At 33.9% G+C, this 288,358-nt stretch overlaps 17 protein-coding genes and 1 pseudogene across 30 annotated transcripts; 12 read left to right on the forward strand and 6 right to left on the reverse strand.

Moving 5' to 3' along the window:
- Positions 1–25,472: 25,472 nt before the first annotated feature.
- Positions 25,473–27,750, forward strand: LOC133285785 (auxin-responsive protein IAA14-like). 2 transcript variants are annotated; one of them, XM_061483068.1, is made up of 5 exons: positions 25,473–25,908; positions 26,190–26,422; positions 26,785–26,920; positions 27,181–27,242; positions 27,412–27,750. In XM_061483068.1, the coding sequence occupies exons 1-5, from the start codon at positions 25,640–25,642 to the stop codon at positions 27,447–27,449; spliced, it is 738 nt and encodes a 245-aa protein (XP_061339052.1). In that variant the 5' UTR covers positions 25,473–25,639; the 3' UTR covers positions 27,450–27,750. The 2 variants fall into 2 exon arrangements, with proteins under 2 accessions (XP_061339052.1, XP_061339051.1); XM_061483067.1 differs by lacking the exon at positions 27,412–27,750 and having other exon boundaries at positions 27,181–27,346.
- A 12,581-nt stretch (positions 27,751–40,331) lies between these two features.
- Positions 40,332–40,880, forward strand: LOC133285758 (putative F-box protein At1g67623). The gene has a single exon (XM_061483039.1). The coding sequence runs from the start codon at positions 40,332–40,334 to the stop codon at positions 40,878–40,880; it is 549 nt and encodes a 182-aa protein (XP_061339023.1).
- A 2,194-nt stretch (positions 40,881–43,074) lies between these two features.
- LOC133285759 (uncharacterized) lies at positions 43,075–44,216 on the reverse strand. Its single transcript, XM_061483040.1, has 2 exons — positions 43,988–44,216; positions 43,075–43,739 (listed from the first exon to the last, which is right to left on the reverse strand). Exons 1-2 carry the CDS (start codon positions 44,214–44,216, stop codon positions 43,075–43,077), a joined length of 894 nt encoding a protein of 297 aa, XP_061339024.1.
- Positions 44,217–50,423: 6,207 nt separating this feature from the next.
- LOC133285738 (magnesium transporter MRS2-I-like) lies at positions 50,424–68,367 on the forward strand. Of its 4 annotated transcripts, XM_061483007.1 has the most exons (11): positions 50,424–51,075; positions 51,189–51,218; positions 51,941–52,094; positions 52,280–52,401; positions 52,783–52,857; positions 59,271–59,522; positions 65,524–65,568; positions 67,020–67,064; positions 67,148–67,177; positions 67,277–67,396; positions 67,689–68,365. In XM_061483007.1, the coding sequence occupies exons 1-11, from the start codon at positions 50,827–50,829 to the stop codon at positions 67,773–67,775; spliced, it is 1,209 nt and encodes a 402-aa protein (XP_061338991.1). In that variant the 5' UTR covers positions 50,424–50,826; the 3' UTR covers positions 67,776–68,365. The 4 variants fall into 4 exon arrangements, 3 of the variants coding, with proteins under 3 accessions (XP_061338991.1, XP_061338992.1, XP_061338993.1); XR_009748048.1 differs by lacking the exon at positions 67,689–68,365 and having other exon boundaries at positions 65,524–65,572; positions 67,277–67,386; XM_061483008.1 differs by lacking the exon at positions 67,020–67,064 and having other exon boundaries at positions 67,689–68,367.
- Positions 68,368–69,300: 933 nt separating this feature from the next.
- LOC133285760 (magnesium transporter MRS2-I-like) lies at positions 69,301–73,077 on the forward strand (annotated as a pseudogene).
- Positions 73,078–85,352: 12,275 nt separating this feature from the next.
- On the forward strand, positions 85,353–89,352 carry LOC133285761 (E3 ubiquitin protein ligase DRIP2-like). The gene is made up of 7 exons (XM_061483041.1): positions 85,353–85,467; positions 86,245–86,344; positions 86,531–86,972; positions 87,149–87,531; positions 87,629–87,679; positions 89,012–89,084; positions 89,188–89,352. The coding sequence occupies exons 1-7, from the start codon at positions 85,353–85,355 to the stop codon at positions 89,350–89,352; spliced, it is 1,329 nt and encodes a 442-aa protein (XP_061339025.1).
- A 3,674-nt stretch (positions 89,353–93,026) lies between these two features.
- LOC133285784 (PRA1 family protein D-like) lies at positions 93,027–93,792 on the reverse strand. The gene has a single exon (XM_061483066.1). It carries the CDS (start codon positions 93,674–93,676, stop codon positions 93,128–93,130), a length of 549 nt encoding a protein of 182 aa, XP_061339050.1. The 5' UTR covers positions 93,677–93,792; the 3' UTR covers positions 93,027–93,127.
- A 12,495-nt stretch (positions 93,793–106,287) lies between these two features.
- LOC133285776 (cytokinin dehydrogenase 1-like) lies at positions 106,288–108,766 on the forward strand. Its single transcript, XM_061483057.1, has 5 exons — positions 106,288–106,948; positions 107,511–107,638; positions 107,727–107,987; positions 108,082–108,344; positions 108,442–108,766. Exons 1-5 carry the CDS (start codon positions 106,288–106,290, stop codon positions 108,764–108,766), a joined length of 1,638 nt encoding a protein of 545 aa, XP_061339041.1.
- Positions 108,767–109,342: 576 nt separating this feature from the next.
- On the reverse strand, positions 109,343–111,154 carry LOC133285772 (uncharacterized). Of its 2 annotated transcripts, none has more exons than XM_061483053.1 (3): positions 110,999–111,154; positions 110,681–110,771; positions 109,343–109,988 (listed from the first exon to the last, which is right to left on the reverse strand). In XM_061483053.1, the coding sequence occupies exons 2-3, from the start codon at positions 110,709–110,711 to the stop codon at positions 109,585–109,587; spliced, it is 435 nt and encodes a 144-aa protein (XP_061339037.1). In that variant the 5' UTR covers positions 110,712–110,771; positions 110,999–111,154; the 3' UTR covers positions 109,343–109,584. The 2 variants fall into 2 exon arrangements, with proteins under 2 accessions (XP_061339037.1, XP_061339036.1); XM_061483052.1 differs by having other exon boundaries at positions 109,343–110,003.
- A 7,166-nt stretch (positions 111,155–118,320) lies between these two features.
- On the forward strand, positions 118,321–129,560 carry LOC133285768 (uncharacterized). The gene is made up of 12 exons (XM_061483048.1): positions 118,321–120,829; positions 120,968–121,210; positions 121,310–121,439; positions 121,722–121,874; positions 122,024–122,259; positions 122,371–122,440; positions 123,675–123,881; positions 124,104–124,336; positions 127,665–127,743; positions 127,894–128,031; positions 128,632–128,945; positions 129,025–129,560. The coding sequence occupies exons 1-11, from the start codon at positions 118,407–118,409 to the stop codon at positions 128,833–128,835; spliced, it is 4,116 nt and encodes a 1,371-aa protein (XP_061339032.1). The 5' UTR covers positions 118,321–118,406; the 3' UTR covers positions 128,836–128,945; positions 129,025–129,560.
- An 8,840-nt stretch (positions 129,561–138,400) lies between these two features.
- LOC133285762 (alpha carbonic anhydrase 4-like) lies at positions 138,401–144,343 on the forward strand. Its single transcript, XM_061483042.1, has 7 exons — positions 138,401–138,500; positions 139,147–139,358; positions 139,803–139,909; positions 140,038–140,140; positions 143,834–143,989; positions 144,079–144,132; positions 144,251–144,343. The coding sequence occupies exons 1-7, from the start codon at positions 138,401–138,403 to the stop codon at positions 144,341–144,343; spliced, it is 825 nt and encodes a 274-aa protein (XP_061339026.1).
- A 3,502-nt stretch (positions 144,344–147,845) lies between these two features.
- LOC133285750 (chromatin-remodeling ATPase INO80-like) lies at positions 147,846–166,835 on the forward strand. Its single transcript, XM_061483030.1, has 23 exons — positions 147,846–148,107; positions 148,317–148,404; positions 148,606–148,999; positions 149,105–149,537; positions 149,627–149,827; positions 149,988–150,098; positions 150,725–151,149; positions 151,262–151,370; positions 151,457–151,537; positions 151,606–151,778; positions 154,252–154,377; positions 154,621–154,782; positions 154,867–154,924; positions 155,341–155,571; positions 155,753–155,899; positions 161,812–162,357; positions 162,474–162,731; positions 162,840–162,947; positions 163,395–163,489; positions 163,597–163,753; positions 163,975–164,172; positions 164,333–164,491; positions 166,160–166,835. The coding sequence occupies exons 1-23, from the start codon at positions 148,048–148,050 to the stop codon at positions 166,442–166,444; spliced, it is 4,605 nt and encodes a 1,534-aa protein (XP_061339014.1). The 5' UTR covers positions 147,846–148,047; the 3' UTR covers positions 166,445–166,835.
- A 12,737-nt stretch (positions 166,836–179,572) lies between these two features.
- On the forward strand, positions 179,573–183,904 carry LOC133285771 (glycerol-3-phosphate dehydrogenase [NAD(+)] GPDHC1, cytosolic-like). 2 transcript variants are annotated; one of them, XM_061483050.1, is made up of 5 exons: positions 179,573–180,404; positions 181,413–181,634; positions 181,909–182,189; positions 183,222–183,361; positions 183,533–183,904. In XM_061483050.1, exons 1-5 carry the CDS (start codon positions 179,744–179,746, stop codon positions 183,654–183,656), a joined length of 1,428 nt encoding a protein of 475 aa, XP_061339034.1. In that variant the 5' UTR covers positions 179,573–179,743; the 3' UTR covers positions 183,657–183,904. The 2 variants fall into 2 exon arrangements, with proteins under 2 accessions (XP_061339034.1, XP_061339035.1); XM_061483051.1 differs by having other exon boundaries at positions 181,942–182,189; positions 183,533–183,902.
- Positions 183,905–217,252: 33,348 nt separating this feature from the next.
- On the forward strand, positions 217,253–221,928 carry LOC133285766 (UDP-URONIC ACID TRANSPORTER 1-like). The gene is made up of 5 exons (XM_061483046.1): positions 217,253–217,333; positions 217,427–217,903; positions 218,976–219,079; positions 220,980–221,208; positions 221,539–221,928. Exons 1-5 carry the CDS (start codon positions 217,253–217,255, stop codon positions 221,683–221,685), a joined length of 1,038 nt encoding a protein of 345 aa, XP_061339030.1. The 3' UTR covers positions 221,686–221,928.
- A 1,017-nt stretch (positions 221,929–222,945) lies between these two features.
- Positions 222,946–231,820, reverse strand: LOC133285742 (calcium-transporting ATPase 4, plasma membrane-type-like). Of its 7 annotated transcripts, XM_061483018.1 has the most exons (8): positions 231,522–231,820; positions 227,534–227,601; positions 225,796–227,434; positions 225,505–225,582; positions 225,031–225,189; positions 224,506–224,677; positions 224,118–224,416; positions 222,946–223,626 (listed from the first exon to the last, which is right to left on the reverse strand). In XM_061483018.1, exons 1-8 carry the CDS (start codon positions 231,693–231,695, stop codon positions 223,324–223,326), a joined length of 2,892 nt encoding a protein of 963 aa, XP_061339002.1. In that variant the 5' UTR covers positions 231,696–231,820; the 3' UTR covers positions 222,946–223,323. The 7 variants fall into 7 exon arrangements, with proteins under 7 accessions (XP_061339002.1, XP_061338997.1, XP_061338999.1 ...); XM_061483013.1 differs by having other exon boundaries at positions 225,505–227,444; positions 227,547–227,601; XM_061483015.1 differs by having other exon boundaries at positions 225,505–227,444; positions 227,538–227,601.
- A 20,788-nt stretch (positions 231,821–252,608) lies between these two features.
- LOC133285782 (uncharacterized protein At2g39795, mitochondrial) lies at positions 252,609–255,551 on the reverse strand. The gene is made up of 3 exons (XM_061483063.1): positions 255,388–255,551; positions 254,974–255,305; positions 252,609–253,039 (listed from the first exon to the last, which is right to left on the reverse strand). Exons 1-3 carry the CDS (start codon positions 255,496–255,498, stop codon positions 252,841–252,843), a joined length of 642 nt encoding a protein of 213 aa, XP_061339047.1. The 5' UTR covers positions 255,499–255,551; the 3' UTR covers positions 252,609–252,840.
- Positions 255,552–255,955: 404 nt separating this feature from the next.
- LOC133285783 (uncharacterized) lies at positions 255,956–264,141 on the forward strand. 2 transcript variants are annotated; one of them, XM_061483064.1, is made up of 6 exons: positions 255,956–256,384; positions 257,538–257,607; positions 262,044–262,179; positions 262,287–262,418; positions 262,702–263,103; positions 263,624–264,141. In XM_061483064.1, the coding sequence occupies exons 3-6, from the start codon at positions 262,055–262,057 to the stop codon at positions 263,760–263,762; spliced, it is 798 nt and encodes a 265-aa protein (XP_061339048.1). In that variant the 5' UTR covers positions 255,956–256,384; positions 257,538–257,607; positions 262,044–262,054; the 3' UTR covers positions 263,763–264,141. The 2 variants fall into 2 exon arrangements, with proteins under 2 accessions (XP_061339048.1, XP_061339049.1); XM_061483065.1 differs by having other exon boundaries at positions 262,702–263,072.
- Positions 264,142–266,511: 2,370 nt separating this feature from the next.
- Positions 266,512–267,969, reverse strand: LOC133285764 (zeatin O-glucosyltransferase-like). Its single transcript, XM_061483043.1, has one exon. It carries the CDS (start codon positions 267,967–267,969, stop codon positions 266,512–266,514), a length of 1,458 nt encoding a protein of 485 aa, XP_061339027.1.
- Between the last annotated feature and the right edge of the window lie 20,389 nt (positions 267,970–288,358).

Raw genomic sequence — 288,358 nt, forward strand, 5'->3', positions numbered from 1 at the left:
TGTTGAAAGATGTAAGGCATGTGCCTGACATACGTTTGAACCTAACCTTGGTAGGCAAGCCTGATGAAGTCGTGTTAGTGAACTACTTTAAAAGTGACAGATGAAAATTGGCCAAGGAAAATTTGGTGGTTGCCCAAGGTAAGAAAGAAGGCTCCTTGTACGTGATGCAAGGAACGATAAATGGTGGAGAAGCTAACTCTGTCCGAGTTGGACCTAGCATGGAGTTGTGGCACAAATGCCTCGACCACATGAGCATGAAAGGGCTACAAATTCTAAACAAGAAAGGATTATTGATCGGGTTGAAAGGTCAAGCGCTGGAGAGTTGCACTCACTGCCTAGCTGAAAAACAGCACCGGGTTTCGTTTGTGAGATCGGATCAACCCAAACGACACAGGTATATTCTTGACCTTCTCTATACCGACATATGTTCCATGTCGGAGAGATCCCTTGGTGGAGCTCAATATTTTATTTCCTTTATTGACTGTCATTCCCACAAAGTGTGGGTGTACTTGTTGAAAACTAAAGACCAGGTTCTCCAAGCCTTCAAAGAATTGAAAGGGAGACTGGCAAGATGTTGAAAGTGGTTCAAAGAATTTCATGCTATGGTTCAAAGAATTTCATACTCGAAATCAAGATTATCTGAGACCGACCTAGAAGGCTACTGTTGCTGAGTCAAGAAAAATATATTGATAAGATTCTGAAGAGATTTAGCATGGGAAAATCCAAGACAGTGAGCAACCCCTTAGCTAGACATATAAAGCTGAACCGAAAGCATTGTCCGATATCTGATGAAGAAAAAGACAAGATGTTGAAGATCCTGTACCAATTTGCTGTCAAAAATTTGATTTATGCAATAGTTTGTATGGGACCCGGCTTGGTATATGCTATTGGAATGGTGAGTCAATATTTGTTGAACTCCGGCAAGGAACATTGGGAAGCAGTGAAGTGATTTCAAGTATCTGAGAAGAACAATGAGTTTATGCCTCTGATTTAGAGAAGGTAAGATCGAGCTAGAAGGCTTTACAAATGCTGATTTAGGGGGAGATGTCGTCTCAGGGAAGTCTACGACGGGATATGTAACTCCTTGCGTATACCCGATTTGTTAACATGTCATTGTATTAAGCCACGCTTAATTAAAATTGCAGAACATCTTTTTTCTTTTCAATTATGACGTCATTAATCTTATCCAAGTTGATTACTTAATCAATTTTCATAAAACATCGCCTGTATGTAAATTGTAAAAACAACTAACTGGAATACCTCAATATATAAATAAAGTGAGTATCTAAGTCACGGATCTACAACACGTAGTCCGGACAATATCCTGATGTATTATTACAACTAGAATCCGAACAAAGACATAACCAAGTCAAGTGGCATGGACAATCCTCATGCTCACCAAATAAACAACGTAGGCAACAAGGTCTCAACAAGGAAATCCATAAATGAAGCTACAATCATAAAGCAGTAAACAGGATCCAGCATCCAAGTATAACAGCAAAACAGCATAAGCAGCATAAGCATATATCATCAATTAACTAAGCTCTGGCCTCCTGCCACTAGATGTCTCAACCCCCGCATTACCTGAACCTGAAATGGTGCTCCAAACGTGGGGTGAGATCTCTAAAAAGAAATCTCGGTAAGACAATGGGTCCTCAAGGATCTTCCACCCCAAGCTCACTTACATGTGCAATATAAGTTCAAAAGGCATTTAATAGTATAAGTTCCAAAACAGTGCAATGCAGCAGATAATCATGTCATGTGTGTTTATACTATTCTACTGATTAGAGAAGTGCAGGAATACGTCTATTACTCACACATTATCAGCCCATGTTGTACCAGCCCATGCTGTATCCGCTTACAGGATTGCCCCATGGCCTCCTGTGTAGGCGTCACACCACATACATATCATAAAGTATTTGCACTTAACAGCTCCATAGCATTTCAACAAAACAGTACATGAAAACACATCATGCATATAAACCATCCCCCCATGGGACATGGTGGAACCAACAGTGGCTAAACCGAGGACACGAAAGCTTACCTTGCAAGCTAACTATCCAATGCTAAGAGTCCACACACCGCTCAAGGCCCACAAACAGCACAATCACAATCTGTTTGTATCATAATTCATCATCAATAATCATAGCACATAAGCTTATACATAAAGACAATGCTTCTCTTTTACGTTTTACGTCTTAAGGCTTCTCACAAAGCCACAAGCCCTTAATCACTTGATTCTGACTTAGTTTAATTATTACAGAAGTTCAACTCCATCAATCTAAAGTCAACTAACCCTCAATGGCCTTCTGTATGGACAGTGCAGCTACTGTTCTTCGAAAACCCAGAATATCTGAATATTTGTCGGGGGCATATCCGGATATCCATATTCGGATATCAGAAGACCCATATCCGAATATTTCGCGACAGAATGCAATTCTGCATTTCGCGAGATATCCTTCCCAAAGGTGACTCATTTCATGATTCCAGAAGGTTAAACATGCATTTAATGGTGTGTTTAACATTACCCAATGTTAAGTTATGATCTTTAACCCATTACATGCATCAATGCTTCATTTTTAACTAAGGAAACTCAAAATCAAGGTTGGTGACACTTACCCAAGCTCAAAATAGAGCAACAATGGCTTTTGGAGCTCACCACACAACCTCAAATACTCAGGCTAAGTTGGTGCACGAAAATGCACTACAAGGTGGGTCTTTTCTTCACAAAGATGACCACTTGGAGCTCTCACAACCAAGACAAAGCTCCAACCACCCAAGCAAGGAACTCAGCCCCAAAACTCTTCCCCAAACAGTACCCTCAACTCAGCAAAATTGAACCTCACCCTCACAAGACACCCACTCAAGTGTTTACAAGGTGAAAGAGGAGGAAAAATAAGTAAAAGGTGACAACTTGGTCTCAAAATGGTGAAGAGAAGGCAAGGAACAATGGAGGCTGACTAGCACACACCAACCCACATACAAATGGCTGAGGATCAGCCTAGGGTTGTGTGTAAGTGGCTATTTATAATCGGTTTAAAGTTAATCACACAGTATTAGCACTAATAGCTACGCTTAGTATTTTGATCCCAAACTTTGAAATCTGAACCTACTCATTTTTCTAAGATTTGTCATATTTTTATTTTATTTTTCGTATAACCTTTTCGGTATGCGCTTTTCCATAGCCAGTATCAGTTCTGGCACCAGTCCTTATTATTTCGACTTGAAACTCATTTTACTAGTCCTATATATTATTCTAGGACTATCCATGCACTTATTATAATTTTTCAGGATACTTCACCGGTACGCATTTATACCGGGTAACAGAACCGGTATCTGCACTTTTCGTCAGAAAAGCGACTTTCATTATTTTTACTCACTTACCATAATTATTAAAGCCTCATAATAATTATTAGGTTCAATTATAGAATTATTTCCTAATTCTCATATTTAATTAATTAATTTCCTTAATTAACGGTGCAGGTTCTTACAGGATATTTGATGACATTTGCAGGAGAAGCTATCTCCTGGCAATCTAAGTTACATAAGTGTGTGGCACTTTTGACGACTGAGGTCGAGTATATAGCTGTGACTGAGACAAGCAAAGAAATGTTGTGGATGAAGAAGTTTCTCTGAACTCGGCCACGAACAAGACAAGTACGAGATGAGATGTGACAATCAAAGCGCAATTCATTTTGCGAAGAATTCGACCTATCACTCCCACACTAAACACCAATATAAGGTATTACTGAATTCAGGATGTGGTGGAGGATGGACAAATCGAACTCGTCAAAGTGCACACCGACCTGAATTGGTCCGACATGATGATGAAGCCAGTACCAGCAAGAAAATTTGAAGACTACTGTAAAGGTACCATGTTACTGTTGATGTCGATGCATTGAAGTCGAAGGGGAAAATTTGTTGGGCATATTCCTCCTTCAATGCTCAAGGCCCAATGAGGGATTTGAGAAACCCTAAACCTTCTTCCTCCCCTATAAAAGCATTAATTGTGGGATGGAGGTAAGGTTGGCTTGAGAGATGTAAGAACCCGCACCGTTAATTAAGGTATTTAATTAATTAATTATGCAAAATTAGGAAATGATTCCATAATTGACCCTAATAATTATTATGAGGCTTTAATAATTATAGTAAGTGAGTAATAATGCTGAAAGTTGCTTTTCGGAAGAAAAGTGCAGATACCGGTTCTGCTAGTCGGTATAAATGCGTGCTGAAAAAGTATCCCGGAAAATTATAATAAGTGAATGAAAATTATTAGAATAATGTGTAGGACTTGTAAAACGAGTTTCAAGTCCAGATAATGAGAACTGGTGCTAGAAACCGGTACTGGCTTGGAAAAGCGCGTACCGAAAAGGTGCTCAGAAAATTATGAAAAAAATATGATAATTCTTAGACAAATGTCTAGTTTCAGAATCAAAAATTTGGGATTAAAATGCTAAGCGTAGCAATTAAAGATAATATTGTGTGTTTAAGTGGCTTGGGCTATAAATACCCATTTTAAGGGCACAAAGCCCTAGATACCAGACTTTGAACGTGAGTTGTTGGTGGAGGCTGACCAGTTTCTGTTCCTTTGGCCTTCTCCCTCATTCTTGAGCCAAGTTGTGACCTTTATTGGTTTTCTTCACCCTTTCTTCTTGTATACACTTGGGTGGTGACTTGTGAGTGTGGAGAGTGGGCTTGGGGGAGTGCTCAGCGACTGTTGGTGAGGGGTTTTGGAGCTGACTTGGTTGGTTTAGTTGTGAGAAGCTTGGCTTTGGTTTTTGGAGGTCCAAGTGGGGAACTTTGCTCTAAGGAACCAACCTTTATGGTGCTATTTTCGTGCACATCTTTGAGTCAGACTTGAGGGGTTGTGTTGAGCTCCAAGAGCACCTCCATTCTCTGTTTTAAGCCTTTGGTATGTATACCAACCTTTGATCATGAGTTTAATGCTTAAAAATGAAAGCTTGATGCATGTTAAGGCTTAAAGATGATAACTTGTTATTGGGTAATGTTGAACACACCTAGAAATGCATGTTTAGGTGCTTTAAATCGTTAAAAACCCAACCTTGGAAGGATATCTTCACGAAATGCATTTTCTGCATTCTGTCGTGAAATATCCGGATATGTGCCCGATGAATATCCGTATATGTGATATCCGGATATGGGTTTTGTGTATCCGGATAATAGATATCCGGATATGGGATTCTGGATATCCGGATATGGCATATCCGGATATGTATAGTGAGATATCCGAATATTGCATATCCGGATATGGTCCCGAGGAATATCCGGATATTCTAGGATTTCGTAGAACAGTAGCTGTGTTGTGTGTACAGTAGGCTATTGGGGGTTTGTGGACCTTAGATTGATGAAGTTGAACTTCTGTAATTAATGAACTAAGTCAGAATCGTTGTGATTAAGGACTTATGGCTTGGTATAGAGCCTTAAGACGTAAAACGTAAGGAGAGGCGTTGTCTTTAAGTTATATGCTTGTGTTGCATTATTATTGATATAGTATTGGTCCATAACAGATTGTGAATCTGCTGTGTTTGGACTTTGAGCTGTGGACTCTTGGCTTTTGGGGTTAGCTTGCAAGGTAAGCTTTCGTGTCCTCGGTTTAGCCATGTTGTGGTTCCACCATATCCCATGGGGGTATGGTTTATGCATGTTGTGTACATGCTTTTGGATATTTGATATGTTGATTGAACTTTACATGTAATGACTTTTAATATGCATGTGTTGTTTCATCTTGACGGGAAGCCTGAGTATGTAGCGCCATACAAGACGGTGTACCGGGGTGAATGCAAGTGGTACTTGCACGGTGTGTAGGTGATAGACGTATACCTGCACTGTCTCTGGCCAGTAGATTAGTATTGACACACATGACATGATTATCTGCTGCATTGCATTGTTTTAGAAATGATAAATGATAAACTGTTTTTGAACTTATATTGCACATGTAAGTGAGCTTGGGGTGGAAGATCCTTGAGGACTCACTGACTTACTGAGATTTCTAGATTAGAGATCTTACCCCACGTTTGGGGAATGCTTATTTCAGGATCAGGTAGTATGGGTACTGATGCCTCAGGCGGCAGGAGGCCGGAGCTTAGCTGATTATGTTTTACTGCTTATGTTAGCATGACTGGATTTGGATGCTGTTTATGTTTTCCGCTATTTATGATATGTTGTTGTTGAGACTGATGTTGGGCATGTTGCCTTATTTGAGTGAGCATGGGGATTGTCCATGACACTTTCTGTTAGTACTTGTAGTTTGGAGTTGTATAAACTGTTAGATGGTCCGGTCTACGTTGTTGTAGTTCCGTGACTAGAGCCACACTTATATTATCTATGTTATGAGGTATTTCAGTTAGCTGTTTTATTGCAATTACATACAGGCGATGTTTTATTAATTGATTATTAAGCAAGTTGGTAATGTTAATGACATCATAATTGAAAAGAAAAAGTAATTCCTCATTTTGATTAAGCGCAGCTTAATACGATATTATGATAACATTACCGGATATATACGGGGTGTTACAAGAGACATTTTTGAGGATTTTGTGAGAAAAGCTTAAAGTTTTGTTTTTTCTGAGCACCTTCAGGGAGAAGTTTAAATGTTAAACCTCTTTAGGGAAGTTTGAGAGAATATCATCATTATTGGTGAAGTTTATTTTTTGTAACCCATTATTCACATAATGAACGTTTGATTATGTACTAGTCTCTTGTGGGTTTTGACTTCTTCACATTAGAGAAGGTTTTCCCATATTAAAATCTGCTTATGTTTATTTTCTCTTTCTCTCTCTCCTTCGTAATTTTTCGTTTCTGATGCATATAAGCTGACTTGCATGGTAAATTCAGGCCAACCTCTCTAATTGTGCCGAGCTCCGAGCTCAATATTTGACTTCCGCAAAAACTTCTTAACCTAAATTGAGGAATCGAGTTTGTCCTAACAAGATGTACCTTAAAAGTTATCGAATATATACTATTATATTACATATAATGTTACAAGAATTTAATTAAAAGGTAAATTACTCTATTCAAATCAGTTTATAATTTATGAACGAGACCCACAAATTTTTTAAGAAAAAAAAACCTTACACTAAATTAGAAAAATAAAATTATTTCTTTCCTTCGATATAAAAAAGAAAAAGAAAAAGAAAATTACACCGGTGGGATAAAACCCGATGAATAGAGTTGTAGTGAGTACTAGTGAGTTAGTGGAGTTTCTTTCCGACATGAAGATATGGAAGAGAGACAACGAAGGTTAAGTACAGGTACACGTGTGGTGTCCCTTTGATGGGACTTTTATGAGTCCCAACCCAATCCACACGAGAAGACTGGTACGATCAATGGTCCCACAGTGATGAGACCAGTTACACAAACAAACACGCACTCACCCAATTCCAACTTCAACTCAAACCCCAACCCACTTTTGTTGTGTTGTGTTGTGTCTTTTTGGTCTGCATCCATGCACGTTTATGCATCCAAGCCCATTCGTGCGTTACCTTAGCTTCATTTCATCGTTCCTTCCTACTTGGGGTCCCCCACTTACATTCAACTACACAATAACGGGCAAAATGTAAGGAACCTCCTTTCATTATGGATTATTGGTAGAAAATCCGCCTTATTTTTTTTTCACCAAATTGGTTCTTCTTCTTTTTTTTTTTTTCAATTCATTTCACCTCACTCTTATTAAATTCTTTCAAGTTGCACTTGTTTTCAAACAATATTAGAGTTAGTTTTTCATAAATTGACTTTCCAATGTCTCTCTCCTTTTTAAAAAAAATAAATAAATATTGGGAAGTGATTTTTTCATGAATTAACTTCTTAATGTCTTTCTTTTTTATTAATATATATATATATATATATATATATATATATATATATATATATATATATATATAAGTTGGTATCTCCCAATCAACTTTTCAATGTGTATTTTTTTTAAAAAAAAAAAATTGATTTCTCAACATGCATATAAGAAAATAACACACTGTGAAATCAGTTTAAATAAAACTAATTTTTCAATACAGAATTTTCTTTTCTAAGAAAAGGGAGACATTGGGAATTAAGTCAAAAGAATATCAGTTTGGAAAAATTTGACAAAAATGGAGTGATATGGGAAATAAAAAAATAATTTCGTACAAAAGCCTAGAAAATCATCATATGATTTGACACTCATTAATATGATTTTTTACAATAATTAAATAATATATACTCTTCACGCATACGTAGAAATCTCTCCCTCTCTTTCTCCCTTTTATATATATATATATATATATATATATATAATTTCGTAAGTTTAATAATTACATTAGTAAGTTTTAGAATATATTGAAGTTGCTAATAAGGGTCGGCACACCTGCTCAATCCTTTCACTCACGCTAGCCTTGACTTAATTTTGATTTTCATATTTCTCTCTTTGATAATTGATATATAATTTCATTGAGGTTGATGATCTTCACTAACTTTATAAGTGACGTTTCTTCACTTAATTTAAATTTTCATGCAAAAAAAAAAAAATTAGAATTACCGTAAGTTAAAAACAATTCTTACATTTCAGTTGACATTTAAGGTAATATTTTTTAGAGTAAACACCATTTTTAGTCCCTGTCAATATCTACGAAGTCCTTTTTAGTCTCTGGCAATAAAAAAAGGACCAAATTGGTCCCTGAAATTACAAAAAAAGGGCCATGTTAGTCCTTATGTCAACTCCCAAATATGTAGAGTGGCCCTTTTCTTGTGCTTTCAGGGACCAATTTGGTCTTTTTTTATTGTCAGGGACTGAAAATGACTTCGTAGATATTGTCAGGGACTAAAAAGGTGTTTACTCTATTTTTTAATGAATTTCTTATTGATAATTGAACAATACACATCATGTTTGATCAATTTTACGATTATGGCGAAATCAATTTTTAAAATACTTGATCAGTGATTACTTTTTGAGTAGTTATTAAGACTAAAGTGGTATAAAGTAATTGGATAACATCACGTTGTAATTTGTTCTCAACTAAACCATAGTGCTAGTAGATGCCTATAATAAAACTCGATTTTTTTTTACTTTTGTAACAATATACCTTTTCCATTGGTGTCATGAAAAATATTAATTCTTTGATACACAGGGCTCTAAGAAGAAACTCATATATAATAAAAGGGACAAATAAAGAAAAGGACCCAGCATTAACTAGCTTTGGTGAAAAGGAATGCAGGTTACCAAGATCTCCAAAGAAACAAGCATATATGTATGAAAATTATTTGTTAAAGATGTCGGGCCGGGCTACTATAATGTGTTGTAGCCCCTTTTAAATCATTTTAATTTGATAAGTGGTAATAAAAGTAGTTTCGTAATGGATTAGTTTGATTTAAGTAAAATGTTAATTAATTAAATTCAATTAACTCTGTATTACATCATTTAATTAGTGTGATTCAAAATGTAAAATTAATATAATTTGATTTACTTTATACTGGTTTAGATCAAATTAGTTTGAATCATATTTTTAAAAAAATAAAATTCATCACTTTAAAATATGCTAATTTATCACAATTCATTGAAATAACCAAATTCAAGTTAATCAAATACAAAAAATATAAGGCAAACCAATTCATCAAAATATAATCAAAGCTCAAATAAAACCTTAAATACAAGTCTAAACTAATTGTCAATCATATAATATAATTTAAAATCTAACGTCCAAGAGTACTTTGAATAAGTTGATTTCAAGAAATAAGATGGGAAATTTCAAGAAAAACAAGAGTGTGTGCCACAATCTATTAGTTTAAGTTGATTTCTATGTAAGGACTTCGAAGAATTAATTAGCCCGCTTGTTAAATATTTGATTACTAAATCATTTAGCTTAGACCCCTTTCTCAAATTGGGAAAAGTTGAAGTAATATGGGAGACAATTTGCCCGGGAAAAATGTCAACCTGTTTTCACTAGGGACAGCCTATGGCACATGAACTTGTAAACACCAACAACCTAGAGAAGTTTCTCCACAAGCACTGCAGTTAGCTGGTCATCTTGGTCCTCGGATCCTCACTCCAAAACAGATTTCATGTGCTATAGTTCTCTGATATCCTCTCCTGTGATTTCAGAATCTCTTCAAATCAACATATTTTGGTCCCCATTCCCACTTCCTATAGCTTAGGGCCATAAATATATATATATATATATAGTCTGTAACATGAAGCTTTCAAAGTCAGATTAGTTTTGTTTCTTTTTCTCCAAAAACAGACAGAAGAGAGAAGGATAAACTACTCTTTTTGGACATATTAACCAAGAAACTGATTCTTGTAATCTTCTTTTCTGAAAGCATGGTGATTCTTTTGTCAGCCACTAATCGATTCAGTATCCCCTTTGATATTAGCAAAGATTATAAAGCACGTAATGGTTCTTGCTCCCTTCCGTTGAAAAAAAAAATTAATAAATATTTTCTATGATATGTATATTGTTAACGCAAAATAAAATAAAATAAAGAACAATAAATATTGAAATAAAGCTAAGATACTTATGATGGATTGAGACATAGCGCAGTTCACGTCGTCCAATATAGAAAATCAAGTAATAAACCAGGTGTACTGAGATATAATAATGTTTCCCTTATGATAAAATATACTAACAAGGGGTGTTTCACCTTTAGGACTGAGGTGAAACACTTACGCTCTAAGCTTCAATGGAAGATTACTCTTATTCTCTTTTGTTGACAATTGTTTAATATATTCTCTACTCTAATGAGAAGCTAGTTTTAAAGCCGTACTTCAAGGGTAAAGTAGCTGAAGATGGTTGAATGAAGATACCTCATAATTATATCAAATATATATATATATATGTATATATATATATATATATGGATTATATCCTTCATGTTGTAGAAACCAATTGTATTGTCATTTTAAGAAAAAGACAAAGTATATATAATATTAAAAAAAAAGTAATGAGACACTTTATTTAATGAATTGATTGTCTTTTTCTTGGCATGATAAAATATTTGATTCCTACAACATAATGGATGCATTTTCCATATATATATATATATATATATATATACCAACAACTGTTTTATATCTTAACTTTCACACAGAAAAAGGTAAGACTCTCTTCCACTGATACATTTTATCAACTAAAGTATTATATATATACACACTGTAATATAGTTTGCTTATATTACGTATGGACTTCCTTATATATTTTGTTACGCATTTCATACGAAACAATCCTGTATATTATACGCGCATGAAAGGAAGCTTGCAACTTTCAGTTTTGACAGCCATCTAATACATCTTATAAGTTTTTTTTTTTTTTTTTGACATACAGCATAAAGATATTAGCATTTAGTACTATTAACATGTACATTTTTGCTTCATTTTCATTAAATTTTACCCAAAAAAGATAGTATGAGCATGTGATTTAATTAGATCCAGAATTTCATTCCTCCATTAATTATAGATAGGAATTATAGATAAGAGTGTACCTCCTCTCAAACAAGAAATTTCTCAAAAATCAAGGATTAAAGTACTCCGATTTTAAGGCTTTGACTTGATGCTTACAGCTAACAATTTTCCTTAATTGGTACTGATATGTAAATATAATATGTCCTCATTAAGGAAAAAATCTCCCGCACTCTAAAAGAGCTACAATTTAATCTAATAAAAGCATAACATATGGCACAAAATATCAATACACCCAGCAGATTAGCTTTAAATATTATATAACAAAATTCGGATAAGGTCTAAATTATGTAAAGTATTACACTTTAAATATCAAAGAATTTCTCTTTGCTAAGAGGCATGTAGCATACTATTTTTCAAATATGATAGTCTTCCTTTTTCCTATAAGTTTTTGCAATTAAATGAAAAAAAAAAAAAAAACAAAGTGGTTGCCTTAATATATAGCTCTATGAAGCTTTGCTAATCATAGCTTAATAAAAAACCGCATAAGTTAGGGAAATGATAATAAATTAATAATGATACAAAGAGGCAGATTGGGCAGGCTCTATACAGTCTATATATTATATACGTTCTCGGTGTTTAAACTAAACATTCCAAGAAAGGAGTCCTTCGGTCAGCCCCCACCATGGTGTCCACTGTCCCAAACTCTACCAACATTTGGAATAATATTATTGTGGGTTAAGATACTCGAAATATTTTTCTTATGTAGGGCTGGGCCAACATTATAAAACAACTGTATTAGTACGTAATGATCATTAACTTGCTAATCAATTGACTAATTAACGACTTAAAACTAAGTGTTACATGCCTCCACAGTGATTACATCAACGAGGATCAACTTGGGATTCTGACCGATTAACACCGTGAAAACGAGAAAGAATCATCCCAGAATTATTTTGAATTTTGCTTTTTTTGTATCCATTTTTAAATTTATTTGTGCTTTAGTTAGAGGATCCTTCATTAATGTAAGAGAGGCCAGAATATTTCATTTTCCTTATTATGGCGTGCTTAATATCATGAGTTTAGGTGGTGTTTGTTTATATTTTATTAAAGAATTTTTTTAATTAAAAAATTTATAATAATTAGATAATGTCTTGAAAAAATATTTGAAAAGGGAATGTTGTTCATATTCATAAACCAATGACATAGACTTATTACAGGCAATATAAAAATTGAAAGAGAATAAAGAAAAGACACATGTCACATTACACCATACACATATTACCCCAATAAACACCTTTACACCACCGATAATAACTAATATAGAAATCACTTAGGAGACGTTTGGTAAAGGAGAAAAAAAATTTTACTAAGAAAATATAATTACTGGAAAAATGGTAGGAAAGTCAGTTTGATAAAAAAATTTAAAAAAGGATGGTTGGTTGATCGAAATATTACCGAAAAAATTTATTTAAATTTTCAAAATCTATGTTCGGGAGAAACTTTGCATCTGTTTTTTTCACTTCTCCAGTTATCTCAAAATACCATATCTCAAGTGGTATTTTGTAACAGCGAATTTCACCCAAAAATCAACACTAAAGTCGTTTCCTAGCCTTCGTGTTTGCCTAGTATTTTTTTTCAAAAACTTGAACCAAACATGGTATTTTCCAATACCACCCGCACTTCCCCATCAAACCCAAAATAAAACTTGTACCAAACACACCCTTAACATCACTAGCGGACCCACATGTGGGCAAATGTCCGCAAGTGCGGACATACAATTTTTTATTTTAGTTTTCTTTTTCTTTTTCTTTATTGCAGGTCCTTATTTGTCTCACTACTAAAAAACCAGGTATTAGGGACAGAAAAATTTCGTCCCTACTAGGCATAATTCCGTCCCTAAATAAAATAGGGACGACATTTGAGACGGAAAAATTTTCATTCCTAAATAGCCTCTCGCTAATGTTTTGGGACGAAATTTTAGTTCCGTCCCTATTAGGGATAGAATAAAATCTGTTTATAATATGTATTTTCCGTTCCTGATATTATCAACAATTTTGATCTATAAAAGGCTAAAATCCGTCCCTAATAGCAACAGAATTAGAAAAGGATTTTTTTTGTCTCAAATAGGGACAGACAAACTTCGTCCCTATTAGGGCCAAAATTCGTCTGTCCCTATTAGGGACGGAATTTGTCCGTCCCTAATAGTGAGGGACTAATTTCGTCCCTAATTTCAATTTTTTTGTAAATTATTCAATTGAAATATTTTAATTTTTTATTAAAAAAAAGTAATTTACACATTATAGTTTTTATTAAATTTTAAATTAAATTTAAAAATAATAATTTTTATTAAAAAATAAACAATCAAAGTCACATGATCAATGTAAGCTAATCTGAACCTTATATTAAATATAATCATATAAATCATCATAGTCATAACCATATAAGATGGGTAGAAATCTTATTGATCAAAAGTATTACAAAAAAATAAAATAACAAATGTATCAAGCAAGAGTATCAACTAATAAGTCATGTTCACAAAGTGTATAAAAAAAAAAGAACAAAAAATGTCTATCAACTGACACTTCTCTCATGAGTTGTACTTAAATATTTCTAGCTGGCAAATTCTACATAAAGAAGTATGATCAAATATTGCGAGTAGTAGCAGCTCCAGATGAACTGCTTGAGGAGTCACCTAATGCTGGATTTAATGGTGAAACACTTGCTAGAGAACCATCGCCATCTTCTTCATTCCCAGACACCACTGTATCTGAATAGCAACTATATTTTGCATCTCTTTCTCAAGTTCTTCTTTACGCAATGCAGTGAACTGGGTATCAAGGGACTTGACTGCTAATAACCACGAGAACAATCAGGTCTCTGTAATTAAAATAAAACAATTAATTTACAAATTTAGACATGATTATAGACAAGTAATCATACATAAAAATTTGTTCAAACAAAAATTATAATAAGTACTTTTTCCATGATAACGGCTCCACAAGCTTTACCTTCGTGCTTCCCCTTAGTTAAAGGCATAGCTTCTTCATCATCAGATTCTTCTCCAAATTCCTCCAAATATGCATACATGTGCATATAGTTTGCAGAGGTAAATCAAACACAAGAAGCGAGGAGAGAAAAATTGAAAAAAAAAGGAAAATATAGTTTTGAAAAATAGGAAAATGTAAACAATTTTGGTGAAATATAAGGAATATTTCATAAAAAAAATAAAAAAAATTCCAAAAATTTCTTATAAAAATCTCACTAAATGCAATAATACTTCGATTTTGAATCGTATTACTATATATGGTTTATCCATTTTAAATTGATATTAACCAAAAAAGGAAAAAAATTATCCTAATAAAATATAATAACTTAGCTTAAGATTTTGCATGAAATAAAAAGTCAATTTTTAAAATATTTCTACAATAATTATCTTATCCAATAAAGATTTCCACTCAATCTATCTCTTACACAAGTTCGTATCTTAGAGAAAGTGCTCGTCAAGTTGTGGGAGTGATTTTATTAGAACAGTTTGATTGAAAAGTTAAACATGAGAGTAGATTATTGATAATGAGAGAAAGAAGGGAGAAGAATGTTCCTTGATTTTCACTCTTCCTTCACTGTATGATTAATTTTAAAAAAATTAAAAGAATATAAGTAATATTATCATGTGTCACTTTTTAGAGAAAAATAAATTAAGAATTTTAATCACTCTCAAGAGAAAGTATTCTAATTTAATATTTAAAAACTTAACCAATCTCAAAAAAGTTATATGACATGAGGTAACAGTGGACATAGTTACGATAGTGAGTAATGCCCTTTATGAAGATGGAAAAAGAAGCTCTAGAAAATGAAAGGAGAAATTCTCTTAGTTCAATATTTATATTAGGAGCAAATATCTTTTTAAGACCATAACAAAAAACATAGTCCTCATTTTAGTCCTTTACACACAAAAATTAGTTTCGAGGTCCCTAAAAAATTTAAGTGGATCAATTTAGTTAAAATTGTGATCCCTCACAAATTCAAAAAAGACCTATATTAGTCCCTCAAAAAGATCAAAATGGGTACACTTTGAATTTCATAGGGACCAGGTGACTAATTTTTTTTATAATGGACAAAAGTGGGGATCAAATTTTTTTTAGGGACCAAAAAAGATATTTATTTTTATATTAGTTAGCAACGTACAAAGATGATTAAAATAACGTAGCAACACAAATTGATTAGAGAGAAAACTTATTCTTCCTCCCCTGTCACGTACCCATTCCCATGCTCTCTTCATCCTTTGTTTCCTTTTTCATTTTTATAAAAAGAAATGATTGATTACAGGTCTGACATTCTCAAATAAGTTAATATCTAGAGACGAGCCTTTCACTGTGATTTTTCTTGCCTTCTGTATAGGTAGTGTTGACTTTTTTATTCACCACTATAAAATAGAATGATGATGTATGGATGTACTAGAGTATATTCTCATATTTGTTTTAAAAGATTGGTAAGATTTAGGGGGAAATGATTGGTCAAACTATTGCCTGCAACTTGTTATGGAAGCAACTAGATTATAAGCGAGTTCAAGCGTTAATTTAAACTCTCTTTACAAAAAAAAAAATTCGGGGGCAGCACCCCTGAACCCGTGCCACTAAATGTGCGGACATAAAGAAATTTTCCTGGGTCCGCCACTGCTTAACATGCTAGAAACTTTGGCAGTGGCAAAATGGATATATATACATGGGACATCATTGCCCTCTTTAAATGCTAGAGAGCTGTTAGTTCGTGACCTTACTCAAGATGTTTTCAAGGCATTCAAATCAGGAAATGGAAACTAGACAAATGTGTAATTGTTGATATAGCATGGCATTTCCCTAGGACGGGCTTTATTAAACTGAATACTGATGGTGCTGGGCGTGGTAATCCTGGATTTGTTGTTTGTGGTGGAGCTGGTTTCTTCATAATGCCCATGGAAATTGGCTTGGAAATCTTTCTTACAAACTAGGAGTTTGCAATTCATTCAGAGCATAGTTTTGGGGAGTGCTTCGTGGATTAGAACTGGCTTGGAGATATGGCCATCGTCATGTTATTTTGGAAAGTGATTCATCATTTGTTATCACTGTGCTCACCAAACTTGGTGCAACAGCTCATGAGGGTCATCTAATCTTTCTATACGAGCTTGGCTTAAGAAGATTTGGAGTGTTAGAATACAACACACATACGTACAAAGAAGGAAATGTTTGTGCGGATTGGATGGAAAACTTCATCCTAGACAATAACGAAGACTTGCAACAATTTATTACTAATAAGCCTCTACCTGGAATTCAACTACTTATCTGGTTGATCTTGCTGTTGTGAGCAGACCGCGTGTACTGGTTATTCAGTAGTAGGATTTGTTTCTGTTTTTCTTCTTCTTTTGTTGGGCTCAGGCCCTTTGTTTACCAAAAAAAAATCACTTAACACTATCAATAAAGACTCATCGCAACACCTATTCAATTTTCTAACTTACATAAGAAACAAAGAGACAAAAGATGGATTTTCTCCCTTAAATTAATGTTCGAAGAACACAAGTTTATAGAAAATGCTGCAACATCCTCCATGCAACATGCACTAAGTAAGCCCTTAAGTTTCTAAAATACAGCTAAATCGATAGGCTTGGTGATCAAATCAACAACTTAATCTTCACCTCTACCACAATCAAGAACAATTACATCATCTTTTGTAAATCCCACAAGAGAAATTATATTTCACATCTATATTCTTGTTCTTCCCATATAAAAGTAGACTCTTTGACAATTTAATTACTGAATTGTTATGACAAAAAAATATAGTTGATTCATGTTGTTTAAATTGAAATTCTTCCAGAATCTTCCTAAATCAAATAGCTTGATAAGAAATTGAATCGACAGGCACAAATAATTCTGCGTTTCGTGTTAAAAGAGTGATTATGGTTGTTTCTTCAAAGACCATGGAACAACATTTGAACCAAACATGAATACATAGCTTGAGGTGCTTTTTCAGTCCTCAATCATCGACATAATCACTATCAGTTAAACTAATTATAAATTTGAACTTCCCCCTTTCTTGTAAAATAACCCAAGAGTTGTAGTTCTTTTTTGTAATGTCTGGCAACTTGCAAGGATCAACGACTGTCCCCACATACTAACACGAGAATTTTCAGCGTGCTTTGTCCTCACTCGCACACTTCCCGAAAAAACTTTCCAGGAGATCACTCATCCCAGAATTTCCCCAAGTCAAGCACGCTTAACTATGGAGTTCTTCCGTTCCGGGCTATCAAAAAGTAAATGCATCTTGTTAGTATAGGCAGTACCAATTAATTCTTATAAGATATTCTCAACTGTACCGTCCCATACCAGCACATTCTCTGGAATCCCTCTCTTTCGGGTGTTGATTCGATTCATTCATGTACCCCGTCGCTGGAAGCCTGCCAGGAGCCACTCCTTGTCCATGCCCTTTCGCACCGGCGATCACTCCCCGCCCTCATCAACGCTCGGGATGTTACATGCCCACCAGCTTCCGCCTGGTTCGTCCTCGAACCACACCGTACTGGAAGAGAGGCTTGTTCTGATACCACTTGTAATGCCTGGCAACTTGCAAGGATCAAAGATTGTCCCCACACACTAACACGAGACTTTTCAGCGTGCTTTGTCCTCACCCGCACACTTCTCGGGAAAACTTTCCAGGAGGCCACCCATCCCAGAATTGCCCCAAGTCAAGCACGCTTAACTATGGAGTTCTTCCGTTCCGGGCTACCGAAAAGTAGATGCATCTTGTTAGTATAGGTAGTATCAATTAATTCTTATAAGTTATTCCCAATTGTACTGTCCCATACTAGCACAGTCTCTGGAATCCCTCTCTTTCGGGTGTTGATTCGATTCATTTATGTACCCCGTCGCTGGAAGCCTGCCAGGAACCGCTGCTTGTCCATGCCGGCCCTTTCACACCGGTGAGAGCCCTCGTCATTGCTTGGGATGTTACACTTTCTAACCTATGTAAAATATGTTTCACAACCTGGAGATGTTTTTCTATTAGGTTCACCATGTATCTCCGAATAAGATTAGCATCGTACCTGATGTTTGGCTTTGTTGTTAAGTATATGAGACTCCTTGTAATTTGTTTGTATATAGTATTGTTCATAACCCTTTCATCAAGATCTTTAGTAAGCTTTAATCTAATCTCTATCGGTTTAGCAATAGAATTGCAACCATTCAGGTGAAACTTCTTTAAAATATCCTATTTTTGGTCATATTGACTTAGGAAATTAAGCAAAATATTTCATCTTCAATTCTACAAATGCCACATTTGATAATAATTCCATACCCTTCTCTTGTAATTGGCCAACACTTAGTAGATTGGTCTTTGATGCAGCAACATAACACATTCAAACTGGTATATATATTGTAGTCCCTTTTGGATCAATGGATTGTCACCATCCCTTTCCCTTTTTCCCATAACAAACACCATCGAATTGTCTCCAAACTATATTGTGTTGTGAAAAGCCTTATCCAAATCAAAAAATAGTTTTTTTGTCTCCATACGTGGTCGCTACCACCTGTGCCAACATATCACATGTTTGATTTTGCTTCTTCTTCCTGATGGTGCACCATTAAAAGAGACATATCTTCTACTTTGATCTTTCATTATTCTTCTTTTGCAAAATTAGTTTTTTTCACATTTATCTATTTAAATTAGTTTAACATTCTGATGCATAATGATTATACCTATGACATTCAACATTTTATTTGTTTGTTGACTTTAGGCAATGAGTTGTTGAATTATGTCCTGCTTATCCTCTTCCCCTTCCTCTCAATTGATTTTGATGAGAATAACTATCAAACTTCTTACCGAAGTTGCCACGACTATTATTTCCTCTTCCTTTGCCTCTTCAACGAGTTTCCTTTGAAGAAGATGATGAACGATCATCAGTTAAGCCCTTCAATGCTACCTTCTCCATCTCTTGTTGTTCCAATTTCTATTCATGACCTAGCAAAGAGTTCTGTAATTCATCAAGTGAAAGTTCTCCGATATCATTGGCTTCTTCAATAGCATAAACACCTCAATTGAATTTTGGTGTTGAAGATCAAAGAATTTTCTCTGTTATTGTGACGTCTTTCATTTGGTCTCCTTGAATCCTCATATTCGAGATAAATAATTAGCGATTGACTCTCCTTATTTCATGTTTAGTATTTCAAACACGAAGTGATTGAAGCCGCCACCTCTTTGCTGGTACAAGAACCTTGATACTTCTTCATGTAGTCCTAAATTTTTTTTGGTAGTGTCTTTGTTGAGAATAGTCTCCAAGATTAAACGATCAATTGCTTGGAAAAGATAATTTTTTGCATGGAGATCTTTCAACTTTATTACTTTATGAGTTGTTTGTTGCCCTACGGTTAATTGAACTCTATCTGCTGGTTTGACAACTCCATTTGTAACATCTCAATATTCTTTAGATTGGAGGAAACTATCCAGGAACATGCTCCAGTGGTCATAATGACCATTGAAACGCAGAATAACATTTATACAAAACATAAATTTGTGGCCATGACTCTTGCTTTTTACAACCCTCCGTTTTCTCCCGTGTTTAACTTTATTTTTTTAGTCTCTGGTATCAATGTTAGAAAAGGAAAAAAAATTCGTATTCATAAAGCAATGACATAGCAATATAAAAATTGAAAGAGAATAATAGAAAAGACACCTGACACATTATACCAAAAGACACATTACACCAATAAGCACGCATTACACCAGCAAAAATTACTAGTAAAGAAATCACTTAACACTCTTAATAAAGACTCATCTCAACCTATTCCATTTTTTACCTAACATAAGAAACAGAGATTTAGTGACTTTAAAAAATAAATAAATAACTTAGAAAATATTTGTTAGTACTTTTCTCATAAGTTAAAAATGATAACCTTTAAATTGTAAGATATATAATAAAAGCAATTTTAAAAAATGTGACCAAATTTTATCGTTAATCTTAGTTAAAAAAAATTATACCGCCCTCTCTAGGTTTGTAAGCCTACTTTATATATATACATATATATCATAAAGGGATAGGTTATACTTACCGGTTACCACATTTTTTTTATCATATGTTATAACTAATTTTTTATCGTTTGATCAAAATCAAATCAATAACTTTCACTTGATGTTATTTTGTAATTATAAATTTAATTTTGATTCAATAATAACAAAATTGGTTGTAAGAAGTGATAAGAAAAAAATATGGTAAAGTAAAACATTTCTCTATAAAAAAAAAAAAAAAAACACATGTACGATAAGTGGATAGAAGTGCTTGAGCAGTCTCAACCATTCGACCATTTGGAATAAGAACACAAGTTCAAGAAAATCGTTCTTGTATGGAGATTACCTAACTCTCGTATTCCCACGAACAAGAATTAATTTTATTGGTAACTTGAATTGGCCACACTTGTAAGGATGTATTGTGAAGATACATTGCAATTTGTTTTATTTTTTAAAACAGAAAGAAAAAATAAGAAAAATCTAAGACGTATTTAATTCCTGAGTCAAGTGACAATTAATAATTATTTTAGATAATTTCCAAAATTAAACAATACAATTCTTGTTTTCTTCATCCTCCGCAATAATTATTTCTCTTCTCAAGAGCATGGTTCTATGGAACTGACAAAAGCCCGTATTATAGAAGGATCAATAAAGGACAACACAAAAGGAAGAGAATCTCTTACTGATGACAATCATATCCAGACAGCTAAGTAGTTGGACTTGGGCCCGCAATATTCCTAAGAGGCCCAGAAGTACACTCTTTCAGGTAACCCATCTATAAATACGGGGTTAAACCGATAAGGTACACACACTCTCTAGACCCTCTCTCTTAGCTTGTCACTGTGCACACACCCCACGTCTTGACTATGTCGATTATTATTGTGCACAGTGATCAGCCTATTATCAAAGACATCTCATTCATAGATATCTGAAAGAAAACACATAGATCCTACATAAAATATACCAGCCATAAACTGGACATCTCTGTCTTTTCAGACAGAACAATACTGATCACTATTTATTTATTTATTTTCCTCCTCTTCCACTTGTGACCCCTGCCCCGTTTCCCACACGTACTCTTCTCCAGGCATTACGTTTATGACCAGAGGACCACTTAGTTTGACCTGGATTTATTGACCTTGCACCAAAATATAGGTATTTGGACCACTCTTAAAACCCCTATGTCACTGCATTGTAAAATTGGTAAAATTGGTTTGTGGGATTATCTAAAATTGGAGTCTCTGTCTAATTAAATAAGGATATGCATAGAATTTCCCTACTCTGAAAATTGGCTTCTTGTATTCTTTTGTGATTAAGACTCCATCAAGTCTAAAAGACGAAAAGGGTATGTTTTTATTTGGACAAGTCCATCTGGGCAAAGTTCTTATAATATGTGGCCAAGAGGACATGAATCCAAGGGATGCTTATCATTGAGGTAGGATAGAAAGAAACAATCCAAGATGGGGTTAAGGAGGGATGTTGACAGGGCAAGGGCACAGCTAGGGTTTGAGATGTTTTCTTCTCTTCGGGATGTGACCTGTCTCTAAGTTATCACCATGCTCTAAAAGTTCAATAGCTATGATATTGGAAATTGATAAGTGATGGATCATGATCATGTGCCCTGCTGGAGAGTTGGGGATTTGCTGTAACACAACCTTGCTATCCAATTTTCTTGCTCTTGTTCACATCGTTTGCTTACCATAATTAGGACACCATTCTTCCTTTACCAAAAGCCCCCACAAGCTAGTTCTTCTAGTAATTTAAATTTTGGTATCCAATTTTAACTAGAAGTTCTTTTTTAAAAAAAAAAAAAAAAAAAAAAAAGAGAGAGAGAAAAAGAAAATTTCCATGAGATAAAAAAATGATTTCATGTGCTTTTATTCCCTGAATATTAATTTAAGATGTGAAAGCAATAATTTACTTTACAATATGTTAGTATTGTTCATTGAAATGCATGTGCTAATAGCTTGAATGGAAGCTTCCCGGAAGAATCTTACCATAAACTATAAATGTGTACACATCTTAAAAAAAATACAAATATAATATGCGATATTCGTGCTTTGGTGATGATCATATTATTCTTTTTTCTAACACCCAACGAGTTTAATTAAATGGAAAAGGAAGGGAAGTAGACTGAAAAGAACATGGAGCTCTTAGACTAAAATGCATTTCATTTTTGTGGCTATTGTTGTCTTAGAAGAATTTTATAAATGATACAGGGACTTCTGAGATTGATAGGTGGATGATGTGTTCACACCATTTATTACAACAGAAGAAAAGAAGTGATCAGAAGAAACATGAAGCTTGTTGGAGATTAGATTTATAAAGTTATTCTTTAAAAGCCTTGGCATATGTTAGATATAAGTCATCTAACCCAGCAGATACAAGGCATTTTTATGCTTTTGAACCTAACTTCATGAAGATAGAATTGATTTTGTGGATGGAACTTAGATCTCCCAATAACATAATCAACTGCTCAATTAGCTAGTGATGCACTCAATGTTGAAAAGTTTGTAGATATAAAATTTCATAAATATATTATTGTTGTCTTGTTGAAATAACATTTTGTTTTTTTGGATAAATCATAGGTATCCTTCACGAGAGGCAATCCTATTCGAGTCGGAAACATCCACATCATGGTAGAACTAGCTATCCCGAAGAGAATTTTTTGCATTCATAAGAATTTGAGCCCATGAACTAATTTCCTTTGATATATTGTTGAAATAACATTAATTATTAATCACCTTGCAATATCGAAATGATCTACAAACCTTGCTGCACATCCCAGATCGATCACCGGACTTTGTATTATTTCAAATTTGCCATCCTCTTCTCCGTTACTCTATAGGCTTTTAAAGGTTTCATGAACCACTCCCTTTCCTAGCAGTACCTATGAATTAACATCAATGTGATGATTTAAAGGAATCTGGTAGACATTACCTAAATTCCTAAGCAAAAAATTTGTTGACAAATCCAAGTGTGAGTGAGAAAATCCATACACTTAATGCCTTAAGGTTTTAGATTGATTGTGGTGTCTAAGCTCATTTAATGTTATTGTTTACTTAGCCCATGGATGTTGGTCTAAAATAAGCAAGCAAATAAAGGTATATTTACTCTTAATTTAAGTTCATCATGATCTTAATTAACTAAAATTTAAGGATTAACATACCCTTACTTACTGACTTTAAAAATAAATTTGTAATAAGAATTTTTTTACACATTGGCTTATTATTGTAAAACAACCTACACTACGTGCTCCTCTTAGCTATCCAAATGCAGATTTTCTTTTTTTTATCTTACGTACACTATGTTAAGTATTAACAAGCTTCCTCCAGATCTAACATTTTGACTTGACATGTTAATAAATTAACAAAAAAATGAAACAGATGTTGCTCTTGCTGCCCCTAGATTGGCAGCATTACAAGCAGCGCATGAAAAAGGCGGCTTAGAAGGCCTATGTCAAACTTGGTTGACCTCTTGAATAACAACTAGTAATTTGAAGGGAGAATTATTTAATCAAAAAACCAAATTAATTTGTTGAGTTTTTCTATTTGAAGTGTTTTTCTATTTGAAGTGTTTTAATTACAATAAATTTGATAAATAATACTTTTGATTAATAAATATTGTTTCAATTGCAAAATGTACGTGTATCATTTCATAAAAATTATGAAATATGTTTAAATTAGATACTAAAACTTATGATTTTTTTATTTATGAATCGAACATTAATGTAGTAAAGTCTCTTACCTGATAAAAATTAAGGATGTTAATTCCAAAATCCCTGTTTTTGAACCTCAAAAACCACTATTTACCCCTAAATTCCTCCATTATGGTCTTTCGCGGCCTATTCGAGCACTAGATTTACATCAGCTTCAATTTGGACAGTGACAACGTAACCTACCGATTTCAGTTCAGATTGGTTTTAATTAGTAGAGGTTTTGCAGCAAGAGGAGGTTCAATATATAGAAACATAGTGAAGTTTGTTCTTTTGTTTATCGATGCAGGAAACATTTAACTTTTTATGAATATTTACGCTCCCTTAGTCCCTCAAAACTTTTTCGCCTATTACCCCATTCCATAGTCCATACATTGCCTTAAATTAAGATGATAAATCACTTATTTCAAAATGATCACATGCATTAGGTCCTATCATAACTTTGAGATTTTTACATTTTTTATCCAACGAAAGTCAAAGTTATCATCACTATTGGCTAATGCTACTATCAATCACCATCATTTTACTTTTCTACTCTCATTATTGTATCATCACTGCTACCATTATTGCTTTTTTGGCCATCATCACTATCAATTGTTCTAGTAATTAATATGTAAGGAAAGTTTTTTTTAAAAAAAAAATTATACTATTGCAATATAAAAAGTTGTGAGGACTTTACGGCCAACTCGAATAAGGTAATTTGTGTATACTTGCGTTGCGAGCATATGTAATTCCTTACAAAATCAATTTCAGAAGATGTCTAAGATTTTATATATCAAACATCGAAAATTAATTTCATGTAAAAAAAAAAAGTTAAAAATACCATGAATGTCTAGAATAAAATATCATCTATAACACACAACTGAATTATAACTAATGAACATGTAGACAAACTTACAAAATTTGATCCAATTATTTGAGGGGTTGAAAAGCAAGATTGCCGGCTAGGTGTGTGTATAAAAATTAGCATGAGTTACGGATACTTGCCTTCTTATGAAGACAGAGAAATACATAATGCGATGGAAAACTAACAAGACCAAGTGCCATGCATGTGATTTGAAAATTACAACAAAGAGTGATTAAGATATTGGGGAGACATATAGGAGGTCATTCCATTTGGGTAGGTACCTCAAATCCCGTTTGCATATGAAAATTACCAGATCAGTCGGTTAAGCCAACCCTCCCTTTGCAAAGATCAACGTTCCACGTATCTCCACGTGTCAGCATGCAACTGGTCCCAAACCTGATATGACATACGCATGCAGCCACAAGCACAAGTTCCTCGATGCTATATTATTGAGGGTCTATCACTTTCTCTCTCTTCTAATCTATATAGCCAAACCAAGCAGCGTTATAATATATACAAGAGGACACATAAAAAGGGTGAAGCTATACACATAATAAGGAGAAACACTTTTTAGAGAGGGGAAGAAGAACGAGTTTTTCTTTTCTTTTCTTTTTTAAATCTGCTGCTAAGCTTTAATTTGGATTTCTTTGACAAGCCAAAAATGGCAACTTTGTTGGGAAAGGAGAATGGTCTGAACCTGAAGGAGACTGAACTTTGTCTGGGTTTGCCTGGTGGTGGTGGAGGCGGCGGCGGCTGTGGCGGTGGCGGTGGCTCTGAGGTGGAAACTCCAAGGGTCACAGGGAAGAGAGGGTTCTCTGAGACTGTTGATCTGAAGCTTAATCTTCAACCAAAGGAAGATCTGAATGAGAATCTGAAGAATGTCTCAAAGGAGAAGACTCTCCTTAAGGACCCTGCTAAGCCACCAGCTAAGTAAGTCCCTTTTCCCCACTTTTTTTTTTTTTTCATAATTAAAGTCTTCTGCATGCTTCTGTTCACAAATATTATTTTTTTTTCGTTGGACCAAGCATTAAGTTTATATGCTTCTTCTGTTTTTTCTACTAATGATAAATGTTTCGTAGAGTTTATTCAAAGTTAATAGTATATAGTTTGCATAAGGTATAAATGTCCAATTTCTATGTATATTTTGTACCCAAAGAAAGAGAGAGAGAAGAATAATTAAGATTGATGGACATTTGGAATTAATGTTTCAGGGCTCAAGTAGTTGGTTGGCCACCAGTGAGGTCATACAGGAAGAACATGATGGCACAGAAGGTTAACAGTGAGGATGGTACTGAGAAGACAACAAGCAGCACTACATCTGGGGCATTTGTCAAAGTTTCCATGGATGGAGCACCTTACCTTCGCAAGGTGGACTTGACAATGTACAAAAGCTACAAAGATTTATCTGATGCCTTAGCCAAAATGTTCAGCTCCTTCACCATGGGTTAGTAATTAGTATAGTACAATTTAAAGCCTCCTATATAATATTTCCATTATTATTGCCCTCAAAACCTCCTTTATTACAACTTTTTGACTGAAGCATGTAAGCAATATGGAAGACAATCACCCAAAAAAAAAAAAAAAAAATACCAACTAAAAATTAAGTTTTATATATTATTAGGTTTTAAATCCTTGATGCATGAATATTGTTAATGAGGCAGGTACGAGTTGGATTAACCATGTTGGAAATTGTTACATTCTAGCTATATGATTGTAGGCTAATATTGCTTGTATTAACTATTAATTAGAAGAATATAAAATTAGTGTCTTGCTATATATTTATGTTTAATATTGGAACTTCTGAAGGTAACTATGGGGCCCAAGGAATGATAGACTTCATGAATGAGAGCAAGTTGATGGATCTTCTGAACAGCTCTGAGTATGTGCCAACCTATGAAGATAAGGATGGTGACTGGATGCTCGTGGGTGATGTCCCATGGGAGTAAGTTCTTCATCCAACAAACCTCTTCCGCAACTTATTTACAATTATTTCATTGCATATATATATATATATATATATATATATATTATCCAATGACTATCCATATATTCTACAAATATAGTCATCTATTTTTAATTGGTGGCAAAAAAAAATGTTTAGTACTCTTGAGGAGCTATTCAGAAACATTCTTTACTGGCCACTAATCTTATTTCAATTCTATAAACCCGTGAAATTAACCTTAACTATTTAATTTTATGTAGGATGTTTGTTGAATCATGCAAGCGTCTGCGAATAATGAAAGGATCAGAAGCAATTGGGCTTGGTACGCATCATTTATTTAATTACATCAACTTTTTCATTTTGCTCATTAGATGGCTCATGGAAGTCATTATTATGAAACGCAATTACTAATCATTTATATATGTGTGTGCGCGTTTGCGCGCTATTTTCTCGGTATTATAATGTTTTGGCATCTTTTTTGGTACTTTCAGCGCCAAGAGCCATGGAAAAATGCAAAAGCAGAAGCTGAAGCTGGCCTAATACATTTTCTATATCAGAGTCCCGTACCAAAGTGGACCTATAAAAAGATATATGAAGCTCTTCTGCATAGTCCTATGGAACGGAGTGTTGTTAGTTTGGATGTGTCTATGTTTTTGTTTTGTTCGTATATAGATTCAACTTTAATTTTAAGGAGCCTATGGAGCATTTGTAATGGACAAGAAGCAATAAACTTAACCTATATACTAGTCTGGCTTGTTTATTTTTTGATCCTTCCATGCTGTCATGATTGTTGTGTGCCAAGTACCTTGAATTTTAATGCATACTTTATTCCCTAAAGAGATTCTTCGTATATCATTTATTTTGTTTCAGTGTTTTAGTTAATTTGTATATTGCAAAATAATTAATGTGTCAGCTGGATGAGGAAGGTATTAAATTTTTGTGCAGTTGAGCGAGGGGAACAAGCCCATGTGCATGTTGATGGAGTTTCGATGATTAGTTTTATAGTAATAGACTACTAGTCTTCTAGTTTTGTAAAAGGAATTGCGTATTAATTAACTGGTGAATGTAGAGTTGGTGAGTGAACCTGGTTGGAATATTAATTTCATTACGAAGAGGGATAACGAAATATTTCTTCACTCTGTAATCTCGAAACGACTTGTTTTGCGATATAAGATTAAAAATAAAGAGTATTTTTTACTTTCCTATTGTATTATGAAATTTACTAAAATGCTTTTTATTTTAAATCATAAATCCTAAAATAATGTCTTTTTGAGATTTCACCAGAGATGACTTTATCTCCAGTGACAAGAAAAACATTAATATATATATATATAGTAAAATCATTTCTGCAGACGCTTTACGTACAGCAACGACATGTGTATAGCAATGATAGGTGTATGGTTATGATTCTCCATATTTAATGCTTTCATCATTTGTATGGTTATGATTTCCTGCATTTAATGTTTTCAAGTATATATATGGTAAGTATTTGATTGCTGCACATACAGCAGGTGCAGAAATATAAACCCCTATATATATATATATATATATATATATATATAGCTTTAATGTTTCTACAATGAATGTAGATAAGTTATCTACATTCACTCCCAAAATGACGTCGTTTTGGATTAAAAATTAAAAAAATGTAATAAGAAAGACTATTATAACCCTGAAATAAATTATAATTACAAAAATACTTTAATTTTCGCCCCAAAAAGATATCGTTTTGGGCTTAATGTAGATAACTTATCTACATTTACAGCAGAAAAAGGAAATATATATATATATATATTTCAGAAAAATATTTTTGCAGTTACTACATATAAGGTATCTGCATTTACTTCCAAAACGACGTCATTTTGAGATTGAAATATTAAAAACTATAATTATAAAGACTATAATAACCCTGAAATAAATTAAAATTACAAAAATACCATGATTTCCATTCCAAAACGACGTCGTATTGAGCTTATTGCAGATAACTTATCTGCAGTAACTGCAGAAAAAGGCGAACCCTATATATATATATATATATATATATATATATATATATATATATATATAATCAATGATATATGCGCATCCCCAAAAAAGTATGCGAAGCATAAAAGAATTCTTGGATCGGACACTATGACAGCTTCATGTCCTAGCTTTTGAGGAAAATATTCATTATTTTAAGGGATTTGCTTTCTATATAAAATGCATATAATAGTCATTGAACATCAACGTATCTGTTCAATAATATATTTTATGTCGAAGTAAGATCTGAATAATTCAGGGGAACGGTTGGAATGACTTTCAACAATCTATCCAAGATAAATACATATGTATTGAACTTGGTGTTCATTCTAAAGTCTTACTGAAATATTTACTGAATGAAACTCGGTGCTAATACGATAACTACTTGTGTAAGTTTCTTTGGAAGTTTCAAACAGGACGTGGCTTTTCGATAAGTTAGAAAAAGGCTTTATACAATTAACCTTATCAAAATCTTTATATCAAAGGCCAATGTTAGCTGAAAATATACAGCATATCAAATGAACCTATTGAGTTTGATAGATGTATTTTAACGATATATAATTAATAAAATATGATGTGTTAAAAATGCAGTAACGAGAAATTAAGTTTTAAATGAAAAATCATGTAAGTGAGTGGACGATAAACCAGTGTTTAAAGATCTTCAGTTAAAATGTGGTGTCCTCTTATTACAATTCAGGTTCTCCTAATAACCTAATAAGTGATATCATAGCTGACGGTTTCGTTTGAAAATGGTGATTTGTGTAATTATGTCCAATTATTATGTTCCACCTCACACTTAAGGGGAAGATGGTTAAAAATTCATGTGCGACTTATGAGTAATTGAATTTCACATTAATTAAAAATAATTCACAAATTTTATATTTTAAAATTGGGAAAGGTTATAGTTAGGGGTGTTAATGGGTTAAGCCGGCCTACAAGGGCCTACGGCCTAGTCTATCTTAGGTCAGACTTTGCCTATTACAAATAGTAAAATAGAATAGGCCTAGACTTTTAAAAAAACCCTATTTAGAAAATTAGCTACATGCTTTTTTGTACTTGTCAGGCCTATAAGCCTGCAGGCCGGCCTATATTATATTATTTATTTTAAATAAAATAAATAAAATTATTATTTTAATAATCTTGAATAATAAAGTAATATTACTGTAAGACTTTATTGTGTCATATTTATTGGGTCATATTTATTAATTAATGAAACTCGGTGCTATCCCTTCTTTTAATTGGTGAATGTTTAGTAGGCTTAAACAGGCTAATAGGCTTAATCCAAGGGTTTTCTTTTTGGGAAAACTTCAAAAAAAAACCCTACAAGTTTCCTCAAAATCACTTAACCCCCTCCTCGAAATTTTTAATCATTTATCCCCTTACTTAAATTTTTTTTATCACTTACCCCCTAATTTGATTTTTCATCCAAAATTTTGTTAACAGAGTTAAATTTTTAAAAAAATACCAAAATTACCTTTAATAGAAAAAAGAAAAACATAATTTCTTCACCAACACAATTTTAGAAGAACTCACATAATGTTTTCTTTAAGGTAGCCTTGTTAGAATTAGTAATGATTAAAATTATTTCCTACAAATCCTATTGCTATTAAACACCGTATTCACAATTGTTGGTGTCGTTGTTCAAATAAAATGATTAAAAATTTCGGGGAGGGGTTAAGTGATCTAAAAATATCAACGAGTTGATTGCAAAGAAACCAACATGATACTCAATAGAAATTGGCATACTGGTTTTATTATACGTGAAATACGATTTTGGAAGTTGTATTGTTTGTGGGTTCCTGGAATTCGAACATAAACCTAGATTCAGATTGGGAATTTGCCTAAGGTCAGATTTGTTGATCATATATATAATATAAGAAAACCCTAAATAACGACACCAACAATTGTGAGTACAGTGTTTATAGCAATGGAATTTGTAGGAAATAATTTTAATCATTACTAATTCTAACAAGGCTACCTTAAAGAAAACATTCTGTGAGTTCGTTTAAAATTGTGTTGGTGAAGAAATTATGTTTTTCTTTTTTCTATTAAGGGTAATTTTGGTATTTTAAAAAAAAAATTAACTCTGTTAACAAAATTTTGGATGAAAAATCAAATTAGGGGGGTAAGTGATAAAAAAAAATTTAAGTAGGGGGTAAATGATTAAAAATTTTGGAGAGGGGGTTAACTGATTTTGAGGAAACTTGTAAGGGGATTTTTGAAGTTTTCCCTTTCTTTTTTAAATATAGGTCACACCAAATTTGTAAGTTGGGATCTACACAGGCCAAATCAGATCCAATTTTTTTTGCACAGGACTATCCTTTTTAAGCCAAAACCTAGCCTAACCTAGTCTATTTACACCCCTAATTATAGTTACTATCTTTTTTCTTACTATTTGTTACTATGAAATCTTAACTGTTAATTTCCGTCAACCTAACGGTTATAATTTATTGGATATATTTATTAATTAATTATAATAAATTATAACCGTTAGATTGACGGAAATCAACGGTTAAGATTTGGTAGTAACAAGTAGAAGTGGCAAAGTGAGCGGGCCCCGCCTCACCCCGTAAAAAAATGAGTCAGCCCGTCTCATCCCGCTTTTGAAAGTGGAATGAAAAACTCGGCCCTCCCCACCCCGTTTGGCGGGATGGGCGGGTTGGCCTGCCAGCTCGAAACCTGTTTTGTCATCTCTAGTAACAAGTAGTAAGAAAAAAGGTAGTAACTATAACCTCTTCGTTTAAAATTTTGAACTAATATGTAATGTTATGTATTTTGATTCCTTCTTCGGTCTATCATAGCCTAAAGGTTTATTATATTAAGATATGCGCATTTTTTATATATAAAAAAATGTGAAACTTATGAAAGTATTTTATTCTGTTTGATGCAATATATATAAATATTATCTATAGCTACCCCAAAACTACGTCGTTTTGATTAATGAAAGGTGTTTTTATAATTTTAGGTGAATTAATGATAGGTGTTTCCGTAATTTTATTTATTTTTTATCATATCAATTTTACTGAAACACCCTTCATTAATTTACCTAAAATTACAGAAACATCATTCATTAATTAAAACGACATAGTTTTAGGTAGCTGTAGATAACCTTATCTAAAGTGACTGTAGAAATATCTTTTTCATATATATATATACATCACGTAATAACAATATTGGACTTATATAATTAATCTTTTTAAATGGTATACGATTATTTTCCCGTTGCTTTAAACGAACACTTTCTTTAATCAATGAGATGATGAAGACAACTTTCACACCAACCTAATGCATTTAGGTACATGTGTAAATGAGTTGGGTCAAGTTAGACATTGGTTTAAATAAGTTAGATCTATTATAGATATTTTGAATCTGACCTGATCTATTAGCTTGATATAAACTAAATTATATACCCAACTTGATGTATATTAAACAATTAAAAGACCTAGCTTAGGCATGATAGCCTATTTAAATCTATCAAACCTTCAAAATATATCAAGAATCAAAAAAATTATTATTATTTTTATTAAATTATTTAATTTAATTTAATTAAAAAGTAATATGATATAGATTAGTCTATAACTCTATATTATAGGATTGTAAAGTAGAGATTGTAAAAGTAAGTTTATGGCCTATTTTTTAAGGGTTTTATAATTCTCAATCAACATGAGAATTAGAATTTTCCTACACACCCTTCGATTTCCGTGCTGACATGGGTCCTACATATAATTTTTTCTAACACATGGGTCCCACATGCTTTTTATCTCTACAACATGAGAATTGAATTCTCATTCAACATGAGAAAATCAAACCCCATTTTTCAAAAGAACTTTTTTAGGATCTAAACCTATTCTATTTTACTGATCATATTAAGTCAAACTTCACCTTCATAAGTTGGTCGCAAGTTCTGTAGACTTATTTATACTCTTATATTTGAAAAAATAATAATTTTTTTTTTCAATTTTTTTTTATGCAAATTACCAATGTAGAATAAAAATGATGTTAAGGTTACATAAGGATAAAGTAAAAAATTGAACTTGAGATTTAGAAGTTTGAAAGTCATAAATCATCCTACAACAGAACTTCAAATATATTTTTTTTCCATTGATTTATCAATTATTCAATTTAAATTAACCGTACCCATTTGGGATGATTCTCACAAAAATATTTTCTCTAAAATCTTATAAATAGCGTTGTAATATTGAGAAGACCAGCATCTTATAAAACCCCATGTCAAGGATGGGATGGGGGTGAAAGCTATTGGTTCTAGAAGTTTTTTTTAGCAGAAGACTCACGAAGTTTTTCACCTATGAGCATCTTAACCAGTGAGATTCATTGGAAATTATAAAAGAATACAAATAAAAACCCATTAGATCCATTATTGGAGAAAAAAAGTAGCGTACGTAACTAATATTCTCAACCTTTTGCATTTTATCTAAATTTTATTGATTATTTTGTGACTTTTGTTATGTTCTCATTGACTCTTAAGCCCGAATCCAGCCTTATTTGTTCAACCAAATAATCTCATGGGGCGTATACTCCCACAAAATAGGTGACGGCGAGTGCATCACTTTTCCTAAAATATAGTTATTAACTTTATAAAGAATTATTTTAACCTAAAATTTTAAGATTTTTAATAAAGATCTTTTAATGATTTATATTATTTTCTAATACATCCTTCATGCAAGAGCCATTTGAACTTGAAGTGTGGATATTACATAGACTCAATTTTTTTTCTATTTTTTTCTTTTTTTATTTACTTTATGCTTATTTAATTCCACAAGTGAAAGACGGTGAAGATCAAATTTATGATCTTATAATCACTGAAGATTTGATACTATGTAAAAAATTATTTCAACACAAAATCTTAAAATTTTGAACAAGAACTTTTTTAATATAGTTAATTAATAGTTGAACTCGTGATAACTAACTAGTTAGGACATGTGGTTTGGTAAAATTGGAATTGGACAAATTGAGGGTCCATCATAGTGGGCATCATAAAGAGGCAATAAGGCCCAAATGGGTACGTAGTTGGAGTTATTGGGTTAAACGAAGAGTGTTTTTATTTGGATTTTTTGACATGAAGTCACGTAAGATATAAAATTGCTCACGAGACTAATCCTAATTTAGTCCCCGGATCATAATGCGGCCTCCTTAATCCTCACCATAGTTATTTTCCTAAAATTTGAACTGAGTATTTTCTTCATTTATGACTACAGATATTAATCAATTACCAAGTAAAAGGGGTGTGGAAATAAGGGGTGTTTGTAGTCTGTATTGGATTGGTTTTGAAGCAAAAATCATCCGAATGGATTGGATCAATTTTTGGTTTTTTAAAAAGTTTAAAATTTCAGTCATACAAATCACTGGTTATATCAAAATAAAGTCATACAAAATTACAAATTATTGAAAAATTCAAGTCTTCAAACTCATAAAGAGTTAAAATAAATTAATAGACAATAAAAAACTAAGACAAGATAGTTTAGTAGTTTACTATCAATAACATCCAAGATTCTAAATTTATAAAATAATAAGATTCTAAGTCACCATCTTTTAAGAAATACATAATACATTAGATCGATTTGGATTGGATCGATTTTCACCATCCAAACCTAAAATCGGTCCAAACCAATTAAAATATGCCCTTTTTTCGATTTTTGATTTTTTAATTTTGATTAATTCACGTTCAATGCAGTTTGAATCGGTTGATAAATACGGTAGTGAAAATTTTGATGTACATTTATCATTTTTGTGATTATATTTATGCATATATGAATAACTTTCACAGTTCCAGAAATTTAGGAAAGTACTTCAGTAGCCTTCAAGACTGCCGTAAACTACAAATGGGCCTCTTCACTTCGGGCCTTCATTTTATGTTGAACAATGCTGTAGAAACAGTTTTGAGATTGGTATATTTGCCAAGAATGCCATTGTTTCAATAGTGTTGGAGCATGTTTAGTCTAGTGCCTATTTTTCATGTCTTATTTTTAATTTCTCATATCTTTAAAAATAAAATTTTAATTAAATATAATTTTATAAAGGGAAATACTATTATCATGTTACTGAAAAACAATAATATGTTTTTGCAAGAGACAAAAATTTGCTGGGCCCACGGAAAATTTTCCCCTCACCTTATTTTCTTAAATTTTCGAAGAGCTTATTTTTTAAAATGTATTATATTTATTTTACAATTTTACCCTTATTTTAAATTTGGATTTATAAATTTTATTTTTAATCTCAATAATCTATCCTAATAATAAATTTTTTCATCTTCCTCCTTCAAAACCATCAGAATAGCTTTATATAATCATCAAATAGTTTTTAGCATTATTTTTTAAGCTTTTTTTTTAACTTTAGCTTAAAAAAAATCAAATAGACACTTATTTAGAAAAATGAGATAAGTTTGTTCCGTCCTTGGGACAGAGGTGTCTTGTCAAAGATTAGTTAGTATATTGATCTTGGATGTAAAAGCTCTCTTAGGTATCTATGGATGAGATATCTTTAAGGTTAGCAGATCAATGTGTACTAAGAATAATATTTTTGCCAAAATGGTAATGTGTGTGCACAGTGACAACATAACAATAGTAGAGTGAGAGGGAGTGTCAATACATGTGAATTTTACCTCTTATTTATAGGATTTATCTGTGAATATTGAAATTATGGGCCTTGGAGGGCACTTTTGTAAACCTATGTCCAGGTTCATAGCTGTCGTATTAAGATTAACATCAATCAAGGATTCTTTCATTTATTTGTATTACTTCCTCTTTCTGTTACCCTTTCGTGAGCTTTCTAGAATACAGACTTCTCATATGGACCAATAACAAATTTGATCTCTAAGGTACTCGTGCCCCTTCTCCTACCAAAAAAATGAAAAAAGATTAAAGAAATTAGTTATATTTATTTTTTGGGTAGGTTATATTTTTTTGTTTACAAACTTTTTCAAACTACACTATGTACTACGTGTAGTACATACACAAATAATATATACTACCTATAATATATAGTGTAATTTATAGGAGTTTATAAACAAAATTTTTGTAAATATAATCATGCTATTATTTTTTAACCAAATAAAATAGTAGTCACAAATGCATATGTAATAAGTGTCAATTTGCTGATAATTAATTTGTTCAACTAGTACATGTCACTTTGCAAATTCTGTGTAATTACCCTTCTAATTCATAATTGTAAAGAACTAATTCAACCCAAAAACTTAAGCGGTTGGTTGATACTACATTAATGATTTTATATATCTGAACACGCCCCCTCACACGAGAGCTCTGATACCATGTAAAGAACCAATTCAACTCAAAAGCTTAAGCTATTGGGTGAGGCTACACTAATAATTTTATATATCTCAACAATAATCAATTCTTTTTGTTGAGATATTAGTCCCACATTGGTTGTATCTGCAACTAATGTGGAGTTTATAAGGCCTTGGGCACTCCCACCCTTTGAGTTAGTTTTTAGGGTGATGTATCTCAAGGTTCTTTACATGGTATCAGAGTCTAGCCGCCCCCCACTTTCTCTTGTGGCGTTTCTTAGCACAGGTAGGCTGGACCTGTTGCATTGTCCACTCTTCAAGCCCAATGGGCTCTCGTGTGAGGGGGCGTGTTGAGATATTAGTCTCACATTAGTTGTATGTGCAACTAATGTGGAGTTTATAAGGCCTTGGGCACTCCCACCCTTTGAGCTAGCTTTTGAGGTGGTGTATCTCAAAGTTCTTTACACTTTTTTTCCCTTGTCATATTTCTTAACAATTATTAGATTGTCTTTTGATAACTTCTGGTAAAAAAATGACCTTAATCCATAAGAGTAGACGTGGCTCGGAAAATTTCCCACCAATAATTAGAATAGTCATATTATGATATTAAGAAAAAGAAATTAACTTAAAAGATACTGTCCCTTCCAAAAACTGAATGAGTATTTTATTTTTTAAAGAAAAAGGTTGAAACATGTATAGAAGGGGTTTATGAAAAGGGATAAAAATAAAAATAAATAAACTCATATTCCACTAACTAGATCCTTTTATTTATTTTGCTTGATCAGATTATCAATTGGTTACGGTATGCTCATTCAAAAGTCAACGGGTTTGCTGCAACGATAATCTCATTTGCTTAGTCGAGTTGCTAAACTAAATAATTATTGTTAAATTGAAGGAACTGATTGTGTACTTCGTTTCGATTGTTTCCCTCCCTTAAAAAAGATACAAATAACAGATCAAAATTCACTTGTCATTTTCAAGGGAACTCTCAAACGAAAAGAAAAACAAACCGAATTAGGAATAATATTGCCTTATCAATTGTCATTGTCAATAGATTTGAATAGAAAGCAAAATGAAATGTAGGTTATTATATTCAAGGCCTAACCATTTTTACAACACTCCACAAGTCAACTGTCAACATCGTACACACCAACCTTGGACTGTTAACCTGCCATTAAATTAATTTTGGATGAATATGAATCGGTATTTGAACTTTTAATAAATTTGACTATTCCGATTTTGAGTTTGTGTTTATTCACTTTTTTCAAGAATTATGACTCTCAAAATTTGAGCCCATTATTTTTTGTTGGATAGGTCAAATCCTAAAATCTAATTAAATTGCCATTACACCAACGACTCATGAAAGAGCAAAATTTATTACAAGAAGATTGTTATCCCCGCTTCAGGATAAAGTATTTATGAGTCTTGAGTGATAGAAGATTTCTACAATCAAACTGAAGCCATGTATTTATCAGATGCATTAAATTTTGCAGGCTCAACCCAATTCAATACACGCCATCCAAATCCATGAAGCCACCAGACCTTGGCCCTCTTTGCCTTGTGACTTGGCCGAGTGCCTCTCCACGAAATTCCTCCCTTGTGCCCCATTTTTTTATTCTATTCTTTTTGTGCTTCTTATATCCTCCGAGAAACTTGCTGTTTGACTTTTTTTTTTTTTTTTTTTTTTTTGGTAATCTAAGGGGGTTAGAAAACAACACTCCAAAAAGATCAAATCAACACAATGCTTCTGAAATTATAAACCAAAGATAAATCAGTCCAATAAAAAAGCCAAATAATAGGGAGAAGATTTGAAAAATCACAAAATTATTCTCAACAGGATAATCTAAAGGATATTTAGATAGCTAATCTAAATAAAAAGATAACTATCTGCACAACTATTTCCTTCTCTAAAAAAATGAACCAGTTAGACTTCTCAATTTTTTTGTAAACTTGATGTTTGACTTTACAATCGTGTAGAAGATACATTAGATTTATTTCTCTTCACTTCTTTTTATAAAAATTATGAAAAAAATATAAAAATAATTAATTATTGTCTAGTTAGAAGTAGCTTTAGTAAAAGAACAAAAAAAAAAGTAATTACATATACATTTAAAGTATAACCTAAAAAAGGGGAAAAGGTAAAAATATTTTGGGTCATTTCAATTTGATTATTACCTATTTAATCATGTTTTGTTCAGTAACGTGTTGTGATGAGTTTTGTGCTTACTTTTTAAAAGTATTGACTATTGATCAGAAACAGTTTAATCAAGGTTGACCATGATCAACTTCCTCCGTAAGTGATTTAATGCAACTTTAAGTTATGAGTGGAATAACATGAAAGATGTACCTGCAAGACATTTGGATGCTCAAGTCAAATTTTATGCAAGTAAATTTATTCATATAAAAAAAGATGTGTACCTTTATTTAGCATACTAATATTTATAGTAAGGGGAGACCAGCTTTAAGGGATGCTCTTAATTGTTGCCTGCAAGTGATGAGGCAACAAGAGCATTCAATTGGTTCATGTATAGGTGATTTAAGATGGCTTTTGTAGAAGAATTGCAGAAATAACGTAGCAAAGGTATTTGGCAACCTTTGTTGATTTAAAACCCTTCTTGAAGATGCTTTTTCATGGTGAAATCTTTAAATGTGGGCCTTAATATATTACTTATGAAGGAACTTTTTTTAAAATTGATTGAAATTAATGATTCTTAAGCAACCCATATTTAAGTCTTAAGCAATTAATGATATCCAATAGATGTGTCCCTAAATGAATGATGTCTAATGATTTATAACAACAGCCAAACTTCTTCATGTTATTCATTTTCCTGCAACCTACCGTATTATAAGTAAAAAAGAGTAAGAGAATTTTTCTTAGAAAAGTAAGATGAAAAAATCAAGAGTTTGACATCAAAACTCTTCCAGGAGATTTGTTGTTGAACATTTTTGCAAGAGTGGCATCTCATTCGTTTGAGGACATATGCAACGTGAAACTAAGCTGCAAGTATTTCAAGCAATTTGCGGAGCATGATTTTGTCTACAGACATGTGTCCTTGGATATGTTTTCGAAATCATACTTAGAATGGTTCGTGAAAGCAGTCTTTCATTGGGATGTTGATGATGAATCCAGATTCTATGTTAAAGTGTTGGATTTTGAATTGTATGAGTTTGAATTGTGTTATCTGAAACGCTTCAACAAGGAACAATAAGTGAAATTTTTGAAACATTGTTATGAGAGCGACATCCCAGCGATGCAAATGGTGAACTGAATACATTTTGTTTATAGTTTTCATATCATGTTTCTGAACTGAAGATTTCTTTGAATAGGACTGAAGATAACGTATAATGTTTCTGCATTTTGCGTTCCTATAATTTGTGTTCATGTTTTGCGTTGGAAAAATGTTTTTGCATGTTTCCTTTGAAAAAGACTGAAGATTTTCTCCCTTATATGGTTATGTCTTTTCGTCTTCCTAAAGATTTTATTTGTTATTATGGTTATGCAGAACATGTTCTATAACAGAATGACTTTTCATATTATTTTATTGCTTTTTCATAAATGATTATTATGAAGCCTTTTAGTATTCCGTGAAACATTAATAGTTCAACAAGCTTTTACACGTTTATCTTCTCGCTGCTGCTCTTTTTCCAAAATTGTTCATTGGAAATATGGAGCCACATCATTAATGAAACAAGGAGGTTGCATGCTGATTTTAATAACCAATAACCAATGAACTTTTCTGAATTTCAATCGAGAAATCAAGGAGTTTGAGAAAACGTGGATGTAAAACGTTTTAGTAACCGAGACACTTCCTAAATGATGTGCTGAAATCGTGATGCAGGAGTTGCAGTTGACATTTATAATTAAGGAACAAAAACACACCTCACACAAATCTGCTCTACGATCTCTAAAGAGACTGATTTAAAAAACAAACAAAATAATAATCTTAAATCCATCATCGGAAAACAGAAACAATACATCACTTAAACAGATTGAAGAGTCGTATTAATTGACTGAAACGGTACCAGAAAATTATATATTCATTTTATCCTATTCCCTTTTTCATTATCTGCATTTACATCCAACCAAATATTCTGAAATTTTCAAACCAAAAAATCATGAAGAAAGCAATGGCTGACATCAAAACTCTTCCAGCAAAGTTGTTATTGAAGATTTTCGAAAAGGTAGCGAGCCATTCTATCGAGGACATTTCGAACGTTAAAGTCAGTTGCAAACATTTTTTAAATCTTGCAGAGCATAATTCGGTGTATAAACATACATCGTTGGAGAAATTTGCATGTTTGCCAATGACTTCGGCTTCAGCGCAAAGACCGTTTGTTCACGAAGTAATCAACGATTGTCACGGTGAGCCTGACGAGGAATACAAGGGGATGTTTGAATGGGTAATGACACCAAATGAACATTACAACAGAGATCACCAATTATATTTTTTGAAACGTTGTAGAGAGAGTGACAACCCAGAAATTTTGTACCGTGAAGGAATAGTACAATATTACCAACAGAGTTGTTGTTCTTTGCGCGATAAGGTGGCCCTTGAAAATTTGAACACGGCAGCACAGAATGGTCACGATGAAGCCAAGTATGTTTATTATATGCTTTTGATGATTGGCAACGATCAGGATGAACAAAATTTGGGTTTGAAATTTGTCGTTCTTTGAAAAAGATGACTGAGTTAAATCAAATCAAAGAGCGCGTCAAATCTGTTATTCGAAGTTTGTGGGTGCGTAAATATCCTGTTCAAAATCATGACAAATCTTGGTGCAATTCCAGCAGATGCAACCATTAAAAGGTTTCAAACAAGTAATTAGAATTGGACTGAGACGAAAATGACGATAATAATGATATTACCTGTGAATATTGTGTTGCAGATAAGGAGATAGATGAATTTTGTAATATGTAGGGTTTATTTTTTTTTGGTGTTGTTCGTAATTAATGGATGTACTAGGTTTTCAAATTTTTATTTTTGTTGTCATGCAAAATAGTGTTATTGTATTTAGTATGGCTTCTTTATAGTATTTTATGAAATAATGCCTTTAACATCTAAAGTTGTTTTCAAACTTAAAACAACTAGACATGTTTCCTACAAAATAGTATAAGATTATTTACAAAAAAAAAAAAAAAAAAAATAGTATAAGATTCGTCACTTTATGTTCACCCTTAAGAAGAATAAATTTTATCACTTTTGCAATTGTAGGTGAAGATTACTCGGTACAATTAAACGTGCGAATCCTACAGAATATTATTTTACTTTTTTTCTTTGTCAATGCTACAGCCTTTTGAAGTTCAAAATTGGCACATAGTACAATTATTTTTTATTACCATATTATTGTTAAGAGCTTGATATCAAGATCAACGTGTGGATTTAACAGTAAGACGACACAACAACGACGGCGACAATGATTTTGTTCTTTTTCCCCAGGCATCACACGGGTAATTCACTAGTATTTATAGTAAGGGGAGCCAGCTTTGAGGGTTGCTCTTAATTGTTGCCTACAAATGGTGAGGCAACAAGGTCATTCAATTGGTTCATGTATAGGTGATTTAAGATGGCTTTTGTAGAAGAATTGCAGAAATAACGTAGCAAAGGTATTGAGCAACCTTTGTTGAGTTAAAACCCTTCTTTAAGATGCTTTTTCATGGTGAAATCTTTAAATGTGGGCCTTAATATATTACTTCATATCAGGTATGCATAGTCTTTTGATAATTAATGTTTTTCTTTACTGTTATTACTTATTAGCATCATTTTTCCTAAATAAAATAACAAAAATCTTTTATTTGTTCAATTAATTTTGGAAAAAGATTTAATCCATGAAGTAATTTATAATATTGATTATATCATCTTTCTTCCTAAAATGTTATAAATATTATAACGTTTTCGTATAACCAAACTATATTACATCATGTGGAATGTGGATTATTTATTCAAAAAGATTTTTTTTTTTAAATTCCTCTTAATTAAATTAGTACCATAAGTATCCCATATCCCCCCCCCCCCCCCCCACACCATTTTTTAATGCATATAACAATCTACAACGTTAATTTATGGTTCGTCATGTAAATTTATAACATTTTATGTATAGGCATACTATATTAAACTATCAATAATAGATTCATTTTTCAGGAAATAAAATCATTTTAAAAATTTAAATGAACCAACCCTCAAGTATTATTTAAAGAATAATTGCAACATGGGATACGTGGGGTCGTGGGCATTAGAGTCATCATGTCAAACCGAAATTATTTTTTTAAAATCTAATATTTCTTTAATTCAAAAATTTATTTAATTTAATTTTAGTGTAAAATAATTTTTTTAAAATTCATTAATGATTTGCACAAATAATTTGAAGATAATTATTTGTTAACACATTTTATGTATAGTCATCATGTCATTATAGTGTAGATTGTTAACACATTCTGTGTCCATAGTCGACTCCGAATTCAATTAAATCTCATTTTCAAAAGAGTAATTTTTTTAAACAAATAAATTTTTCTCATTCTTTTATCACATTACATAAATCTGGATAATGACTTTATTTTTATTGGTTTTCTTCGTCGCATTGCAATGGGATTGCGACTAAAAAGCATTTTAGTTATTGTTTTTAAGTGGGATTGTGTCAATGTTTTGTTAAATTCATGCAATAATTAATTATAGGATTTGGGTGGGCAATACGGAACTCTTGTAGCGGCAAAAAAATTAAAATAATGTAATTAATTAAAATAATTACGCATTTAATGCTGTTTTGTTAAAAATTACATATCTGTTGCACAATGAGACGCCCACTTTGGGCGTCACATGTGACGCCCAAAGAGGGCGTCTCATGTGCAACCTATATATACCCCACTTTCCTTTTTTCACTCCTTACTCGTTTCAGGAATAATCTTTGCACCATTAATTTCAGGTATTGCTTCCTCGTTTCTGATTGGCTCCCACGGAAAAGAATAAGCCTCGACCAAGTTAGTTATCAAGAAGACGTCGTCAACGTAAGTGAACGCACTCTGCCTAACACTTAACGCAGCAGCAACGACGTGACTACATGGATACTTAAAGGCCTTAAACTTTCCACACTGACAGTATCTCTGTGGGAGGTTGACAGAATATGAACGCTCCCAACCTGCGTCAACCTCGAATACAGTATGTTCAACATTGTATGCACGAACGTGGTGGCCTGTTGCATCTACCTGGTTCTTCTTGACCAATTCAACAACATGTTTGGAGTGACGATGAGCTAATTGAAGTTGTGCAAGAGCATTTGTTCCTCTCTCAACAAAATATGCAACCAATCTGCTATATGTATGCTTAACCAATGCTGTTATAGGCATATTTCTGGCCCCCTTCAAAACCCTATTGACAGATTCAGCCAAATTTGTTGTCATATGACCGTACCTCCGTCCTTCAATATCGTAGGCACGCGACCACTTTTCCTTAGGAATCACATCAATCCACTCAGCAATTTGAGGACTACTTTCACGGAAACTCGCAAGATTCCTTTCAAAATCAACCATTGCTGGAGTATAACCTGCACAAATTGGACATTAACGAATTAAACATAAATTGACAGTCATAATGGAAAGAAATAATTACGCATTCAGTCAATGAGTATACCTAAATTCTTTAACATCCGCTTCAAATCTTCATTTCGAAACTTTTGATTGAAGTTGCTTGCAATATGACGAATACAAAATACGTGATACACATTTGGCGGCTGCCACGTAGGGTTATTTTCCACAGCAGATATTATGCTTCGATGCCGATCGGATATCAAACATATGTTTGACATCGTAGTCACATGAGCACGAATATTAACGAGAAAATAATCCCATGCTTCCAAAGTTTCGCCTTCTACGATGGCAAATGCAATCGGTAAACATTCATTATTACCATTTTGGGTTGTGGCCACCAACAATTTTCCTTTGTACTTTCCATATAAATGTGTTCCATCAATTTGGATGACGGGTTTGGCAAATTTGAACTCCTCACAACACTGTCTAAACATCCAAAAAATGCGATGAAAAACCTTTTTTCCAGAAACTAAGCTCTGCTCGGCATAAAGATCATTAGTTTGTATATGATAAAATGAACCTGGAGAAAAGCGAAGCATGTATTCGCACCACCTTGGTAAAAAAGCATACGATTCCTCCCAATCACCGTACAGAATTGCCATCGCTTTCTGCTTCGCATACCACGCCTTTCTGTAGGAAACTTGAAAGCCATATTTAGCAGTTATCCTTTCTTGCACCAAAGAGATTGACACAGATGGTTCAGACTTTATCATCCCTGCATTGAAGAGGATATCAGTGCCTCGATAACATCGAACGAATTTAATCACACATTTGTGTTCAATCACACATCTAAAATACAAAAAGGTACCTATCACGAGATCTGCAATAACGTCCGCATCGAGCTGTCTATGACCCTGGGAAATGTGCTCATTCACACATTCGTGTTTTCCACCCCATCTCGTTATTTTCCAATTTTCACGAAACACCGGTTTGATCGCCCTTACGCGCCACGGACAACCTTGATCGTACGCACAACATTTCATGGACAACTTTGCAGGCGTGCTCTCAATTACAATGGCTTCTTGATGCTCCCTAATAAGGTTGTGCTTAAGTGCCATTTGGACATCTTTTTTTGTCGCAAATTCTTGATTGACAAATAACATGTCACCCAGTTGCCACGGACCTTGTATTGAAGCCGATCCAGACACCGAACCATCAGTACATGATTCTTGTTCGCTCTGATAACTCCAATCAATGTAAGAATAATGCGGAATTCCTTCCCAAAAAGGAATAACATCTGTGTCACCTGCAATTGCGGATTATAATTTTTTAATACGAACTTACTAATTCAGGTATTAAATCAGTTATTTATTCACGCAGTATACAAATGGGAACAATTACCTTCTTGTGGAATACCAAACGGAGCAGACGCAACGTCATTCAACTGCGGCATTTGCGCGACGACTGGTTGATGGAATATTGGAATTTCAGACGCACCCATCTCACGAGATTCATCTCCTTCTGAAGCACTAGCATCCTCCGCCAGAAGATGTTCTTCCATTGCCATATTTTCATCGTCATCATCGTCATCTTCGTCGTGCATTTCCCAAGTCGGATCATTTTCATCTCCCTCAGAAAAGGTACCAACTAGAGACGCATGAGCGGCAGGAGAAGCTGGAAGACGTGGAGAATTTAAATAAACTGACCTCACCGGTATGGGAGCATTCTCCGTTGCGACGATGTCGACATACAACTCTAGAAAATCGGTCCTTGACTGGTTGCAAAATTCTTCCATTGTCATCTCCAAGTCTTCATCGTCAAGCACTTTCAAACTAATGTATTTATCACCTTGCCACACCCTTGTCGTGATCTCAGTGATACATTGGTTGTCTTGAAGACTTAACTTCTGCCGAATTCTCTGATGCAGTTCGCCAATGGTTGTGTTGCGTTGGATACGTGTCGGCCTTTTTTCACCTTCGAATATGACACCTCGTCGACCTTCTACCTTCCTACCATTGTAATATAACACAACACGAACATAATCAGGATTTGAGCTCATTTTTAAATAGAATTACAACTAAAATTCAAATACTAAATTAAAGATAAAGGAATGTTGGTGGAGAAGAGAGATATGAAGAGTGAGAGAAGATGTGTGAATTGAATGGAGGGGGTGAGAAAATATATAGAGCACACATGTGACGCCCTATTGGGGCATCTCTCCCATGGATAAGACGCCCCAATGGGGCGTCACATGTGACGCCCAAAACTGGCGTCACATTGTGCAATAGATGTGTAATTTTTTACGAAACAGCATTAAATGCGTAATTATTTAATTTAAATACATTATTTTAATTTTTTTGCCATTGATAAAGTAATACAAGTGTAGATTTTCATCGCTTGAACCTCCAATTAACACTACCAACGAAAAGGCTCGGGTTTAATTTCTTTTTTGTAATTAAACAAATAAGTAATTTTTGAAAACTTATTTTTGAAATAGTTGTGTGAGTAACCAATTAACCAGGCTTTTTCACCCTTTTGCCCCTTATTAATTAATTAATAACCATTTTGCCCCTGATTCGAAACTATCTACCAATCTGCCCCTCTTTAATCGACTACCTTGCATTTTTAATCGACTAAACGGTTGTTGGGAGATTTAATCGACTAAATCTCTCTACTTAATCGATTAAAATCATACTGACTTATTTTTTTTTTGTAAAATATGAAGATTTAGTCGACTAAATAGGGAGATTTAGTCGACTAAATCTCCCAGCAGCCGTTTTTTGTCTGTTTTGGTCATTTAGTCGATTAAAAATGCAATGTAGTCGACTAAAGAGGGGCAGATTGATAAATAGTTTCGAATCAGGGGCAAAATGGTTATTAATTAATTAATAAGGGGTAAAAAGGTGAAAAAGCCCAATTAACCATGTTTAAGTTTGACTTCTTAGTTCACTAATGTGGAGCAAAAAGTTCGTAATGATCAAATTAATTCGTCGCCTTTACTCTAGTATTCACCTATTTGATAACAAGTATGCATTTCTCATGCCTTAATTCTAGTATTCACCTATTGGATAAACCCTAATAGTATAAGACATTATTGTATAATGTTTGATTAAATTTTAATATTATTCAACGTTTGACATGATATTATATAAGATAATATTGTTTAGTGTCTAGTAACGCACGGTATAATACTAGATAGTATCTACATGAAAAAAAATTATTGTGATGAATTTTTTTTTTTGAAAATTACTGGTAACTCACGGTATAATACTAGATAAAATTATTTAGTGTTTGGTAACGCACATTTGACATGAAAAAAAATAAAGAATTTATATAATTCTTCCAAATATGTCATGTGATATTAATTTTTATAAAAATCAATAGATCAGTGCATGTACATATTGTATGTATCTTTGATGGATGGATGGATAAATTTATTGTGCAAGATTTCTTTATAAGACATGATATGGATTCTTGTTATCATTGAAAGACGAAAGGTAAAACATGTTTATAAGAGTGGATTTGCAATTGATACTACCTAAAAATAGTTGTGTAATGTTGTATGAAAATTATTAAGTCTGTGAATGAAAATGAATTAATTATCAGAGGTTAAAAGTAAAAACATATAATTATTATCAGCTGCACTTGAAATTACCTCAGGCAAATAAAATTATTCAAGGTACGCATTATACGTTTAATTTTAAAGCCAAATACAAATTACGAGAGAAAAGTATACCTCACACCCTGTCATGTCCATAAAAGAATTGAAACAATGAATTCCCAACACAATACATTCCTCCCTAATACCAAACAATTGCAAATTGACTAAAATACACGGGGAACATAAGTAGTGTAACATCTCAGGCTCTGATGAGGGCAGAGAGTGATCGTCGGTACGAAAAAGCATGGACAAGGAGCGGCTCTTGGCAGACTTCCAGTGACGGGGATGCATGAATGAATCGAATCAATACCCGAAAGAGAGGGATTCCAGAGACTGTGCTGGTATGAGACGGTACAGTTGGAAATAACTTATAAAAATTAATTGGTACTACATATACTAACAAGATATATCTACTTTTCAGTAACCCGGAACAGAAGAACCCCATAGTTAAGCGTGCTTGACTTGAGACAATTCTGGGATGGGTGACCTCCTGGGAAGTTTTCCCGAAAAGTGTGCGAGTGAGGACAAAGCACGTTGAAAAGTCTCGTGTTAGTGTGTGGGGACAGTTTGTTGATCCTTGCAAGTTGTCAGGCGTTACTAGTAGAAGCAGCTTCAACAACACCTCTATTCAAAGTTTTATCTAACCTTGTCTCAAATGGGATTGAGTGCCAATCATGGGATCCGCCTCGTATCAGACTAGTCGTGAAATGATGAATTGATTATAATATCTCTGGTGAAAAAAAGTCTGTAATGATCAAATTCGTCGTCACATCTTTTTTTTAGTACTATCCCGTCATCACGTCTTTAGTCTAGTGTTCACCTATTTGATTATAAGGGGATTACTTCTTTTATGCAGCAGAAGAAAAGTTCCCTTATGATGAGAAACAAATAAAGTAGGGCCAATTAATTTTTTTTAAAAAGAAAAAAAAGAAGTACATTTTTCAACATGAGTACAATATGAGAGTATGATTTCCTTGATAATAAATGTATATTTCTTATGGCGTGATTTGCGTTTGAATTCTAAGCAATGTTATTAAACTCGGATCGGTGATCGATCCGGTCGGGGTACCGGGTCACTGGTTCAACCGCATGAACCAGATATGTATATAAATTTATATTTTATACTTAATTATATAATAAATATTCTAAATGATGCAAGTGAACCAAGAACTAAACGTAGCTTAGTGGTAAATACTACAATTTATATCTTCACACAAGAGTTCAATTCCCACTAGATGCAATTTTTAAATAATTCTATTAAATGATATGATATATACATGTATATATATATATATATATTAAATGATGCATATTAAACAACAAACAAACTCAGCTGAGTGTTAAGTTGTTGTAGTTTATACTCATGAGAATCGAGTTTGAATCCCAACAGCTACAACTTTGGAATTATTTTTTCCAAATCCGGTTTGAGCAATAAAACCGGTCCACTGGTTCGACCGTTAATACCGACTGAACGCGGTTCACGACCGGTTCACCGGGTCAATAACATATTCGATCTGTTGCAAGAATCAAACCGATTTCTAAGCCAACCAGTCTGACCAGCCGGGCCAGACCGATTTTCTCAACACTGATTCTAAGTGCAAAAGGAAAAAAAGCAAGTATAATTTTTTATTTGGCACATGCCATATTGTATTTTGCATTTCCATTTAAATTAGAGAGTGACAAGTTATTCGATAAGATATTATAAATTTTTTAAAAGGGTTGAAGATAACCGTGCTTTTTAAACTAATTTAAATAATTATCAGCTATCACATTGAAGTTGGATAATACTTTACTTTGATCGAAGTCAATTGAAATAACGTCATCATCAAGGCAAGGGTCACAAGAGTCCCGGCAGGATCAGTGGGTTTATTATTCTTCCTCCAACTAATTAACGACTCTGAATCCGGCATTCGTCACGGTTTGCTCAAAAAATTAAAGGTGACATTTTTTTAATTTCTTCACCCATTCAATTATTTAATTAATTTAGTTGAGTTAGATTGATAACAAGAATGATAAAATTCTCCCTACTAAATAACACAACTGAATGTCTAATATTAGAATATTACTTTTTATAAATACTAACTAAATATATTTTTCGTGTATGTGACTTAATTTATGTTTAATTTTTATGCGATTTAATTTTGTTTCTAAGTAACTGTTATTTGAGTTTAATTTTGATATATTATTAACATAAAAGAGTTTTACTTTTAAAATGTTATTATTATTTTTTATATTTTTTTAAGAAAATGTTATTAATTAATTTTAGATGTGCATCACTGTTAAAAAAGTCCAAGTTGAACTTGATTCACACGCTTGTGAGTTGTGAGTACATATAATATTATGGGAAAATAATTCCTTATTTATAATGTGTATTAATTATTATTTAATGATATATTCGTAAGAAATTACAAAATTATATTTCTGAAACGGTATTTGTAAGATGATGATAATATATTTTTAAAAAATCATATACAGCATACAAACTTTAATTTAACACATCAAAATTATATCCCAATAAAATAGTGTAAGAAAAAGTTGTAAATCAAAGGAGGAACAAAATTAAATATCTTCTTTATAAGATATTCACCAGATACATATTCAAATACCTAATCAAATCATCATCTGTACAATCCTGATACAATTCGAATAAAAATCATTCATGCTAATTACGACGACAAATTTCAAAATGTAATAGGATAATCATCCAATGAAAAGCGAAGAGAACCTGAACTAGTTGTGTTTGTGGCAAATAAAGGAAAGGAAAGCGAAAATAAAGACGTAATTGCATGGAAAGAGGCAACAGCCACAGGCCAACACAAGGATCCGCCGTACCATATTTCAGGTGGGCCACGGAGGCACCGGAACATCTCATTACACTATTACTTATTTCCCGTTTTACCCCTTGTCCTCTTATGTTGGCATCACCTCATTGGCCATTATGAGGGGACCCACCTTAATAAATATGGTATGCCCCGTAACCCTCACCAAACCTTGACGTTCATGTTGTTAACCTTCTTCACCATTTCTACAATCCCTCCATCGCCTTCACTTTGCATTCTCCGCTAGAAACTCACAAAATTACATTTAAAATAAGCACTTAAATCAAACCCTTAAGTAACTTTTTTTTTGGTTTTTTTTTTTGTTTTTTCTGGGAGGGAAAGAAAAAGAAAGAGAGAGAGAGAGAGAGGAGAATTTTTATTTAATTTTTTATTTAATTTCAGTTCTGTTTGTTTGTTTTCTGAGAATCTGATTCCATTGGGAAAAAATAAAATAAAAATATTTTTTTTATGCGGGAGTGGGATACTGATTTGGTGTTGGATGAGATGCATGAGAAGTTGTGCTTGTTGTGGGGTTTGTGGATGCAGTTGAATTGAATCAGAGAGTATTGGAGTTGAATTGAGGTTGGGGCATGTGATTGTGAAGTTGTGGGGATAGGGTCAGAGATGGCTCGGGATGGGAGTGTTGTTCCTGCGGACCCACAGGCCATGGCGGTTCTGAAGAAGAAGACACAATCTTCGAGGAGTTGGATTCTATTTGATAGCACTGGCCAAGGTTCATTGCTTGACGTCGACAAGTATGCCATCATGCACAGGGTTCAGATTCACGCTCGTGATCTAAGAATTCTTGATCCCTTGCTCTCTTACCCCTCTACCATTCTGGGTCGTGAGAAGGCCATTGTTATTAACTTGGAGGTCCTTGCAATTTTTTTTTTTTTTTTTTTTTTTTTTTTTTTTTTTCTAATTTTGTGTTTTTTTTTTTTTTTTTAATTTTGTTTTTAATTTGCTTCTCTTGTTCTGATTTTCAGCATATCAAAGCAATTATCACAGCCGAAGAGGTTAGTTGGGTTTTCTTTTGTGTGTATGCATTTGTTGTTGATTGTTGGGGGTGGAAGAAGCTTCTTTCTGATGTGTGTTGCATGTCTCAATGGGGAAAAAATGGTTGAAAAATGATTGTGTTACCATGAAGTTTTTATGCTTGAATACATAATGTCACTGCCTCCATCTCTGAAGGAGCAGGAATAGTAACATTATGGCTTCGAACTTGTCCTTTACTTAGACTGATTGAGCAATGAGGATTAGAGGAATGGTAGATATGGCATTCTCCTTGCATCTTATCATTGAACTCATGCATTTAAAGGCATGAATCATTGGACAAAAAGATTAATTTTTTGTTAAATAAATTTGATTTTTGTTATCAAGTTCATTGAAGAAAACTGGTATGAAGACATAAACTATTTATTGGCTTGTTCTGCCCATTATAGTATTGATTTCAGCCTTGCTTAATGTAATGGCATAGAACCCTTGTCATCTTGTACAAGGATATACCTTCATGATTTTGTTGCGTACTTTTATGCCTAGCAGCAAAGGATGGACTTTGTTAGAACTAGGATATTGCAGAGTCAGCCTCAATAAGTTCATTAACTATGTCCTCTAACCTGGTTTGTTTATCTGTAAATCCTTGTATTCATCCTTTGGTCCTTTGTATAACGTATAGTTGTTTCTAGAGATTGAGATGGCTTTGCCTCCGCATTCTGATTACAACTAAATTGTGGTATAGGTATTGCTACGAGATCCAACAGATGAAAATGTGGTCCCTGTTGTTGAGGAACTGCAAAGGAGATTGCCTCAAGTAAGTGCCATTCATCAACAGCAAGGAGATGGTAAAGAGTATATTGATGGTCAACATGATACTGAAGCAGCCGAAGAAGATGGTATGTTACATTAAAGATGAACCATGAGTAATAAACGAACTTATTGACTGCTTCTGTTTCTCTTAGAAATCTGTCTTTTTATTTGCATCATCTCATGCCCTTGTTAATGAATTTATTTGAACTGATTATTCTCAAACATTGTTTTCCCCCCCTCATATCTGAATGATCTATATTACGCAATGTAGAGTCACCCTTTGAATTCCGGGCCCTGGAGGTAGCTTTAGAAGCCATTTGTAGTTTTCTCGCTGCACGTACAACAGAATTGGAGATGGCTGCTTATCCTGCATTAGATGAACTTACCTCAAAGGTACATATATAATTGAATTCCTTATGTAGTTGATTCTTCTCTCCTGTTTTTGATTTTAATCTGAACCCATTACCCTTTCCTCAGATATAGAATAAGTTAACAAATAAGAAGCTTTGTAAAAGTGGCTCTGTGGATTTTTCTTTCTTTCAGTTCAAATATCTTGTCCTTTTGATTTTTTATACTTATGATCTTTTTATCATTGAGATGTTCATTCTAATTATGGTTGCTTTAGGTTTCTGTTGCTTAGGTTAATATATGGATCTCTAGTTCAATTTTTTAACCTTTTTGAAGAATATGTTCCTTTTTTTTCTTTTTTTATTTAATTTCTTCACTTTTTTTTGGTTTAACTGTTATGAATTTTTGAATTATTGTAATCTGCAGATTAGTAGTCGTAATTTGGATAGAGTTCGTAAACTAAAGAGTGCAATGACAAGGCTGACTGCTAGGGTTCAAAAGGTTTGTCAAATTTTCCTATACTATTGAATATATATTTTTTTGGAAAAAAGCCTCTTTACTTTTATATGAATATGTTCTGCAGTCTGCACCTTTTTCCTGTTAATGCTGTTGATATTTTGGACTTTTTTAAAATGGGAAGGGATATTTATTTGTATGAATGTGCATGAGTTGATGAAAAATTAATTATTGAAAAAAATGCCTTCATATCAGTTTACTAGAGTTTGAAAATTGGAAGGTGTATTTTTAAGGTCTGAAGATCCAATTTTCACTACATTACATGAGATTATTTTCATAGATCCTTTATGTTGTTGTTCTTTGAGGTATATAAAGTTGGGTTCTGGCATTCAATCTCAAAGTCGATTTCTGATAGATATACAAAGGAATTGGAGGTTTTTTGTACCTTTATTTTATAGCTTTTAAAAGGGAATAGATCCACCTTCTCTGGGAGCAAGTCTTGAACCCTTTCACTGTTCAATAACATTTTATAGAATGCAAAATTATCCAATCCATTTGTTGAATCATGTAATGTTATCTAGATGACCATGCATACCAAATTTTAGATAAGTCAGACATTTATAAGTACGTAATCTGATATAAGGAGTGTTTGGCTTATTTAAGACCCGATTAGTTCTGTTTAAATTCAAATTAGTTTGGTAAATATAGATTTGAATTGATTCTAAATAATACTTATTTTGTCTAACATCTTGGTTTTAAACTAGTTCAATATCATATATTCTTCCTTCATATTTGAATTTCATTTTCTTGTATCAAGGTTTGCTTGTGAACTTAAATCCTTAATCTTCCCCGATCATTGTAAGGGTCTTTTAATGGTTAAACTACTTAAGAAGAAAGCAATAAATTCTTGAGTTCCCAATATATTAAATGTTTTACTTTTCATTTTTTATTCCTTAACCATTGTCCTAAAGGCACTTGTTAGCAAATTCCTTATTATAAAGCATAAACTTATTTAATTCCTAAATACTATTTTATTGAAAAGAAGTTTTTGTATATTGATATTGAATAAATTACATGAGTGAGTATTTATACAAGAAAGAATCGCTAAGAATGACTAAGCGATGACTAATCAATCCTATCACAATCCTAATCACAATCAATTCTAATCAATCACAATCAATCCTAATTAATAGGAAATAAAAACGGAAACATGTTTGAATTCTAATTTTCTACACTCCCCCTCAAGTTGGGAGGTAAATATTGATCATTCCCAACTTGCCAATCAAGTCTTCGAATGCTGGACGGTGTAGGCCCTTGGTAAGGACATCTGCCGTTTGCTCTTTGGTTGGAACATATATCAAATGCACACTTCCATCATCTAATTTTTCTTTGATGAAGTGACGATCAACTTCCACGTGCTTTGTTCGATCATGATGCACAGGATTTTGAGCAATGCTAACAGCTGCCTTGTTGTCACAATATAGTTTTATTGGTAGGGAATATGAAATCTTCAACTCTTGAAGAAGTCTTCTCAACCAGATTCCTTCACAAACTCCATGAGCTAAAGCTCGAAATTCTGCTTCAGCACTACTTCTTGCAACCACTGTTTGCTTTTTGCTTCTCCAAGTAACAAGATTTCCCCACACATAGGTGCAATAGCCTGAGGTAGATCTTCTGTCTACTGATGAGCCTGCCCAATCTGCATCAGTGTAGATTTCAATTGTCCTTTTATACCCCTTTTTAAAGAATAATCCTCTTCCTGGAGTATTCTTGAGGTATCTAAGCACCCTATAGACTGCACTAAGATGCTTCTCCTTGGGTGAGTGCATGAATTGACTAATCATACTCACCGCAAAGGCAATGTCAGGACGCGTATGAGATAAGTAGATTAGTTTACCAACCAATCGCTGATATTGTTCTTTATCCACCTCATTCCCATCTTCAATACCTAACTTGGTATTAGGTTCCACAGGTGTCTCAGCAGGTTTACACCCTAACATTCCTGTTTCCAACAAAAGATCTAGAACATATTTCTTTTGTGTTAGAGTGATGCCTGTTTTGCTCCTAGCAACTTCCATACCAAGGAAATATTTGAGAGTGCCAAGGTCTTTGAGTTCAAATTGAGCTGCTAGAAATTTCTTCAAGGTGTTCAATTCCTCAATATCATCACCTGTAAGAATTATATCATCTACATATACAATAAGAATAGCAATTTTACCATCCTTAGAGTGTTTGTGGAAGAGAGTATGATCAGTCTGTGCTTGAACGAAGCCTCTTCTTTTGACTGCTTGTGTGAATTTGTCGAACCATTCTCTGGGAGACTGTTTCAATCCATATAGAGACTTTTTTAGTTTACACACTGATTCATTTCCCTTTTCAAAACCAGGTGGAGGATCCATATAGACTTCTTCATGTAAGTCACCATTTAGGAATGCATTCTTCACATCTAACTGTTGCAGAGGCCAATCTAGATTGGCAGCAAGAGATAAGAGAACTCGGATGGTATTGACTTTAGCAACCGGAGCAAAAGTCTCATGATAATCTATCCCATGAGTCTGAGTGAAACCCTTTGCAACCAATCTTGCCTTGTATCTGTTGATGCTATTATCTGCATTGAATTTTATTGTAAACACCCATTTGCATCCTACTGCCTTTTTTTCTTTGGGTAGGGTCACTATCTCCCAAGTTCCATTTCTTTCTAAAGCATTCATTTCTTCAAAGACAGCATCCCTCCATTTTTTATCATTGAGAGCCTCATGTATATTTCTCGGTATCTTTGTACTATCCAACATAGTATTGAAAGCACGAAACCCTGGGGACAACTTTCCATATGAAATATGATTAGAAATAGGATGAGTAGTACAAGATCGAGTACCTTTTCTGAGAGCAATGGGCAAGTGTAGATCATTTTCACCATGACACTCAAGTATTGGGGTGCTAGAACTAGAACATGGTTCAGAATCCTGGCAGTGTAGAGGCTCTGGGTTATTCACACTTTGAGGAGGCTTTCGCCTGCTATAAACTTGTCCCCATTTTGAGGAGGCTCCTGATGGTGAGGATTCTGTAGCTCCCCCTGTTTCCAAAAGTAGAGGTAATACTGTGGCATTAATAGGTTCCCATGACTGATCTTCATCTACTCCTATAGACTCCCCCTGAAGAGAAGTCGAGGGGAAGAAAGGGTCATTCTCAGAAAAAGTGACATCCATAGAGACAAAGACCTTACGAAGAGAGGGTGAATAACACTTATAGCCACGTTGAGTAGGAGAATAACCAATAAAGACACACTGGAGAGACTTAGGATCAAGCTTAGACCGTTGATGGGAGGGAATATGGACAAATACAACACAACCAAATAACTTGAGAGGTAAGGAGGAGACACCTCGGAAGGAAGGGAAGATACGAACAAGACTAGAAAGAGGAGACTGAAATTTCAGAATGCGAGATGGCATTCGATTTATCAGATACGAGGCAGTGAGAACTGCCTCTCCCCAAAGATATTTAGGAACACTCGTGGTAAACATAAGAGCCCGAGCAACTTCAAGGAGATGTCGGTTTTTTCTTTCCGCAACTCCGTTTTGTTGGGGTGTGTCAGGACACGAGCTTTGGTGAAGGATGCCATGTTGGGAAAGATATTCTCCAAGAATAGAGTTAAAATACTCTTTGCCATTATCTGTACGAAGAATTTGTATAGCAACTTGGAATTGGGTTTGAACCATGGCATGAAATTTTTTAAACACGGATGCAGCATCGGACTTATCCTTTAGAAGATACACCCAACAAACTCGAGAATGGTCATCAATGAAGGTAATGAACCATCGAGTACCTGAAATATTTTTAACACGGGCTGGACCCCATATGTCGCTATGAATTAAGGAAAATGGGGAAGAGTCATGGTGAACTTTAGAAGGATAATGAGCACGAGTATGCTTGGCAAGTTGACAAATATCACAAGAAAACAAACTTGGACTTTTATTAATAAATAAGTTTGGCAACAACTTCTGAAGATAAATAAAATTTGGATGGCCTAGCCTACGATGCCACAGCATAACATCATTACATGAATCAAAAGGAAACATAGAGTTTTTTTCTACGAAAACAGCTTCATGAGTCACATCCTCCTCAAAGTAGTAAAGTCCACCATTCTCTCTAGCACTGCCAATCATCCTCTCTGAGTCCTGTTCCTGAAAAACACAACCATGTGGAAAGAATTTAGCAAAGCAATGCAACTCAGAGGTGAGCTTGCTAATGGAAATGAGATTACAAGTCAGAGAAGGAACATAAAGAACTGATGTCAAAGTAATCAGCTCAGAAAGTTTAATGGTTCCGTGTCCCGCAATCTGGGAAAAACTGCCATCGGCGATCTTGACCCGAGAAGGTTCAGAATATGGAGTGTATGAACAAAACAAGCCAAGATTACCTGTCATATGATCAGAGGCTCCAGAATCAAGGATCCAATGATTTTGACTATCAACATGGAAAGTTGTACCTTGCTGGACCACATGACTAGTGGCCTTAGGAGGTTGCTCGTGGTAATAAAAAGAGTGTTTTGAGGAAGCCATGAATAAAAAGAGAAGGGTTGACCGTTGATGAAAAATCAAGTTTTGTAAACTTTTGATCTGACCTCTGGAACAGGAAGGGGAGAAGCCGGCGAGAAGGTCTGTGCAAGTCGCGACGGAAAAAAACGTCTGGAAGGCGGCGCGTGGTGGCGCGTGCAGCGGCTGACGGCGATGGGTCCAGCGGCGGTCGACTCGTCGGATCCTTCTGAGTCGAATGGTCACCTCACTTTTTTGATCGGAGGTCAGTAAACTAGGTTTCTGTGTTGGACAGATTCAAGGCGGTGTTTAGGAGGTGTTTGACGGTGATGGAAGTGTTTGGATGGTTATTTCAGATTTGAATTAGGGTAGGAACGAACCCGCTCTGATACCATATTGAAAAGAAGTTTTTGTATATTGATATTGAATAAATTACATGAGTGAGTATTTATACAAGAAAGAATCGCTAAGAATGACTAAGCGATGACTAATCAATCCTATCACAATCCTAATCACAATCAATTCTAATCAATCACAATCAATCCTAATTAATAGGAAATAAAAACGGAAACATGTTTGAATTCTAATTTTCTACATATTTCCTTCTCTGTCCCTCATGAAGATGGTTAATTGGTTATTTACTGAAATTTAATGTAAATCAGATAGGGTTGCTAGCATCCTAGTAATCTATAAGATAGGTTTTCCCATTCTCGAGACCTATACTTGCTTATAAACCAGGTAATAGGGTTTTGTTTGAATGTGAACTTAAGGAGCTTTCATGATCTCTATGCTGAATATTATGGGGATCTAAACCACTGTGTTTAGCTTGTTTTTTATCATATTAAAAAGTTGTTCATTTGTTTCTCTGCACAACTTCACATGATCAATATTAATATATTTGTTCAGAAGGCGTTTATTCATATACTGTATTTGTTGAGATATATAAAATCATTAATGTAACCTCACCCAACAGCTTAAGCTTTTGTGTTGAATTGGTTCTTTACATGGTATCAGAGCCTCGTGTCCCGGGTTCGATCCTCACCGCCCCCCACTTTCTTTCTAGTGGAATTTCTTTGTTCGCACAGGTAAGTAGGCATGTGCATTGTCCACCCTTCAAGCCCAGTGGGCTCTCGTGTGAGGGGGCGTGTTGAGATATATAAAATCATTAATGTAACCTCACCCAACAGCTTAAGCTTTTGGGTTGAATTGGTTCTTTACATGGTATCAGAGCCTCGCCGCCCCCCACTTTCTCTTGTGGCATTTCTTAGCACAGGTAGGCTGGGCCTGTTGCATTGTCCACTCTTCAAGCCTAATGGGCTCTTGTGTGAGGGGGCGTGTTGAGATATATAGTCCCACATTGGTTGTATGTGCAACTAATGTGGAGTTTATAAGGCCTTGGGCACTCTCACCCTTTGAGCTAGCTTTTAGGGTGGTGTATCCCAAGGTTCTTTACATGGTATCAGAGCCTCGTGTCCCGGGTTCGATCCTCACCGCCCCCCACTTTCTTTGTAGTGGAATTTCTTTGTTCGCACAGGTAGGTAGGCCTGTGCATTGTCCACCCTTCAAGCCCAGTGGGCTCTCGTGTGAGGGGGCGTGTTGAGATATATAAAATCATTAATGTAACCTCACCCAACAGCTTAAGCTTTTGGGTTGAATTGGTTCTTTACAGTATTAGTTTACTTAACTGAGGTTTGCACCTCATTCTTGCATTGTGTCATCTCCTTTCTTTACAAAATAAAAAATATTATTTTCAAATGATATCATTGACTTCTGCTTATCGATGACTTCAACAACATTGTGCCCAATTGTGGGTGATGGATTTTATAAAGTCCAAATTGACTGTAAACTGCCAAGACCAGTTTTAAATGGAATACAACATATATTCCTTTTTCCTTTCCCGTTACCAGCTTTTGTTATTTGCTACAGGTCAGAGATGAGCTTGAACAATTGCTGGATGATGATGATGATATGGCTGACCTATACTTGTCAAGAAAGTTGGCATGTTCATCATCACCAGTTAGCGGATCAGGTCCTGCAAATTGGTTTGCTGCCTCCCCCACCATAGGATCAAAGATATCCAGAGCAAGTAGAGCAAGCATATCCAGAGCAAGTAGAGCAAGTGTAGCAACAGTTCGTTTAGATGAAAATGACGTGGAAGAGCTTGAAATGTTACTCGAGGTTATGACATGATGGCACTCATATCAACTTTAAAGGAATTACAACAATTAAAACAAACAACATACTTGGATTAATCACAAATTGAACTACAACTCAGTACACGTTACTACTACTGCAATATAACAGTGCTAACAACACATAATCTCCAGATTACTACGACTCCAAATGTAAAGAAAATTACAGATGCTTCCTACTCAATTACGAAAAAAAAACAGAGACATTTTCAGCTAATAGACTGCTACCACTACTCCTTGATGCTACCCTTCACAAGAGAAACCCCCTCTCTCATAAAGTTCACCATCACCTGTTCTTTTCATTCACAAAATAACTGATACCCCCTTCCTTTCACACGTTCCTTCTTATATAACAGATTCCCTCGCACACGTCCCACTTTCACCCACTTCTAATTCCCCATTCAATGCTTGCCATATGTCCATATTACTAACTAACTCCTTTTCTCCTTCACCCACAGATCTTCCTTCACCATCCGTGCCTCCCATTTCCTCAACTTGGGCCAGATTTCCTTCTTCTAATTGGGCCTAAGTCATCTTTTCTTCCAATGAGATGCTTCTTCCTCTTGTACACTTTCATTGGAGGTCCATCAATACTTCCCCCTTTGAGTATCACCTTGTCCTCAAGGTGTAAAGAAGGGAATTGCTCTTGCAGCAGCTCAGCATCTTCCCAAGATTTCTCACACTCAGGCAAGTCTTCCCACTGTACCAACACTTCAGTTTTTCCATTACGCAATCGTCGAACTTCCAAAACAGCGGCTGGTCAAACTTGCAGCTCTAACGAGTCAGTTAAACATTTAGGAAGATCAAGAACAGGGACTGCAGGACTGATTGCTTTCTTGAGCTGTGACACATGGAACACTGCATGTATTTTTGAATGACTGGGAAGGTGAAGCTCATAAGCTACTTGACCCACTTTTTTTAATGGTAAATGGGCCATAAAAGCGGGGACTCAATTTCTGATTGAGATGGCGGGATAAGGACCTCAACTTATAAGGTTGTAATTTTAAATATACCAAGTCACCCACATTAAACTCCATCTCTCTTTTATGCTTGTCTGAGCTTTCATTCTCTCTTGGGCCATACACAAATTTCTTCGTAACTCCTGTAAAATGATGTCTCTAGCTTCCAGCCATTGATCCACAGTCTCCAGTGCTGTCTCACCCTTGGCAAAGTGGACAACTGCAGGTGGGTCTCTCCCGTAGACTACCTTGAAAGGAGTCATCCGAGTTGAACGATTATAAGTGGTATTAAACCAGAATTCTGCCCATGGAATCCATTTTGCCCACCCCTTCGGATGATTACTAGCAAAACATCGTAAGTAAGTTTCGAGGATTCTATTGACAACTTCGGTCTGCCCATCCGTTTGTGGGTGGTAGGCAAAGCTAAACTTCAACTTAGTGCCAGGTAGCTTGAATAATTCACTCCAAAATTTGCTGACAAAAACCCGATCCCTATCAGACACAAGTGAACTAGGAAATCCATGTAAACGAACAATTTCCTTGACAAAGACAGCAGCCACAATTCCAGCAGTGAAAGGATGAGTCAAAGTGATAAAATGAGCATATTTAGAGAGTCGGTCAACCACAACCGTAATGGTATCAACTCCCCGAGACTTAGGTAGTCCTCCAATAAAATCCATAGAAATATCTTCCCAAATTTGAGAAGGAATTGACAATGGACTCAATAACCCCGCTGGTTGTAGGTGCTGATTTTTTGTTGCTGACAAGTAGCGCAAGCTTGCACAAACAACTGCACAGCCCTCCGCATGCCTTTCCACCAAAAAACGGCTGCCAATCTCTTGTAAGTCCTCATCTCCCTTGAATGACCCCCCCATGGAGATGCATGGTACTCTTCCAACAGAATTGGGATCTGTTTTGAAGAGCGTGGTATGACCAAACGATTATGGAACCAAAGACAGCCTTTAGCAACTCTATAACTAGGATGTGACGTTGCATTCATCATGATTTCAGTCATAATTTGCCTTGTATTTTGGTTAGCCAAAATTTCATCCGCTAGTGCCTCAAGATTTGGACCGGAAATCAGAGTCATTTCCCGGCAATCCATCACTCTGGACAAAGCATCCGCAGCTTTGTTTTCAATTCCAGGTTTGTATTGAATTTCAAAATCAAACCCCAACAATTTTGTCACCCAGCACTGCTGCCCTTCTACTAACACCCGCTGCTCCGTAAGATACTTCAAGCTCTATTGATCAGTTCTTATAATGAAATGAAGCCCTAAGAGATAATGGCGCCATTTTTGCATTGCAAATACAATAGCTTTTAATTCTCTTTCATATACCGATAATCCTTTTGCTGTCTCTGAAAAGGCTTGACTGAGGAATGCCAGAGGTCTTCCCTTTTGCATCAGAACAGCCCCCATGCCCAGACCTGAGGCGTCTGTTTCGACAACAAAAACTTCATCAAAATTTGGCGTAGCCAATTAAGGTAAGTGTAGCATTATTTTCTTTAAATCATCAAATGCAGCTTGGGCTTCCGCATGCCAAGTAAAGCAATTCTTCTTGAGTAGTTGTGTGAGAGGACGAGCAAGGTGCCCATAGTGTTTTACAAAGCGACGGTAGTAACCCTTCAGTCCTAAAATACCCCTCAGCCCCTTCAGATTTTTCGGTTCTGGCCACTGTTGAATAGCCTCCACCTTAACAGGATCCGACTTCACTCCTTTTCCAGAAATAATGTGGCCTAATTACTCCAATTCCCGTTGCATGAAGGAGCATTTCTTCAAATTAGCATATAACTCATGGTTTCTCAGAACAGTTAGTACTTGAGTTAAATGATCAATATAGGTATCCTCATTCTTGCTGTAGACAAGGATATCGTCAAAGAAAACTAACACAAATTTACGCAAGAAGGGACGAAATACCTCATTCATTAACGATTGGAAAGTGGAAGGTGCATTGCGCAATCCAAACGGCATGACCAGGTACTCATAGTGCCCTTCATGTGTTCGAAAAGCCGTTTTTTCTATGTCTTCTGGCCTCATTCTAATCTGGTTATAGCCAGACTTCAGGTCCAGCTTCGAAAACAACTCTGCCCCAGCCAATTCATCCAACAACTCGTCAATCACAGGTAAAGGAAATTTGTTAGGCACAGTCCCCGGATTCAGTGCTCTGAAATCGACACAAAAACACCAGCTACCATCTTTTTTCTTGACTAGAATTAATGGATGGAGAAAGGGCTTGAGCTTGGACGAATCCACCCTGTATCCAACATTTCGCGAACAAACTTCTCTACTTCCTCCTTTTGATAGTATGGGTACCTGTATGGTCTTAAATTGGGATTGGCCGCTCCCTCTTTAAGCGGAATATGATGATCACAATTTCGAACCGGTGGTAACCCTGAAGGTTTCCTGAATACATCTTCAAACTCGCCCAGTAATTTGACAACCGTTGGAGATTGTTCCCTTTCTTCCTTGTCATCCATTGACAACTCACCCAATTCAACATAGAATTTCTCCTCCCCTTTCCTCCAAGCTTTTCCCAATCCTTTGAAGGACACCCTTTCCCTTGACAAAGTAGGATCTCCCCGTAATTCTACCATCTGCCCCTCCCACGGTACCCTCAACACCAATTTTCTGAAATTAGCTTGTATATCTCCTAACCCTTCCAACCATGAATACCCCAAGATGACCTCCACTCCCCGAAGTTCAAACAAGAAAAAATCTTGCTGTACTGACATGCCTGGTAAATTCAACATCACCTCTTTACAGACCCCCTGCGTTTGCACTCGATGTCCATCCCCTACTACTACATAATAGCTCCTACTTGCATCCGCCTTTAAATCCAAGTCTCTAGCCACCTGATTTGCGAGGGAATTATGCGATGCCCCTGTGTCTATTAATACTGTCACCTTCCGCCCTTTGATCTCACCCCACAACTTCAATGATCTGCTCGACGTCAAACCCACAATCCTATGCACACTAAGTTGGACGACTTCCCCTTGTCCTTGACTGTCTCCTTCGCTCCTGATTTCCGGATCCTCTTCTTCCATCACCATTTCACCTACTCCTAGCAACATAACACTCAAGTGTTGATTTTGGCAGACGTGGTCTGGAGAGTATGGCGCATCACAGCGATAGCACAAGTTTCGTCTTCTCTTCTCACTTTATTCTTCAGGAGACAATCGCTTGTACCTGTACTCACGACTTCCATTGTTGGAGCTAGGGTCCCCACTCTCATTCCATTGTTCATCGTATTTGACCCGCTACTAGCACCTTCAGAATTAGGGCTGGATGAATTTCGCATCTCATTCTCTTGTCCACCGTTTTGGGCTGTGGTGTGTGAGCCTAATCCATGTGACCCATTTCGTCCCTCACTTAACGTATTATTGGGCCTATTCGTATGATTGCTGGCCCGATTGTGAAGGGTTGTACGAGTGTGGATCCCAGTCCCTAGCCCATTTGCACTTCCAGATCCAGCTTTGTCCATCGCCGTTCCCAATCGTCCCAACACCCTCTCCTTCTCTTCAACTCACTGAGCAAGCGTCATGAGACATCCCAAATCACGCAAATCATGCAAACGAAGTTCAGCTCGAATTTCCTCCCTTAATCCGTTTAAGTAAGCTGCTTGCATCATCTCCTCGTCAGGGGAGCAGAAAGTAATTCGAAACATTCACGATACTCCGCTACTGTTCCTGTTTGTCGAAGACACATTAGAGCCTCATATGGATTGCCTGAAGAAGATGAATGGAACCTCTGCAAAACTGCTGAACGAAATTCGTCCCAAGTGATCGACGGATTTCGTGGTTCCCACCATTGGAACCAGTTAAGAGCTTTTCCTTAAAGGCAAATCGATGCAGTCTCAACTTGTTCTTCAGCCGAAATTCGGTTGATTCGAAAATAACGTTCCGCCCTATAGATCCAGCCGTATGGATCTTCTCCAGCAAAATATGGAACTTCCACCCTTCTCATATGTTCTTCATCTTTGTTAGTCTCGGTGTTGCGTATATGACTTTCTCCATTGTTCGTTCCTCGTCCATTCCTTTCTAGAAGAGGCTTCATACGTTCCATGAAATTCATCATCGTCAGATTCATTTGTTGAATCGTATTTTCCATTCCCAGCAAGCGTCCCTCAGTTCCTCCTACGTGTCTCTCAATTTCTCCCAGTCTCTATTCCAATACCTCTACTCTGGTCTCCATTCGTGATTTGATCATACAGATGATTTTCAATATCAATTTGAAGTTTTATGAATCTCTTCTTTCTTTCTTTCTTTTTATTTTTTACATTACTAGTATTCTTGCTCAATGCTCCAAGGATTTGAAGCTTTGATACCAAATTGATGGCACTCATATCAACTTTAAAGGAATTACAACAATTAAAACAAACAACATACTTGGATTAATCACAAATCGAACTACAGCTCAGTACACGTTACTTCTACTGCAATATAACAGTGCTAACAACACATAATCTCTAGATTACTACGACTCCAAATGTAAAGAAAATTACAGACGCTTCCTACTCAATTACGAAAAGAAAACAGAGACACTTTCAGCTAATAGACTGCTACCACTACTACTTGATGCTACCCTTCACAAGAGAAACCCCCTCTCTCATAAAGTTCACCAGCAGCTGTTCCTTTCATTCACAAAATAATGGATACCCACTTCCTTTTTCCTTTCACATGTTCCTTCTTATATAACAGATTCCCTCACACACGTCCCACTTTCACCCACTTCTAATTCCCCATTCAATGCTTGCCATCTGTCCATATTACTAACTAACTACTTTTCTCCTTCACCCACATATCTTCCTTCATCATCCGTGCCTCCCATTTCCTCAACTTGGGCCAGATTTCCTTCTTCTAATTGGGCCTGAGTCATCTTTTCTTCCAAGTGATGCTTCTTCCTCTTGTACACTTTCATTGGAGGTCCATCATAACATTATTTACTTTAAAAAAAATAGTCGGAAAGGATCTTCCGTATTATGTATGATGAAAAATAACTCTTATAAGTGGTGTTTGTTCATTTTGCAGGCTTATTTCATGCAAATTGAAGGCACCTTGAACAAATTAACCACAGTAAGTATGTGCATGTGCTAAAAGATAGCTGTAAATCTTAATTTTCATACATCCCTGATATAAAAATATTTTGGAAGATTTAGTTAAAAATATGGAGAAAAATTATGATTTTTTGTTCCTTTTAGTAATTTGGAGCCTATGATCTTTTTACTAATTTATTTACTTGACAGGGAACTGAAAGCTTGGACTTTTGTGTAGAGACTTTTAGATTTAGACTAGTTAGCATCTTGAAGTTTGGCCAAATTGATACTGTGAATGTTTATAAGGTTTTTACTGTATTAATTAATATTTTGAAATTAATGGCGAACAGAGGGATGTGCATTTTGCTCTCTTCCTTCTTCCCCTCCCCTTGCTGTTTAAAGTTGATATTTATAGTTTATATTAAAAAATTTGTTTTGAAAAGTTTCTTTGTGCTATGATTTTTAAAATTCCTTCTCATTAGTCATAAGGATTGTGTGAGATGATATAGTGAGTTGGATTCCTTCTATTTGATACTTGGTTTTTATACTTTATTAAAACTATGGTTCATTTTTAATAAATTTTATAGTAATTGAAATTGGCGAGCCCTAAAATTTTTCTGTCTACTTGTTCGATGAAATTTGCTAATAAGTATATATATTTTTCTTGAAACACGTGGATTCTAGGCCAATTCAGTGCATTAATTATGAACTGGATCATTGTAAACCTTATTAAAAATATAAATTTCTAATTCATGCTGAAGCACTGCTGGGTTATGTGACCCTACCACCTCAATTACAACTTGTCAGTTGTCATTGCATGTTTACAGTATGTTGTACACTAAAATGTACTATTTTTCTATGTCGCATAAGGGGGTTATCTTTTGAATCAAGAGTCTAATCCTGTGGCATTGGCAAAACCTTATTGTATATTGACGAAAAGTGGTATTTGAGTGCAAAGTCCCCCTTCTCTTTTTTTGTCTTTTTCTTATCACTAAATATAATTTTCCTTCCATTGGGAAATTCAGACCTTTCTTGGGTGATCACTCAATTTCTTAACCATTTGTGCTAACTGCTAAGTTAGAGCCTTTTGAATCTAATAGAGCATACTTGGATCTTTGCTGTACCCCCTTTTCCTTTTTAATTGAATATCATTGTGATAATGGTGATTATATGCCTAAAATATGCTTTCAAGAATGTAAAAAAAAAAAAAGGCTTTCAAGATCCCTGAATTTATTCATGGTGAGATGTGTTAGAGTCTACCCCCGATAGATTAAGATTGTCTAGAAAGGATCTGAAAACTAGAGCATTCTTTTGATGTTTGCTTAGCCTCTTTAAAAGTCTGTGTTCTTATCTGCTTAAAAAAAAAAAGTACGTGTTCTTAAATTATATAGGTTTACTTGGACTCTGGATTTGCTGTTCTTGATAGCTTTACCTAAAAGCAGCCGAGTATTATATATTTCTAATTACTTTTCTTTTTCATTTAATTTAAAGCTACGAGAGTATATTGATGATACTGAAGATTATATTAATATTCAAGTAAGTAACTAGCAATTTACTGGTGATATCTATGGGTTTTTGGCAAATGACATGTAATATGAGTAAGTTTTTCCATTTTGCAGCTTGACAACCATCGTAATCAGCTGATTCAGGTGCCTTTAATGTTTCTGCACCATACATGTCATCTATCTGTATTCTGTAGTGTATTTTATTTCGATGAGGTTGCTAATCCATCTTCTTCAACACTGCAGTTAGAGCTCTTTCTTAGCTCCGGAACTGTTTGTCTATCTTTCTACTCTTTGGTGGCTGCTATTTTTGGCATGAATATACCATATACTTGGAATGACGACCATGGTTACATGTTCAAATGGGTACGCAAACTGCTGTGGTTTATGCACGCATCTGTGTGCTTATATATGTGGCGGCAATATTTTGAACTATATATTCTGAATAAACCACTTCCATTAAACTTTGATTGGCAAGAGTAAGCGTGGGGCAATTCTTGTGCGCATCCTTACCCTTGTATATTGCCAAAGAAACTATTTCTTAGATTCAAACTGTGACCTTTCAATCATAATGGAGCAGTTTTACCATTGCTCTAGATTCGCCCTCTTTAACTAGATATTCTGAATAAAAATTAAAATTTACCTTGTTTGTTCGCAGGTAGTTATTGTCTCAGGAGTATTTTCTGCTGTTATGTTTCTCCTGATTACTGCCTATGCTCGCAAAAAGGGGTTGGTTGGATCATGAAAATAAATTTTGCTGGAAAAGGGGTGCAGAGAATGAACTCTAGGACTCCTACATATAGTCTATTAACTTATGTTGTAGAGCTCTATATTGGAGGTGATTCAAGATTTTGTTGTATTCTGGTTATGCTTTAGTAACAAGAGCTGTTAAAGGATCTGGTGGGAGCTTAGCTATAAGAGTCCAAAAGTTAATATGGAGCAGGTGTCAAGCGGTTCCGCTATATCCTAAACTACTTGGCTCTCTGGATTCAAGCATCAAAACAGAACTGTAAAAAGTTTTCAGATTCAAAGTTGAATCTTGATTTTTAATAATATGTGATTATCTTTATATGCTATTTCTGTCATTCTGATACTTTTTTTACTCTGTTCTCTTTTGCGTAGACATGTATCGGATAAGCATCATAAATGCATCCGATCTCCAAACCATTTTAGCCATTAAATGCAGTTTTGTAACCGGCTATTCTCACATTTCCTTTGTATTTTCAGTTTTTGATTTAGTCTGAGCACATGACTCAAGATGAGTCCTTGGAATTTTTGTGGGTGTGTATGAAAGAATATGATTTGATTCCTATACAAATTCATGTATAATTTAATGGTACTGGGGGTGAGATTTGGTATGTAAATATAACATTTACGCATTTACTCTTTACTTTCTTCGTGTAATGAGTGGTAGCGATGATGCAAGCAAGCAACTCTTTGTAGTTTGTTTGTCCATTTATCTTAAATGAAGTGTAGCAGTGTACAGTGTTCCTAAACTGATTTCAAGTCTTAGTCTCGTGTGTGTGTGTGTATATATATATATATAGGGGCGTTTGGTACGCGGGATTTTAAGGGATTCTCGGGAAACTGAATTTTTCTAAATTTTAAATTTTCAGATATTATCGTAAACTGAATGCAAAAATCATATTTTTGAAAATCGAGATTCCCGGACAAATAAAAATTTCTCTTGTACCAAACGCCCGAGTCAAGATCTTTTGACACCAGTGTTAAATTTTTTACTTGACACCTCATCTGAGAGACGTTAGATAAAAAAAGATCAATAATGTTACATACTTACAAATCAGAGTTGTTGATTTTTTTGATCTAATAGCTCTCAGATAAGATGTCAAATTTGAAATTTGACACTGGTGTCAAAAGATCCTGCTTTTATATATATATATATGGTTCGTTTTTTTTAAGTCAATGTAGATAACTTATCTACATTAAGCTTAAAACGACGTCGTTTTGAGGCGGAAATCAAGGTATTTTTATAATTATAACTTATTTACATTAAGTCCAAAACGACGTCGTTTTGAGGCGGAAATTAAGGTATTTTTGTAATTATAATTTATCTACATTCACTTTAGAAACATTAAAGCCTTAAATCTACTTTTTATAAATGGGAAAACTTCAAAAAGTTTCCTATGAGTTTTGTAATTATCATTTATACTCCTCACAAATTTTTTGAATCATTTAAAACTTTATTTAGATTTTTTTTTATCACTTATCTTCTTGACTTAATGTTTCTTTATCACTTATCCCCTTCATTTATGGGGGTAAATGATAAAAAAAATTTAAGTTAGAGGATAAATGATTATGGAAAAAGTTATAGGGTTTTTTTTTTTTTTTTTTTTAATTTTCCCTTTATAAATTTACTTCTTCTATATCTTCCCAATATATTTTATATTTTATATATTTTAAACTAATTCAAACATTAATTTTTAACAAATTTAGAATTCACGGGACAAATTACTCTTGTAATAACAGTATGTGGGGTCCCCGGTGATGTCACCACCTCTATTTTTTGAAGGAGAATGAATAAAATCACTATGGCTTCCTATTTCTCTGAAACAACATAAATAGAAATATTATGAAATCAATACTATGGTTTTGCTCCCGCATTCTGATTATAACTATATTGTGGTACGTATATAGGTATTGCTACGAGATTCAACAGATATAGAAAAAGTGGTCCTTGTTGTTGAGGTATTGCAAAGGCGATTGCCTCAAGTAAGTGCCATTCATCAACAGCAAGGGGATGCTAAAGAGAATCTTGATGGTCAACATGAATCATGATACTGAAGTAGTTATTTCTTCTTTCTTGTTTCGATCCTAATCTGAACCCCATATACCCTTTCTCAGATATAGAATAAGCTAACAAATAAGAAGCTTTCTAAAAAAGGTTTGGTGGACTTTTCTTTCTTTCACTTCAAATATCTTGTCCTTTTGATTTCTTATACTTGTCATCTTTTTATCATTGAGGGGTTCAGTCTAATTATGTTTGCTTGGCTTGATATGTGGATGCTCTAGTTCAATGTTTGAAACTGTACCTTCTTTTTTTGGTTCAGTTGTTATGAACTTTTGAATTATTATAATTTGCAGATTAGTAGTCATAGTTTGGACAAAGTTCGTAAACTGAAGAGTGCAATGACATGGTTGATTGCTAGGTTCAAAAGGTATGCCGAATTTTCCTCTACTACTGAAAATTTTATGTTTGGAAAAAGACTCCTTACTTTTATATGAATATATTCTGCACCTTCTGCTTCTCAGTGCTATTGATTTGTGAGATGATGCATGAGTTGATGAAAGATTCATTATAAAAAAAATCCTTCATATCATTTTACTAGAGTTTGAAAATTTGGAAGGTTTATTTTCTAGGTCAGAAGACCCAATTTTCACTACCTTATGTGGGATTATTTTCGTAGATCCTTTATGCTGTTATTGTTTTTAGGTATATAAAGTTGGGTTTCTAACATTCACACTCAAAGTTGATTCTGACATACAAAGGTATTGGAGGTTCTTTTGTACTTCTACTTTACAGTTTTTAAAAGGGAATAGATCCACCTTCTCTAGGAGCAAATCCTGAACACTTACACTGTTCAATAACTTTTTATAGAATGCGAAATTATCCAATTCATTTGTTGAATAATGTGAAGTTATATAGATGACCATGCATACCAAATTTTAGATAAATCAGACATTCATAAGTATGTAATCTAATAAGCTACATTTGCTTGTATTTTAAAAAAGCATGTTATACATCAACATAAAGTGATGAAATGAAGCATTAACTAGTTTCAAAACTATGACATTTTATGTACTTGATCTACTAGATGAGAAATTTCAATTCAACTGTTGGGCTGATGAAAGTTACTTGACTTGCACAAATTCTTGGGATCTATCAATCTTTGTGAATATCTATAAAAACAGAGATGGATACATATTCACACATGATATCAATGTGAAATTTACACACGAGAGGATTCAATTTTCCTTTATATACAAAAATATTTTTTTAAATCACATCATTGGTTTCTCTAATCCGGGATGAAATTTAAAGGGAGTGATTTTTTTTTTAATCATTGACTTATGCTTGTTGATGACTTCAACAACATTGTGAATGATGGATTTTGTAAAGCCCCAAAACTGCCAAGAATCTAGATTAGTTTTAAAATGGAATACAAAATATGTTCTTGTTTCCTTCTCCTTCACCAGTAATTGTTATCTGCAACAGGTCAGAGATGTGCTTGAAGAATTGCTGGATAATGATGATGATATGGTTGACCTGTACGTGTCAAGAAAGTTGGCAACTTCATCATCACCAGTTAGCGGACCAGGTCCTGCAAATTGTTTAGTTGCCTCTCCCACCATAGGATCAAAGATATCCAGAGCATGTAGAGCAAGTGTAGCAACAGTTCATTTAGATGAAAATGATGTGGAAAAGCTAGAAATGTTACTCTAGGTAATTAAAACATTATTTACTTTAAAAAAGGGTAATAAATAAGGGATTAAAATTTCTCGAGATAAAGTTATCTCGTGCGTCCTAAAACGACATTGTTTTGCGGTTAAAGAATAAAAATAAAAGATATTTTAGTAAAATTCATGATTTAAACAGGAATGTAAAATTTTTAAAATATCTTTTATTTTAATCCTAAACCCCCAAACAATATCGTTTTGGGGCAGCATGAAATAACTCTATCTACTGTAATAGGAAAAACGTTTTTTTCCAATAAAGAATCCTCCATATTTTGTTTAAGGGTTTAAATTTTCTTATGTTATAGGATTGTAGGAGAGAAAAAAAGTAGAGAGAAGTTAAATGTGAGTCCCATATTTTATATTTAAAAAGAAAAGAAAAATTAATTGGCATAGAAAATAAATTTGTGTAGGAAAATAATTTACTCTCATGTAGCATGAGAGTATTATTTCCCTTTGTTTAATGAAAAAAGAACTGTTATAAGTAGTGTTTGTTCATTTTGCAAGCTTATTTCATTCAAATTGAAGGCACAATGAACAAATTAACCACAGTATGTGTATGTGCAATATAGGTAGCTGTAAATCTTAATTTTCATACGCCTAATAGATTAAACTTTTCTAGAAAGGGTTTGAAAGCAGAGCACTCTTTTGATGTTTGCTTTGCCTCTTTAATAGTCTGTGTTCTTAAATTGTATAATTTTACTTGGACTCTGAATTTGCTGTTCTAGATAGCTTTACGTAAAAGCAGCCGAGTATTATATATTTCTAGGGTTTTATAAGAGTTATGTTGTAGGAAAAGTGATTGTGTAATGTTATAGAGACTCGTTTTGCGTGCCGTAATTTATTTTTTTTCTTTTTTCTTCAAAAAGTGTGGGCTCCACAAAATGTTGTGTGTGTAGGAATGTTTGTTGTGTCATGTTAAATGAGAAATGCAAATCCCATATTTATAATTACTTTTTCTTTTCTTTTCATTTAAAGCTACGAGAGTATATTAATGATACCGAAGATTATATTAATATTCAAGTAAGTAACTATTATATTAATTTACCGGCGATATCTGTTGGTATTTGGAAAATGAGATGTAATATGAGTCAAGCTTTTCCATGTTGCTGCTTGACAACCATCGTAATCGGCTGATTCAGGTGCCTATTATGTTTTCTGAACCATGCATGTCATTTATCAGTATTCTCTAATGTATCTTATTTCGATGCATGAGGTTGCTAATCCTTCTTCTTCAACACTTCAGTTAGAGCTCTTTCTTGGCTCCGGAACTGTTTGTATATCTTTCTACTCTTTGGTGGCTGCTATTTTTGGCATGAATATCCCATTTACTTGGAATAACAACCATGGACCATGGTAACACGTTCAAATGGGTACGCAAACGATTGATGTTTATGCACGCGCCAGTGCTTATAAATATATGTGGCTGCAATATTTTGAACTATATATTCTGAATAAAGAATAAAATATACTTTCTTTGTTCGCTGGTAGTTATTGTCTCAGGAATAATTTCTGCTGTTTCATTTCTTCTGATTATTGCCTATTCTCACAAAAAGAGGTTGATTGGATCATGAAAATTATTTAGCTGGAAAAGGGTGCAGAGAATGAACTCTAGGACTTATAGATAGTCTAAAAACTTGAGCGGCATCGCTTTCTATCAGAGGTGATTCAAGATTTTTTTGAACTGGTTTGCTATGTTGCACACTTGCACCGACATCAACACGAGACAAGAGATATCTCCCACACGTTAATTTTAAAAAATGTTAGATTTTGACAAGTTAGGACATGTTTTGATATTAAATAATATTTTTAATTTATGTAGTGTATATTATATTTAATATTCAGTAACTTAACAAAAAAAATTGAAAATAAACTTATAATATCAATTAATTTTGCAAAAAAACATAAGATATCATAAATATTTTTATTTAAACTCAATAAAATGGTAATCATATTCCAACAAATTTAACAGTTGGAACTAAAAACGTAACTTAATATAACTTTTGAATTCTTTTATGAGTCTCTTCAATGCGTGTTGGAGTGTCAGTTGAAGTATCAGAGAATGTCACAAAGAACACGTCAATGATTTTTGAAGTGTTACGCTTCATAGCTGGTTTGTATAGTTAAGTAACAACAGCTGTTAAAGGATCTAGTGGGAGCTTAGTTCTAAGAGTCCCATAGTTAATATGGAGCGACTGTTAAGTGGTTCTACTATGTCCTCAATTACTTTGTTCTCCGGATTCAAGCATTAAGAAACAATTGTGTGAATAGTAATGCTATTAAATTCGGTTCAGGGCGTTGATCAAGGTTAAATTTTGAATTAATAAATTACTGTTTCAACCGGTGAATTAATGCTTCAATCAAGGGTCATTAGTCGAATTGGTCAGACTACATTAATATAGAAGTATATAATAAATATAATATTAAAAGTATTATAATAAAAAAATGGGCTTTTTGACCTTTTTACTCTTCATTAATTAATTAATAATCATTTTGCCCCTTATTCAAAATTATCCACCAATCTGCTCCTCCTTAATCGATTAACTTGAATATTTAATCGATTAGTCAAAACAGGCAAAAATGGTTGACTCGAGATTTAATCGATTAAATCTCCCTATTTAATCGAGTAAATCTCCCTATTTAATCGATTAAATCTCCCAACAGGCAGACAACAAAGGTCAAATCTCGTCCATAAACAAAAGCAGATTTCATGCATATGAAGCAAATCAACAAGTATAGATGACCAAACAAACAAAGAAACCAACAAATTCACCTCTTGATGAACAAGGAAAACTCGAATGTTGATTTGCTTATCACCTCTACAATACAGTATCACCTCCCACGGGTCCTCCATTGATGGCTTCTTGGCCAGATATTGTTAATTCCTTTAACTCTCCATCTCTTTTTAATGTGGAAATACATATGAGAAATCACAACCATACAAAGGTGGAAATAAATATAAAGTATTAAATTTGGGAAATCATGACCATACAAAGATGGAAATAAATATAACCGTTGGATCAACATAATCGATCTAACGGTAAGATTGATTGGTAGTAACTTGGTAGTAACACGACTTGATTGTTACAATATCCTTCAGCTTTTTAATAAGGGAACAATGTTTCTCTATAGCATATAAGGAGATTGCAGATAATCCTAAAATAATATTGTTTTGGGATTTGAAAAAAAATAATACAAAATATTTTGAAATTTTTATTTCTTTCTTACAACAAGAATTCTCATAATGTGATGTATATTTTCTTCCGAAACTCAAAATAATATTTTTCTAGATTGCAAAAATAATTTTATCCCTTGTAATCGAGGAAACATTAAACTCTTTTAATAACATGTGATTAAATAAAGTTGAATATATTAATCTTTGTATGCTTTTTCTGTCAATCTAACACTGTTTTTCTTCATTTAAAAAAGGGTTTAATATTTTTTTTCAAGTGCACTTACTTGAGCATAAAAAACTATAAATAATTTTGTTACCAAAAAAAAACTATAAATAACATTAGTAATGTAAACATTGCAACAAATAATTCAGAAGAAGAATAAAATAAAATAAAGTGAAAATAAAAGTGCATAGGAGATAAAAAAAATAAGAGGAGAAAAACAATTAAAATTAAAATACATAGAAAAAATAGAGAGATAAAAATAAAGAAAAAGAAGAAAATAAATTAATTAATAAGAGAAGACAAAAAAAGAAGGAAAAAAGTCAAATAAAGGAAAGAAAAAGGAAAAAAAATAGAGGTAAAAAGAGAAATAGAGAAAAATATAATTTAATGTGAGCATAAGAAATAAAATTAATTTTTGGAAGGAAAATTTTTAAGCACTTAAAAAATTATTATTTTTCTTCCGTTCACTTTTTATGTAGACATGAATAGGATACGCATCATAAATGTATCCGATTTCAGCCAATTAGATGCATATCGGCTTCCATTTCGAATTAGTTTGAGCACACGCATCTGGACGAGTCCTTGGGATTTTTGTGGATGTGGATTAAAAAGTTTGATTTGATTTCCGTATAAATACTTCTATAATTTAAGGGTAAAGAATTTCTCCAGTCATCAGCGATAAAATAATCTCAGTGAGCTCGAAACGACGTCGTTTTGGAGCGAAAATTAAGGTATTTTTATAATTATAATATATTACAGGGTTATATTAGTCTTTATCATTATAATCTTTTAATCTTATAACCCAAAATGACGTCGTTTTGAGCTCACTGCAGATAACTTTATCTCCGGTGACTGGAGAAATATTTTTCCCTAATTTAATGGTACACAGACACTAGCTAGAGGTGGAGAAATAGATAGGCCCGCCCCGACCTGATCCATCCCGTCACCAACCCGTTAAAAATGGGTTAGTCCGTTCCGTCATGCCTCGTCCCGTATTTTGATATGAGTTAAAAATTTCAATCCATCCCGTTTTGTGGTGGATTGTCGGATTAGCGGGTCAAATCGCCATAAAAATTAAAAATAAATTATATTTTATTAATTTTATAATATTGCATATTTTCATTTCACAATTTCCTTAATTTTTTCCCCAATTTCAAGCTTAAATGTATACTAATATTCAGTCAGACATTTTTTAGTAACTTATTTTTCCATCCATATATGGATAACCTTTGTTGTGAATAAAATTTTTCTTCTTTATTTTTTCTAGGGAAGTACTATGATAAAAAAAAAAAAATCATACCACAAAAGTTTAGTGACAAATAAAATACTACCTAATAGTAAAAAAAATGACTCGTGGCCCAACCCATCCCGACCCACCGCCAATGGATTTGGACCCACAACTAAGCAGGGCGGGTTGAGTTGAGTTGGTGGGTTGAAATGTATAACTCAACCTGTCCCGTTTTGACGGGTTGACCCGTCATATTTAACCATATGGCCACCTCTAATAGTAGGCACTACTAGAAAAACAATTTATTTGTGACGGACATTTTCCATCGCAAAACAAGCAATTTTCATCGCAAAAACTTTTTGCGACCGAAAAAACAATTTTGTATGTAGATATAACATTATTTATTTACTCTTCCACTCTCTAAAGTTTACATATTTCATATATGGTTTATTTTAAAATGACACATTCCCATAATTTTTTTGAATCACTTATTTTTTATGTGATTTTTTCTCGCCTAGCTTTGTTTAAGTTTTAGTTTATATATAAGCGAAAACATGACAAAGTACCACTTAGATAAAATATTTAATTTGATTTTTTTTTCATTTTCAAGTTTTAGTCCCACACAAATCTTGTATGATATTTCATTTTTTGTATACAGAATAAAATGGATAATTCATTCAATTTTAAATAACATTTAGATAGTCTTACACTTAAGCAGGAAAAAAAAATTCCTATGAAGTAAATGATAAAAAGATTTAAGAGAGTAATTAATTTTAAAATAAATCACATGAAAGATATTCAAGCTTTACCCTGTCTATATATTTTGTGAATTGAATGCCTTGGTTCAACATAAATCGGTGCGAGGGATGAATTTGGACCATTTGGTAAAATTAAAAAAAAAATTATTTTTATAGTATACTTTTATTAGAATTTTTTAGAAGTTATTATTTCTAACTTTTGAGAAAAATATTAAAATATTTTTTAATGCACTTTTTTTTTCAAAAAACTTATGCAATTGTTGTAATATTTTTACTTTTTTGTTTAAAAAAAATAGATTATTAATAATATCTTTTACCCAATATTTATAGGGTTTTATAAGAGTTATGTTGTAGGAAAAGTGATTGTGTAATGTTATATAGATTCGTTTTGCGTGCCGTAGTTTCTTTTTTCTTTTTTCTTCAAAAAGTGTGGGCCTCACAAAATATTATGTGTGTAGGAAACTTTGTTGTGTCTTGTTAAATGACAAATGCAAACCCCATATTTATAACACCCACACCTTTAATTGTATTTATAGGCTAATGTTTAGAGGTGAGTTTTTTTATTGTGGTAATGTTTAGTAATTATAGGGGTGTGATTATCGAAATTATCCTTAGAGAATTAATCATGTTCCATTATTCACTTGGGGGCAACATTGACATTTTCCATTCTAACCACTTAATGAAATACCAAATAAAGCCTTCTTTTTTATTTATATTCCTCCAAGTCACGGTTTTCTTTTTCTTTTTCTTTTTTGTCTCTCTATGGTTGCATAAGAAACCCCTTTTATATCTTCCTCGATTCTCCATCATAATCACACTCGTAACCTTAACCATTCACCAGCATCGTGACTATCATGATCTTCTCCTCTTTATTTCTAGTAGTTCTGCCCTCGTTGTTTCAAGTGAAAGATAAAATCAAGGAATGATTCTTGCATTCAGACTGAGACAATTCTCTGGGGCAAAAATCTAGGGAAGAAGCTCGACCTTTTCTTAGTCTAAGTGAAGTAAGCTTCATATTTTTTTTCCCTATTTCCTATTGAACTACATTTTGATAGAGGGCTGATTAGTTGTGGTATTTGGTATGTGATGTGCGATGAATGAATTTTATTGATGAATTTCAAGTTGCATTTTCTTGCTTGATATGATTTATGAAAAATGATGGTTAGATAATATGAGAATACATTTTAAGGAAAAAGGAAATTATTACAAGCATAAATTTTGATATTGACCATTTGTGTAATTACATTGCCATGAAGGGCAGGCTATTCTTTGTGTGTGTCTTCCCGAGTTTAACCTAACACACATTGAAAAGAGAGAAAGAGAGAGGACCAAAATACCAATGAAATGAATAAATTAAGATAATGTTGATTAACTTATTGTTTTATGCACACCAATTTATTGTTGAGGCATACCCCTGTGAATTTAATGTTGCTAGATAGTTTGAATTGTTATGGTTTATGCTAAAGTTGTCGGGACAGTGATCATTTTGCCACGCTTCCCCAAATTATTTACTAGACTGCCACGCTAACAGTAAATTTTTTTGGAATGCCAGGTGGCATAATTCGCTCCACTGTGTAGCGAATTATGCTTGCAAATAATTCGCTACACAGTGTAGCGAATTATGCTTGCAAATAATTCGCTACACAGTGTAGCGAAATATGCCATGTCAGGCTGCATAGTCAGTAAAAATGACACGTGTCAAGCTGGCAGTAATTCGCTACACTGTGGCGAATTATGCTTGTATTAGTGCCTGCTTGACATGTGTCATTACTGCTGGCAAAATGGCAGTCTGATAAATAATTTGGGGAAACGTGGCAAAATGGTCACTGTTCCAAAGTTGTCTCTATTATTGGTCCATGACTTGTGATTGGTTATATGTACATGTGGTATGGATGATGCTTGCATTATTCGTAGAATTGTATTTGATTGAAAATTGTGAGGGAAGCCTCACAAAGTGTATGAACTTACCATGTAGATGTCAAATAAATACACAAAAATAGTTGTAGACTTTGATTTTTGGAGATAACCACATTCACCAAGTTTATGTGCAAATTTACATACTTAATATGTGTTTAGATTTTTTTCCTAGCTAAGAAGCTTTCTTGGATGATGCACTTGGAATGGAAAGATGAATTTAAGTTCTTTAGCTTATTTAGAGTTTATCTCACCCCTTGTGAAAATTATTCATTTGAAGAAACAATGAAGAATTGGCTGCTTCACGTGAGCAAAGAAGTTAAATGCTTGATTAATGTGTGCTTTAATTGTGGCTGAGGTCTTTGTGGAATCATGTTATTTTTAGGCGGTTAATCTTTTGTCATAGCCATAGATATTTGTATTGGAATGTAAAATGTAAAACATAGCCTTATTCTTTTAATGACAATTAATATGTAGTGAATTGTTAATGTATGATTTGAATCTAATTGGCTATCAATATGCAAACCATTTTGCATATTTAGACAATGATATATTAATACTTATGGGCTACTTTTGTGTCATTTTGAGATATTCTTGAACTGAATTGTATATCATTCTGGAGAACATGGAAAAAGGATGACAACATTTTGTTTCTTTTGGTTAAATTCTTATGCAAAGAAAAGAAAAACTATATGCTCTTGGATGTTATTTGCATTTTCATCTATTAATCCATTTTTTAGTATATACACAAAGGTATACTTGTGTGATAAATCTATAGTTTGTTGTATGACTGATTAGCTATCAATACACAAACATTTTTGCATATTTAGACAATGATATATTGATGCTTAAAGTCTGTTTTTGTATCATTTTGAGATATTCTTCAATTGGATTGCATATTATTCTGGAGAACATGGAAGAAGTATGACAACATTTTGTTTCTTTTGCTTAAATTCTTATGCAAAGAAAAGAAAAAAGTATATGCTCTTGGATGTTATTTGCATTTTCATCTATTAATCTGTTATTTGCATTTTCATCTATTAATCTCCTTTTTAGTATATTAACAATGGTATACTTGTGTGATAAATCCATAATTTGGTGTATGACTGATTTAATGGGTTGTTTTATGTATTACTGGACTAAATATATGATGGCTATGCTATAAAAATTATGCAAAAAAAGTTCATTACCTTTGTCAAATTGTAAATATAAGAGATGATATATGAAATTATGTTATTCCCTAACATGGTGTCTGACACAGTTGAGATATGTATGAATATGTTGTCTCAACATGATTTGTTCGGATGTATATTATGGAGGTTTATGGTTGTAAAGAACCTTGGGATATATAGTCACACATTAGTTGTATGTGCAACTAATGTGGAGTTTATAAGGCCTTGGACACTCCCACCCTTTGAGCTAGCTTTTGGAGTGGTGTATCCCAAGGTTCTTTACATGGTATAGAGCATCGCTGTCCCCCACTTTCTCTTGTAGAATTTCTTAGCACAGGTAGGCTGGGCCTGTTGCATCATCCACTCTTCAAGCCCAATGGGCTCTCGTGTGAGGGAGCGTGTTGAGATATATAGTCCCACATTGGTTGTATGAGCAACTAATGTGGAGTTTATAAGGCCTTGGGCACTCTCACCCTTTGAGCTAGCTTTTGGGGTGGTGTATCCCAAGGTTCTTTACAATGGTCAAGAGTTGATTTAAGACAATGGGTCTCATTAAGCCAATGTTAGATTGTATGGAATCAATGTTGCAACTCAAATTTTAAGTACTAGGCGTTGTCCTTGGGATCTTAGACAATTTTTTTGCGCTCTTTTAACTATAATTTGAGTCACAAGAGTCAAATGGAATTAAACTTGTGGCTATGCAAAGTTGACATAAAGCCTTTCAAATAAAGAAATTTTAGGAATTTTTGTTTATGGAGCCTATTTCTAGAAATCGTGTGAAGTTATTATCCTGATTGCAATAACCCTGTCTAAATAATTGTCTTGGGAGTTTCATAACTTGAATTATGTAAGTCCAAATTAAACGAGCTTTACGACCTTAGAAAGCTTAAGATGACTACTTTAACATATCCAAAATCTGGAATTTTTGGAGTGGACATGAACTTTTGATTTTTGGGGATGACCTTGGTGTTGTTGTCCCGATAAGGGTGGAAAATACATAAGGCTATGGACAAGGGACACCTTGATATGGTTTGAGCTCACTAAAGATAGTCACCCATACACACAAAAAGTAATGGCTTGAGCCACCATTACAAAAACAATGTGTATGATTAATAGATTGCTATGGTAATGTTGTTTATGAAAGGGTTATAAATGTATTGGTGAAACATTTTATTACTTCATTGTTATGATTAAGTTATGTTTGATCATGACATACAAGTATTACTGTAAGTATTGCTTTTACTAAGGCATGTGTTTCTTCTTATATTTTTGTGATGGCCTTGATAGTTTTGAAAGTTGTATGTTAACCAATTCAACTATGAGCCTGTAGTTTTTTCCTTAGGTAGAGTCTTCTTATGTAAGAAAATTAATTGAATCACATATTTTGTTGATCATTAGCTTTTACTTGACTAATGTGATTTTTAGGAATGATATCATTATTATAATTTTTAAGAAAAATTTTATTTTCACCCATTGTGATTTTATGATTTATCACTTGATCGCTTGTGGTTATAAACTTGTCACTTAGACCCATTGTGCTTAAATAATTTATCATTTAACTCTCGTGGTTTCAAATTTTCACTTACATTCATTGTGGTCACAAAAATATATCACTTAAACCCCTTGTGGTTTTATAAATATAAAAATATTAACTTTTCCTAAATTTTATTTTATATAATTATGATTTCTCAAATAAAATTAATAATTAAATATTAATTAAAAAATATTTCAAGTTATTTATTTTGAAATTACAATTTACAATTTCATGAAGGAAATAATTTACAATTTACTTTTTTCTTTCGTTAGAAAATTGAAGCTTACTTTCTCATGTAGGTAAACAATTATAATAATTTGTTTGTTACCTAAGGTTCCCCATAACCTTCTTCTCACAATTGATTGAAGTCATTGATTTGAAGACCGTATAAAATATGGTCTGAGATCTCTCTTTCTACATATATTGAGTTATGGATTGTATTTATGTGTAGTCCTTGATACAATAGAGAGGTAACGAACTAGGTCAAGGCATGCAAGATGTTACAAAATTTATATAATATACATAATTTAATGATTTTTTTTATGATGGGCATGTAATTTAAATTTTTATATTAAAAAGAACAATTAAATTTGAACACAAGATTTTTTTTATTCAAACTTTTTAGTGCAAAATAGAGACGGTTTTGATTCCACCTTCAACTTTTATATCCCTTTTGGTTTTTGGATAGTGATATTCTTATTCTCTGATTTTTTTTGTTTTGTTATTATTCAGTGTTTAATGGCAAATTTAATTGAGTCTTGTAACTGTTATTAAAAGGTATATGCATTACATGCAGGGCAACAACGTGTAAACTAATTGTCAGAGTCGCTGATAAAACAAATATATTTCACACTTTGCATTACTAATATCACGTACGTTGCATTTTGGCATAACCAACAAATCTCAAACATGGAACGCACATCATCTTCTAATCCAGAACTGCACAGTGCACGCCATTTCTATCAAAGATATATCTGATTAGGTACGTCTCTCTTTCTTTCTCTCTCCATATTCTTTTCTTCAAGTTAGATCTGATAGAAATCCTCCTCATGAGAATAACAAGGATTCGGGTGGGGTGGGTGAGGGGGATGATGTTGAAATTTTTATATTTTGAACAAAAATTAACTGAAATTGAGGTAAATAAAGTAATCAGAGGTGGAAAAGCGTATGTGACAATTTTTTTTAAGATACTCCATTTATCTTATCTTATGCTATCTTTTGTTTTCAAGCTAATTTCCCTTCTATTTAATTTTCTAAAAAAAGTTAAACTTAATTTAAAGATGAAGTACATAGGCGATTTAAGATCTTGGCAGTAACAGGGTATAAATTAAAGATAAAAAAAAGTTAATAGAATAATTATCTTCCACAAAAGTTAGCAATTTTTTTTTTATCTATATGATTTTCTGATGAAGTTACAGAAAGCTCCATTGGCGAAACAGTCACACCTTCGAAAGTTGGACAGATAAGAAGATATTGATTCAAGCGAAGATTAATTAAAAAAGAAAGGGAAGACATAATCCGAATAAAACTCAAACAAATTTTCGGTTCATGCAGGTACTTCATTAATTTTCCCTTCATGTTTTAAAATAACATTTACATAATTTAAAAAATTAATGATTTTATTAATTAACTTCGACATTTTATATAGTCTAACACAAAACAAGTCACTCAAAATTGTTGGGACAAGTCGGTCCCTCAAACTTGGCGTGCAAGCGTGCGAAAGTCGGCACGTCGTGCTCGGATCTCGGCATTATCAGGTTGGCCTGAAATCACCAGGTCAACCAACATGCAGCAGAAACAAAAAATGCAGAAAGAGAGAGAGAACATAATTCAATTTTGACGTGAAAAACCTCCTTTAATGTGAAGAAATAAAAACTCTGGAGCACGGGTCGATAAAATCTTTCACTATATCAAAAGAAAGATTACAAAGATGTCAAACTCTCCTAGTTACACTAGAGGTACAATCAAGCATCATCAATAATGGCGGTATTCTCAAACTTTTCTAAAGAGGTTTTACTCAAACTTCTCTCTAGAGGTATCTATCTACTTAGGTAGCCTATTATAAAGAATTCAAGTGGTTTATATAAGGTGAGGGGACCCTCCACCTTCTTCCAAAATCTTCCACAATAATGAAGTGGTTGGGTAGCCTAGAGCCCTGCACCATATTTAGTAAGGTGCACTTCATCATTAATGGAGGAACACCACCAACAAAAATATATTTTTGTTTTAATTCTGTTGCCAAGAGCATATCATTTATAATTTAAGATAAAGAAACCAATAGAAAATTGAGTCTCTCGAGCATATATTGCATACGATAGTCATATGAGGGCATTTGCTAATATAGATAGAGGTAGGATCCTTTGACACCTCATCTGAGAGACGTTAGATCAAAAAAGATTAATGGTGTCACATGTTTACAAATCAGAGTCGTTGGTCTTTTTTGATCTAATGACTCTTAGATAAGATGTCAAATTTGAAATTTGACACTGGTGTCAAAGGATCTTACCTCATATATATATATATATATATATATATATATATATATATGATCAACGCAAATAAGGTATATGTGTTAGCCCAAAATGATGTTGTTATGGAATAAAAATTAAGGTATTTTTGTAATTATAATTTATTTCAAGGTTATAATAGTCTTTATTATTATAATTTTTTAATCTTTCAATCTAAAACAATATTATTTTGAGAGTGAATATAGATAACTTATCTACATTTAATGTAAAAACATTAAAATCATATATATGATAATTAATCCTTTAAATTATGAGCATGTAAAAATATTTTAAGGAGATAGACAATTTTAACACTTAAAATATGATTAATTTTATAAGGAAAAACATTTACACTGGACAAGGACATAAAAGAAAAAGAACAAGTAACATATATTTATAAATGGGCAATGTTTTTCTCATGCTATTGGAGAGGAGGAAATCTCCTACACACTCAAAGTTATGGTGGGGCCCACACATAAAAAATAAAGAAAACAAAAGAATTATTGCACGCAAAACGAACTCTCACTAACATGAGAAGAGAGCTCGCCTACAACATAAGAGTTCTTTTTCCCTTTATAAATAGGATTTATTATTTCTCATATTATAATAAATAAATTTATTTTCTATACATGTGAAAATGTGTGAGACTTATTTTTTTCTCACTATTATTCTTACATAAACTCCACGTACTTTAATATATGTATAAAAAATAAAATTTAACTTTTATAACATAATAATTATTATGATCGAGGGAATCAAATCAAACCGTACAAAAAGGTTAAGCAAAGTCCATGGGTTCCCGAATGGGATTAGTTCCCTGACCCTATTTGTACTGTATTGTGTACCCTTCGAAGCCATTCATTCACATAACACATTGACATGTCGTTTCTTCTCTCACGGTAACATCTCTTTTTTGTTGGTACACGCCCACACACGTATAGGTTCATTCTTGAATACGTTGTTTTTGAGTCTCATAGAGATGAAAACAAAATCTCCACTACCATAGTACAAATCGAACAAGACACACTATCGATACTCCAAGAATCCCACTTTTTCGTTTTCCTCGACCTCTTTCTATAACAAGATTTGACCCGTCATTGGATTGTGTACAATTCTTGAAACCCTTTGTTTTTCTCTGGCAGTGGCAGCTATTTTCTTTGTGATTCTCGCGGTTTTCTCGTTGAGAATGATGTAAAACTGGCATGTTTTTATTCATTGCTCTTTGTTTGGTGACATGCACCATGTGGGGTACGTGAGCATGGAGGTGCTTGTGTTTTTTGTTGTGTGGGTTTGTTTATGTGTGTGTCATTGTCAGAGACAGATGTAAAGACAATAACAATGACAAGCCTAAAGTTGAAGGTCAATAGGGCGAAGCTCTCGGCATGCTTGACATGTCTTTTGTGTAACAAATGGTTCAGAAACGCCACCACTATATCAGAATGCTTGCATACTTGTAAGTGCTTCGTTTTCTCATCCACCCTTTTTTGTTTCTCGTGCTATATTTTGTTCAATTTTGTGATCTTCTTGTCAAAGATTTTTTATGCTGAGAAACTTTCGTGAATCTTGGTTATTGTAGCTCATGATATGTGTGATCTTTTTTTTCCCCTTCTCTTTTTGTCCTTTTCTGCATTTGAAAATTATAATGCCTTATCACTCTGTTTTTTTGGCTTGCTTATCTAGTGACTTGATTGAAATTCTTTGTTAATCATAACTTGAGTTAGCTTCCATTGCCACTCGGAAATTTATTTATGTGGTAACCGGCAAACATTCTGTAGTGTTCTGCAATTTTTAAGCAAAATGTGATACTGTATGCTATTTGCATGACAAATCTTTGAAGTTGTTTCAATTGAAATGCTGGTATCTTTTCATGAAGTTCATTTCAAGCACGCCCTAATATATTCAGAGGACACGTTTTTTCTTTAGGAAAATCTTAATTAACTGATAAGCCTCATATTTCTATTAGATAATATCTTCTTTATGGTTGTTGTTTTTTATGCTTTTTATTTCATTTCTTGCATTTTTTTGAGTATGTACTTAGCTTAGCCATTTAGTTTCAGGGACTAAGACTTGTGTATGATTATGCTAGAAAGTAGGTGTCAATGTCCCTCATCCTCTTGCTTTCTGTTCTTAATTTTTTATGCAATGAGTATCATTCATTGTTTTTCTTTTCCATCTACTTTTCTGTTTCTCATTCTCTGAATGAAAGCCTAAATCTCGAGTTCAATAACAGTTTGCAGGGAATGCATAGATAAGAAGCTAATAGATGGGAAATTGAAGCACTGTCCAGTGTGCAATGCAGACTTGGGTTGTTCTCCACTGGATAAACTAAGGTAGTCACCATGAACATGACTCTTCTTTGAGGAATGATTGAGAGATTAGTCTATTATTCTCTTTGCGAAGTAATTGGCCTAGGATCACTTTATTGTACCATTCTAAGTGGTCTAGGATCACCATGAACATGTTTTTGTGGAGTTTTCCAGAATTTTGCCTGATTTCTCTGTCTTGGAAATCTACAGACCAGATCACAGCCTGCAAGATTTGAGGGAGAAAATAGTCACCTCTGAAGGAAAAAATACTAAGGCACTTGACAATGTTCCTTCAGTTACATTGCTAACCAAAAGAAAGAAGAAATCTCTATCTTCGCTAAAAGCCAATGCAGGAAGAGCCAAAGCTGCTGCAAGAAAAGCTTTCACTCCACAAGAATCAGATTTTTCTGCTTCTAAACCTGATGAAGTGGCAGATGTTAAGAAAGATGATGAACTCTGTGAGATAGAAATTTTGGATGAAGTTTCTACAATTATATCTGCAAGAAGAGCAAAAGCTGCAGCAAGGAAAAAATTCATTCTAAGTGAATTAACTCCTACCAGTCAAGCTGACAAAGTAACGGGAGATGAAAAGAAAGATGATGATCATCCCATACTTGAAACTTTCAACGTGGCTTCCAAAACCAAAGTTCATGTAAAGGAGACAAAGCTTAATTTCTTTCCTAATCATTGATGTGTTTATGATTTCTCTTGTTCCACTGTATATTTCAGGATACTAATGTTATGTCATCACTTTTTGTTTGAAAGATCTTTAAATATATGCTTCAGTGTATGACTATTTCCTGTACAATTATTTACTATGATTAGCAGAATTCTTCAAAATCAAATTCCAGTCAACAAATAGTGCCAGACAAGATTTCAGGCGACAATGCTGAGTTATGGGAAGAAAAGGCTGATATGTATGAGCCATTAAGTTCCCTGGTGGAAGCTGAAAGCAAAAACAAGTCTCGTAATAAGTCCACCATGCAAGAAAATCATGTGACTCCAGTGGCTGTGGACTCTAGTGGCAATGAGTCGACTCATCATCCAAAATCAGAATCCATCAAAGTTAAAAGGTTGCAGGGCACCCAAGAAAGAACAGCCAGAATCTCTGAGGACTTGAATGTTCCAGCACAATCTGTGATTGGTTCAAACAGTGAAAGCAACAATGAATTGTGTCCAATCTGGTTCTCTTTGGTTGCTTCTGAAGAGAAGTGAGATAACCTTTCATGGCTTATTTAATGTTGATTTCTTTAAATTTATTATTTATTTTAAATGTTGAGTAACTGATATTTGAATTTCTGGATACAGCGAAGTGGGTGCACGATTGCCACAAATATCTTCCTGCTACCTAAGGGTTAAGTGAGTTTTATATTCCCATTATTTGTTATGAGTTTTTGTTGGCTTCTGATGTTCTTAGTTCATTCCTTTTTTTTTAGTGCTTGAACTGAACATGTCATTATCTGGTTGATGTTTCTTTGGTAAAGAGCTGTTTATGTATATTCACTTCTATATGCTATAAATCATACTTTCAGTGCCTTCCTCGAGCATCGCTTGTTCTAGATTTGTACTTCTATGTATGTTTCATATCATTCGGATAAACGCACATCAGCATTTTCAGTTTTTGGGACATTTCTTAAATTATTATTCTTATTATTTTTCCGTTTCCTACACAAGAGATATACAGCTTTTGCTTGTTTTGGTGACCAGAAGAACACTTAAAATGAGGCCGTGTAATCCCAAGTATTGGTACCAGAGGAATATATTTTAGGGAAAATTACAAAAATTATTCTTTACAGTTTAGTAACAATTAACCACGTTTGTGGTTAATTAAGTCGTTAAGTGGTTACTTAGTACTCATTATATTGCTACAACTACAAGTAAGATTTCAGATTTGGATAATCTGCATTTAATTAGTATTCTATAGTTAATAAAGATTGAAACGAAACAAGAATTTATGATAAGCATCTTGTGAGACAGTGCAATGTGTTCTATCTAGTGTAAAATTCTATATACTGAATGATATTTAGTTCCCCCACAGAATTGTCAGCAGGAATCAAAGACAAAATTACTGTAAATGTTCTTACTTAAACATGTTCTGATCAAGGGAAGGGGCATTAAAGAATTGGTTAACTTGATTGTCTGAATTATAGAAATATTTTTATTATGCAAAAATCTACAGCGCAGGGTGGCTTTCTCATATTTTATATTGGAATCATTAATAGGCCCATATTACTTATCTTATTCCTGTTCTGAGATATGCTTTAAGACTTAAGTTCTTTACTGAAGTTCCATCTTCCCTGGTGGTACCTTCAAAGCATGCATCATGATTTCATGAGTCTGAATTTTTAATAATTGCAAAGGTCTTCTTCCGGTGCCACATTGAAACAGAATGACTATGCCTTCTTTGTTAAAGAAAATAAAAATAAAAATAAAAAACCCTTTAAAGTGAAATTGTCTCTAAATTGAGCAAGTAAATGTGTATTTATTCTTAAATTTTAATGTTTTAAGATCTCGATACATTTTAAATTATATTAAATGTGGATGAACTCATAAACAAACTTTGAAAGAGCCTTATTCCTAAAGTAATACAGATTACTCAACTGTACAGATTGTGTTTAATTTGTCTTTCTTGTCTAGCATATATCTGATATAACCGACAAGTTCCACTAACAAATCTTCAAATTATTGTAGGGATGGTAATTTACCTGTTTCCTTTATCAAAAAGTATCTTGTGAAGAAGCTTAATCTTGCTAGCGAAGCTGAGGTAAATTGGTTTTCTCTCTTTGACAAATATAACACCTTTGTAGACAATGTATTGCCATTTTGAGAAGCTAATTGCTTTTCTGATTATATATATACTCATACAGGTGGAGATCTCATTACAAGGTCAGCCAGTTTTATCTTCACTGAAACTGCAGAACTTAGTTGACCTGTGGTTGGAAAGATTTCCAGCGAATGAGATGATTCAGACTTCTGTTGGAAACTCAGCTAAGGATTTTGTTATGGTCCTTTCATATGGTCGAAAGGCTTGAAAACTCGTAAACTACCCTGACATGCTTTTCCAAAGAATTTTCTGTTTACTTTAAGCCCCCACATATGCTTGATTGAGTGCGATGTGTGGTATATACCTGTGATTTACAATAGCTCATTTTTTGTTCTAAAGAAAATAATATATTAACATAGGTTTTCTTCTTTTATGTCATGACTGATGAGGCTTTTATATCTCTCACTCTTTTTATTTTTTGCGTTTATCCTTTTGTTGCTTCTTTCGCGGTCAAACATAGAATATATAACAAATCACTGCTAGCATTCAATGATGGTGCCAATCTGATTTAGCATTTACCACTGCAAAATAAATCACAAGTAACATATATAGATATTTATGTTACTTGTGATTTATTTTGTCGTGGTAAATGCTAAATCAGATATGCTAAAAATGTAGCTCCATAATCTGAAAAGTCACATTGAGATGTAGCTCCAAAAGATTTTGAGCTATGGCCCTAGCACTTACCTTCTGGGCTAATCAATGTGAATCTTTCTGCACTGGAATGGTATAAAGTTCTCTGCGTCAGTGAAAACCACTCTAGGCTGCTGCCTGGTGCTTCTCCAGATTCCGGATAAGTACCATTAAGCAAAAACAAAATGTTGATTTACCGAAGTTAAAGAATGTGTTGGGTGGGTCAAGGTAGAAAGAAGGTATGTAATGATGGGCTATGAAGCACCGATATTCTGGAAAAAAAAAATTAATGTATCGGATACGCGTATCGAAAACGTATTGTATCCTATTGACTAATTGACAGTCATATCAAGAATGTATTGAAAATGTATCGAAAATGCGTGTCAGAATAGATACTTCATAGATGATGGGCAGTATTAAATCAGAGGAGGCTGCAGATAGTTGAGTGTTAACTTAAAAAGCACCGTACTGGCTGTGTGCCTGTGGACTTGGAAGAGTGAAGAATTATATTCATTCAGCCAAACAGAGGATATAATTCTTTCTTTAGCCAGAAGAACACTCCATGTGGCCTCCATTGAGAAAAATTGTGTCTTCCTTACTCATGATAGCCCAATTGTAGTTTGTAGCTACTTCATGGATGACAAACTCAAATGGGTAAGATTCCATGTAATCTAAAAGCTTGTTGGCAAGTGATAACAGTAGTTTAAGATAACCACACATCAAAAAGACATCTTAAGTTTGATTTAGCTTGTATAAATATTCTTAGCAACTGCCAAACAAGGTGAATGTATTATTTTCACAAATAATAAAAAATTATATCATTGAAGTTTCTTTAGCTACTTCACATTCATTCATCTTTTTCAAATCTGAAAACACTTTTTTAGTTTTTTTTTTTTACTTTTTTTAATAACACATTAAAAGTGCCAAAGAGGGATAACCTTTACTATTTGGGACTACAATTAAAATATCAAGAAGAGAATTTAAAGAGGAACCAAAATTCTAGTGACTAAAAGTGATTTTTATAACTTTACATTTCTCGTTCGGATAAGGTTATACTTACTATCTTTTTTTCTTACTACCTTTTACTATTAAATCTTAACAGTTGATTTTCCAATCTAAGGTCATAATTTATTGAAAATTAATAATTAATTAATAAATATAACACAATAAATTATAATCGTTAAATTGACGAAAATCAACAGTTAAGATTTGATAATAAGAGATAGTAAGAAAAGAAAATAATACATATAACCTCTCGCTTCTCATAATCCTATTACCCACTGAAGATCAAAATTTAGCCACATGACACGTATGGAGTTGTTGGACTATCTGAAAAAAAGCATTTTGTTCATTTTAGATAATCATTCGAAACATCATTTTCATTTATTCTGTTGTTTAAAAGGGAAAATAAAATCATCAACATCAACAATTCATTTGCACCAATCCAGCTGGGACTGAAGGTCAATGAATCCAAGTAAATTTAAAAGGGAAAAGGGCAAAAAAAATAAAGAAAAAATCGAGAGAACCACAACAAATGTCTACAAGAATAATTGTGGTTTGATTCTAAAACATGGAATTTTTTCTTGAACAATCGCATGGGTTAATTGCAATATCTGCACAGGCAAAGAACAATGATGCTACTGTTCCGAAGACCCATGCATAGAGACATTTCGCAAGCATAAAATAAAAGAATTCAAGCGTTGAACTATTCAAATTAGATTAAAGGCTCACTGAATAAAAACACAAGGAAAAATTGTGCAAACAAAACCATTTTCTCATGGAAACACCAGAACCTAAAATGCATCTTAGAGAAATAGAAATTTTATCCTCTGTTTCCTTTTTATTTTCTTTTAGCAGTTAATATGGGCTTCTGCTTAGGACTTTTGTCCAAATAGATGACTGATAGTCTGAAACAAATAGAAAATACCCAGAAAATAGATCCTCTAATGTGAGTTTTGACATGACAAAACAACATACATAGAATGGAATGCTTCTGGAAAAGTGAAAATTTTGCAGAACTAGCAATTGAATATTATCCTGTTAAATAGCTACTGTGTAACAGGGTGTTCACGTTTGAGTGCATGGTATAACTACTCAGAACAAGAAATCATGTGTTATGGCTTCAGAAGAATTCAGCTTGCACGCAAGAGATTCACGAGAACAGGTATTTTAAGAACATGCTTATGCACTAAAAATCGTGGTTGATAAAGATACAAGTTCCCGATGATAATACAATAGTCTACAACAATAACCAGCTCATCCTAGGAATGGCATAATGCTGTCAGCAAATGGCATATAATATAAGAATACATAAGCTTATATGTCCTACACTCAACAGCGATACCAATTTAGGCCATTTGGATCTATATCCGCTTGGTGATTATTTGAACAATTCTTAGTAGAACACAGTACAGAGATACAATCAGAAAATATACAGGATTACTAAAAACAAATGTCTCTGATTCTTGTGGATGATAACTAAATTACTAATCAATAATATCATCCAAGTATTCTACAGGAAATCAAACCCAAGTGCTCATAACTTTTACAATCTAAAAACATAAGGAGTCGCACATACTTGAAATGGGCTTGGCCAAAGGCTGCCTACTAATTAATACTTTTAATAGGGAAAGAAACTGGCCATACAGCCTAATTATGCAGGTGGAAGTGACCCTTACATTCAATTCATGCATTCTTTCAACTTAATTCACAGAACAAAGTTATGTAGAATAAATAAATTGAAGAAACACAAAACAGAGAAAGATCACTCAAGTAGTCATCATATAATCCAAGGTGAAAGATATATTTAGTTTAGCGACATTAACCTTCACAATTCACTTCACAGATAGAGGACTTCCTCAGTTTTGGACATCAATGAGTTTCACATAAGAAGACAGTCTTCACATTTATCAAAATACTTTTCCAGCTAAACCAGTAATAAATCAGGCCATCTCTGCATGCTAATGTGCCTTTCTTAAACCTTTCAACCAGTGAAGCTGATCAATTGTAATACTAATACCGAAGAACACATTTTTCTCAGACAACAATGACCGAGAGAAACATAATATCATCCAACAATATATACCAAATTAAACAAATTAACAACAACACGCAAAGATTCACGCAATGCAGCAAGTGTCCAACCAAGAACCCAACTAAAGATGTGTCCACAAAACCCCAAACCTACATGTTCACTATCACTAACACCTCTTCATTATATATAAAAAAAAAAATTATAACAACTAGAAAAACACAATAAAAAGGAGAAGGTGGAAAACAGGTATATCATAAATCTATATATGAATCAACTGTTAGAGAAATCTACAGTTAAAATAATGGAATCCAAATGATCAAACACGTGTATAAGCACCAGCAGCAGTGTCACTAAGCATAGGGTCATAAGGGGATTGATAATCGTGATCATCCACAACAAGCTCATCAGTACCCCTCAATGCAGCATGCAAACAAACCACAACAACACCAACGACAAGAGAAACAATCACGTTCAGCCAAACGCCGGTCATCACCAGAGCCACCACGGTGACCACGCCGAGCACCACGACGAGGACGCGGTCGTCTACCGTCACCAGGTTGAAGAAGGTGAGAGACTCGTCGTCGCGAGCTAAGTAGAGGAAGTACCACCCGGCGAACACCACCAGGAACACGATCATGGCGAGGGGGTGGTAGATGAGGCCGAGGAAGAGGACGAGGAGAACGAGGAGCGTGTAGTTGAAGAGGAAGTGTGTGAGGTTCTGGACGAGGCGCGTGGTGGCTTCGGAGAGAGAGGAAGGGAGGCTTAGGGCGGAGGGGTCAAGGAACAGCCGCCATGGACGGCGCGTGGAGATTATGGATTGGCCTGCCTCCTTCAAGTTGGAGAGGAATTCCGCTGAGGATGACATTATCGGAAATTTAGGGTTTTGTTGTGAGGGATTTGATTGGAAAATTGAAATGCAGCTGTGTCGCTGTGTCTGGGAGCAGAGTCGTCGATGGCGACGATAAACACAACCAAGACGAAATTTCCGAGCTGACCCACTCGCCGTTGTTGTTAGTTATATTATATGTATATGATATTTTACATTTGGGCCGGTTTATTAGCCCAATTGTGATGATATTGCGTCACAAATCACAATGACTACCTAACATCAAATTTGAAGAATCATTGGAGCCGATTGTTGCATATATATATTGAAGAAATATTTACTTACTGAAAATACAAAGAAGTTTGATATAAAGTATCCTCTCTTTTTTTTGTATAATGATTTAAAGTATCCTAGTACTTTGTTTGATATGACGTTTTGGAGGTGAAAACGAAAGAAAAATTTGATATCAACTTAGTGAGATTATTTTCCGTGTACCTCGACCATTATTTTTGTGTGCTCCTTCTAACAAATTGGGACGGCAAAAAGAAAAAAAAAATTGTGCTTGTGAGAGAGAATCCAATCATTAAATGATTCTGGACCATATTAAATTTCCTCCAAATTTACTAGTGAAAAAAAAAGATTCATCTCATTTTTTTTTAAGATTTATAAAGAAAGAAAAAATAAATTCTTCTTTCCTTATTTGATATCAATTTAAGAGTGAAAAGGAAATTCTTTTTTTATCCTCATAATTCATTCCTATGAAACACCGACACTTCAAAAATATTGACGTGTCGTGTCCGATACTTCCTGACACTCCAGCACATATTCCAGAGACTCAAAAAAGAATTCAAATGTTGCGTTGCTTGCGTTTTTAATACCAACTTTAGATTAGTTGGATTACGATTACTATTTTATTGAGTTTAATATAAGTATTTAGGATATCTTACGTTTTTTTTGCAAAATTGATTGATATTACAAGTTTAACTTCACTTTTTTGTTAAATTATTGAATATTAAATATAATATATACTACATAAATTAAAAATATTATCTAATATCAAAATGTGTCCTAACGTGTCGAAATCTAATATTTTTTAAAATTAACGTGTCGGAGTGTCGTGTCGTATCTCATGTATCGTGTTGGTGTCGGTGCAACATAGATCCATTCTCTCTCTTTAGTGATTAGGAAGGATAAATTTTTATTTTATTTTGCTTTCCTTCTCCGTATTTATTTTATTTCTTATTTATGAAAAAAATATTTATTCTTTTAAATAATATAATTTTATGTCATTTTAGATGAAATGACGTTGTTTTAATGCATAATTAATAATTTTTTACATTCTCTCTCCTATAAAATTAGAAGAGATAGAAAGTGGAAGAGAGAAAATACAAAAAATCATTAATTATTCACCAAAACAACGTCGTTTCATCTAAGATGACACAAAATTATATCTTTTAAAAGAATGAAATTTTTCCACATTTATTTTATTAAATAAAGGAAAATAACATAATTTAACAATGATTCATTTATTTATTTTTATTTTTATTTTTATTTATTTTTAATTTATGATCCTCTCTTTTTTTCGCTTCGTAGAAAGTCTAATCGTAGGTCATACACCTCTGCAGTCAACAAATTCAATAATATATAAAGGAATGAAACGCGCAGTAGATAATGAATAAAATTTTCTTTTTGGTTCATCAAAAAAAAAAAATTTCTTTTTAGATCACATTCATTGCATGTTTGACCGCAAGAAATTAATTACACCGGTATGAATTAAAAAAAAATTTTGTTTGAATATTATAGGAATCGAACTTGCAACCTAATACACACTACACACATCCAACACCACTAGGCTAATCTTAGTGTTGCGAATTATGTTAAAATTTTATCACAAGAGAATCTATTTCTATTTTATTTAGTTAGAAACTTCACAGTTGCCTTCATTAGATTTTCACTGGAAGCCATGTTCAATTTTTTCTTTTTTTCTTAAGCCATGTTCAAAATAAGAAATATTTTTTACTCATACATAATAAAAATAATTTGTAAATGCAGAATTAATTATTGTCTTAATAGATAATCAAATTAGGATAATTATGCTAATTAATCTCAATAAAGTTATCGTATAAAAAAAATCCTTAACAGAAGTTATACTCATAGTGTATGTGAAACATATCCTCACAAGAATAGACAAATCATCAAAGTCAAAACTGTTGGATATATGCTCTTTTGGTCACTAAAGTCCTATTGGGCTTCAGTGAAACTTGAGCCCATGAGGCTTAGGGTTGAGTTATGTCTAAGACCTAAGCGTATATATTCATGGTTTTCTCCTCTTGTGCCTCCAAGGTGAATAGATCATCAGAAACAAACCCCAAAAGGCAGACGTTCATCATCTGAACGGTTGCCCACACAACCATCTCATCCTCCTCGAGAGATAGTCTGGAAGATCTGCCACAGTCCAGCTTCAAGGAGGTTGTTCGTGCTGCGGCGCTGAGGTGAGCTGTTCGTGAAGAGGAATCCTACAAGGGAAGATTCTACACGAGACCTGCGCACCGAGAGGTAATTGTGAAACGATGATGATTCGGTAAGCATACCAATGTACTAGGTCCTAAACCGCTTCCGCATAAATCTAAGATTTCCTTCAATTGGTATCAGAGCATGGGCTGTACATTGGTATGTGAATCTAGTTTCACTATTCATGTAATTAGTTTTGCTTCTTGAAATGTGGCACCTAGGGTTCTAGGATTATGGTATGAATCTAGCATGTGTATTTTATAATTCATTTTCATAAAAGTTTAAATTTTAATCGGTAAAAATGCTTTAATCCATGGTTAGGATCTCTCGTGTATTTCTCGATTTGTAACAAGGAGGCTAATCCCATATGATTAGGTTTCCTCCTTGCTGTTTTTGTTTATTTTTGGAATTTCTGTGTATTTTTCCAATATTTTGTAAAAGTTCAAGATCGAGAAACCGCGAGTAAGATGCGCAGTCAGTACAGTCAGAGACTTTTCGAGGTATTCCCGATCTCGAAATGAGGCGATCTATATATGGTTGGAAAGAGGACGGAAAGACGAACGCAACGGTGGGTGGATTACCGCCATCTGAGTTTACACGCGCCTCCACAAGATTCTGAGAGTGGCCGCCACTCTCCGGCAAAGAATGGGAGAGTGAGAGAGCGTCCGGCCACCTTTTTGGGTGGTTACGGCGGCGGTGCACTCGTCTCTACGTGGCGGTCCTTCCCCTGGAGTTTCAGCCTGATTTGACTTCGGGTGACGGCGCGGCAGACCTGACGGCTAGGGTTCCTCTTTCGCGTCCTAGGGTTTCTTGCCAAAGGATTGGGTCTTTGGGCTTTTGGGCCCATGAAACCCTAAAGGGGCTTGAGACAGATACTATGGGCTAGGCGAAAGTTGAATTCCAAAGTTGTATTATTTAATTTTATTTTATTTTATTTTCTTTAAAATAGGAAGGCCATGGATTAAAGTAATTATGATTTATTATTTAATGCTTTTATTGATTGGTATAAATTATATGATTGATAACATGCTTTATTGTGATAACATGCCATATAGAATAGGTGGTGCCATATTGTTGCATAACTTGTATGATTGCATGAGCATAATAGCTATTATGTACTAGTATGATAGTTATTATGGGATTATTTTGATTTTAAATCATCCTAAGAAATTAATTAATAATTATTATGATTTTTATTGAAAACCTAGATTAATAATTGAATTAATTAATTTTGGATAATTAACATCAAGACAAATAATCGTTATGGAAATTATTTTGATTTCAAATTATCCTTATAAATGATAATTATTATGATTGTTGCAATCTAGATTACTAATTAAGTCAGCTGTTTGGATGATTTAAATCTAGAAAAATAATTAGAGAAAATTTCCTAAGAGAATTCTTTTATTTTGTGAGTAATTTGTGGATTTTCTGAAATGGTCATGGAATAACACACGCTGCATACAACATTCATGTATCATGATTGTTTGGAGCACACGCTGACGTAAAGTGACCGGATTTCAGGACCTTAATACTTTCAAAATTATGTTAAGCTTAGTGCACGTTTATCGGCGCTCTTACTTATATAGTTTTTGAAATCGAACAAAGGATACTCTCAATTAAATAATTCTTGGAAATTAGAAAATGTTGCTTATGTTGAATGGAAGGAGATTTAAATTAAGAGATTAATTTAACCTTCAAGCGCATTATAGGACCATTAATAAAATAATCATGTGAAGTCCCATCGAATAAGCATGATTGGATTTTATTAGATTGGACTTAAATATCTATGGGAGGAGATTTAAATTAAGAAATTAATTTAACCTCCAGGCGCATTGTGGGCCTATCAATAAAATAATCATGTGAGGCCCCAACGGATAAGCATGATTGGATTTTATTGGGCCTTAATAATTTCAAAATTTTAATAAAGTATTGTACGGCCCATCGTCGATAATACTAAGTTATTAAAGATAATTTTGAAATTAAACAATGAATTCGACTGGGCTTATGAAAATTCTCAAACAAAAATGTTGAATGGGTGAAGGTTTTAAAAATTAATTAATTTTAAAACCTGCGGGCTCCATTTGTGGGTTTATTAGTGAAATGGTTATCGCTGAAGCCCCATCGGATAAGGATAATCAGATTTCACTAGATTAAATCTTAATAATTTCAAAATTTTAGTAAAGTATTGTACGGCCCATCGTCGGCAATGCTTAGACACTAAGGATAATTTTGAAATTAAACAATGGTTAATTACATTCAACTTTGGTAAAATTGTTAACCCTCCCATCGAGGCTCTGGCAATGGCACTGAAGGCCCAAATAACAATTTTGGTTTTTACAAGTGACTTGCCCATCGTAAGCCTTGTAAAGATAAACTGAAGGATTGTTAACAATAAACAAGAGTAGTTATGAGAATCTACTCGCACTTCGTTTGTTTATTGCATTATTTGTTTGTAATTGTGTGCTTTATATGTTTTTCAGAAAATATCTTAGAAATGATTTTGAGTCGAAAACCTCTAGATGGTACCAACTATGAATAAGTGAAAAGCAAATTTTTTGATATTGTTCTAAAACATGGAAGCTAAAATTTGTTCTGACAATGCGAGGGCCATAGCAACCTGCAGAGGATGCGTCTTAGGAAACTAAGATGCATTTCTCAGATTAGGAAAGGGCAGATATGGTAGTTCGCTGCTATATTATTGTCAGTCTTTCCAAATACTTGCAGAAGCAAGTGTACATGATTAAGAGTGGAGTAGAAATGCTTCAGACTCTTAATGACATGTTTGCTGCGTCTAGCAGCTCTGCTAGACAGAATGCAGTCGGTGCAGGTTTTGCTAAGAGTCTTTAAATCCAAAGGGAAACCCAAGGGTGGTAACAAGAACAAAATGACTTGGTTATCAGTTGTCAAACCAGTTGCTATGAAGAAGCCGCAAGGCAAGTTCTTCAAGTGCAGACTGAAGGGATACTGAAAGAAAAATTGTCCAGAGGTGATGAAAAGAACCTGACATGGGCATATCAAGGCCTGATCAGTGAATGAATTATTGATTCAGGAATCACTGATTATGTTTGTTACTCTTTGTAGTAGTTCAAACATGGCATACCTGTCAGCAATGGACAAATATTTTAAGCTTGAAAATGGGAACTTGTGTCTGCATTTGCAGTAAGACAAGTTATTTATAAGACTATGGTTTTGGGTGATTGTTTATTTGTTCCAGATTTCAAGAGGAATTCAATTTTTGTTAGTTGTTTTGGTTAAAACATGGGTTGACAATGCAATTGATTCCTCGGTTACATTTCGAAGTTCATCTTCGTCTTGTTTGTTCTGGTACATTGTTTAAATAGTCTTTATTACCTATGTCCTATACCCTTTTTAAATTTGTTATGTTGAATGGAAAGGATGATGAACAAGAACTTTCACCAAAGAAATAAAAGTTTCAAATGAAACATCACTTTGGCCTTTGTGATTGAGTCATATTATCTCAAGTAGGAAACATATTTTAGTTAAAAGAGGGACTGAAAGTTCAATAATCTTTTAACTAACAGCTACATGTTAGTCCTATTTGGAAGGTAAAGTGGCCAAGCAATCCTACAAGGGCCAAAAAGGTTTGCGCAACTATTCAACTGGAACTGGTACATACTAATGTATGTGGACCAATTAGTGTTCAGACCAGAAGAGGTGATGAGTACTTCATTATATGAATGTTTACTCTGGATTTGGACAGATGAACCAAGTGCGCCATAAGTCTAAAGCTTTTGGAAATTCCAAGAGGTTTAGTCTGAGGCAGAAAAGCATGTAGGTGTTCAAATCAAAAACACTTTGGTCTGACTAAAGTGTTGGTTACATGTCTGGTAAGTTCAGGTCTTACCTGATTTAAGAGGGGATAGTTTTTGTAACTGTCAACTCTAAGAACACATTAGTTGAATGAAGTTGCAGTATGCAAAAATCAAACATTTCTAGACTTGGTGAAGATCATGTTCAATTATTCATCTTTGTCAATGTTGTTCAAGGGAGATGCCTAAGAGAAGGAAATGTACCTTCTTAACTTGATTCCGTCAAAAGTTTATTGTAAAGACACCTAAAGAATTATGGAAAGGGTGCAAGCCCAGATCAAACCATATTCGGATTTAGGGTGCTACGACACACGTCTTACAACAACAGTCAAATGGGATGGAATCTTGTATGGAAGAGTGCATATCTTTTGGCTACCCTAAGAGAACTAGGGATGATTTCTTATTTAGTCTTAAGGACAAGATAATCTAAGTGAGCACTTACATGATTTTCTTAAAGGAGGACTAGATAAGAAATTATAAGCTCTTAAGTTAAGTTATTCTTGATGAGGTTTATCTCAGATCAAGAATTTCAAGAATCTCTAGAAGCTTCATCCACTGTTCCCTTGATTGTTCAAGAGGGGATAAATATATCTCTAAGTGAACAAACAAGAGAACCATGATTGAAAATTCAACATGATAATATATAAGTGAAACTAGTAGAAATATTAGTATCACATGTAAAGGAACAATATCAAGTATAAGCGGATCCTCAAGAAATTGAAGATCCATCATTTGACCCACTCTTTGTTTTACCTATAAATACACTAGGTCTAGTGCAGTACATTCGTAGTGGGAGAGAACCTTGTTAACTCTCAAGTTGTCTCTTGTTGAGTGACATTGATCCTACTAGTTACAATAATGCACTAGAAAATGTTGTTGATCAAGTGTTGCTCAAGCTATGAACAATGAGATGAAATACTTGTATTTCAACTCCATTCGGTCCTAGTAAAAACACCAAGAGGGGTAAAACCAACAAGGTGCATGTGGACATAAAAGGCAAAGAGAGGATGGACAGGAAGGTGAAAAACTTCAAAGCTAGCTTGGAGGCATTTTTTGCCAGACGCCATGCTTGAGTCTATCCAGATTCTCTTGGTTGCTATAAGTCTCAATTATGAGATTTAATTTTGGGAGTTGGATGTAAGGATATCTACATACAACAACCAAAATGGTTTATAGCAAATGAGTAGGAACACACGGTATGCAAGTTGTGAAAGTCTATTTCATAGACTTAAGCAAGCGTCCAGGTCTTGAAACATCAGTTTTGATCAGGTTATCAAAATTTTGATTTTAAGAGAACCTTGATGAATGATGTGTATTTGTATGTAAAGGATACAACGGAAGACATTAGCTTTTCTGGTACTTTATGTAGATGATATGCTCCTTATTAGAAACAATGTGGAGGTAATATCAAGCATAAAGAGTTGGCTAAGTTAGTGTTTTGGTATGGAAGTACTGGGGAAGCCAATTATATTCTTGGTATAAAACTCTTATGAGTCCGGAAGAATAAGTTGTTGGCATCACCTCAGGCTACTTACATTGACAAAACCCAAAATTCAACATGAGAATTCTAAGAGAAGAATTATAATTCTCAGATGTGGAATTCATCTTCCTAAGGAGTGACCAAAGACTTCTAAGAAGGAAGAATGCATGAGCAAGATATCTTATGCTTTGGCAAAGGTAGACTCATGCATATCATGTTGGGCGTTAAACCAGACATCTGTCACGCAGTGGGAGTAGTGAGATAGTACCATTTTGAACCTAGAGGAATACTAGATTATTGTTAAGCATGTACTCAAGTATCTTTGGAGAACGAGAGATTATATGCTGGTTGGGAGTCTTGAAAAGCTGAGTTTTCAAAAATTCAGTTATTTCAAGTGGATATTGACTCAAGAAAATCAACCTCGAGCTATGAGTTTTTCACTAAACTCAGATAGCATTAGAGGTGGATCTTGCAGACCCAGTTACTAAGAGTTTGCCTGAACTTGTGTTCGAGAGGCATGTTACTTCTTTGGGTCTTAAGAGGATCCCAGACTTGCATTAAGCAAGTGGGAGTTATTGGTTTCATTGTGCTCTTGGAGTAAGACCATGAAACAATAAAATAATTTTCTGAATTTCATAAATAAGGTTTTATTTATTTATTTTGCGCACTATTTACAAACATAAAGGTCCGGATCAAATTGTGGAGTATATGATCATATGGATACGTTCATGGAGGACATGATCATAGGTTCTCACAATTGATGAATGGATTCACAGCTGTTAAATAAAGTTGGGCACTTTATTTAGGCTGCAATATTTTATGAAATGGTTTTGTCCGAATCATTGGAAAATATTGGTGTGAATTAACATTCACATTGAAAGGATCAAGGAGAGATTTGATTAAGGTTGTTTTTCTGTCATAAGGTATCAAATCTCCAGTTAACTATAGTTATGTGATTGCTCTTAATCCTGAGTTTATTATAAATAGGTAATCAAATAGTTTTCATTCTTTGATTTACCAACGGGTGAGGTTCGATCTATTGACGGCCAATAACTCGGTATTTTGGGAGTGAGATTATTTGATTATCGGTATTTATGAGATAAACAACATGGAATTTGTAGGATATGTCCCCTTGATATGTTTCGGTACTTGGATATTAAAGACACTGGCCAGTGCATGTAATCCATTAAAGAAACTATCATAGTCAAGGGAATAAATAATTGATTGAGTTACAGAAAACTTGTCAATCAATTATAGACATTCTACAAAGGGGCGATGCATATTCATGTTATAAGTGTTGTTAATCTTGGAGTTCAAGTTCGGGCTTTTAGTGGAGTAGCACCGAATTAGATAATCATTCGTTGATTATCAGGAGCCTTGATTAATAACAGATGGTAGATCCCCAAGCTAGCTTGAGACAAGGGATGGGGTATTTTTCGGATAGATGATGACTTATGGGTTACATGATCTTGGGTTTTACGACTCAAGTTTGTATCCAAAAGAGCAAGTGGGAGATTGTTGGGTTTGCTCCTTTACTAAAGCCCAAATGGGTTATTAGTATGAGAAGAGCCCAAGGAACCTAGAGCCCAATGAGCTAAGGTTTCTTGGAACCCATATAAATAGTACCTCTTAAGTCATCAGCCTCCAAGGTCTTTTTTGTGAGAAAGAGGCAAGCTCTGAATCTAATCAGTGCCCACACACTTCCCCTTCCTCCTCGAGAGATAGTCTGGAAGATCTGCCACAGTCCAGCTTCAAGGAGGTTGTTCGTGCTGCGGCGCTGAGGTGAGCTGTTCGTGAAGAGTACACGAGACCTGCGCACCGAGAGGTAATTGTGAAACAAGGATGATTCGGTAAGCATACCAATGTACTAGGTCCTAAACCGCTTCCGCATAAATCTAAGATTTCCTTCAAATATCAATATTTGATACCCAATATATCCCCACGCTACCCAATATATTTGTATTTATTGCATTATATTTTGTTTTTTTCTTTCTCCTTTCTCCTTCTACATAATCTTATCAGATTACTATCAAGTGCTCATCAAACACAGAACATGATATAGACTTATCAGTCTCATATCATATCTTATCCTTATTAGGCCTATATCATATCCTACCCTTATTTTATCATATCCACCAAACGAGCCCTTAAGACTTTTCGCAGCGTAAATCCTTTGTACTTTTTGCTCTCTTTTAATAACCAAGTTCATTAGCTTATATAGTTCATTGTATTCAGGGATTGATGAACTAAGGTAGAGTGTACAAGTTCTTTAATAACCAAGTTCATTAGCTTATATATTTCATTGTAAATATATTCTCCAAAAAAAAAAAAATAGTTCATTGTAAATATTGAGGACTGTTTTGGTTAAGGTAAATTACTTCTGTAAGAAAATTGTTAGGACTGGTTTCATAATCTAAACCATTTGGTTTGATAATCTTTGGCATAACATTTAGTTGTGTAAGCATTAGATGACCTTGAGTAACTCTTTTTCTTATATATATATATATATATATATATATATATATATATATATATATTATCAGCACTGAGAGTCTGAGACATTCACAAGGAAATAAAAGTTTCGAATATTTCTATAAATGATATGAGTATGACATTCACAATGAAACACTAGTCAGATAAGGACCTGCAGAACCGAAACCACTCAAACATATATACACCTTTTGATTAAGTTACTTTTAGAAAAGGGGACCCAGAAATTTGACTCGCCTCTCACTCAACTCTAACAGCAAGAGGGTTATAGTAGGGGCCGGACCCGGCAATCACTCCAAAACCAGTAAGGAATTCAATTCTACTGTTTCCAAACCTGACAATAGTGCCTTCAGCTTAAGTACATAACACAGTCATCTTCATGAACCTCTCAAAGCCTCAAGGTCAATTGGTCCCTCATCTAGAAGCCAGTACATCCCATGTGGGGGAAATCATCCTTTCTTTAACTTAAACAAGTAAATATTACGTTATTTGCACCCCTTTTTTCCCCACACATATTATATGCAGAATGCAGTTATACATACGGTAATATTATTTATATAGAGGCTATACTCTAACCAAAAACATTTCATCTTGAGATATATAATCTCACATTGATTAGATGTACAACTAATGTGGAGTTTATAAGGCCTTGAGCACTCTCACCCTTTAAGCTAGCTTTTGGAACGGTACATCCTAAGATTCTTTACACACTCTAATAGATTCTTTACAAAAAGATGCTTTAAAAGATGAGAATAAGCACACCACCACTTCTATATTTGTGAATTGACCAAATGCCAAAAATTTGATGGGTACGTGTAATGCCTTATCATATACCACACAGAAAACTGATACCTGTGAAAGTGTTATGTGAATATTTCTCCACTTTTTATCCAGTAATATATTATGCTTATTTTGTCTTTTAAAATATTTGATCAGTTTATATATATATAGGGAAAGGTTAATATTGACAAACTTTTTTCTTATAAACTTACAAATTACACTAAGTCTGACAGACTTCAATTAAGAATGTATGACCAGTCAGACTTAATGCAGTTTGTAAGAAAAAAAATTTGTCAATATAATCTTCCTCATATATACATATATAGGATCAAGATCATTTTATACCGATGTAAAACTAATAATTTCTTACACCACATTTCAATCGTTGATTTTCGTGCATCCAATGATTATAATTTAGAAAGTTATACGAATTAATTAATATTAATTTAATCATTAATTACATTACAAATACCAACCGATGATTTTTGTCCATCAACGATTGAGATGTGGTATAAGACTTATTATTCTTACACTGGTGTAAAAAAAACATGCTCCATATATATATATATATATATATATATATATATATATATATATATATATATATGAGACATAATAAGAATAATATATATATATACGGGACATAATAAGAATAATAAGTCTTACACTAAATCTTAACTGTTGATTTCCGTAAATCTAACGATTATAATTTATAAAATTTAATAATTAATTAATAAATGTGACTATAAATTATAACCGTTAAATTCATGAAAATTAACGATTAATATTTAATATAAAATTTATTATTCTTACACAGATTCGAAATTATAGTTTCCATGACTTTTTAAATGATATTTTTTAACACACTATTCATTATTGAGTAATTAAAGTTCTAAAATAAAGAATGAATCTAAACTATTTAGTAGGACTCACGTGAAATTTACTTGATAATAAAAATGGTGTTAAATAATATATTGTTAATATTTTTCTCTAACGTTATATTGTTCCACATGTAAATTTATAAAAAATCTTAATCAACGAAATTAGTAGAAAATAAAAATGGTAACACAACAAAACTAATTAAATTGCTTTTTTTTATTACATTCTTGTGCAAGAATTCGTTCGGCGTACCAATCTTTTATAAGAATTGATATAATCTAAATATTATATCACTTCTATGATCTGCAATTAAAGTCATCAAATAAAATCATAAAAGTAAAACTCACCATTCAGCATGACTATTTTAGAACGTTGAGACATTTATATTCTCTACTCTAAACCCACTAAAATAAAGTTATACAGTACTGTTAGTTGAACTTGTTAACAAAACTCAGAAGGAAAATGTTTGGTATGCATTCATCAGAGTCACATCACTTAATATCTAAGGATATCCGCGACCAAGTATCAGATTGTCTATAAAAGGGGTCACCCCTTCAAAAGTACATTTGTCCATGCTCTTGTAAGCCTTTCCTTCTGCTTTCATACCCTTTCTCCCAAAACAGTATTTAAGATTCAAGCCCTTATCATCTTTTCTTACGAACAGAAGAAAAAAAATCATGGTATCAAAACCTGCTGGTTTCTATCAACATGGGAGCTTCTCATTTATCAAAAAAACCTTCATACTTGTACTTCTTAACTTTATACTTCACAAAGCTGACTCAGGCTGCAATAACTCTATTGTCACTTCTATGGTTCCATTATCACCCTATGAGATCCTCTCATCACTGCAAACACTACCTCTCGATGGCAACTTGAGTTTGAGGGACAATGGTGATGCTGCCAAAGACTTTGGCAAAATATACCATTTTCCTCCTCTAGCAGTGCTGCATCCAAAAACCGTTTCAGATATTTCACGGACCATAAAGCATATTTTTGAAATGGGATCAGCTTCAGAGTTGAAGGTTGCTGCTAGAGGCCATGGCCATTCCCTTCAAGGTCAGGCACTAGCACATGGAGGCCTAGTCATTAACATGGAGTCACTGCAGGGTCCTGAAATAAAAGTTCATGCTGGAGAATTTCCTTATGTAGATGTCTCGGGGGGTGAGTTGTGGATAAACATTCTGCATGATACTCTTAAACAAGGGTTTGCACCAAAATCTTGGACAGATTACCTTCATCTTACTGTTGGGGGTACTCTCTCAAATGCCGGAATAAGCGGGCAAGCCTTTAGGCACGGACCCCAGATCAATAACATCCTCCAGCTAGAAGTGGTCACAGGTAATACTCAAGCAGAATTTCTTTTCCTTCCACCCACCTAACAGGATTTTGTAGTAATGTTTTGGCCAAACACACAATATCTCAGATGGAGAGGTTTTGTTTTAGTTATTAGAAAGCATGGTAAAGTTGTTCCTGTTTTACCGAATGACCACAAGTTCAAATCTAGAAAATATTCTCTCTGTAAGGGTAAAACTGCATATAAGGTTTTCAAACTCCTATTCTTGCAAGTTGGGGTTCGGGTTGTTTTGTTAGATTGTATCATGTAGAACGAGAATAATATTTCGGGAATGAATCCTCTTATATGACACGAGATCACTTGATGCATCTCGATCGTCCATAGATAAATCAATGGTTATCCTTTTCTCACTTTGTATCCTAATACACTATCTATAGATGACTGAATTTGTCTTACATAATCCCATGTCACATATGAGAGTATCCATTCCCTTACTATTCCTATCTTTGGGGTGTGAATGCTGTATTCTATAAACTAACCATTTTGTGTGGCAATCAAGTTTGACTTTCACGACATTAATCTGGTTTGCAAAATACTTCGTTGTAGGTAAAGGAGAGGTGGTTACCTGCTCAGAGAACAGAAGAGCTGACCTTTTTTATGGTGTTCTCGGAGGACTTGGTCAATTTGGCATCATCACCAAGGCTAGAATTTCTCTTGAACCAGCACCGAAGTTGGTGAGTGTACATTCATGTTTCTGATATGTAGAGAAAACTTAAGCTCCCAACAATGTTTATTTATGACATAATCCTTGACTTTTGACAGGTGAAATGGATTAGAGTGCTGTACTCAGAATTCTCTATATTTGCCAGGGATCAAGAGTATTTGATATCACTTGAAAACACATTTGACTATATTGAAGGATTTGTAATCATAAATAGAACTGGCATCCTTAACAATTGGAGATTATCCTTTAACCCCAAAGACCCACTTCAAGCCAGCCAATTCAATTCAGATGGGAAGACCTTCTATTGTATTGAGATGGCAAAATACTTCAACCCAGATGAAGCTGAAGTCATGAGTCAGGTACGGCATGTTCAGAATTAGAGCACTAATTGTGTGAAACCAACAACACAGTCCCCATTGAAAAATGTTCTCATTTTCACCCATTCAAATGCAGAGTGTTGATCACCTACTGTCAGAACTGAGTTACATTCCAGTCACACTCTTCCTATCAGAAGTTTCTTACGTGGAATTCCTAGACAGAGTGCATGTCGATGAGAAAAAGCTAAGAGCAAAAGGCTTGTGGGAAGTTCCACATCCTTGGCTGAACCTTATAATACCAAGGAGTGAGATTCATGACTTTGCTGAAGAGGTATTTGGCAATATTGTTATGGACACAAGGAATGGTCCAATAATCATTTACCCTGTCAACCAAACAAGGTATCTTAGCTTGTCAAACTTGTGTACCGATTATATACTCTTCTTCACTTTTGTTCTCACGATTTGAGTCCTTTTTTTCTCCCTTTTGTTGTTCCAGGTGGGACAGTAAAACATCTCTGGTGACCCCAGAGGAAGATGTTTTCTACCTAGTGGCATTCCTATCCTCAGCAGTCCCATTTTCTACAGGTGCAGACAGTTTGGAATACATTTTAACCCGAAACAAAAGGATATTGGATTTCTGCACCAATGCCCAACTCAGAGTCAAGCAATACCTTCCACATTACAGCACAGTAGAAGAATGGCAAAACCATTTTGGGTCAAGGTGGGAGGCACTTGTGGAAAGAAAAACAGCCTATGACCCACTGGCACTGCTTGCCCCTGGCCATAGAATCTTTCAAAAGGCAATGTCTACCTCCTGTTAGTTTTGGACTGTAAAGTTGTATTTCTTTTCTTTTTTCTTTTTTCAGAAAAAAAATAAAGAATGCTTGCTACTTAGGACATAATTGAAAGATTGGCTAAGGAAAAACCAAGAATGAGATTTTAAGTAGTTTCTAAGAAATTATGAGAATAAATGTTAGTGCCAACCTTGAAAGAAAAAATAAAATATAACGAAAGAAAAGATTTATCAAAAGTAAAGTGAAAGTTTAATAACGAGTATATTTATCTTTTTTTGTTTTTTTTTTCAAAGTAGTTTCCAAGAAATTATGAATTTAAATCTTAGTATCACCCTTAGTAAGGAGAAATATAAGGCAAAGAAAAGGGTTATTATAAGGCGAAGATTTAATAAAGAAAATCGTTATCTTCTTTTATATTTTGTTCAACTATAAAGCTTAATAAAGAAAATCGTTATCATCTTTCTATTTTTTGTGTAATAATAACAATTAGGTCTTATTCTATTAAATTTCACCCAATATATCTACTCCATCAGCTATTATTTATTTATTTTCAAAGAATACATACTACGAAAAACAAATACTCATTCAAGAAGAAAGAGAAATAAATCATCTATTTTTTGCTAGCCTTCCCAAGGACAAACTAAACAGTAACTAACAGACCAACTATTTTTGCAAGAAAATCATTTAGAGGTAATATTACTAACAAGATATTTTTCAGCATCATGTGACCATTTGAATTTAACAAGCACCAGTTAATATTAGACAGAAACGCATTATGACCCCCCACCCCCAAGTTAAAAACAACAAAAAGTAGCCAACACTAGTGCATATAACAGCAACAATATTTATTCCCCCTTTGTAGCACCAGTCCAGCCAAGGCCAGGCCTACTTACTTCACCCTGTGGTTCTTCATAATCTCGTGCATCACGGATTGAAGCTTCAAAGTCAGTAGAATCACTGGCAACAGGAAGCAAGCTACTGATATCATCTCTGGCACCAAATCCTCCAGCCCGAATAACATCATCAGATGTTATGGATGCCTCCATGTTAACATCCCCAGATGCATCAATTTCCTTAAGTGTACCCTTTTGACAATTTTCTTCATCTTTCCAATCAGCTATCTTTGTCTCTGCAACATCTCCTGAGGCTCTTGTAAAATTTTTCAAAGCATCTTTGCCATCAATCTCAGAACGACTGGTGTCAGCAAATATGTCCTCCACAGGAGTGCTCTCATTATTATCCCTTGAACCTGCACTTACAAAGTCTTTAACAAGGGCATCACTAAGTAAAGGGGGTCCAATTAAATAAAATCCAATTCCAGATTATCCCAAAAGCAGTTTGAAACAAATTCAAATAAATGTATCATGCAGCGCAAGATCATCCCTCTATAATTAAAAATATACTATGCAGAAAGAAAATGTTGAAACAGGTGCTTACACCCACTTGAATTGATCAAAAAACTTATCCAAATATTAATTTTATTTATAGCCTTTGCAAATAGTTACATGACTTACATTTCACTTGAACAAATAGCATGCTGACAGTGTTCTAACACGCATTATACTACAGCTCCAAAGTCATAAACTTATTGCAATGAAAAAATACATATAAAGGAACTCATACTAAGACTTCAAAAGGCCAAAATAACAAAGAAAAGTGTAAAATAGTCTCCGAATGAATAGTCTAAAACAGGTTAGCATGTAATGCTTCACTCATTGATTCAATTCTTTCCTTCGAGTAAATAAATAAATTTGATTCCCTTACTTAAATTGTTATGATGTCTCAACCAATTTTCAAGGCTTCATTACATCTCTACAAACATTCGTTCATAAATTCATCAGAGTAAATTGATTGACATAATTTAAATTCCATATGGAAAAGTGCTTGAAGTGAGCTTCTTCAGATAAAAAAAAATTCAAAAAAATTAATGATAGCACTCACCATGCATCATTTTATCTGATTCGTACTCCATGGAAGATTAAAACTAGGGCTGAATCCTCCACATTCCACAAAATCTTCTGAAATCCTTAACCTGCAGAAAAAAGTAAATTCAAATAGAAGTAGTTTGATGTGGTACAATTACTATACGATAGAGAAGGAATTGAGTCTAATAGATGTTCAAATTCAAGATATTGTGTTCTTATAGGAGAAAACCTAGTTTCCTATCAGAGTAAGAAACAATATATATGGTTGTTAAGCAAGCATAGAAGAAAAATACAAAAATTTGAACTTGAATAGAAGAGAAGAATAAAGCAGAACCTGAACGAAAGTGAAAGTGAAACACAGATTCTGGAGTTTGCGCTGCCGTTTATGTGAAGCTCCGTGACCGGACGAGTGAAAGACACGAGCCACGTGGGTGTCTCATAGTCGATTACTCTTTAGTACTTCAGTAGTATGTACATGGGGTGTGACACATCAGCCCACAGATTTTTTTAAGGGGGTAGTTGAGGAGAAAATTTTTTAATATTAAGAAAATGTAATTGATAAAGAAATGATTGGAAAGTGAGTTTGGTAAGAAAATATAAAAAAAGTTGTTTGGTTGGAAACAAATTTAATCCGGCAAATTAGGTAAGATCTATGATGTCTATGTTTGATTTGAAGTACAATATAAATAGAGAAATAAGTGACAATTACAAAAATATCTCTGTTTCTAAATAACTGTAAATTACTCAAGATTTCATCCATAAACGCTATCAGCAAGCAACAAATGTTCAAGGTCAGCAAGCAACAAGATTTCATCCATATCTATGCACCATTCTTTGCAAAGTCAGCAAGGAGTGCATTGCTCAACGAAATGACAATAGCCGCCTATCTATATAAAACCACCTCCAACAATACTTTCTAAAAGTGTCAAAGTCTAGCATTTTTTCACAAAATTGAAAATGCTATGCATCATGGTTGCCCGGAGAATTAGCCAAATCTCTGTCTACCAAACAAGTGCAAAGTAGATTGCCAACTTCATTTGCATGGGTAATTTGAAAAACCCCTCAACCAAACACCACCTTAAGAGAAAAAATATAATGATATGTTCGCTTTTTCAGCAGTTACAGCATATGAACTATTTGCAATAAATCTAATATGATGTTATTTTGGAGCAAAAATCATGGTTTTTTTATAATTCTAATTTATTTCAAGGTTGTTATAGTCTTTATAATTATAACTAGTGTATTACCTGTGCTGATGCACGGGAGAAAAAAATCGATTTGTTTGTCTCGTAAAAGTTTTCCTAAATTTAAAATAAATATTATGAATAATATTTTTTGTTAAAATATAAGAGCATGATGTAAGAATAAACAAAAAAGATATATCTTTCTTCAGTCTCAAATTAAATAACGATGTTGAGCTGCACTATAAAACATATTCACATATGCAGGTAACAAAACATGTATTATTGTTATCAAAAAAAAAAAAAAAACATGTATTATTAACACGAGGATGATAAAATAAAAAAGATTAATTAATAAAGACTTAATTAAAATTCAAAATATCCAAGTGATTTTCAACTTAATATAATATAGTTGTAATAAAAAAAATTTAAACGTTGTGCTTGACATCAAGGTAATAAGAAAGATGCGTAACGTATACTTGCAAAAGTGACAAAACCCATTACGCGATTCACTCTTGATGCTTCCTCCTGTTAGAAATGAATGATAAATATTCTATAAATAAAAGTGTGGAAAAAGAAACATGACTTTGAGAGTAAAAAACAATAGCATTATAGCAATACATGCATTTCATGATTAAGGGTACTATTTGTAACACGACCATTTTCATCAAGTATCCATATAATCAATCAAGCAAAATTAAAATAGAAAGTAGCAATCAACAAAGGCTTAATTAAAATATAGAATAGGGAAGTGATTTGCAACCTAATATTATATGTCTGTAATAGAGTCCAAGCATAATAAACATAAACACGCAACATGTGATCAAAAAATATCTAAATGTTGTGCTTGACATGAAGGTAATAAAAAAGATGTCGAACCTATACTTGCAAAAGTTATAAAACTCATTCCGTGATGCACTCGTGATGCTTCCCCCTCTTCGAAATGAATGATAAATTATCTATGAATGAAAAATATGAAAAAAGAAACATGAAATATTAACGATACAGACTAAAGACAAATTATAAACCAAGAACAATATATTACCTCAGATAATAATCTTCCCAATGTTTTTGGCAGTTCTTACAGTACCACTTCTCAAAATCCTCACAAACGAAAAATGGACATTTTTTGCAAGAATTGTACCACCAGTTGTATTTGCTCTCAATAGATTTTATAGTCTCATACGTGATGCACGTCGTGACCTTAAATATAGCCATCGCGGGTAAACAGGAAACATCATCCATACAGACTTGATATAATTCAAGAAAAGCAAAAAACAGAAATTCGATATTTACCTCACCACAAAGCTTCACACCACTGATAGACTTCTTTTCAGTCTCCTTAAGAAAATCATTTTCGAAAGAATAGGAGGACTGAGTAGACAACTGAGTCATCCTCAAACTACTTTCCACACCATCAGCCGAAAGACTATAAAGCAAAAATTCATAACACCATAAATGCAAAAATTCATAACACCATAAATGAATAACCGAATAAATTGTAACATGAGTTCAAGAACAACGAACACACCATTTTTTGAACTCAACGATCTCTGGCACATTCGAATCCATGACAATCCTTGTTGTATATTTTGTATTTGTTATCCCGACCTTACTTATCGAGTTGAAAATATTAGATAAAAACCGAATACAGAAGCCAAAATTATAATAACGTGAATAAAAACCGATTATAGAAGCCAAAATTTGAAATAACGTTTCGTTTGGAAAAAACATACCCTTAAAATATTTATCCTTCCTAGTTGGACTATCACGACGTTATGAGGAGTGTCGCTGTTTTCCAAAAAAGATTGCACCTCATCCACATAATGCTCCCACAAAGTGCTCTCCAGCTTGTGACCCCTACACATGAGTTGCAGCAAGAACAACGTTAATACACGAAAAATATAAGCTAACAGAGCTTGACAAAATTATTTTATTTAACTCAAAAATTTTAAATACCTCAGGTTGTCAAGCTCTAACACTACCATTTTCGCCTTCCTACTAGAAACCACACGATCACAAACTTCCCCAATTCCTGAGATTAAACCAATGACGTCTACAAAAAAAAGAGGGCAGCAAAGAGTTCGTAAAAAAAATGCAATAATTAAAAAATGGACAATAGTAAGGAAAAATATATTAGCCACTAAATAAGGGGAGTTAGATGTTTCTTTCTCAAAGATGTTGTAATCAACAAAATCAAATTCACTCGCAGAAATATTAGAATCAACAATTGATTTAACATCAGTCCTCAAGTTGAAAGACAAACGATATTGATGCTTGGTTGGCCTGAACACATCGCTATTGAATCCAACTCCAATTTTTTTTATAAAATAGCACTTTTCTTCGTGGATTTTCTTTCGCACCTGCAAGGAACCATTGACAATGGCGTGGATCCTACCACCCTACAAAAGAATGGAGCCAACTTACATCAATAACGTTAATTAAAATGATCAGAACAAAGATGGAAGATTTAAAAAACGCAGACAACAACCTGTTCATCCAATAAAACCATTTCAACATTGTTGTCAAAATCTTTACGTTGAAAGTTAGGAACTTTTCAAGCCCGAACCACCTTCACCTTAATCCTCCAGTCCTCCTTGGCAGGATTGACATCCTTCAAAAAATTATATTTTGAAAACATATTTTTTGTAAGACGAAAAAAGAGAGAAGCAAGAAATGATTTCGTTGAGGAAGCAATGCGCAAACAGCTGATATTTGGCAGCAGCAAAAAAAGAAAAAATAAAGAGAAGGAACAAAATCGTCCCCAAGCGTTGGTATAGAATACAAAGCAGATGTATTTTTTAAATTATTTAACAAAACCAATGCAGAAAGTAGCTCAACATTAAATGAATTGCCTGCCACCATTCAGAATTAAAAAATCAAATTTAAAATTTCAAGTTAAAATTCAAATTCAAATTTGGAAATTCAGAAAGCAGTGAGATATTAATAATAATTTTTAGAAAGCAGAGGTACATTAAATGAGTTGTCTGCCACCAACATTTATAACAAATATTGACCATTGATTTAAATTAAGAAATCTTGTACATCGATTTGCTCTTGAAAAATTGATTTTGTTTTATAATTATTTTATTCACTGATTTACCAAAGAAGAAAAGGTTTTTAAAATTTTGTAGTGTGAACACAAAGCTGAAAGTGAAGGAGAAAGCGACAGTCAGCAAACTTGCCAAAGAATGGAATTCCTTTAGAATATAAGATTTTGTAATATTTCAATCCCAAAACGATGTCGTTTTAGGAGTAAATGTAAATAACTTATCTACAGTAATTGCAGAAATATTTTTCTGATAATTTTAATATTATAATTATATATTTTTTGAAGTATATAATTATAATGGAATAATGACCAAAATGCCACTATTAACCAAGTTTTTTTATCCAAATATCATGCAAACAGTGTTATTTCCCAATATGCCACGTGGGCAAGTTCGCTGGGCACTGTAGTGAACTCAGTTTGCTAATGTGTCACGTTTCTGATGGACACCAAGGTTGGTTGCAACATATAATCCAACCAGTGACATTTTGCTTTGTCTTTTGCAACCAAGTTCGCTATCCCATGTAGCGAATTTGGTGTCCACCAGAAACGTGACACATCAACAAATTGAGTTTGCTACAGTGCCCAACGAATTTGCTCATGTGACATATTGGAAAATAATATTGTTCGCGTGACATTTGGATAAATTTTTTAATAAATAGTGACATTTTGATCGGTGTTCCTAATTATAATACTACGGTCTCACTGCAATGGTAATACTGAAAATTTGTTCCTCATATTCTGTGTTTTGGCAATGCTGCAAAGGACACATTACGTGTCAACGACAAAATTTAAGGTCGTGTTTGATTATTTTTCATTCTACGAGTTTTTTTTAAGGGGCTTAAACTTCTCATTTAATATAAGATGAATTTTTTTTTTCCGCAGACTTATAGGGAAAAGTGCTTTTCATCCTTTTTTTCTAATTAAATAATAGGTCACATTTCAAAATTTGTGTTTACAACATGAAATCCCACTTTTCTTGTCACATAAAAAGTGATTTTCCTTTTTTTTTTAATATATAATCTATCGATTCATTAATAACTCGATTAGTTGTATTTGAGTTGGGTAAGACTATACAAAATTACAAATGATACCAAATTTTTAATCAAAGCTGCATTTCTAAAAACTCGAATTCAAAATAACTAATAAGTTAGACCAACCCTTTATTGACGTATTTGCTTCTATTCTTAATGATTATAAGGTGATGGACCTTGGCTGTTTGGGCTCTAAATTTACTTGGAGAGGGTCAAAATGGCTGCACTTGGAGAGAGTTTATAAGAGACTGGATCAGGTTTGTGCTAATGCTGATTGGAGAACTAATTTTGATGAAGCCATTGTGAGAACTTTACCTAGGCTCAATTCAGATCATAACCCATCATGCTCTCTCTTATCCCTTTTGATAAGACTTGGAGAGAAAGACCATTTAGGTTTTTGGCTTCTTGGCAAGATCATGAATCCTTTCCCCCTTTCCTCAACAATACTTGGTTTCCTAATTCTAAAATTACCACCTGCCTCTCTAATATTGTTCCTCATATTAAAAGCTGGAATAAACAAGTCTTTTGTTGTATCCAAGCTAAGAAAGATTTTCTTTTGAAAAAGCTTTTTGATACCCAACAAAATATTTTAAATTGAAATGATGAAGATCTGTCTAGCCGGGAGAACAGTATTCAAGAGGAGCTGAATTTAATTCTTGAGCAAGAAGAAGTGTTGTGGTTTCAAAAAGCTAGATTCAAGTGGATAGCTAATGAGGATATGAATACAAAATTCTATCATACTACCACTATCATTAGAAGAGCTAGGAACATAATTGCGGAGCTAAAGAACGATAAGGGGCACTTTGTAAGGGATGAAGCTAATTTTATTAATTTAATACATTCCTTTTATGCTAATCTTTTCACTGAAGAAGTGCTCATGAGACTGTGGCATAACACCTGCACTGGATGGCCTGATATTGAGGAGTTTGAGCTCAAAACATTGGAGAAGAGAATTTTCTATAGTGATATCAAAGATACTTTTTTTAATATGGGGGGCCCTTAAAGCCCCTAGACCAGATGGTTTTCAAGCTTTATTTTTCCAGAAGAATTGAAATTTAGTTGGGCAGCAAACCTATGATTTTATTTAGTTTTTATGGAATAATCCGGCTAGTATCAAAGAGATTAATTAGAATTTTCTGTTTTTGATTCCGAAGCTGAAAAAATCGAAGAAAATTGCCCAGTTCAAACCTATAGCATTATGTTCGGCGCTCTATAAAAGGATTAGCAAGACCATTGTTAACAAGTTAAAACCTCTCCTTAAAAAGTTTATATCTCCTCATCAGGTAAGCTTATTTCTTAATAGACAAATACAAGACAACATTGCCCAAGAGATGGTGCCTTCTATGAGTAAAATGAGGGGTAATAGAGGTTTTCTTGCAATTAAAATTGACCTTGAGAAAGCATATGATCGAATATCTTGGTCCTTTATCCACAATGTTCTCATGGAATTAAAGCTTCTTGCCTCCTTGATCAATATTATCATGCATTGTATATCCTCTTCAAATCTGGAAATTCTTTGGAATGGCTCCAAAGCTGATTCGTTATCTCCTCGTAAGGGCCTAAGACAAGGAGATCCTATATCCTTTTACATTTTTGTCCTTTGTATGGAGAAATTATCTCATTTAATTGAATGTAGAGAGAGAAACACAATGAGAGGGAAAAAGAGAATGAGAAAGAGATAGAGAGAGGGAGAGGAGTTGGGGTGGGGGGGGGGATTATATAGGCTGCGAAAAGTAGCCGTTGCACCAAGTTCGCTGCCCACTCCAGCGAACTTGGTACATGTCTGCCACGTGTCCTCTTAGCCGTTACACACAGTTCGTTGCAGTGGGCAGCGAACTTCGTTACATGTCTGCCACGTGGCGTGGCAGGTGAGAACATGCAAGTGCATTAATTGCAACCAAGTTCACTGCGAACTTAGTGTCCATAGGAAAGTGACACATCAAACTGAATTTGCAACACGTGATATCTGGATAAAATTTTTAGTAAATATTAGTATTTTGGTCGGTCTTCCCGATTTTTCCCCGTGTACAAACTTAATGTAGAAGCAAAATCACAAAGAGAAAGTGGAAAAGGCATCCCCAAATTTTCTTTCGTCACGTTTGTTCACTCTGAACCTTCCAAACGAGTCTTACCCTCTATTCTAATATATATAAATGTGTAATCTTAATGCTCTTATGGTTTTTTTTTATCACATATGCTCATGTGCTTTGTAAAAAATAAAAAACCATAGGAGTATATGTGATAAAAAACATACCATTTTACAAACCACAGGAACATATGTGATAAAAAAAAAATTACATGGACATAAATAATTTTAGAATAAACCATTGGTGAACTTTTCCTAATATTAATTAACCCAACAATTTTCATCTGTAGGTGGGAGTGGGAATTTGAAATCTCAACCATTGGAACCACACACCACAACACAATACATTTTCAAAACCCTACTCCTCCCAATTCGACCCTCTCTACACGTCAATGTCGCCGGCGGAACTGCACCTCTGGTCTCCGATCAACTCCTCTTCCTCCGATGCAGCGCCGCATTCTCCTCTCCATCCCACTGCTTTACCTCATTTCGATGCCGACACCTTAAACCCTTCCTTCTCCGCAGGTGGTGCCGCCGCCCGCGGCAGGTCGAGGCCTAGGTTGGTCAAGCTGAGGAAGCAGTCGGCGTCGCAGCACGCGAGGTCCAGGACCAGAACTTCCGCCGGTGACGGAGGCTCCGGCTTCAATCCTTTTCGTTCCGATCAGGTAAGTGACAATATTAGCGCGTCGAGTGGGCCCGTGGGAGATTCTAGTGGAGTGGAGAGTGGTGCCGGAGCTTGTGATGGCGGTTCTTCGAACTGTCATCGTAAGTTCGGGAACGAGGGTTTTGTGTTTGGCGCTAGAAAGGGTGATTCCGATTCTGCTCGGGACTTGAATTCCCAGCAGGGAACGACTGAGAAAGAAACGGAGTTTAGGAAGAGTGGTTGTGTGGAGTTTGTGTTTAGTTCTAAAGGGAATGATGTGGAATCGGATTCACTCCCCGAGAGAGGGGAGAAAAGAAGTGAAGATGCAACAAGGACGGTTTCTGGTGATGAAAGGAAGATGACATTAAGTTCGGAAACGGAGCACGGGGAGTTTAATAGTACGGGATTTGTTTTTAGTGCTGATGGAAACAATTCGTTTACTAATCCAAATACAGAAAAGGGGGAATCTTGTGTAAGTGTGGGAAATTCGGGGTTTGATTTTGGTGGGGAGAGGGAATGTAAGACTGAATTTGATTGTGAAAAGTGGGATTGTTCTGGTTCTGTTTTTGGTGACAACCATAGTGTTAAAACGTCGAGTTTTAATGTGGAAAAGCAGGAGTCTCTGATAAATTCGGATTGTGGAATGGGTGCTTTTAATTCCAAGACGGAAACAACTAGTAATAGTGATACAGATGCTGATCAGTATGATCATTTGCGTGATGATCATAAGTGTAAGAGTGGATATGGAAGTACTAATGGTTTTTCGGCTGCTTGTAATGACATTCCTGTAAATGAATTGCCAGATGAGATGAAGAAACTGAACATCAACCATTCTGAAGGTGCTGGTGTCACTAGAGATTCCATGAATTCACATGTAAATAGTAGTGCTGGTGCTGTTTTTGGAGGAAGTGCCAAGCAGTTCCATGAGAATATTGGTGGGCAAAACGTCAAAGCACGTGGAACGAATGATGTTCAAAATGGAACTGCTTGTGGTATTGCTTGTGATTCTACAGGAATACCTTGCTCTAAACCATCCACCGGTCAGGAAGGCATTAGAGATTTCCAGTGTGGCAAGATCCCCGGATGCAATGCATCTGAAGATTCAAAATTGAATGGAGCTACAGCATCACTTTCGTCATCATCATTTAGTCTTGATTACCTCCGAAATTGTTATGCTTCTACAGGCCAGCCCTCTAGTGCAGATAATGTTAAGTGTGATAATTGTTTTTCAAGTATTCCTGGGGCATCAAAGGAGTCTTTTATGGACTTTAAACCCCCAACATGGGATCCTTCTTGTTTTAAAGACAACTTATTTCCCAAGTTAAATAAAAAAATAGAATCAACACAGAAGGGAAGATCTTCTAAAGAAAAAGGATCAAAATATATGCGGCGAAAATTGAAACCACATTGCTTGAATCAGAAACAGACAACGCTGGATCATTTGTCAAAGGGAAACAGTTCACTTGAAAACCCTGATTCTTCTGGTGGCCACTCACCCATGGATTTTTCTCCCTATCAGGAAACAGTAGCAGATGATCAAGATGTAAAAGCTTCAGATGAATTAAATTATCTGCATTCAGAAATTCCCACTGATTATAAAGATGAACACTTGGCTGCTGTACGTAAAGAAGATATTAATACAACAGATCAAAGTTGTGCAGATCCAGATAATGACAAGTTATTGTCACGTAATGGAAGTTCTTCTGTTGGTGATTTTCATTCTTCTGTCCCTGAAATAGTCTGGCCTAATTGGAAATCCATGCTGTTCAACTCTAGTAGTATTTCTGGTGCTTTGGCAGATGCTACGGAAAACTTCACTTCAAACACTGAGAGGCAAGCGACTAATATATTTTGTTTTGTTCATGGTCTGGGTGACTCAAAGGGGAAAGATTTTGCATTTTCTGCATCATCAACTGTAGATGGTACTTCATCATCAATTAAGCTTAAACATAAGAAGAAATTTAGGAGGAAAACAGGGTGTGACTCATTTGTTATCTCTCCAAATGTGAATGGAAAGTTTGTATCTTCTGGACAAGTTTCTCCGATTACCACTGCCAACATGTCATCAAATTCTGATGGGATCGATAGGTCTCAGCTAAATGACCAGTTCAAGGAAGGGGATGTTGCATCATCGACTACAATTCAAGCAGTCTGTTGCAAGTGGAGACTCAGGTGCTGACCTTAAAATGAAACACCGGCTCTTTCAAATATATTTTAATTAATTATTTTAATATTTTGCTATGCTGATTTTTGTCAGATGTTTTTGAAATTTGCAATTTTTTTTATATGTGCAATTATGATTTTATCTAGGGGGAACCATGCTCATAAAGATGGTGATTTTTTTAAAGCTGAAGAGTTCTACACCCTCGGAATTAATTCTGTCCCTTCAAGTGAAAGATCTGAATGCTGGATTATTAAGCCTCTTTTGCTGTGCTATAGTAACCGAGCATCAACACGCATGAGTCTTGGAAGGGTTAGAGAAGCTCTAGGGGATTGCATGATGGCTGCTGCTCTGGACCCTACCTTTCTGAAAGTACAGATGAGAACTGCTAAGTAAGGGTTTTATTTATAATTATATTATTTAGATGACAAAACATAGTGGTTTATAGTTTTTACCTCCCTCATGTAATGAAATGTAACTTTCCTCTCCAGATGTCACCTTTTGCTAGGGGAAGTAGAATATGCTCAGCAGTGCTTTAATAAGTTATTGGAATCAGGTAATGTTGTTTGTTTGGATCGGAGGGTTATAGTAGAAGCAGCTGAATGTTTACAAAAGGCTCAGGTAATTCAATGATTTTCTTTTATGTGAATAGCACGATTGTGATAATTTTATCTGGATGTATTTTTCAAAATACTTTCAATTTGCTTGTTGATGATATTTTGTTTTTCTGGAAACTTTGTATTATTATCAGCTTTATATTATTATCGTTTATTACTACTGCCTTAGCTATTAGTCTTTCCAGAAGCAATTAATCTTTAATTCTGCTCTTCAATCTATCTTTGTTTGCTTCATGTTGTGCATGCTTTTATAAGATGTCTAATAAGTGTTATTCCATTTTTACAGGAAGTGGTTAAGTGTATAAATAATGCTGCTGAACTTTTAAAGGAGAGGACTTTTGATGCAACTTGCGCTGCTTTAGAACTACTTACAAAGGCATTGTCAATAAGTGTATATTCAGAAAAATTGCTTCAGATGAAGGCAGAGGCTCTATATTTGGTATTTTCTATTCCAATTATTTGCCTCACTCATCTTTATGCATTCTTATTCTGCTTTTTTGTTGTTGTTATTTTGCTGAATTATTATGTAACATGTATGTTATGGCTGATAAAAAGTGCTGTTTATTATGTTGACATGATATCTTGCAGCTACAAAAGTATGATGCAGCAATTCAGCTTTGTGAACAGAGTCAGCATAGTGCAGAAAAGAATTTTTCCTTGGAAAACTGTGCAGACAATTCCAATATTCCCATGTGTGATAGTTACTCAATTGTAAAATTGTGGAGGTGGTCATTGATATCCAAGTGCTACTTTCATTTGGGAAAGCTTGAGGCATCACTTAATGTTCTTGAGAAATTACAGCAAGTAGTGTCTGTTGATGACAAGTAATTTAACCTTTTTAACAACAAGGCTGATTTTTCATTTGCCATTTCAATCAAGTTATACTTTCTTTTTTCAAATACTATAGATATCTTTTGCTAATTTTAAATGTTCAGATGCATGATCGACAACATTGAAGACTTGCTGTCATTAGCTGCTACAATACGAGAACTCCTAGACCACAAGGTAATTTCAAGATGCCCTTCTTTCTAAATTAATGCCTGAATGCAAATGGTAATTATTGAAATGTCTTGACAGTTCTCAGGTTTAGTTGCATGTCAAGCATATTGCATACTTACTATAATATGTCCTTTCTGTGGATCCTGTATTAGTGATGACATATACTACTATTATTAAGTATTCCATGTATGAATTAATTTATGACTTATGAGAACCTCTGTCATGAGAAAAGCATCCTACTAAGGTACCACTATGTAGTTCTCTGATGAATTTTTTTTAGGGAAAACTTCAAAAAAAACCCCTGTTAGTTTCTTCATAATCACTTAACCCCCCTCCCCGAAATTTTTAATCATTTACCCCCCTGCTTTAAGTTTTTTTATCATTTACCCCCCTAACTTGATTTTCCATCCAAAATTACAGTAAACATTGTTAATTTTTTTATAAAATACCAAAACTACCCTTTAATTATAGAGATGAGTACGATCCAGTGCTACAACATCTCTAGCTGCCATGATTATGATATCTGCACAGGAAACAACTCCTGGACACGCTTTTTCTAGTGCTTCCTTAACTTTATCAATAATTTCGTATGATCTAAGCGAATTTATATTTGAGAGTGCCATCTTCTCACCAAGCATAGTTGGTGTGTCTCAAGTAACATAGAAGCATCACACCCCTTCACAAATTCAATAGGTAATTCAGAAAATAAAAAATAAAAGAAAATAAAAATCTAAGTTGGGTACGTTGACGAAGCAATCATGGAATTGGGGGCTTTTGAATGGAAAATCAAGTGTTGTTTGTTTTTTAATTAAAGGGTAGTTTCGGTATTTTATAAAAAAGTTAATACTATTAACTATAATTTTGGATGGAAAATCAAGTTAAGGGGGAAAATGATAAAAAAAACTTTAAGTAGGGGGCTAAATGATTAAAAATTTCGGGAAGGGGGTAAGTGATTATGAAGAAACTTATAGGTTTTTTTTGAAGTTTTCCCTTTTTTTTATAACTGGAAAAGTATAAATAATTCTTTTAGTGTCCCTTTCGAAATCTGACATGACTGGTATAATTTTTTTAACTCCGGAATCCTGATTGATTGAGGTTTATACATTGGAATAATTAGGTTAGCTTCTTCTCACTCTATTTGAACCATTTTCAGATTTGTAGTTTTGTATCTTTTCTGGGTAACTGCTGGTGTTATTCCTATTAAATGTATGTTGATCCTTATTCTTCTTCTTTACAACAGAGTGCAGGAAATGAAAACTTCAAATTGGGAAAGTATACAGAAGCAGTGGAGAATTACACTGTTGCTTTATCTACCAATATCAAATCACGTCCTTTTGCGGCAATATGTTTCTGCAATCGTGCTGCAGCGCATCAAGCTTTGGGCCAAATTGCTGATGCTATTGCAGACTGCAGTATGGCTATTGCCCTTGATGGAAATTATGCAAAGGTGTGCTTTTCTAAAATCCCTTCAATTAAGTGAACTCATGAGTTCATATCTGGATTTTCTTCCTAGATGCTAGCTTAACTCATTTAAAAAATGGGAAGTAATATCAACTGCAGACAGAAATTTCATTTGAATTGATGAGTTTCATGGAATACGATGATTTTTTCTGCGTGACTCCAATTTACTATGGATGGGAGGGGGAATCTGATTGCTCTCATTTTGCAGGCAATTTCAAGAAGAGCGACCTTACATGAGATGGTTAGAGATTATGAACAAGCAGCTTGTGACCTTAAGAGACTTGTATCTGTTCTTGAAACTCAATCCAATGAAAAGGCCAAACAGTCTGACTCGCCATGTGGATCAAATGGTGTGAAAGAATCAAGGCAAGCTCATCAACGTCTGCTTTTAGTGGAAGATGAAGCCAAAAAGGGAACCCCCTTGAACTTTTACCTCATTTTGTAAGTTCTTTATTCAATTGGGATTTCCCGTCCTACTTTTTTTTCTAGTATAACTCAAAGGTCTGTAGGCTAAATTCCCCAAAATGCATGTTGAGAATCCCCTGAGGCCACCTCTTTGGGGTGATCTATATGGCAGACATACATTAGAATTTAGAACTCCAATTGATGGCCGTGCTTTGTGACAGTAGAAGTTAGAACGATGAGAAAAAATAGAAAGTTTTCCAAGTAGCCGTAACCTCTACTTAGTTTAATTGCATAATTGTATGCATATTCAGAGTGTACATGGGAATATGCAAATGATTATATGAGATATCTGGATGTTGGCATCTTTTATGTTGGTACACAAAAGTTTAGAGGGAGGGGAGGTTGCTCGGTTCATACGTCAAGGCATGCCACAAGCCTCAACAAAGACTTACAATGGTACTTAGAGGTGACCTATCAGTGAAGTACCATTAGCATGGAATGAACCCAACACCTTTCCATTGACACGATTCGATCCTACCAATTGAGCCAATGCTCATTGGTCATGCTAATTTGTTAGAAACTGGATCATATTGCACTGAAAAAATGTAGATACTGTAATATTTCACTATAAACACTGATATCAATTGATATCTGCAGCCATATAGATGGATTTATAATGGACTGAAAGAAAAAGATAACAGGGGCATTCAAGAGGCCCTGATCTCTCCTGTCCACTTCTACATCACTATTTTCTTCCTTCCCCCCTCTAATCTATTATCATTTTATATTTCTCTTTAGCTTAGAACAGAATTTCCCTTCCAATTTTTACCTATGGTTATGCTGCTAGTTAGGTACCCTTAATCATGCCAAGTACTTTACACAGTTTGGGATCTGATCCCCTACAATTCTTCCTCACATTCACATACAACTTCACAATAGGATTTTCAACACTTGAAATCGAGAAACTGTGTGTATTGTGACCACACATGAATTATATTTACATGATGTGGCACTAATAACACAAAACCTATGTGTATACATTTTAACACTAACAATACGCCCCCCAAAGCTTGCTTTCAGCTTGTCCTCAAGGTGAAATATGGGGAACTGGTTTTATATGGAAATGATGGATTCCCAAGAATTTTCAAAATTTGGAAGGTCTTGCCATTTGATAAGCACTACAGAAACTCATAAGTTGGTGCTGTAGCTGAGAACCTCCAGTGGTTGAACTTTTAGCTCCCAGTCTTAGTCTTCGGACAGAAATGGTGGTAATGGAGGGCTCTCAGCTGTGGTAGTGATGGGTACATAAATACCATGTGGATGTGGCTAGCAGCACAGGTAAATCCAACTTGTGGTCTGCTTTAGAGGTCCTCAAAATCATTTCTTGGCTTATAGTGTACCTCAAAATCGTATCCAATTAGCTTAGAGGTCCATTTATCCTGTTCCTCTTCGGGTTACCTTTGTTCACTAAGAAATATGAGACTTTGTTGGTCTGTTTTCACTATAAAGTGTCTGCCAATTAGATAATGAGTTTGAGCTCATTCAGACAATGGTTGACTGATGAATGCAATGTGCCTCCATTCTTGCTTCAGAACGACCTCCTAATCCTCTGCCTGAGGCATCAGTGTCCACTGTGAATGTCTTATTAAAATCTGGAATATCTAGGACAGGTACAGAGGTCATATCTTTAATGAATCAAAGGCCTCTTGAGCTTCTTGCCCTATCCTGAAACTATTTTGTTTAAGATGTTAAGTCAAAGGTCAAGCAATTTCACCATAGTCCTTGACTAATTTCCTGTACTAGCCAGTTAGGCCTAGGAACCCTCTTAGACTCTTTACATCAGTAGGAGTGGTCCAATTCACCATAGCTTCTAATTTTTTTTGGATCTGCCGTTGTCCCTGAAGCTGAAATTAGATGGCCTAAATTTTCCAGTTCTGACTGACCAGAACTGCGTTTCTTCCTCTTTATAAACAAACAATGTTCCCTTAATTGAAGTACCATTCTTAGTTGTAAGCAATGGGACGGTTGATCTTTGCTGTGAATCAGTTTGTCATAAAAAAATACAAACTTCCTTAAAATGGGTCTCAACATCCCATTCATAAGGGATTGTAAGTTTGAAGGGGTGTTGGACATACCAAAGGGCATCACAAGGAACTGATAGTGTACCTCATGAGTCTGAAAGACAGTTTTGTGTATGTCAGCCTCCTTCATTCTCATATGGTGATATCCAAATTTCATAACCAATTCATCGAGCCACTAATCTATTGCTGGAATAGGAAATTTATTAGGTATGGTTACCTAATTGAGAACCCAGTTGTTATAGGAGGTCAAAAGACAGTCAATATAATTTACTTGCCTGAACCAAGGTAACAGTGGCCCAAGCACTTTAATGACGACCAAATCTATCATAGTGTTCTATTAAAGGACCTCTAAAGAGAGGCTGCAAAAACAATCCGATCCCATTCCTCAGAAATTATCTAAAGGCAAAAAAAAGTTACTTTGGAGATTTGAGCATTCCGTTATGTTATTTTACATCAGACAATAGCATCACCAGCACCTTACCGTAAAATTTCCCTCACTACTGCCAAAATCTCTTAACCTAAACTGTAAGAACTGCTCAAAGCATATCTCAGTAGAGTGGAAAACCATACAACGTACAAGATTAGAAAGTAATGCGGCAACTTCATGTTAAGTCATAATGATCTATTCTGAATATATTTTTTGTCTCCGATCTTTTTCTTTCTTTAGATGTTGTGTTTAGTAAACATGCTTCAGCTGTTACACCATTTGAGGTTATCTACTTTTAAGTGGTTATATACTGTAAAGAACAAATTCAACCCAAAAACTTAAGCTGGTGGGTGAAGCTACATTAATGGTTTTATATATTTCTCACACGAGAGCCCATTGGGCTTGAAGGGTAGATAATGCATCAGGCTCAGTCTACTTGTGCTAAGAAAATTCCACAAGAAAAGTGGGGGTGGTGAGGATCGAACCCGTGACACCGGGGCTCTGATACTATGTAAAGAATTAATTTAACCCAAAAGCTTAAGTTGGTGAGTAAGATTACATTGATGATTTTATATATCTGTAACATATACTTTTATTACATAGAACAACACTAGTGTATTATAGACTGATACATATGAAGTCACTAGTTACACATGAAAGGAATCTTTTCAGTTTTTTTTTTTTTTTTTTTTTTTTGCAATGGTCAATTGAAAACATGTCACCATCTATATTGTCAAAATACCATCACACGTGTCAATATTCCATTATGCATTGAGCTACCGAGTTTTCTGCTACTGATAGTTCCTAGTTTAAAGAGTCCAAATCTAAATTCTGTTCTTTACAATGTCAATACCAGAGGAATTAAACCAGCTGATACTGCAACTGATATCAAGAAGGCGTACCACAAGGCAGCTCTCAGACATCATCCAGACAAGGTTTGAGTCTTTCTGAGTCTGCATTGTTATCTTAGTATAACTATTTTTTTCCTTCTTTTTTGGATATAAAGGAGGGCCTAATCTCACATTTTCAGTGTTCAAAGCTTATGTTCGGAAACTTTCTTTTCTCTGCTTTTGGTTTGAATCTAGGCTGTTCAGTTGGCAAGAGGTGAAGTTGGAGATGAAGGCCGAGTCTGGAAGGAAATTTCACAGGAGGTGCACAAGGATGCTGATAGGCTTTTCAAAATGATTGGAGAGGCATATGCTGTGCTTTCAGACCCTGCTAAGGTTATACACATGTATTTTTGTTAGTTAATGAATCTGAATGCATCATTAACTCTAGCCTGATAATGCATGCTAGCTAAGCAACAGAGGGATAGAAAATAGATCACAAATAATAATAGAATGGCTATATAATACTATCTTTTTGGCACTGACATGCTCTACTGAAATGCTTAAGTTCACTCCTGTCTTAAAACCCTTATTCTCAAGCTGGAGTGTGCTACTAGCTTCTTTCAAACAAAGCTAACCCAAGTAGCCATCAAGTAATGTTTCTGAACCGATATGGGCCGTTCTGATTATTTTTTTGAAAAAGGTGAGTTTTTTCTTCTCCGAAAAGAGTGGGTGCAAGTAATTTTGTCTGTAAGACATGTAATGGGCTTCATCAATTTGTGAAATGTGCTTACTGGCTCTATCTGTCGGGCAAACATAAATTTTGTATCAGATTTATTAGAGATGGCTTACTCCGTAGTTTTCCTGTTTCCTTCTTTGGTTGTGTTGGACGTTGTTCAAAGTTTTAGACTATTTCAGTTTCTTAATTTTCATTAAGGGTCTATTCTTTGTAATTAATAGAAAAAACTGATAAGCTTCTACTTTCATTGATCATAGCGCTCGGAGTATGATTTGGAAGAGGAGATAAGTAAAGCTTATAAGCAGAATAGCAGGGGTGGCACGTGCAGGAGATCTTCAGATGTTTATGGGTATGGAAGACCATCTGATGGTTATAAATCTCCCTCTGACAGAACTTCTAACAGACGATATGGACGGGATTATCAATGGAAGACATATGGACATTCATATTCTCGATGGTGAGAGGATACTCAGACAAGGGCATTGACGTTCTTATTCCTGGTCGGATTGAAAGTGACATTCCTTCTGGTTCTTGATGGTGTGAAATAAATGGCGTAAACCTGCTTTTGCAGGTAGTTTTGATTCCTATACTTGGTCCGGTTGAAAGTGACTCAGTCCATTTCTGATTCTTTTTCTTTTGGTTTGACTCAGGCCATTACTCAAATAAGATTTATTGCAAATATGAGCTATAGTGGATACCTTAAAGTAGTCAAGAACTAAATGATTGGGAAAGGAGGCAAGAACAGGCCCCACCAACAGTCAGATACGTGTTTCACTAACTTAAGTCCTAACAAGGCGTTGATGCTATACCTTACTACCCTTCATCCCATGCTTGTTGCTGGACAAGATTTTTTCATAAAGGGATGGGGATGATGAATATGCAGAAAGTCTGGCAGATACAGACACAGGAGGCAATGCAGTTGTGCTCGCATAATTTCTCGAATGTCATGGATGCTGTTAAAGTTATCATCATGTATCATTGCTTTATCTGGATTGGATTGAGAAACTTAATAGGAAGTGATTCAGCCAAAAAGAAGAAGAGAGCCGGTAATAAATACATAAAATTCATTTTTTTTTAATAGACTAGAGCTACATATCCCTTCCCCTTGACAAAGTTGAAAACTATTGCTTAACATTTTTCTTTTCTTGGATTCAGAACTGGCGAACACCTTATCTAAATAATACTATCAACCTAGAAAGTATTGGTATTTTATGTTTTGGTAAAATTTTAGAAGTATAGATGATGGAACCAGTGTTGATAAATCTGGATTGGCCAAGCTTGGTTAACTCGAAACTAGTCATATTGTTGGTCTGGGTGAATGCAGATCGGTCAAGCATTGGAACTGGTGCCAAAGATACCATTACAATCAAAAGGTCATTTGTACCCAAAAGAAATAAAAAATTATGTTATAACTCAATACTAGGGACAACTCATTACTAATGCTCATGACTTATACTTGATACCAAAATAAGGTGACTTGTGGGAATGTGAGACTCAAAAACACAAAAAACAGGGAAAGAAAGGTAAAATTTCAAAGTGAAAAACATAAAAATAGAAATCCAATCATACATGGCATTCATTCAAAGTAATTAGCTCTTTCTGTGTAGATAAATTCGCCAATTATGTGCATGTATAAATGTCTATACATTTGTCAGACTGTACAAAAGTGTCATGGAAACAATAAAAAAATAAAATAATTTTTTAATACAAAATCACTCGGGGCAGGAGGACTACCCCTTAGATATATCACATAATCTCCTATACGTGCGATCTTTAACGGATATGGTTGAAATTAGCAAATGACTCAGTGTTTGCCCTCGATGCTGGTGGTTTGCACATTTATGGGTTTCCAAAGACCTTCCAAAAATGCAGTTCCTCCCTTGTATTGAGTTATAACATTAGTATTTTTTATTTCTTTTGGGTACAAGTGTTTGCCTTTGATTGGTGCTCTGAGAAATGGTCCTTCATAAAATTTGCTGGGAATATCCGGCAACCTTATCCAAGCTGTGATCTTTGTAATGACCGCATCATCTGGGTTGAATTCTGGCTCCCATTTTCTGATAGAAAGATAGTGACCCAATATTACTCATGGTCCTCCATTTATAGCCGCTAGTAAGTAAATCATTTTTATTGGAGAATGTTCATAATTTTTTAATATAAATTATATATTTGCATATATTTATCTAGGTTATGCGGTTGAACTAGCGACTCACTGGTTAAACTAGTTACTCAATGACCCCATATCTCAATCAGGTCAATGACCGGATGAGATTTAATAACATTGGAACGAACAAATGTTTAAAATAATTAGAGGTGTATGTAATATTAATTTAGGTAAGAATTTTAAAAAATAATTTTGTGTGCATTTCACTCGTAAGCATTCTTCAACTCGTGTACCAAGCAAGGGATCATTGAGAACTATCCTCATTTATTGCAAATGGTAAGCATGTTACCGGCATTGTTGGGGACATTGACCAAAGTGTCACTGTTGGCCAAAAAAATTACCAGACTGCCACGCCAACAGTAAATTTTGTCAAAATGCCACGCGGCATAATTCGCTACACAGTGTAGCGAATTATGCATGCAAGTAATTCGCTACACAGTGTAGCGAAATATGTCACGTCAGACTGCTCAGAACCAAAAATGTCATGTGTTAAAATTGAAGAAATTCACTACATAGGGTAGCGAATTTCTACAATTTTGACACGTGGCATTTTTGGTTCTGACGTGGCATATTTCGCTACTCTGTGTAGCGAATTACTTGCATGCATAATTCGTTACACTGTGTAGCGAATTATGCCGCGTGACATTTTGGCAAAATTTACTGTTGACATGGCAGTCTGGTAATTTTTTTGTCCAAACGTGACAAAATGGTGACTGTCCCGCATTGTTGCTAGTAATATATATGTTATAACTAATTAACTATTATTTTTATTTTTTTGTAAATACTAATTAACTATTATTAAGTTATATTTAAGAAAGAGGAACCGTAGTGTCTATCATCCCTTTAATTTCGACCTAACTTTTTGCACTCTTATGCATCCCAATTTTCATTCTTCAATTGTAAATATTCGACTTTACCTCACAATTCTTATCAACGAAATATAACTCAATTGACAAAAAGCTCAGTACTGAATCCCCCAATTAAATTTCGTGCCAGATGATCTTAAAAGAATTTATTTGCTAGCCAAAAGAAAGGCAGTTACTTCTTCACTCCCCTCATCTTCTTTGGTGCCTCATCGAAGTCATAGCTGACGTCACATTAACACATGTCAAAAACTATTCATTGGAGAGAGTTGTTTTGAAAAATGATTCTAAAAACTATGATTGTTTTCTTGTTTTAAAAACTGGAAAACCAGAACAATCAAGGGATGTTTTCAAAAGTTATTTTTTGGTTTTTTTGTTTTGGCTGTGGTAATTTTGTAAATATGAGGATTCATTAATGATATTATTGTAAATAAATTTAATTTCTTTTTAATTTTAAATTACTTTATAGTTGCAATATTGTAATTATAAGATTTCATCAATGGTACTTTTGTAAATAACTGAAACTTTTTTATAACTTCAAATCCAAATATACTCAAACAAATTTTATTGTTCTTGATCACCCATTGCAAGTATAATTTTATTATTCTTTTACTCTCAAAATCTGTTTTCAAAACAGTTTTTTAAAACAAAAAAAAACAAAAACATATTCAAACACACCATCATGGGATCCTTATTCTAATGCTTCTCTTCTTGAATAACTTTTATAATGGGCTTGTTAAGTTGACAATGAATGTTGTGGTCTCGCATCAGGAAAGGTGCTGTGCACTAGTTTGTATGGCATTAAGATTGAAGATATCTGGAAATAATTTCACACCTTGTTGAAAAAGATAAGTAGTCTCTAATGGATCCACCTTATTCTGCTTTGCACCTTATTCATATAGGTGATGAGAAACTCCACAACAATATTCACCACTTGTAAGCCGATAAAAGTATGTGCTACTTCTCAAAAGATAAACTGACACAATCTTTGAGCCAATGATTTCCTTCCAATGTGCTTTTAAATAAGTTTAAGAAAAGTTTTTATGATAATATTTTCTAGAAGACTTTATTTAATTCGTCAGAAATTATTGGCCAATGTTTTTTTCCGTACTATTTCATTGGAAACTGGTTAATTAATTATTTAGATGTGATGTTCACATTATAATTTTTCTATACCAACCCAATGACATATGAGAGGCGAATAGGTCTCGGGGTTAGTCATAGTTAAAGTTCTTTGTCCTTTCCCATAGATATATTTGATGGAATTGATTTTAGATTCTTTTTCCAGTTACTCAACCTATGTTGTCAACTGAGCTACATTCATTGAGTGATAATTTTCATTAGTCAGATGAATGGTTATTGGAAATTTGGTCGACAAAACTATATTTATTAGGTGATAATTTTCATTAATCAAATGAATGGTTATTGGAATTAACTTTTATTTTCACATTTACAAATAAATAATGACTGTGCATTTTTATGCTCAATATAAATTTAGGAGGGAAATCACACACTATACAAAGTTTTATGGTTTTTTGTGCTTATGAATATGTTTGGTGTACATGATAGGATAAGACTTGATAGTATAGGACATGATAGGATAAGGCATGTTTGGTTTCGATAGCAAGCAAGAAGATGAACTACTCAACTACGTGTGAAGTTGTCAATAGCTTCAGCTCAAGAATCAGAATGAGAAAAAGGCTTACTGTGACGACACGAGGCATGAGTTCAAAATTATGAAGAACAACCAGTGAATCGCAATGGAATGGGCGGATGAGAAGTATGTTGTGTCGACGTGGAGGAGGCTGAACCAGATGCCTCTGTTCCCTCATGTGGCCAACACCGTCTTGCCTACAACAACATACTATACGAAGAAGTATAATGAGATGGTTGTTTATGAGAAAGTTCAAAGGCGAACGTGAAGGGAAGAAAGGAGGCAGAAGGAGAAGAGAGGTGTTAACCTAATACATCATCCTCTTTTCAGATCTAAGCCTCACCCCCCAGGGCTAATTAGATTATACATTATTTTAATGTATTAAGCAATCCTGCTGTATAAGTTTATACTATACGATGGCCACATCAAACAACTAAAAATGCCATAATATATAGTATAAATTTATACTATCAGATCTTATATATCACACCAAACAAGCTCTATGGGCATGTTTGGTGCATAATATAGGATAATGCCTGATAGTATAAGACCTGATGGTATAAGGCCTAATTGTATAGGACCTGATTAATTTTTAATACTATCCAGCATTTGATATTGTATTGTATAAGATAATATCCTCTAGTGTTTGGAAATGCACTTTATAATACTAAATAGGATAAAAATAAATATTTTTTAAAAAATACTCTTGAATAAAGAATTTATATAATTCTTCCAATTATGTCATCTGATATTAATTTTTATAAAAATCTATTGATCAGTGTGTCCAAAAAATATATTAATTTATATAAAAAAAATTCTGATATTTTAAAAATTAATTTATTAAAAAATTAATTTTTATTTTAATATGTTAATATTGAAATGATATATTAATTCTTGAGAATTGTACTTGTAAGAAATATTAATATATTGTTAACTCTCCCAAATGAGAGTTAATTTTGTATTTTTATGATGAATTTGCTGCATAAATTCCATATAAGTTGTCTTGTTTGCATGATAATTGAGCTAAATATTGCATATTCATGATTAAGTGCTTTGAGATGACTAAGTATGGAAAATGAGACAATATTCCTTGGTTTTGTGTAAGAATAGATGATTTGTTGAGTGTTTGTCTATGCAGGAAAAGTTGATGCCAGAATGCTGTAGCAGAGAAACTGACGAAGTAATGATATAGCAATCGGTACAGCATGACAGGGAAACAACTGAAATTTCAAAATTCAAAAATTAGTTATTCCTCAACAAATGGATAAAGCACCAGCAAGTAGGGATAAATGACGTTCTTGAAGATTCATTCTTATCTCAAATTTCCAAAGATCAAGGACAACAAACTCTTATCTAGTCAACAACAATATTGGCATAAGAAAATCAAGAAGATCAAGATCTTATCCAATCAAGTGCCAACAGCTCAAGAAAATAGGGATAAGATAAGGCTGCAGCAACACAATTCATGGATTTTCACTCCCAAAGTGAGGCCCAATTAACCAACCATCTTTTCCTATTTAAAGAGGACTACATTACGAATTCAAAAAGGCTGGAAAGAATGTAGTACCCCACACTACGTTTAGAGAGAGAAGGGGGAGATTCTTGGAGGAAGAAGAGCTGTTGGAGTCTTGCTGGAGCAAGACTGTGACAAAGTTTTACAACTACATTCTTTTCGTCTTCTTTTCTGTTTTTCCATGAATTCTTTCTCCTTCTTTTCTATTTTTTCTATTCCATTATGAGCTAAATTGCTTCTTAGGTTAGGTGATAAAGTACCTATGCTGTAACACTGTAATGGATGCCTAAACTTTGTTTTTATGAATGTTTAATTAGTTTTTCAATGAGTTTGCTTATTCTTATTCATGTATGCATGTCGAGAGATACATATATGATATTGAGGAGGTTAGGGCCGAGAGGTTTCCGAATCCAGACCCTTGTTGAATTGTGTGGATTAATTAGGTTAAGAAAGTTAACTTGATTAAATTGTGGGTAGAGAGATCATTCACACCACATAGCCTCTGAACTTGAACTTTAACAATTGAATAATTAGTTTGGCCATAGAGATGTGGGAATTAGTTATTGGGTATATATATTAGGTTGGCCAAAAGCCGCAGCATACCTTAGTGTTCGGTTACTAATTAAGCATTGATAGAGCATTGTTATAGTATCATTTCAGTATTGCTGTATCAGAAAATTGAACCTGACCTATATCTCATCCATCATTTTAATACCCTCGAATTAGTTTACTGTTTTCTTAGTTTAATTATCTTTTATTTTACAAATCCAACCATAAAAATTAATCATTTTCTAGTTTCTTTACTTAAATAATCATTGCTTTATAAATCATCTTCGTGGGAACGATACTTGGACTCACATATTCCTTTATTACTTGTGACACGTACACTTGCGTATTTGTGTGATTGATTTAATTGATTGCAAATTGCACAACATACATCAACCTCTTTTCTGGCCTAATCCCACCTCCTTAGGCCTGATTAAGTTATACATCATTTTGATATATTAAGGGGTTCTGATGTATAAGCTTATACTATATGATGGTCATACCAAATAACTGAAAATGTCATAACGTATAGTATAAACTTATATTATCAAGTCTTATACATCATACCAAACAAGCCCTATATGTGCTGGGATGGAAGAGTATCCATAAAAATAAAATTCACTGGTCAATTTCTAGTGCAATTTTACAGAAAATAAAAATAAAAGTTAATTCACGAGTTTTTCACTTCTATCTTTTGACCCTTAAAAACACTAAAAAAAAATGTTATTATCATTGTGAGAAAAGCTATCACATTTAATTCTAAGTGGGGGATAAGTTTCTGAGTAAGTTTCATCAATAAATTGATGAGCACCTTGTGTCTCACACAAGTTTTTTAAACTAAGCTAAAAAAGAATAAATTAAAAGGAATATATTCAAAACTAAAAAAAATGTATAATCAAATTAAAAAGATTTAAATTTTTTATTTTTTTAAAAATAATTTTGTTCATAAAATTGATTGAATTATGCAGATTAGTGAACGTACTTTTTTGAAATAAAATATACATAAAAAACTATAGTTAATAAGTTTTTAAAATGCTTACTTATTTTAGAAGTTCGAACTAAGTAACTTTATTACCTATTTTAATATGGGATACCTTTTTTCTGTTGTCACTTTACCACTTTTTCTGATGCAGCAGATACAGAAAAAATGAGATCCACTTGTTTTTTTTTTTAAAAAAAAGATCCGTCAATGTATTCTGACTTTCTATCGGTTATTGTAAAATTTCTGAAAAAACAGTAATAGCAGAAGTACATTACCCTTTAATGTGATCCTGTGTAAGTGAGAATCACAATTTCAATGACAAGAGAAAATTATCATTTTATTTGCTAATCATTAATCTATCAATTAATGATTGAAAATATTATACGAAGATGAAACGTAAGAAAGCTTAGTATAGGAATAAAAAAAGCATTCTACCCAAAAAAAAAAAAAAAACTTGGAGTAGGAGTGTTCGCGATTTGAATTGGTTCGGTTTTTGAAGTTAAAATCATCATATCCAATTCCTTCAGTTTGATCATTTAATCATCCATTCAGTTTAATTTTTTTTTTTCAATTCTCATCCAATCCAATTTTATTCGGTTTAGTGGATCGATTTTCGATTTTTCAAAAAATCTAAAATTTCAATCATACAAATCACTAGCTAAATCAAAATGAAGCAAGTTACAAATCACATGAAAATTCAAGTCTTCAAATTTATGAAGAGTTAAAAGAAAGTAACAGATAATAAAAAAAATTAAAACAAGATAGTTTGCTATAAATAACATCCAAGATTCCAAGTCTACAAAACAACAAGATTCCAAGTCATCATCTTTCTCTTTCATATGTCACTCTTTAGCTTGCTCAATGCTTACTCTGTGGTCATCATATTGATATTTTTAATGTTCCCCTAATATACTCTTACTCTATGTCTTTAAGTTATTCAATATCATGTAAACTCATGAAAATATTGAGGAGTCACGTATAAAAGTTACTAAATTAGAGAAAAGGGCATCAGTGGAATTTTAAAAATAATAAATATATAATTCATTGGATCAGTTTGGATTGAATCGATTTTTACTAACCAAACCAAAAATCGGTCCAATCTAATTAAAATATGCGATTTTTTTTTCGATTTTCGGTTATCAATTTTTTGATTCGATCACCATGATTTGAATTGGTTGATGAATACCCCTAGTTTAGAGAGGTGTTTAAAGTGAAATTGAAATGAAAATAATTAATTAGTAATTTTTTCGTTTTCGCGGAAAAATGTAATGCGTTACTATGATGAAAATATGTTAAATTTTGTCTTAAACTAAGTTAATTAGGTCTATTTTTGAGAAATGCCAACTTTTATATGATGTATTAATAGACCTAAACTTTTTAAAAATAGACATAAAAAATTTAGTACATAAAATAAATAAATAAATTGTATAATATATATTTAATGACTTGCGTAAACATATAATCTTTAGTTATGTACAAATAAAATAAATAAGTAAGTCAATTTTTTAAGTTAAACATACTTTTTTTAATATTTATATAGCTATTATATAAATAAATGAAATGTTAAGAGGGGGAAATAGAAAAAGTATAAAATAAAGGGAGAAAATATAAATAAGATCAAAATATGAACTCTTATAAGAAAGTAAAAAAACATTACAAATTCTTAATATTCATTTTTCATAAAATATATGTCCTCGTGTAAGACTCCTAGCTCCAAGAATAAATAGAAAGACTAATTACACATCAATACAACATTATGTACGATGGTTACATTTCATATCAAAAGTCACACGCAAACAAAAGGTTTTCACATAAACCTTTTGAAATTCCAATAGTCATCTCCCTGCTCGTTCCAAATTTATGTTTTACAACATAAACCAATATGTTCCAAATTAATTCCAAAAGTCACATATGCAAACAAAAGGTTTTCACATAAACCTTTTCACATTATTTAGCAGGTGCAATTAATTCACTAATGTTAAATAATAATCGGTAGATTCTTTTTTTAGGAGTAAATTAATGGACGAGTTTGTTTCTGCCATAACAACCACAAATATCATAAGCAAAATACCAATGAGTTTCTGCATCCTCATTCCTCATAATAACTTTGTACGTAAAAGTAGGTAAATTGGAGGGGAAGCGTGAACTAAAGCGAGGTTATAGGCGTTGAACACTCTGGCCTGTGCATCTCTAAATGCACCAAGTTGACAAGTGCCACTATATACATATATACATATACACACACATAAATGTAAACTTTTATATTTCAATTGTCACCACCTCAAGACCAATAGTCACAGCACCATGACCCTCCCCACTAGCCCATACTCGTTCTCTTTGCTCCTCCTAGTTCTCATTCTCTCTTCCGCTTTCTTCCTCACAACAGCTTCTGAATCTAAAGCTGGTATGAACCATATATATATATGTTTAATCCCCTCTCTCTCTCTCTCTCTCTCTCTCTATATTGGGTCGACAGAGCATTTTACATCGGTGTAAATTATACTTTTAATCTTTATCATTTATTCTATTTATATCTCATGACTCTGATTTATTACATATGTGAGCCGTTAGATGCAAATAAATCAATGATAAAGATTTGGTGTAAAACTTCTTATTCTTATACCGATATAAGAATAAATAATGCCCCATATATATTTGTATGTTAACAAAATTAATCATGATTAAAAGGAGTGATTGTTGTTATATATACATCATATGTTCAGTTAAGGGAATTAAGGATATTAGTGATGCCTTGATGTTCCTCACAAACATTATGTTTTGTAACTTTTTTTGTTTTTTGTTTTTAATTTCTGTCATTCTGAAAGCAGATACATGCAAAAGTATATATCTTGATCACATTACAAACAATTTCTTCACATAAGAGGGGGACAAATTCTTTAAATATCTTGGAACATTTAAGGCTCTTCTATTGTTATATCTAGTGGTCCATTTCAAAAAAATAAAATAAAAAAAATTTCATGGTTATAAAAGAACAATTGGAATCATTAATGCCTCCTTTCTCTTTATTGAATTTTTTCTTTTGTGAACAGAAGATGAATATTCCTACACTGAGGGAAGTAGTACAGGACCAGAGAATTGGGGAAATATCAACCCAAAATGGAAAGTTTGCGGGGATGGAAAATCTCAATCTCCCATTGATTTCTCAGACGAAAAGGTTCAGGAATCTCTTAATCTGGGTGAACTTCAGAAAGAATACAAACCAGCTCATGCTGTCCTAAAAAATAGGGGTCATGACATCATGGTAAGCCACTAAGCCACCACAAAAATTGTTAGTCACATTCCATTATTCATCAAAGGTTTGTGCTAAAGAATAATGTAATATAAAAATAATATATATATATATCTTGACCTCAAGCTTAAGCTTTTGAGATAATCAATAGCATGATGTGATATCATACTTTAATCTTATAAAGCTTACGTGTGTTAAAAAATAGTATAACATAAAAAAATAAATAAAGGGAATGTTATATTTATAAATTTTTTGTTTACAAACTCCACTATATCTGATCGGTTATATTTCAATCAAGAGTGTATGATCGGTCATATTCCACTGTAAACGAATCCTTTCCCTAAAAATAATACATTTATATTCATTTAACAACTTAAACTTTAGGATGACAGCTCGGTATTTACCCGTGTCATGTTTGTTCAATCAACCTAATATTTGTGCTTAATGTTTTGACAGATCCAATGGGAGGGGGATGCAGGTGAGCTTAACATAAATGGAACTTCCTACAAACTGTCGCAAATTCATTGGCATACACCTTCAGAGCACACGCTCCATGGATCAAAGTGAGTTTGTCTTTTTCCTTTCACTTAATTTACTGCTTGATTTAATGTTAGGAAAACTCTTAAGGCTTGACCTTATATGATTCTCCATATATATATATATATTTTGATGCTTTCTATTTGTTTTCCAGGTTTGACTTGGAACTGCATGCAGTCCATCAAAACTCTAAAGGAGAGATAGCTGTTATTGGAGTATGGTATCAAATTGGTCAGGCAGATCCATTGCTTTCAAAGGTTTGCTATATTTTATTGACATTTATTTACTTCTGGGAATTTATTATGCATGGTGCTATCAAGTATTAAGGAATGTGTGCAAATATGTAAATTTTTTTGAAAAGCAAACAGGAAACAGAAAAACAAAAAAAGAAACTAGGAACACCTCTTAGACCAAACTACTCCTACATAGTCCCTTTCAAGTTTGTCACGACAACCAGAAGGAGGCGAGTCAAACTCTTGTAAAGACCAATCAAAGGAGTAGGCAAAAGAGGCCATCCAATCGGCAACCCCATTCCCTTCCCTATGAATATGGGAAATTCTAACCCTCCAATTCCAATCCAGCATATTCCTTATGCGCAAGACCAAGTTAGAGGCTTGATGATGAGAGCTGCACCCTTCTCTTATGAAAAACTGGGCTACTAAGGAATCACCTTCAAGCCAGACAAAACGGAAACCTTTCCTCCATGCAATCTCAAGCCCAAGGAGACAACCCCAAAGTTCTGCTAACAAAACATTACCACAGCCAAGATTTTTACAAAAGCCAACAAGCCACCTTCCACTAGCATTCCTAAATACACCCCCACAAGCAGAAGCTTCTCCATTATTCATACTTGACCCATCCACATTGAGCTTAACCCAAGGGTCCGAAGGAAAAACCCAAGAAACTAATTTCTCTTTATTCGAGTTAGTCTCAAGACCAACAACCCGAAGCGTGTTTTCTGACCAAGAAAAATCTTCACCATAGACCATAGCAGCTCTAAAAGTGCCATAAGCAGGAACAGAAGATCCCTGAAAAATTTTCTTATTCCTAGCTTGCCAAATGAAACAGGAAATGATACCAAACAGAAGAGGCCATGATGGAAAATTGGACCAATTACGATCCTCAGAGATATTGGACAACACCCATTGCTGAAGATTAAGAGAGAAAAAATCCTCCCAAGCCTCTCGCTTAACTGCAATCTCCCACACTTTTTTTGCTGCAATACAATCTCTAACCGCATGTAAGGAAGTTTCCGTAAAACAATTGCACAGATGACATATATCTGAACCCGCCATGTGCCGTCTGCAACGCCTTTCATTTGTCAAAATTTTATCTCCTAACAACAGCCAAAGGAACGTACGAATCCGTTCAGGTCCATGCCACTGCCAAACGCGATTCCAAGGTAAATTGGTAGATTCCTCGTTACCCCTGGATATGGCCATATAAGCGGACTTCAGCGAAAAACTCCCATCAGATGTCCTTGTCCACAAAATTCGGTCATGACCATTAACATCCGAAGGAGGAAGGATGTTATTAATACGAGCATTGACGTGATCGGGAAGGCTATGGTGGAAAGCCCCCCACATCCAACTTCCGGAGGATGAGACAAGATCAGAGACCATTAGCTGATGATTTATCTGAGAGGGATCAGAAATAGCAGCATAGGATGAGAGTGCACCACAACCCGGAACCCACGGGTCATCCCAAAAATGAGTAGAATTTCCATTACCTAGCAAAATTCTGGAATGCTGTAATATCACAGGCCAAGACGAAACAATTGCTTTCCAAAGAGAAGAGCTATTCCGAGTAGCAGAAATATTAGGAACCAAATCAGACTGAACTTTATACTTGCTCTTTAAAACTCTAGCCCAAAGCGCGTCTGGATTAGAAAGGATCCCATAACCAATTTTCATAATAAAAGCCCTGTTAACTTCCTTCATTTTCCTCAGACCCAGCCCTCCATGATCTTTATCCATGCACAACTGATCCCACGCAACCAGATGAGGACGAGTAGATGCTCTATTAGAACCCCACAAAAACCTCCTAATATGTTTCTCAATATCATTGCAGATTTCCGAGAGGAACAACAGAAACTTGCATTGTGTAGGCTGGAATAGCTGAGAGAACAGCTTTCGAAAGTGTAATTCTTCCTGCTAGAGAAAGACTGGTGTGGTTCCAGGCATTAATCCTAGATTGAACTCGATCGAGGATATGACTGAAAGCCGCCCTCCCAACTCTGCGATGATGAAGAGGAATACCCAAATACTTTCCAAGATCCACCGTCCTTGAGAAGCCCAACTCACCACTAAGTTCCTCTGCCAAAATATGATTCACATTGTGGGAGAAGAGAATTTTTGTTTTTTCATGGTTAACCTTTTGCCCAGAAGAAAGACAAAAATCATCTAGCACCTTGGAAATGGTTTGGGCCTGATCAAAGGATGCATCCGCACAAAGAATAAGATCATCCGCAAAAAAGAGGTGAGAAATGGGAGGAGCATTTCTCCTCAACATGATCGGCTTCCAGCACTTTTGCCTAACTGCATGGGAAATGAGATGACCAAGTCGCTCCATACAAAGAATAAATAAATATGGGGACAAAGGGTCACCCTGTCTAAGCCCCCGGGATGGGAAAAACTCCTGAGTTGTAGAACCATTCCAAAGAACATTCATCGAACAAGAAGAAACACACCACATAACAAGATTAATGAGATTTGGGGGGAGTCCCACATCCTGAAGAGTATCTCGGAGAAAGTCCCAGCTAATTCTGTCATAAGCTTTCTCCAGATCCACCTTAATCATCATCCAACCTTTGGCGCCTTTCTTTGACCTCATAGAGTGAATAATTTCCTGAGCAATAATTACATTATCTGTCCCTTGCCTTCCTTTGATGAAACTACACTGGTTAGGCATAACAATTTCATCCATCTGCAATTTCAAACGGTTAGCAATAAGCTTAGTAATAGTCTTATAAATAACATTACAAAGGCTAATAGGCCGGAAATCTTTAAGGGATTGAGGTGAAGTTATCTTCGGGATCAGGCAAATAAGAGTTTGATTAATATCCCGAACTTTTTGGGGATTATTAAACACATCTTTCACCAGATCACAAACAGAGCTTCCTACAGTATCCCATTGAGATTGGAAAAATAGACTATGAAGACCGTCCACCCCTGGAGCTTTGTGAGGTCCCATGGAAAAAACTGTACTCCTAATCTCCTCATTCGAAGGAATGCTACCAATATGAATGTTGTGCTCTTGCACAAGGTGAGGAAAATAGCCTCTAATTGGAAGCCCAGGTCTAGCAGTATTATCCTCTTTAAACAAATTACGATAATACTCCACCGCCATATTCATCAGAATAGAGGGATCACCAATCCAATCACCCGCATCATTTTTCAGAGCATCAATACGATTTCTCCTCCTCCTAGCAGCTGTAGTAGAATGGAAGAATTTCGTATTCCGGTCACCATATTTCAACCAGCTAGCCCTAGACCGCTGAAACCAAGTAAGAAGAGCTTTACACTTTAGTACTAGTAAGGGTTTTTTACACTTTAATAAATTTAAGAACACATAGTACTGACAAAGCTAAATTTATTTCAACCTCCTAGCAAATATGTAAATTTAAGAACACATAGTACTAGTAAGGGTTTTTTACACTTTAATAAGTGGTATCGAGTTCGAGTTCTTTGGAAAGTAACTATATTAAAACTTAGTAAGAAGAGCTTTACCACCCATTTAATCATACCCGACTCAAATTGGACAAGTTAAATAATCGATGAATCAATACAGAAATTGTGAGTTAAATATGATAAACTATTGACATTATTAATTTAGAGCGGTTGAGTTATACCAAGAAAAAAAAGAAGATCTAAAGAGAATCCAATTTGGTGCTGGTAATGATTGTGTATTTTGATTAATTGATTCATTTTAAACTCTATTGTTTGTGGCAGCTGCTAAAGTACATAAAATCAATTGGCGATGATGACATAGACTTGGGAGAAGTTAACCCCGCAGACATCAATTTTGGTAGAAAGTATTACAGATATGTTGGTTCTCTTACAACTCCACCATGCACTGAAGGTGTCATTTGGACAGTAATGAACAAGGTTCTACACTTTGACATGATTTTCTTAACTAATCATATACTAAAATTTATACTACACTTCCTCTTTTAAACTTAGCATTTTAATTACAGGTGAGCACAGTCTCAAAAGAGCAGCACAGTGCTTTAATAGCAGCTGTTCATCATGTAAGTGAATATGCATGCACCTATTGTATATGTTTATATAAAGGTGCCTAATGCAACTACAATTAAAGCATACAACTAAAAGCATTAATATCTAATTAAATTACAACATTTTCTATAGGGATTTGAGAAAAATGCAAGGCCAACGCAGGAGCTTAATGGAAGACAAGTTTGGTTTTATAATCCGAAGGAGCCTCAAGAAGAGTCTACCTAAATTTATATAACATGTGAAGGGAATTGAACTGCTCCTATAGGAATTCCAACAATTCCTCACATGAATAAAATGTTCACTCACCGTGACTAAATGCATTATAGTTTAACTTAGGATATTTTTTAGATAGCAAGCAGTGTTCGAAATCTTAATGTAACTGATTAATCCGATTTTGGGATTGTCTTTCTACTCTCATTTATGTAATAAGTTGCTTGAAAACTTCATAAATAATTTTTCTTTTGTATTAATCCAAATTTTTTATTTAAAAAAAAACAATATATGGATGAAAATCCTCAAAAGTTGTGGTTTTTTTTTTTTTTTTTTTTGATAACAAAAGTTGTGGTTTATTTAAGTGCTCACGAGCACGTTTCATTGGGTAGTGTGGAGGAAAAAGAGAGGGAAAGGAGAGATTGAGGAGAGAGGGGAATTTTTTATTATATGTTGTTTGTTCTTAATTCTTATTGACTTCTATCCTTTTATTTAAAGGAAAATAATGGCTCTAAAAACTTTTAAAATTACAAAATTATTTTTTGGGAAAACTTCAAAAAACCCCTACAAGTTTCCTCAAAATCACTTAATCTCGGCCCTCTCCGAAATTTTTAATCATTTACCCCCTACTTAAAATTTCTTTATCACTTACCCCCTAATTTGATTTTCCATCCAAAATTTTGTTAACAAAGTTAATTTTTTTTAAAAATACCAAAATTACCCTTAATAGAAAAAGGAAAAACATAATTTCGCTTGGTAATATCATATGATCAAGGAAAAAACAAGGCATATATGAAGCACATAACGTAAAGCTTTTCAGTTGCTGTGCAAGCAAAATAAAGTGCGGCTCTGAATAAATTTATAAAGTCAGATTTGTTGGTCATATAATAGCAGAAAATCTTATAACAGAAAAGGGAAGATCTAAACCTGCTGAGATGGTGCCTCTTTAATCATTTTATTTGAACAACGACACCAACAATTGTGAGTGGGTGTTTTATGGCAATGGAATTTGCAGGAAACAATTTTAATAATTACTAATTCTAAAAAGGCTACCTTAAAGAAAATATTTCGTGAGTTCGTCTAAAACTGTAAGGAAATTATGTTTTTCTATTAAGGGTAATTTTGGTATCTTTTAAAAAAATTAACTTTATTAACAAAATTATGGATGGAAAATCAAATTAGGGGGGTAAATGATAAAGAAATTTTAAGTAGGGGGTAAATGATTAAAAATTTCGAGGAGGGAGTTAAATGATTTTGAGGAAACTTGTAGGGTTTTTTTTTGAAGTTTTCTCTTATTTTTTTTATGAGAAAGAAAATTCATTGTGAACAATATACAGCAGATGTAGATTAACCAATGAAGAAAAAAATAATCTATATTCTGAACTAATCGACATTATGTTGCTCTACTAAGTATTTGAAAATTTTCAATAACTAAGTAGGTAAGATATTTTTACTACTTATTTTTTCAACTACCAATTTATTATCATTCTAATCATCATTGGATTCTACTTTTTAGCCGACAATCTTTGAAAAATTTATGAGAAGATAGAAAAGAAAAATAAATTTTAATGTAATCTAATAAATACATAGTTACATTAAAGTGGTAGTAAGTTGATAATAGAAAAACTTGGTAGTGAGATCCATACGGGGTGTATTGGAATATGATTTTAAAAGACGATTTTGAGATAATTTTTTTTTATAGATTTTAAAAGATTATCTAGAATTGTACTAACTTTAAAGACTTTTTAAAAGAATTTTTTACGATCAAGATTTTATAAGATTGAATTTTAAAGGATTTTAATATAATTCATAAGATTTGAAAGGACAATATGGATTTATAAAATTTTAAAAAATTATATGAATTTTTAACAAACATTCAAAATTACAAGAGTTATAAAAAGAATAACAAAGAAATGCAATGATATTAATAAAAAAAGTAAAACCTAATATAATTTTTTCAATCAGTAATTGAATGTAACTTGATGTCCTACTAAGCAGCAGCTCTCCACATATCTATACTAGCACTCCACACATTAACATCTTCTCGTTTCTGCTCTTGAGTTTAATTAATAGGTTGAAAATTATCTTCTTCATTTAGTATCAGAGCTATCCATATGTGATTATAAGACCCACAAACTTTTTTATTTATTAAAATAATTCAAATTTTGCATATAGAACCTAAAGTTCATGATAAAATTTCGTTTGGAATTCTTTGCTATTGATCTTGGAAATCTTAGGGTTTCTGTTCTACCTGGCGAGAGTTTTCTAACCATATATCATATGCATGTTTTTATTGATTTTTTTAAGAAAATTTCGAATATGAATTTCAGGATTTTATTACATGAAAAAATAGAAAATTTCTCAAATTATTTTCAGTTGATACATAGAAATTTTAATTTGCTATGAGGCTTTTGAAAAACAAGTTTTTAACAAAAATTATTTGTTCGTTTATGAATGTATTGTTACGAAACATAAAGGTAATATTATGAAAGTTTCAATTTTTTTTAAATCGATATCGTTTCATTGATATAAAACAAAATTTGTTTAAGGAATTTTGTTCCTGAAATGTTTTTCCAATATTTTTTGTTGTTTTTAATACAAAATCACTTATTTTTGTGTCATGAAAAATCGCGACTCATAGTTTGAAAAATTATTTATTATACTTTCAAAAGCTTTCGAAAATCTGTTATTTTTTATATGGATTAGATTAGAATCTTGTTGGGTTGTTGTTTTTGAGTTATTTAGTGATGAAAATCCCTAAAAAAAATGGCGAAACTCGATTTTGAGCGAGTTAACTAGCCAAAAAAAGAAGAAGCCAATAAAGAAATCCCAAAGGTTAGGGTATTAAGGCCCGTTTGGATGAGTTTTTTTCTCCAAAAGCTACTTTTTTTCAAGAAAAAAAAGGACTTTTTCACTTTAAGTTCGTTTGGATGTCTGAAAAAAGCAGAAGTCACAAAAAAGTCAAAAACTTGTTTTTTTTAGAAGCTAAAATTTTTAACTTCTAGAAAAAGTAGAAGTCAAATATTTTTTAAAAAACTAATTTTTTTTTTAAATATAAATAGCTTTAACTTTTATAAAAAACACTTTTAAGATAAGGAAGAGATAAAAACTATTTTTTCTCACTATAAAGTCTCACGAAATTTACACTATTGTAAAATCCACTAAAATCGTCAGATTTTTAAATACCACAATATTAATTTTCATTTATTTAAAATTCTGATTAAATATTACTGAATTTGAACAGACTCTAAAATAATATTTTAAAATCTTAATCAAATATCACTTTTTTTTTTATTCCTTTAAAATTCTAATTGAATACCAGTAGATATTTTTATCCAAAAATAATTTGTTAAATTTTTTTAAAATCTCAGTCCAATACAACTTTTTTAGTTTTCGTTGCAATCCAATAATATTCCGTTATCTATCTGTTACTCCCTGTTATCTCGTTATACGGCGCATTCCACACTACTGTCAAAATTGAAATGTAATCGTCAGCGCACGTTAACGTAAATGCTACTCAGCGCACGTTAGTGAACATCAATGCTTCCCCTCCCATCTTCATCTTCCTCTTTCTCTTCTCTTTCCCCTTCTTATCCTACGCACCGCTCTGTTCTCTTACCCTTGCTCCTTCTAGGGTTAGGGTTCTTCTTCTCCTCTTCCTCCATGCTTCGTCCCAGAATTAGGGTTAGTTCCTTCGCATCGTAGTCGCGTCGCAGCACATGGATCACAGAACGAAACCCAAGGAATCCCTCTCCTACTCCACTCTCTTCAATCTCGAGGTTCGTCGCATTGGATTCCCTTATTTCAATTTTTTTTTTTTTTGGTGATTCTGCGATGTTGTTGGAAATCATTGTGTTTCTTCTTACTGTTGGTATTCGTATGATGGACTTGTAGAATTGGTTTGACTTCATGTTTAGCTATTTACATTTAAAAAAAAAAATATTTTCAAGGAATATATTTTTTTTTTTCTGATTGCATTGTTTTGTAGTCTTTGATGAACTTTCAACTTCCAGAACAAGATGATGATTTTGATTATTATGGGAATAGTAGTCAGGGTGAGAGCAGAGACAGCCAAGGTAGGCACAACTCTTGTTTTCCTTTTTTGGTTGTTGTTTATACTTCTTTTTAGTCTGAGAGACTCTTACCTACTTGGATTTTACGTTTGTGAATGATGGTTCTATTGTGAAGATTAGTGTTTGGCTGGTGGGTGAATGTTGGTTTAAGATCTTTGACTTATATAAATTAGCTCTGTATCTTTGGGATGCTTCCATAAGTAGGTGGGACGATTGCAAATCACAGTAATGGGAATATGCGTGGGAGGGAGGTGAATTTGTTGAAGAAGAGGAGGGGGTCTCAAGATAGTGACAACGAGGAAAAGAGCAGTTTTAACGGGACACACATGACGGAGGAGCGATATCGATCAATGCTTGGAGAGCATATTAAGAAGTACAAGAGGAGGTTGAAGGACACCTCGACTAGTCCTGCACAAAATCAGGTTGCTGTTCCACTTGTCAAAAGTAACTCAGGATTAAAAGCTCGCAAGTCGGGGAATGAGCGCCGGGTAGGATTACGTGCTGCTGAGACTACATCTGAATGGATGAATGATTCCAATTCTCAGAAACCAGGAAACTATCGTGATGCAGATTTCACGCAGCAATATGGCGCTGATAGGTTTGCCTTTTTTGCCATATTGTTGCTTTTACAATGTTGAAGTATTTGAATAATGAATCTTTGTTTAAGTTACGAATGACCATTTCTTTTGGATACTCATTGCAGGATTATGTATGAACCTGCATCTTTGGATATTGGGGATGGTATCACTTACAAGATTCCTCCAATTTATAATAAGTTGGCAGCAACACTGAATCTTCCAAGCTTCTCAGATATCCATGTGGAGGATTTTTACTTAAAGGGTACCTTAGATTTGGGCTCCTTGGCTGAAATGATGGCATCTGATAAAAGGTTTGGGAATAGAAACCGAGCCTGTATGGGGGAAACAATATCCCAATATGAATCACTTCAGGCACGACTAAAGGTCATGTCAGCTTCTAATTCAGCTCATAAATTCAGTCTGAAAGTTTCTGATGTTGGTTTGGATTCCTCCATTCCGGAGGGGGCAGCTGGAAGGATAAAGCGATCTATTTTGTCCGAGGGTGGTGTATTGCAGATTTATTATGTGAAGGTTTTGGAGAAAGGTGACGCCTATGAGGTATCTATCAGATAATATGACAAGAGACTTTTCCCTTTTATATTTACACTTACGTTTTTTAATTTAGCTTTGTCTTTCAACTGCTTCAGATCATTGAAAGAAGCCTACCTAAGAAGCAAAAGGTAGAGAAAGACCCTGCTTTGATAGAGAAGGAGGAAATGGAAAGATTTGGAAAGATTTGGGTAAATATTGTAAGAAGAGACATACCAAAGCATCATAGGAACTTTACTACTTTTCATCGAAAGCAGCTCATCGATGCCAAGAGGTTCTCAGAGAACTGTCAAAGAGAGGCATGCCCCGTTTCTCCCCTTTATTATTTTTGTAATCTGTTATATTTCACATTGGTTTGTGATATATATAATCTAGCTGTCTAGTCTAAAGCTTTGGATGGTAAGTTTTGTATTTTGCATTTGCTCTTTAATAACTTATATGGATCTATATTGCTTTCAGGTTAAAATAAAAGTTAGTAGATCGCTTAAGTGGGTGAAGACTGCGAGTATGCGCACCCGGAAACTAGCTAGGGACATGTTACTGCTCTGGAAACGAATAGATAAGGAGATGGTATTTTTTTTAATTCCTTTTTGAAGTTTATTGATTTTATGGTGCTGGTTATTGAAGTCTGAAAGACATTGTATTTCAAGAAGACATCTTTTTTTGTGATTGTGGTGAAGTTTAGTGGAACATGATGGCTGCAAACTCCTCCTTATGCTCCGCCTTTACTTTTGAAAACAAGTTTCATGCATGATAGTTGGTAATAGGTTTTGTCAACTTGCTTATGTGTACATATATTTCATTAATGTGTTTTTGTCTCATGGATAATAGTCTTGTAATTTCCTATCAAGAAGATTATTGAAATGGTGTCACGATTTTTAAATGTAGTGGGTAATGATTGATCTGGATGGTATTGTGCACTCTTTTCAAGCCAAGGTGTTTAACTATGGGGTCTGAGCTGTTCAATTTGGATGTTTTTGAGATTGAGATGAGAAGAATTGGGATTTGTTTATTAGATATCACACCACATTGCTGGTTCTGATGGAAAATGCATGGTCTATTTGGTAGATATGCAGATCTGCTGATAATCTGTACTTCGAATTATCCTTTGAATGTGAATATTGTCATGCTAATGTAAATTTCACTTGTACATTAGACTTGAATATGCTGTAATTTTTCAATTTCATTCCTTGTAGGCAGAAGTGAGGAAGAAAGAGGAAAAAGAAGCTGCTGAAGCTTTGAGGCGTGAACAGGAGCTCCGAGAAGCAAAGAGGCAACAGCAAAGGCTTAATTTTCTTATACAACAAACTGAGCTGTACAGTCACTTTATGCAGAACAAGTCAAACATACCATCTTCAGAAGCTTTACCTACGGTTGATGAAAATACAAATGATCAAGATGCAGTAATCGACTCTTCAGATGCTGGGCCTAATGAGGAGGAAGATCTTGAAGAGGTTGAATTGAAGAAGGAAGCTTTGAAGGCTGCTCAAGAAGCAGTATCTAAGCAGAGAAGGTTGACAGATGCTTTTGATACTGAATGCTTGAGGCTGCGACTGGCTGGTGAAACTGATTCACTTCCATCAGAAGTTGCTGGAGCGAGTAATATTGATTTGCAAACCCCGTGAGCTCCCTCTCTCTCTCTTCATCTCTTTTTTATGTTGCGCATTTGTGTAGTATTGAGGATTGTGAGATAACCAATATTGTGTTCATTCTAATTAAGTTTTGTATTGCAGCTCAACCATGCCAGTGGCATCCACGGTTCGGACACCAGATTTATTTAAAGGTTGTCTCAAAGAATATCAGCTAAAAGGTCTTCAGTGGCTAGTTAATTGTTACGAGCAGGTTGTTGAGCAATCCTGAATAAAGTCTCCACTCTCCAAGATTTATTTCGTTTGCTTGTTAATTTGAAGGCTTTTGGTAACTTTCAGGGTTTAAATGGTATTCTTGCTGATGAGATGGGACTTGGAAAGACCATTCAGGCTATGGCTTTTTTAGCTCATTTAGCTGAGGTGCCTATTCAACCGGCTTTTTCCTGTACTTTTTTGCGACTTTATTCTGACTTGTTTGTCACATGCAGGAGAAAAACATATGGGGACCTTTTCTGGTTGTTGCACCCTCTTCTGTATTAAATAATTGGAATGAGGAACTTGAGCGCTTCTGCCCCGAACTGAAAAGACTTCCTTATTGGGGTGGGCTTCCAGACCGGGCAGTGCTTAGGAAAAGTATTAACCCAAAGGATCTTTATCGTAGGTAATACTGATTTCTTATGCATTTTCTTTACCTTGAAAAACACAGGTGGCAATAATGGCCATATACATAGAGTAGATGTTTGAGAAAAATCACTTTTTTTTCATCAAATATTGCAAACCCTAGAAAGATATTTCAATACATATAAATTTGGTGTACGGAATGCAGTCTCTATTCTTGCTTTTATGAAGAAAATAAGGATTTCCTTCTAAAACTGATTTATGAAGAAAATAATATAATGATAATTTACTGGTGAGACTTTTGATTTTAACGGAAAATACTGAATGAACTAATGAGTAATGATGATAGACTTAGTAAGGCAAACTTGAGAAAAAGGTGCAAATAATGCTGGAGTGTTTTACTTGGCACTTCAAATTTGTTCCGTGTTACCTACCTTGCCCGGTAACGGAGTGTGGTAGATTACTCACCATTAACAACACTTTTATCCCAAACCAGTTAAGGTTAGTGGTCAATGAACTCAAATAAAAAGCAATACAAGATTGAGAAAAAAGAAAGAAATAGTAAATAATACAAAAAGTAATATAAAAAATGAAAAATAAGAGAGAAAAATAAATTTGAGAAAAAATAATTAAATAAGAAGAAAAAAGTAAATTAGAGAGAAATATAAATAAATAATTAGATAAATAAATATAGGGAACAATGACTAAAAATGTCTCGTGTTAGTTGGTGGGGATAGTCATTGATCCTTGAAGCGGCCGGGAGATACAAGTGGTATCAGAGCAGGGCCTCTCCCCCAGTACAGTGGGGTTTGAGGATGAACCAGACGAAAGCTGGTGGACATGTATCATCCCAAGGAATGGCAATGGCAGGGAGTGTTCGCCGTTGTAAAAGAAGCACGAACAATGAGCGGTTCATGCCAAATCTTGCAGTTGGGGGGGTACATGAATGAATCGAATCAACACCCGAAAGAGAGGAATTCCAGAGACTGTGCAGGCATGGGACTGTGCACTCGGAGATAGCTTATAAGAATTAATTGATACTACCTATACTAACAAGATGTATCTATTTTTCGGCAACCCGGAATGGAAGAACTCCATAGTTCAGCATGCTTAACTTGGAGCAATTTTGGGAAGTTTTCTCAGGAAATGTGTGAGTGAGGACAAAAAAAGTCTCGTGTTAGTTTGTGGGGACAATCATTGATCCTTGAAGATACCGGGCGTTACACTGTACTCTCTCTAACTAGGATATTTTGGAACTCGGTGATTCGGACGAAATTGGTAGTTTTGAAAAAGAGTTAAACCGTAAGCATATGTAAACCAATGTCATTTCATGGGTTTGGAATTTGGCTTGTTTGGTTTGAATCTTGTAAGAACCAATTCAACCCAAAAGCTTAAGCCGTTAGGTGAGGTTACATTAATGGTTTTATATTTCTCTAAAACGCCCCCTCACGCTAGAGCTCACTGAGCCTGAAGAGTGGACAATGCACATTCTCACCTACTTGTGCTAAGAAACTCACAAGAGTTAAATAATTATTAACTAAATGGGGGGCAGTGAGGATCGAACAAGTGACATCGAGGCTCTGATACCATATAAAGAACCAATTCAACCCAAAAGCTTAAGTTGTTAGGTGGGGTTATATTAATGGTTTTATATTTCTCTAAGAAATCTGAAGGCTTTAAAAAAATTATCTAGATGGCAATTGTACACATATAGCCACATAAGTTACCATATTAACAAATTCCATAAACATTTTTAAGGGTATTAATATTAGGGAAATAATACTCTCATGCTACATGAGAGTAACATTTTTTCCTACACAAATTCGTTTTCCGTGCCAATTAATTTTTCTTTTCTTTTTTAATATAAAAGATGGGACCCACATTTAACTTCTCTCTATTTTTTTTCTCTCCTACTATCCTACAACATGAGAAAACTTAAACCCTTAATATTAAGGATGAATGTGGTCAAATTTAAAAACATTTGGGACTAAAATAAAATAAAATGTAGTTATGGGACGAAAGTGAAACACAAAATAAAGTTAACGACAAATTATAGTTTTTCTAAATTTTACCTTTATTTAATGATATGATGACATGCCAGTTTTTATGTTATAAATTTGAAAACTGTACTAAAACTTGCTTAAAAACTGACAGCAAATATAAAAAAAAAAGTTGAAATTCCTTAAAATTAGGAGTTCTTTGTAAGTACTGGACCTTGGTGATTGATATGAGATAATGATTTTCTCACTTTCAAGTTATAGTTAAGTAAAACAATTGGGTTTTTAAGAATGTAAGAAATGGATGTCCAATGGCTGAATCCCCTTTCTATTAGTGTAGATATTTGGTCAATATTAATGTACTATTCATCTGCACAGAATCATGTTGATTTCTAAACTTTGGAATTATGAGGCTAATGCAATATCCTGGCCCTTGTCTAGATTCTATTTGTAATTTATCTTTTTGGTCTTTAAATTTTATCTCTCTAATTTCTATTGTTACTATACCTTATCTACCAGGGAAGCTAAATTTCACATTCTCATCACAAGCTACCAGCTATTAGTAACTGATGAGAAGTTTTTTCGGCGTGTGAAATGGCAATATATGGTTTTAGATGAAGCCCAGGCAATCAAAAGTTCAAACAGGTTTGCTATAATCTATGTTTCTGGGGTGCATAATTGAATGGCATTTATTATTAGTTGGTCAGTGTTCCTGCCGTTTTTTTTTTCTTCTAAAGAAATCTATGTACGGTGCATTTTTTTAGTATTCAATTGTGTGTAATTTTGGATGTATTTATTAATTGTATGGTTAGTAAAAAATATTTGAACTAATATTAACATCTATGTTTGTGATTGATTTCCTTTCTTAAACTATATTTTTTTTGACAGCATAAGATGGAAGACACTCCTCAGTTTCAATTGTCGGAATCGCCTACTGCTGACTGGTACACCTATTCAGAATAATATGGCAGAGTTGTGGGCTCTTCTGCACTTCATAATGCCAACTTTATTTGACAGCCATGAGCAGTTTAATGAGTGGTTTTCGAAAGGGTATGTATTCCTCATTAAGATGCTTGGACGTTTTAGCCAATTTAACTTTGTTCTAACTATCTTTTATAATCTATCACTTGCCAGAATTGAGAACCATGCAGAACATGGGGGTACTTTGAATGAGCACCAACTTAATCGATTGGTAAGTTTGTCTTTCCTGTTTGATAGTCATAGTAAGTAGATGGTTGGGATGTATTATTATATTATATTGGATTTTTTCAGAAATTTTATGGACATATAAATAGCTTATGTTGTGGAATGAGGAGGGATTGCTTTGGGTTTCACATTAGGGGAAAATTGTGGTGCCATTCATTGTGTTCTTGCCATTGTTGGATGTTAAATTTTTTGTATTTATTATATTTACAATGTATACATTATCTTATGAGTTGTGTTACAACAGGAATATGATGATTTAAGATACAGTAGGATGTGTTATATTGTGATTCTTATTTTTATTATTGCTTCTAATTATTGTAGCTGGGTTTTGTTAAACTTGTATTAGAGTTTTTATCATCTCAAACTTTTTGGCTTATATTGCGGTTACTCTTCTCCTAACAGCATTCAATTCTAAAGCCTTTCATGCTGCGACGTGTCAAAAAAGATGTAATTTCTGAGTTGACTACAAAAACTGAGGTTACTGTGCATTGCAAGTTGAGTTCTCGGCAGCAGGCTTTCTATCAAGCAATTAAGAACAAGATATCTCTTTCTGAGCTGTTTGATAGTAATCGAGGACAGCTCAATGAGAAGAGAATTCTAAATTTAATGAACATTGTTATTCAACTAAGGAAGGTAGACAGTCCATATTATTCAGGCTTTATTTTCTCTTTTTTATTTTTTATTTTTTCGTGGTGTAAATTTTATATTAATTGGTTCATTTTGAAATAAGTATTGTTGTATTTCAAATGTATGATGTTCTTTTTCTTCCCACCAAGAATGCCCATAGTAAATATTTGCTCTTTAAATATGGTAGGTGTGCAACCATCCAGAGTTGTTTGAAAGGAGTGAGGGAAGCACATACCTTTACTTTGGAGATATTCCGAATTCCCTTCAACCTGCTCCATTTGGGGAGTTGGAAGACATATATTATTCTGGTGGTCACAACCCCATATCATATGAGGTACTTCTAATGCCTTATGTACTATATCAAAACATTCAATTTTGTTCTCTCTTCAATGTCCCATGTTTTTCATTCTACTTTCTTAATGTTCTCAAGTTAGAAGCAAAAACAAAATTTTATATCACAGTGATTTGGTTTCATCAGGCTTGGGTTTTACATAATACGCATTGTTGGAATTATAGGGTTTAGATAGTCAAGGAGCTCTGTTTCTTGGCTGTGGTTACCAGTACCGTATTGGTATGGATATAGTACAAGTCAACATCAACATCAACATCAACAACACCTTTATCCCAAATTAATTGGGGTCGGTGGTAGATGAACCCAAATGAAAGATACAAAAAGGTTGAAAAAAGAAACATAAAAGTAAAAATAAAAATAAATAAATAGAAGAGTAATAATATATATATATATATATATATATATATATATAAGTAAAAGTAAAAAAGAAAGGGAAAAAAAGAAGAGGGAAAACGAAGGGAAAAAGGACTAAAAAGGGACCATCTGGAACATAGGAATAACAACGGGTCTAACCGTCTACCATGCTTATAGCTTTTCTCCATTCTATTCTAAGGCATACCGTCCGCCAATCTATATCCCACTCCATTAAATCTTGTTTTACTGCCTTCCCCAAGTAAGTTTTGGTCTACCTCTACCTCTTTTTGTGTTGAGCTCTTGGTAACAAACTTTTGTTTTTACGGGAGCATCCAGGGACCTTCTCATTACGTGCCCAAACCACCTCAATCTATGTTCTCTCATCTTCTCAGCCACCGGTAGTACTCTTACTGTAAGATATGATTAGATATGATTATTCTGATTATATTCTGATTGTATTAGGTCTGGGCCTTTCCTATAAGCCCATTAGAGTCTCTATATATTGTAACTCTCTGAATTAGATCAATACACAACATATTATTTTATATTCAAGTTGGTACCAGAGCTCTTTCGTTCTGGGGACCCTCGCTTCCGCTTAGAAACCTTGTTTTCGCCTTAAAACCTAAGCCCACTGCTTAGGAGTCATCCTTTCTTTGCCGTGCATCCTTCCGGCAAGACATCAAGGACTGTAAGTCCCTTCCGAGCAATTTCCGAACGCGTCAGCACCTCCGACGGTCACCGGAACCACCATCCGCCACCGCCAGCCACTGTTCAGGCCGCCGGAGCACTTTTCCGGCGATTTTTTAGCTCGGTCAGCACGCGATCAGAATCCCCTTCCTCCGACGACCTACTCTGCAGAAGGCCCATCACCGGCGGCCAAGTCACGCGCCCTCACACGCGGCTGAGCTTCTCTGCGCGTGGTCGTCACGCGCCGCCTCTTACCGGCGCATGAGCACTGTTCCGGTGGCATTTTCTAGCCACTCCAAGACAGAACAGCTCGCCTTCCTCCCCTCTTCTCCGATCTGGTCTTCATTCGTTGTGGGTCTCGTCCGTTCAGAAGATATAAGTGATTCTTTGCTTTCCGGTCATTGTTTCAAGTCCTGTGCATTCTTATTTTTTGATATCAATGATAACCCACTGTTCATCATCATTGTTCATAGTGCTGGAATTTTCTATTTGAGTCTGTTTTATTTTTTATTTGGTAATCTGTGTTTATTTGGTCCTTTTTTATTTGTTTCTGGTCATCTTTATTTAAGTTTTTGATGGAGGGCACATCCAAAAATAGTACTGGAGTCATCTCCAGTACTACCCCATCCATTACAACAATGAAACTGACCGGATCTGCTACTTACAAGACTTGGTCTACCTCAGTTAAGATCTGATTTACTGGTCAGGGGCACGATCCACATCTCACAACTAAGTCTGCTGATATTTCAAAAGACCAGACATCTGAATGGGACAAGATTGATGCTCAACTGCTAAGTATCCTTTGGCAGTCCATTGATCGGACGATTATAGACATTTTCATCTCCTTTGAGACCTGCTATGACGTATGGGAGGAAGCTAAAAACCTCTACACCAATGACATTCAGCAGCTTTATTCAATTGTGTCTCAGATAATGGAATTGCGCAAATCTCCAGAGTCTCGAATGGAAACTTATATTGGTAAGATACGTTCTTTGATGCAAGAATTCTTGGCTATGTTACCTCATGCTGCAGATGCCTTTGCGTACAAGAAGCAGGTGGAGCGCTTCTTTATGGTCATAACTCTCTCCGGTCTTTCTGAGGAGTTAGAAAGTGTTCGTGAGAATATTCTAACCAGTGCTGAGACTCCTAGCCTGTCACACACTTTCCAACGCCTTCTGAATCTTAAGGACAAACCAACAGCTCCCACACATGTGCCAGCTACCGATTCCACTGCATTCTTTTCTCGCTTCAATGATTCTTGGAATAGTGGACGCGGTCGCGGACGTGGCCGTGGACAGGGTGGCGCGGACAGAGGCCTCGTTGCAATTATTGCCAGAATCTTGGACATTTTGAAGAACACTGCTACAGGAAGTACCCTCACTTGAAACCACCGACTGCCAACTTTGCTTAGACTGATGTTACACACCACCTCTTACTGGATCAGTAACTCTTTCCAGTGCCGAATACGAGGTACTTCTCAAGAAGGTTTCCTCTCAGCATCCTACTCAAGACACTGGTAATCATGTTGCTTGCCTTTCTCAATCATCTCTTGGACCCTGGATAATAGACTCAGGTGCTACTCATCACCTTTGTGGTAATAAGGATCTTTTCACTTCCCTTTCTTATTCTAATAATTTACCCTCTGTTACTCTAGCTGATGGTACTAAGGCTCCTGCTCGTGGAATTGGGGAAGCCAACCCAACTCCCTTTTTAGCTTTAACCTCTGTTTATTATATACCCGGCATTCCTTTTAATTTAATCTCTGATAGCCAGTTAATTCAGTCTCTTTCATGTACTTTTACCTTCTCTAAACAATCCTTCTCTATGCAGGATCCGGGTACGGGGAAGACGATTGGAGCGGGCATTGAGTCACGAGGTCTTTACTATCTGATTGCACCACCTTCTCCAGTAGCATGTTCTCTCACAGAGTCTCCTGAGCTAATTCACAGTCGTCTGGGTCATCCAAGCCTCTCCAAGCTTCAGCATATGGTTCCTTTTTTGTCTAGTCTCAAGTCTTTAAATTGTCAGTCTTGTCAGCAAGGAAAACACATTCGCTCCTCCTTTGCTAATAGAGTCAATAAACGAGCTGATGCTCCTTTTTCTATTGTTCATTCTGACATTTGGGGTCCGAGTCGAACAATGTCTGTTTTGGGTTTTCAGTATTTTGTCACCTTTATTAATGATTTCTCTCGTTGTACTTGGGTTTATTTAATGAAAAATCGTTCTGAATTATTTTCAATTTATCAAAATTTTTGTGCTGAGATAACTACTCAATTTGGTGCTTCTATTCAAATCTTGCGCAGTGATAATGCCAGAGAATATGTGTCTTTTGAATTTTCTAATTTTTTGGAGAAACGTGGAACGATACACCAGACCACTTACCCACACACTACACAACAAAATGGAGTGGCCGAACGTAAAAATAGACATTTGGTTGAAACAGCACGTACCCTACTAATTCACATGAATGTTCCACTCCGTTTTTGGGCAGATGCTATAATCACCTCTTGCTTTCTCATCAATCGCATGCCTTCTTCTGTACTTAATAATGAAGTTCCACATAGTGTTTTATTTCCAGGAGCATCTTCCTATCCTCTACCTCCACATGTATTTGGATGTACGTGCTTTGTTCATGATCTTACTCCAGGTAAAGATAAGTTAACATCCAAAACTTTCAAGTGTGTTTTCGTTGGATACACTCGTTTTCAAAAGGAGTATTGTAACACCCCGTATATATCCGGTAATGTTATCATACTATCGTATTAAGCAGCGCTTAATTAAAAATGCGGAATATCTTTTTCTTTTCGATTATGATGACATTATCATTGCCAACTTACTTATTAATCAATTAATAAAACATCGCCTGTATGTAATTGCAATAAAACAGCTAACTGAAAAACCTCAACATAGATAATAAAAATGTGTCTCTAGAAATCACGGAACTACTGCAAGTAGGCCGGACCAACTAGCAGGTTATACAACTCCAATCTAAAAGTACTAACCTAAAGTGTCATGGACAATCCCCATGCTCACTCAAATAAGGCAACAAGCCCAACATCAGTCTCAACAACAACATAATGTTTATCCAGAATAATCACCCACTACAAGCTTAACCAGAATAATCCTGTCGCCTTTCCTTTTGACGTCCACAAATTTATCTCTGAAATGTTTATCGATCATAATTCCAACACCATTTCGACTCTTGTTAATACCTGTGTACCATAACTTGAAACCAGTTCCATCCATTTCCTTGGCCTTTTCTCCAGCCCACTTAGTTTCCTGCAAACAATCAATATTCACTTTCCTTCTAGCAAAAATATCTGCTAACTCCCTCAATTTACCCGTTAAAGTTCCTATGTTCCAGCTTCCCAATCGCATCCTTAACCCCTGGGCTGTACTTGCCCGCCACGCTCGCCTATCTACGTGTTGGGACCTTGACATACTTCTCACCAAATCCAGGTGAAGACCTGGCCCCTTGCCTTGGGGCAAGGACCCTAGCACATTTTTCACTACACTCAGAGCCCGATGCATCGCCTTGCCTTGTGGCAAGGGCCTTAGCCCATTTTTCGCTACACCCGGGGCTCGATGCAACGCGTCGCTATGAAGGGTACGCCCCAACGAAAAATCATATGGGTTCATCACATAAAAATATTGCTGTTTTTTATGGCCGGTTCGCTACACCTGACGCCAACCCTCCTCCTTTATCCTGGCTTGGGACACATGGGCGGAGTTACGTGTAATCTGAAATCTTTGCATTATATAATATGTGGTTTATGTACTGCCCAAACTATCCATGACTCTTTATAAGAGACAAATCAATCGATGCACAAGGATTTTTTTATTTTTATTTTTGAAAAAGTTGCTGAAGTTCTTTAAGGAGTCACTACCTTGTTGCAATGTTGCCACAATTTGATTTCTAACATTTCAGAATTGCAATTAAAATTTTAAAAAGGATTTATTTTAGCAACGTTAGCTGTTGGGTTGTTAACTTTTAGGGTCAGAAAATGGGTTCATTGGTTAAAGGAAGCTGTTATGAAAAAGGATTGTTTCATTGGTAATTTGGTATTAGACAGTAACATGAACAGCGGTAAGGTTGCTTCCTATGGCCGGAAGGTCACGGGTTTGAGTATGGGAAATAAACTCTTTGCAAAAATGTAAGTGTAAGTCTGTGTACAATCAAATCTCACCTCTACCCTTGCAAGTTTGGGAGCCTTGTGCACTGGTCCTTTTGCCCTTTAGATAGTAACACGTACATTGGTTGACTCAAGGTTGAGATTTGAGAAGAATCAAAGGATAAGGAAGGATAAAATGATACCAATTTTCTTGTTTATATATAAGAACATATTAATTGGAAGAAAACAATGACTTTTACATATAAATTAATTCTTTCATGCTAAACTTTGATCTATTCTTACTAATGTGTCACAATTTTACATCAGACCTGACTCATAATGGCTTATCTTCTATGTGGTGCTAGTCTCACATGGATTTCGTGTTTCATGTATATGGTTTGTAGCTGGGCCCTTGTCTCTTATCAGTTAGATGAAACAAGATTAGTGGGTTCCATGTACTAAGTTGCTGGTAAAAATTGATGCACATGGAACGTATTGTTCGGTTCCTCCTTGTTATTTTTATTGTAAAAGGAAACTTTGTTTCAATATCATGTTTACCCTTTGGAGTATCTCTTAGATATGTAGTTAGTTAGTGATCCAGTACATGATATTGCTTTTTCTTTTGTTTTTGTATAGGGTTCTTTTTTTTTTTCCCTAGGTAGTTGTCTCTACTTCATTATGTTAACAGTGCCTCCTTTATCTCTTTTTCTTATTGTTTTTGTTCTTTTCCCCACATTTCAGATACCAAAACTTGTCTATCAAGAAATTATGCAAAGTTCTGAAACTCTCAGTCCAGCTGTTGGCAGTGGTGTCTGCAGAGAATCTTTTCAGAAATATTTTAATATTTTTAGACCACAAAATATCTATCGATCTGTCTTCTCAGAAGACATGCATGTTCAAAGTGGAAACTTTGGTTTTACCCATTTGATGGATTTGTCTCCGCCAGAGGTGACATTTCTGGCTACTGGTTCTTTTATGGAGCAACTATTATTTTCTATGATGAGATGGGAACGAAAATTCATGGATGAAGTTGTAGACTTTCTTACGGAGACCATAGATGATGATCCAGAATTTAGTAACCTTGAGAAAGGAAAAGTAAGAACTGTTACACGGATGTTATTGGTGCCATCTAGATCTGAGGCTAAGTTTCTTCAAAGAAGATTTCCAACTGGGCCTAGCCATGCTCCTTTTGAGGCCTTGGTTGTCTCGCATCGAGATAGGCTTTTATCAAATGCGAGGCTTCTGCACTCAGCTTACACATATATCCCACAAAGTAGAGCTCCCCCAGTATGTTATGTTTCTTTATTACCCAGTCTTCAGTTATTTTTACCAAAATAAGTTGCTTTTATTTTTACAAAATGGTAAATAATTATTGATCTTGTTACTTCTTTTCTTCTTCATAGATTGGTGCGCATTGCTCGGATAGAAACTTCTACTATAAAATGATTGAAGAATTACATGATCCCTGGGTTAAGAGGTTGTTTGTGGGATTTGCACGTACGTCTGATTGTAATGGACCTAGAAAGCCAGATTTTCCTCATCATTTAATACAAGAGATAGATTCTGAACTACCTGTTTCTCAGCCTGCTCTTCAATTAACGCACAGTATTTTTGGTTCTTCTCCGCCTACGCGGAATTTTGACCCAGCAAAATTGCTCACTGTAAGTGCTGTTTTTACTCCTGTTGTTCTTTCTTTCTCATGGAGTGCCCCCTCTTCTCTTGACTTTCATGTTGAATTTATTTTTTTAATTTACATAATTTTCATATAGGACTCTGGGAAGCTTCAAACACTTGATATATTATTAAAACGCTTGAGAGCAGGAAATCATCGTGTACTCTTGTTTGCTCAGATGACCAAGATGCTAAATATTTTGGAGGTATTTTTTAACTTTTCACATTGTTAAATCTTTTGATATTGGTTTTATGTGCGTGTATGTGTGTGTGTATCCCTGGTTTTATGATTCTGATATGTTCAAAGATGTGAAACATGGCTATAAATAAATGAATAGAATTACGAGAGCCTCTTGGTATGAGTTCATTTCCCTTTGGTGTAAATGTTTATGTGAAATCAGCTTGGGAGGAGGCCTGGAAGTTGCATATTTTTTATTTTGTTGCTAAAGCAACTAAATATATCGATGCAATTTTTTCTTATCTGGGAACTCAGGCTATTTGGATAAGTTCAATGATTTAAAAGTGAAAAAATTCCTACCATGTTGAGGATATATTTACACAGCAACATACTTGTTCTACTTGTCTTTGCTCTCGCCCTTCAACTTTTATGGGCTTATTTATAATGCTTATTGGTCATTTAATTCTTCTTGCAGGACTATATGAACTATAGAAAATATAAGTATTTTAGACTTGATGGATCATCTACTATTCAGGATCGCAGAGACATGGTCAGGGACTTTCAGCATAGGTAATGTCTTTGTTGTTAACTTATCATACTGTATGAGTTAGACTACTGAACAATACTTATTTCATTATACAGCTGTTTATGATATTTTTTTTATTAATCTGTTGTAGGGCTGATATTTTTGTGTTCTTACTGAGTACAAGAGCTGGTGGATTGGGTATCAACTTGACAGCTGCCGACACAGTCATATTTTATGAGAGTGATTGGAATCCAACATTGGATCTACAGGCAATGGACAGAGCTCATCGTTTGGGTCAGACAAAAGATGTTAGTTCCATCTCTCCCGCTCTTTCTCCCTTCCATCTCAGTGAATGGTGTCTCTGAATTTTTTTCCTTCAATATCCGGAACTGTTGCTTCCCTTTCCCCTCACTGAATCTTGCACATTTTTGCTCACACAGACACAAAAACTACTCCTTTTGGGTTTACAAGTGTTTTAACTTATTGTTTTAATTCAAAACTAACTTTAGATGTATTTTTAAATTTGTAGGTTACTGTTTACCGACTTATATGTAAAGAGACAGTTGAAGAGAAGATTCTTCATAGAGCTAGTCAGAAAAGTACTGTACAAAACCTCGTCATGACTGGTGGTTCTGTTGGTGGAGATCTTTTAGCTCCTGAGGATGTTGTATCTTTGCTTCTGGATGATGTTCAGTTGGAGCAGAAATTAAAGGATATCCCTCTACAGGTTGGTTGTGAATCTGGTCACGAAAATTCATTAATTTACAAATTGTTTAATATCCGTCTGACTGACTGAATGAAACAATAAGGAAAAATATTAGTTCCAGAAAGCCTAAAACCATTTTGGAAAATTTCCTAATTATATTTTACCTGTCTTATCCTTCCAGGTAAAGGATAAGCAAATGAAAAAACAACCTTCGAAGGGTATTTGGTTAAATGAAGAAGGTGATGCATCTCTGGAAGATCTAACAAACTCTGTAGCCCAGGGTACTCCAGATTATGATATTTCCAAGGACCCAGAGGGATCAAAATCCAGTAATAAAAAGGTATGATTATGCTTCTAATATATTGATTCTAAAAATGCTTGAGTCTCATTTCAATTGGTTGCTTCATACATGTTGAGATATATAGTCCCACATTCCTTGAGAACTCCCACCCTTTGAGCTAGCTTTTGGGGTGGTGACTTCAAGGTTCTTAACATGGTATCAGAGCATTCGAAATCTCACCGCCTCCCACTTTCTTTGTAGTGGAATTTCCACATGTAGGTGGGCTTGTATGTTGTCCACCCTTCAAGCCCAGTGAGCTCTCGTGTGAGGGGGCGTGTTGAGATATATAGTCCCACATTGGTTGTATGTGCAACTAATGTGGAGTTTATAAGGACTTGGGCACTCCCACTCTTTGAGCTAGCTTTTGGAGTGGTGTATCTCAAGGTTCTTTACATGGTATCAGAGCCTCGCCGCCCCTCACTTTCTCTTGTGGCGTTTCTTAGCACAGGTAGGCTGGGCCTGTTGCATTGTTCACTCTTCAAGCCCAATGGGCTCTCGTGTGAGAGGGCATAGCAACTAATGTGGAGTTTATAAGGACTTGGATACTCCCACCCTTTGAGCTAGCTTTTGGGGTGGTGTATCCCAAGGTTCTTTACAATACATAACTGTTAAATTTTATATTGGAAGTTCGTAGTTTCTTGTTTAGGAATGACCTGTTGCATGAGGCATCATAATGTGGTTGAATACACTTCTGCGTTCTTTTACTTAGATCTGTTTACCCAACAAGAAAATTGAAAACTGCTTTATGTTAAGAGTTCTTCGGGTAGTTTCATTGCATTCAGTATATCTATGCTGTTTAGAGGAAAGAAAGATTCTGTGAAAGTCCAGTTAGTTATTACTTCTATAATGTAGAACAGCTCTGATTAGTGAATCAAATTAGATATTAGTGGATAGGGACAAAGGATGAACATTAATTGTTTTTTTTTTCCAACTTTACCCTTGTACTCCTAAAATCTCTTTAGCCTCGACTTCTTATAAACTCCTTAAATTATAATTAACTGCTGTAAATTGAGTAAGGGTGGTATAATAAAAAATTCCCATAATTAAGGCATGGGTTTGTCTCTTAATCTTGTGCCTTTCACCAAACATCACTTATTTTGAACTGGAGGGAATGAAAAGATAGACTGCCAAGAGATTTCAAATGCAGGATAGTTTCTAGGATAGATACTGACTTTTGTGTGGGTAAAGCTGTATTGTTTCAAGGTAGTATGTTCAGATTCAGAAATTATTTTTCGCTTAAAACTGGGGAAAGGAGGCATGGCGTGTGAATTTTTAATGCTTGCATATTTTAGCTGTTTTGCTGGATCAATTGTACATCTACACATTTGGAAATCCGTGGATCTCTTTTTGAGAAGAAAATCATAGGGCATGTAATATTTGGATCTGGATTCTCTTCTGTTAATAACAGGAGAGAGTCCTATTTGAAAGATAAAGACAAAATTAGTTTTGAATTTAACTAGTGGACCCTATAACCTATCATGGTGGGTTCCTACACAATAAAACTTTGTCTATCTCTTTCCAAGAAGATGGTCCTGTGACAGTCGAGGATCCAAGTCCATGGTATTTTGTTGGTTTTTTTTAGGTGTACTGATGTTCATGGAGGTCAAATGTTGCAAGTTTATTGTGAATTTTTTATTTTCAATTTGGTAACATAATGTCTATTTCCAGAGAAAAGCTGCCTCAGATAAGCAAACTTCTAGACCAAAGAATTATCAGAAGATGAGTGAATTGGGTACCACAGCTATGGACGACGAATTGGATGATGTCCACCTAAATACCGATTCAATGGGTCAGAAGCCCAAGAGACCAAAGAGGATAAAGAAGAGTGTGAATGAAAATTTTGATGAGGCTTTTACTCGGACAGATACCGTGGTCTCAGAGCAGACCCAATTTCCACCTCCGCGTGATTTCAGTGCTGGAGGTTCTAAAGCAGAATCAGGCCAAGACACCTGAAGAATTAGTGACAGATACCTCACCATAGTATTTAACCAAGAACTGGGGAGTCACTGTTCTATCAGCCCTGTGGATTGACATTTTTGGGGAGACTGGTTAATTGGCTTTCATAATTGATCAACAGTTGCTAGTTCCCTTTTCATTGGACCTTTTCTGACTGCAAATGGTGGCATCAAACTTGAGCCAAGACAAGGGAAGCTGTATGATATCCTAGGTTGTATGTATATTGTAGTCCCAAATATATGTTGATTATAGATCTGCCCCTCTTCCACTGTGTACAGGGCTTCGTGGTATGTACAGATTGGCCTATCCTTGCTAGGGTTGATTTTTTTTATTATTATTTATTTATTTTGCCACAAGCAAAATTTTTAACTTAAATAATTAATTTTCAGTAGCATTGCTACTCTTGTTACGTCGGCTGCATGACGATTAGCACACTATGATCAATATGATGTTAAGAAAAATCTTGTTTATTTCTTTTCCTACAGAGTAGATGATAGCAACCAATCTTTAATATTGGTTCTTAATTTTCGCTAGTGCTTTAGCAGAAAATAGAAATTTGCTAATATGCTACAATTGCTCAGTGGTCAACTTCGCTCGTTGGCACCCTCACGAGCCTATAGAGAAGGGTTAAGGAAGGTGCAAGACCAATACTGACTTTACTTGATATCATTGATTTGTTCAAATAAGGATGGAATGTATAATGAATGATAAGAACTGCGAATAAAACAAGGCTCGTTAATTTCTCATTAGTCTTTTTCTTTTCTTTTTTTCCTCTCTTTTCCTCCTTGAAACTCAAGTGGAAGATGTTCCACCTCGCCCTTGTGTAGTGTTTTGTTATAACAAATAATCAGTCAGTTCACTCAAAATTGTTACTTTAGACTTTTTATAGATACCCATTTTCGTCCCCAAGTCCCAACCAAACAAAAAATATCTAAGGTTTTCTCTTGTTCCGTAACCCTGAACAAGAAAAATGGAAAAAGTTAATGAGACTTATAGAACAATTTTGATTCAGCTTTTCTCTTTTATATTGATATGTGTTATATTTTAATTTATTTTAATATAAATAAGTATCTTAAAGGACAGCTTTTTTCTCTGTTACTCTCAATGTCTAGTAGCCAGTTTTAATGATAGATTTTATATCATAGATTTTAAAGATATAATAATTTTTCTTGGTGAGATCACAAATCAATAATTCAATAGAAGGTACTGTTAGAAACTTCATTTTAATTTCTCAAAGTGAATGGTATGTGTTGAAAACTAGCTGTAAGTGACATTGAAAGACTCGTTCAAAATGATTTATGGCTGCAAATAGGAAATATAATTTTTTTATTTTTATTTTTATACAAGTGAGAATTGAACACATGATCTAATACAATCTACCCAAACCCTGTTGGGTTTTGCTCTTTTACTAAAGTCCAATAAGGTCCATAGTGTAAGAAGAGTCCAAGAAACCTAAAGCTCATTCTACTTAGGGTTAGGGTTTCTTGGAACCCATATATATTCTACGCTTATAATCATTCTCGATGGTTGCAGAGGCTGAGGTAAGGTCATCTTCCTGAAAGTGAGAGAGTGCCCACACACTTCCCGTTTCCCCTTGAGACATAGTCTGGAAGCTCTGCTACAATCTAGCTTCAAGGAGATTGTTCGTGCTGTGGCGTTGAGGTGAGCTGTTCGTGAAGAGGAATCATATAAGGAAAGATTCTACACGAGACCTGCGCACCAAGAGGTAATTGTGAAACGAGGATGATTCGGTAAGCATACCAATATACTAGGTCCTTAATCGCTTCCGTGTGAATCCAATAGTTCCTACAATTGGTATCAGAGCCTTGGTTGTACATTGGTATGTGAATCTAGTTTCACTATTCGTGTAATTAGTTTTGCTTCGTAAAATATGGCACCTTGGATTCTATATTTGTTATTCAAATATTTGCATGAGTATTATTTTCATTAAAAATTTATTCTTTATATGGTTTTGGCTTTAATCCATGGTAGAAATTTTCTTGTATTTTCTTGGGTTGTAACAAGGAGGCTAATCCCATATGATTAGGTTTCCTCCTTGATGTTTTTATTTATTTTTTGGAATTTTTGTGTATTTTTTTAAATTTTGTAAAAGCTCAAGATCGAGAAACCGCGAGGAAGATGCGCAGTCAGCACTATCATAGACTTTTCGAGGACTTCCTGATCTCATAATGGGGCGATCTGTATATGGTTGGAAAGAGGAAGGAAAGATGAACGCAACGGTGGGTGAATCGCCGCCACCTGAGCTTCCACGCGCCGCCACAAGCGTCTGCGAGTGGCCTCCAATCTTCGGCAAAGAATGAGAGCGTGAGGGAGCGTCCAACCACCTTTTTGGGTGGTTCCGGCGGCGGTGCACTCGTCTCTTCAAGGCGGTCCTTCCCCTGGAGTTTCGTGCTGAGATGAGTTCGGGTGACGGCGCAGTGGACGTGACGGCTAGGGTTCCTGTATGTTGACTTAGGGTTTCTCGCCAAAAGTTGGTATTTTGGGCCTTTGGGCCCATGGCTACCATAAAGAGGCTTGAAACAGAACCTATGGACTATAAGGAAAGGAGCAATCAGTCGCAAAGTTTCCTATTTGATTACTCTGTAATTTTATTTGTTTTAGGAAACCATGGATTAAGGTTATTATTATAGTTAATTGCCTTAATTGTATGATTGAATGATTTATATGATTGATAACATGCTTTATTGCGATTACATGCCATATAGAATAGGTGGTGCCATATTGTTGCATAACTTGTATGATTACATGAGCATAGTAACTATTATGTCTTCAGCGACTAGTATGATAGTTAATATGAGATTATTTTGATTTTAAATATTCTAAAAAATTAATTAATAATTATTATGATTTTTGTTAAAAATCTAGATTAATAATTGAATTAATTAATTTTGGATAATTAACATCAAGACAAATAATCGTTATGGAAATTATTTTGATTTCAAATTATCCTCATAAATGATAATTATTATGATTGTTGCAATCTAGATTAATAATTAAATCAGCTATTTGGATGATTTAGAATCTAGAAAAATAAATAAGAAATTTTCCTAAGAGAATTCTTTTATTTTGCAAGTAATTTGTTGGTCTACTAAAATGGTCATGTGTTAAACATACGCTGCATACCACAATCATGTATCATGATTGTGTGAAGCACAAGCTGCCTATCATTATCGAATTTTAGGACCTTAATGATTTTAAAATTCAGATAAGCTAAGTGATGCACGTTCATCGGCGCTCTTGCTTACATAGTTTTTGAAATCAAACAAAGGATACTCTCAATTAAATAATTCTTGGAAATTGAGAAAATTGCTTATGTTGAATGGAAGGAGATTTAAATTAAGAAATTAATTTAACCTTCAAGTGCATTATAGGACCATTAATAAAATAATCATGTGAAGTCTGTTCCAATAAGCATGATCAGATTTTATTAGATTGGACCTAAATAATTATGGGAGGAGATTTAAATTAAGAAATTAATTAAACCTCCAGGCGCTTTGTGGGCCTACCAATAAAATAATCATGTGAGGCTCCAACAGATAAGCATGATTGGATTTTCTTAGGCCTTAATAATTTTAAAATTTTAATAAAGTATTGTACGGCCCAACGTCTACAATATTAAGTTATTAAAGATATTTTTGAAATTAAACAATAATTCAACTGAGCTTATAAAATTTTCAAATAAAAATATTGAATGGGTGAAGATTTTAAAATTAATTAATTAATTAATTTTAAAACCTGCGAGCTCCATTTGTGGGTCCATTAATAAAATGGTCATGTGAAACCCCAACGGATAAGCATGACTGTAATTTATTTGATTGGACCTTAATAATTTCAAAATTTTAGTAAAGTATTGTACGACCCAACGTAGGCAATGCTTAGATACTATAGATAATTTTGAAATTAAACAATGGTTAACTACATTCAACTTTGGAAAAGTTATTAACCCTCCCAACGAGGCTCTGGTAATGGCACCGAAGGCCCAAATAACAATTTTAGTTTTTACAAGTGACTTGCCCAACGTAAGCCTTGTAAAGATAAACTAAAGGATTGTTAACAATAAACAAGAGTAGTTATGAGAATCTACTTGTACTTCGTTTGTTTATTGCATTATTTGTTTGTAATTGTGTGCTTTATATGTTTTTTCAGAAAATATCTTAGAAATGATTTTGAGTCAAAAACCTCTAAATGGTACCAACTAAGTGGAAAATAATTTTGATATTGTTCTAAAACATGAAAGCTAAAATTTGTCCTGACAGTACAAGGCCATAACAACCTGCAGAGGATGTGTCTAAGGACGCAATACTCAGATTGGAAAAGGACAAATATGGTAGTTCGCTATTATGTCTTTGCCAGTCTTTCCAAACACTTGCATAAGCAAATGCACATGGTTAAGAGTGGAGTAGAGATGCTTCAGACTCTTAATGACATGTTTGTTGTTTCTAGCAGAGCTGCTAAAGTCAACGCAGGTTTTGCTAAAAGTCTTGTTAAATCCAAGGGAAAACCCAAGGGTGGTAACAAGAACAAAATAACTTGGTGATCAGTTGTCAAACCAGTTGCTATGAAGAAGCCGCAAGACAGGTGCTTCAAGAGCAGACTGAAGGGACACTGAAAGAAAAATTGCCCAGAGGTGATGAAAAAAACCAGACATGGGCATATCAAGGCCTGATCAGTGAATGAATTATTGATTCAGGAATCACTGATTATGTTTGTTACTCTTTACAGTAGTTCAAACATGGCATACCTGTCAGCAATGTACATAGATATTTTAAGCTTGAAAATGAGAACTTGTGTCTGCATTTGCAGTAGGACAAGTTATTTATAAGACTATGGTTTTGGGTGACTGTTTATTTGTTCCAGATTTCAAGAGGAATTCAATTATTGTTAGTTGTTTTGGTTAAAACATGGTTTGACAATGCAATTGATTCCTCAGTTACATTTCGGATTTCATCTTCGTCTTGTTTGTTCTGGTACATTGTTCAAATAGTCTTTATTACCTTTGTCCTATACCCCTAAATTTATTGTGTTGAATGGAAAGGATGATGAGCAAGAACTTTCACCAAAGAAATTAAAGATTCAAATGAAACATATTTTAGGCTTTTATGATTGAGTCAGATTACCTCAAATAGAAAACATGGTTTAGTTAAAAGAAGGACTGAAAGTTCAAGAATCTTTTAACTAAAAGCTACATGTTGGTCCTATTTGGAAGGTAAAATAGCCAAGCAATCCTACAAGGCCAAAAAGATTTACGCAACTATTCAACTGGAACTGGTACATACTAATGTATGTGGACCAATTAGCGTTCAAGCCAGAAGAGGTGATGAGTACTTTATTATATAAATGTTTACTCTAGATTTGGATAGATGAACCTAGTGCGCCATAAGTTTAAAGCTTTTGGAAAATTTCAAAAGGTTTAAGTCTGAGGCAGAAAAGTATCTAGGTGTTCAAATCAAAATACTTTGGTCTGACTAAAGTGTTGGCTACCTGTTTGATAATTTCAGGTCTTACCTGATTTAAGACGGGATAGTTTTCGTAACTGTCATCTCTAGGAACGCGTTAGTTGAATGAAGTTGCAGTATGCAAAAATCAAACATTTCTAGACTTGGTGAAGATCATGTTATGTTATTCATCTTTGCCAATGTTGTTCAAGGGAGATGCCTAGGAGAAGGAAATGTACCTTCTTAACTTGATTCCATCAAAGTTTGTTGTAAAGACACCTAAGGAATTATGGAAAGGGTGCAAGTTCAGCTCAAACCATATTCGAATTTAGGGTGCTACGACACACGTCCCACAACAACAGTCAGATAAGATGAAATATTGTATGGAAGAGTGCATATCTTTTGGCTACCCTAAGAGAACGAGAGATGATTTCTTATTTAGTCTTAAGGACAAGATAATCTAAGTGAGCACTCACATGATTTTCTTAAAGGAGGACTGGATGAGAAATTATAAGCTCTTAAGTAAGGTTATTCTTGATGAGATTTATCTCAGAACAAGAATTTCCAGAATCTTTAGAAGCTTCATCCACTATTCTCTTGATTGTTCAAGAGGGGATAAATATATCTCTAGGTGAACAAACAAGATAACCATAATTGGAAATTCAACATGATAATATATAAGTGAAACTAGTAGAAATATTAGTATCACATGTGGAGGAACAATATCAAGAATAGTTGGATCCTCAAGAAATTGAAGATCCACCATTTGACTCACTCTTTGTTTTACCTATAAATACACAAGGTCTAGTGCAGTACATTTGTAGTGGGAGAGAACCTTGCTAACTCTCAAGTCGTCTCTTGTTGAGTGACATTGATCCTACTAGTTACGATAATGCACTAGAAGATGTTGTTGATCAAGTGTTGCTCAAGCTATGAACAATGAGATGAAATACTTGTATTTCAACTTCGTTCAGTCCCTAGTAAAGGCACCAAGAGGGGTAAAATCCACAAGGTGCATGAGGACATAAAAGGCAAAGAGAGGATAGACAAGATGGTGAAAACCTTCAAAACTAGCTTGAAGGTAATTTTTGTCAGAAGCCATGCTTAAGTCTATCCAGATTCTCTTAGTTGCTGCTATAAGTCTCAATTATGAGATTTAATTTCGGGAGGTGGATGTCAGGATATCTGCATATAGCAACCAAAAAGGTTTATAGCAAATGGCAGAAACACATGGTCTGCAAGTTGTAAAGGTGTATTTCATGGACTTAAGCAAGCGTCCAGGTCTTTAAACATCATTTTTTATCAGGTTTCAAAATTTTGATTTTGAGAGAACCTTGATGAATGATGTGTATTTGTATGTAAAGGATTCAACGGAAGACATTAGTTTTTCCTGGTACTTTATGTAGATGATATGCTCCTTATTGAAAACAACATGGAGGTAATATCAAGCATAAAGAGTTTGCTAAGTTAGTGTTTTGGTATGGAAGTACTGGGGAAGCCAATTATATTCTTGGTACAAAACTCTTATAAGACCGGAAGAATAAGTTGTTGGCATCACCTCAGACTACTTACATTGACAAAACTCTTGCCAAAATTCAACATGAGAATTCTAAGAGAAGAATTATAATTCTCAGATGTGGAATTCATCTCCCTAAGGAGTAACAAAAGACTCCTGAGAAGGAAGAATGCATGAGTTGGATACCTTATGCTTTGGCAAAAGGTAGTCTCGTGCATACCATGTTGGGCGTTAAACCAGACATCTGTCACGCAGTGGGAATAGTGAGATGGTACCATTCTGGAGCTAGAGGAACACTAGATTATTGTTAAGAATGTACTCAAGTATCTTTGGAGAACGAGAGATTATATGCTGGTATATTCTAGTGGGAGTCTTGAAAAACTGAGTTTTCACAAATTCAGTTATTTCAAGTGGATATTGACTCAAGAAAATCAACCTCAAACTATACACAACTAGAATAAGAATAGAGGTGGATCTTGTAGACCCAGTTACTAAAAGTTTGCCTGAACTTGTGTTCAAGAGGCATGTTACTTCTTTGGATCTTAGGAGGATCCCAGACTTGCATTAAGCGAGTGGGAGTTATTGGTTTCATTGTGCTCTTGGAGTAAGACAATGAAATAATGAAATCATTTTCTGAATTTCATAAATAAGGTTTTATTTATTTTGCGCACTATTTACAAACATTAAGGTCTGGATCAAATTGTGGAGTATATGATCATATGGATACGTTCGTGGAGGACATGATCATAGGTTCTCACAATTGATGAATAAATTCACAGCTGTTAATAAAGTTGGGCACTTTATTTAGGCTGCAATATTTTATGAAATGGTTTTGTCCGAATCATTGTAAAATATTGGTGTGATTTAATATTCACATTGAAAGGATCAAGGTGAGATTTGATTAAGGTTGTTTTTCTATCATAAGGTATCAAATCTCCAGTTAACTATAGTTATGTAATTGTTCTTAATCTTGAGTTTATTATAAATAGGTAATCAAATAGCTTTCATTCTTTGATTTACCAACGGGTGAGGTTCAATCTATTGACGGCCAATAACTCGGTATTTTGAGAGTGAGATTATTTGATTATCAGTATTTATGAGATAAACAACATGGAATTTGTAGGATATGTCCCATTGATATGTTTCGGTACTTGGATATAAAAGACACTAGCCAGTGCATGTAATCCATTAGAGAAACTATCATAGTCAAGGGAATAAATAATTGATTAAGTTACAAAAAACTTGTCAATCAATTATAGACATTCTACGAAGGGGCGATGCATATTCATGTTATAAGTGTTATTAGTCTTGGAGTTCAAGTTCAGGCTTTTAGTGGAATAGTACCGAATTAGATAATCATTCGTTGATTATCAAGAGCCTTGATTAATAACAGATTGTAGATCCCCAGGCTAACTCAAGAAAAGGGATGGGACAATTTTAGTTGATGACGACTAGTGGGATACATGGACTTGGGCTTTAGGCTCAAGTTTGTACTCAAGAGCAAGTGGGAGATTGTTGAGTTTTGCTTTTTCACTAAAACCCAATAGGGTCCAGAGTGTAAGAGGAGCCCAAGAAACCTAAAGCTCATTCTGCTTAGGGTTAGGGTTTCTTGGAACCCATATATATTCTACGCTTATAGTCATCAGCCTCTCTGGTCTTTACTTGATGGTTGCAGAGGCTGAGATAAGGTCTTCTTGAAAGTGGGAGAGTGCCCACACACTTCCTGTTTTCCCTTGAGACATAGTCTGGAAGATCTGCCACAATCTAGCTTCAAGGAGGTTGTTCGTGTTGTGGCATTGAGGTGAGCTGTTCGTGAAGAGGAATCATATAAGGAAAGATTCTACACGAGACTTGCGCACCAAGAGGTAATTGTGAAACGAGGATGATTCGGTAAGCATACTAATGTACTAGACTTCCGCATAAATCCAATAGTTCCTACAAACCCCTTACCACTAAATCAAACCTAGTGGCTTAAACATATAATTTTTAATCTTTAAAATGAATTAAAATACATTATCTTTTCATCTTTAAAAAGAAAAGAGAATATAAATTTTTAAAATAAATGAAAGGGTAATGTAATTTGAATATTGTTTTGGGGAGAGTTCTAACTGAGGCTGAGACTTGGATATTGGGCGTATGGTGAAAATAAGAGTAACTCTTATTTATGAGTTGAATTCACCTTCGCATATCAGCCCACCAAGTTTCTCTTCCTTGGAATCTCTCAATTCAAGAGAAAACCTTTTGGTACATAGTGGGGAAAATTAAGAAAAATAAGGATATAAATGGAAAAATAATTTCTCTATTTGGAAAAAATATATAACGAAGTGGGTACATCTTACCTTACGTATTCAAAAAATTTCCCTCAATTTCCACGACACCATGCATAGTTCATCTCTATTAAACAAATATCTTTAAAAAATGAAAATAAAATTTACCTTAAGTCTTAGATATATAGCACAACCCAAGATTATTTTACTCAAATTAATTAATATAAACATAGCAATGCAATTTGTTTTTGGTTCAAAGTGTTATTTTGGAGTTGTGGCCTTTGTTCGATATCCAATAACAACGTGGAACAGAGTGTAGACCCAAAAAGAGATCCTATGTTATTTGGACAAATGGATAGGTTTTATGACATGGAAATTGAACCCATGTGAAAGCGATAGTTCAACCTAACTTTCTAATTTATTGAACCCACGTGAAAGCACTAAAGACAGAAGTTTTATGTTCGGTTTCGACTAAGATTTTTTTTTTTTAATAACCCCTTGACACCTGAGCTCCCAAGGGATTGCTTGGTGCAGGGATCAAATCCTGCCTCAAGCAGTTTCTTGGAAAATCTTTGGAGGTTAGTGGATAAGTCAAAAAAATTTGGTTGGGGGATTAGTCTCAGTCCTTTCTCCGGTTGCTAAGCTTAGTGCACTCACTGTTACAATGAGGGGCTAGCCCAAACGGGCCGTACCCCAAGAGCATGGTGCCCGGAGAAGGTTGAATGGGGATACCTCATGGCAATGTACCAAAAAAAAAAAAAAAGTTAATTATAAAGTATTTTGAATATGAAATAATGTTAATTTGATCTACGAAGCAATATACTTTCCTTTGTCCCATCTTATTTTTAATTTTTAACTTAAAAAGGGTTATTGAAATTGATGAAAATTTTGTTATACTGGTATTATTTAATTCAATTTTGTAAAAAAAAAATGTGAAATTATATTTTTCGATTTCTTTATTCTCACAAAAAATTCATACTTCGTTATTTATATATTTAGAAAAACATGGTCAACAGAAAAAATGTCATAGTTGGAAATAAAAATTCGTTTTATCTTTACATTGTATCTTCACCGGTCTAAGAGTTATAAGTCTTACACTCAATCTTAATCATTGATCCACTTGTATCTAATGACTCACATTACTAAAAAATTAAAACCCTAAGATATAAGTGGGATCAATGGTCGAGATTTAGAGTGTAACTTACACTGGTGTAAAATGATCATGACCCATATATATATATATATATATATATATATATATATATATATATATATATATAGAGTGTAACTTACACTTGTATCTAATAACTTACACTGGTTAAGATTAGATAGGTAGTTGTTGGTAGTGAAAAATTTTGGTAGTGAGAATATCCCTCCTCATATATATATATATATATATATATATATATATATATATATGGGTTCGCTCTTTCTGCAGTTACAGTAGATAAGTTATCTACAGTAAGTCCAATACGACGTCGTTTTGGGGCGAAAATTATGGTATTTTAGTAATTTTAATTTATTTCAGGGTTATAGTAGTCTTTATATTTATAATTTTTTAAGATTTTAATGCCAAAACGACGTCGTTTTGAGAATAAATGTAGATAACTTATTTGCAGTAACTGCATAAACATTTTTCCACATATATATATAATATATATATATATATATATATATATATATATATATATATATATATATATATCCATTGATTCATCCATTATTCGATTAATCCTATTCAAACATTATCGGACTCATTATAAAAGGCTCTTTCCTAATTCCATTTTTTTTTTTTTTTTTCAGAATTCAAACTCTATATTGAGAATAAACTCTTTACCACTGAACCAATGGATGTTGGTTTGAGTTGTTCATATTCTGATAACCATGCATTAACCTGTGCGGCTGGAGAGTATTTAAAAAAAATAAAATTAAAGAAAATCAACAAAATTATGGGTTAAGTAAATCAATTTGTTTCTTTGACTTGTTTTAAATTATGTCAGTATTTTTGGACCCAAAAAAAAATTATGTCAGTATTTATTAATGAATTGGCCTGTAACCAATTCGGCCTACATAGATAATAGAAAAATATTAGATATGTATAAATTATTTTATTTCAATTTTTGTCAAAATGAATTCTCTTGCCCAATACTTTTTTATACTCTCCTCTAAGTAAACGTGTTATTTTTTTCACTCCTTCCCTTAAATTTTGTTATTCCTATTAAATTCGCCCCTTTAGATAGAATTATCGCTCCTATTACACATTAAATTACAATGTTATAAAGATGGCCGATCAACTTTGCAAATCGATATAGGCATATTACACATTAACTATAAAAGTGGAAACTGTAGGCCTTTTATATACATTAATGTAGGTTATGATAAAAGAATTATTGCTTTAACTTCCCTTGTTTAGAGGTTTCGAATTCGAATTTGAGAATGGAGAAAATAATTTTGGAAGAATCACACCTTATAATAGGTCAGACGTAATTTATTGAGTAATCGATAAATCGATGATTGGTGGATATATTCAAAAACTGATATGGACCACCCAAGGTCTATTATGCTACCTTAAGCAAAATCATTTTTTTTTTAAAAAGGTTAATATCTGACTCAAAGCAAAATCAATACTACCCTTTTACCAAAATTAGTAAAAGAGTTTGAGTATACGAATTCAATAGAAATATTCACATCAAGAAAAGAGAAACATTAGTACGTGAATCACGGGTACATTAAATGGAGCTAAATTGTCACAAAAATCAAATAATTCAGTCACCTAAATTCAACTAGTAGTTTTCCAAAAAGTGTAGAAAACAGAAGTCAACAAAACCAACCCAAATGGTAACTGAGTGAATCCAATTACACTAGCTGAAATGTTATATGTAAAAAGTACTTCCAGCAATAATATTTCAAATAAGACAAGCTCAAAGTAGGAGGGGAGCAGAAAAAGCACAACATTTAATATGTGTCCATCAACCACAAAAGAAGGACAAGTGTTGAAGATATATTACAGTAGCTACCAAAGGTTGGAAGGGCACATCACATGAAACTATGGGCAAAGTCACACAATATTAATGACCGTTGGGGAAGTTGGCTACACCCAAAAACCTTTAATGCCAATAGATTGATTGGTGGCACCTATGTCAACTTAACTCTACTGGCCAAACATACCATTTCTTTATTACACCCTCTTTCTTTATGTTTGCAATCCCAAAGGTAGTTTCTTATTTCAACCCCAGCAAAATTTTACTTTCTATCCTTAACAATATGCACCATTCAGTGCTATATAACCTTTATTTCCTACTAGTTACTACAACTTTATGATTGAAAAGCTATGAATTATTACTCACTAAAAAAAAAAAAAAACAGTTAGGAATTATAGTGTGGGGTAATGACTTGGAGGAGTTAAAGTAAATCAACCCCTTCATTGAAAGAACAATTTTTTGTAGTTCCCAGCACGAAAGTTTGGTTTTTTAATTGGTACTAGCTGTGTCTTATAGTTGGGTAGATCAACAAACTAGAGACGGAGAAAACAAAGTTTTTTTTATTTTTTTTTATTTTTTTGCCCATTCCACCTATCTATTTATTAACCTGTTTTATGGAGAGGAAGGAATCACTAAACTTACATCAATGTATAGATAAAAATTCTTAAGCTATTATTTAGTGTTGATTTTATTTACATGTGTTGCATGTTGCAATTAAATTTAGAGTGGATAGGTTTCATTTTTTGGTCAAAAATAGTGGAAAGACCCTAATAAATGTTCAGCTTTGGCAAGCAATATCTGCCAGCAAGATTTGATTTTCCAATTTCCAATGCTGAGTCTTTTCCTAACGCAATCTTATTCTTATGGTAAAAGGAATAAAATTGGGTAGTTGGGTGAGGGGAAAGTGAAAGGCATAAGATTGAGCCAGGTTATATATATATGAGTCTATTGTTTAGTTTATAGACTCATAAAAACTAGACTCAAACTTACCTATTGAAAGTTCATAGAAGCCAAAATCATTGAAGATTTTAGCCCTTGTAGGTTTTTAGAAATTTTGTTATCTTACCTTTTAGAGCATGGTGGGAAGCATAATGGGAATGGTTCGTAATAATACATACTCAAATGAATCTGTTCAGAATGGCAATGGGTTAGAGGAGAAGCTTGATGATCTGAGAAGCCTTGTTGGCAAGGGTGATGGTGATCCTTTGAGAATTGTTAGTGTTGGTGCTGGTGCTTGGGGTAGTGTTTTTGCATCTTTGTTACAAGATACTTATGGCCAATTCAGGGACAAGATACAAATCAGGATATGGAGAAGAACAGGAAGAAGAGTTGATAGAGCCACTGCTGAACATCTCTTTGAAGTTATCAACTCTAGAGAGGATGTGTTGAGGAGGTTGATTCGTCGTTGTGCTTATCTGAAATATGTTGAGGCAAGGCTTGGTGATAGGACCCTTTTTGCTGATGAGATTCTGAAAGATGGGTTTTGCTTGAATATGATTGATACTCCACTTTGTCCATTGAAAGTTGTTACAAACTTGCAGGAAGCTGTTTGGGATGCTGATATTGTGGTTAATGGTTTGCCTTCAACTGAAACACGTGAGATTTTTGAAGAGATTAGTAAATATTGGAAGGAGAGGATCACAGTGCCTATAATAATCTCTTTATCAAAGGGTATAGAGGCTGCATTGGAGCCTGTTCCCCATATTATAACTCCCACAAAAATGATTAACCAAGCAAGTAAGAGTTTTCTTCATTTCTGTTTATGTTTATACATTATTGGCTTCTTCTAATGGTGATAGAAATGAATATTTTTTCTCATGTCTTTGCCAGGATAGAATATGTAAACAAATGTGTAATTATATTTCTGTATCTTGTCCTTTTTTCCTAATGTTAGACATATATATAAAACTAACCTCAAGCTTAAGCTTTTGGGTAAACTAGTTCTTTATATGGTATCAGAGCCTCGGTGTTACGAGTTCGATTCTCACCGCCTCCCACTTTTTCTTGTGGAATTTCTTAGCACAGATAGGTGAATCTATGCATTATCCACCCTTCTTGTCCAGTGTGCTCTCGTGTAAGGGGACATGATAAAGAAGTATATAAACCATTGATAGGCCTTCACTTAACAGCTTAAGCTTTTGGGTTGAATTGGTTCTTTAAACCTACCTTTAATTCAAATGCAATAGTGAAAACTATTGCAAATTATGAGAATGATTTATGTCATTAAATCTTGATATGGAAGGAAAAAACAATATTTTGTTTTCCTCATAACTTATAAGTCTACAACTGAAAGATGTTGACAATATTCCATGTTATGTAAATAATGTTGATGTTGTACTGACAATACTTGTGCAGTTAGTTTGGTTGGAGTGGTAGGATGTTGGAGAGTAGAACCAGATACAAGTCTTTCATATCAAGATGATGAGTAAATGGGAAAATGTAAACAACATTCAGGAACACCTTTATGTGTGTCAGGAGCTCATTGATGTCTTATTTTTTGTACTTTTGATATAAAAACATCTACAAGATATTTGTTGTATTGCATACTTCATGATTAACTTTTTATCTTTTGGTCAGTATTGGTAGAAATAATCTTCCTTGTTTATCTGAATGCATGGGAAATTTTAGTAATTACTCTCTTCTGATTTATTTCATCATATTTTGTATTATCATAGCCTTCTTTCTTTGCAATATATTTATTTCTTCTCTCATTCTTCACCACTCTTTCCAATGTAAACTTGACAGCTGGAGTGCCCTTGGAGAACATACTTTATCTCGGTGGTCCAAATATTGCATCAGAAATCTACAACAAGGAGTATGCCAATGCTAGAATATGTGGAGATGAGAAATGGAGGAAACATCTGGCAAAGTTTCTACGACAACCACAGTTTATTGTCTGGGACAACAGTGACCTTGTCACTCATGAGGTCATGGGTGGTTTGAAAAATGTCTATGCAATTGGAGCAGGTAAGCTTCGAATTAGTTACTATTGCTTTACATCCAATGTAAAACTTGCAATAATCCATACCATCATGTTTTGTTATATGTAATGTTGTCTATTTTATTAGTTGATTCACAGTTGTGACTGGAAGGTCACATGTTCGAATCCGGAAAATAGTCTCTTTGCAAATATGCAAAAGTAAGGTTGAGTTTAAAGATTGATCTCAGCAAGGGATTCAAAATACATATAATTTTATAAAAGGCATTCCTATGACTTAGACTTGCTTTCTGATTTACAATCTATATATCCTGTTTTCCTTTTTTATGCTGTCAGGAATGGTAGCAGCCCTTACCAATGAGAGTGCTACCAGCAAATCTGTATACTTTGCACACTGCACGTCAGAGATGATATTTATCACTCACTTGTTGGCCGAAGAACCTGAGAAACTTGCAGGGCCATTGCTGGCTGACACTTATGTGACCTTGTTAAAAGGCCGCAATGCATGGTATGGCCAGATGTTAGCTAAGGGTCAACTAAGTCCTGACATGGGTGACAGCATTAGTGGCAAGGGAATGATTCAGGTATATTTTGTAATTTTCCCTGTCTTAATTTTTTTTCCTAACTCATGAGATATATGTTGTTGGGAGGGGTGCCTCAAAAACCTATACTTAAGGCAAAGGAATAAAAATCACGGGATACTAGTCCAGAAAATCTTCCACTATGAAAAGTAGGATTACAAGAAATTCAAATTTCTCTAGTTACACTAGAGGTACACTCAAACTTCACCAGCAATGGTGGTTATAAGGTTCTTCTCTAAAGAGATCTCACACTCAAACTTCTCTTAAGAGGAATTCACTCAAGGCTATCTCAGCTCCCTCTTTAAAACTCATTACAAAAGGTTTCTTATATTTATATAGGTGAGGAGAAACCTTACACCTTCTTCTAGAATCTTCATCAATAATAAGGTGCACAACATTCATTGAGGTGGTTGTTCAAGACATTGAGCCATGAACCCATAAATGTGATGCATGCCTAGCTACCAAGCATTAAAGGAGGAACACACCCCAACATATATTTCTAAAGTGTGCCAATTGCATCTTTATAATGTGAAAAATGCATAACTATATGCATTCTTAGATGGGTTGATGAATATGATGTTACAATTTTTACTTGACATATGCCACACTTTTCCTTCAAATGTTCTAAATTAACTTATTCATAATAAAAGAAAGCAATAAGAATACCTTTGTCTCATTCATGCTTATTACAGTTCCTTTCAGGCAAAAGAATGAAATAAATTATTGGCTAGTAAATAAGGACAATCAATCAATATTTCATGCTTTACATGTGTAAACAATTTGATAACAAGTGATTTCAATTCCCAGAACTAAGAGACTAGTACATCAATGGTATCCTGGAAGTGAATATTTTGTAAAATGTGCATGTGACATACACGTCCCTTCTAGTTTTGACCATTTTGAAATTATAGTGGATATTCACATAAGAAAGGGGAATTTTACTTTGTGAATATCTCTCCTCAGAGTCAATTTTTTTTGCCTTCATTCAAATTCCACTAACTAAACAAAAATGCTATCCCTGTGATCTATTTGTAGGGTGTTTCTGCAGTGGAAGCATTCTTTGAACTTTTGAGCCAATCAAGCCTGAATGTGTTGCATCCTGAAGAAAACAAGCCTGTTGCTCCTGTAGAGCTCTGCCCCATCTTGAAGACACTCTACAAAATATTGATATCCAGGTAATCTCCTACAATAATTAACTAGCCTTGTAAACCTACTTACTTTACACTTAAGCATGTTATATTTGAACACTTCCAACTCCAAGTACTACATTTGGAAATCTCTTTGTATCTTGCCAATTCACTAAATTAAGTTTCCACCATGCTTCTGGTGCATGATTCATTTCTCAGGGAACAATCATCACAGGCTATTCTAAAAGCTCTGAGGGATGAAAATCTGAATGATCCTCGTGAACGCATTGAGATTGCACAAAGCCATGTTTTCTTCAAGCCTTCACTTCTTGGACAACAGTGATTGTTTTCTCATGGCAAAAACAAATGTGGATGTAACCATATACAGAGAAGCATTTGTCAAAGGGAACATTTTAATGAGCATAAATATATTATTTTCTGATGGATTTTTTGTATTACATTATTGTATATATATAATATATACGTCAAAATATAAGCCTCTAAGCAATTGGACTGATGATTCCACAAAAAACTGCACCAGATCCAATGGAACTTAATTATTTTGTTTGGACTTATATATTGTAAAGGATTGGAACGGAATGTAAACTTCTAAGCTATATAAGTTTATTATCTCCCATTCTGCCACAGTTTCGGCGGATCAAAAATTGTGCATTTGAGGGAAATAGATCCCCTTGAGTTCCTTTCCCTTCCTATCTTTCCTATCTCTTCTGTTTATATGACAGAGATGTCTAGTCTACGGCTAGTAGATCAATATAGAATTTTGTGATCTTTCTAGATATCTATGAATTAGACACCTTGTGGGTAGCAAATCATCGTACACAACTATGACGCTTTAGCCAATGAAGTGTGTGTGCACAATGTAGTAAAAGAGAGAAATCTGTTCATACATGTGATCTTTAGCCAATGGGGTGTGTGTGCACAATGTAGTAAAAGAGAGAAATTTGTTCATACATGTGGTCTTTACCTCTTATGTATAGAGTTTACCTTAGGGTTTGAATAATCTGGACTTTTTGCTTTATGGCCCAATTGTTTTCTTGCTTAGTTGTCGAGTATATGCCATTTTAGGCATATGGGCCTTATGTAGATCCATAACACTATCTATTTTTCAAACTCCCAAACAGGAGAGATTATTCATCCCTTCCACTCATTACATGTGTGTAAAGGAATTTGAAATTGTTACTTTCGGCATCATTGCTAAGTCCAGTATACAACATAAAAGCTCAGCCTCTGTTATAAAACATTGGTTATGATCTTTTTAACTTGTACTTCCCAATCTAATAGTAACCAATAAAATTTAGTTTGTCAAAAATTCTACTCATAAGCATTCCCTTATACTTCGTGTTATTTTTTTGGTTTGCAAGTTGTATTAAAATGAATAAAAATACCTACAGATTTGGGTGAGATTGTTTCTAACTACAAAGTACTTGTATTAGATTTAATTTTTAACAAAAAAAACTCTTGTATTTAAGGTGAAGTTAGCTCACAAAGAAACTTAATATACTACCTAAGTCTAATTTATGAAGAGTTCACGTTTTTAATATGGAAAAAGTGTATGTCATTTTAAAAGATGTAAAATTATGTCATTTTAAGATAGAGAAAGAGATAGATAAAGGAGAAGAGAGAGTTGACAAAAAAAATAAATGTGTGGATCTCACCTCTTTGTGAGAGTGAAAGGATATAAGTTGTGTCATTTAAAAGGATAAACAATTTTTCCTTTTAATATAGAAAAACTACATTTCTATACAACAGGAATCATTTAACCAAGCTGAACAATATTTTTTGTCCTAAAATCTTTTACCACCAGCTTAAAGATTCCTTCCAATTACAAATAAAAATAGGTGTCCATTAGGATAATTAACACTATTTGATCACATTCAAATCAAGAATGCAGTGGAACATATTGCATGGAAGTCCCCGATTTCTTTTGTAGGAATTAGTTGTGTAGTTTTTGACCAATTGTGCGGGCACATTGGTAGACACGTGGATGTGCTCGAGTCACTCCATAGTCAATAAGACCAAGATAACATTGGTAGATACGTGGATGTGCTCGTGTAACTCCGTAGTCAATAACACCAAGATAAAGTAAATTATGTATAAAAAGATGTCAAAAGTTGATTAACTAGTCACTTGATTTCATCTTAGTGCTAGACGTAAGATTTCTCTAGGGCCTAAGAATTTCAGTGATTTCTAGGCCACATTTTGTTTAACAGCGAAAGGCTTACTATCTAGCAATTCTTAAAGTTCGCACTTCTTACTTCCCAGACGTTTAACATGGACAAATGGCAATTCCTAATACATATTAGTCATCCCCAAAACACAAAACTGCCCAAGTTTAACGCGTCCCATTGCTTCTTCATGAAGCAACCACAATGTTGCATAGCCAGTGACTATTCACTAGCTTCGCTGCTTCCCATATTTTAGATTATATCATCAGAATGGATCTCAGCAGCACATGAACGTGACACAAAAGCAAAGTTTTAAGTCTCCTACGAGGCCACAATGACTAACCAGCAGCAAGGAAGAAAACCTATACTTCCTTTCATTTACAAAGTACTCCAAGTATTCCATCTTTGGGCTGTACAATATCCTGTCACAAATCCATTTTGGTTTGCCTATGTATTATTCATAACTATGTCAGAATCCTGTACCAAATTCCATGGAAGCACCGGACAAAACCAAGAAAGATGCCCAAAAATGCATGGCAAAAATGGGTTACCACCATTAAGCCCGTTAGTAACTTTAGCAGCTACTCAGACGCTCAACTAACAGTTCAACCAAAGCTCCTTTTGGAAGCTTATAGTACTTTCTTACTTTGTGCTGCTTTGCCAAGGCCCTCAAATTAGACAATGTCAACTTCTTCAAGGCATTAGCTGAGGTCTCATTCTGGGTATCCACCAAGGAAATCGACTTATTAGTATGAAGACCTACCTGGCTTCCATTTTCCATTGAAACCCTATCTGAATTTGGTAATTCCAAGTTAACAGTTGAATTTTGTATTTCCACGGTGATTGGCAACTTTGAAACTCTTCTTTTCTTTTGGAACTCAGAAAATTTGCTGTCATAAAGAACAATAGCCCGAGCTTCAGTTTCATGCTGGCCAGGCTGCACTGCTCTTTTGGTAATCTTACTGTTGATGGACTCATTTAAATTGTCACCATGAGTACAGGTTTTAGATTTCCGCTGTCTCTTGGTTGATAGAATTATGGATGTACTAGCAATAACTTCTGTACTCTCATGTGGTTCTCTGGCAGAAAATGCCTCTAATTCAGGTTTCCTCTTTCCCTGAGCTTTTAGCTTTGAAGGGAAACTCATATTGGACTTGCTGATGTTAGCAGCAATTTTGGGTTTAAGACCTTGGGCTTGTGATTTCTCTTCACCTGTCAGCTGTAACTCAGAATACAGGGCACTTTTGGTTTGCACCCCTAGCAGTGAAATCAACGCAGAATTTTCAGCATGAATAAGACTGGTATTTTGAATTTCCATCACTTGTCGGGAATTACCACCATTACTTCCTTTAAATGAGCATAGCTCAGTATCAACAAGGCACAATTTTTTAGGAAAAACAACTTGTAGGGGTCTCATAGAGTTCAAATCTTCATCTGGAGCAACCTTGGATTCTTTCTTGCAGGCCCACCGTGCAGTTTTTGGAACAAAATCACATAGCTTTTCATCTAGATCAGAATTTCCATTTATTCGTTGTTCTGAAGTACCTAATCTGGAATGAAGATACTTTTTCCTCCCCTTGAGGCCAGTTGCAAGTCTAAAATCATCTGAGCTAACATCTTTTTCTTTGACAGTTGCATTTTCTTTCTGCACAATTTAAGAAAAATAATTGCATCAAAGACCTTGTTTATAAATTAAAATAAAAAAGTAGCTGCAATATCCAATAAGTTAAATTGATAAAGAGGAACAACAGGGCTTCTTGCACCTTGGCTTCACTTGGAATATTTCCATTGCCCTTGAATGAAAACAAATTCAAGAGTTGACCTGTATCCTTAGTAATGAGTTGGTGTCTTCTGACTTCCTCATTTCCAGTAACTCTATTATCTGATGTTTCGGATAATTTAATCCCATCAGAATCATCAGGCGCACAGCCGATTGGCCCCAAATCAGGACTTTTCACAAGAGATTTTGCAAGCAAATCCTTTAAAGTAATTTAAAAAAAAAATCTAGTCAGGATTATTCATACAGTTCCATAGGCTGAGACAAGTTTGACACAAGATTTAAGGCATTACGTACAACATTAAAGCTAAAGTGTAACCTAAGCAGATATAAATAATCCTCTCTACATTGGTATGGCCCTTGAGCATTGCTTCAAATTTATCACGCACAAAAATGGTTGACAAGCATAGACCTTCGCAAAAGAAAAAATAAAATAATAACAATAATAATAAAAAAAAAATTACATATTGCCATTGCAAGCAAAATGCAAAGTTCGAGACCTGCTTCTACCTTGGCCCTTCTATTGGGATCTACCCTATTCTGTAGGTTTCAATGCCAAACAACAGGTTCATACTGTCAGTAACCAGTATAGGACTGCCTTCTTTAGACTCCAAACCCATAGTCATACCAGGAATACTTGATTGTTTCTTCTCAATGGACATGCTCATAGCATTTTTTGAGGCATCTTTAATGGGGTACTTCATATTGATATTTGACAGCTGATAGTTGAGAGGCATAACAGGGTGCAACGAAAAATTATTACTTCTTATCAGAAGTTAAATGTCGAGTTTAAGCACTAATATTATTACATTTAAGAAAAACAAGAAAGTCAGTGAAACTGGAACTAAAAAAACAATTCTTATTTCAGATCTTGATTAAAATTTTATCTCTTTAATAGTTTTTCTCTGAACAGAAGAAAAGGAAAATGTGGTGTGGCTAAAATTTATTAATACATCTTTTCAAACTGACTTTAAGATATTAAAGAATATTTACATCTTCTCAACTGTAGTGTTCTGCACTATCCAAACAGAAAGACCAAACAATTCTTACTTCAAGATTTGTAGTTTAAATTATGCCTTTTTCCCATTTCCCAGGTCTAATTTAACTAGTCCATGTGCATGAAAAGCCTCCTCACTGATTGCGCAGCAAGCATCTAATTATGAGCCTTGAGCTCCACTTCATTGATAATGCAGAGCTGAATTACTGCAGCAGAACCTAAACCTTTTTGCATGGAAAAACTATGACACATTAAATGGCACAGAAGGGCTGGAGTACAATCAGGAACGGGGGAGAGAGTCAATCCTCTTTCAATCTTAAATACTTCTGGAATGAATCGCTTGTCTGAACCCAAGAAATGTTTATTAATAAACATTCTGCCTTCAAAAGTGAAAAAATGTTTTTGAGTTTCTTCCTTGAATTTCATCTGAATAATAGATTGCCAATATTCTCTCCTCTATAGGGCAGCCAGCTACAAGTTTCAGAAAATTTGGGATGGAAGCTAGACATTATTTGCAGTCTGCTCGTTGTTAAACTCAAGTGTCAACTTGGAAAAAAATCAGTTTTGGGGTGATCAGTATCTGAAAATCATAACTAGCAGGAGATTTGAGCAACACTGAGTCATGTATCTTAAGTCTAGGTAGGCTTATTTGTAAATCCCTACAAATATACAGTATATGCCCAAATCTTTAATTGGCTATAGCCAATCCTCGATCTGAAAAGCTATTATTAGTGACAAATCTCCAATTTGTGTTCCAAATTTATCATATATTTAGTGCCTGAATTATGGCTTTATGTGGGCTAGAGAGAGGCAGAGAATAACTGTACAATTATTTTGTTAAATTTATATGATTTAAAGCAAATACATGTTCAGCAAGTAGATGTGTTAAGTAATCATTACACAAAAACAAAACAAGCATACACGTCTTAAGTAGGTCTAACATTCCAGACTCCAGAGGTTAAAAAAGAAAGAGAGAGAGAGAGAGTGTGTTCACCTCAAGTCAAGACATGCACGAAGAGAAAATAAGTGCTTATTTAAGCTAAAACATATAGTAAGCAGTAACAGAGCTTTCTCAACCTCGGTCTTTTCAGGTTCATCTGATCTCTTTTCATGAAGCTCCAAAAGAAATTCTGGGCTTCTAGAATGTTCTGAAGCTCCACAGAGTTCTTTTCCCTCCTCCTTTATGATTATATTTGAATCAATATTGCTAGAATCTTTGCCAATTGGATTCAAGATGTTCCCATCTAGTTGCTGCTTAAAATTGAAGGGGGGAAAAAAAAACATATATTAGTTACATTAGAAACCAAATATCAACCGTAAAATACTGTTAATGGAACCAATACTACAATACATGAGGGTGACCAAGGAGACAGGAAGAAATGTATATGCTAAATGGAAAGCAAAGGATAGGTTAATAGATATTACTGCCGTTATCAGCAGCACTTGCAAGACAGAGAAGAACCATATGTTAACCCATCCACCCCCCACCCCTCTAAAAAAAAAGAAAAAAAAAACACTACAGTAACACAATTTATAAGCTAGATGATAAACCCGTGGTTTACCATGTTTTTAGGCTAATTTATACAAGAATTACACAGTGGATTGCATGGAAATTAGGGTTTTACATTATAAAATCGTAAAAATTGGATTTCGAGCTAACATGTTGTAATCTTGTTTCTTTTAAAAGTATTTTGACATAAAAGAATGCTTAATGGAGCAAAGAAATGAAAGGAGATGTTTGAATACCAAAGAAAGTCCAAAGAAAGCAAGTTACAAACCATTCACAGGCTGAGGGAGAGCGTTTTAGCGCCCAACAGCGCACTAATAAAGCAAAATAGCCAAAATCCAATGGAGGAGAGCGTTTTAGCGCCCAATAACGCGCTAAAACGCGTTGACAACAACAAAAGTTCCTCTCGAAGAGAGCGTTTTAGCGCCCTTATGAGCGTTAAAATGCTCTAAGACAGACAAAATTATCCTATGAGAGCGTTTGAGCGCTCTAATGAGTGCTAAAACGCACTGATGCATCCAACTTCAGGCCCATATTAGATTCTGTATCTGAATCAAGAGCTGAGAAAAGATTTCATAAAGATGTGAATAAAAATTAAAAGATATGTTCTCCTCTATAAATAAAGGGCCTTGGGATCAATTGGAAAGAATTCAACGGAGAAAGTTTGAAGAATCAAGAGGAGGAATCCTACTGCGGAGCATCGGAGCACTGAAGCGTCAAGACTAGAGTATACTACAGTTGTATAATTTATAAGCTATAGTACTATAAAAGTTACTTCCCCATGCATAAATATTTGAATAAGCTACATTTAAATACATATTAATCATTATAGCAATCATTTTATATACTAACCCAAATGCAATGTTGGCTTTTCCTGGAATTCAAACATGCCATCATCATCACGCACAGCAGTGATGTAAAAGTATGAAGTAATAGAAATTAAGGCACATGCGATAGTTCTTCAGGTATCCTGAGAACCAACTATTTCCAATCTTGCTTCTACCTTCTTTTGAATCTTCAAAAGGAAAAATTACATTTCATAAACTTGGGAAGAGGAAGGGAATTCAAAAGTCAAACCTGGCCATGTATATCTTGACAGTGATCTCTTAATAAAGCCTTCACTATTTCATGAAGCGTCTCAGCAGGTTTACTAAGTAATAGTAGCTGCGTCTCTGTTTCGTCTGCATGATCATTCTTCAAAGTGCTGACTGCCGTATCAAGCCAGTTGATTCTTTCAGTCAAAGCACTACAGCATATTTCAGGCCACTTATCATTCTCAGCCCACGCCAATTCATTCTGAAGGGACAAGAGATCCTTTTCAAGTTCCTCAATTTCACTATCTGCCTTGGTGATCAAAATTCTTAAAACCTGAATACAGGATTCCACATTCAAGGCATCTTCCTCTATCGCATCTACAAATTCAAGAGAAAGCTAGAGTTAAATACAGGGTACTGACACAGAGACAGTCAAAGAAAGCAAATGCAGGGTGAGGGAGTAAAAGAATACCACGGCCACAGCCGAAGTAGAAGTCACATTGCCAACCAGGATGCTCAGAGTAATTATCATCATTGGCAACTGAAACCAGTAAATCACATGCCAAAAGCAAAACATCATTAAAAAAAAAAAAAAGCTGAATTTCAAGCAACCTAGTAAGTCATTGCTTCATAGAATACCACTGCCGATACAGAAATTAATTACAGATAAATGTTACATGAAAATTTGAGAAACCTAGATCACATGATGAACTCCATAGATCCCAAGCCATGAATCGTAAGTACCAATATCCTGAAATCAAAAATGGAAACAACAAAAACAAAGTGCGTTACGAATAATTACAGAAGGTGGCTCGTGAAACCAAACTATTTATCAAAATAACAAATGCAAAAATTGCCAGCATTACATAACACGCATCCTAAACTCATGCAAGCAACAAAACTACAACAGCAGCAACAGCAAAGCCAGGACGAATAATTAAAAAAAAAAAAAAAAAACAATAAAGAATCTCTGTTTCGAGTCAAAAAATGGAATAAACAATTAAATGTATTCAACAGAGAGAAGTACCACAGAAAAAGATGAAGGACTTCGAACAACACCGAACCGCATTCAATAAAATTTCCAGAACAATAAAAGGAATTAAAAACCTGAAGTGGACTCACAATTAGTGCACACCAACCACACTTGCTGCGTCCATTAATTAATGAAACATTAAGAATTATCGTCACATCACTCACTCACTCTCTCTCTCTCTCTCTCTCTCTCTCTCTCTCTCTCTCTCTTATCAACCGTAACCATTAACAAACAGTCATAAATGCGCGTTTTTCAAACCCTGCCTTCTTCCACAGATATGCTAAATACAGACAAACACTGCACATCAGAACTCACTACTGCATCCACACTAAAAACGAAAACCGAAACCGAAAAACCTCAAAACAAAACAAAATTAAAAAATAAATAAATAAAAATGAACGGAAAAATGAACAACCGAGAACCTGCATTTCACCGGGAACGAAACAGGTTGGTACCTGAAGAGGAAACGAAAGCGATTCCGGTGAATGCGAGTGCCTAGGGTTTCGCGTTGTTACGAAATTCAGAGCCGAAGAGAAGAGAAAGAGAGAGCGAAACGCAGAACAGAGCAGAAAGAAAAGAAAAAAAGAGAAAGAGAGGTGTTTGGTGTTTGTATTTGTGTTGTGTGTAGCAGCGAAATGAAAAAGGCTGGCATTGGAGAAATGAAAGCGACGTGCTCGAGGGCAATGTGGTAAATTCCGTTATTGTGGGGCCCTCTTTAGCTGGGATTATTCTTGGCCGTTGATTTCTTTTCAGGTGTTCTTTTTATCGGCGAATCGGTGGCTGATGTGTACGTTGTGAGTGTGATGGGGTCCACTTTTTCAAAAAGCTTATTCAGTTTCTCTTTCTTTTTTATGCTAAATCCACTTTTCGGCGTACTAGGAGCCCGAATCCCCTCTCTGCTTTTCTTTAATATTAATTCTAATTTATTAGTTATATGAATTATTAAATAGAAGTGAAATTAATAATAGATATTGAGTGTAATATTTCTTATTGTTCATCGTGTGAGTTGATCTTAATCTATAATGATAAGTAATTTGGTATGTATAACTTGTGTGCATTAATTAAAAAATTTCCCAAACAAAGAGTCATATTTAAAAGATTAGGCTTAAAATTATTTGTTTAATTACTATACCTCATTTTTTTGTCATGATAAGTCCTTGCATTAAGATAAACAAAAAATATTATATGTATCTCACTCTAACAAAATAATTATGTGTCATGAAATAATCGAAATCTAGTCACTGAAATGCATAAAGCATGTATTCTCTTGACTTTTCTATGACATCGTTATCTGATGTTGTCATATTCCTACGCTTAAGTATTTAGATTATTTATTTAAGTGGCGTTTGGTAGAGGAAATTTTTTTTTTATCCGGCAATCTTAATTTTCAAAAATATAATTTTTATATTTAATTTACGATAATAAATGAAAATTAAAAATTTAAAAAAATTCAATTTTTCAGAAATCTTCAAAAATCTCGCATACGAAACAGGCTCTAAGGGTCAGCTTTAGTCATAAAAACAACTTTTTAAATTTTCTTTATGCAATATTTAATTAAAAAATTTAAAAGTCAATGTAAACATCTAAAATCCAATTTTGGTTTAAGAAAATAAATTAAAAAATTAAAAAATTAAAAATTAATTAAATTATAGAGAAAAGTTCATCAACGTCCCATGCAGTTTGTTTCAGAATTACTTATGTCCCTGTGATTTTTTCTATCACATATGCCACTGTGGTTTTTTATTTTTTACAAAGCACAGGGGCATATGTGACACACAAAAAAATCCACAGAAGTATAGGTGATTCTGAAGCAAACCATGGGACATTGGTGAATTTTTTCCTAAATTATATCATACTACTTCAACTAGCGCGTTCAATATTAATATAAAATTATTAAAGTCAGCTCCAAAGCAAATAAAATGGATTTCATTTTTAAGAACCTCAATTTTTGAAAATCATTTCAAACCCAAAATCGAATTAGTGGACAATTAAAATTTTAAACATCAGTTGGTATTTATCATAAAAATAAACAAATAATAAAGATATGTTGTATTTCGGGATAGAAGCAGCGTATAGTTGGTATTTAATGGTAATTAAATCTGAATTAATGGTGCATTATTAATGATGTTGAGGAGGAAAATGACCGAAAAGTTATCCTCGCAACTGTAACAATAGCACCTCCCCTACATCAAGTAATGCAGACTTCTAAGGATGAACAAGAAACAAGTCGCGCAACAAAAAATATTATCTGGAACGTCAACAAAATGGTCAATTTCATGATTAGGTGTGACAGTAAACAAAAGTTACAAAAATTAAAGTTGAGAACAACAACTTACTAAAGTCTTATATATGGTATTAATTAATTCTAAAAACGCAACCAAAATTATAAGACTAAAAAAAATAGGACAAAATATTCTTACACCAGTGTAAGAGTTAGAAGTCTTACACTCAATCTTGATTATTGATCTACTTATATCCAATGACTCATACTATTAAAAAATTAGAGCCCTTTGATATAAATGAAACCAATAGTCAAGATTAAGAGTGTAACTTACACTGGTGTAAAATAATCCTAACCCAAAAAAAATAATTATAAAAATGTCATTACAAATTTGCAATAAGAAAGAGATAGGGGTACCTATTTAATGCTTGTAAAGAAATGGATTCTATTTTCATATAAATTTGTCATGTGTAATTTTTGTATTCGTTTCTCATTTTATAAATATTCAAAATGTTAATAGAGCCTACCTATTTTTTTTTTTATGCATGAAAAGAAATCAAGAAACAAGACAAGAGAAAGGGAGGAGGGGGGAAACACTAAATAAAAGAAGCAAAAGCTATCCATGTCCCCGTCTCGGATGAACAATGCCAGCATTGTCCGCTTGGAGAAGAAGCCTCAAAGAATAAGGAGGATTCGTAAAATATGACTCATCTGGCATTGAAGCAATATTGTGGGGGGAGAGTAGCAAGAAAATCAACACAAGAATTAGCCTTACGATAAGCATGAACTATCACAATCTGCCAGTCCCAATCCAAGAGTGCTCGTACCCGAGTCAGTAGGCGTGACTCACGAGCTGCTACACCCCGTCTGGTGAGCAAGGCGATCATCAAGTAGAGTCGCTTTCAAGAATCAAACGACGCCAACCTTTCTGCCAAGCAATAGTAAGACCATGCCAAACTCCCCAAAGTTTCGCTGAAAAAGCATTATAAATGCCAATACGAAAAGAGAACCCACCAAGCCAAAAGCCTTGATACTTCCGAAATAAACCACCACAGGCTGCAGCACCAGGAAATCCCCTAGCAGCACCAGGAAATCCCCTAGCAGCCTCATCCGTGTTTAATTTGATAAAGTCAAATGAAGGAAACTCCCACTGAATCATCCATCCAAAGGACGAGAAACATCAGAGTCCCAATTATTGATTAATAATGCTAGTTGAAGAATGTGATAATACAGGTCCAAATACATGAGAATGAGCAATGAAGTTTTGCCACAACCAAACCCGATAAACAAAAACAATAAATAAGACCACTTCTAAACCTGCAACTTATCCAAAAACTAGTAGTCATGCAACCAAGAAAATAAGTCTCCTGCAAAAACCTCATCCTGTTTGTTCAAGGGAAAAAATTCACACCAAAGTTCATGAACCACTACACAGTCCCGGAAAGCATGCAGAATTGATTATCCTCTTGAATACAGGCAAGACAAAGATTGTTACCATGTGACCACGTAGCTATCCAACACCTGACCGGGATTTTGCCATGAACTAACTTCCACAGGAGAAGTTTCATACGATGAGGGCCACGCCATTTCCAAATCTTAGACCAACACCAGTCATCCCAACCAAGGTGGTCTATTGCATGCTCTCCACTAAGCAACACATACAAAGCTTTAACAGACATCAACTCTCCCGTAGGTAAGGACTAAATTTTTTGGTCTGGAGGATCCAGTGCGGAGGGAGAAGTAACACTTCAAAGGGAGGAATCACATTTTGAGGTAGCTAATTCTTCAAAATATTAATCTTCCAATCCCCAGATTCAGAAACATTATCACTAATCAACTTGAATTGCTCAGGTACAAGGATAGACAAGGCAAAATCACCAAGAGAAGTGTCATTGAAAAGCCAGTGATCAAACAAAAAATGAATAGAGCTCCCATCACCAATTGTCCATGACACATGGAAATTAATCTGCTCCCACAGATGACAGAGATTACCCCACAAGCGTGAGCACCCTAAAGTAAGCGTGAAGGAAATAGCTCCATTATTACAATAAAGGGCACAAAGTACCCGACCCCAAAGTGATTGCTCTTCAAAGCAGAGACACTAAACCAACTTTCCTATGAAAACATCATTCATTAATGTCAACTTTCATAATCTCAGGCCACCTTTTTATCTTCGGCGTTGAAGAATGTCACAACCAACAATATGGAATTTGAAGCTAAAAAGGAGAGTCACCCCAAATGAAGGATCTAGTTAATTTTTCAATCTTTGGACAAATATCAATCGGAAGCTTCTCATACTGCATATGAAAATAAGGAATGGAAGCAATTACTGATTTCGCAAGGATAATTCTCCCAACTTAGGATAACATGAGTTGTTGCCAACTTCCAAGTTTGGATGAGATTTTATCAATAATATGAACAAAATGTTGCTTCACAACTTTACCATGAATCATCCAAGTCCCAAGAAAACGACCAATATTTGTAGTGTGCTTAAAACCACATATAGAGGTTAGAGATTCCACAACAGAATCATGAGCGTTTTTATAAAAATAAATAGAAGTTTTCTTGACACTAAGCTTTAGACCAAAAATCTCCTCAAAGAACCAATGTGTAACAGCCCGTTACGTACCGGTATTGTTAACATTAATTATGATATTAAGCGCAGTTACAATCACAGCAGTTCATTTATAAAACGCGAATAAATTTTTTTCGATTATTACGCGAGCATTTAAAACATAAAAAGGCGTAATAATTAAAAGCTGTGACCGTAACCATAAACTCTTGCGGAAGACTTATTTAAACTATTTTTATCACTTACGTTACTTATTATAAGTTACTAAGGAGTTCCCATAAACTCACTTAGCCAATTTCCAACTTCACGTTTTACACCAATTCGAATATGTTACACTCTAAGTTTTTCTGCGACCAAACAGATCGCAACCAACCCTACTTCTCAGATTATATCTTTGTGTTACTTAATTCCCTTTTTAACAAGCTAAAATACGCTCAATTCGGAGCTCATTTGCTCCGGTTATCGCCGTTTGAAGTTGGATAAGCAATTAGCCCAAACAACCCCAAAAACAGCTCCAAACCACTCACATTGCTCGAATTACTGCACTCAATCCACTCAACCATTTGCCCTCAAATTTTTATCCTACAAACTAGGAATCTCAAACTTCATTTTGATATATCACACGCTCAATTTGACTGAGAAACGAAGCAGGAATTAATTTCCCAAATCCGGTCCAGAATCTGCCTCAGGTGCAGGGGCACATGGGCAGTCCGTGTTTCTCTATTTTTTTCAGGCCGAAGATCAACCCAGATTTTCCTCAAACTTGGAAACAAGGTAGAGGACATCTCAACCTTCAAAATGGCGTATGGCACGTCCCTAGGGGACCTCTATGGAGGGAGATATGCTCTCCCGAAGTTCGCCTAAAATCTGATTCTACAGAAAATTCGCCAGAGTTTCCTTTGTTTTTCCAATAATCCCAAATTTGTAAAAGATCATTTAAACCTCAAATGTACCTAATAAACACATGATATTACAGTAATAATCCAATGGGTGGCACACACAAGGACCAACAACGCCTTGGGGCACTTACAACCCAATCCAGTTTATAGTTATTAAACATAGAGTCCATATTAATCATTCTTAAGTAGTTGCAATCACTAACACCTTTTTCATGCATATTTCCATCATACATATTATCATAACCTAAAATAGGCCTAAGGCCCTTCCATCATAATTAGACATGCATCAATACTATTACAATATGGCTTTACAAATTACAACTTGAAACTAAAACTTCAAATTACATTCTTCTAAAATTTCGACTTAATTAAAGGACAACATAACCAAATACATCACTACTAGACTTAGGCAAAATGATATGAACAAGATGCTAATGAAGCTACTAATAAATACAAATGACATGTTCATGCCCTAAGTCTAGCCTAGGCCACACGGCCAACAAAATCCAAAATAAGAAGCGCTCCACCGCTCACTCTGCGGGCCTCTTGCCCGAGGCTCCTGCTCCACTGCTACCTCCTGAAATAAATGCCCCGAGACGGGGTGAGATATACGAATATATCTCAGTAACCAAGAGGTTCTGGAGAAAACTCCACCCAATGGTTCACTTCGATGCATATCAATAGAATACAACAACCACTTTGAAAACGGGATATAGCAAGGGATTTAGAGAATGGGGAATATAAAGAAAACAAAATACGACGATACGAGATGGTAACCCCAATTCCACGTACGCCCTCGGCATATATAAGCCTATGGGTATCATCCAAGGTGTGTTCACAGAAACCACAACCATGATGCCCAAACCAACCAAAACGCCAAAGACATTCCTAGTGTGCTCCTACCCGGATCACACACCATGACCGCAGTCAACTGGAACTCCCTCCTGGAGACCTATCCAGCGGAAGTCCGAAAATGCCCGAAGGCTAATAAAACTGTCTACTGGCCAGAGACTCGGTACATAAGTACCCATAGCAATAATGCATGCATGCTCATGTGTTCTATACTATTCATATACACTTCCTACCGTTGCCATCAACTGGCAAGGTGGAACAGAAAAGGGGAACAAGCCCCAGTACCAAGAGGTTACCTTAATTCGTGTTTCCACAAGCTCCGCAACAGCTTATCCCTCAACTCGGTACACAGCGGAATGCCTACACAGAGGACATTCCCAATCACTCTTAGATCAACCAATACATGTTAATTTATAATTACACATGCAATGAACCAATTTCTTACCTCAATCCACTTGGTCCCAGACCAAGGGCAACTCACTGATTCAAGATTCGGGATTCAGGTCGACGTACGGCAACCTATACAATAACGTACATCCATCAGTACTCGTCAAATAGTATCAAAACACAAAATCACAAAAATCCTCCCCATCCTCCCTTGATGGTTCGGCCATTGTAGTGTAAATGTGAGATTTATTTTTCTAAATTTTCTTTCTCATTTTGTTACGTCTCATTAGGTTGTCAATAGGCCAGTTCAAGTGCCGGTTCATCATTTTCGCGTCGAATTACATCAAAACGCGAAAATCGCCAAATCACCCCTTTTCCCCTTGGAGGTTCGGCCATGTAGGTGTAAATTTGAGATTTATTTTCCTAAATTTTCTTTCTCATTTTATAACACTCCCTTAGGTTGTTTTGAGGCTAGTTCAATCGTCGTTTTTCCGTTTTTCGACATTTACGCATCGTTTTGCGAAATATTTCATTCTGGGCTCATTTAGGTCTCTAACACAATTCATTCTTTTCCATTGATTCAAACACTCTCCAAGCACAACACAACCCATCTAAGCACCATATAACTACTCAAATCATCATCCAAATCATTTTTCAACATCAATTCTTCAATCTTTCTTAAAAGAATCGAATTTTACCCTATGGCATTCCAAGGAATTTCCATACAACTTTAATCATTCCACACCTCATACAATCCTATTATATCAACATACAATCATACAACAACTCATCAATCCAATCCTAACACATTTTCAAAACTCAAAGTCATGACAACCTCAAAATTTTCTAAGTTAAAAATTCACATTTTTCATCAATAAATTTCATCGCATTTCTAGCTTTAATACATCATTCTAACACATTATCATCTAATACACATTTTCAAATTGAGCTCTCTAACACAACACATCATCAAATCAAGCTTTAGGTTTCCAAAAATTCAATCACAATTAAACCATGTAAATGGGATGGAAACATACTCACAACAAAGGCTAGAAGCTAACCCAAGACTCCTCCAAGCAATGGAAGATCAAAAAGCTCCATGGACAACCATTTTTTCTCCAAAATTTCGTGGCTGTAAATGGCCAATATCTCCCCAAATACACGGTTTCAAGGCTCAAGAGTGGTACCAATGTGTTTAGAAGGTTGTTTCCAACAAATTTCAACACAAAAATCACTTGATTTGGTTAAGAAATGATCAAGTTATGGTGAAAAGAAAATTTGAATGCAAATGGGGTTTTTGGGGGAGGGGGCTGCGGGTTTCATGAAGAAGAAGGGAGGAAAGTGATGCATGAATAGTGCCAAGCACATGTGGCTTAAGTCACTTAAGTGGGGTGGGTCCCACCGCCACCTCACGCGATTTAAAACTAATCCGAATTTTCCTCCGATTCCACTAAACGTCCGTAAATTCACAACCTATTTAGAAACTCAAATTTTTAACATTAACTATTCCCCTTTAATTAGGCTTGATCAGATGAATTAAGAGTCCTCCATTCGTTCGGAGAAAACACTGTTTTAAGCTATTACGCGCGCCATTGGCACGCTTCCCCAAACTGTCTTAATTTCATCGAATATTATAAGAAGTCATATTTCCTAACTCATTAGACCATTTTTAACTCATATTTGAAACCTAGAGCTCAAAATTCAACTGGCACGTTTTACGGTGCAATCGTAACGCGATATTTTTACCCGCGAAAAACACTATTCACTGATTTTTCTGAAACTTGCCCATCCACTCAATTTTCGTTCTGAACCCATTTCCAGGGTTATTTTTACCATCTGAGACCTTCTACTCAATTTTTATCTTCCTAGGGTTGCGTGTTGGCTAATTACCGTTTTGCCCTTTCTTTGTATTTTGGCCTAATCTTTAGGATTTTCACTAATCCATCACTTGACTGCTCACTTAATATTTTAATTAATTGATTTAAAATTGTGAGGTGTTATACAATGCATTTAAGAATTGTCACCAATTGATCGAAATTAGCTTCCGCAAACAAGAGGATATAGTTAGCAAATAATAAATGTGAAATATCAGGACCATTTCTACCCACAAAAATAGGCTTCCACAAGTTACACAAAATGGCTATAGAGATTATATAAGTCAATTTCTCCATGGCCAAAACAAAGAGATAGGGGGACAAAGGATTACCTTGTCGCAGTCCCTGTGATGGATTAAAATCTCTAGTAAGACCATCATTCCACAGGATGTTAATAGAAGTGGAGGTAACTAATTCCATGATAATAGAACAAAATCAACATGCAACCCGATCTCCTCAAGAACACGATGAAGAAAGGCCCAACTGAGACGATCATATGCCTTTTCAAGATCAACCTTCGTAGCAAAAAAAACAGCGCTTGAATTTCATCTTGTGCATAAGGTGGATGAGTTCTTAAGCAATAATAATGTTATCATGGGAGAGATAATCCGCTTCATCAAAGGTTGAAATCAAGCCACAATTATTTTACTAATAAATTTATAAAGCACCGAGAATAAAGAAATTGGTCTAAATTGAATAATTAACGAGGGAGGAGAGACTTTGGGGATCAGAACCAAAAGATTAGTATTAATATACTTGACTAAACCCGGATTATTCCAAATATTCACAATGCAGTTATAGAGTTGGTCCTTCAAAATATGCCAATTTCTTTGAAAAAATACAGCAGAAATTCATCTCTTCCCGGAGCCTTGAAAGCACCCATTTGAAAAAGATTCATCTTAGTTTCTTCTAAGTGAATTGGATGCATAAGAGATGACATATCTTCCTCTGGTATATCCGGCCATAGCTGCTTGGAAGACATCCAACGCCTATCATTAACCTCCTCATTAAACAAGTCTTCAAAATAAGAACACACATACGAACGCAGTAAGGACTCATTATCAATCTAAGAACCAGAAGAATTTTTTAATTTAACAACTGTATTCCTACTAGACCTGCAAATTATTTGTATATGATAGAACTTAATTTTATAATCTCTTTCCTTTTAACCACTTAAGCCTTGATTTTTTAATCCAGAACTTCTCTTCTTCCTTTAACACCAAGAACTGAAAGACACGAAGATTTTCAGAGAATTCAAATACCCCTATTAAAACCAATTGCTTCATCCATGATACAACTATCAAACCCAATTTTTTTTAGAAGCTTTCGACCATTAGCATTTGAAGTTCGAGTTTCCACAAGAACCACTACGCAAAGAGCAAATTTTTTAATCAAAAAAAGAAGATGCTAGGCTAATTCTTTTTTCAAAGCACCTCTATAATTTCAGACAAAAAAAGCAGTCATTGAGATGGATGTAGTATGACAAACCTTTTGTACTTTTGTAACACCTTATCATAAGATCTCAGAACCAATAAGAGCCTACCTATTTAATGTTGTAAAGAAAGAGATAAAATAAAATTTACACATGTGAAATTTATACTTGAAAGAATTCAATCTTTTTTTTATGTTTTTTATTTTTTAATAAATAATAATAATAAAATAAAAATATAATATTTAAAATGGATCCATTTAAAATTAAAGGTTCAAAGATGAGAAGAGCCAAAATTAAAAAGATAAAAACATAAACTAAATATTTGTATTAGTGGGATGTTTTTGTGTTTGTGTTTGTATCAAGCATAAACACAAATACACTCAAAACGAACATGACATGAATAACAGAGTGTTCAAATTTTTTGACACGAACACGATTTGTTTATTTTGCGAGTGGATATAATAGGAATAACCCACCAATTTCAAAGCGTCTTTTTTATTATTCAAGTTGACATGACACGACACGAATAACCTTAAAAAAAATAAAACGGATTTGTCATGTGTTTGTGGATTGACACACACCACGACACGAACTTTTCGTGCCAATGTTTTTCCATCAGTAACACAACGAGTTTACTCGAACACAAGTTTTTTGTATATTAAAATTATATAATATATAGGAATAGGTAAGACCAGAGTAAATTTATATCATATGAATCTTTTATATATTAAAATTATAAAAATTTGAATTGAATCGATATATTATTAAGTGCATGTTTGGATCCTCTCTTTTTTAAGCTAAAAGTTACTTATAAATATAAGCTAGGCCAAACATGTTTTGGGAAAAACTCTTATAACGAAAAACTCTTTTTTTATAATGAAGAAAAAAGCTAAAAACTAAAAGAGAAGCTTTTTTTAAGCTCTTATCTATTTTTCTTGAATTGTGTGCTATTTTTTAAAAGGAAGAGTGGTAAAGATAGAGAGAGAGATAATTTGCTTGAAATATGTGCTTTTAAGTAACTTTTAAGCTAAAATTTTTATATAATTTCCAAACAGCTTTTAGCTTCTTTTTTTAAGCTCTCTTTTTTAGCTTTAGCTTATAAGTAGCTTCTAGCTTAAATATAATCAAGAAGTTATAGGTTACACTAAATATTATTAGATATAATGAATTAATCAACGAATTAAAAAGAGTATTTTTTTTTAATTTTAAAATTTAAAATCATATATTGGTCAATTGAGTTCATTTAATTGAAATATTTTTTAAGGTTAAATGCTGAATAAATAAAATATAAAGAAATGCTGAATAAATATGACAGATGTAGCCTATCATGTAAACTTATTTTGGAGGGAAAAAAGTAATTAAGATGGTGATACCTATCGCATACATAAACATTAGTTCATATAATAACATTGAATTTTTTTAAGATTCCCCTAAACAGAGGTGTTTATGATATTAGTAGAACCAAATTAATATCAAATAAAAAATTTGTTATTTAAGGACTAATTTGACGTCGTTATTTTTTTTAAGAATTAAATCTAAGTTTAAAATTTTTTTCAAACCAAATTAAGAGTTTTCATTATCTTTTTAATTTCTATTTTCCACTATTCTAATTTTTTACATACATTAACGTCACAAAATATTAATATTTTTTATTATCATAGTGATAGTAATTAGTCTTTTAATAAACATTTTAACTATTTTAAAAGTATATGATAACATAAAGTGGGCATAATTTTTTTTTATTTCTCATATTTTACATTCCCCCTTCATTTAAGTATAAGACCTTCAAATCTTCTTCTTCTTCTTTTATTCATTCTTCTAATGTTTGAGTTTACTTATAAAATTGTAATCGTTGATTGAAAAATCAATAAATTAATTTTTGACAATTTAATTGTTTATATATATGTGTGTCATTAATTTTTTAATCCACCATTATAAGTATTTGTTTTCTTCTAAAATGCTTAGAAGAGTCAATTTTTATTTTATTTTTCATCTTTCTGCATTGCCCTTTACAAGAACTGTCAGTTCAGTCCACAAAAGCGCAGGAAAAGGAACCCTATAACAACCAATGTACAATTTGTCACATGCAATTCTTCTAGTTTTTGTCCTACACTGCTAGACATGAATTTGTGACCCTATTGAAAGTTCATGCTAATATTGGCAATTCCATCCAAAAAGGCATTTTTCTATTTCTTGCTATTGGGTTTCCAACTTCAGTACTCTTCTTTCAATAAGTACTGATGAAATGCAACACAAAAAACAAAAATTAATTGTGGTGTGGTGTTTTGTGAACCAACCTACTGATTCGGCCCATTTACTTGTATATATGGTGAAATTCAAAATAAAACTTTTGTCTAGACTAACCAGCAAAGAAATTATTTAAATATATAATTTTATAGTGTTAAAAACACTATAAAATTAAATTAGACTATTTTCTGCTTACAGAGAACTATATCCTTGAAGTCTGCACGACCCGATATATAATACAATATTATGACGTGAGATAGCTCTAAAAGTGGTAATTTTAAATGAATAATGCAGATTTTTTTTTTTTCTTTAAAAAAAACTATCTAAACGTGCCTAAAGAGCAAAAGAGGAAAATCAATTTTAGGATTTCACCTATTTAGCTCAAATTGGAAGTCGACTTTCGTCTATTAAAAAGCTTTCTAGGAAGCTCAAAGACAAAGAAGAGATGGTAATTAAGTCCCAACTTAAAACATGTTGAACATCATGTGTGGACCTACAAATTTTCTTTAATTCATATGGGATAGGTAGGCAGCGTTATTTCAGATAATATTTCCATACAAGAGTTACAAAATTTCATAGGAAAATCTTTGGGGCGAGAGGAATCTCCTCTCTCCTCGATGGAGATTAGTCTCATACTTCCTCCGGTGACAAAGTTCAATGCACTGGGATTGTATTTCAAGAACAAGATGACTGGAGGAGGTTGAATGAAAATACCTCCAAGTTTATACCAAAAAAAAAAATTACAAATTTTTTGGGTCCTTTAAATTTCACATGGACGATTTTATTACAGTTGGAGAAGATATGACATCTTCATGAAGACATGATTCTATTTTATTTTATTGTTTAAGTGTAGATTGAGAGCGTGTAAATGCTTTCAATATGCTATTTAATATTAAGGAAATTGCCTCTAATAAAAAGATGTGACAAAATATTAAAACAACCACATTACTATTATTACCTGTTTAGCAGTCATGATGCATATATATAATAAAGGGACGTGATTTATTATTACTGATTAGGACAAAAAAAATTAGGTCTCTGAAGTCCACATAAGGCATGAACTTGTTCCAGGATCCAGTCCAAATCAAGACTTAACCAGTACGAAATATGTAGGATCAAAGGTGGACCATTAAGCTTACAAACATATCATGTAGCATATCGTAGAGGCTAAAACTCAAGTACGTTTATCTTTTTTCTAATAGGAAAATGACAAGAATTTGAAATGAGTTGACCACAACACAATTTTTTCATGTCGTGTCTGTCTTGTGTCAGTGGATTATGTTGAAAATTGTCACGCTCGAATTGAATTAAGGAAAATGATATACTTACAACCTATTTTTCTTTACAACCTATTACAACCAATATCTTAACCGTTGATTTTCATCAATCAACGGTTAAGATTTTCGCAAATAAAATTTATTAATTAATTATTAATTCGCAATAAATCTTAACCGTTGATTGGCGGAAATCAACGGTTAAGATATTGGTTGTAAGAGGTTGTAAAGAAAAATAGGTTGTAAGTATAAGTGTATAACTTCTCCCTTGAATTAAATTAAAATAGATACCAAAAAGTATTAAAAAAATAAAACTCCCCAGATAAAAGTAAAATAAAACTATCATTATAATTGATTTATGAGTAAAAAACCTATTTTGGTCTTTAAAAAAAATCCTTTAATTAAATCCGTCTTCCAAAAATATATTTCATTAATATAATTTCTAGAACTTAAAATTTTTAATTTTGTCATTCCTCCGTTCATTTGAATGCAACGGTGTTTACTTTATGCACTAATTAATTTTCACCCTTGAAAAATAACATAACATGCCAAAGGCTTCTCTTTTTATAGATTCTTATTTACCTTGATTAGTGATATTAACATGCATGCTGTCTGAGAATATTTTTGGGACTTATGCTACAATCATGGATCCTATATTCCTATGTCTTTGCAAATATTAGGAAATGCCCAGTATATACCTTTAGGTCTAACACGGTTGCGTTCAAATATATAAAAATAAATAAAAAAATTCCAAGTCTAAGAGATTAAAATGATAAATTTGTTTTAGAGGAGCTAAGTTGATAAAAAGTCTACTTTTCAGTGACTAAAATAAAAATTTACTTTTCATTTGCTAACATAACTAAAACATTAACTCAATCTTATACAACTGACATATCAATAAAAGGTCACTGTTAACATTGGAACTTAATATATTCTAGGGTTTTATGTTTATTATTTTACATAACATAACTTCACTTTCCTACACACACATTAAAGAGGTGGGATCCACATATTTTTCTTTCTCTTTCATCATTCCACTTTTTCTCTTTCCATTATTGTGTGTGTTGAAAAACCCACTTATATCATGTCACATAACATTAATAAAACCCTATATTCTAACCTATTGACGTTGTTCAATCTTATTAGTTAATTAAGTCAATTTTTGTCAGATGTTAAAAAATACATGTCATATTAAATGGAGCATTTAATATGACATTTATTTTAAAAGATTAATTCAATATATTTATTTATAAATAAAGAGCAAATTTTGTTGTCGGCTTTTATTTTTTTAAGGTCCTATTAGGACGCATGGAAAATGGAAATGGAAGCACCAAAATCCTTTTGCTTAACAATAGCTTCTTGATAACCGTAAAAAAGATAATAGTTGAACCAAACTCCATTGGTGCCCTGCATGAATTATGATTAGATTTTCATGTGTAAAAGTAAACACTAATCTTTTATAACTATTCTTCAAATTATATCCCATTTTTTAAAATATAAAAGATATATAAAAATAAATAAATAAAATATTTTATCAATATCTCATTCTATATTATTTTACATATATCACGCAACACTAACAATATACCAGATTTGATTTCTTTCTTATATGGAAAGAAATATTATAAAGAAAGAAATAATTAAAATAATAATGATTATATTGAAATACGTGAATAATATTAATAGTAATTATAATGAAAGGCATGATTTAAGTAAATAATTGAGAGTTATTATTTCAAGAAATTATAATATTAGAATTATAATGGAGAAAGCAAATATGATATAATTACATGAATTAGTTGACCTGATCCAATTAAGATGATAGAATCAACCTAATTTAAATAAAATAAAATTTCCACAAAAAACAAAATCACTTGACTATAAAACAAAATTTTTCCAAAAATATTATATGCCATCGTGTTAATAGCTTTTCCATATTTAACCGTTTTATTTGTTTGTGCAAAAAATAAAAATCTTGATATATCCCAAGAAGAAGAAAAAAAAGAGTTTATTAATTCTTTGGCAGGGAAAGTGTCGGTGGTGATAACGACTCCTTATTAAGTTATTATGCGCATCGATTGGAAGAGTTAATTAAATACGAGGTTAGACGACTATAGTGTTCGAATCTTCCCTTCTTGCGAGGAAAACTATCACCATAAATAGATTGGCAAAACGGATCGGCATGCACGATTTGTCCCGTATTGTTTTTTGAATGTAGATTGAAAAGTAAAACTCATTTTGTTTTATTTTAGGGTGGGTTGACAAGTTAGACAAGTTAGTGAGTTAACTCATTAAAAAATAAAAAATAATATTTAAAATAAATTATATTTTATTAATTTTATAATATTACTTATTTTCAATTTACACTTTCCTTAGTTTTGTTTTTCTAATCTCAAGCTTAAATGTATGTTAATAATCACTTAGACATTTTTAGCAACTTATTTTTGTCTCCATATATGGAAAAATTTTGTCAAAAATAAAGTTTTTCTTCTTTATTTTTTCTAAGGGAGTAATAAGATAAAAAAATTATGTCACAAAAGCTTAATGACAAATAAAGTACTACAAGAAAAAAATTGACCCGCAGGCCAATCCATTTTGACCCACAGTGGGTTGGTAGGTTGAGATATGTAACCCATCCCGCCCCGTTCTGGCGGGTTGACGGTTTGACCTATCGGATTCAACTCATAATTGTCACCTTTAACCATAAGATGAAAACATTGAAGATGGTGTCACACAACCCAAAGGCATATTTGGTGTCACGAGCTGGAAACATTAACAAAAGTACATTGCATATGTTATGCACGAGATGGTTGCGCTATTGGTTCTTCCATATAATGGTGTTTCTCATCAAAATTCAATCTCTCTTTCTCATGGGTGTGTGTTTGCAAGGTAAATCGAAATCTTAAAATTTGTATATTTGTTTCAATTGTTGCTAGCAGAATGCATATTATGTGTAATAGAGATAGGTTAGCTCATAAATGTTCCATTGTAAGAACATGACTGAGAAGAACAGATAAAACATGTGCAGCATTGCTGTATAAACTAATTTTCGATGCAAACTTCCATGGATGATAGGCAAATAGAAGAATTAGTGTTGGAGTAGCTTGATCAAACAATTCCAGGGCATTCTTAAAAATTGAAAATTTATCTGTTTAGGTTTGCGATTGTCATAGACTTAGAAACCTATTTCAGTAATACTTTACTAATAAATACTTAAGTTCAGTGTGTGCGTGTGTTATGAATAAAGAAGATAGTCTTTTAGTTGGCTTCCTCTGATAAGGTTAAAATTGGCTGATAAAATCATCATAAACCCCAAGGTATTTTTGCCTATTGTTAGACTTGGTGGTTACATTTAGATGTGTCACCTTTTTTCATTTTACTCTCTATTTAAATAAATATTTATATTAGTGAAATGTCTACTTTTGGATTTTATAATATCTTTAGAAGGATGGTAATTGTTGTCATAAAGATGAATCGGGATTTTGCTAATGACAATTTTTGTTGGGTCACGAGACAGGCTAATGCCATTAACAAATAAACACATGTCCTGCATTTCACAAATAAGAAAAAGAAGTTGAGTGCATACACTTCGATTTCGAGTGTGGAGTCTTTACTGTATTTATTTGTCTTCACTTCATATATGAACTCATTTTAGATCAGAAAGTAAGCCTCCTATCGGAATGCTTTATTTCTAAGGTAACCTTTTCTTCACAAATAAACACTTGTCCTAGCATTTCAAAAATATTCCTTCCTTCTTTAACTCTTCTTGTATTTTATTTTGATCATGGGAACAATTAACGCACAGTGTCTTCTTTGCACGTTTTCATATTTTTCAAGTACAAGCCATCCATTGGATTCATAGTTTAGTGACAAAGCAAACATAATCCGGCTAGAAGCATCAAGTCCCATGTTCTCCCCAAACCCTCAGCACCCGTCTTTTTCCTAGTCAAAAGTGGGAAAGTTGCAAAGTCTGTTGCAGCCAGTTATGCCTTTTTGGGCACCCATCTTTTTCCTAGTCGGAAGCGAGAAAATCAAAAGTCCCTTGCCGCCAGTTATGGCCCTTTGGACACTCATCCTTTCCTAGTCAGAAGCCGAAAAATCAAAGTCCTTTTCCGCCAAATTGTTGGCCTCTTGGGCACCCGTCCTTTTCTTAGTTGAAAGCAAAAAAATTGAAAAGTCCCTTGCCCCAAATTGTTGGCCTCTTGCAAACCCGTCCTTTTCCTAGTCAGAAGCCGAAAAATTGAAAAGTCCCTTGCCTCTAGTTATGACCTCTTGGGCACCCCTCCTTTTCCTAGTCGAAAGAAGAAAAATTGAAAGTCCTTTGTCACTAGTTATGGCCCCTTGGACACCCGTCATTTCCTAATCGGAAGCGGAAAAATCACAGTCCCTTTTCGCCAAAGTTATAGCCCCTTGGACACCCGTCCTTTTCCAAGTTGGAAGCGAAAAAATCAAAAGTCTCTTGTTTGTCTAAGTAAAGGCACCAAGGGCACTCGACTTCAATAAGCCGGAAGTGTTATCATAAATGATAATATAATTGCCTGGGTAAATGCATTTGGGTAAATAAAGTAAGAACGAAGGAAAATAAAAGGAAAAAGACAGAGATTCATTAGAAGTTGGGCACGTCTAGGTTACTTCTCAAGTTATTATCTCCGACTTCAAACTCAAAAGCAAGTGCAAACTCAAAGATTACTACAACCAATGAACAACCTGACAAAGCAACCTGGAACCCTGGAACCAGTCACAAGCTGAATTTTATCGACATTAATATCCTTTGCACAAAATTAAATACTATTTGAGAGGCAGACTTTACTTTCACCCCATATTTTGATTTTGTGCAATGCCAGGTTGGGGGCTTATGTTATGGATCAATTAAATGGTCTTCATTTCCTACCCTACTACATGACATGTGCTAAATATCCCACTCCACCACTATTTCCCAACTTCCATCCACTACAAACAACTATCTACTAAGCATTACATGACACCACTAAATCGCCTGCTAAACTACTCACAAAGGAAAACCTCCTAGTACACTTCATCTATATATGACCTCATATAGCTAATGAGTGGATAGATCATAACTTATTGCAGTACTCACAAGGCTTGGCACCATAGTTATAGCCTTCACACAAGTGCCCAAAGTATGATTGTCAGTTATCTTTTCCACTCGTTCCGTAAATACAATTACTAGCACAATCGTTGGACATTAATGTTCACTTCTAAAGAGATCATGTATTCTATGCCTTTGCTAAGGATAGGAAATGCCTAGTATATTCCTATAGGTGTAACACGGTTGCGTTCAAATATATAAAAAACAAAAAATTCTAAGTTTAAGAGATTAAAATGATAAATTTGTTTTAGATGGGCTAAATTGATAAAAAAATATACTTTCCAGTGACTAAAATAAAAAATTACTTTTCATTTGTTTACATAATAATAACTCAATCTTTTTTTTTTTTTTTTGGAGAATATAATAACTCAGTCTTATATACAACTGACAAATCAATAAATCTTATATATATGACATATCAATAAAAGATCATTAGTGACAGTGGAACTTAATATATTTTAACTTATTGACGTTATTGAATCTTATTAGTTAATTAAGTCAATTTTTGTCAGATTTTAAAATCATTAATATGACATGTATTTGAAAAGATTAATTCAATACATTTACAAATAAAGAACTAATTTTTTGTCGGCTTTTATTTTTTTAAATTTCAAATTAGGACGCTATGAAAAATGGAAGCAAGGCACAAAACTCCTTTTGCTTAACAATAACTTCTTGATAACCGGAAAAAGATAATAGTTGGATGAACTCCATTGTGCTCTGTATAGACTGTATGATTAGTTTTTCATGTATAAAAGTAAGGGTTTGATATTTAATGACACAAGTTATGTAATTTTAGGAGAGAGATAGATATAAAAAATAAAAATCATGAGAGAGAAAGTGAGTGAATTTTTTAATTTAAATTTTACATAAAAAATATTATTTTGTGTCTCTTTCTCTCTTAAAATGACATAACTTTATATCATTTAAAGGACAAACATTCTTTCCTAAAAGTAAACACTAATCTCTTATAACTATTCTTCAAATTTTATTATAAAATTGCACGGAACTTTGCATTAAATACTATTTTTTAAATTAAAAATATATAAAAAATAAATAAATAAAATATTTTATCAATATCTCATTCTATATTATTTTACATATATCATGCAACACTACAAATATACCAGATTTGATTTCTATAGAAATATTATAAAAAAAAATAATAATTAAAATAATGATGATTATATGGAAATAAATAATAATAAAAAAAGTAATTATAATGAAAGGCATGATTTAAGGAAATAATTGAGAGTTAATATTTCAAGAAAATTATAATTTTTGAGTTATAATGGAGAAAGAAATATGCTTTAATTACAAGAATTAATTGGCATAATCTAATTATTATAAATGTGATAAGATGATAAAATCAACGTAATTTAAATAAAATAAATTTTCCAAAAAATAAAATAAAAATAAAATCACTTGAGTTTAAAACTAATTATTTTATGTTATCAGTTATCACGTTAATAGTTTTGTCATATTTAATGGAAAAAACATTTATCATTTTTTTTTTTTTTGATAACAAAACATTTATCATTTTAAAGATATAAGTTTATATCATTTAACCCCCAAGGGTAGCTCAGTTGGCAGCTGAGCTCCCAAGAGATTGCTTGGTGCAGGGATCAAACCCTGCCTCAAGCAGTTTCTTGAAAAATCTTTGGGGGCCAGAGGATAAGCCAAAAAATCTTCGGTTGGGGGATTAGTCTCGTCCTTTCTCCGGTTGCGAAGCTTAGTGCACCCACTGTTACAATGAGGGGCTAGCCCAAACGGGCCGTACCCTGAGGGCATGGTGCCCGGAGAAGGTTGAATGAGGATACCTCCTGGCAATGTACCAAAAAAAAAAGTTTATATCATTCTAATTAAGGGGTTTGCAATTGTCATTTAACATGACACAATAAACTTTCCTACACACACAACATTTTGTGGGCCCCACACTTTTTGAAGAAAAAAAAGAAATTACTGTACGCAAAACGAATCTCTATAACATTACACAATCACTTTTCTTACAACATAACTCTTATAAAACCTTTTAAGTAAACTTACATTGTTTTGTATTTTGATGCATGCTTAGTGTTTTTTTATATTCTCTCACATCCACAAAATTAGGAGGAGAAAGAAACTGAGAGCAGACGAGGCTCTTTGACCCATTGGGGTTTTCTTGAGTTTTAATTTACGAATTTGGTATTTGGTTTATGATATTTAGAATGGAGATCATTTAGTGACGTGAGGGTCTGAAATCACTAAGTGCCGCAACCCACCCCACGTTACTTACACTTCTTTTATTATTTTTTATTTTTTTAATTGAGTGACGCCCCCTCCCTTGGGGGCAACTCACATGATTGTGCCAAGTGGCACAATCTCATTAGTCCTGTTATCGTAAAACTTCGGAAGGTCATAACTTTTGACTCGGGTATCCAAATCAGATGATTTTTTATTTGATTTCACATAAATTTTCGAGATCTACGCAATGACACCTCATTTGACATATTTTGTCTCTCACAAACATAGTTCACATTTGAAAAAAAATGGAATTATTTTTGCAAATTTGAACTATGTTAATGAAAGATAAAATATGTCAAATGAGATGTCATTGCGTAGATCTCGAAAAGTTATGTGAAATAAAAAAAAATTATCTAATTTGAATACCCGAGTCAAAAGTTATGGTCTTTCAAAGTTTTACGGTGACAGGATTAACGAGTGGCACAATCCTGAGAGTTCCCCGGGAGAGATGGCGTCACTCAATTGAAAAAAATTAAAAATAAATAAAAGATGTGTAAGTGTCGTGGGGGTGGGGTGCGACACTCAGTGACGCTGGGACCCCCTCGTGTCACTAAATGACCCTCATTCGTAAATATCATAAACCAAATACCAAATTCGTAAATTAAAGGGATAAAAATCCCAAATGGGTCAAAGAGCCTACCAAATGATGGTAGCAAGGGAACTAAGTATGTGGAAAGAAAATGGTCTTTGTTCGATCTTCATATGCCACCTTTGGAAGGAGTTTAAATATTTTTATCCTTGACCTGCCCCGCACTCCAAATTAGACTCATAACTGGCTCAAAAAGTCAAAGCTTATGCGAATATCGGGGGAGTCAACTCGCCTCAAAAATATAATTATGGTTGGGTTAACTCCAAAAAGAGAGAGAAAGAAAGTGAGAGTATTGTGAATTAGAGAGAAGTTAAAAAATAACCAAAATACAGTAATTTTACATAAAATGATACAAACTTATATATTTTAAAATAACAATATTTTTCCTATTATTTATGGGTTTTATGTTTATCATATTGTACGAGATAGTTTTATTTCCTATACACGAGAATATCTCCAATGCTACGGATGTATTGAGTTTTCGGTGCTTCCATTCATAATGTGACACGTGACTTACTTTTTATTAAATCACTCTCTTACCTAATTTTAAAATAAATTATTTATTAATGATTTGACAAAAGTAAAACACGTGTCACATTTTCGGTATATTGATCGCCATGTTCTTATGATGGGGTTATGTTAGATTGAATCATTTTGAGATGCTGGAATTGGAATATTGCTTTTCAAAATTATGGCAACGTAAAATTATTTTTTATTTATTAACCCGACAATGTCATTTTCAAAATAAAATGATTTTTAAAATAATATTAAATTAATTAATATAGCCCAAGTGAAAGAATGTTAGAAATTTTATTTTTTGTGGGCAATATTGATTAATTAGTTTTGTATTTTAAAACTAATATTATTATTGTAACTGGCTCTGATCATATTGAATTGAGCTTCTGGTATCTGTTGTTATTGGGCCTAGTTGGGCACGTAGGCTTTAGTATGACCCTGATTTTTCATGATGGGTGGACCCAGTGGATACAAAATCTTTTCTGGATAATTGGCTAAGTCCCTTCTCTAGCCTATTTATATTGGAGATAAGCTCCATGAGCCATTATGCTCCCATCGCTGAAGGCTGCCAACTTTTGAATAGGTAATAGAGAGAAAGACTCTAGCATCTTGTTCCCTCGTCTTCTCTAGCTTTTATCCGACTTTGTAATGCCCAACAAGGTACACACAATTATAACTTTGATTTATTATTATTTGGTCTGATTTATTATTATTTGGTGTTTTATAATCATATGCATGATTAATTAATTGCTTAAGATTTATCACTATCATCTATAAGTAACATAATTAATCTATTATACTCTTCATTAGTGTAATTATTTGATTCATCTCTTGTTTCTTATTCAACAATTTGAAGTCGTTCCCTTATCATTCTTGTTGGTAATATCATTTAGCATATCAAGCCAATTATATTATTTTATTTTTGTATGATGATGCCTTTACTTTTATCATTCCTAGCGGCTTTAAGATTTCAGGGACATTAAAAATAAAAATATATTTATTTAATTATTTTCTTTATTAATACAAAATTTTCACATTGACAACAATTACAAATCAAATCTTTATTTTTTTCTTATTAATAATTATTTTTGTAGATTTTTTTTGAATTTAAATCACAAATTATTATTTCTTTTCTTTTATATTAAAAATTATATATTTTAATTTATTTTTGTTCAATTCTATTAAACCGTATAATGATAAGGGTATGCGCTCAGAGATATCCTATAGATATGTATCTTGGTTGGTTTATAGCCAAAATCCCCATCATTGCGCACAAACAATAGGCTTATAGCCGAGACGTGGGTGTGTGCACAGTGTGGGCAGAAGTAGTAAATGAGTTCAGACTGTATACCTGAGGTCTTTAACCTCTTATTTATAAGGGTTACCTCTTGGGCTTGTGTAGATCTCCTAGTTGTAGTAGGATTTAACTTCATTTCTGTTGAGATAGAGACTCTATTCTTAACTGCCTTACTGTTTTATATTGTTAGAAGAATTGGAGAATTATCCTTTAAGGGATCCTTAGGTAGGTGGTTAGGATATGAAAATATTCCATAACAATTTTCATATCATATAATATACGATATAATATTGTATTGTCCGATATAATTTCTCTACAATATATCCTACGATACATATTGTTAAGCATCATGTGAATCATATCCTATGGTACAAATGATATCTTGTATATAAGATGGGTTTTTGTTTTATTCTTTAACCTAACACAACAAATTTTTCTACTCTCATAATATTTTGTGGGCCTACACTTTTTAAAACAAAAAAATAAATAAAAAATTAAGGCACGCAAAATGAATCTCTATAACATTACACGATCACTTTTCCTCCAACATAACTCTTATAAAATCCATATAAGATACTGATAAACATCAAATATATGAGCAGGATAAAAATCTTAGTATGAAAAAAAAAAAGGCGTTTTAACTATGAAAGTGTCGGTGGTGATAACGACTCCTTATTATGCGCCATCGGTTGGGAATAACGTTTGAAACGCAATCAATTAAATATGAGGTTAGATGACAAGTGTTCGAATCTTTGTCGTTTAATTTCCAACGTGTCGCCTTGCACCGCTCTTCACATTCGCAACGCAACAGATCTCAATTCCCATTACTTATTGCCGTTTAACCTTTATTTATTTAATTATTAAATCACTCATTATTAGCACAAAAAATAAATAAATAAATAAATAAATAAATAAAAAAAAGTAAGAAGTAAAACAAGGAAAACACCCCAAAAATCAGGAATACTTTACAGTTTACACCCATCCAAACTTTAAGGTGGGAATCTGGTACTTGAAGGACCATGGATATAATGTGTAGGAGTAGGACACCTCTCACAAATCAGATCCTCTTCCATTTCAAATTAATCAAATATTCACGAAACAACAATAACTTGCTTTATTTGATTTAATGATTTGAAATTCAATTTCAAAATATTGTTTCTACTTCTATTTTGGAAAACAGTTTTTTAGTTTTCAGAAAAAAAAAACTAAAAAACTCGTTTGACAACTCCTGTTTTGTAAAAAATATTTTGAAAACTATAACTGTTTTTTTGTTTTTAAAATCAAATTTAGAGAACATATCTGAGTTGTTTTTGTTTTCTATTTTTGTTTTTAACTTTCAAAAAAATATATATAGAAAATAACTGTTTTACAAAACAGTTTTAAGAAAAAAAAAAATCAAAACAGAATCAAACAAACCTTATTTTCTTTATTTTCTTTCCTTTTTTATAAAAAACAAATACAATTTTTACACACCAAGATTTCATCTCCTAATAAATTGATATTGTTGTAAATTAGTGATTACTACTTTCAAGGATGACGATTCCTTGAAAATGTCAAACGAAAAAAACTTACTATAAATAGCACTTCCTCTAATTTGGTGCTACTTGCCTCATTAGCAATAGCATCTCAACAAAATCTGAGTTAATTCTATTTCACAATCTTTGATTAATATTCATCACTATTTGTTGAGTGGATGTAAATAAGAACAAATAGCAGTTTTTTTTTTTTTTTTTTTAAATAAAAAAAAAACCTCATTGTTAATAGTTCCACAAACAAAAGCACAGGGTCCTATCTATCTATCTATCATTCTTTTTCTTTTCTCCCGTTTGCAGAGACACCAACAAAAGTTTCAATGAGCACACATGCTTCTCACAACATGAGATCCAAAGCATCATTTGAAAATGAAACAAAGGGCACAGGGAAAGAAAGTGGGGTAAGTAAATAAACAAATGTACAAAAAAAAAGGAGACATTTTTTTTTTAATGTTAAACATGATGACATGTTCATGTGCAATTTCCAAATGCAGGGAGGAAGTGGTGGGAGACAAGGGAAGATGATGTCCTTTAACAACAAGGAGAACCTTTTCATCTGTTTTCTTGTGACCCTTTGGTATTCATCAAACATTGGTGTGATCCTTCTCAACAAGTACCTTCTTTCAAATTATGGGTTCAAGTTCCCAATCTTCCTCACAATGTGTCACATGTCTGCCTGTGCTGTTCTCAGCTATGTCTCTATTGTGTTCTTCAAGGTTGTGCCTCAACAGATGATCAAATCAAGGTCCCAGTTCATAAAGATTGCAACTTTGAGCATTGTTTTTTGTGGGTCTGTTGTGGGGGGTAACATCTCCCTCAGGTACCTTGCTGTTTCCTTTAACCAAGCTGTGGGTGCAACCACACCTTTCTTCACTGCTGTGTTTGCCTATTTGGCTACCCTTAAACGAGAAGCTTGGGTCACATATGGTGCTCTTGTCCCTGTTGTTGCTGGGGTTGTGATTGCTAGTGGGGTATGTTTTTCTTTTGTTTTCATGGAATCTTCTATAATTTTATTCCGTTCAATTGATTTATATTGTTATGTCGTGAGGATTTTCTTGTTGTGAATGATCATATGAAATAGGTATCTTTATTGGTTCATATTGATGTGTGAATGATATTTGTGTCAGTTCGTGTAATTATCCATAAATATATAGTTTTGATTTACATGTCAATGCTACATCATATCCCAAATGTCATTCCAGATCTGAATCCTGTTGAACAGATTAGCTGGTGGTTGTTTGTGCAATTTAGCTGATCTGTGATTGTTGGAAACATAAGCAATTTATTTTTTATAACTGCATCCTTCTTGGTAGTTAATGAGATCTATACTTTACAAGAACTGAAAATCTAGGACAATTGGAGTTTTTTTTTTTTTTTTTTTTTTTCTCTTTTTTCTTCCCAAAATGAATTGGATGAAGAAATTCCAGTACATGAGGAAAAATGGATGCTTCTTGGAGGAAGAAACATTACTCTCTGTTGTCTTTTTCTTCTTTTTTTTGGGATCTGCACTTTTCTAGTTTATTAACTTATATCAGATAGCCAGATTTTTGGGTATTTTTTAATCAACTAGCTTTATTTGCTTGACCAATCATGTCATTTTATCTAATCATGCGAGATATATATATATATATATATATATATATATATATATATATATATATATATATATATAACCCACTAACTATCTAATCACCATTGAATTCATAGAGAGAATGCTGAAAAGTTTCTGAAGAGGGAGAAAATGCTAAACCAATGGTGATTAGATAGGTAGTGGATTTTTTTGGTAGTAAGAATATTCCTCCTCATATATATAATATCTCGCCTAAAACTTGTCATGAATCAGGCTCTTTTTCATTATTTACTCTCAACTATCGTGGCATTCTGTGTATTTTCTTAGGACCATATTATAATTTAATAATTTATTATGTGACTGGCAAGGAATTGTAGTTCCTTTGGACCTGCTTGGTGCATATTTCCTTCCCATTTTCCCTCTGTTTATTCATTTTGCTTCTATGAGCTACAAGATTTTCTTGGTGATGGCAGGGCGAGCCAGGCTTTCACTTATTTGGATTCATTATGTGTCTAAGTGCAACTGCTGCAAGAGCTTTCAAGTCTGTTCTTCAGAGCATTTTACTTTCTTCTGAAGGGTAAAATATCTTAAACTATTTCTATGATTTATAACTTCCTCTTTGTCATATAACTTCTAAAACTTCCCAGCTAAAAAGTTAGGATTACTGAAATCTGCTATGCAATAGGTATTCCCTCACCTTATTTGTATTAGTGTTCGTTTGAAACCAGAACGTGTATATTAACATGGAACTAGCTGTCTAAACTTACTTTTCATGGGAAACAACCTACTTAGAATGTTTCAGGAATTTGTTACTTGTACTGCATGTGGAAGATACAATGTCATGACTCATGGGTTTTTCAATATTGTTATTGGTTAAAATGTTCTTAAGGTATTTGCAACTAATGAAACTTATCATTAGGTCTTATGCAATTGATCAGTAGCACAGGTCGTGAAGTGATTAAGTGCCTAAATCATATTGGCTGAAAATATTTAGTTATTGTGAATGGCGTATAAGTATTCTCTAGAACATTTTTTGGGGGGTAGAAGAACATATGTTTTAAAATCTTTATAGGTATTATTAGTTTGTAACTGTCTAATTGAAGTTGTGTTGCTGATATTGCTTGCTCAGGTTTAACATTTGAAAGAAACTGACATGTTCCTTGAATCCCATTTTTGATATGTGAGAAAAATGAAAATCTTTTCGAATTTACATTTTTCTGCAAACTACACTTTTAAGAGCTAAAAATCATTTGGGGAAAAATAGATACCCTTTTCTAACTTGTGTAATTAAACATGTTGATATATCATAATTACTTGATGCATGAAAGATGAGCTGGCGGAACACTGCTACCTGAGGAACATTCTTTTCTTTCTTTTGTTTCCTCCACATTGTTGTTGTACAATTGGAAAAGAAAAAGAAAGTTCTAACATCCTGATGTTTCTTGCTTAAACTTTTTATTATTTTTTACGCTTTGTACTTATTTACATATAAGTCATTTGGGTAAGTTTCCTTTTTATATTAATACCTGGTTCTGATTGAACTATTCTTCAGCAAGCTCTTTTAGTTATGTTGAGTCAATTTGTTGATACTGAATATTAGTAATGAATGCCCATCTTTAGTATACTTCATCTTAATAGTCAACATCTTGAGAGTCAGAATTATTACTTGAGTGGAGGCAGTCAAAAAATAACACTACTTAAAAGTCAATTTTTTTTCTTCATTGTGATTGAAATCCAGGATGGTTTTAGATCTAAATAGCCTGTGTTGTCAAGCAGATTGTGTCCATTTTCTGTACCTCTTTACCCTTCTTTAATTTCCAACCGGACAAATAATCACATTTTCGTGGTTTAGTTGGCTAACCAATGGAAGTTCTTATACTGTTTGTATTTTAGGGTATATGATGGTTTTTAAATATATAAAATAGGAAAGGAGTAGTTGTGAATGAGCTTATGGTGTGATTAAAACACCATCATTTCGAAACTTTGACTTAACTCTGTTCTTGTCTTTCACTATTGTGGAATCACTGTGTCCGAAGAGTCTTTAAACCTTTAATATAACATCTCTCTTTCTCACTTGTATTATCCAAATGAATGGATTCAATTTTTGGAAAGGATTAATACTTAACTTTATTGTAAGCACATACTTTCTGCTTATTTATTTTTTGTGTACAAATACAACTAGCCACATTAAAAAAAGACTATCTGTTTCTTTCCCTTCTTAACTTTGAAACTCTGGCTAAATTATTTGTACTTACAGGTCAACTTACGAATCCTTTATCATTTTTTTCTTTTCTTTGCAATAGTATCAGAAATTTTTATGTTACTCCAAGTTATCGATATTGATATGACTATGAGCAGAACTTGTGGTCCCCCCCCTCCCTCTCCATAATCTCTTGGACTCTTGGTAAACCAAAATTGGATAAGCCTTTTTTTAATGGTACACTGCTTATAATGTTGCATCTACTTCAACTAAACAGGGAAAAGTTGAACTCAATGAACTTGCTGCTGTATATGTCTCCAATCGCGGTCCTAGTTCTGTTGCCTGCAGCGCTTATCATGGAGCCAAATGTTGTAGATGTCACAATATCCCTTGGAAGGGACAATAAATCTATGTGGCTACTTCTTTTGCTTAATTCAGTCACAGCATATGCAGCAAACTTAACAAACTTCTTGGTGACTAAACATACAAGTGCTCTGACACTCCAGGTTTGTCTCTTTTTGCATACTACTAGAAATTATGAGAACTTATTAGTTAAACGCTAAAAGCAAAATGAAGACCATCATTTTTTTTACTTATTAAAACCTTCAATGGTAAACTGAAAATGACTTGTATCTGTATTTTATATAGCATATTAGATGTTTAAACTTTCAAACAAAGGGTCCTAACTCTATGAAGATTCTTGGGTTTTTATTTGGCTGTGGAAGTTGCTTCCTTGGGTTTTAATAGAATGCATGTCAAGTGTGCTTATTGCAAACTTAGCTTTGTTATTTTATGCAATTCATACTATGAATTCCCTCTCAAATTATGTTACTCAGGTATTAGGCAATGCAAAAGGTGCTGTAGCTGTTGTAATCTCAATACTCCTATTCAGAAACCCTGTCACTTTTATTGGCATGGGTGGCTACACAATTACTGTAATGGGAGTAGCTGCATATGGAGAAACCAAAAGGAGGTTAAGATGAACAATCAATCTCTTACATTCACCGATTGTCATATTCTTGTATTTTATTGTAGTTTATTTATATGAACAAGATTATTTGAAACGTGATTAGGACTTAGGAGTAGGGGCGAGGGAAGTGATTTTATCACGTTATTCTGTTGTATCTACCACATAAACATTTATTTACTACTCGTACATTTTGTCCCAAGTAAAAGTACCGATAATTTTTTTGGAATGAGTTGAAGTATAAGAAATTATGGTTTAGGAAGGCCTCGGAAGAAATTATTTCAGATTAAGTTTGAATTTACTTAAGATTATGTTGAGTTTGATATTCAATGTTTGATATTCAATATCAATATCATTTATATAACAATTGAATATGTATTATGAGTTAGAAAGAAATAGAGGTAGACACTATATACCATTTGTTCCGAATGGCCCAACAAGAGTCAGGCCTAATAGTCAAAGCCCAGCACCTACCAAGCATCCACGTCAGCCCTACCAGCTGGGGCGACGCGTACCCCCCAATATGGTAACTTCCCAAGGCTAAACACCAAAGTATCCCACCTAAGGACCTCAACTCTCGAAAGCGGTCGCCCAAATGCCTTAAGAGGAAACTGTCCCCCTGTGACCTATGCTGACACCGCCAGACGCAGAAGGCACTGCTACGATGGCAGCGCTTGTCACGCCTAACACCGCTAGACGCAGAAGGCACAGCGCTGCTACGATGGCAGCGCCTGTCACGCCCAACACTGCCATCAGCATATGGCCCCAAGGAGAGTTGACCTTCTCCCCACTAACCTTCACCCGTAAGCACAAACTTCCTTTATAAATAGCTCCCAAGGGCACTCCCTAGAGCATCTTATGTATCGTTATACTGTCCATTTACTTAGAGTAATTTTATCTCCCTAGCTATCCATTGATTACTTTGCTTGTACTTGGCACCATACTCCTTAGCTTGGTCTATACTTGTGCTAAGGGTATTATCCATACATTGACTTATCCCTAAAGGGAACATAGTGGACTTATAGATTCCAACGGTACACCATTAATACATTATTCAATATTAAACGTTTAAAATTATATTGTACATGCAAAAATGCACTTGGCAACTATCATTATCAACGTAGCCCTTCAAGAAAGAGAGAGAAAGAAAAGAAAACTTCAGTGCAACGTTTCACATAACAAGATTCAATTAATGAATTCTAACTTACTAAGAATAATTATCTGAACTACAACTTGCAAAAGTTCGAAACTTTTCTCAAATGAAAGTGCTACTCAAACAAGTGGTTCTTTTGGTATTAATATTCAGAAACATTCCTTTTCGAACAACCATATATGCTCATAATGGACATTTCGCCATGCTTGGAAATCCCGCACGGTATCAAATCCTTACAAAACTATATAGAATTATAATGCCGTATAACAGGTAACAAATGACAGCACTAAAAGGAAAATAGTAGGTTAAATCAGCAAAGCAACCCGGGTAATTCTTTCATCAAAAGGTAGTTTGGTTAGGTGTTCTTGTCAATGTTCATCCGGTTGTTTTTTCGTGAGATTAGTTTCCCAAAAAAAATAGGAAAAAGAAAAAAAACAAATATTCATTATTCATTACCCAAAAGACAAGTAAAGGAAAACGGTATCATAATCTTGTAATATTTTACGCCAGCTCGGGACCAGAAGGCAGTGGCTCATAACCATCATGGTGCTTACTCGTATCTTTTTCAACTGGGATGCACTTGAGGATAGCAGCTATAGGCATGCTAACAGCTCCAATTAAGACACTGAGTAACCACATTTGCCAGTTTAGAGGCACGGTGCTGGCAAACGCTCCCAGGAATTCAACTATGACCACTTGAAATACCACAGTGGCAAATATTATCAACAAAAAAATCCAGCTGTCAAACATGCCTCTGAATATGTTTATCTTTTCAATATCTCTGCTGTTTATTTCATTAAAGACCTGGAAAAAAAAAATAGAGACACAAATGGAAAACAGCAAACTAAATAAGTGGTATACGTTATCGTGAGTGCCGTACTACAGATAAAAAATACGTGAAATTCATTAAAAAAATAATAATAATCACTCCCCGTTAAACCCGACTAGTGAGTGTGGGGTAAAGAAAATCCTTGTACGCAACTTTACTCTTGCATAATTGCAAAGATGTTGTTTTCTGGATTCAAACCCATGACCTTTCAATCATGAAGGAACATTTTTACCACTCTCTGTTAAATCCGACTAGTGAGTGTGGGACGGAGGTAATCCTTGTACGCGGCCTTACCCTTGCATAATTGCAAAGAGGCTGTTTCCTGGATTCGAACTCATCACCTTTCAATCATGAAATTCATTAAAATTAAAAAATTTGTACTTTTCATTTAATACTTTCTTATTTTTAATCCGCATTTGCCTATTATATATACAATATGGGCAAGCACAGTATATGGAGAGCATACCTGGCAAAATACGAAGGAGTTGAATATCAAAGTGTTGAGCACTTCAGTTGCATCTGAACCACTAATTCTGAGTAGCCTCTTCCCGTCAAAATTTAGAATCGCAAGTACAATTAATTGATATATACTTTGACCAATGATATTCCTCCACATAGGTTTGGTGATAAAGCTTGTTCCCCTTCCAACTGGGGGTCTTTGCAAAAGTCCATCGTTAGGAGGTTCAGTAGCCAGGGCCAATGCACCCAGAGTGTCCATAATCAAGTTGACCCAAAGCAACTGCACAGCTGTGAGTGGAGCAGATCCTGAAAGTAAAAAGACGACAATTACAAATGTTCCTTGAAACAAATTAAACATAATTTAAATGGGAATAAAATTTTATAAGCCAACAAACCAGTGATGCATGCAGAAAAAAAGTTGATAATCAGAGCAACAACATTCACTGTTAATTGAAACTGCACAAATTTTTGAATGTTTATATACACTGCCCGTCCCCATTTGGCAACATTGATAATAGTCGTGAAGTTATCATCCATTATAACGACATCAGCCTTTTCTTTGGCAACCTGTAAACGGTATTAATTTCCAAAGAAAAAAAAAATGTTATTAGATATCGATTGCATCAAAGAGTCATTAATATTAAAAAAGATACCTCAAAAAATAGTTCTAAGTCTAAATATGAGAAGTAAGACTGTGCAATAGAGAGTCTATACTAATTTAAGGAAGAAGATATAATTTGCGTTTCTAAACAGAAGAGGGGAGGACGGACAAGAAAGGAAGGAAAAATGTATAGAGCAGAGAAATATATAATATAACTACAATAGAAGAGAACATCTAATGACTTAAAACATAATACAGTGCAATTATACGAAACCAATAACAACTTTCAGAATGATCATAGTACATAAGAGACACAAACCTCGGTTCCAGCAATGCCCATGGCAAGTCCGATATCTGCCTCATGCAGTGCAGGAGCATCATTGGTTCCATCGCCAGTAACAGCGACAACCTCACCAAACATATTCCTCAAATTGGTTACTAACTTATGTTTGTCAAGCGGTAAGGATCGTGCCATCACCTAAAACCATATTAAGCACACAAAAAAGTCTAAGCATAAAGATTGAAAAATATTTAAAATGAATACACAAGACCAAAATATTTGGAGGACTCTTCTGACCACACAAATAATTGTCAGTGAAGTTGTTTTTTTTCTTCTTCTTCAAATTCAAAGAATTCTTATTAATTTATAAATAGGTCATCAATTCTGCATTGTATAAGTATAAAAAAGGGGTCAAATGAAATATTCGTTTTCCCCTATTTTTCACCATAAAGTAAAGGGGAATTCAACTTTCAAGAAAATTAAAAGTCACAGAATTTACAATAAGATCAGAACCTGGATTCTTGGAATGATATCCTTCATTTGCTCCGGAGACAAGTCACGAAAATCTGGTCCTTCTATGGCTACACCACCCTCCGTAAGTATACCACATTCTTTAGCTATAGCTATAGCTGTATGTATGTTATCACCAGTGACCATGCGGACAGTTATTCCAGCGGCTAAACAAGTTTGAACAGCTTCCTTAACCCCAGGGCGTACAGGATCCTTAATTCCTACTATGGCTATTAGAGTATAGCCGCTATCAGGGATGTTGATTTCCCCTTCGGTTTCATCTATATATTTGACAGCCAAACAAAGAGTTCTCAAAGCTTCAGAGGCAAATCCATTTATAACATCAGAGACATTATTTGCCCGGTCTTCAGGAAGATCAACAACTTCTCCATTGCAATCAATAATTTTGTCACACATTTTTAATACTATTTCTGATGCACCTTTGCAGAAAGCTTGGACCCCTCCATCAGGAAGACCCACAAGCACAGACATCTTCTTCCGGACTGAATTGAACGGCTCAACCTGTAGTATCTTATATGCTCTACGCTGGGCATCAAAATCAGCACCAAAAAGCAAGCCAAATTCTAATAATGCTGATTCTGTTGGGGTTCCCAATGTCGTGTTATTTCCATCTTTATCCTTAACTACTTCAGCAGAAGTATTTTGAAATATAGCCTGCAAGAGGATGCTTACAACTCCTTCAGATATCTTTGTTTTCAGTTCGTCTGCAGTCTCATTACCTTTCATCTGCGTGGCTTTGTCGCATATCCAAATTTTATTAACTACCATACGGTTAGTGGTCAATGTCCCTGTCTTATCTGTGCAAATGCAACTAGCTGAACCCATAGTTTCACAAGCAGAAAGATGCCTCACAAGTGCCCTGTCATTCATTAATTTTTTCATTGCAAAAGCAAGACTGAGTGTCACAGCCAGTGGTAATCCTTCAGGAACCGCAACAACTATTATGGTTACAGCAATAGCAAAGTAGTCCAGTAACTTCATTGCATCCTTTGAAGACCAACTACCAAACTCACCATTAAGCGCTTTTTCAACCATAAACCTTATTGTCAACACCAAAAACGTCAGAACGGCAAAAGCCAAACCAATTTTACCAATAATAGTAGCAACCCCATTCAATTTCACCTGCAATGGGGTCTCATCGTCTCCTCCCTCATTTAGAGTTTCCATCAATTTTCCCCATTCAGTCCTCATGCCAACAGCTGTAACTAACATCACCCCCTGACCGTCCTGAACTTTGGTTCCCGAGAGAAGAAAAGGCTTTTCTTCATTTGCATTTACAGGTTCGCTCTCACCTGACAAACTTGATTCATCAATAAGCAAAAAGTATCCTGATATATAAATCCCATCAGCTGGAACTTGATCCCCAGTTGACAAATGAACAATATCACCAACTACTATATCATAAATTGAGATCTTCTGTCTTTTCCCATCCCTGATGACCTGAACAAATATCTTTTTCTTCTCTTTGTCCAAATCCCTGAACTGCAGGGATTGCTTGTAGTCACTGACAGCAGTAACAATGACTACCAAGAATATACTAAGTATGATTCCCACACCATCATATGTTCCCTTTGGCCACCCTTCAGTGGCAATCCCTACACCTATAGACACTATTGCACAAACCATGAGAATAATCAGAGTTAAGTCCTGCATTGCATCCCACACAAACATCAGGAACGTTCTAGACGGTTTCTCCGTATAACGGTTGACCCCATAAATCTGTTGTCTTCGATTTATACTCTCTTCACTGACACCTCCATCCACAGAGACTGTCAGTTTCCTTGCAATGGCTTCAACTCCACCAATATTGTTTAAGTTCTTATAATCATGGCTACGAACAATAGAAGCAATATCATCTGGATGAATACCAAAACCGGCTTCTCTTGCCTCTTCTGATGGCTTGTATTCAACTCGATTACCAGCTACATAACAAAAACAAATGAGCTAAGAAAACATATTAAGAGAAAGTGATTAGTTCTAAAGTAATGATATGAGCTTTGACAGTTGAAATTTGAGCGCCATACCATCAATAAATTGCAATGCTGCCTTTTGAACATAGAGAGCAATCCGAATTTTTTCCTGATGGAGTAAATAAAGATAATATAGCCAAACTGGTAATGACAAATTGATAATATACATAACGATAGTTATTGTAAGTCAGAACACATTATCCCGTATCTTGTCACATGAAGAGGTATTTCATAAAATCAATTCTCAAATTGAACTATGAAAACGTTAAGGAGAATTCTTTGAAGAAAATATTTGTTAGAATTTAAGATCAAATATGTTAATATTTCCCATTTTTATGAATCATAACTACTTGGAGCATGCAAGTTAGATAACCGGTAAAGGAAAAAATGAAAGTCATCAATTGCCTATTACTAGTTACATATTTCACTTGAATATTACAAGGAATGGTTATTAATAATGCCGGAGTGAAGGTTATTTTTCGATGGGAGAAATAAAACCTCCTTTAATTAGGTTTTAAAGTATAATTGAATACTAATACAAAAAACTTTACAGGGTTAAATTTAAACTAAAAAAAAAAAAACTTGTAAGACAACTGCAGTGTAATAGAGTTGGCATTTATTTTCCGAGTTACATTTTCCTTATCCTTGTATTTAAGGTGCTTTACACAGGTAGGAGCTTTAGATTATACTAGTGTTGGCACTGTACCCAGTTGCTGGTTTTCAAGATAAATGTGTGAGAATCAAACAATTATAATCAATGAACAGGTCAAGGCTTCAGACAAAACCCTCATTTTCCCTGTAGTTCAAGACCCTTTTACATTAAATATTAACTTCGTCAACAAAAATCCGCCATTATTGAAATCAGGGCCGCAACAGAAATTTCAGCACCACTTTACATGCTAAATCAACGCAAGTGTAACTTTCAAATGTCGCCGACGCTTTGATCCGTTCGAACACTCAACCGGACGCGTCTAAGCCGCGTTTGAAGTCATCGTCAATTCAAGACCACAAAAAGGTAAAAGAAAAAGAAAAAGAAGACAATTCAAGAGGAGTTTATGTTATCTCTACGTAATAGAAAACTGCACGAGCATGACATCTAAGCGAAAGCAAACACATCTCAATTTAAAAGGTTGCTAAATATAAACCAATTTATCTTTTTTTATTTCCCACTATTTCTCTCGTTGTCTGATTGTTGTTGCCTATGTAGCACGGATACTGACACGGGACACCTGACACGATACGACACGACACTCCGACACGTTAATTCTAAAAAGTGTTAGATTTCGACACGTTAGGACACGTTTTGATATTAAATAATATTTTTAATTTATGTAGTATATATTATATTTAATATTCAATAATTTAACAAAAAAATGTATCTAAACTTCTAATATTCATAAATTTTGTAAAGAAACATAAGATATCCCAAATATTTATATTAAACTCAATAAAATGGTAATCGTAATCCAACGAATTTAATAGTTAGAACTAAAAACTCAACGCAACTTAACCTTTGAACTTTTTTTTGAATTTCTATAATGCCTGTTGGAGTGTCGAGGAGTGTCGGAGTGTCCGAGAGTGTCGGGAAGTGTCGGACACGACACGTCAGGATTTTTGAAGTGTCGGTGCTTCATAGGTTGTTGCTATCTATCGATTTTATTATGATGTCCTTATCCAACTAGGTTCGCATGTGTCCTTTTGCTAAGGAAATTTCGAGGAAGTTTCCATGGTTGCCGTATCACTACGTTGAATAAAATTAAATACTAAAAATGTTTACTTTCTATAATTGAGGTATTATATTATGAAATAATCTCAGCTTTGGATGTCATTAAAAGTCAAACCTACAACAAATACACTACAATTAAATCCATGTTAAATTTAATTACATTAATTTAAATTATTTCATGCTAAGAGCTTTAAAAAAAAATAACGTTTCCTTACAAATTCATACGGTTTTAACTATTGTCCTTACAAACAAACACCATTCTTTTTAGCAAAAATAAAAAATAAAAAAATCAAATACATAATTTTTATGTTTCACAAAGAACAAATAGAAAGACTATATTTTTCAGGAATTGTCTATTTATTTTAAAATAAGCATTTAGATTCACTAAAATTATTGCATAAGACTTTTGTAGACAATGCCAATTCATAATTTTCACTTGTTTATAAATTATATTGTACACAACATGTCATTATGCATAAATCTTGATATGTTTATAAGACTTGTAAATCACTACATTTTACATAAATTAATTCCAATTTCTGAATTGAAACAATTCTAAACATAATGTAAATCCTAAATGTGCTCAAATTTTATTTAGACCACAAAAAAAGGAAAACAAATATATATTATCAAAGACAACTCATTTTATGTAAAATTAATAATTTTCCTAATTTCAGTATTAATGTCAATATATTTTTGAATGATATAAAATTATGTTATTTTTAATGAAACTACGTCGTTTTGATGTGTTTTGTATGATTATAATTCTTCACATGATTATATCATAATTTTTTTTATATAAGAGAATCCATAACATTAAAAGTATTACAGTCGTAATGAGTAGTGGATATAACTTTTATTCAAAAAATTATAGACTATATATTTTCTAAAATATATAGGCATAATATTAAAATAAAAATTATTTTCAAAAAACATATTCGCAAGTGTTACGTTTTTATTGGTAGGATATAAATACTAGTATACTACCGTGGTATATTAGATCTTTTCCATTCAGTGGTGCGTGAGTGTCGAGATGATTTCCCAACTTTCCCTCACCTTATCACACGAGAGACAAAAATGGCCGGTGGAAGACCTTGACCTCGAAACGCACAATGCATTTCAATTTCCATTTATAGAAATATTAAATACCGTTTATCTCGATCGGGACGCCGAAATATTATTTAAGAAAACACGTTCTAATATCATTATTTTTATTAACAATTACAAAAAATTATTAACTTTTTCTATAAACACTTTTAAAAGTATGAGTAACATTTTTGAATTATTAATTGAGAAAAATATCTATCCTTTCAAAGAAAATAAACTTATATCATCATATATTCTAATCGTTGATTTCCATCCATCAACGGATATAATCTTTTGGATCAAACTTAATGTGTCAAATTTATTATTAATTAATTAATAATTTTGATTCAATAAATTATGACAGTTGATGACAAAAATTAATTATTAGAATATAAAATGATATAAACTTATATGCTTTAAAACAGATGTTATCCTCAAGGGTTATATTTACAATCCAAATAATTTATAAACTCTTACAATCATATCTTAACCGTTGATTTCCGTCAATCAACGGTTTTTATTTATTGTGAATTAATAATTAATTAATTAATTTGATTTGTGAAAATCTCAACCGTTAATTGATGAAAATTAATAATTAAGATATAATTATAAGAATTGTAAACGAAAATAAGTCGTAAGTATAACTTTTCCGTAAACAATATTTTCTTTCCCAAAGGGTTTTCGCCTTTCCCAGAAAAGGAGAAGAATACTGACGTGAAAATTTATTGCAGATTAAATATATTTGACTTTTTATTTGAAATTTTAATCATTTCTAATAAAAATTTAATACCTTCCCTGCAAAGTGCACAGACACCATAACCAGAAATTCATTTCCATTTTTTCAGACATTCGCTATTGGCGAACCCAATAAACCCTACCTCTCTCAAGATTGGACCACCAGAAAACCAAATTACAACAATAACGAAAGTTTTTTTAATCTCTGTATTAGTTTAATTGATTCCATCTTTTTGTTTTCTTTTTCTTTCCAATCAGAAAGTGGATTTTACTTTTGATGAGTAATTATGAGCACCTTTCGTCGTTAACTTCGCAATTTTTATATTATTATTTTTTCGTCGGAACTTTCTCGAACTTCATCTCTATGGCAGTTAAAGCTAGCTATAAGAAGTTTCTACGATTTCAAAAGAGAAAAAAAAAGAGGAAACTAACACGTACGCAAATAATGAAAAGAGGAAGAATGAAAAAAAAAAAAAAAAAACCTTGATTCCTTGCTTAATCTGCTCTGCCTGGGATCGCTTATCGAGATCGGCGACCATACGGAAGCGTCTGCGGCGGTTTTTGACCAGAGTAACGGCGGATCTCCATCGCTGCAGAGCTTCGACGGAGGGATTCTTGGGGTCGAGCTCGAAATCCTTCAAGAGGTGCTTCTCCATTGGTTTGTGATGTGGTTGTGTTTGAGAGAGAGAGTCTTCGATTAAGGGATTTTGAGAGGAAGAAGAGAGGGGAGATAGTGGAGATTCTGAACGACCCTGCAACTATACATACATAGATAGAGAGATTGTGCTGTGTCTGTGTACCAAATTGGAAAGCACGTCGATACTACTTTTAAATGGTAAACTTAATTTCGATAATATTTATTAATTATATAATGCTTAAATATAACGACAACAATAAGTCTTAATTCTAGTCTTTAATAATATGCAAGGTAGCTGGATGAATGAGAAAAGACCTTGGTTCAATTCCAATAATGTCATTTTGAAAAGGGACTAGAGAATGTTTGATACATAGTATAGGATAAAAACTGATAGTATAAGGTATGATTTGTATATAGATTTGATTAAATTTTAATTTTATCTGACGTTTGACATGATATTGTATAAGATAATATCATTCAATATTTGGTAATACACTGTATAATACTATATAGTATATAGGTTAAAAATAAATATTTTTGTCAAAATACCTTTTAATAATAAATTTACATAATTCTTCCAAATATATCATATGATATTATTTTTTATAGAAATATGTTGATCAATGTGTCCAAAAAATATATTAATTTTATAAAAATAAAAATCTCCAATATTTTACAAAATTACATATTGAAAAATTATTTTTATTTTAATATACTAATATTAAAATAATATATTAATTCTTGATAATTATATTGGTTAATACATTAACCCCTTATCAGGCTTAATTCTACCCTCTTAGGCTTGATTAAGTTATACATCATTTTGATGTGTAAATGGATCTTGCTGTATAAGCTTATACTATACGATGGTCACACCAAACAACTAAAAATGTTGTAACTTATAGTATAAGCTTATATTATCAGGCCTTATACATCACATCAAACACGCCCTTAATTTTTGACACGTCCCGCATTCGGGATTAATCTCATAAATCATAGCCGACTCAAAAAAGCTGAAGCTAGTGGGGATACTCAGGAAATCTATTAGGCTCAAAGAAATAGTTAGAGTTAGTATAAAGAAAATAAAAATGATCTTGACCACTCTTAACATATAATAAGAAAAAATGTTTCAGTCACACTCTTATAAAAGTGAGTTCCATTGTAAAAGAGAGAAAATAAAAATTAGTGAAACCTTTTTACTTTTATGTGGGTATAACAAAAGTTTTTTTCTGCACCAAAAACGAAAACACTAAACCCTATATAATATTAGTCTTCCTATCGATTTTGTCCTTCAAGAACTCATACGAGATCGGACCAATAGTAGAGCCATGATGGTACGTACAGGGGTCTACCTTGACTCTTTTTACCTATTTTCACAAGAAAGTTGCAAATCTGGAATAATAGCAACTAACAGGATGATAACATTAAATGAGATAGCTTTACTGAAGAAGCTTGACCTCTTTGCTCAAGTGCAATATTTCTTGGATAAAATTCACGATGGCTTTATTTCTTGACTACAAGTTTAAATAGACAACACCAAACAACCAGTAAAACAAAAAAATAACCAGTACCTTAAAGTTAGGCTCCACTAACAACTAATGGCCTAATCTTTAGCAACTCAAATAACAAGATAAAATAACATAACGGTAAAATAATAAAATCATAACCGCAAAAATAATAAAATCATAACAGCAGCAACGTTTCTTCTAGTAGCCATCACTATAGGAGGATTTTGTGGTTGTAACATATCTTCCCTCCCTTAAATGAAACTCTTGTCGTCAAGAGTAAGATCAAGAAATTGAACCTACAAAAATTCCAAATTCTCCCATGTTGCTTTAGCTGGGGACAGTCCTTGCCAATGAACCAATACTTGTTTCTTTCCCTTCTGTTCTCGATACTCCAAAATTGCAGCAGGTTGGGACAACAATTGCTGTCCACTTTTATCCATTGTTGGCAATTGAGTTTGCACTTGGGTCTCCTTCTCTACATGCTTCTTGAGTAATGAAACATGGAAAACATTATGTATCCTTGCATCTGAAGGCAGCTCTAGTTTATAAGCTACCTTACCAATGCGCTGCACAATCTTGTAGGGCCCATAAAACCTTGCAGCCAGCTTCATATTTCTTCTTCTTGCAATAGACAGTTGTCTATAAGGCTGTAATTTTAGATACACAACATCTCCCACTTGGAATTCTCTTTCCTTGTGCTTCCCATCATAAATTTTCTTCATTCTACATTGTGCCTGCAGCAGCTTTTCTTTGGCTTCTTTAAGGACATTATCTCGAGCTATGAGTTCTTCCTCCACTCCTGCAACCTTGGCTGTACCTGGAACATATGTTAGCAAGGTAGGAGGTAATTTTCCATATACAATTTCGTAAGGGGACCTTCCATGAGCAGAATGGATGCTAGTATTATAACAATACTCTACCCAAGTAAGCCATTTGGACCACTCCCTTGGCTGCAGCCCTGTGAGACACCTTAAATACATTTCAAGAGTTCGATTAACCACCTCTGTTTGCCCATCCTTTTGTGTATGGTAGGCTGAACTGAAGTTGAACTTAGTACCATTTAAAGAAAATAACTCCTTCCAAAAGGAACTTTGAAAGGTTACATCTCGGTCACACACAATAGTTTTTAGCATTCCATATAATCTAAAGATGTTATCAAAAAAAATCTTGGCTATCCTTACAGCCGAATAGGGATGAGCAATTGCCATGAAATGCGAATACTTGGAGAACCGATCAACCACTACATATATTGTGGTCTTCCCACCTGAATTGGGTAAACCTTCTACGAAATCCATAGAAAGATCTTCCCATACTTGTGTAGGTACTGGAAGAGGTTGAAGAAGACCAGCGGGAAGGGATAGATCAACCTTATTTCTCTGGCATGTCTCACATTCTCTTATCTAGCGCTTGAGATCTCTTCTTAATCCCTTCCAATAGAAATTTAATCTCAGCCTTTGAAGTGTCTTAAAATACCCCTCATGAGTGCTGTCATGGAATTGGGCCAAAATATCCTGAATAAGATCAGAATCAACTGCCAAGTAAATGTGGTTCTTAAAAAAAATTACACCTTCCCTGTACTGCCATGGCCCTACGGCTTCTCCTTGCATAATCAACTCAATTATTTTTTGCAGCTCCTCTTTTGTTTGCACTTCTTCTTTAACAGCATCCAAAAACTTAGGAACAGGGCATGAAATTGCATTCACAGCTACAAAATCTTCATGCTGCCTAGATAAAGCGTCAGCCACTTTATTTTCACGCCCTTTTTTGTACTCAATGATGAAATCAAAGCCCATCAACTTGAAGAGCCATTCTTGTTGAGCCACAATTGTAATTTTCTGTGACCACAAGTGCTTCAAGGCTTGGTGATCAGTTCGAACAATAAATTTTCTTCCAAGAAGGTATGGCCTCCATTTCTGCACAGCCAAAACCAAAGCAAAAATTTCTTTCTCATAAGTTGATAAAAGAAGGTGTTTACCTTGTAAAGCATAGCTGAAATATGCAATAGGTCTCTCTTGTAGCAACACAGCACCAACCCCACTTCCACTAGCATCACATTCGATCACGAAGACCTTTGAAAAATCTGGGAGGCCGAGTATAGGAGCTTGGGTCATAGCATGCTTCAGCTTAACAAAGGCTTCTTCTGCAGCAGGTGTCCAAGTAAATGAATTTTTTTTATCATATTTGTCAAGGGTCTTGCCACACTACCAAAATGCTGGATAAATTTTCGGTAGTACCCACAAATACCAAGGAATCCACACATTGCTTTGGGTGTATCAGGTTTTGGCCAATCCATAATAGACTTAATTTTTTCAGGATCTACTGACACACCATCTTCTGAAATGACATGTCCCAAGTAGCTTATTTGCCTCTTGCCAAACTCACATTTCTCCATCTTTATGTACAGTTTCTGCTTCCTCAAGGTCTCCAGAACAATTTGTAAATGATTGAGGTGGTCCTCCCAACTCCGACTATACACGAGAATATCATCAAAAAACACAAGTTCAAATTTTCTGAGATAATCTTTAAATACCTCATTCATTAATGACTGGAATGTTGAGGGTGCATTTGTAAGCCCAAACGGCATGACCAAATACTCGTAGTGACCATGGAGCGTACGAAAGGCGGTCTTCTCAATATCTTCAGGTTGCATTCTTATTTGATAGTAGCCTGACCGAAGATCCAGCTTAGAGAAAAATCTTGCGCCGTGAAGCTCATCTAGGAGTTCATCTATCACTGGTATTGGGAATTTATCTTTCACAGTGATTTTGTTCAGGGCCCGATAGTCTACGCACATTCTCCATGATCCATCTTTTTTCTTTACCAATATTACAGGAGATGTATAATGACCCTAAACGGTAAATCTTAATTAGAGGTTTAACTTAAAGATTTAAGTGCCATAATTAGATACAGTGAGTGATTTCGAGTATTTTGACTGTAATCATGACTAGGTTATGAACAGTGCATTCTGCCGGAGAATTTGCAGTCTTGTGAATTAACCGGTAGAGCTAAAATGAGTAAAATGATTTTAGAGACATAATTTGAAAATTCTGACTCCATTTATGAGTTCAGAACAAAAAATTGTATAGTCTAGAACTTTTCGTGAAAATCTCGTGAATAGTATTTTCTGCCGGGTATTTTGTACCGCTGTTTAAGCAACCGGTAGAGTCCAGAAACAAATAATTGATGAAATAAGAATAAGAAAGTCCAATATATGCCAAGAAAGTCAATATAGGCCCAAGAAAATTATAAGTTTATAAGTCTTAAGTTCAGAAGTAAACGAAGTACAATTAGTGGTTCACAGTGCACTTCGTTAAAAACGGTGCAGAGACCATACTGTGAATTATGAATATTGTTCCTTAGGAAATAAAAATTAATGTAAATGAGTTTAGAAAAATAAAAATATGTCCGTAGCTTTAAGTTAGTTCCGGGTCAGTTTAAGTTAAAATGCGCGAAAGAAAAATACCCGGTTAAAAGCCACATGTGCTTATAAAACATAAGTGACTTAAGTGATCACTATTCACTCAAAGAAAAACTCTCTCTTCTCTCTCCTTTGGCCGAGCTGCAGCTATGGAAGGGGGCAAGGGTTTTGGTTTCTTGTTTCTTTGATTTCTCCATGAATAATCCACCAAATCTTTGACCCATTATACCAATATCATAGGAAATCATCCAAGAAAGCTATTCCACCCCTCCATTTGAGCTGATTTCGTTTGTGGAGGGAGATATTCATCACCCCATTTTCGGATTACTATTCATCCAAGGTGAAAAAGGGAGTTTTTGGTGGAGTCTTGCTTGGAGGTTACCTCCTAGACCTAGTATAAGCTTTTGGAGGTAATAAACATCTATTTCCATGCTAGTATTTTGATGATTTATGTTATAAAAATTATGAGTATGTTTTGGTGGGAAAGCATTGGGTGTTAAACTTTGGTTTGATAATGAATCTTTGATGTTTGGGATATAAGAATGGAAAATAAGCATTGGTGTATGTTTGAAACCAAAAAAAAAATCCCATGGAGTATGGCCCTCTATGCCTCGGCCTTGATAGGGTTAATAGGGTTCATTGTGCAAATTTTAGTTGATGTATTAAGAGCATTTTATTGTGCTGGAGTAATTATGAATGTAGAAAGAAGGCCTAACTGGAAAAATCCCATGTGCTTTTGTCATTACATTTCGGCCTTGGGGGTTGTAAGGGACTTGATGTTCCAAAATTTTATTGGAACCATTTTGGGATACATATATGTATGTTAAGTTGCTAACTAAGTGAAGAAATAATAATTTAAGAGAAAAGAACCCTTTTGCCTATTTTCCTTGTAGAGTTCGACTTATAGGGTGGCTTAGGGATAGATCTTGTTACATTTTAATTTAATAAAATGTGTTGGATTTCAAGATACTATATGGATGAATTAAGAAGTGAAATGACTTGAGAAATTGTGAAAAATAACTTGATTTTCCTAAGGGTATATCCAAGGTTTTTTTGAAGTAAAATGGCATGATTTATGTTGAAAATTCTTAATGGAATGTTTGATTAAATTAAAGAACATCAACGGTTATATAGAGGTCTAGACTTGTGTATTGGCATAGTATTGGCAAAAACGGAAGCAAACGAAAAGAAGCGATAAAATGTATGCCTTGTGTGAAATCTAGGCATGATAGCATTTTATTGATTTGTATTTGTGGATTCTTGCTCTAGGTGTACCTAGGGACTAAAAAGGATCGAAATCTCTTGAAGATATATAAGTAACTTGTGTCACAAGTAAGCAGATTGATAAAGCTTCAAGAGGTAAGCTTTATGTTTAAGGAGTCTTTTCCTGCTCGAGTGCTCCACCTTAGTTAGTGGACTGTGGTTGGAATGTATGACTGTTATTGTGATACCTTGTATAGATGCATTCATATAGAGCTATGTGATAACATGATATGATTTGTTCTGATATGATTTCTGTAGTGATGTATGGTACACTGATGTCTTCTTGGGGTTTCACTGGGATTGACGAGGTACACCTCTGACATGTTCTGGTTCCGCTTGGGGTCCTCCCTTGGGAACACGTGCGTTGATTTCCGCTTGGGGTCCTCCATTGGGAATGACTGCGTACGCCTCTAATATGTTCTGGTTATGCTTGGGGTCCTCCCTTGGGAACACGTGCGTTGATTTCCGCTTGGGGTCCTCCCTTGGGAATGACGGCGCACGCCTCTGCTGGTTCCGCTTGGGGTCCTCCCTTGGGAACACGTGCGTTAATTTCCGCTTGGGGTCCTCCCTTGGGAATGACGGCGCACGCCTCTGCTGGTTCCGCTTTGGGTCCTCCATTGGGAACACGTGCGTTAATTTCCGCTTGGGGTCCTCCCTTGGGAATGACGGCGCACGCCTCTGATATGATATGATATGAAAGATGTTCTATTCTGTTATGATATCTGTTATAAATGCATTTGTATACTCTGTATCTGACTTTCATGCAGGAGTGAGCCAGGGGTATGGAGAATTCTCTATAAACCTGGAGCTTATTGAGATTTGTAATCTCACCCCTCTTTGGGGACATATTTTCAGGTGCCCAGATTCCCGGTGAGTCCTCACTAGGCAGAGACGCGACCCGTGGTTGAGGCGTTGGGGACGGATCAATTTTTGAGTAGCTGTAGGCTACTAACTTTTTGGAGTGCATTTATATTATTTCGTATTTTCGCATTTGATGGATCATGATGTTAGATCCTTTACTTTGTATATGGCCTGTATATGTCTTGTACATGTTCTTCAGATTGATGCATGTACATTTTTGTATTCAGGCATGTTGATATGACTATGTAGTATTCAGTTATATTTATGTATTGGATTGCATGCTGTTAGATTAGCGGCACTGAGCCAAGTTATGCATGCTCACATGGATGGGTATCTGATTATATTTGCATGACTGGTACTTCTGGATTGATGTGCTGTATAAACTGTTTATCAGGAAATGCTTCTGAGTGGGATTGGAAAATCTCCAATTGTCCGATTTATAAAGGAAACTCTGCCCGATTTTCGTTTACGCCGAGTAAGAATTAAAGTGGAAAAAGAAAAAGTTAGCTCGTATTTTTGTAAGTTAAGTCTTCTGTTGTTTCTGTTTATATCATATGCATGTTAATTGAACCGGCTCGAGACGGGGATGTTACAAGATGAATAAGGACTGCGACTATGTCTAATAATTCCATTTTCCATCATATCATCCACCAACTTTTCAATTTCTTCTTTTTGAATAAAGGGGTACCTGTAAGGTCTAACGTATATAGGCTCCTGCTGCTGCAATAGGATTCTGTGATCATAAACTCTAACAGGAGGAAGACCTTTTGGTTATGTTGATACTTCTGAATAATCTTGCAGCATTTTTTTAATTTCTCTTGGAACAATTTTAGATGTTGACAACGACCATATGGCCCCTTTCCATTGGAGGATCCAAATTGTACCTTTCTTTGTGTGCTGCTCTATCTGCTCTGGATTAACCACCTTGTTTTCTGGTCTGGTCATCCCCTTTAAGGACACAACACGACCTTCCAAATTGAATTTCATCTCTAATTGAGAGAAATCCCAATAAATGGGTCCCAGCATCCTCAACCACTGAGCCCCTAAAACAGCATCATACCCACCTATAGGTAAGAGAAAAAAATCAATACCCATAGTTACCTCATTGAACGTGACAGGAATTAGATTGCATTTTCCTGCACATTTCAACTTAGCTCCGGACGCAACCTCCAAATCCATGCCATGGCTGGTTTCCGATGGGTAGATTCCGGCATGCTTCGCGAACTGCGTACTCATAAAATTGTGAGTGCTTCTGAAATCCAAGAGCAGCACCGCTTGTCGTCCAACGATTTTTGCCTTCACCATCATTGTTTCTGTGTTCTCACTTCCGTACAGGGTGTGAAGCGAGATTGCCAGGGCTTCAGGTTCTGCAATAGTATCATCTTCGAGGTCCATCTCTGCCTCTCCATCGCTCCTTTCTGACACCGCTTGAATGGCAAACAGCCTCTTACAACAGTGGCCCACTGTGTACGAATCATTGCAACGAAAGCAAAGTCCCTTGCTCCGTCGATCTGCAATCTCTTCAAAGGTTAGCCGGCGAACCGGCGTGGCTTTAATGGGATTTGGATTGCTGGCGGCTGTGACAGTAGTGGTAATGGTAGGTGTTTTTGGGTTGGAAAGTGAAGGTAGTCTTCGAGAGTTTTGTGTAGCTGAACCCGTTTTTTGATTGCGGGCTTCATAGAGCCTAGCCAGCCCAATAGCAGTTGAAAGTGTTTTGGGTTTGTTTGCTTGCACATCTGTCCTGATTGTCTCCTTCAATCCACTAACAAAACAACTTACTTGTTTGGGCACTTCCAACCTTCCAGCCTTTGACAATAATTTTTCAAAGCTGCTTTGGTAATCTTGCACTGTTCCTTCTTGCTTCAACTTTGTTAATTCTCCAAAAAAATCAATAAAATTATTAGGCCCAAATCACTGCAATATCTCTTCTCTAAACTCCAGCCATGTAATAGTCGGGTAATCTTGGATCAACAATTGATACCATAACTGAGCATCTCCTAATAAGTGGAATGAAGCCAATGAAACCTACTCCGCCTCCGGTGTATGATGGTACTGAAAAAATTGCTCTGCACGACACAACCAGCTAGTCGGATCTTCGATGTTATCAAATTTTGGGAAATCCAATTTGACAACCTTAGGAGCATATGTCGTATTGGGTCCTGAACGATTGTGGTCATTGTTGGAGCTGCTTCCAGAATTATTCCCCCGATCACGTGTAGGCGTGGCTGCCATAATGTCTAGCCAACTGGTAATTTGAGCAAACATCTCTTGAAACTGTTTTGACAGAGACTCGAATCCATTCTCTAGTTTTTCCACACGTTCGTCCATGTCTGTGCTTTGATACCAAGCCGGTACGTACAGGGGTCTACCTTGACTCTTTTTACCTAGTTTGACAAGAACGTTGCAAATCTGGAATAATAGCAACTAACATGATGATAAAATTAACTGGGATAGCTTTACTGAGGAAGCTTGACCTCTTTGCACAAGTGCAATATTTCTTGGATAAAATTCACGATGACTTTATTTCTTGACTACAAGTTTAAATAGACAACACCTAACAACCAGTAAAACAGAAAAATAACCAGTACTTTAAAGTTAGGCTCCACTAACAACTAATGGCCTAATCTTTTCTTCTTCTTCTTTTTTTTTTTTTTTTTTTTTGTAAATAACTAATGGCCTAATCTTTAGCAACTCAAATAACAAGATAAAATAACGTAACGGTAAAATAATAAAATCATAACAACATCAACGTTTCTTCTAGTAACCATCACTATAGGAGGATTTTGTGGTTGTAACACATGAGGATTAGGATGGACAATTATCCTAAATTTATATAAATTTGTATTTTAGACATTTTCACATTTAATAGAAAAATAATATAATATAAGTTTGTTTTCTTAAATTGAGAATTTTCATTCTTATTATTTTGTATATAAATTTTATTAAAAAAAATTCTTTAAATGTGGCTACATATTAAGTCATTGCAGATTATCCTATTCAAATAGTATGAATTAGGTTTCTTTTATCTTCTTACAAAATTTTCTGACTTCACTCTCTATTAAATTCACGTAATATGAAATGATTCATTCTCAATAGTTTAATTTGATAGTAACATTTCTAAATTTTTATCTCTTAAAAATATCACAGAAGTGTAGAAATTTTATGTCTATATTTTACTTTCTAAATATTGGCCATGTGAACGTGAAATGATACATTCTCAAATTATTAAATTAGTTTTTTTTTTTTAATTAAATCCCATTAATTTAAGAAATTTATAATTAGAACCTTTAAAAAACACGTACTATAGATACATAATGACTTGGATGGCTGCAAATATTTATTAATACACTCTATCTATTATTTGACGGTAAAAATTTATTATTATTTTTTTTAAAATATGGTGAATTCAAATTTGTAGCAAGCTAAAAGACATTTTACAGGGTTAATACTGTTGGGAAATTCGTTCCCTCAAACTCCAATGTCAAGCAGGTCCAGGGGAAGCCCGTGGCGGGGAACCATCACCAATGAGCTAAGGCTACACCAACCGTAGCAAGTGGATCTGACACCATGTCTCAACCCAAAACCTTAAGGCATTGGGTTCATGGGTCCTCTCACTTATATACTCTTCACTTAGCTCATTACCAACCAATGTGGGACTCATCACACTTGAATATCTCAACAATCTCCCCCTCAAGTGTGAAACCCACCATTGGTATGCTCCCCCTCAACCGAGTACCCGAAGCGCAAAGTACTCGACCCGCCTCCCAGCCAATCACTAGGCTAGCTCGAGCCCAATCCGGCTCTAATACCACTGTTGGGAAATTCGTTCCTTCAAACTCCAATGTCAAGCAGGTCCAGGGGAAGCCCGTGGCGGGGAACCACCACCAATGAGCTAAGGCTACACCAACCGTAGCAAGTGGATCCAACACCATGTCTCAACCCAAAACCTTAAGGCATTGGGTTCATGGGTCCTTTCACTTATATACTCTTCACTTAGCTCATTACCAATCAATGTGAGACTCATCACACTTGAATATCTCAACAAATACTTTGTAATAAGAGAACATTATGCGCTTTAGAGTTTTAAGATTTGGTTCAAAGAATTGTTCACTTTATGATAGCTGGATTTCAATCAATCCTCTTTGTTATGCAAATTCACAAATATGTAACGTGACTTACATTAAAATTGGTATACTTTTCATTATATTTTTAAAATTACGCAAAGCAACTAGATAAAATAATTTTTATACACGTAGCCAACATAATATGAACAATAGACACTTTATCTTACAAAAGTACACAATTTATTTTAAATTAAAATATATATTTTAGTATATCACACAAATAAAAATATTAATTTGTAATGAGATTAATGTTTCTCGTGGAGGTAATTTTATCTCCTACACTACACACACATAAAAGTGTGTGGGACTCATTCTTATTTTTCTCTTTCTTCTCTCCACATAATCTTACATGGGCCCCACAAACTTTTATGTGTATGTAAGAGATAGTTTCACATATATAATAAAAATCCAAATGTTACCCATTGAAATGATTAAGATGGTAAAGCTGTACAATTTTGAAAGGTTCATCCGAGTGATAAGCCATTTTCTAGAACCAAAAAAAGAAAAAAAGAAAGAAAGAAAAGCTAAGTATTTAGCATAATAAAAATTGATTCAAAATGTTTAATGTGTAAAAAAAAAATTGTTCTTACATATCTCACAAAATAAAGTTATCATTCTTAAGTTTTTCAAAGCTGTCAATAGAATGATAATTAAATGTAACAATTTATTCGTTAATTGAGAAGTTGTAAAATTTTGGTATTCACTTTATTTACGTATCTAATATTGCTCTATTAAAGTTTAATATTTGTTGTTTGTTGTAAGAATTCACAATTTGATAACTCATTAAGGGTATAGTAGGTACAGAACAAAAATAAACAAATAAATAAAAAGACAAATCAAATAAGCGATTACATTATTAGATGACTTTCTTGTTCAGGTAATAAAAAAAAAACTTAGAATTTGAAGAAGAAATGAAAGCTACTTCTAAGCAACCCTATTATTATACTTTCTCATGGTTCCATCTTTTTGTAAAGAGGTACCTGGACAATTTTATCGAAGAAGTTAAACATTTCATATGGAGTCTACTATGTTATTTTTTAATCAAAGTTTTTTTTTTAATGTTTTTCATTTCCATTTTAAGGTTGAATATGTCTAAAGCCTGAACTCATGCTTTCAAAGCCTTACCATCTTCAGTGTTTATCATGTTATTTGACTGCATGCTAATTTTTTATTTTTTATTTTTAGCTATACACTTTATCCTAACGCGTTAGAATTCAATCATTCAATGAGTTTCTTATTCTAACGTTGACCGAGAAATGTCTAACACTTTTGTCCTTACTTATCGTGTTTCATAACACTTCCCCCCGTTTTTTATTGACGTCCATTAATTAAATAAGAATCTTATTCTGTGCAAAGATTTTTTTTTTTAATTTTGTATGAATATATCAAGGGTTTACATTATTATGTTATATACGATAATTTTATCTCTCTCACACACAAAAAAGTGTATGAAATCCATATTTTTTTTTCTCTTTTCTTTTCACATTGGTCCACATTGACCCTATACACTTTCATGTATCAGTGTTGTAAAACCCGGACAGGATCGGCCGGTTCAACTCGAAAACCGGTGATCTTACCGGTTCGGGTAAGCTAAAGGATCGGACATGGAAGCCAACCAGTGTAACCCGTGCAACTCGGCCGGATTTTATTAAAACCAGTGACCCGCTGGTTCACCGAGTCCAACCGGTCTTTGCCCTTCACGGCCTTGAGATGGATGGGTTCGCAGATCTAGAGGCGAAGGGCACAAAAATGAAGAAAAGAAAAATGAGTTACAACAACAAACAAGACTCTGGTTGCCATGTTCGTCAAGAATGAGTTGTCTCAAACGCTTGCTTCTCTTCTTCAGGCAGACTGGAATATGGTTTTTAGGGGCTTATGCACTTCTCATCGTGACTCCTCTATACCGTGAGCTTCGTGATCTTGGTCCTTATTGACTCTTCTACACAGGTTATGAAACTTCCACCGATTTTTCGAAGAATAGAAAACGTTTAAAGTTTAGCTTGACTGGTGTAACAAAGAATAGAAAATGTTCTATTATGGTGATCTCTTTTCATGGTGTAACAATGGGTTATAGAATGTCGTTCTCTCCACCGAATAGAAAATGTTCTTGTTCTAAAAAGAAAAAGAATAGAAAGGGTAAAATGGGTGAATGAATGTGAAAACTGAAAAGACAAGAGAGAAGAAAATGTGCATTGATACGAGTATCCAGAAAGTGTGCATAGTAAAAGTGATTGAGGGATTGGGAGGGGCTCTAGATACAAAAATTTGAAATTTGAAAATTGTTTTTTTATTTTATTTTGTTTGCCACATTTTTGGCCGGATTTTAATTTTTGGACTTTAATAACTAGGCTAATTAGCTTAGCCCAAAACAAAGAGCCATTTTGTGTTAAAATATAAAAAAATAAATCAAGAAGGAAAAAAAAGCTCATTAGGAGTTGAGCACTATTTAAGTAAATTAGGATATATTATTTTTATATTAGAATATTTGAGATTGATATTATTTTTACATGTATTTGAGTATGTCTATAATTTTTTAAATATAAATTGGAGATTTATATATACTTACCGGTCATGCGGTTCAACCACTGGATAACCAGTGACCCAGTACCTTGACCGGTTCAATAACCAGATCGAGTTTAATAACATTGTTATGTATGTGTAGGAAATAATTTTATATCCTTCAATATGAGAAATATTAAACTCATATATCAAATACAAATAAATTACATCTCACACACAATATGTGACCATCATCAATATTCGTTCCTGTAAATGTAAGCGTGGTTCGTATTTATTCAATATGTAAGCTTGTTAAGAATTATATCAACCCAAAATTTTAAGGTATTGGGTGAGAGTTTTTTTAATAGATTATATTATTCTCTAACACACACCCTCACACAAGAGCCCTTTGGACTTGAAGTGTGGATATTATACAGGCTCAATTTCTTGATTTACTTTGTGCTTATTTTAATTCCACTCGAAATTGGGCCGAGGGGAGGGGGATGAGGATCAAACTCAGTGATCTTATGGTCACTAAAACTCTGATGTCATATAAATAACCACTTCAATCCAAAACCTTAAGGCTTTGGATTGAAGTGGTTCTTTACATGGTATCTGAGTTTTGGTATCACACTTTCTTTCTCATTTGCGTTTTCGTTTCCATGGAAATTCCTTCCTTTTCTCCAATGGCGAACCAGACCTCTCTACCAGATTATCCATCGAATCCCTCAAATCCATGTTTCAAGCCCATATAACGACTTCTGTAGCTTGCAAACTTGGTTAGGTTGAAGGGTCTTCACTCTAGGAGGTGGCACCATATATACCTCCTCAAGCAGCTCACCATGCAAAAGAGTTACCACTCCTACTCTTTGTGGAAAAACTTCTTTCGAATTGCTCCACAACACCCCCCAACATTTGCTCATTTAAAGGTGTTTGGGTCTCTTTGTTATACCACCACCCTATCTGCCATGTGCATAAATTCTCCCCACGTGCCTGCAAATGTGTTTTCCTGGGATATACAAGTGGAACAAAAGGGTAAGTATTACTTGACTCGATCTCTCATCAACTATTTGTCTCAAGAAATGTTATTTTCTACGAGACTTGTTTCCCATTTTCTACAGACCAAAACTACATTCCCTCACATACTGATGTCCAACCTATTGCTTCACCTTTAGCCTTTGATGACCTTTTGCAAACACATACACTTCCTCTTGATGAACCTTTGCAAACACATACACTTCCTCTTGTGACTCGATCTCTCATTAACTATTTGTCTCAAGAAATGTTATTTTCTACGAGACTTGTTTCCCATTTTCTACATACCAAAACTACATTCCCTCTCATATTGATGTCCAACCTATTGCTTCACCTTTAGCCTTTGATAACCTTTTGCAAACACATACACTTCCTCTTGATGAACCTTTGCAAACGCATACACTTCCTCTTACCCAAACCACAGATGCTATACCAACCTTTAACCAATACACTGACCCTGATTTTGTTCCTAGCACCTTTTCACCTCACCAATCTCCTACATCATCACCAAATATCCTTCCTCGTCGTTCCAATTGCTAACGACAAGCTCCTATCTATCTAAACGACTTCCATTGCACTATGAATACCACAATTCCTTATCCATTGTGTTCCACTATCACCTATGATACTTGTTCCCAGAACCATGCTTCCTTATGCTTTACTTTTAACTCTCTGAATGAACCCAAGTCCTATGCTGAGGCAGCTCAACATGAGTGTTGGCAGAAAGCAATGCTTTCTAAACTCGATGCTTTGCAGCTAAATAAGACATGGAGCTTCACAGACTTGTCTCATGGCAAACACCCCATCAGATGCAAACGGGGTACAATCGAAAGGCACAAAGCAAGGTTTGTTGCCAGAGGCTATACTCAGCTTGAGGGGGTGGATTTCCTATATACTTTCTCCCCAATGGCCAAGGTTGCCTCCATACGTATTTTGCCATCTTTGGCCACTGCACGGGGGGGGGGGGGGGGGTGGTACTTGGAACAGTTTGATGTGAACAACATGTTTTGCATGGTGAGCTGCATAAAGAGATATATATGGTGCCACCTCCTAAAATGAAGACCCCATAACCTAACCAAGTCTGCAAGCTACAGAAGTCGTTATAAAGCTTGGTATGTGTACAAGTTAACGTATCAGTAAATTATTTTGTTAGAGTTTGCGGAATCCATATTAAATAATAGCAGCTTTTATGTAAGTTTTAAACTCTTAATAATAGAGAAGTATATATGTAATAAATATTAAACACAAAGAACATTAACCAACAACTATTGATTTAAGTGGTAAGTAGCTTTATTCTCCTTAACCAGAGGTTTTGAGTTCGAGTCTTGAAATTATAAAAATAATCTTGGGAGAGTCGTAAAAAAAAAAAACACAAACAACATAGGATTTGGTTTTAATATTACACATGTGAAATATAATAAAATGATTTTATTAAAATACCTTGCATTATTTTTTTCAAAACCCAAAACAATATCATTTTGATATTACTTTATCTCATATTATAGAATAAACATTAATTTTAATAATTACTAAACTCAAAGAGTGTTGAACTAATTATTTTAATTGAAAAAAAAGAAGACAACAACTTTTGTAGGATTTAATTTTAATACTACATATATAATATACACTAATAAAAAATACAATTTTTTCAACGGAAAAATTCCGTAAAAAATGAAGTGGTCGAAAATATCTTTTCGTGGGTAACAATTTTTTTTATGGAATTAGATATTCCGTCGAAAATTATAGACGGAATTAATTTCTGTAGATAATTTTTGACGGAATAATTTCTGTGAAAAGTTTCGATGGAAAAATAATTTTGTCAAAAAATTTCGACGAAAAAATGAAAGAAATTTAGTTGAAAAATCTTGTATTAGTTTTCGATGGAAAATAAATTCCATCAAAATTTTTTGACGGTAAATAAATAAAATTTCGTCAAAAAATCTTATATTAATTTTTGAAAGAAAACAAATTCCGTCGAAATTTTTTGACGAAAAATGAATGAAATTCTATACAAAAATATTGTATTAATTTTTGACAGAAAATAAAAATATATGTATACACAGGTTTGTTTGTTCGAGGGACATAATTTAATGTAAACACAACAACCTGAACTAACTTCTTGTTAAATAACCAATGTGAATCATAATTTAATTTTTTTTACAAGAACAATAATTTAATTTTTAGTTGATTAGTCAATTTTGTTAGAATTTTAAAATCATAATTATTAATTAGATGTTTGACTTTTTAACCTATTATAAATTCCATCGAAAAGGCTTATTGTGGTCATGTCGTTTCTTTTATCGGAGAGTTCATTTACCTTAGGAGGTTAGAAGACTTAAAATCGCGCGCGGATGATGATATCAAAATTTAAACTGAGTAAAGTAATTGCTGAAAAGATTTCTATAGAGATGTCATCAAAGCTTTAACTTGAAAAATAAAATAAAAAATGCTACAAGTCTATAATTTCGACTAGAAATCTGGTATTCAGATGGATGACCAATCTTAATAAAATATTCAAATTTAGAGATTTCGTTGTAAATGTATCTGATATCTTCATTCATTTAATTCGGACATAGACTTGAAGAAGTAAAGTTAAAGGAAAATACTAAGTTTTGTCTGATAAAAAGTCGTAGATAAAGCGCACCAAGACGTAAAAAATTCTTAGCTAAAAAGAAAATGCTTAGAAAACATTTTAAATCTTTTAAATTTTATGACAAAATTATCACATCATAGTGATCACAAAGTGATTGAAACAATCTACCATGCGGATTCAGAAAATTATATGACGAGGGGCAAAAATGTTAGTTTTGGTGGAATAATCACGCTAAGAATACAAAAATACTTATTAAGAAGAACTTAATAAAATTACATAATTTTTTTGGTTGAACTATCAATTTTTTGCTTTCGGTGACAATGGTCCAATGCATCTTCTATTTCAAAGAGGAACTAACCTTAATACCCTATATTTTGTTTGTAAGATCAAATTTTTATTGCTTATCTTCATGCCTTCTGGTGTTATAATTGCACTTTCTTTAATTTCATCATAATCTTATTTTCTCACTTAGTTGTTATTTAGCAGAAGACACAATAAATTAATTAATGTGTTATTTATTTTTAGTATTTGGTCACAACTAATAATTAATAACTATTACTGACCTTTTTTCTTTGTAAATAAAGTCAAAACTTAAATACTCTTCTCCTGAGTTCTAACATGACAATCTGTACAAATTTTTAGTGATTATAAAAAAAAATTAGATAATCAATCATATTAAATCAAATTATAGACAAATTTGACAGGTAGAGTGAATATGCATTTCTAACTGAACTCTTTTTTGTATATAACTGAAAAGCTGGCACATTGATTGGGGAGGTAGCAGACCAAGAACAAAATCTGCCATATATGATGACAGGTTGAATCTGGTAAATAATAGTTATCTCTAATTGGATGCAATGAACGGGTGGAACATTTTTCTTATCGCTTGTTTTTTATTTTTTAAAAGCAATTTCAAATTTTGCTTTTTCAGACCATATTACATATCATATAGTAAAACATATTTTCATATTTTAGGAGGGGGAGGGGGCTAGCCCCCCATGTAGGTCTGCCCCTACTCATATATTATATAATATCTTTCATGTTGTAGAAAATGATATTATCTCATATACACATATAAAAGTGTATTAGGCCTATATTTTCTTTTTCTTTCTCTTCTCCACAGATTTTTATGTGTATGCATGAGATAAAAATTTTTTTGATAAAATATATGAGATAATTTTATCTTCTAAGAAACATCAAACTCATTATATATACGGGTTTAATGTATCTCCAGTCAAAGGAGATAACTTATCTCCAGTGGCTCAAAATGATGTCGTTTTGATTAAATAAAATGTATTTTTGTAATTCTAATTTATTCTAGGGTTATATTAGTCTTTATCATTATAGTTTTTAATCTTCTAACCCCAAAACGATGTCTTTTTAGGCTCTGTGGAACTTTATCTCCAGTCACTCTGAAGAAACATTGAACCCATTATATATATACATATATATATGTATATATATATGAGTTAAACATTTCTACAACCACTTCAGATAAGGTTGTCTAAAGCTATCCTTTTTTAACTAAGTATGACCAGTAAGACATAAAAATTGTATTTTCTCTCTCCGCCACGTCAACTGACATTGTATAAGGAGAGAGAGAGAAAAAGAACAGTTTTATTGTTATAACTATGTCTTACTAGTTAGACTTAGTTAAAAAGGAGTAGCTGTAGAAATACTTATATATGTAGAAAAAGTATTTCTACAGCCACTTAGATAAGGTTGTCTACAACTACATTTTTTTCACTAAGTACGACCGGTCGTACTTAGTTATAACAATAAAACTGTTCTTTTTTTCTCTTTCCTCAGACATTGTCTGCTGACGTGGCGGAGAGAGAAAATACAATTTTAATGTACGACCGGTCGTACTTAGTGAAATAAGGGTAGCTGTAGACAACCTTATCTAAAGTGGTTGCAGAAATGTTTTCTCTCTCTCTCTCTCTCTCTCTCTATATATATATATATATATATATATATATATATATATATATATATATATATATAGAGGTAGGATCTTTTGACACCGGTGTCAAATTTTAATTTTGACACCTCAATTGAGAGCCGTTAGATCAAAAAATATCAATGGTATCACATGCTTGCAAATCAGAGTCGTTGATCTTTTTTGATATAAGGCTCTCAGATGAGGTGTCAAAATTGAAATTTGACACCGGTGTCAAAGGATCCTACCTCATATATATATATATATATATATATATATATATATATATATATGAGTTTATCGTTTCTTAAGTTGCTTGAGATAACTTTATATGTGTATTTTATATTTATCGGTTGTGGTATTTCAATACATTATTTTTATATTTGTTTATATTAGTCAAGGCTATTATTATCTTAATAGTTTAATTTTTAATTTGAATTTTATCTATTTATTTTTTAATAAATTTAAAACTACTATTTAAAAATATATTAAGAATAAAATGGAATTTCATCGCAGCCAATTCATCAAATGGACTGACAAATTATTAGCCCTAACTCCACTATTGTCCCTTGTTGAAGTCAACAAAAGCCCATCAAATATGTTGGATAATAATTCAAGTTGAGAGTTCATTGGGCCTACAATAATTTCGAAATAAAATTACAATTCCTTTCAAAATGATTTCAATTCTCAAGAGTATTAAAGAAAGTTACAAATATTATATAGTTAAAATTGTTATAACTTTAGAATATATGTAATTTTTTTATTTTAATATATTTATAAATTTTATTAATTTTTTCATAACTTAATTCGTAAGAGTTGTAACATTTTTGTTTTTAAAATGTTGTAAAACGACGCATGACTGGAGTCAGTCCTTTCAAATTAAGATGTGTATTTAGTTTACCAAAAAAAAAAAGATGTGTATTTATAATCATCCAAAAAAAAAAAGATGTGTATTTATAGATTTCAAAAATAAAACTATAGTTTAAAATCAAATTCAGAAAGAAGAACTTTATGTACTTCAATATTCATTTTTTGTTCCTTGGTTTACTCAATGAAGCTCGTGAGGTGTCATGCTCCATTCTCAATTTAGACAGGAACGAAGCGAGAGGTCCTATTGAAACAATGTGCACTTAACACGTGCAAAGGGTTAATTGCTACAAAATTTGGAGCTCATTGGATTAAGGAGTAAAAGTTGAGGATTTGGCGTATTTTTAACCCATTCGTTTAACAAGAATAATATTTCTCCAATTAATGCAGATAAATTATTTGCATTTACTCCAAAACGATATCGTTTTGGATTGAAAAATTAAATAATTATAATTATAAAGACTATAATAACTTTGAAATAAATTAAAACTACAAAAACACTGATTTTCGCCCAAAACGACGTCACATTAGATTTATTGCAGATAACTTATCTGCAATAACTGCAGAAAGAGCGAACTCTTCATTTAAATGATTACTTAAGTTTAATTCCAATTAATTGTGTATGTTTTACTTTTAGACCTTTTTTGGGGACATGGGAATGCAAGGACCCCAAAACAAAACAAAAACAACCTTTATATTATAGAAGATTAAGATTATAATTTTACAGGTAAGTTCCACTTGATAATGAAAGTCAAATATAGTTTTATCTTATGGGAAGGAGGAGTCAATCTCAAATCTGCTGCATGATAAAAATCTGATTTCCATTGCAGGATACAAAAGCATGTGGGCCATGCACTGGTCATTCCAATCCAGATATGTTTTGTTTGCAGTGAGTGTTTGTCAAGAAATAACATTTAAAAAGACAATGGAACAACCTGATCATAATCCTAAGTCTCAAAACATTTGACTAAAATATCAGTAAAAATTGAACATCTTGTCCACAATTCCCTCCCCCTTGACAATTCCCAATATTGAAGAGAATGCTAACTCTGCAGAACTATGTAGAATTTGTCTCTGAAAATTGACTTGAGGACTCGTTTTTTGCCACAAATGCTTCACCTTTTTTCAACCAGTTCACGTACTGCTCTTGTTCTCTTTTGTTTAGGTAGTGGAGGAGGAAATTGGTCAGGCTTACCCCAATGCCCTTGGCTATCAGGTATTCCTTGAGTGCATCTTGCAACCTACTATTTAACTCGCTTCACATGGATATAGACATGACAATGAGCAAGATAACTATTAGTAAAAAGACCCAAAGAATTTATGAACGGTTTACTAAAATTGGAAATGATTATATTAATAAAACCAGCTTATGTGTGCTGATCTGATGAAACCATAAAGGTAACAAGGAAATGCATGTCTGCTGATCTAGCCCATGCAACTTTCTAAAGAACATGAAGAAAACTGCTTCATTATAGCATATTGTTTAAATCCTTACAGGCTTGGTTCCATCAAGCTACAAGCATAATCAGTTCAGAAGATGAATAACCTAAGACTAGAGTATACAGTAACAGTAAAAATGACTTCAAAATATTGATAATTTACAATTTTCTGTAAAGAAAAAACTGTTGTTTGAATCCAACATGAATAAAGAACAACAGTTGAAGGCTTTACTTAGTTGCTTCTAATTTAGCAGCAAGAACTAGAGTCAAGATGAGTAATCCTCTAAAAATGTATTTCTAATAGCTACGCCTATAGGACTATTGCTTGCCGCATGCCTTCTAAAAACATATAAATTAGTATGTCCACACTCAAGGCACATAAAAGATGGATAGTTAGGCAGAGAAGTCTTAGTTATAAAGCCAAGTTATATATAAAAGATAGATGAACAGTTAGGCAAAAGACCAGGGAGATTAAGCCTTAAGGTGGTGTTTGGTTGGGAGCTTTTCAGCGGATATCTATGTTTCTGAAGTATGGCTTTTAGAAATACCATGTTTGTTTCAACGTATTTTCATCAAAAACCCATCTATCCAATTTGTATGGATTTATGAGAAACATAGATATCCGCACTGTTTAGAAACCCAATTTGAAGGTGGGATTTTTCAGAAAACCGGTTATCTGGCTTTTAATGCACTGTTGATTTCATAAAGTTACCTAATTTTTCCACTAAAGTTTTTCCCCACCAAACAACTTTTTTTTACATTTTTCTACCTATCTCACTTTATCTATCTTTCCAATCATTTCTCTATCTATTATATTTCCCTACTATTCCAAAAAAATTTCCTCAACCAAACGCCCCCTAAGGGTAAGGTGATTATATATGATGGTAACACTTGCGGCACAAATGAACTAGAAAAATGTTATATGTTGATACAATGTGCAAATAGACGGAAGAATGGAGAGAGGTTGAAATAATTTGAGATTCTAATTCTAAGTACACCAAATGATCAAAGCCAAGCAAATCAAATCTGTAAATAAATGGGAAACAAATATTTTAAGGCTTCCAATTGCCTTTACAATGTAAATGAAGCATGAACTAATACTTGGGAATCAGAATTGCTCAGTATTCACTGGATGCAATGGCAAAGCATAATTTTAAACTACCCTTTCAACAGTGGAAGTTATGTGCAGACACAGGATTACTTTCTCACTGAATTGCTTAAATCAGATTGCAGTTTTTTAAAATAGCACCATGTACTTAGGAATTTGAAAGCAAACCAACCACGTGATGGATAAATTATGGGTTTTATGTTTACCATATACATAATACAACTTCACTTTCCTACACACACATTAAAAAGATAAGGTCCACATGTTTTTCTTTCTCTTTCATCATTTCACTTTGTGGTTCTCTCTTTTGTTGTGTGTGTTGAAAACAAAGCTTAAGTTATGTAACATAACATTAATAAAATTCATGAACTATTAACATAAACAGTGACGTTAAAGCCAACTTTTGTTAAGAATAGATGACATAAGTATGCAGATTTTTTTTACTCCCCATTAAACCCCTACTAGCTAGGGTGGGGCCATGGCAATCTATCTAGGCAGATACTGTTTTCCTCACTGATAAAGGAACAACTTTATCACTTCTGCAGCTCGCCCTCTCATCAATATGCAGATTGAAAGAGAGAGAAAAATAGAGAAGTTGATAACACACAGGAATAAGAATATAAGAATATCATGAATAGGTTACCTGAATAAGGGGCCTCTGTGAATGGAAGGGGTCAGAGATGTAGGTGATCTGAGATAATAAGCATTTCTGATGTCAAATTCAGAGCCTTTATTCAGTTTCCCGTAAACTTGACAGTCAAATTGCAAGATGGAACTCAAGGCTGGTTTTTTTATACATACTTTCATATAAACATCCCTTGCAAAAATGAGGTCTTTTTCGTAGTTGGGAGGGCCCACGATAGATGAAATAACAACTTCTTCCCCTGAATCGCATTTTCTTCGCAAAACCACATCTTTTGAATGTGGCAAATCCGAGTCCACTACGAATTCACCTAAAGAACCTTTTTCAACATTCTGCAGCATCCCATGAAAATGCAAACATTGAGTATGGATGGTATCAAACGAAAACATCAATAACCTCGGGTTTCAAAAGAACCTGAAAGTGATTAGAAGCAAGCTCGAAATTAATCTCGGATTTCAAAAGCTTGAGCAATTCCAGATCTTGAACAGCTTTGAAACCCTTCCTCAGCTCTCTTAGCTGCGCCATCTTCTTTTTTTCCAACCCCCGAAGTCTCTGTTAGTCTTTGCACTTGCACCAGTGTATATTCTCTCTTCCCTTTTTTCTTTTTAAAAAAAATTATATATATATATATATTTAAAAAATAGAAAGGCTTAATTACAGTGTGATTTAATTTGCACAATTTTTTTAGGGTATTTTTAAAAGAGTGAGGTTGAGTTACTATTATGTTAATCTCAGAAAATACTAAATTCTGATGCGAAACCCGCGGGACTCATATCAGACCGAACAAAACTTCACCAAACACGGACGTCAAGTTTTGACGTGTCTATTCCTCATGTGTGTTATAAATCGTGTGTTTTGTCATACGTTAGTCGATGTGGGACTCACAATATGTAATCAGATGTGCGGGAGCCATTTCTTTTCTTCTTCTCTCAGCAATCTGCCATAGCTTGATACCCTAACCCCCCCCTTTTTTTGTGATTAAGATTGAGGATGGATGAAGAGTACGATGTGATCGTGTTGGGTACTGGTCTCAAGGTGTGCATTCTCAATGGTCTTCTCTCCGTCAATGGCCTCAAGTTAACCCTTTCACAGCCTCTCCCCTAAAACCCATTGACTTAATGCACTGCAAGTCCTCAAACGCAGACAACTTGAAAGTTTTGTGACGCTCGCACAGTATCGGTAGGTCCTCAAACTACACAGTACACAAGCAAACGACAATCATTCGCCAAAACGCAAAAGCAAAAGCGCAATGGATGAAATTGAAGATAAAATGAGCGAGAAGAGAATAATAACGAACTCGGATTCCGGTGGCCGTCGTCAGAGACTTTGATGTGCAACAAACAACCTTCAATTTCGTAGGAAAAGTAGGAAACATCGTCGAAAGTGGTCCTTCCATTCCAGCATTATTCAGGTATACTTCACATCTCATTGAATTATGGGTATTTGGGTAGTCATTTTTAAATGCAAATGCTCAGTTCCCGAAGATTATGTGTTAAATTTATACTTTACCTCTCTTTTTTAGTTCTAATAGCGTCAGTTTTTTTTTTAGTTGAGCACACTCAATGCTCGCCATGTGTTTGATGAAACAATTCAACTACAGCACATCTACAACACTCTTAGGTTTTGATTGGTTACTGAGGTTCTATGAATTTTTTTTATCTTTGGTTTTTCTTCACAAAATAGAGTTCGTCACTTAGTATCTATATTTTCAGTTACTTCTTGCTTCCTTAATCCATAGATAGTTCCATTTCCTCTGTCACATTTCTGTGGTTGTTCTCCACCAGTTCAATCTATATATAACTAGTAATATATTTATATTTTTTTAATATGTGAACAGTATATCCGGCTGAACCCGGTTGAACCAATAACCCAGTGACCTAGTACCTCGACCGAGTCGATGACCGGTCCGAGTTTTAAAACACTGATTTTATGTGTGCTCAAGCGAGAAGATTAATCCCTAATTTAAAATACCAAACATTTTGCCCCATTATTCAATCAAAATTTCGCTCTCCCGTCACCATCGTTGTTCCAAGTCGCACTCTCGCGGTTCACCATTGCACTCGGGGTTCAAATTTGATTCTTATTCTCTCTGTTCATCTATTCTCGGTCTGTTTCACTTTCTTTCTGAGTTTAATATATATATATATTTTTTTGCTTGGACAAATTTTTTTGAGTTCATATTACTGACCTTGGTGACTTTGTATGGATTAATGGCTGAGTTTATCTTTAATTCCAATTGTTATCATCTTGTTTCTTTGATGCTCATAGTGTAGTTTGTATATCAGATACGAATTTTTGACATGGTAATTAACAGTAGCTTGCGCTAGTTTAAGGTGAATATGAGTTGAAGTCCCATGTTGTAAGCTTACTGGTTAAACAAGTTTTATGTTGTCCGATTGTAAAGCCACATCTTGGAATTCTTATACTTTACTATGGGTTGGCTTATTCTTCTCTGAAGTAACAGAGATATATGCATTGCATTATTCTGACCTTTATTCAACAAGGCTAATTTCTACACTCTTCAATCATGTGTTGGTTCTCAATAGTTAGCTATTCTTTTCCAGGTTGTTGGAGAACGTAAAGGAGAAGTTTTTGGCAGCACCTCTTAGATCATCCAACAAGAGAAAATATCAGGTCCCTTTTTTTTATACTTTATATTATCTGATACTTTTGGCTGCTTCATTTTACAATAATGTTACTTTTTTATTTTATCTTGTTGACATTAAATTTTGTACAGGGATCTAACAATACATTTTTTTTCACAAATAGCTTTGGTTGTCCTGTTATATATCAGCCAATGGATATCTATATTTGATTGAGTTTGTATGTGCTATTCATTAAGTGTTTGAGTATTTCTTTCTTCAAAATACTGTGTTTTGTCTATTAGGAGCAAACTAAATTTGTTTGTGGTAAGTTGGTGCTAAAGTGATTGATTTTTTGGGCTGGTCTATATAATATCCGCAGTACCTGAATTTGCTGCATAATATCATTTGGTAACAGCCTAAATTTGGTCCTAATTGGAAAGTATTGTAGTACTGGGTATATTTATTGCACTTGGATCTTAGACATTTAACAAAGGTAACTAAATTCCCTAGGACAGACAGGTTGAACACATCTGGTATAATACTATAGCATGGTTTGGATCCGCCTCTTCTCTTTTTAGCTTGACCAGGTTTAGTCCCAATACACAGAATGGTACATTTCCCAGTTCTTTCTCGTCTTGAAAACACAAAATTGTTTTAAGGTTGATGTCACGGCATTTTGGCTTGTAGGATAAATTAGAAAGCAGGACAGATCACAACAAATGTGATAGGCTTAGTGATGACCTTTAACATGCTAGTTTTATACATAAAATCGAGTCCTTAAACAACTGACTTCCATCATGTTATAATGTTCTTGTTATGCTAATTGAAATATAAAAGAAAGGGACTTGCAGTTATTGGAAGATGCATCATAAAGTGGCCGATTTCTCTCTCCAACCTGTCTATTGTCTAATCATGAGTATATTTGTTCCTTCCCTGCCAATGCAGCTCCTCCTCCTAGAGTTAATAATTGAGTTGCATAGCACCATTCTCCCAAAAACTCTTCCCTACTTCATGCATGAATCTTAGCTGTCATATATCATCTGATCATTAATTTGTATTAGTCATTCTACGTTGTGGGGGAGAGCATCATTGAAGTTTGTATTTGACTATATAATTGGGATTGTAATGCCGTTATGCCGACTCTTATTTAACTCAATTTTCTTTTTTCACTAAGATGTGGATGATCAACATGTCTTGTGCTAGATATTAGGTCATTCATTCTGTGGACAAGGATAAGTTTTTGTTAAATCACAAGTTTGACCAATTTTCATGCAATATTGCTCACAGAAACTGTCCTCTTTGACTGAAAAGTTGGGATTTTTTTTGGCTAAATCACTTAAGCAGAAAAGAATTGGACAATAGGTCTGCTTATTGCCTTGGCTTTTTCATTCACCTTCCTAGTGAGTAAAGATTTAGGGAGTGATTGAATTCTCAAACTTAAGCTGTCCTTCCATGTTTTTGCCTTCTAAAAAAAAAAAAAGTAGTGGGTCTGCTGATACATGTGGTTAATAGAGTAAATTTTTCCTTTTCAAGTATTTGGTTCTTTCCATTGTAGAGCTAGTATATATAGAAACATCTTGAATTTAAGCTAGTCTGGCCTATACAAAATTCAACTTGTATTTACAAGTAATTTTCTTTTAAACACCGCTTGTGGTTTTAGCAGACAATTATATGTAAACTAATTCAAAATATGTTACCACTGAATCTTCTGTTGAGAAAGATAAAACCTAGCTAATACTGATAGGAGATTTTCACTATGATGTAAAGAAGTGTAGGCCAATGGTTTTAACCATACATGCTGGTGTTTCTTATATTGTGCATTGGTTTCAAGTATTTAGCCTTTCCTGGAACTTGTTCAAGATTCCTTTCTTTTCTTTACTTCATATGTAGTGTGGCATTATCTTTACTTCATATGTAGTGTGGCATTAATGTGTATTCCGTAGGTTCTGTTCCTAGATACAATTTAATACAACTATTGAAAAAAATTCAGGTTATCACAACAATCAAGATGCCACAAGACTGACCATAGATAAAAAGGGGCGGGTTCTAAAACCCAATATCATAGAATCAATATTTTGAGGTTTAACTCTAAGGGGCTGTCGATTTTATGATCATGGATTTCCAATCTGAAGCTCGGTTGGATTGTTGTGATTTGTGAATGACCATGGATTAGTAATTGGAAAGTTAGCATTTGGTGCCCTGCAACTTTTGTGCTATTAATTAAGGATTCATACTCAATCTGGCTTTGACTTATCATTTTATGAGAAATGCATATCCATATTGTTAGAACTTGTCCATCGAATATTCTTACTTGGTTTAGCACTAAAATAGCACCTATGGGGGATTATGTGATAGAGCTGTTTGAGGCTGTAAAGAATCAATTCAACCTAAAAGCTTAAGCTGGTGGGTGAGGGCTTTTTAATGGTTTATACTATTCTCTAACACGGCCCCTCACATGAGAGCCCACTGGGCTTGAAGGATGGACAATGCACAAGCCCACCTACCTGTGCTAAGAAAATTTCACAAGAGAAAGTGGGGGCGGTGAGGATCGAACCCGGGACACGAGGCTCTGATACCATGTAAAGAACCAATTCAACCCAAAAGCTTAAGCTGGTGGGTGAGGGCTTTTTAATGGTTTATACTATTATCTAACAGAGGCCACAAGCACAGAATATTAGCTACACAAATTTCAGTTTTTTTTTTTTTTCACAGCCTTGGAGACTGAAAAGATTAATTCTTACCCATTTATGTAGCTGGTGATTCACTACTCTGTTGTGAACTACTTGGCAGATTTGAGAGGTGCTAAACAGGTCCTATATATTTTTGAAGGATATTAAGTAGGTGATTCACATAATGTTTATGACCTGGTTCATCATAAACATATTAAGTAGGTGCTTCTTTCCATAGGTGCTTCTGTGAACAAAGCTGTTGTAAGTTGCAGGTCTTGTGCATGATTAATTCTTTCACCCCTTTTTATTCCCATGCTTACAATATGATAATAATTGGTAATACTATTGATAGTCTGAATGAGTCCTTGTCTCTACAAATCTCGAAGAGGATTTTTTTTCGTTTTTTGGACATTCTTTGTGTTTACCACTGTGTTGACAGCATAAGGTATAACGCACCGGGTGCACACAGGACTTTACAAGCTTGATATTAACCATTTTGTGGCTATAATTCAACCCAAGAGTTGAACACTTGTATGTAATATTGGATGACTTTTTGTAATATTTGATGAAGGTTGAATATGTGGTTGAGATGTAAGCACTAATGAGAGGAATGATGTCAAAAAGTATATTTTTTTGGGACAGTATGAACCTTCCTTAGGAAAACATGGAGGCGATGTATGTATTGTGGATTTTGTATCCTTAAAAGTAGTGCAAGTGAATTTTTGTTTCTGAAAATTAGATTGGTCATTTCATAGTATAGAACCAGGAACTTTTCCTTTTTTTAGGCTCATACTTAAGGGGATTTAGTGAGAGAACTAGGTGATTTAAAATAGGTATGATTGGTTTGATTAAGGCTCCACCCTTTTGAGTGGATTTTTGATTCAATCGAATTTGTTGAAAATGGGAAACCCAATTTGTCCCTAAGGTCCTATGTTCTACGAATGTAAATTATGATAGAAGTTTTATAATGGAAGTCCTTAAGGAGCTTCATAGACGAACTCTGACCATTTAAAGGTTCACTTCAACTGAAATTCTGTTTTATTTTGATTAAAAGTTAATTTGGATGATTAAAATGAAAGGAGTTTACTTCTTAAAAGAATTTGAGGAGCATAATAAAATTTCTAGCTAACTAGTAATAACATTGGATCTTGTATGAGTAAAATTACTATCCTTTGCATTTTGGGTTCATTAGCGCTTAAAGAGTGTGGTAGAGAAGGAAGATAACAACTAGTTCTACTTGGTTTATAATTATATTTACGTGGACTCTGCCACATGATATTCGGATGTTTTCCCATAAAACACGAGTCCTTACCTCCTTAAGATCCATTTGTTGTTCTCAATCTGGAATATAATTACAGAAAAAACATGAGTCTTATGCACCAAGAGTTATCACTAGAATGAAATTATTTTCATACAGAATTTTTTTGACGTCAACTTAGTTATATTGAGCGTCTTTAATCTATAATGGGTTCTGAAAAATGCATTTGGACTACACCAGTATTTCTGGAGTGTAAAAGAAAATTCTTGTTTTTAGTTATGCTTTGCATTATACACTCAAGTCATAATTTAATAGAGATTTTCGTGCCTGCATTGTTGAAATTTCTTTTCCATAAAAAAAAATAAAAATAAAAATTCTGTGAATTTATACCTTGATGATTACCGCTATTTGTCTATGTCGTGAACTCCTTGAATTCTTTTACTGCTCAAAATCGTAATGTGTAACTGGCCAGGTCAACAAGGACGTTACAAGACCTTTGCCAACAACTGATTTTTGGTTTTGGTCCTCCTATCAATTGGTTGTTATTTTAAATTGCAGCTTTTTGTTCTATGGAAGGCAAGGTATGGGGATGTTCTTCGAGTGAAAATAGTGATGATGAGGTCTATTTGCAAAATGCAAGTGATGAAGAGGAGCTTCACTTTTCATCTAGTTCCATGCCCAAGTTGCAGTTCAGGTCAAGTATTTTTTACAATGCAAATTAGTTAGTTACTAGTGAAAATATTTCTGCTTCCCCTGCTTTTTTATGGTTTATGAAGTGAAGTTTTGCATTTCATTTACCAGGCACGTGAAATCCAAAGGCAGTTGGAATGAAGAGATGGGAATGGCAGAAGTCATTGAAAAGAATGGAAAAATGTGGGTAACAACTGGAGTAGTTCGAAGTGGCAAGATTTATTCTTCAATTGAGGAGACTTTGTAGGTGATATGCCATCTTTTTATATATACCCTCTGTTGTGACATTTAGAAGTAGGGAAGAGTAACATAATTCTTAAAGCCTTAGCTTTCTGTGAATAATAAATTATTTAGTTAGGTGATACACATGTTTGTGTGAGAAAAAGTATATGATGAGATTTTGTGATGCGTTATAAGAGAAATTACTCAAATTAAATTAGAAAAAGGTATTTGCTATGTGTGTGTGTTTTGCTAAGATTGAATGTTTTGAAAACTTCTTGTGCTTATGTAAAGTCTGATTTGGCAGGTATCTAATGGAACTAGGAGCCTTACATCTCTTAGATAATGGTGATAGAAGCATATCTCTAATAGAAATGTACGTAAAGGTTGCTAGCAGGAAGAGTGGATGTTGTTGGGAGCTGTTTGAGGTTTACAGACAGCTCAAGTCTCTCGGCTACATAGTTGGGCGGCATGGTGTTGCTTGGAGTTTGAAGAGTATCAAAAGCTCCCATAAATCTGGTACTCTTGAAGGCACAGAAGAAAGCAAACAAGTAGAAGACATGGGTACCAAAGTCGAGCTTTCTATCAACAAGTTATTCAGTGAGTTGCAGATTAATGATTTGAGGCCAGATTTTGAGGTTTATCTTCCAAACAGCAGGTTTAGAAAGTCTTCTCCAGGTGATCCGAGTTTTCTGCTGTACTTGTCTAGGTAATTATTACTTCTCTGATTGTATCTGTATGATTATATTAGATTCAGGAATTTAATCAGTAAGTGATCTTGATACTGTTATCCAATTATTTGTTACAGTAAATACTAAGAATTGATAAAGACTGTTGTATGTTCTCTGATAGGATTTTAAGCTAATGGCCTATAAATTTCTTACTAAGATAGGAAAATGCAAATTTATCTCTGAGCTGTTGTAAGTTAAATGCGCTATGAAGCGTCCATGAGAAATTGATAGGCATTTTGGAGGAATAGCTTTGGTTCCTGGGGATACAAGAGTGATGCACTAGCTAATAAAGTTATTTATCTATTAGGACCACATAAGCACACAGTATGTTTAATTTCAAAAATTGAACTAAAAAACCACACTGATTAATTGGTCCTTACGAATTAATAACTCTGCAAATTTGTCCTTAGCTCTAATTTTCCGTTATGTTTTTCTTCCTTTTTTTTTTTCTGGTTTTGGAAATCTATTTAATCAGTTATAACATGTATCATCTGTTAGGGGGCATCCACCATCTAGAGCAGAAATTGAAGCCCTTGAGAGACAGTGCGGTGGCATTCCTTTGAAAATCTGCCTGGTCACAGAGGGAAGGGTCAGTTTCTTTTCCTTTGACAAGGTGGAACTTCCTGTTCTACCCTGAACTTTTGGTACCAATCCTACCTTTCCACTCTGGGCTGAGGGGGAAAGAAAGCTAAGGATTGTAACGAGAGAACGGGATGTAGTAACTTTAGGATCCAATGATGTACAAGAAAGCTGCAGAAGCCGTGGTTAAGAAAAAACCTTGTACTGCAAATGGGCTCAGTGATTACAACAGGAGCTTGATTTTGGTCGAACTGATCATGATTCTATCTGATGCTGTTGGACATTATTGTTGACCATAACAAAGAAACTGAAGGCGAGGGCTTAACAATAACATGCCTGGATTTATAATGTTATAGTGACAAATAGGTTATTGCATATGTCATTCGATCTAATTATTTTTTATGTTAATTTCGTAGACAGTCTGATTTGCTTTCTATACAGTGGTGTTAGAAGATCCAAATTCTATTATCTCTTATGTTCTTTTTTGGTTTGTTATGTACCCTTTGCAAAAGAAATTGGTAAAAAATAAATGAATTAGGTGAGCAATTTCGAAATTTGCATTTTGCAATTATATTATCCGTACATAACCATACAGTACGCAAAAAATAAACTAATTTTGTGATAAAAAAAAAAAAAAAAACATCTGGTCAGAATTTATTGCAAAATAATATTGACACTTTGCTGATTAATGTGCTGATCCCTCGATCGGGATTCTGTTGTAGTTTTTTTTTTGGTAAATTTCTGTTGTGGTTTTATATAAACACTTCATGAACAAACCTTTGCTTTCCCTGAAACTAGAGTACGACATCAGATTTTTTTTCAAAAAGGTCAAATTACTTTCTAGTTTCCTATAATTTGATTAAATTTTCAAATAGGTTTTTATAGCTTTTAATAGGGTCCTTATACTTTTAAATAAATAGGTCATTAGTGGACCTTTACAATCATTTACAAACTATTTTATATTGCTGTTATGGGTTTTAGGGACATTATTGTAAAATTTTATAAGAAAATAGAGATTGAATTGAAAATTTGGTCAACTTACAGGAATTTTTAATTTTTTTCATAAATATAAAGATCTCATTAAAATTTTTATGAATATAAGGATTTTGTTAAAAAAATTTAAATGATAAGGACATGAATTTAAAAAAAATTATAGATACTTACATGGCAATTAGCTAGAAAAAACTAGACTAGGACACAGACACACAGTTGTGTGAATGAAAAAAAAAAATGTCTATATATATTTACAAGATTAATCTTTGGAAGAAATTCTAAAAGTAAGATGGCGACAATGGTAGGAAGGGGAAATTAATTCGCTGCCCCCTCCCCCGGGGTGCATTAGTTCCGAAACACTACAGTCTACATATTTATTTGTAGGAAGGAAAAACAAATACTGAAAATAATAATAATCTAAGCGTAAAACATGCTAAATATATTTTATATAAAGTTTAATTTGTTCTATATATTAATTTTTAGAATCCTTATTCTAATATATAATGACAAAATTTTGTTTTAGTATCTAGTGTTTTACATTATATATTCTTAAATAAAAAATAATCGAAGTTATAATTAAGAAAGATATAGCATCCTTAAGAAAGATATAGCATCCTTAATTATGATATACAAAATAATCGAAATATCTTCTCCTTAATTATGATATAATAACTTACACATTATGGAAAGATATAACTTCCTCTTTGTACGCATCATGCAGAGATATAACCTCCTCTCTCTATTTACATTTGAATTTCTAGAATTTGGTGTGAAATTTCAAAGTTTAATATTAGTGTTAAAGGATCCTATTTAGGGATATAAATAGGCTAGGCTAGGTTAGACTTTGACTTAAATAAGTCAGGTCTGTATAAAAAAAATTAGGTTTAGTCTGGCCTGTGTAAGCCCAAATTAAAAATCTGATCTAACCTATATATAAAAAATAAAAGTATTGACCTAGACTTATTAGCCTATTTAAGCATATTAAACATTCCATAATAAAAAATAACAAATAATATTACTTTATTATTCAAAATTAATAAAATAATTATTTCATTTATTTTATTTAAAATAAATAATATCATATAGGCCGGTCTGTAGGCTTATATGTCCGGCATGTACAAAAAAGTCTTTAGTCTGCTCTTTAAATAATTTTTTTAAAAAACGTAGACATATTCTATTTGAATATTTATAATAGGTCAAGTCTGACCTAACATAGGCTAGGCCGTGGGCCCGTAGATCGGCCTAGCCCATTTACACTCTTTTTTTTTTTGGAGTTATCCAACCCTAATTATCTCTTTGAGACGAGTTGGCTCCCTCCGGTATCCCCACGAGCTTCGATTCTTTGAGCCGGCTATGGGACTAATCCGGAGTGCGGGGGAACAGAGATGGCTAAAGGTTCAGCCCTCTCCCCAAGAATGCATTCAGCGGGAATCGAACACATATCCAACCCCACTAACTCTTAATCCTATCCCAAGAATATATTATGTTGATGAAGATTTAATAAAAAGGAAAAAATATAATTAAGTCTAGACTTTTAAAATGCATATTACTTAAATTGTCTTAATATCTCTTTATTCTCTCGATTTTAATTATAAGAGAGAGCAACTATTATTTTTATTTTTATTTTGGTGGACAAGAGCAACTATTCTTATTCTCGGATTCCTTTGAATAAATCAAACAAATAAATTTTCACAAAAATATTCTTGTTTATTCACTTAATGTAGTGTGAAAAATGAAAATAATGCCATCATTGAGCTGTATTACCACCCACCCCCCGCTTGCCTATGTGAATGTGATTGTGATTTTGGACCAAACTATCTAGTGACGTGTGCAATGAAAGAGTCCAATTCCACACGAGAAACACCTCCAACATCCTTGGACTTGAGAATGGCATGTTTCATGTTCATTGCTCTCTGTCTCATCTCATCACCTTCCTTTGTTGCCATCAATCTCCTCACAGCATTCTCAACAACTGATGATGTCACCAACTCATCTCTGTGGGCCCAATCCTTCACAACCAAACCAACCTTTAGCACTTCTGTTACCAAAACTCTGTTCCTTGGTTGGTCTGAATGAATAGGCCATGCTGCTATTGGCACCCCCATAGTGATGCTTTCCATGCAAGAGTTCCATCCACAGTGACTCATAAACCCACCTGTTGAAGTGTGACTTAGAATTTCCAATTGGGGTGCCCAATCTCTAACAACTAACCCAACCCCTTCAACTCTCTCTTCAAACCCTTTTGGAAGAAGTTCAGCTCTTTTAGCTTCATCATCTCCATTAAAGACATCACCTTTATCAGCATCTCTCAGTACCCATATGAACTTTTGCTTGCTTTGTTCCAACCCAATTGCTAGCTGTTTGATTTGTTCCTCTGTGAATGCTGTTGTTGTCCCAAAAGACACATACAAAACAGACTTTGGCTCTTGTTTCTCAAGCCACTCCATGCTAAAGTGCTTACCTTTATAGTTTTCTTTATCAATGGATAAAGGGTTGAAAGGCCCCAAAGCCCAGTGAGTCTTGCTAGTAATCATCCCTTCTATTAATTCCATGTAAGGTCCTTCAATTGCCCTTGTTGTGTTGTATATGGTTCCATTGCTGAATTTGTGGAACTCGTATTGTGAAGTGATGAAATCTATGAATTGGGTTGTGAAGCAACCTTCAAGAGAAGGAACTTCAGGGATGTGGGAACTTTCAAACAAGGGTCTTCCCATTGCATCCCAAAAGTACAAGAACATGGTGAAAGCAGAGACACTATGGAAAGTGTAGTTCTCACAATTTGCAACGTGAATGGCATCTTGTACCACAGATGCCATAAGGGAGTCATGGATGACTACAACCCTTTTAGCTACAGATGAAAGGGATAGTAAAAGTGAAGCAACAGGTTCACGAAGATTAGAGGAGGCCTCAAAGGAAGGAAAAAGATGAGATGGGAATCTTGTTTCTGCATTGGGGTTTGGTGAAGGGGAAGCAAAAGGAGGAACTTTGAAGTCATGAATATGGATGTTTGAAATGGATTTTGGGTCCCAACCATGGGCTCTAACTATGGCTTGACGGTTGTGTGTGGCTGTGCCAACAAAATGGACAGGTATATTGTATTGCAAGATAAGGCGAGAAAGGTGGAGAAGCTGGTTGAGATGGCCTTGTGCTGGGAAAGGCACCACAACTACTACCACTTGGGTTTGATGAAAGACTCTGGTGCCATTGCTAAGGGTTTTTTTATGACTATTGTAATTAGAAGCCTTAGGTGAACTTTGGTAGCCAGAAGCCATGAAAGAAGAACAAGAACTTTAGCCCCTTAGGTAGGTAACTGTGTGTCTTGGATAATGCTAGGTAGGCAGGTAGGAATGTTCGGTATTTATAGAAAGGAAATCAATGTTGCATGCCACTTTAGTTACACTTCTTAATGCATATCCTTGTGTTAAAAAAATCACTCCATTCCTCTCTTAAATTTCGACCAAGGAGGATAGAGATCGGAAATATTTTCTGTGGTTTACCATCATCCAATAATTTAGTTTTCTCTCTCACAAGAGTCACAACATTAAATTTTTCTTCCTCTTTTTATCTATGTTATTTTTTTTTTCTCTATTTTCATCCTTTCATTTACATTAAGGGACCATTCAAAAAATAGTAGTCTCAGAACATAATAAATGCTCTCATAGAGATGAGGGCAATTTTTATATGTAACTTTATTTTATTTTTTTTGTATATAACTTTTATCTTTACATATTTGCTAAAAAATTATTTCATGGATTTCGATGCATGACCTTTTAGCCCCAAAAAAAAAAAAACAGATGTAATATACGCTTTTCTTATTTTATTACTTAAAAAAGAAGAAATATAATTATGCTAATAAATGTTATTGTTTATAGAATTGATCTATATGCATGAGATAAGTGTTCAAATCAAAGAAGAGGTACCCATAACTGTCAAGTTGTGTTAACCAATATGTATAACAGATGTTATAATAGTGATAACGTTGGCACGAAAGCTAAGTTTTCGTATCTGAGTCATCCTTCAAGTGGGTCTAAAAATCGGCTGCATGTGTTCAAGGAGTGAATTCTTAGGATTAAAAAATTTCTGGGTCGATTTCTAGGGAAAATAATTTGAGGTAAGTGGCACAAAACTTTTATGCTCTACATCTCTTCCAACAGGATGTGAACACCCCTAAAAAAAATTGTGCGCCCGGTTCAGGTTTTTTTTTTTTTTATAAATTCAAGGGTTCTAGTTTTTGTTTTTCAATTTAAACAATTATGTTTTATAATAAAATGACACTATTTTTATCGTTGGCATTTTGTGGAGTTGTTTGAAAACTACAAACAATCCAAATCCATCTCAAGTGGTTGTATGCAGTTGTATGTCTAAGAGAAACCCCACCTCGATGTATGAAATGTACATATTGATGTTTGTTTCCTTTTCTCCCTTGATATTGAATCACATGGAAAGTTACCTTTACACATGTTCATGATATCCCCTCCATGTGCCTGACAACAACAAAATTGATTTCATTTTCACAACTTTTGGTAAAAAAGATTGGTGACTTTGAAACTATGTAAGGTAATATCAGTGAATTAACAAAATTTCATTTCTTGAATCTTTTATTTGGAGTGAAAAAGAAAAATCTAAATCTCATATATGATAAAACTATAAATCATTAAGTGCACAATCAAGTATTTGGCAAATGGCAACATCAATTTTGTCGATATAATTTAGTTGTTGAAGAGATATAATATAAAAAGTATTGATGGGTTTTTACTTAACATTTTAAGCGTTTGGGCATGAATGATTTGTTTATCATGACATCAAAGTCTCCATTATCATGTGATCACGGGTTCAATCATCATCACCTCCTATTTTCTAGTGGAATTAAGTCAGCAGAAGTAAAATTAAAAAAATTGACTTGTGCAATTCACGCTTTAACCTAAAGAGCTGATACGTGAGTGGATACATGTATTAGAGAGATATAATATAAAATTTATTGGTGAACCTTCACTTAATCACTTAAGATTTTGGGTTAAATGAATTATTTATCATTACTTAACAGAATATTATTATAATAACTCAATTGCAGTGCATAAATAATTAAATAAAATGATAATCACATGAATATAAGCAACGAAATGCAAAGATTTAAAGTGAACCTGAATTAGTTCTCTAAAGAGGTCTTTGTACGTACACCTTGAGTTGTTAATGAAATTATCAACTACGAAATACAAGATAAAGGCGTAAACAATCTAAATTGTAGACCAAGGAAAATTGGGAAACATCAAATATCTATTAGAAGTTATGAAAAGAAATAAAAGTTGGTATATATATAGAGAGTTAAAATCTCTTGCAACATAACCAATACCTCTTATCTACAGACTTTGGTGGTGTATATATTATTCTGTATTATACCTTAACGTGTTATTATTTCATATCATTTATTTTATTTTATTTCATTTATTGCACTTAATTCTTAATAATTTCAGTATTGTCATGTTTCTCATGTTTTATCATACGAATACTTTTCACATGTGCAAATTTCATAAAACGTTTTTAACCACGACACCCACCGGATATTCTTCATCAAACTGGATTAGTTAAATAATTAATGAATTGATATAAAAAATTAAAAATATTATTTGATATATTTTATTAAATATTGATAAATACTTTTAAGTTTTAATGTATAAAATATTTTATTTTTTATTTGAAATATTTAATTATATTCTTCTTCTTTTTTTGGTAAGCAATTATATTAACAGAAGTTGCTGTCATTCGCAGCTTGATGATATATCAAATTGGGTCTATTATATAGACCAAGATTTACAATTGGTTACATCAGGAAATCAGCTAAACTTAAGGAACAGAAAGCATAAATCAAGCTAATCTATTTACATCAGGAAATCAGCTAAACTTAAGGAACAGAAAGCATAAATCAAGCTAATCTATTTACATCAGGAAATCAGCTAAAACTAAGGAACAGAAAGCATAAATCAAGCTAATCTATTTTAATATACAAGGTAACAAACCGTGATAGTTACAATCAGGATCCTAACAAATTAATGCTACTCTAATACTCCCCCTCAAGGTGGAGCATGGAGGGAGGAGATGCCCAACTTGGAAGTCAAAAAATCGAATTGTTTGGATCCAAGTGCTTTGGTCATAATATCTGCGGGTTGAGAACTAGTGGGGATATGTTGAGTAGAAATAGTCTTGCTGAGAAGATAGTCCCGAACAAAATGGCAATCTAACTCGATATGCTTGGTACGCTCATGGAACACTGGATTAGAAGCAATATGAATAGCAGACTGACTGTCACAAAACAGTTGCATAGGGGCTGCATGAGGAATATCAAGAGAGCTGAGAAAAGACTTTAACCAAATAAGCTCAGAAGTCGCAGCTGCCATGGCACGGTATTCAGCTTCAGCAGAGGAGCGGGATATTGTGTTTTGCTTCTTGGTTTTCCAAGAAATAGGAGAATGTCCAAGAGTAACAAAATAACCAGTGACTGATTTTCGAGTCAAGGGACAACTAGCCCAATCCGAATCACAATAGGCACGAAGAAGAAGATCACTGTCAGATCGAAGAAGGAGTCCTTGGCCAGGATTGGACTTAATGTACCGAAGAACACGAATAGCCGCATCGTAATGTATCTGCATAGGATGCTGCAAAAACTGAGAAAGTGTGTGAACTGCATAACTAAGTTCTGGTCGTGTAATCGTGAGATATACAAGACGGCCAACAATACGTCTATAACGTTTAGGATCATCAAACGGAGGTCCTTCAGCAAGAGCAAGCTTGTGATTGGGATCCATAGGATAAGCAACCGGTTTACAACTTTGAAGTCCACATTCCTTAAGAATATCCAAAGCAAATTTGCGTTGAGTAAGAAACAAACCGGTCTTGCTTCGAGCAAATTCAATGCCAAGAAAATACTTGAGGGGACCAAGATCTTTGATTTTAAACCAGGTTTGTAAATGAGCTTTGACACGGTCACAGAGAGAAGGATCACTACCTGCCAACAAAATATCATCTACATAGACAAGTATAGCAACATAATGGGAACCAGTCGAGTAAGTGAACAACGTATAATCAGCACGAGACTGAACAAAGCCGAAACTGAGGAGAGAACTACGAAGCTTAGCAAACCAATTTCGTGGGGATTGCTTGAGACCATAAAGTGAACGTTGAAGCTTACAGGCGTGACCAGACTTGGTTTGGGAGAAACCGGGAGGAAAACGCATAAAGACTTCTTCATCCAAATCGCCATGGAGAAAGGCATTTTGAACATCCAGCTGAAAAATGCTCCATTTTCGAGCTACAGCTACAGATAAAAATGTACGCACACTTGTCATTTTAGCCACCGGTGCAAAAGTCTCAGTGTAATCTTCTCCTTCGATCTGATTGTTCCCAGCAATAACCAGACGCGCTTTATAGCGTTCAATGGTTCCATCAGAATTGTACTTGATGCGGTACACCCACTTACATGGAATAGCTTTCTTACCAGAAGGGAGAGGTTGAATTTGCCAAGTATGATTGGCTTCCAATGCATCAATTTCGGCTTGCATGGCTTTCTGCCAATGAGGATATTGCATAGCCTCTTTAAATGATTTGGGTTCCAGGTTACTATCCACGGCGGCAAGAAAAATCTGATGGTGCGAAGAAAATAATGCATTAGAAACATAATGATCAAATTGCTGTCATTCGCAGCTTGATGATATATCAAATTGGGTCTATTATATAGACCAAGATTTACAATTGGTTACATCAGGAAATCAGCTAAACTTAAGGAACAGAAAGCATAAATCAAGCTAATCTATTTACATCAGGAAATCAGCTAAACTTAAGGAACAGAAAGCATAAATCAAGCTAATCTATTTACATCAGGAAATCAGCTAAAACTAAGGAACAGAAAGCATAAATCAAGCTAATCTATTTTAATATACAAGGTAACAAACCGTGATAGTTACAATCAGGATCCTAACAAATTAATGCTACTCTAATATATATTCTTTAACTAATGAGTAATATATAACACTTATTCGCAAAAGAATCAAAGGAAAAATTTAATTTTCTATCACTATAGATAAAAGAGTTTTGTTTTTATGATTATCTAATCTAAGTATCTAACACATTAATTTGACTTTTATGGTGATTATTATTTAGTCAGGTTTTTATAATGATATGCCAAGATAAATAATAAATTATAATTAAAATCTTAGAATAAAAAAAAAAGGTTGTATGTATACTTTAAACTTGAGTGTTTTTTTTTAGAGATTCATATTTAGGTATATTTTCATCATCGCTCACAATTTTACATACATGAAATAATTATTAAAGTAGCTGTAATAAACTATACTTAATTAGGAATCATTTGTATTTTACCAAAAATTCAGAATAATAAATAAACCAAATTAAAGAAAAAACAATATATAAAAAATTAGAGAATATATAAGTTGCCATGTCATGAGAAGTAGGAAGCTTTGAATCTGCACATAATTTGACTTCTTTACGCCTCAGAAAAACGCGGATCGAATTTAAAGGAGAGCCACACGTTAAAAAAAAAAAAGGCATAAAAAAATATTTAAATTAATTCATTGCAATTAAACAACTTGCTAATATAGAAAACATGGGAAGGTAATTATTGATTAAATTAGAGTGAATTTAAAAGATTATTTTGTCATTTCGGTCATTTTGAAATTATCTTCTTATCTAGTGTTAGTTATGTAAATTTGGTAAATATTTAAAAAAAATTGTCACATCAAGCTTTGTTGACACGATTGTTGTCAAAAACTAATGTAAAAACGTAAAAACTTACGATTTTTTGTTTTTACTAGAGTGGTGCGTGTTAAAACGTAAGTAAAAATAGTCTTTGATAAAAACGCCACATAAAAACGTAAAAACAGTAAAAACTTATGTTTTTATCATTTTGATTGTTTTTACTTAAAACAAATTTTTTTTTTTAAAGATTTACAAAAAAAAAATAAATTAAAAAAAATCCAATTTTCATTTTCCCCAAATCGTATGCATAGTATCTTGATATCTTTTTGTTTGGATATATGTCTTATAAAGCTGCAATTCTATTATAAGTTATGCTATGAGAATCATTTTGTGTTTTTGGATCATTGTGTGCATTGAAAGAAGTGGAATTATATCCTGGTGAGCGATGATCCAAAATCTGTAGAGTGTATGAAGCAGTTAGAACAGATTGGTTATCCATTACTTGTTAGTTATCATTGTTTATAATTTTAATACTTGGTTATCAAAAATAATTTTTTTTTTTAGATAAATAAGTGGCTCAACACAAATATTCATTATGTGATTTTTTTTACATGCATATATATAATTTTGTATATTAACCTTAAGTAGTATAAAGTAGAAACTTTACGTTTCTTGTTGTTTCTATATTTTACATTTCTACCACTCTCTTCGTCTCTACGTAGAAACTCGAGTTTGTCAACATTGATGACAACTATAAAAATTAAAGTATTTGAAAACGTAATAGAAACAATTTCAAGTAGAAAAGTAGTTTTAAAAAAACCACGTCAATTTGATAAAAAAAAAATTCTAAATTGATGGTCAATTACGCAAGCAGGAGGATTGAGACGAGATTTTCATGCGATCATAATTCATTTCTTCAGCCGATAATAATAATTAAGTTTGATTACGACATTGGCTTCGTATGTCGAAAAAGACAAAGAAATGGAGGCTTGTGATAATACATCAAATTTGTATATTAAAAAATTTAACCTAATAATAATTTAATATATATGATACAAAAATTCTTCTACTACTATAGTAACATGATCAATTCAAATTTTATTTTACATTACATATTTATTTTATTTTTTAATTTTACTTTTTATAAATTTTTTAAAATAAAAATTAAAGTGTATTTAGTTTTTATAAATTAAAAATACATACATATATATATATATATATATATATATTATTAAAATATTCTAAAAAAATATGACATATTTATATTTTTTTTCTCTCAATCTTACAAGTTCTAATTCTTATCATCTTTTTCTTTTCTTGTGAACTTCTTATGGGTTTTTCCAAAATTCATCTGTCTTAAGGGCATTGTATTCACTTTTAAAAAAAGTCCTTTTTATCAGTTCCTTATTTTAAAAGTACTTTTTATAAAAGCTACAGCTATTTAGATTTTTAGAAAAATATTTGATTTTTGAAAAAAATATTTGGCTTTTGACTTCTGCTTTTTTGAGAAGCTAAAATTGTTAGCTTTCGAAAAAAGTAAGTTTTTGGCTTTTTTTATGACTTCTGTTTTTTTTAAAAGCAGGCATACAAACAGACTTTTTTCGAGAAGTACTTTTTTTTCTTAAAAAAAACAGCTTTTGAAGAAAAAAAAAGCTTATCCAAACGGGCTCTAAATCCTCCATTGAATTGAAGAAATTATTTAAATAATAGTGTAATTGTATTTTATTTATTTTCGTAATATTAACATATGATATGATAAAATTAATTTGAATATGATATAAAATGGTAAAGAGAAATTTTAATTATTATATAATATCTTATATAAAAAGTTATCAAAATGTAATTAAGATAAGGGTTTAATCTTTCTTTTGTTGTAGAAAATTATTTTCTGCCACAGTCACATAAAAGTGAGCTACTCTCACTAATATTTTCTCTTTCTTTTATTTATAACGAGACCCACTTACTTTTATCTATATATGGCATGAAAAAAAAATTATGTAGCAAAAACATAAATATTTTTCCCTTAAAATAAAATTAATTTTTTTTTCCATAAAATGGAAAAATAAATAGTATATCTTAAAAGAATTCAAGTGTCATGTAAAAAAAAAAATATCTTTTTTATTAACATTTTTATAAAGAATTAAACCTTGTATTTAAATATTATTATGTACAAAAAAATAAAATTGAATAATAAATTATTAAATTTTAAACATGTGGCTCGTTATTGTATTTTATAAAAATTATGTTTAATGTTTTTAATTAATATCATCTTTAAAATATTCTAACTATAAAATTTTCTTAAAATAAAAAAAAATTATTTCAAATATAAATAAATATTTATCTATCATATTAAAAGCTCTTAAGAAATTTATTTCATTTAATTAGAGGTCTGAATACAAATCCTATGAATAGAAAAAAAAAAATGTAGGAAGAGCCGTCCTAAATATGAGTCCAAAATGCTCGAACCAAATTATTACAAACAATTGGGAAAAATATCCGTAGCTATAAATATTTAATTTATACATAAAAAAATAGATGACAAAAAAACATACTTAAGATCATGCGCTTACCCATCGAAAACCACTAAAATCATTGTTATATTTGTTTATTGTCCAATTGATGAGGATGATGACAGGTTTTTACCAACAGAAACCCATTGGCATTATTATCATATTTGTTTATTCTTCAAATGTTCAAAGATGATGTGAGGTTATGCCGACAAAATCATAAACATTGGTATAATTAAATTATAAAATAAGTATAATTAACCATGTTTATATCATAATCAAAATGGATGTTTCGATATTAACGAAATAATAACATTTTTCTAAAGAAGTAAAGTTATTGTTTTGGAGGCCGACCTTATCGACAAACAAAAGTGATATGACACAAGTGATAATGATGTTTTTGGATTTGGAGGACCACCATTTGCCTTGCATACTTTGGCTTATATCATACATCAACCCGCGTGCATATCTAAAACTATTTTTTCCAACTTCCAACTATCTTCAATAATTGATATCATTATTCTTGTCGCTTTTCGGCTTATCTATGGTTTAATTTTGTGTTAAATAAAAAAAATTAATAAATAACAGTTTATAAATGTAAATGTTTATATTTAATCGAATCTTTTATTAAAATACACAAAATACTATTATTTTTTGTATTAATTATATCTTTCAATCATTAAAATTAATTATATCTTTTAATTTGATGTTAGCACCGTAATTCATTCTCTCATATCACATAATTTCATGTAAAATGGTTTTAGCTATTTATAAAGGGTTCGCTTTATCTACGGTCAATATATATAACTTATCTACATTGAGCCCAAAACGACGTCGTTTTGAGGCAAAAATCAAAGTATTTTTGTAATTACAATTTTTTGAGGGTTATAATAGTCTTTTTCATTATAATTTTTTAATTTTTCAACCAAAACGACATCGTTTTGGGAACGAATGTAGATAACTTATCTATGTAGAAACATTAAAGCCATTTATAAATAAATAAACAGCGATAAACGATAAAAAAAAAAAAAAATTGGATGAAAAGTGGAAAAAGAACAACCAAATCTTTTCACATGACCTGGATTTTAGAACATTAATTTCCTTTATTTTTGTAGCTTTTGCATCATCTGAAATATATCCTTATCCAAATGGCCTTAAAGTTATATTCTCATATTGATTTGATGCATTAAAATAAAAACTAACTCTGCTAAATGCTAACTCAACATTTACTAGTTGAAGTAAAAATTAAGTACACTTTTTCACAATGCTGATTATTTTAATAACGATTGTTTACCATGTAATAGTGTTGATTGCTTGTGCCAAAAAAAGAGTTCATTTGTCAAAAGTAATCATAAAATTCATATTTCTACTCTAATATTATTGGTAGTGCTGTTAAAAATCAAAATAGACTTATTCATTACAAGAAAATTCACTTATTGTGATGACATAAATCGTCATTAAAAAATATTAAAATCTTCACTAAAATACTTTTGTGACAATAATTCAATTTCTCAACATTCGTCACTATTAAGCAAGTCACTATTAAATTAGTGACATAAATGTCACTGATATTTATAAATAATAATGACAAAAATAATCTTCACAATAAATACAATAACAATGTCTTTATAATCATGAGTTTTTGAACTGGCAATAGAAGTGCAAAGTTTCAAAGTCTAACTTCCAGGAACCAAGATTTTATGCATATTTATTCAATTTATAAATATATAACATTATGTCAAGAAAAAAAAATGTAACATGTATTTGTTAAAATATATAAGTAAAAGATAACGTCAATAATATCTAAAATTATTAATGAATTGATTAATTACACATTAAATTATAAGTTCGCCTTTATTGTATTAAAAAAAATATGTGCAGATTGTGGATCAATTTCTGGTTAAACCTAACCTACCTTATTGGTTTGAATTTAAATTTTAAGTATTCTTGGTTCCTTTTTTTTTAATATGCTATCAATTAACATCTAGAAAAATTGAAATAATCTTTAACCTGTTATATATCATGAGTTTCTAGAAAATCTTTATGTTAAGCGGCTGTCGGCATACTTTACCAGTATCGAACATATATGTTTATAATCATAAGTCAATGAAAATATATAATGTCACTGTGTATTATTATTAATGAGATTTATGATTTGTCTTGAGTCTCTTGGCTAATCTTTTCTAAACCTAAATTATTGTTCATCCAAAAAAATTTACAAACATAAAATAACTTGTTTGATAAGAAAATGCAATTCTTCAATATGAACAAATTCTAACGTGTTAGAGAGATATAATATAAAAATATTGATGAGCCTTCACTTAATAACTTAAATTGTATTGGATGATATGATTGTTTACCATGGTATTAGAGTCTCCTTGATCACGAGATTATAAGTTCAATCTTCACTATCTTCACTTAAATCAGCAAGCTTCAAGTCCAAATAACTCTTGCTTGAAAGAGTGTCTCTTAAAAAAATATAACTTAAGTTTTTAGATGAGATGATTATTTATCACATTACTTATTTGTACCTTTCGCATTTCAATCATTTAGACATCAAGAAATCTCATATTAGAATAAGAAGCTACTATCCTATTAAAAGTGGATATAAATATTTAAAAAAAGAAAGAAAGAAAGTGGATATAAGACCAAGAATACGGCACCTAATGCCAATTCTTTCTATCTTCTTTCCCCATTTTCTCATGTTTCATGATATATATATATATATATATATATATATGGATTTTATAATTAAGAGTTATGTTGTAGGAAAAGTGATAGTGTAATGTTATAGAGATTCGTTTTGCGTGCTGTAATTTTCTTTTTTTCTTTTTTCTTCAAAAAGTGTGAGTCCCACAAAATGTTGTGTGTATAGAAAAGTTTGTTGTGTCATGTTAAATGATAAATGTAAACCCCTATATATATATATATATATATTAAAAAATATTACTTGGTTCGCTTCTCAAAAGTTTCCTTTAAATAAATTGATATTTAAAATTAGGAAAAAGTGTGTACCATTTTAAAGGATGTAAAGTTGTATCATTTTAAGTAAGAGAAAGAGATAGATCATGGAAGAAGAGAGTGGATAAAAAAATAAAGATGTGGATCTCACCTCTTTGTGAGAGAAAAATAACATAACTTGTGTCATTTAAAAGCACTAATATTTTTCCTTTAAAATTAACAACTGGCCAACAAATTTATCTTTAAAGGTTACCAATTTACTAACAGGTTTATTACTCGGAGGACCAATTTATAACGAAAAATGATTCATTTACAATTTTTTATTATAAATTATACTAAATATGGCCGGTTATACACTTTTGATTAGTGTATGACCGGTCAGACATAATATAGTTTGTAAGAGTTTGTAAACAAAAAGTTTGTAATTATAACTTTTTTCATTTATAACAATAAAAATTTTCACATATCAAAATGACATAAATGGTGTTTTTTAGGAGTAAATAATATATTTATTTATTTTATTTTCTTCTTATTCAAATAAATTATTAAAAAATAAAAAATAATTTCCGCGACATGTTCGATACACGTTCCAACCTACTTTTGATATTATGTCCTTGTCCCTTATTCGTGGTTTTACATTCAGCAATTCAAGTACATATTTAATGATGGTCCAAAGTTAGGTTTGCTCTGGTCCCGGGAGCATTTTCTTTTCAGTTTCAATGCATGTTTATAATTGATAGTTACAAGTTTATCCACAAAATTTGAATTAATATTTTTTATTACGGAATGATTCGTTTATAATTTTTTTTGTAAATTTTTATAAATTACATTATGTATACTGAGAAGTATATAGTATAATCTAGTGTACTTTCAAAAATACATAAAATAGTTATATTTTTTATTCATTTGATCTTGTTTGGTCGAGTTATCTACGTTAAAATCCCATCCCATACATACTGTATTATTTAATCATTCCATGACAATAGATTATTCTTGATATTGTTTTCATAGAAAATTATTTTTTACATTCTTATAAAATTATTATTTTCACCATTTTTTCTTCTCTCTTTCTTTTCGTCTCTTTCCTTTCTTTATCTAATGTAGTAAAAATTGGGACTTACGGAATATTAACCATAAAAAAAGGGATAAATGATATTAAGTGAATTATTTTTCTTTAATTTCTAGTAAGTTATGTACGAGCAGTAATGCTCAAAATATTTTCCTTTGATACTTGTTTATCCCTTTGGATCAAAGGTTAACGTTGCACTGCACACTCTTATCATGCTCCACTCTTATCATGCTCCAAGATAAAATTTGTCATCCAATCCTTACAATGATTTTCTTCCCTGAACGTGTGATTGAAACTAATCGACCAATCTTTCAGAATCCATGCTCGTATTCGAGAAATTAACTGACTCTCACGAGCTGCTGCACTCTGGGAGGTGAGCACAATGATAACACAAGTTGAATCACTTTCAATTGTAACATTACGGTGACTAGAATTCTAAGCTAATTTCAGCCTGAAGCACAACCCACAACTCTGCTCTAAAAGAACTACAAATTCCAAGTCTATAAGTAAATTCACCCAGCCATCTCCCTTGAGAATCTCTCGTAACCCCACCACAAGCAGCTATGCTAGGAGCTCCACGAGCAGCACCATCTGTGTTAACCTTAACAAATCCCAAAGAACCACTACATGTGTGTTGAGATATATAGTCCCACATTAGTTAGATGTGCAACTAATGTGGAGTTTATAAGGCCTTGGGCACTCCCGCCCTTTGAGCTAGCTTTTGGGGTGGTGTATCCAAGGTTCTTTACATGGTATCAGAGCTTGAGCCCTCACCGCCTCCCACTTTAAAGTGGAATTAAAATGAAAAAAAAGCACAAAAGATAAACCAAAAATTGAGCCTGTGCAATTCCACGTTTCTAGCCCAAATGGCTCTTGCGTGAGGGGCGTGTTGAGATATATAGTCCCACATTAGTTAGATGTGCAACTAATGTGGAGTTTATAAGGCCTTGGACACTCCCACCCTTTGAGCTAGCTTTTGGGGTGGTGTATCTCAAGGTTCTTTACAATGTGCAATATCTTTTTTGTGAAGAATCACCACCTGGCATTCACGTTATTTATCTGGCTGATCTTACTGGAGTGGGAAGACCGCGAGCTCTAGTGATCCAGTAGCTTCTGTTTCTATTTTAGTGTTTTGTCTTTTGTTTTGTTTATTTTTGTTTTTGAGCTCTGGCCCTCTTGGCTATAAAAAAAAATGGTTAAAATTGGATTTGTAAATAAACGATATTTATAGAATATACAATAGTAGGTAATTACAAATTACTGTGCACAAACATATAGTAAATAGCCGAAGAGAATGTACGTATGTGCACAACAATAACAAAGATTAGGGTTTCAAAAAATATTACTCAAAAGTTAACCTTTTTTTTTAAAAGGGCTTATACACATGCAGATGAGCTAGATTTAGGGTTCCTTTGGATGAAAAGAAATTTCTAAAAATTATTTTTTTAAAAAAATATTTTTTAAAAAAAGCCTGTTTGAACAATTACTTTCTTAAAAAATAAAAATTATAAAAAAAGTCAAAAATTTATTGTTTTAAAAGCTAAAAATTTTAGCTTCTAAAAAAATAAAAGTTAAAATCTAATACCTTTTATAAAAAAAAATCAATACTTTATTGTACATTTAAATAATTTTAACTTTTGTAAGAAATATTTTTAAAATAAATAATGCATTAAAATATGAGGAAAGTGTGTATCATTTTGAAGAACACAAAATTGTATCATTTTGAGTGAAAAAAGAGATAAATCATGAGAGACAGAATGGGTGGAAAAAAATTTAAAGATGTGGTCTCACTTCTTTATGAGAGTGAAAGAATATAAGATGTGTCATTTAAAATGACACACCTTTTTCTCTAAAAATATACTTATTTATTTTTTTAAAGCGAGGAGCTTAATTATTGTGGACGGGGTATTAGCTAAAAAAGGAAGAAAAAGGATTCAGATAGAATTTTTTTTCCTTTTTTGAAAAGGTGCATCCAAAAGATTATGGGGCGATGTATATTAAAAAAATCCCTTAATCAGACTTAGAATGGACAACATTATTCATTATTAAGTCACGTCAATGCTTTATGATGAACAGATAAACATGGCTGAAAAAGGCAGAGAATTAAAGTGATATTGCTTTTTTGAAGTACAGCAGAGCAGACATCTCCACGTGGCTATCCCCCACCTCTAGGAAGTTGGGAATATGGATGGAATTGACAACTAACTATTCCTCAAGTTGAGTAATGCAGCAACTGGTTGACGAGTTCCATTCTGATTTTGCTTCTAAATAATAGCCGCCCCTCTCTATTGAAAATTTTAATATCGTCTCGAATCATATTAATTTTCTGTACTCCCTCTTGTAATAATCGAATAAAAATAATAAAAAATAATAATAATAATAATAATAATAATAATCATAGTAATAATATATAAAATAATAACAATGATAATAATAATATTGATAATAATTATAATAATAAATTAATAAATTATTATTATATTTGTTATAAATAAATAAATTATTATTATTAAAAAATAAATAAATAAATTTTATTTATGTTATATGTATAACTACATAAAATGATAAGTGCAACATTTTCTTATGATGAATACTATTAACTTATAAATATTTAAATGCATATGTTAAATATAACATTTAAATTTTAACATGTAAATATGTGAATACATTATAAATATACATTATACCACTAACTGTAAATAGTAACTAATATAACTATTAATATGAGACATTGATTAGTTAATAAAATATTTAACTGAATGATAGATAAATTATAATAGATATGTACTGTTTTATTTATTAATTTAATATTATAACAACTGTTTAATAAAACTATATGTGTTTAAAATCATAAGGAAAATAAATTGTACCAGTGGAAAATATTAATAATAATCAATAAATATATATTAAATTATTTTCTTAAAATTCTTATAATAATCACAGTAAATTATTTTTATTTAAATATATTACTAAACCTCCTAAATCATTATTTAAAAATAATAAAAATACTATAATTATTATTTATAAAAATTAAATGAATATTATTTATTATTAAAATGAATAGTATATAAGATAATATTATAATTATATATATATATATATATATATATATGGCAAGGAGGGGGCCACGTGGAACACCCCCTCCAAGCCACAATTGCCATGCTTTTTAATTAGAGCGATGTAAGTGAAATGATGTAACTATAATGATGTAAAAAAAACGAGAAAAAAAGAAAGGAATGAATTAGCACCTAATAACACACACACATATATATATAGATGCAGTACTTCACTTTCATTTGGATATTAAGGTAAGAAAAATTTACGGAGAAGAAGAGAATACGTAAGGTGAAGAAGACAAAGAGATAATAGGGAAAAGGTAATATTGAGAGAGTAAAACCTTCTCTCTATTTTTTTCTTTTCAATCATATTTTTATTTATTTATATTTAGAAAGTTGTAATGTTGTTGTTCTGCCAAAATATTTTCTTAATTTCTTCTCTTCTTTAATATTGTTTTCATCTATAGTTTACCTTAATATTTCTTTTAATTTTGTTCTACTTGTCATGTTAACGTGATTTTTACCAAATTTTGAATTTTTTTTATATTTGATACCAAATAAATATTAAGAGAATGTGTAAATTTTAACTTAATGATGCTGCTGTGAAGTGTCCCGCAAAAGTTTGGGATCATAAGTGAGGGTAAGGGACGCCTTATCATGGCTTGAGCTCCGCCATATCATAACCTTTCATATGCAGAAGACCCACAAAATTGGAAATTAAATTAGCTCCAATTAAATATGACGCAATTGAATATTAATATTTGTGATATTATTTCAATTTATGAAACATACTTGAGAGATTGATATTTTTCGTTATTATGGCTAGAAATGGTTTTAGTTTAAAAATTTCAATATTACTGAGAATTATCTCACATTGTTTATTTTGTGCTAACCTTTCCAGAAAAACATTATGCCTAACTTATCTTTTTCTGGAGAAGGATGGACTGTGAGTATTTATTTTTATGACGACTGTTGCGAATTCTACATAATAGTTGAAAACCAAGGAGCAGTAGCAATATTCAATGCAGGCAATGTGGAATCCTACACCTATAGGCTAGACTAGAATGAGAAGTATGTATTGAATAAACGTTTAACCTTAGATAGTTAAGAATGTAATATATGTGTAGATCTGATGTAAAATATTTAGAGTGTAAAATATTTGTACTAACTTACATCCATGTATAAATAATGAAGGATGTTAGTATTTTCAGTTAATCTTTCTAGATTTATTTTCTCAGATTTTTATTTATTTATTATTATTATTATTAAATATATTGGTTTCAAACAATGTGATATTCTCTATATTGGGATAATTAGAGGATGTGACATTATATTGTATCAGAGCAGCGGTTCAGGTAAATAAAAAACCTAAACTATTATAGTTGCTTGGTATTTTGTCATAGATCATGCATAATTTGAGTTATTTTAATGAGCCTGATCAACTCACTATCATAAAACAATATATGTAGATCTATGGCAGATACAAGGCAGATATCTTCTTCAACTTCTGAACCAGAGTTGACCCAGTAACTGATGCCTTTACCCGAGTGGCAGAAGCTCTTAGAGAACAAACTGTAACTAATCAACAAATTTTTCAAGAGCTAAGGGAGGATCGTGCAACCAGAAATCACACCAATAATTCTGAAAGTGAGAGTGGACCTAGAACTGCAAATACTCAGGGAGGACTTAATTATGATTATAAAGGACTCACTGAATTCCGTAAACGTAAACCTTTCATTTTTCGTGGAGATTATAACCCTGAGGCAGCAATGGGATGGGTAAAAGAACTTGAGAAAATATTCCTGGTAATGGACTGTCCTAATACTTATCGTGTAAACTTTGCCACATACTTGTTGATTGGAGAAGCAGAGCATTGGTGGACAAATACCAAAAGATATTTTCAAAGCCAAGGAATAGAGATTACTTGGACAATCTTTAAAGATGCCTTTTTGGAAAAATATTTTCCTCAAAGTGTAAGAAACAGAAAAGAAATAGAATTCCTTGAACTGAAACAAAGAAACATGACTGTTGGAGAATAAGTGGCAAAATTTGAGGAATTATCCAGATATTCTAATTATGTACAGAATCAACCTAATGAGGAATGGTTGACAACTAAATTTGAATATGGACTAAAACATGAACTAAAAAGTATAATAATAGGACATCATATCAGGAATTTTTCATCATTAATAAACTGGTGTAGAGACATTCAAGCAAGCATGAAGGAAGCTGAGGAGGGAAGAGAGAAAGACAGAGTTTCAAGTCGGAGAAAGAACGATGACAACAACAAAGGGAGGTTTTCACGGGCACAAAACTCAAGAAATAACTTTGCTAACAACAGAGGAAGGAAGAATACAAGTCAGATGAATCCTCAGATTTAGGTATGTCCAAAATGCAATAAGAATCATGCTGGAGAATGCCTAGCAGAAAGAGGCGTATGCTTTAAGTGTGGAAAGCTTGGACATATGTTGAGGCAGTGTCCTCAGAATCAAGGTCAGAATTCATCAACCCAATCTGCAACAAGAGGAAGAGTTTTCACTCTTAGTGGTCAGGAAGCGACTCAAGCTTCAAATTTGGTTCAAGGTACTGGTCTAATACAAGATTCTCTTATAACTGTATTGTTTGATTCTGGGGCTACTCATTCTTTCATATCTTTATCTTCTACTCAAAAGTTAAAGTTACCAATATCCATTCTATCTTCTTATCTTGAAATCTTTCTTCCTACTGGAGAGAAAATCACCACATCTCAAGTCTGTAAAAATTGTCTTCTTCAAGTCGAAGGGAAAGAATTTAAAATAGATTTAGTTTGTTTGCCTATGATTGACATTGATGTAGTCCTTGGTATGAATTGGTTGTCTGCAAACTGTGTGGTCATTGATTGTCATAATAAAAAGATAATTTTCACAAAAGAGTTAGAACTTCCCAATCAAATTTTCTTTCTTGTCAACTTTCCAACTTAGAAAGAGTTTGTTAGATGGAGCACAAGGATATGTTCTCTTTAATCTTTCAGAAGCAAAGGCTAAACCTGATGCAGCCAATATCCCTGTTGCCTCTGAATACTCAGAGGTTTTTCCGGATGAAATTCCAGACAAAGAAATTGAATTCTCCATTGACCTGATACTGGAGTAGGTCCAATTTCTATTGCGCCTTATAGAATGTCACCAATAGAGCTTGTTGAACTAAAGAAACAATTAGAGGAACTTCTATCAAAGCAGTTCATCAGGCTTAACAGCACTGCCTAGTGTGAAAGAAAATTTGAGTAATTGGGAAAATTATAACTCTTTTTGTGAAAATTATCTTTTTATTATGACAAATCAATGACACACAGTTTGCATCAAACCAAACTATTTTTCTAAGTTGGAAAGGACTACAAAGAAAATTTGATTGGGAAGTTCTAACTCTTTTTGTGCAAAATTATCTTTTATTAACAATAGATGAAGTTTGCAACAACCCATTCATACCAAGGACTACATCAATGTCAAATTAGGCAAACAAACTAAATCTATTTTAAATTGTTTTTACTTGAAGAAGACTTGAGATGTGGTGATTTTCTCTCCAAGTAGGAAGAAAGATTTCAAGATAAGAAGAAGTGGATATTGGTAACTTTAACTTTTGAGTAGAAGATAAAAGATATGAAAGAATCAGTAGCCCAATGCAAACAATACAGTTATAAGAGAATCTTGTATTGACCCAGGTACCTTGAACCAAATTTGAAGCTTGAGTCACTTCCTGACCACTAAGAGTGAAAATTCTTGCTACTGTTGCCAAATTGGTTGATGAATTCTGACCTTGATTATTCGAGGACACTGCCTCAACATATGTCCAAGCTTTCCACACTTAAAGCATACGCCTCTTTTCTTGCTGGCATTCTCCACATAATTCTTATTGCATTTTGGACATACCTTAAATCTAGAGGATTGCATCCTGACTTGTATTCTTCCTTTTTTCCTCTGTTGTTAGCAAAGTTATTTCTTCAGTTTTGTGCCATAAAACCTCCCTTTGTTGTTGTCATCGTTCTTTTCTCCGACTTAAAACTTGTCTCTTTCTCTCTTTCCCTCCTGCACTTTCCTTCGTGCTTGCTTGAATGTCTCTACACCAGTTTATTAATGATAAAAAATCTGATATGATGTCCTAGTATTATACTTTTTAGTTCATATTTTAGTCCATATTCAAATTTAGTTGTGCAAACCATTCCTCCATTAGGTTGATTCTGTACATAATTAGAATATCTGGATAATTCCTCAAATTTTGCCACTTATTCTCCAACAGTCATGTTTCTTTGTTTCGGTTCCAAGGAATTCTCTCTTTCTGTTTCTTACACTTTGGGAAATTTTTCCAAAAAGGCATACTTAAAGATTGTCCAAGATAATCCTCTATTGCCTTTGGCTTTGAAAATATCTTTTGGTATTTGTCCACCCAATGCTCTGTTACTCCGAATCATATATGGCGAAGTTTTTACACGATAGTATTTGCCGACAGTGCCGGGAATATTTGTCAAGTATTACCCAATCCAATTGCCTCCCTCCGCTGTAGTCTCCACGAAAATGAAAGGTTTACGTTTACAAAATAGATGAGTCCTTTATAATCATCATAGATCCTCCCTGAGTATTTGCAGATTTTCTAGGTGCAACTATTCATTTTAGAATTATTGGTGTGATTTCTGGTTGCACAAAATGTAGGCTGACTTATTTGAGAAAATTTAATTGGCTGAGGTTTGTTGTCTAAGAGCTTCTGCAACTAGAAATTGGGCAGCAGTCAGTTACTGGGTCAACTCTAGATTCAAGGTGAAGAAGATATCTGCCTTGTATCTGCCGATAGATCTCCAATATATTGTTTTATGATAGTGAGTTGATTACAAGGCTCATGAAAATAACTCAAATTATGCATGATCTGTGACAAAATACCAAGCAACTATAATAGTTTAGGTTTATTTTACCTGAACCGCTGCTCTGATACAATATAATGTCGCGTAACCTAATATATCCCGATATAGAGAATATCACATTGTTTGAAACCAATATATTTAATAATAATAATAATAAATAAATAAAAACCTAAAATAAATCTAGAAGATTAACTGAAATATAACATAGCTCATTATTTATACATGGATGTAAGTTAGTACAAATATTTTACACTCTGATGTTTTTACATCAAGATCTACACAGTATCTACATTCTTAACTATCTAAGGTTAAACGTTTATTCAATACATACTTATAATTATAGTCCTATAGGTGTGGATTCCGCGTCCCTGCATTGAATATTGCTCCTCCTGTTGGTTTTAGACTGTTATGTAGAATTCGCAACAGTCGTCATAAAATAAAATATCAGGCAGCATCCTTCTTAGGAAAAAGATAAGT

This window comes from Gastrolobium bilobum, unplaced genomic scaffold (genome assembly GCF_033153095.1).
Source record: "Gastrolobium bilobum isolate Gb01-03AN ecotype WA unplaced genomic scaffold, APGP_CSIRO_Gbil_v1 utg1991, whole genome shotgun sequence".
Classification (NCBI taxonomy): Eukaryota; Viridiplantae; Streptophyta; class Magnoliopsida; order Fabales; family Fabaceae; genus Gastrolobium; species Gastrolobium bilobum.

Coding starts and splice junctions, on each gene's coding strand:
- LOC133285742 (XM_061483015.1), bottom strand. CDS start 231,695: ATGGAGAAGCACCTCTTGAAGGATTTCGAGCTCGACCCCAAGAATCCC. Junction 227,602..231,521: donor AGATTAAGCAAGGAATCAAG/GTTTTTTTTTTT, acceptor TTACTCCATCAG/GAAAAAATTCGGATTGCTCT. Junction 224,678..225,030: donor TGGGCATTGCTGGAACCGAG/GTTTGTGTCTCT, acceptor TACCGTTTACAG/GTTGCCAAAGAAAAGGCTGA.
- LOC133285759 (XM_061483040.1), bottom strand. CDS start 44,216: ATGTTTAGACAGTGTTGTGAGGAGTTCAAATTTGCCAAACCCGTCATC. Junction 43,740..43,987: donor GACTACGATGTCAAACATAT/GTTTGATATCCG, acceptor CAATTTGTGCAG/GTTATACTCCAGCAATGGTT.
- LOC133285766 (XM_061483046.1), top strand. CDS start 217,253: ATGAGCACACATGCTTCTCACAACATGAGATCCAAAGCATCATTTGAA. Junction 217,334..217,426: donor GCACAGGGAAAGAAAGTGGG/GTAAGTAAATAA, acceptor TTCCAAATGCAG/GGAGGAAGTGGTGGGAGACA. Junction 219,080..220,979: donor ATTTTACTTTCTTCTGAAGG/GTAAAATATCTT, acceptor TCAACTAAACAG/GGAAAAGTTGAACTCAATGA.
- LOC133285750 (XM_061483030.1), top strand. CDS start 148,048: ATGGATCACAGAACGAAACCCAAGGAATCCCTCTCCTACTCCACTCTC. Junction 151,150..151,261: donor AATATTGATTTGCAAACCCC/GTGAGCTCCCTC, acceptor TTTGTATTGCAG/CTCAACCATGCCAGTGGCAT. Junction 162,358..162,473: donor CACAAAGTAGAGCTCCCCCA/GTATGTTATGTT, acceptor TCTTCTTCATAG/ATTGGTGCGCATTGCTCGGA.
- LOC133285768 (XM_061483048.1), top strand. CDS start 118,407: ATGTCGCCGGCGGAACTGCACCTCTGGTCTCCGATCAACTCCTCTTCC. Junction 121,440..121,721: donor AATGTTTACAAAAGGCTCAG/GTAATTCAATGA, acceptor CCATTTTTACAG/GAAGTGGTTAAGTGTATAAA. Junction 127,744..127,893: donor TCAGACATCATCCAGACAAG/GTTTGAGTCTTT, acceptor GTTTGAATCTAG/GCTGTTCAGTTGGCAAGAGG.
- LOC133285784 (XM_061483066.1), bottom strand. CDS start 93,676: ATGTCATCCTCAGCGGAATTCCTCTCCAACTTGAAGGAGGCAGGCCAA.
- LOC133285772 (XM_061483052.1), bottom strand. CDS start 110,711: ATGGAGTACGAATCAGATAAAATGATGCATG. Junction 110,004..110,680: donor ATCAGATAAAATGATGCATG/GTGAGTGCTATC, acceptor CCCTTGTTAAAG/ACTTTGTAAGTGCAGGTTCA.
- LOC133285785 (XM_061483067.1), top strand. CDS start 25,640: ATGGCAACTTTGTTGGGAAAGGAGAATGGTCTGAACCTGAAGGAGACT. Junction 26,423..26,784: donor GTTCAGCTCCTTCACCATGG/GTTAGTAATTAG, acceptor GAACTTCTGAAG/GTAACTATGGGGCCCAAGGA. Junction 26,921..27,180: donor GTGGGTGATGTCCCATGGGA/GTAAGTTCTTCA, acceptor AATTTTATGTAG/GATGTTTGTTGAATCATGCA.
- LOC133285758 (XM_061483039.1), top strand. CDS start 40,332: ATGGCTGACATCAAAACTCTTCCAGCAAAGTTGTTATTGAAGATTTTC.
- LOC133285783 (XM_061483064.1), top strand. CDS start 262,055: ATGGAAGGCAAGGTATGGGGATGTTCTTCGAGTGAAAATAGTGATGAT. Junction 262,180..262,286: donor ATGCCCAAGTTGCAGTTCAG/GTCAAGTATTTT, acceptor TTCATTTACCAG/GCACGTGAAATCCAAAGGCA. Junction 262,419..262,701: donor TCTTCAATTGAGGAGACTTT/GTAGGTGATATG, acceptor CTGATTTGGCAG/GTATCTAATGGAACTAGGAG.
- LOC133285762 (XM_061483042.1), top strand. CDS start 138,401: ATGACCCTCCCCACTAGCCCATACTCGTTCTCTTTGCTCCTCCTAGTT. Junction 138,501..139,146: donor AGCTTCTGAATCTAAAGCTG/GTATGAACCATA, acceptor TTTTGTGAACAG/AAGATGAATATTCCTACACT. Junction 139,359..139,802: donor ATAGGGGTCATGACATCATG/GTAAGCCACTAA, acceptor ATGTTTTGACAG/ATCCAATGGGAGGGGGATGC.
- LOC133285764 (XM_061483043.1), bottom strand. CDS start 267,969: ATGGCTTCTGGCTACCAAAGTTCACCTAAGGCTTCTAATTACAATAGT.
- LOC133285771 (XM_061483050.1), top strand. CDS start 179,744: ATGGTGGGAAGCATAATGGGAATGGTTCGTAATAATACATACTCAAAT. Junction 182,190..183,221: donor GTGGCAAGGGAATGATTCAG/GTATATTTTGTA, acceptor ATCTATTTGTAG/GGTGTTTCTGCAGTGGAAGC. Junction 183,362..183,532: donor TACAAAATATTGATATCCAG/GTAATCTCCTAC, acceptor TTCATTTCTCAG/GGAACAATCATCACAGGCTA.
- LOC133285782 (XM_061483063.1), bottom strand. CDS start 255,498: ATGGCGCAGCTAAGAGAGCTGAGGAAGGGTTTCAAAGCTGTTCAAGAT. Junction 255,306..255,387: donor TTGCTTCTAATCACTTTCAG/GTTCTTTTGAAA, acceptor GGGATGCTGCAG/AATGTTGAAAAAGGTTCTTT. Junction 253,040..254,973: donor CACAGAGGCCCCTTATTCAG/GTAACCTATTCA, acceptor ATCCATGTGAAG/CGAGTTAAATAGTAGGTTGC.
- LOC133285738 (XM_061483007.1), top strand. CDS start 50,827: ATGGCTCGGGATGGGAGTGTTGTTCCTGCGGACCCACAGGCCATGGCG. Junction 51,076..51,188: donor CCATTGTTATTAACTTGGAG/GTCCTTGCAATT, acceptor TCTGATTTTCAG/CATATCAAAGCAATTATCAC. Junction 67,065..67,147: donor AAGATTATATTAATATTCAA/GTAAGTAACTAG, acceptor TCCATTTTGCAG/CTTGACAACCATCGTAATCA.
- LOC133285776 (XM_061483057.1), top strand. CDS start 106,288: ATGGTATCAAAACCTGCTGGTTTCTATCAACATGGGAGCTTCTCATTT. Junction 106,949..107,510: donor CCAGCTAGAAGTGGTCACAG/GTAATACTCAAG, acceptor ACTTCGTTGTAG/GTAAAGGAGAGGTGGTTACC. Junction 107,639..107,726: donor TTGAACCAGCACCGAAGTTG/GTGAGTGTACAT, acceptor GACTTTTGACAG/GTGAAATGGATTAGAGTGCT.
- LOC133285761 (XM_061483041.1), top strand. CDS start 85,353: ATGACAAGCCTAAAGTTGAAGGTCAATAGGGCGAAGCTCTCGGCATGC. Junction 86,345..86,530: donor TCTCCACTGGATAAACTAAG/GTAGTCACCATG, acceptor GGAAATCTACAG/ACCAGATCACAGCCTGCAAG. Junction 89,085..89,187: donor ATCTTGCTAGCGAAGCTGAG/GTAAATTGGTTT, acceptor ATACTCATACAG/GTGGAGATCTCATTACAAGG.